Here is a 215,010-nt window from a genome sequence, read left to right on the forward strand (position 1 = left end):
ATATTGCTCCATATCAAAAAGAAAGTTGTCTAACTGCTTGGCATCTCGGGCGCCACCATAGGCGCGGGGCTCGGGCACATGCGCCCTAATGAATTCCATGCCACCACTAGGTGCATTGCCAAAGGCACGGGTAAGAACACCAACCCGGCCACTGAGGTCTTCAATCTCCAGCTTGAGTTCAGTGACAACATCCTCAAAATCTTGCCCTTGAGTAGGGCCATGAGTTTGCTCAAGATCATAAACCCGTTGCTCAAGGGTGGCTAATGAAGCTGCTATGGCCTCCATATTGTCCATACGCTGCTCCAAGAGCTCAATTCTCTCCCTTTGTGTGGGTTGACGGTTGCCAGTACCATCCATTTAGAAAGCCAATAATAGAGAAAGCCAAATAGACTGGGCTCTGATACCAACTGTCACACACTAGCAATGCGGAAGCCTTGACAAAGATATGCAAGTGTGTGTGGTGCTAGTTAACTCTCTTCACTAGTCCGCCAATAATACTCAAAAGGTTTGCAAAGACAAGCAGACACAATATTAGTTAAGTTGATGAGCCATAAGATTGGAGACAAGCCACAAAATAGCAATCAATAAGCTAGAATTAAAGTAAGTAACAATTGAAAGGCTATTCACAATTTAAAGGCGAAATGAACTTTTCATTACTCAAAAGAAGGCATTACAATAGTTGAACAATGCACTAAAAGTGCTACAAAAGTTGCCTTACCATAAGCTAGGTTGGGGTACATTAAATGCACAAGTGGTCTAGTTCAACACAAGGGTACCCCCTCCTTATATATAGCTTGTTAAGCCTTTTCCTAGCTGGTAGGAGGAAACATTCACTATGTTTGAGGAGTCATAATGGATTTTTAAAAATTCTACAAATAGAGAAAAATTACAACTCTTGGTCCCAAAACACCTTTAATACTAAGGTATTTACATAAAAATTTACAAGGCAAAAAGATTACATTTGACCCTCTAAAAGTTGGCCTAAAGTTGCTGCTTGGTGGCTAGCTTGCTTCATGGCATGTCTTGGACTAACTTGCACCATGCCTTGGGCCTTTGCTTGCACTTGCACCAACAACTTCTTAGGCATGTCTTTGGCTCTCCAAATGGCATAAATGTGTGTGGTATCAAGGTGTTGACCCTTGGATGGGTGCACCTTGACAGTCTCCCCCACTTGAGCAATCGACACCCTCTTTGACTTGGCCCAATAAGCATCAATCTCGTCTTGAAAAGTCGACAAATCTGCCTCCTGTTCCCAGCTGATTTCTTCATCTCCAAGGCCTTTCCATTTCACCAAGTATTGCCTTTGTTTCTTCTTGGAAACCATTTTCACCTGATCAACCAAGAGAGATTCAATCGACCTTTTTCCTACTTTGGCTGTGATAGTTCGGCGTTTCAATGCATTTCGGGTTGGATCTTCCTTGTCTGGATAGTAAGGCTTCAAATAACTCACATGGAAAATCGGATGCACTTTCAACCACGATGGAGCATCTATCTTGTAAGTACACTTGCCCAATCTCTTCAGAATGGTTACCGGTCCCTCATACTTGCGCACTAGCCTTCTGTCTCTTCCCCTCATGAACTTGCGTTGCTCAGGGTTTAGTTTGACAAGAACTTGATCCCTAGCTCTAAAGTCAAGTGGCCTCCTTTTTTCGTCAGCCCATTTCTTCATTTTATTTGCTACTAAGATAGGCACGAGCAATGTCATGGTTCCTCTTCCATTCCTTAGCAAATTGGTAAGCCCTGGGTGACTTTCCTTCATAAGGTCCATCCATTGTGTGGGGCAACAATGGCTGTTGTCCATTCACTATCTCAAAAGCACTCTTGCCCGTAGAGCTACTCTTTTGAAAATTGAAGCACAACTGTGTTACATCAAGAAGTTGCGCCCAATTTTGTTGATTTGCATTGACAAAGTGGTCTCGAGCATATAGTTGAAGCGTTCGGTTTGCCCATCCATCTCCGGATGGTAACTTGATGAAGTATTAAGTTGTGACCCAAGAAGCTTGAATAACTTCGTCCAGAAGTTGCCAACAAAGCGTGTATCTCAGCCACTAACAATAGTTTTAGGCACACCCCAATACTTAACAATGTGCTTGAAAAAAAGTTGGGCAGTCTCCTCCACTGAAACATACTTTGGGGCAGCAACAAAGGTGGCATATTTGCAGAACTAGTCCACAATAGTCAAGATTGTCCCGATGTCTCCCACTTTAGGCAATCCAGTGATGAAGTCAAGTGATACACTTTCCTACGGACGTTTAGGCATGGGCAAAGATTCAAGTAAGCCTGCTTTCTTCTTATGCTCAACCTTGTCTTGCCGGCAAGTGAGACAAGTGCGAACATATTCTTCCACATCATCACGCATTTGGGGCCAATAATATCCTTGTTTCACCAAGGCCAATGTTCGTTCCCAACCTAGATGTCCTGCCCAAAGTGTATCATGGCGCTCCCTAAGAAGTGTCTTCCTCAAATCGCCAGCCTTGGGTACAAATATACGGTTGCTTGTTGTCATTAAAAGTCCATCTTGCACCCAAAATTGGCGAGTCTTGCCCATTTTGACAAGGTTCATAAGATTCTCTTCCATAGCATCCTTGTCTAGATAAGCCTTAACTTTTTCCTTGATGCTGGTTGAAATGGAAGTAAGTGAACATACATGATGGCACAAGGCAAGCTCCGCCTTCCTACTTAGTGCATCAGCAACATGGTTGGTGGCACCGGCCTTACATTCTAAGGCAAAATCAAACTCTGCCAACTTCTCTTTCTACCGTGCTTGTCATGCGCTTAACTTAGGCTGTGTTAAGAAATGCCAAACTGTCGTGTTGTCAGTCTTTACAACAAACTATGAGCCCAAGATGTAGTGCCTCCAAGTCCTCAGACATGCACTACTTCAAGCAACTCTTTCTCATGAGCTGGATATCTCCGCTCGGCATCATTGACCATCCCACAAAAGAACACCACTGAAAGAAAAATTAGATGCATCAGTTTGTATCTCAAAAGCTTTACCTAAGTCTGGTAGAGCAAGAACAGGATCTTTTGACATAGCTTCTTTCAAGGCTTGAAAGGCTAGTTAGCACTCATCTGCCCAAACATATGGCTTGCTCTTCTTTAACAACTCTATCAATGGGGAAGCTAGTCTTGAGTAGCCTTCAACAAACTTGCGATAACAATTAGCCAATCCAAGGAATGACTGCAACTGTGAGACATTAGCAGGTGGCTACCACTCTTGAATAGCCTTGACCTTCTCTTAGTCCATTTTGATGCATCCATGCTCAACAATGTGCCCTAGGAATTTAATCCTCTCTTGGGCAAAAGAACACTTCTCTAGCTTGATATAAAGCTTGTGTTCTCTCCACTTGGTAAGGGCCTTCTAAAGATGCTCCATGTGCTCTTCTAAAGTGGAGCTATAAATTACAAGGTCATCCAAATATACTACCACGAATTGATCTAAATACTCTTGAAAAACTTCATTCATCATGGTGCAAAATGTTGTTGGGGCATTAGTCAAGTCAAATGGCATGACAAGAAACTCATAAGAGCCATAACGAGTAACACAAGTAGTTTTAGGCTCGTCTCCCTCAGCGATTCTTACTTAATAGTACCTCGACCGAAGATCTAGCTTTGCGAAATACCTCACTTTGCTCAATTGATCAAATGAATCTGCAATGAGAGGAAGGGGATACTTGTTCTTCATGGTCAGCTTATTGAGAGCCCAATAGTTCACACATAAGTGAAGACTATCATCATGCTTCTTTTGGAATAAGACAGGTGCACCGAATGGGGCCTCAGATGTCCTAATAAAGCCTGCTTCCAATAACTCCGTAAGTTGCTTCCTTAACTCATTCAACTTAGGAATAACCATTCTATACGGTGCACGAGCTGGTGGCTTTGCCCCTGGCTCCAACTCAATAGCATGATCTACACCTCGTCGTGCAGGCAACTGCTTAGGCAACTGTTCAGGCATAACATCTACAAATTGCATTAAGACCTTCTTGATTGCGGCTGGGACAGGAGTAGATTCAAGAGCTTCATTCAGCTTCAACGCAGCAACCCAAGTTTGCTCACCATACCTAACACCCCTCTTGAGTTGCATAGTTGAGACAAACCGGTCACTGTTGTTGGTGGCCATAGCAGGAATGAGACATGGTTTATCCCCCATGACACATATACTATTAGAATAAGGCATGATTATTGTCTTTGTGCCTCTCAAGAAATCCAACCCAAGGATGGCTTGGAAGTCATCCATGGGTACTGCGGTGAAATGTACTCTTCCTTCTTAAGTGCTGACCTTCAAATGAATAGATTTTGCAACCCCATAGATAGGCTGCGCTACCAAGTTAACCGCATTGATGCAGCTGCCATCCTCCTCTAAAGATAACCCAAGTCTTTCAACTTCAGTCCCTGCAACAAAGTTATGGTGGCCCTGATGTCAATCAAAGCATGGAGGGGCTTCCCATTGAGTTTTACATCCACAAACATCAAACCTTTGTTGGATGACTTGCTCTTGTTCAACTTGCCTGATGATTCCCCACTATACATGGGTTTCTTTCCTTTGTCTTCATCTTTAGACTCCACAAGCTGTTTAGGATCTGAATGCTTGGCCACTTTGCCACTCTTGGCATTCTTCTTAGGCCTCCCTGTAGAAGCTTTCTTCTCCATAGCCTTCATCATATGAAAGGCTCCCACTTTAGAGCTAGCTGCCTTAGAACCCTTGCCACTTTGCTTAGACCGCACGTCTTCTTCCTTGCTATCATCATCACTTGGTTGAGAGACATGGTCAGACACAGTTGCTAGAGCATTCAAGGCACGCTTTTGTGGACATTCAGATAACTGGTGTGGCCCATTGCATAAGAAACAAGAATTGGACCTTTTGCTTTGCTTGTAGAGAATTGTTGAGGGGCTTTTACCTTGTCACCATAGCTCTTATGTTGCCATTGTCCTCCACCCGAATGGGTTTTGGATGTAGAAGTGTTGGCTCCCCCACTCTTAGGCTTGCTATAGCCTTGGGACTTTCCACCTCCCTTACTCTTGCGAGGGGAACCACTATCTCGTTACTTAGGTTCGGCGAAGTCCATAAGGCGTTCAGCTGCTGCTTGTGCATGGGCTAAATCTTGCACTCTTTGCCTTTGAAGTTCAACTCTGGCCCACGGCTTCAATCCCTCAAGAAAGAAGAAGAGCTTTTCTTTCTCTAACATATCTTTGATGTCTAGCATAAGCCCAGAGAATTCTTTCACATAATCTCTTAAAGTGCCGGTGTGCTTGAGATCCTGCAAAGCACACCGGGCATACTCAATATTTTTAGGGAAGAATTGGAGCTTAAGTTCATGCTTAAGTTGCTCCCAAGTCTCAATTGTACATAAGCCGCTGTAGACACCCCATTTTTGACCGACCTTAAGACTCAGACGTCATCGATTGAGTATTCGGTGATTATTCATGTTGTGCTCGTTCTGAGGTTTCGGAGTTTTCGGCTTTCGGAGTTTTCGGCTGAAAGCCTTGCCTCCGGGCCTCTGAACTCTTTGTGCTTTGGCTCAATTTGTGGACTGAATCTTGTTTTCTCTTCCCTGGAGGTAGGGAGAGGTCTTGTAGACCATCTTTTTGTGGTCGTAGACCACTTTTCCCATTTGGAGACCAGTTTTCGATTTTCAGAGCCTTCGGCCGCACGCCTTGTCTCGGGACCGCTTAACGTTCTCCGTTTGGCATGGTTTTTGAACCACACCTTGTTTCCATGGCCTAGAGGGAGACCACTTTTGTGGTCGTAAACCACTTTTGGTGCTTGTAAGCTAGTTTTCGAGGCTCCCGGCTGCGCACTTTGCCTCCCGAACTTTCGTCTTGCATCCGTTTTGGTTTATTTTTGGTACAAACCTTGTTTTCCTTGTTTGGAAGGTGGTACAAGGGTGGGAGACCAGTATTTCCCCTTGGAGACCACTTTTCTTTCCGCCAGCTAGTTTTCTAGTCTAACAACTGGTCTCCTTGGTCTTTGGGCCACTTTTTTTGGTCGGCCACCCCACCCTAGCTTGCTTTTATTGTGCTAATCATCTCCCACCATGGCTGACCAGTTGTCTTCTTGGGAGACCTTTTAAACTGGTCAGCCGACCACTTCCAATGGTCGGCTGCTTTTTGCCACCTTTTTTGAGATATTTTTGGCCATTATGATTCTCTATAAGAGAGAACCATCTCCTCCCTCCTCTAGGTTCAGAAATTGGAGGTTTGAGATATACATACACTCTTGTATCTATATCTCCTTGTTTGTTCTTATTTTGTGCCTTAAAGTGTAGTTTTGTCTCACTTTTGTACACAAACACATACTCAAACACCATACTCTTGGAGCTGAGGTCCCTTGAAGTTGTTTTTGAGGTTCTAGACTGGTTTTGGTTGGAAAAAGCTGCTAGAGCTTTGGTTTTGAAGGTGGTCTTCAAGGGTGAGCCTTTAACTCCTTAAACCCCCATTCTTGCTTAAGCTTTTAGCACAACTTGCATGCTATTTTAAGTTTAACTCTTAACTGGAAAAAGTTCTATTTTTGTGTGCTTAAGATCTTTGTTTAAGGTCACTTTTTCGTTTGGGGTTGTTTACCCCCTCTTAGGCCTTGTTTGGCCTTGCTTTTATGCATTCTTTTTAAGCTTTGGGATCACCTTATTTTAGCCTTCTCACCACTGAAACTCAGAGGAATTTTAGTAGTGGGAAGGGTGTTTTGAGGTCCCAAATAGGAGAGGGTCATCCCCTCTCCTTGTGTCTTCAATACTTACTTCTTCAATACTTGCTTCATTAGCCTCATGTGTGAGCATGTTTGTTAAGCTTATGTTGGCCATATCTTAGCTTGTATTTGGGCTTATTTTAGCATGGCATGCCATTATTTTTACTTGGTTTTGTCACTCCATGCATGTCTAATACACTTGTAGTGTAAATCACACAAACTAGTCTTGTATGCTTTATGAAGTAACATGCCATTCTAGCTTGTTTTGTTTCCATTTCAGCATGTTTTTTGTGATTTTTTGCCATGTCATACCTCTGTTAGGGTTTGGTCTGGTCACCTCTTGCATGCCTCATGCACTTGTAGTGCAATTCCATGAAATAGCCTAACATGCATCATGCTTTAACATGTCATTCTAGCATGCTTTTGGCTTAACTTCAAGAAGCTTTTATCCATGTTTTGGTATGCTTAAGCTCTAATTTTGGTTGTTTTAGCCATGCATGACTTGCTTTGTATAGCCATGGTTCAATCGAGCTTGTTAGCTTTGTGCACCAAGTCCACTAGCATGCATTACTTGGCCTATTTGAATGATTTGGAATCATTTCATATGTGATTTCAGTTCATATTTCATGCTCATGAACTTGCATTTATCACTCACTCAATGCATTGGAGGGTTTGCCCCTTTATGCCTTAACATGAACCATTGTGTATGCCTTCATGCCTTAGCTTGCGAGCCATCATTTCAATGTGTTTTTGGGGTTATCTTGCCATGATATAACTCTAATTTTTATTGGTTAAGTCATCCCATGCTTGGTCCTAATAGGTGTAGTGTAATTCACCTTATTTGCCTTGTATGCATTATGCCTTATGCCCTTCATGATAGCTTGTTTTGGCTTCCTTCCATACATATTTTAGTATCATTTTGACATGTTCTAGAACTGTTTTGGGTTGCCTTTTCCATGTCCTTCATGCTTTGTATAGCTGTAGTGCAATTGGCCTTCCTAGCTTTGTGTTTTGTTGACTCATGGATGCTATCTTTGAGCTATTTAGATGATTTGGCATCATTTAATACTTCATTTCAGAGCTTGTAGCATTGTCATGTTTCCACTTCTTTCATGCTTTGAATGCCTTTAAGTGTTGTGCATTGTTGCCTTGCTTATGGCTTAGCTTGTATGCTTGCATGCTTAGGTCTTTGAACCCCTATTTCAGCATGTTTAGGTCTTTGTTTTGACCTATTTAGCTCTGTCCATGGTTGGTTCATGCATTTGTGCCATGTATTATGTGTCTCCTTTGTAATCCTCTTTGCTAGCTGTAATGCTTAAGGACCATTGCATGCTTTACTTGTGTTGGTTAAATGATTTGGCATCATTCTTACCTTATTTCAGTGCATTTAGTGTTGTTACACTTCCGTATTTATCACTCCTAGAGCCCTCTCTACAGTTGTGCTCTTAGGCCTAGTTGGTTAGCCAATGCATTGTGCATGCATGCCTTGTCTTTCGGTGCCTTTGTTTTGGTGTTATGGCCACTAATTTGGGCATGGCTGAGGCCTATCCATTTTGGTTTAAGTCCATTATGCATTGTGTATGCCATGTAGTTCATAGCATTGAGTATGCCATGTTGTTTGCATGATTGATTTAGCATTGTATATACCATGTTGTTTGCATGCTTAGGTCACATTGCATCGAGTATGCCATATTGATCATTGCATTTGTTTATGCCATGTTTATTACATTGTGCATGCTAGTCACCATCTGCATTTTGTATGCTAGTTGTCATGAGCATTGTGTATGCCATGTAGTCCATTCGCATTGTGTATGCTAGTATGTTAATTGCAGGTTTGCATGCTTGTCTCTTGCATGTTTGCATGCTTAAGTTGCATTGCATGTTTTGCATGCTCAAGTCGCATTGTGTACGCCATGCTTTTGTTGCATTGTGTTTGGAATAGGTATTAGTCCAAATATGGGAAACGAGGAGCGTTTCATACTTAAAGTGATGAAAAGTGCCTTAATTCCCGGTCGCTGACGCTCTTGATCATACATGATAGTGTTCTAGGCCTTATGTGTTTACTTGTGCATTCATTTTACATTGAATTGTGCAACTTCGCCTCTTGGCCATCATGCATTGAAATGCGTGATTGGTGGCCCGAGGGTCAAGAACCACACTCCCTTGAGCTCATGACATGATAGGGAGGGCGGTTGTGCACACATATCTTGCAAATACATTGCCATGCCTTTTCTTGCTCTCTGTTGCAGCAAACTGGAATTCAGCAGCAACAACTGGTCGGCCGACAAGTATTACTAGCTGGCCGACCACTTTTTCTGGTTTTCAACACAGAAAGTGGTCGGCAGGTGGTCTCCTTCCTCAACAACTGGTCGGTAGCCCTCCCACAGGTTCCCATGCTGGAGTTTCATCTTTCTGGAGCTTTGTGCAGTGTTCTGGAAACAATTGCAAACAGAGGCAAATTGGGGCATCGCAACGGATTTCTGAACGAGGCGACCGAGCATGCATCCAGTCTTCTCCCTCTGAGAACCTCTTTCTTTACTGCTCTATTTAGCTTCTTTACTTAGCTAGATTAAGCATTCGTTTTGTACTTCAATAGTTAATGCGTTTAGCTATTTCAATTTGTTTTGTAATAATTAGTTAACTAGGATTAGTTAATTAGTTTGTTGTGTAATAATTAGTTTAATTAGCTTAGATTAGCTAGTTAGCTTCTTATTCGGTCTCTCCCTCGAGAGGGCCTATTGTTGTAATAAGCGTGCATGTGTGTGATGCATGTCTTCTAACCTCCATTTCTTTCTCCCTTTTACTTAACCACTTACGATGGTTAGTTTTAGGACATATTTCATTTAGCATACCTTATGCTTTGCATGCGTGCATCCATTCATCTGTATTGCATGCACTAGGCTCGGCGCATCATACTAACTGCATTGTATGTCAATACCTATTTGAATACATGTATCAAGTTGCATTTCACATGACATTCTAGAATAGTCGAGCCTATTTTAGTCGCATTCTCGCATGCGTTGCATTAGCCATCTTCACATGAACTAGGGTTACGCATGATTTCTAACTAGTTCTTTGTTTTGGCTCGGAGTACACTGTGAGTGTTTACGCTTTAGCATACTGCATGTGTGTTAATGTGGCCATGAAAGCATGCTTGCCATAAGGCTAACTGCTTACTTGATATAACTGCCTGAATGCCAGTGGGTGAAGGTTGGATTACTTGAATTGGAACAATTCATTAAAATCCCTAATTTAGCCTACTTACAAGTAGCAAACTCCAAACCATTTTCAAATGAATATGCAATGTTTTGTTCCAACTTAGGCGATCTAGTCTATACTTGTATGTTGTGCGCATCACATAGTAATTCTAGGTTTAATAACCGGAATAAGAGCACATGTGTTTTCAAAAACAAAATATCATGTTTAGTACAGGCTGATCTTTGATCGGGCGAGCGAGGGTGCCCATTACATGACCTTCCCCTCTCGTACCCAAGTTCCTGAGCCGAGACAACTTTGGTGATGACAGACACGTGGCCTTAGGCATGAGTCAGGGTTTCCTAAATTCCCCCAAAATAAAATATTTAGGTGGCGACTCTATATCTGGCAAAGCAGTCCATGTTTGGCACTTCTTTATTAAAATCAGTTTTCCAAAACGATTTGCCAGATTTGGACTCCTTGGTGATTTATCGATCTCACATCGCACATTGTGAGATTAGATTTAGAACCGTGACATTGAGTCTGAACTATAGTAGCTCAGAACAAAATGAGATTCACGCCCTCACAGGTGCGGAGCTCGAAGAGTTCCCGGAAGCGAGTCTGTAGCTGCGTTGCATGTCATCATGTTTAGTCCGCCACCACAACATGGCATCATCAGACAAATACATTATGGCCATAGAAATCCTTGTCTCCTCAGCATCGGCTTTGGCTTTCTCAGCTTTGAAATATTGCTCCATATCAAAAAGAAAGTTGTCTAACTCCTTGGCATCTCGGGGCGCCACCATAGGCACAGGGTTCGGGCGCATACGCCCTAGTGAATTCCATGCCACCACTAGGTGCATTGCCAAAGGCACGGGTAAGAACACCAACCTGGCCACTGAGGTCTTCAAACTCTACTCTGAGTTCAGTGACAACATCCTCAAAATCTTGCCCTTGTGTAGGGCCATAAGTTTGCTCAAGATCATAAACCCGTTGCTCAATGGTGGCTAATAAAGCTGCCATGGCCTCCATGTTGTCCATACGCTGCTCCAAGAGCTCAATTCTCTCCCTTTGCGTGGGTTGACGGTTGCCAGTACCATCCATTTAGAAAGTCAATAATAGAGAAAGCCAAATAGACTGGGCTCTGATACCAACTATCACACACTGGCAATGCGGAAGCTTTGACAAAGATATGCAAGTGTGTGTGGCTCTAGTTAACTCTCTTCACTAGTCCGCCAATAATGCTCAAAAGGTTTGCAAAGACAAGCAAACACAATATTAGTTAAGTTGATGAGCCACAAGATTGGAGACAAGCCACAAAATAGCAATCAATAAGCTAGAATTACAGTAAGCAACAATTGAAAGGCTTTGCACAATTTAAAGGAGAAATGAACTTTTCATTACTCAAAAAAAGGCATTACAATAGTTGAACAATGCACTAAAAGTGCTACAAAAGTTGCCTTACCATAAGCTAGGTTGGAGTACATTAAAGGTACAAGTGGTCTGGTTCAACACTTGGGTACCCCCTCCTTATATATAGCTTGTTAAGCCTTTCCCTAGATGGCAGGAGGAAACATCCACTATATTTGAGGAGTCATAATGGATTTTTAAAAATTCTACAAAAAGAGAAAAATTACAACTCTTGGTCCCAAAACACCATTAATACTAAGGTGTTTACATAAAAATTTACAAGGCAAAAAGATTACATTTGACCATCTAAAAGTTGTCCTAAAGTTGCTACTTGGTGGCTAGCTTGCTTCATGGCATGTCTTGGACTATCTTGCACTATGCGTTGGGCCTTCGCTTGGACTTGCACCAACAACTTCTTAGGCATGTATTTGGTCCTCCAAAGGGCACAAATGTGTGTGGCATCATGGTGTTGACCCTTGGATGGGCGCACGTTGACACTATGTTAAGAGCAATACCTTGTAGCTTCTCCCAACCAAGTGAACATTTTTCTTGATTAGATGATGTAAACTTCTCTAACGAATCATTTGGCAAGTTCTCATAAGCGAGAGCTCTTTTAAATCCATCAGCACAGTATCTGACCAGGCAAACCACATTGATGTGGTGGATTCTGCCTAATGTTCCCATTTCGTTGATGAAGTCGTCCTCATTCCCCTTGACATCGTTGAGGATCTTGGCTACAATGTGGATGTCATTGGAAAGTTTTCCCTTGTACACTGTTCCATAATCTCCTTGGCCTAGTTTTTCCTTAAAATTGTTAGTAATTTTCTTAATCTCGGCATAAGTGTATCTAGTAGGTTTGAGAGTTATGTAATCCTCCAAAAATCTTTCAATTTTTACTTGATCCTCTTTCTTTAATTTATTTGATATGTGGACAAAATATATTGTGACCATGACTACAAGAAGAAGAATCAAGCCAGGTGGTATCACACCTGCAATTTTAACCAACAAAAATTAGGAATGAAAATTCCTTCTCCAGAAAAGAAGGGGAAAAAATAAAAAAATCACGGGAGGGTATACAGATAATTCACCTTTAAGTTTGTTTCACCTGTAAAAGATAGACATGACCAGAATGTTTATCATTCATAAAAATATATAATGTTTCTTATCTATAATTTATTTCCTAAAAGTTTTCAAGATGTAAGCTCTTTTTCAGTTGTCAACAAGGATCATAATTTGTAGAGAGATCTGATAGATACTCCAATGAGTCTCATGATTGCTGAAAATCACAATTAATTTGTAGGCCTAAGTGACTCCTAACTGAAAGTAAAACACAAGGGAAAACTAATAGAGGAAGGAGTACTTGAAATACCAGTAGTAATTGGTGGTGGGTTATGTATGTTATTGTCAAAGCATTCAATTTTTTCATGTTTCCTGCTGCTGTTGTTGCTGTTATTCCTCCTCCTCAATCTACAATACTTGCCTATTTCTTCACACCTCCCACATATGGGCTTGGACCAACTCAATCGAAGTTCATTAGTATCTATATCAGGAGAACCAGATAGAGGGGAATCTATTGATGTTACGGTATATAACTTTTTGCAAGATAATGGGGACTGTTGAATTAAAAAATCATCAGGTACCGCATAGACCACGTGACCTTGGCTACTGTTATGGTAATTATTTGTGATTGGAAATGGTGAATGTCTATAATATGCATATTCTATATCATACCATTCGAAAGGGTAGGCTTGCATTGTTAAGGAAGGACAACTGAAAAAGCTAAAATTACCTGGGTAATAATGTGGTGAGAATTTGAAGGGAGAGGCTGATAAATTGTGGTTTAGATTTAGGAGAAGCTGTTCTAGAAAGCAACTACTGGGGTCATATAAATATAAAGACTGTTCTATGTAATTGATTTGCTGGACAAATACGGTTATAGTCACGAGCTCAAGCATGGTATGGTTGGTTGGGGAGAAGGATAGTTCAAACCCGGGATAGCCACAATGATTGGGCTAGTGATCCTTTAGCCAAAAATGGGAACCGGATGTCTGGACCATATTCCCCACACCTCTGTTTCACCGTACATTCATCTGAACTTAGTGGTCGTGCTCGTGGTGCTTGTGGTGCTCCTACTGCCAATACTACTCCTTGGAGTTGAAACAATAACAAGAGAAAAAGAAAGAGGAAGAAGAAGATCATGGCCATTTGCATACTAATTTCCTTGTGGAGTTTCAAATTCAATGCCTTCTTATCCTTATTTGTCATTATCTTCAAGTCAACATCCTCTTTGCAGAGCCGGCCCTGGCCCAAGGCAAGCAAGGCAGCCGCCTTGGATCCCAAATTTCGATATATTTTAAGGGCTCCTGAATAATTTTAACTTTTATGGTGTTAATAGGTTTAAAAATAAATGTCCAAACCAACTCATTTAACTTCACAATCTAAATTAAAAGTTTTTAGAACATGTCTAACTCTTTATTTTTTTTCCCATTTAATTTGATTATAGATTTGAGTACAAACTTGATTTAAATAAATGATTTTTTTGTTACTTATACACGAAGGGCTCCAATTTTAAGACTCCGCCTTGGGTCTCAAAAATCCTTTTGCCAGCCTTGTCTCTATCTTCATGTCAATATCCTCATTCTGTCTCTATCTTCAAGTCAGCTGTGTGTAACAAAATCAAAACAAAACTGCCATAGTTTGAAGTATAACCCACTTTGTTGCATTTACTAGGCTGGTATGATTTTCTATGTGACTATTTTAATTTTGAGCAACGAAATAGTTGGCCAAATCACATTCCAATGATAATATAATAGAGGTGATGTGAGTATATGGTTTGATTTGGTTCAGTTCGATTTAGGAACAAATCAAGAACCAAACCACTATCTACGATTCAACTCTCTCTAATTTAGAACCAAACCAAACTATAAAAATTTTAAAACCAAATCAGACCGAATCAATAAAATGAGGTTCAATTTGGATTAAAGCCACGATTCTCACAAAATATGGATTACAACTTACTCAAACGTCAAACAATATGCCATTAGTTTTCAAACAAAAATTATTTAAATAATTACGTAGAAGTAATTTTACCACTAATTACAAGCCTAAGTCTACTTTTCTTAAATTTTGATACTTTTTTAGGTAACATAAGTTGCAGAAAGTTATTAATAACTTGTGTATATGTGGTGGGGGTATTAATCAAGTAGTTGGGGGTATTATTAACAAATTATATATATTTAAACGGTTCGATTAGGACCATTGAGAAAACTAAACTAATCCTTACAATTTGATCTAGATCAGACCGGTTTACGAGTTTTTTTTTTTTTGTTGATATTTTTGCATAGCCCTATAATATAATATTATAACACGAGCCTTGAAATTATTAGCCACAGCAAGGGGATTTGGGCAACTACAAACAGACTCATTATGATATGATCTTCCTTCCCTTCTCTTCCCTTCCATCATCCATCCATGTCTAGGCTTCTTTTCTCCATTCTTCAATTTATGATGCTTTAAGAACAAGTGATAGGAACTGTGATTCTTCTTCTTGTGGGAACATTCAAAACATCAGATACCCATTTCGATTTGAAGGTGACCCAGAAAATTGCAGAAACAAGCGACATGAACTGGCCTGCCACAACAATCGTCCACTGCTTGACTTATCATCTGCAGGTGATCCTAAATAGTACTATGTACGGGCAATTAACTACAACAACTACACAATTCGAGTCGTGGATATGGTCATTCAAAATGGAAGTTGCTCCTCTCTCCCTCTTTATTCTTTATCCTTTAAAAACTTCCATGGTCCTGCTTTTTATTATGATGATTATAATGTTAGGTCCCTTAGTCTTGTCAATCCCATGAACAAACATGTTTTATCAAGTTGCAATTTTCCTAAGTCTGTTGTCTTGCTCGCTCGAGCGAAGGAGTTCTCGCTCGAGCGAAAGCTGCTTTTGTTTGTCAAAAACCTAAGAAGGATTATTGTACGCTTAAGCGTAGGTAGCGTGGCTCGAGCAAAGCCACTTAAGAAAAACACGCATATTTGGTTCCTCGCTCGAGCGAGAGAGTCTTCCCTTGAGCGAGCTTCGCTACCCCTGTTTTCTATAAGTACTTGTTTAAGTCCAAATCTAGGATTACATTTTTGAGATCTTTAAGGTGTTTAGGGTTTTCTTTTTGGGTTGTTTGCCAATTTTTCTTGATGTTTTGATTAAGTATTAAACTCATGTTTTGATAAGCACACATCAAGGAGGTTGATTGTTTATATTCAAGAGTGTTCTTCTTCGATGGAATTTGGAGATTCAGGCTTGGAGTATCAAAGGAGTTTGATATTGTGCGTGGTCGTTGATTCGACAATAGAAGTTGTGAATTCAACTTCACTCTAATCAATTTCGAGACGAAGGTGGCAATGAAAGATATACAGAAGATTTGAAGACAAATTGGAAGCGTTTGGGTAATTTGTTTATTATCTTTATAATCTTTCTTTCTTCAATAGTGGATTGATTAGTGGTGTTTCACCCATGGTTTTTTTTATCACAATTGAAGGTGCTTCAATTGTGGTTTTTCCATGTAAAAATCGTTTATGTCGATTTATTGTTTTTCGAAAACAATAATCTAAATCATCAAGCATTACTTTCGTAAGTGCTTGATGATTTAGATTGTGAGTTTTAATTGATTGGGAATTGGAATGATTAAATCTTGATCTAATCACGAATCACTTAGGTTTTTCAATTGGTATCAAAGCAGGTCACTCTTTGTTTTTATCAAAACTATAGGAGTGTGATTTTGTGTGATTGGTGATATGGATTCAATTCGTGAAGGTAGCTCGACTCATAGACCTCCATTACTTGATGGTACAAACTATTCTTATTGGAAAGTTCGTATAAGAGCATTTTTAAAATCTATCGATGAGAAAGTTTGGCACTATGTGATCTATGGGTGGAGTGAACCTAACGTCACCATTGATGGTGTTGATATTCCTAAACCTCTTGATAAATAGGACATATTCGATTATCAAAACTCGAGTTAGAACAGTAAAGCTCTCAATTCCCTTTTTTGCTCCGTCACACCTGAAGAGTTTCGTCGTATTTGCACGTGTGAGGTATCAAAAGAGGCTTGGGACATCCTTGAAACGATTCACGAGGGTACTACTTCTGTTAAAAGGTCAGAGCTTTAACATCTCACCTCTGCCTTTGAAACACTTTTTATATGTGATGATGAGACGTTTGATGATTTTTATGCTAAACTTAGTAACATCGTGAATTCCTATTTCACACTTAGTGAAAAAATCCCTGAAGCTAAGGTTGTTAGAAAAATTTTGAGGTCTTTACCCGAGAGGTTCCAATCAAAAGTGACAGCTATTGAGGAGGCTCGGAATGTTGATACCCTCAAGCTTGATCAGTTGGTTGGAAACTTGCAGACTTATGAAGCCCACCAGATTTCTAAGAAAAAATAAAAAGATAGTGTGGCTTTCACTAGTGCTCATGAGACTGCAAAACTCTTAAGACTGAGTTTGATCTAGAGTCTGAGATGATGGCTATGTTTACTAAACAGTTCAAAAAAAATTTAAAGAAAAAGAAGCCTAATTTTAGAGACCCTATTTCAAAAGACGAGAGTAATGATATACCCAAAACTTTTCCACCAAAACTTGCTCCAAAAATTGAAAAGAAGATGGTGAAAGGGCAGGGGGTCAAGTGTTATGAATGTCAAGGGTTTGGACATATTTCTCTTGAATGTCATCGAAAAAGAATCGGAAGAAAGTCTATATAGTGACTTGGGATGATGAAATCGGGTCGGAGCAAGAACCCGAAGAAACTGAATCAAGTGAAGATGGGGGATAACGCTTTCATGGCATTTTGGTCCACTTTCACTCAATCTTTTCTGAAGCCAGTGGAATTTGCTCGTGGTCAGAATCTACACCATGCTCCCACCTTTGATGGGAGTAATTACTTGTATTGGAAGATCAAAATGAGGGCGCTTCTGAGAGCGTTCGACCCTGAAGGCTGGCAAGCCATTAAAGAGAATGTTGAAAGTGTTGACAATCCGAGCAATCAGAGAGTTCTGATTACTGTTTGTGAAGCAATTTCTGATGAAGAACAGTAACGGGTTGCTCACTACACAAAGGCCAAAGATGCATGGAACATTCTGAGCCAATTTCATGAAAGAGGAGAGTCATCTTCACCACCATCTATCACCTTTCCTACCTTAGTTGCTCGACTGGATGAGGTCCAGGAGAAAGAGGAGTAAAAAGAAGATGATGAAACATCAGAAAACAATGATGAGATTGATGGTGATGACCTACAACAAGCTTACGAAAAGCTTTACGATGAATCTCTGAATTTGTCCAAGATCAATGACAAACTCACTCTTAAGCTAAAGAATGTAAAAGCGAGAATGTCAAGCTAAAAGGAGAACTTGTAACAGAAAAGCAGAATGTCATCAAGATCTCTAGTGATAGGCAAGACCTACGTGGGAAACTTCTATCTTGTGAGACTGAAAAGAATGAACTCCTGAAAATATATTCCACATATGAAGAGGAGATTGAAAGCCTTGAGATGTCACAAGCTACATTGGAAGAGATAGTTTGTCATAAAGATGAAGAACTTAGAATTGCTACAGCCACAATTGCCATGTGGAACAAAGGTTCCAAGTCATTAGAAAACATTCTCGGGTCTCAACAAATGGGTTGTGACAAAAATGGGCTAGGCTATGGTAATGCAACAGCTCACAAAGGACAGGCCTCTACATCTCATGACCTGAAGACTCAAGCAAAGGGAAAGCTAAAGGTGCACCAGGGTGATCCCTCTCTTCATCTACCTAACGGGGGTAAGATCAACTAAAAGGAGGTAAAACCTATTTTTATTTGTCATCATTGTGGTAGGTATGGCCACATTCGTCCTTATTGCTTTGAATTGTTTGGTAAGGTGTCTCAAAAGGGTAGAAATTCTAATACTTTTTGGGTTAAGAGACAACTTTACATGTCTAGGCGGAACACCAAGATACATGAGGGTGTTCACAATGCTAAGACATTTACCAAGACTACCAGTCCTGATTTTGTTAAGACCAAAAAGATATGGGTGAGAAAAGATGACTTGACTTGTTTAGTTGTTCACACTGATCTAAAAGCACGTGACTCACACATGTGGTACCTTGATAGTGGATGCTCTCGTCACATGTCAGGTGACAAATCCTATTTCACCTCCCTTGAAAAATATGAAGGTGGAATTATTACTTTTGGAGATGGTGGCACTTCTAGAGTCATTGGTAAGGGCTCTATAAGTGTGGTTGGTCTTCCCAAGCTTGAAAATGCATTACTTGTTGATGGCCTTAAAGTAAATCTTTTGAGTATCAGTCAAATGTGTGATTCCCACCATGAAGTATTGTTTTCAAAAAATAAATGTGAAATTTTGGATAAAAAGGGAAATACTGTCATGCATGGGGTTCGCACATCTGATAACTGCTACGGGATTGTTACTACTAATGATCTTACTTGCCACTCAGCCATCATAAGTAACATTGATCTGTGGCGTCAAAAATTAGGTCACATAAATTTCAAAGACCTAACTAAGATAACCAACAAAGAGCTTTTGAAAGACGCACCTAAACTGGGTAAGAATCTAAACCATGTGTATTGACCATGTCAACTTGGAAAGCAAACCTGTGCCCCTCATAAAAAAGTGAACAGTTTTACAACCAAACGTCCTCTTGAATTGGTTCATAAGGGTCTAATGGGACCTACTCGCACTGAAAGCATTGGAAGTGAAATATACATTTTTTTAACTGTTGATGATTTTACTCATTTTTTGTAGGTAAATTTTTTAAGAGAAAAATCTAATACGTTTGATGCTTTCCAAGCCTTAGTCCTTAAAATCCAAAATGAACTGGGTGTTTCCATTTGGCGTATCATAAGAATCCGAACTGATTATGGTCGTGAGTTTGAAAACAGTTCGTTTTCGGATTTTTGTGATATGCCTGGAATTAAGCATGACTTTTCTGCACCTATTACTCCACAACAAAATGGAGTTGTTGAGAGGAAAAACAGGGTTGTTCAAGAAATGGCTAGGGTCACGCTCCTTAGTAAGAAAGTTCCTCCAAAGTTTTGGGCTGAAACCCTAAATACTGCTGTTTATGTTATAAATCGTGTATATTTAAGGCCCGGCACTTTACAAACTCCATATGAATTGTGGAAGGGATTGAAACCTAATGTAAAATACTTTAAAACTTTTGGGAGTAAGTGTTACATTTTCAAAGATGGAGAGCCTTTGGGAAAATTTGACTCCCAAAGTGATGAAGGTATTTTTCTAGGGTATTCAACTACTAGTAGGCCTTTTCGAGTCTATAACATGCGAACTTCATTTTTAATGGAATCGATCAATGTGGTTATAGATGACACAGGTTCTCCTACTTTAGCGACAAATGAGGAAGAAAATGGTGAGCCTCCAATCCTGGATACTGAACCACAAAGTCAAAGAGAAGTTGAGGTCCAAGCACAAGAAGTTGAGACAGCACCAACTTCTCAGGTAAGTTAGAGTCCAAAGAGTGCACAGAGAGGCACCGCTTCTGATGCTTCTGTCACCACAAGTCCTGAGTTCAAACCATCAGCAAGGGTGAAACTGAATCATCCAGCTCAACAGGTGATTGGAAGTGTTTCGGATCGAATGAAAACTCGAAGACAAATTCGGGATGAGATATCTCATATGTGTTATGTTTCATTAATTGAACCTAAGAATATAAAAGAGGCCTTACTAGATGATAGTTGGGTCAATGCTATGCATGAAGAATTAGGCCAATTTGAACGTAACAATGTTTGAACTCTAGTTCCCAGACCTAGAGACATGAATGTGATAGGTACCAAGTGGATATTTAAGAATAAATCTGATGAGAATGGTATTGTGGTTAGAAATAAAGCTAGGTTGGTTGCTCAAGGCTACACACAAGTAGAGGGTATTGACTATGATGAAACGTTTGCCCCAGTTGCACGTCTCGAATCTATTCGTATTTAACTTGGTGTCGCATGCTTTCTTAGGTTCAAATTGTTTCAAATGGATGTGAAAAGTGTCTTTCTGAATGGATACTTGAAAGAAGAGGCTTATGTTGAGCAACCAAAAGGGTTTGAGGACCCTGAATGTCCAAACCATGTCTATAAGTTAGACAAGGCTTTGTATGGGTTGAAACAAGCCCCTCGGGCTTGGTATGATAAACTTACTACCTTTCTTCTTGATAATGACTTTCAAAGGGGTAGTGTGGATAAGACTTTATTTGTGAAACATACTAAGTCTCATATTCTTGTTGCTCAAATTTATGTTGATGATATTGTGTTTGAATCCACTGCTGATCATCTTGTAAAATATTTTTCTGATTACATGACACATGAGTTTGAAATGAGCATGATAGAAGAGTTGTCTTATTTCTTGGGTCTTCAAATTAAACAGTCTCCTTCAGGTATGTTTGTTTCCCAGACCAAGTATGCCAAAAATCTTGTGTCAAAGTTTGGTCTTGAGTCAGCCAAACATGCACGCACTCCCATGAGCACTAGTCTTCACCTTTCCAAAGATTCCTCTGGTGCTAATGTTGATCCTACCTTTTATAGGAGTATGATAGGAAGTCTTCTTTACCTCACAGCCAGTCATCCTAATATTGCATTTAGTGTAGGTGTCTGTGCCTGTTACCAAGCCAGTCCTAAAGAGTCTCATCTTCTTGCGGTCAAACGCATCATTAAATATGTTAATGGGACACTGGGGTATGGGGTTTGGTTTTCTACGGATACTACAGCTGAAATTACTGATTTTTCTAATGCTGACTGAGCAGGGTGTACTGATGATAGGAAGAGTACATCCGGGGGGTGTTTTTACCTTGGGAATAATTTGGTTGCTTGGTATAGCAAAAAGAAAAATGGCATCTCTCTTTCGACTGCTGAGGCTGAGTACATTGCTGCAGAGAGTTGTTGTGCACAAATGATGTGGATGAAGCAAATGCTTCATGATTAAGGGATAGATCAGAACACTCTCACTATTTTTTGTGATAACACAAGTGCTATAAACATTTCAAAAAATCTCGTCCAACACTCTCGCACAAAAAACATGGACATTCGTCATCATTTTATTCGAGAGTTAGTGGAAGAGGGCCTTGTTGTTTTTGAACATGTACCCACTAAGCATCAAAAGGCTGATATTTTTACAAAATCCCTTGATCTTTTTCGGTTTGAGTTCTTTAGAAAGACCTTGGGTGTAGTGCTCAGTCGTTAGGGTGTTACCTGTTCCTTAAGTGTGTGTGAGTGTTTGGCTTTTTGTGTGCTTGGATGCTATAATCTCATTGATATTGATTCTTGTCATCTTTGTATCCAAATTCATATGAACACTGCTCATGCTGCTTACAAGATCTTATTCTTCTTTGTTCATAGCTCATTCTGAATGCCCTACTGATAGACTTCATGAACTCATTCTGTACACATTCTTGAGATAAACTATTGCAGGGGTTTTCGCACAAGTGATCAAAGTTCTCTATGGACCACTAACAGTGTTTCTTGTACTTTTTCAGAGGAATTGACCTATACTAGCATATCATGGGTGATGTTGAGTCTCTTAACCATCTACCATCATTTTTCACTTCCTGGGTTTCTCCCCCAGTTCATTGAAGTTCGAGCATTAGGAAAAGGCTACCTCATAGGCACCAACCAGGCCATCCTTTTTGAGTTCATACTTCTCTAGTTTGGTCTCCATACTCTTGAGCGTGCCTGCCACCAGTGAGTGCCCACAAGAAATAAAAGTTGAGAGAAATAAAAAATAATAAAAAAAGGGACTCACTGATTGAGGGGGAGCCTCCGCGTTTACTCAACAAATACCCCTTGTTCCTAGTGGTTTGACTTTTCTCTATGATGTTGAGTTACTGTTACCGAAGGTCTAGTCATCCAATCACTACGAGGATTAACTGTAGCTCTGTGGCCTCTTAAGGATTGCACACACACACACATTCATTTTGTGAGCTCTCATGTTTGCTTTTGAGTTGTGCATTCTCATGTAGCTTATGATCATTGATTACATTTTATCTGATGTGCTCATGATTATATCCTTCATATTGTTATAATTACAAGTTTATGGGTTTCCTGGTTTGTAGATTATTTCATCTTAATAGCATCTTCATGCTATTGTGCTCACTTATCTGTGTTTTAAGTTCCACTTCATAGTGTGAGTATTGTGTTTTTGATCAAAAAGTTTTTTTATTTTTTTCTTCTTCGCTCGAGCGAGGGAGTGTTTGCCCGAGCGTGCTTCTGCAAATGGCTTAGATTTTGAGAGCGTGCTTTTTAGGCTCGAGCAACCCCGTGCGTGTAAGTGTCTTTGCTCGAGCGACCTGTTGTGGTTTAAATACTGATGTTGCGTCCCTTCACTTCATTTTTTCCCTCCTGCTTTGAGTTCTCTCTCTCTCACCTAGGGTTTTTTCGCCCCTATTGTGTAGACACCCCATTTTTGACCGTCCTCAAGACTTGGACGTCATCGTTTGAACACTCGATGATCATTCATGCTCGTGTTCATTTTGAGTTCCCGAAGGTCTCGGCTGCGCGCCTTGCCTTCGGATCTCTCAACTTATCTATTTTGTGCTTAGTTGTGGACCAAGGACTTGTGTTTTTGCTTCTGAGGGAAGAGGGTGGCTTGTTGGCCATCCCTACAACCCATCGGCTAAGGCTTTGTGCCATCGGCCATAAGTGTTGGCTGATCGGCACTCTTTTTGGTCGATCGGCACTCTCTTTGATCGATCGACCATATTTTCTGGCCAAGACCTTTCCACTTACTTTTACAGATATTTTTGTGTCAGCTGTGATAGTTGGTGAGCACAATTCTCATCCTCCATACACGTATGGAGGGATTGCATCAAGACTCAAGCTTGTTTAATAAGCTTGAGAATTGAAATTCTATAAGAAGGAAGGCCCATCTCCCTTTCCAGAGGTTCTGAAAATCTGAGATAGAAGTTCTATATCTCTCTATATATTGTACCTTTCTCTCTTCATTTACCTTTGTTTGTGCTCAAAAGTGTAAAATCTTCACACTATTGCACACAAACACCTACTAGAACACCATCCTTTGGTTGCTGAGGTCATTAGGAGTTGGTTTTAAAGTTTTTTGAGTGGTTTAAGCTCATAAAGGTATTGGAGTTGTGTTCTTGAAGGTGTTCTTCAAGGGTGAGAAACTAACCTTTTAATCCCTTATTTTGGCTTAAGCTTTTAGACCTACTTTCATGCTAATTTAAGCTTAACTTTCTACTATAAAAAGTTCTGATTTTTCATGCTTGTGATGTTTGTTTAAGGACACTTTTGTGTTGGGGGTAGTCTACCCCCTCTTAGGCCTTGTTTAGCCTTGTTTTGTGCTTTCCTTTTAAGCTATTGGGACCACTTTGTTTGGGCCTTCTCACCACTGTGGTTTTGAGGTCCCAAATAGAAGAGGGTCATCCCCTTTCCTTGTGTCTTGTATGCTAGTATAAATGGCTCATAATAGTAGCATGTTTGCTTAGCTTGTTTTGGCTCCATTTCAGCAAGTATTTGGTGTTATTTTTCCATGTTATACCTCTGTCTAAAGTTGGTTTGATGACCTCTTGCATGCACCATACACTTGTAGAGCAATTTTGCATGCTAGCATAACATGCATCTTATGTTTGGACCATCATTCTTGCATTTTTTGGCTCAACTCAGAGGAGCTTTTAGCCTTGTTTTACCATGCTCTAGCTTTGATTTGTATTGTCTTGGTCATGCATGCGTTGCTTTGTATAGCCATGGTTCAATCTAGCTTATTAGCTTTGGGTGTCCAAGTCACTAGCATTCATTGCTTAGACTATTCCTATGATTTGGCATCATTTCATATGTGATTTCAGTCCATATAGGGTGTGTTTGATTGGACGGACTGGAAAATGGGGGATTAGAATCCATCGGACTTGAGTCCTGGGACTGTGAATCCCCCGGACTATTTGGTTAGATTGGATATGTATCTTGTGTTTGTTTTTTCATGGGATTAGATGTCTGGATAGGACTATTTTCAGTGAATCCAACGTTTGGTTGGACGGACTGGATAGAATAAATGAACAAAAGACTATTTTACCCTTTTCAATTGTTTACTAAGTAATAGTAATATTAAACATATCTTTAATATTTTAATTATTTTTAATTAAATAAATTCGTTTTTTTTTAAAATTAAATAAATAAATAAATAAAATATCAATAAAATTTGTTTTAAATCATTACTGTATAACAAATCATTATTTTTTTTACATGCAAAACTTTACTGTGTTTGTTTATTTACACAATTCAACATTAAACATACTAATGGTTAAATTTTGTTTAAAGATATTTAAACATACTAATATTGATAAAAAAATTTGACTGGTACAGATTATTTTTATTTAAACAAATAAAAATTTATTGTTGAAATTAAACATACTAATGGTTAAATGTTTAAATTTTTTTTAAACAATTAACATTGAAATTATTTTGATGTACAGATTATGTTTAAACAATTAACAATTAACAATTAAATAAATGTTGATGTACAGATTATGTTTAAACAATTAACAAATGTTGATGTAATTAACAATTAACAAATGTAGATGTAATCAAATGTTGACGTATTAAAACATAATTTAATAGATGTTAAATAAATATACATGTTGATGTACAGATGTTGAAATAATTTAATAAACATGTTGATGTACAAATGTTTAGATAAAACATAATTTAAATAAATGAAATTATTTATTGTTGAAATTAAACATTTAATTGTTTAAATAAAACATCTATTAAAACATGTATTAAATTTAAATAATGAAATTAAATAAAACATAAACAAAATTTTAAAATAAAACATCAATAAAATATCTATAAAAAATTATTTAAAAAAATTAAATAAATAAAACATTAATAAAAAGTTAAATAAAATTATTTTATTTTTAAATTGAGACATTTAAATTTTATTAAATATAATACATAATTAAATAGTAGAGGGTCAAAATTGTCATTTTCGCATCTAATCCAAACAGTGATTAGTCCCCCCAAAACAATCCCCCCCCCCCCAGGATAGGATAGTCCCCCATATGGGGGACATGGAGTCCGGCCGGACATGGAGTCCGCCGGACTAAAAAAAAATCAAACGACGGATAAGGAGGGAGGCCGGACATGGAGTCCAAACAGTGGATAGTCCCCCCCCCCCTTATCCCCCCAATCAAACACACCCATAGTGTGGTCTTGCACTCACATTTGTCACCTTTTCCATGCATTGGGAGGTTTGTGTTTTATGCCTTAAGAGTGGGCCATTGTGCATGCCATCATACTTAAGCTTTTGGGATGCCATCTCAGTAGGTTTTTGAGCTTATTTTGACATGCCATAATTCTGATTTTTATTGGTTAAGTCATGCCATGTTTGGTTTTAATAGGTGTAGTGTAATACCCCGTTGTAGCTTTGCATGCTTCATCCTTTTGGTCTTTTGTTCTAGCTTGTGTTGGCTAGGTTCAAGTATGCTTTTGGTCTTATATTGACCTGCCTTGGAACTGTTTTGGTTGTCTCTGGCCCTGTGGGGCTTGCTTTGTATGGTCATGGTGTAAGTCCCTTTGCTAGTTTCAAGCTTTGAGCTTCCTTGCATGCCATACTTGCATTGTTGGGGTGGTGTGGCATCATTCCATGCATGACTTCAGGGCCTATAGTATTGCCATACATCCATGCTTTTCACTCATTGCTCATGCGCGGGAGTTGTTATCTTCATGCCTTGTTTATGAACCAAAGTGTATGCATGCTTGCATATGCTTTTGTACTTCATTTCCATAGCATTTTGGCCACTGATTTGGACATGGCTGAGGTCTGTCCATTTTGGTTTAAGTCCATCTTTTGCATGTTGTTGTATGCTTGTTCCATTTTGCATGTTGTTGCATGCTTGGTAAATTGCATGTTGTTGCATGCTAGTTGCATTACATAACATTGTTGCATACTTGTTGTATGTCATGTTGCATTGCATAGTAGTTTGCATGCTTGCCGCATTGCATTGTGTGTGCATGCCTTGCCTCTTGATCAAGCATGATAAAGGTTAAGGTCCCTTATGTGTTTTTGTGCATTTTATTCACATTGAATTGTGCAACTCGGCCTCTTTGGCCATCATGCATCGAAATGCGTGATTAATGGCTCGAGAGCCGAGCACTACACTCCTTTGAGTTCTAAACATGATAAGGGGTGTAGTTGCACAATATTTTCTTGCAAATGTATTGCCATGCCTCTGTTTGTACTCTGCTACAGCAAAAGGAGTAGTTAGCAGGAAGAGATGGCCAATCGACTATTTGGTGCGCCGATCGGCTAACAATTTTTGGCCGATGGACTCAAAAGTGGTCGATGACCCTTATCCCTTGGCCGATGGCTATACCATTTGGCCGATGACCTCTCAGCATGCCCATGGGGTGAATCAGAAGTGTGTTGGGGATTTGTACAATTTTCAGAGGTGCAGAACAGTGCAAACAGAGGCAACATGAGACATGGCAACGGATTTCCGAGCGAAGTTGACCGAGCATGCATCTCTTCCTTGCCTGTGAGGCCATTTCAGTATTCATGATTAGTTCATATAATTTAATCGTTTAATTGGTTTTGTAATATTCATTTAGCTTAGTGTAGCTATTTGTTTCAATTTGGATTGTAATAATTAATTAGCTTGTTAGTTAATTAGTTTTGGTGTTGTAATAATTAGTCTAATTAGATTATTAGAATAGTTAGAATAGCTTAGCGTAGCTAGCTTGTGTTATTCATTCGGACCCTCTGTTGAGAGGGCACAACTTTTGTAATAAGTGTGCATGAGTGTGTGAATGTCTTCCAATCCCACGTCTTTCTGCCTTTTACTTAACCGCTTACAATGGTTAGTTCTAGGTCATATTTTGATTAGCATCCTTATACTATGCAAGTTTGCATCATTCATCTGTATTGGATGCACTAGGCTCGGCGCATCATATTATCTACATTGTATTTCAATACCGATTTGAATACATGATTATCAAGTTGCATTTCACATGCCATCTTAGAATAGCCGAGCTTATTTCTAGCTGCATTTTGCATGTGTTGCGTTAGGCATCGTTGACATAGCTAGGATCATGCATTGATTACTAACTAGCTTCTGTTTCGGCTCGGAGTACTAGGTAAGCTTTTACGCTTTAGCATCTTGCATGAGTGTGAGTGATTGCCATGATAGCATGCTTGCCATGAGGCTAACTGCTTAAGTGTTTAACTGCCTGAATGCCTGTGGGTGAAGGTTGGATTACTTGAATTGGAATAATTCATCGAAATGCGAGTTTTAAGCCCACTTGAGGGTGGCAAAATCATGTTTTCTTTAGCCCACTTGAGGGTGGCAAATCCACGTCTTAGCCTACTTGCGAGTAGCACCTTCAAACCATTTTCAAACAAATAAACATGAAATGTTTTGTTCCAACTTAGGCGATCTAGTCTATACTTGTGTGTTGTGCGCATCACATAGTAATTCTAGGCAAATAACCGGAATAAGAATACATGTGTTTTCAAAAACAACTTATCATGTTAGTAAAGGCCGATCTTTGATCGGGTGAGCAGAGGTGCTCATTGCATGACCTTCCCCTCTCGTACCTAAGTTCCCGAGCCGAGGCAACTTTGGTGATGACGGACACGTGGCCTTAGGCACGAGTCAGGGTTTCCTAAATTTTCCAAAACAAAAATATTTAGGTGGCGACTCTGTATCTGGCAAAGCAGTCCATGTTTGGCACTTCTTTATTAAAATCGATTTTCCAAAATGATTTGCCGGATTTGGACTCTTTTGTGATTTATCAATCTTGCATTGCACTTTGCGAGATTAGATTTAGAACCGTGACATTGAGTCCGAACTGTAGTAGCTAATGAACAAAACGGATTTCGTGCCCATTCGTACGTGGAGCCCAGGACGTTCAGGCACGTCTACACATTGCTGTTTCATCCTTTGATCTTCACTCGATTTTTGGGGGCACCTCTCCTTCATCCATCTTGCATTGTCATTGCTTGGTAAGTTTTTTGTTTTTCTTCTTTTCTTTATTATTTTTTCCTCGTCCTCAGTCTGTCTGTGTGTCTGCTCTACTTCGTCTATGGTTTCTAGTTTTACATTATGGTTTACTATCTCTCGATTGCTTGTTGGTTTGTAATTTGGTACATCTTTGCTAGGGTGTTACTAGGGTTCATTATAAGGATTTTGTTCTTAGGGCTTTAATGTCTTCTTACCCGTGTTTTTCCATGAGCTTTACTTGCTTATTTGTGATGATATCAATGACCTCATGTCCTTAGCTTTACTATTACTGTCATTCTTATTGATGCATTTATGTATTTTAGAACTTAACCTAGCTCTGTTCTTCATGTCATTGATATTATACTATGGTTTTGTGTTTTTTTATTTTTCTAACCCTGCTGAACTAATGATGTTTGATGTGCACTTCTATTTTTTCTTTGGGGTTTCTAATGTTTTCTTTGGGTACCTTGTGTTGTGGTTTGGTGGGTAATCTCTGTGATTGTCTTGTCCTTGTGTGTTGGTCAGTCATGGGTGAACCTTCGAAACGCCGTAAATCCACAGTGTCCCACCCAAATTACAACACTGAAAAATTTGAATCCAAGGAAAAATCCAAACTGTTTCGGGAGTTCTATGCCTCTAGGAAAGTTCACCACAAACAAAATGTCCTTCCTAGTGCTTTTGAGTTGATCCCCATCCGTTTGTTGTTTGATTTTTTAGGGGGTGATCAAGTTTTACTTTTCTCAGGGCCTCAAAATCTCAGTCTGGTCTGTGAATTTTATTGTAATATGCACTCTATCCGCAAGGAAATTGGTCCCTCTTTTTGCACCTAGGTTAAGAAGAAAGCTTTGGTCATCAATGAGGAAGTTTTTCGGCTATTTCTTGGTCTTCCGAAAGTCCAGAATTTTCTTTTTCCTTTCATTAATCGCAGTGATGTTGATTTTGATCGAGTTGCCACTGAACTTTGTGGCACTCCACGGACTTGGATTGTGGGGGCACTCATTCAGCAAAATGAGCTTCTTCCTTGTTTTCGACTTCTTAACATCATTGTTTATGCCAACATTCATGTGACTACTCATTCATCTCACATTACCCAAGATTAGGGGTATGTGTTATACTGTATTGACCATTGCCTTCCCATTAATCTGCCGGTGATGATAGTCTCCAAAATGATTACGATTTTTGAGGGTCGTAAATCCTTGGGTCTTTCGTATGGGTGTTTTCTCACTCGTTTTTTTTACTTCTCTTGGTGTTCCCACTTTTGATGATGACAAGTTTGCCTCTCTTGTTAAACCCATCACCAAGTTGACGGTCTCATAGAGTCAAGCACATGTCAGGGGGGGTGTGTCGGGAGTTGGGGTGTTTGGGGTGTCTGATACAGGTGATGATCCACTTGCCGAGGAGGTGGAGTTTGATGTAGCCACTATTGGTGCACCTGAGATGTCTGAGATGCGTCCCCGTTCATTTCGTGGCCAACTGCAGCAGTTCGAGCAATCGATCACTCATCACCTTGATCAGTTGGATGCTCGGTTGGATACACTTGATGGTCGTCTTGATCAGAAAAACACGATGCTTGCTCAGATTCTTTTTTTGCTCCAGATGCAGCGGCCACCTCCACCAGACTCATAGTTTTTGGACAGTGTTTGGATTGTGTTTTTTGAACAGTTTTTCTTTTATTATGGTTCGTATATACTGTTTCTTTTGTCTCTCCCAGACAAAAAGGGAGAGTATTGGTTTATTATTTTTGGGGTATATATGGTTAGAGTATATGGGATATATTCTGATAGGATATATGTTGTTGAATTTGCACTTATTGTGGATTTTGCAGGCAGACTAGACATACTACTGGACTATTTTTTGTTTGCATGATGATATAGTTTTTGATGTGCTATGTCTTAATATGGTTTTTGATTCTGAACAACTATTCTCTCATTGTTTTTCCCCTAGTGGTGGTTTTCTATTTTTGCAGATATTTGGTTCAGGTTGTTTTGTTAAGCTAAGTTGGTGGTGTTGCGTAGGTTGGTTGTTTTCATTAGCGCTTGTGTTTCTAGGAAATTGTTAGAATGTTTTGTCCAGGAATTGACAAAGGGGGAGATTGTTAGGTCCCTTAGTCTTGCCAATCCCTTGAACAAACATGTTTTATCAAGTTGTAATTTTCGTAAGTTTGTTGTCTTGCTCGCTCGAGCGAAGGAGTTCTCACTCAAGCAAAAGCTACTTCTGCTTGTCAAAAACCTGAGAAGGACTATTGTACGCTCGAGCACAGGTAGCGTGGCTTGAGCAAAGCCACTTAAGGAAAACACATATATTTGGTTCCTCGCTTGAGCAAGAGAGTCTTTGCTCGAGCGAGCTTCACTACCCCCGTTTTCTATAAGTACTTGTTCAAGTCGAAATCTAGGATTACGTTTTTGAGATCTTCTTTAAGGTGTTTAGGGTTTTCTTTTAGGGTTGTTTGCTAGTTTTCCTTAATGTTTGATTGAGTATTAAACTCATGTTTTAATAAGCACACATCAAGGAGGTTGATTATTCATATTCAAAAGTGTTCTTCTTCTGTGGAATCCGGAGATTCAAGCGTGGAGTATCAAAGGAGTTTGATACCGTGCATGGTCGTTGATTCGATAATAGAAGTTATGAATTCAACTTTACTCTAATCAATTCCGAGGCGAAGGTTGCGGTGAAAGATATACAGAAGATTTGAAGACAAATTGGAAGCGTTTGGGTAATTTGTTTGTTATCATTGTAATCTTTCTTTCTTCAGTAGTGGATTGATTAGTGGCGTTTCACCCGTGATTTTTTAATCACAATTGAAGGTGCTTCAATTGTGATTTTTCCACGTAAAAATCATTTGTGTTGATTTATAGCTTTTCAAAAACAACAATCTAAATCACTTTCGTAACTGCTTGATGATTTAGATTGTGAGTTTTAATTGATTGGGAATTGAAATAATTAAATCTTGATCTAATTACGAATCACTAAGGTTTTTCATAGTTCATATGATTCATATGATCCAAATGAGTTCCAATGGGAGTTTCCCTGTCTTGAAGCTGTAGCAATGCTGGTGGAATGTGAAAATCCAGTGAATTCTCCATTATACATGAACACTAGTAGTACTACTTATAGTAGATGTATTAATAAGTCATCTTCTTCGCATACCCATTACTACTCTTACTTCCTGTTTGGAAACTTGAGAGCATCAGATGTGGCTGATCTGTGCAGAATAGATGAGATAGTTGCAACTACCGTGTGGTCGCCTTTACCTCCAACAACAACAACAACAGCAGCAGCAAGTTATAACTTTTCCAGTAACTTCATGGAATTCCACGCACAGTTGGCCTCTGGATTTGAGCTTTCATGGGCCAAAATTCTATGTGAAAATTGCTCAAGAGGAGGCAGTTGCTTCATTGATCCTACTACCAATTGCACTGTCATTTGTTACAACTACTGCGATTCCCAATTCAAGTTGACCTTTCTATGTGGATAAGATATTCTTTTACATAGCATGATTAGATATAGCAATATCTATCTTAGCATCTACTTCATACTAATTATATGAAAACAACTTAGCATAAATATAATTTTATAATAGGTTTGAGTCTTGGGTTGGGTCGATTTAAGCATGGTCTAAACTAAGAACCAAACTAATCCTAACGAGTCCACGATTTTAAGACATAGAACTAAACCAAAATATTGAAAAAAACCAAACCAAACCAATGCATAGAGGTCAGTTTTTTGAGTTTATTTGTACACTTCTAATTACTACGAAAATCCAAAATTCAAATACAAACAAGATATTAGTCCAAAACTTTGTTAGTTAACATGAGTAATGGCTTCTTCAAACAAAATTTTTTAAGAAAGAGAGATTTATAAATATTTTTTGTAAGAGGAATACTAGGTACAGAGAAATAAAGCACATAAATAAATATTTCCAAGAAAATTCAGTGTTATAACCCACCACAACAAAACTAAATCTGATCCACACATAGTTTATGTGTACATTTTTTTTTTTTTTTCATTCTGTAATTTAAGTGGCACCTAAACTGATGTTTAGAGGCCAAAAAAGGTAAGGCTGCCACATGACATAGATTCATTTTTAGGGTTAGGGGTCCTCAAAGAATTTTTGATTGCATATAGTCTTTCTATTATACATATGCTAAGTAATTTAAAATTGATAGAAGAGAGAGAAACTATGAACATACTGAGAAATTAGGATATGTTGTGCTAAACATTAAATTCAACTATCTCCTCAGTCTTTGATTTTGTTTTTAGTTTTTTTTTTTTGTAAGATTAATGACTTTAGTTTGCTAACATAATTTATATGTCAAAAAAAAATGCAGGTGCCTTGGAGCTTATTTACAGTAAGCACTCTTTATTTCTCATCCATAATTATTTCTTATTTACAATCTTGCGATCACCTCACATTTCCAGCCCACTTTTGCAATTCCTGTCTTTTGTGCAATAGTATCATCGCGAGAACTAAAATTTTCTTGTAAAATTTTTTCAAATCTAAAGGCCTTCAATCACCTGAATAAATGTTAAAAGCCTATAAATTCTTCCTTAGATTGACTAGCTTCTTCATTACTTTTTTATTTTTTTAAATTGCCTTAGTCACTTCGTTGAATCTTTGGTACATTTTTTCTTTCAGTCTATGTCCTTTACTTACTCACAATCACAGGTAACATTTCTTCCTTCTACTGTTAAGCTTAAAAATATTAAGAATTTATATGAAGAACCAAAATCCAATGATAAAAGCTGGAAGAATTCAACGTACGATTCTATTGGTAGAGAAAAACAAAGTTTTTTTTTTTTTTTTTTTTTTCCTTACTTGTTCATGTTTTGATCTCCTGGGCAGGATTTATTCTTGGAGCTAGAACATTTTGTGGGATGCTATGCTTATTCGCATTTTTAATCTATAAGTTTCGGACAAGGCATTTATCAATGTTTGATACCATTGAAGGTTTCTTACAAAGTCAGAATAACCTCATGCCTATTAGGTACTCTTATTGGAACATTAAGGTGATGACCAAAGGTTTCAAGGACAATTTGGGGGAATGAGGCTTTGGTTGTGTATACAAAGGAAAACTTCGGAGTGATCATATTGTGGCAATAAAGATATTAAATAAGCCCAAAGCTAATGGCCAAGATTTCATCAATGAAGTTGCTACCATTGGAAGAATTCATCATGTCAATGTGGTACAACTAATCAGATTTTGTGCTGACAGATCAAAGCGTACTCTTGTCTATGACTTCATACCTAATAGGTCTCTTGAAAAGTACATTTTTTTCCCAAGAAGGAAATATCTCCTTGAGTTGCAAGCAAATGTATGAGATTTCTCTTGGCGTGGCACGTGGGATTGAATATTTGCAGCGGGGTTGTGATATGCAAATTTTACATTTTGACATCAAGCCTCACAACATTTTTTTAGACAAGAATTTCACTCCAAAAGTTTCCGACTTTGGGCTTGCAAAATTGTATCCAACAGATAATAACATTGTGTATGTGACTGCAGCAAGAGGAACAATGGGCAACGTGGCTCCAAAATTGTTCTACAAAAACATTGGACGTGTGTTTCCTACAAAATTGATGGTTATAGTTTCAGAATGTTATTAATGGAAATGACAGGTAGAAGGAGGAACTTGAATGCATTTGCTGATCATACAAGCCAAATTTACTTCCCTTCTTGGGTTTATGACCAATTTAAAGAAGGAAAGGACGTGAAAATGGGAGAGAGCACAGAGGAAGAACGGCAGATGATAAGAAAATAGATAATAACAGCGCTATGGTGCATACAAATGAAGCCTGATGATCGTCCTGCGATGAATAAAGTTATAGAAATGCTTGAAGGAAATATTGAACTTATGCAAATGCCTCCAAAGCCTTTCCTAACTCCTCAAGAGATGCCAAATGAAGATAACTGAATGAACCCCTTTCCTCAATAATTTGGAATGATAAATGTTATACTATTGTAGTAGTATGCATGTACTGTGTTAGGGGGGAATATCACATCCTCAAATAATAATAAATTATATTGGTTTGACACTTTCTTGAAAAAACAAGTTCCATGTGCTAGTGGAAGAATGCTTAAAATAAATACACATGCGCACACACATGAGAAACACAAATATTTAATGTGGTTCAGCACACACCGGGACCAATTGAGAATGCAATGGTGAGATAAAAACATCCAAAATCCAACATCAATATCCAAGACCCCTGCTCAAGGATAATTGAATCCATAAGCTCCAAGTCCCATGGACTTTCTGCTCAATGATATCTTTTACATCTCTCTCTATCATACCTCTTGGCAGCTCCTCTACCCTTACAGCACCCTTGGCTACCTCCCCTCTCATTGCTTCTTCCCTTAGCTCTCTTGAGCTAATTACAACCAAACTTCGAAAAAGAATTGCATCAAACACTACAGCTTTCACACAGGTGTGAAAGGAAGCATATACAACCTACAATTTTAGGCCTATGAATAAAAAAATAATAAGCATAAAGAGGATTTCTTACAAATTATGCCAATGACAAGTTTTCGGAAAATTATGTATGTGCCAATGGCCCCAAGACAGACACTTGTAGCAACAGGGCCCCATGTAAATCTGTGGCTCCTGTAGCCATTTACCTTTGTTAAGTTTTCACATCAATTTGTTTTAGGTTGCAAGCAGCAATGTCCAGTCACACAATGCATTAGTATTATTACGTATGTATCTATTGCGTACCACAAATACACAGACAATGATCCAAGCATGAACCCAGGAACAAATAATAATAAATATCTATATAAATAAGCAACCTACACATCCAAAGCCTGTAGTTCCATGAAAAAAAAAAGAAAAAAAGATACAATATTTGCTCAAAACCCTAAACTAGCTCTGGAAATAAAGGTCGGGAATAGATCTTAAGAAAAACAAAACAAAACAAAACAAAACAAAAACTCTACATTGAGGCTTGAGATTAAAATGATTACAAAAAGTAAGTAGAAAAAAATATAAGAGAAGAAAATAAATGAAAGAATGAGAGAATGAGTAAAGATAATAGAGTAGAACCACGAAACCATACCAATAATCCTTGTTAATTCTCATCATAGCATATAGCCAAAGTAGACTGGCTTGAGGTAGATTTGGAATCTGATACAGCAATATAGTATATATACTATAGTTAGTAACAAATAAAATTAGGGAAAATTACAACAACAACAACAACCGAAAAAATAAAAAATAAAAAAACCCAAGATTGATCCTAGTAGTAACAAATCAAACCCTGAGGTTTTAATTTGTTAAATTTGAACCTTACATTTTTTATTGGATCACAATTCAAATCATCTGTCAATCTCTGTTATATTGCCTAACGAAAAAAAGAACAAAAATAACACATGGCACTACTTTATTTGTTCCCTAACTTGGAATAAACTTCAACTTTGAACTCAATCACTCTAAATCTAAAACTCATCTTATCAATGATTCATATAACACCAAAACCAGACATCATAAAACTTATCAGACACCTTATCACATATGAATATGCCCCTTTTGCTTTCCATCTGCTTGTCTCTCTGCTGGAGAAGATGGATCTACACAGGGCAAGGGGGCCGGCAAAAATGATAGGTCTAGAGGGAGGAGGTTTCGCTGGAAAACATGGATTTGGGGAACGGGGTGATGGAGAAAGATAGTGATGGCGCGGTGGGGCTGGATAGAGGTGGATCTAAGGGAGGTAGGGGCAGTGGAGGGCTAGATAATGTGTGGATTGGAATACCCATCATACAAATACTTTCTCATTTTCAACAATAAAGCCTCTCCTCTGTCTTAATTCATCCCAAAATTAACAATTGGGTTTCCAATTACACAATCTGGTGTATATATATTGATGGACATACGATATTGCTTTACCAGTTAGGTTTCCAATTCCACAAACATCGCTTATACATATATGTGGACGTATCACATTGCCATCTTCATCTTATTCATCTTGTTGGACCCTCAATGTTTTGGAGCTGCTTTTTGCACTAGTTTGCTGTGTGGGTGAAGAGGTGGAGATGTCTTGGTCTGAGATGCTGCAGTAGCTGCAATTTTAGTTTTGCTTTCTTAGCTGGTCTGATGCTGGGAGTTGATTGAGTTGGTGAATGGAGTGCTGGTTTTCTGATACTCAAGGTAATGGGGCATCTGCTGGTATATTGGTTATTTTTGGCTACACAGTTTTGTGCTGCTACTAAACTGGTTTTGTGCTACAGAGTTCTCCATGAGGTGATGCTCAAGAAGTGAAGGCTTTGCAAACAGAGGCTTTTGCAGGATAATAGCTATTGGTGACCTTTTGCTGTGATGGGTCTTGTGTTGTCTGTTGCTTTGGTTTTGTTTTTCTTCTGGTTGGTTGCTCACCAACTATGATGGTGTGTTTGCAAGGGATTGGGCGGTCATATTGGTGTCAACCTAGTTGGGATTAGTATGTTCGCTATGATACTTTTGCACCCATATGTTTTCTTTTCTGATGTAATGCTTTATTGTTCATCAATAAAGGTTTTTTTTTGCCAATCGAAAAAAAAAACATATGAACCAAACGATAATCAACTTTGCTTAATTAAAGTTCAAGAATGAGATGGATATAGGGTTCATTAAAGTTCAACCATAATCAACCATATAGTCAAATGAGATGGATAGAAACCTCATTAAAGTTCAAGAATTCAAGTTTCTCCTCTTACTATGATAGTTATATTTCACTATACTAGAGAGAGAGATGAGTTTCCCACTCATTTTTTACTAGGTGAATTTCACTATAGCTAAAAAGTTTGTTTATTTCAAACAAACATGTTTCACATCACATGCATAAGAGTAATCTACGTGTTGATGCTCTTGCCAAGTTTGGAGCTGAATAACCTGAGGATATTCTGGTGATAAATGAGCCACCAGCTGAGTTAAAGGAGTTTACTTGTTGCAAACATGGTTAGAACTCCTAGGGAAAGGGTTTAGGCCTTGTTTATTTTGTTTGTTTGTTTTGTTTTTTTTTTTTTTTCGATGTACCTAAAAAAAATAAGAGTAATATCACTGCAAAAAATTAAAATTTTAGAAATCAAAATTTAGGGACAAAATTATTTTTTAGGGAACAAATATTTTTGTTGCGAAAAGTGTCGTCATTATATTTTTAGCAACAAAAATTGGACATTAGTGATGAATTATTATCATTTTGAGACCCAATTTTTTGTCTCGAAAAACAAAAAATTTTGAGGCCAAATTATTTTGTCCCTAAAAATCTATTTATTAGTGACATTTTGAAAATTTTGTCGCTAAAAGCCTTTTGACTTTTCAGGACGACCTTTTAATGACTATCCTCACGATGATAAAAGTTGGTCTCTAAATGTCTTTTGTAACAAAATTTTCATTTTTAGAGACTAAAAAATTTAGACTCTAAAACTATTATATGTTGTAGTGTATGTTTAAAACATTACATCCATAAAGATAATATATATGCTAACTAATATTCATGAAAACAATTAAAAAGATTCATGATTAATTCACCATACATCTAATTTGGACAGCTGTTTATTAATATCCAAACATCTTATAAGACTTCAAAATAAAATAAGTTTTTATCCAACAAAAAAATATAATTCAATGACCAACTCTACAGGCGGGCACCAGAAATCGGTACAGACTTGTTATCTTCTTGCTACAAAGAGACCAAGGGAGCTGGAAGTGCATTCGATTGAGGTACCAAATAGGGAGAGCCTTGATGACATTGGGAAGATCCCAAGTGAGAAAGCAACCGAAGCCTTGGATCAATTCGAAATTGAAGGAAATCCTAACAAGTTCTTCATGATCGGCGCTTCCTTGGATAAAGTTGAAAGGCAGGAGTTAGTATCCTTCTTACTCGGCAATATTGATGTGTTTACATGGTCACCATACGAGATACCAGAGTGGATCCATCTGTGGCCCAACACCGCTTAAATGTTTATCCGAAATGTAAGCCAATTATTAAGAGAAGTCGGCGATCAGCCGCGAAGCATACTTCGGCCGTTATTGAAGAAGTAGATCCGTTACTTGATGCCGAGGGGATTCGCGAAGTAACCTATCCTATATGGTTGTCCAATGCTGTGGTTGTAAAGAAGAAGAACGGCTCTTGGCGAGTTTGTGTGGATTTCACAGATTTAAACAAAGCCTACCCCAAGGACTGTTTTCCCTTGCCCAGAATAGACCAACTCATAGATGCAACGGCACATCATCAACGCATGAGCTTCTTGGATGCCTACAGGGTCTACCATCAAATCGCCATGCATCCGGAGGACCAAGAAAAGACCGCATTCCTCACCCCAAGAGGAACCTATTGCTACAAGGTCATGCCTTTTGGGCTGAAGAATGCGGGTGCAACTTACAAAAGCCTAGTGACTGCCATGTTCAAGGAACAGATCGACCGTACCATGGAAGTATACATCGACGATATGGTGGTCAAATCAAGGGAAAAGCATGCCCATCTAGCCGATTTGGAAGGGGCATTCGGCATCCTTCGAAAGTACAAGATGAAATTAAACGCCTCAAAATGTGCATTCAGCATCGGATCCGGCAAATTCCTTGGCTACATCGTTAACCACTGCGGAATCGAAGCCAATCCGAGGCAAATAACGGAAATTCTAGAGCTTGGATCCCCTCGGTCAGTCAAAGAGGTTCAGAGGCTGATGGGAATGGCCGCCGCACTCAACAGGTTTATCAGTCGTTCCACAGATCGCTGCCGATAATTCTTTCACACACTTCGGCAAGGCAAAGCATTTGAATGGACCCCTGAGTGCCAGGTTGCTTTGGACAACTTGAAGTCTTATCTCCGATCATTACCACTCTTGGCAACACCTGCGGCAGGCGATCCGCTCATTTTGTATCTGGCAGTATCTGACCGGGCAGTCGGTGCCGTATTGTTAAGAGAAGAACTTGGGGAGTAGGGACCAGTTTACTATGTGAGCAAAGCAATGGCCAACGCCGAAACACGTTACCTTCCATTAGAAAAGCTTATCCTTGCTCTCGTTATGGCTGCAAGAAAACTGATGCACTACTTTTAAGGACATACCATTGGGGTACCAACGAAATATCCCCTCCAGTCAGCGCTCCGTAGCGCGAAAGCGTAGGGGCGCGTTTCAAAATGGGCTCTCGAACTCGGCTAGTGTGATATCCAGTTTCTACCCAGAACTTCCACCATGAGGCAAGTGTTTGCTGACTTTGTAGCCAAATTCACAGGATCCCTCTCCGACTTTAAGTCTGATCAAGTGCAACCTAAGTCCAACTGGAGAATGTATGTTGGAGACGTTTGGCAGATGTATTATGACAGGTCATCCAACCAACGTGGCAGTGGGGGTGGCATAGTAATCATGACCCTCGAAGGGGCGATAATAGAACAGGCTATCAAACTGTGCTTCGATGCATCAAACAACGAGGCCGAATACGAAGCATTGTTAACCGGCTTACGGAATTCACTTCACCTCGGCGCATGGCGTCTGATTCATTTCTGTGACTCAAAGCTACTAATCAACCAGTTGAAAGGGGAATATGCAGCCAAAAATGAACGCATGGCAGCTTATATGAAAACGGTGAATTCTTTGCTCACAAAATGTGATCACCACAAACTGAATCAAATAACTCGAGATCAGAATACGCATGCGAATGCCCTGGCTTGCCTAGCCTCTGCCATCAACTCAGAAGTTAAACGGATAATCAAAGTAGGGTTCATCCTTGAGCCGAGCATTGCCTCTCTAGAATCAGTTCAGATCAACGTTATTGAACCATGTCCAAGTTGGGTGGACCCTATCGCTACATTCTTATCCTCATAGCAGCTCCCGATAGATAAGAAAGAGGCACACAAACTGCGAAACAAAGCCCTTCGATAATACTTGGATCCGTAGGGGAAGCTTTACAAAAAATCTCTCTCTGGGCCGTACTTAGAATGTGTTCACCCGGATAAAGTCGACAAACTCTTATCTGAAATACACAAAGGTAGTTGTGGTGCCCATTTGGGTAAACGTTCTTTGGCCCATCGAGCCATAACTCAGGGGTACTATTGGTTGACCATGTGAATCGATGCCGAGTGTTATGTGAAGAAATGTGAACAACACCAGAAGTTTTCCCCCTCAACTCATTTGTCTGCCGAGGAGTTAAACTCTATCACTAGTCATTGGCCATTCACTTAATGGGGGCTTGATATCGTCAGACCATTACCACAGGCTCCTAGGAACAAGCGATTCTTAATTGTCGCGACGGACTATTTCACGAAATGGGTCGAAGCGGAGGCACTAACACATATTCGAGATGCCGACGTTAAGCATTTTGTATGGAAGAACATCATAATAAGATTCAGCATACCAAGAGCGCTTGTTTCGGACAACGGTAGCCAGTTTGATTGTGGCGTGTATCGAGAATTGTGCAACACTTATGGTATCCGGGCCTACTTGTCCTTGTCGGCTTACCGATAAAGCAACGGTCTAGTGGAGGCCACCAACAAAGTTATTCTGGACGGCATCAAGAAAAGGCTGGAGAAAGCTAAAGGCAGATGGGTCAAAGAGTTGCCCAGCGTGCTGTGGGCTCATCGCACTACCCCAAGGCGATCCACTGGGGAAACGCCGTTTGCTCTATGCTTCGAAACCCAGGCAATTATCCCCCTGGAGATCGGCCTTCCAACTTTGAAATCCAAGGTTTTTGACATGGGCCGAAATGACATGATGTTGGCCTTGGACTTAAATCTAATTAAAGAACGTCGAGACCGTGCCCTTGCTTCTATGGCTTGATACCAGCAACAGCTCGCTAAATCATATAATCAATGTGTATAGCTACGACGTTATACACCAAGAGAATTGGTCCTCAAGAAAGTGCTTCCCGCTGCTAGGAATCCCGCTGACAGAAAGTTGGGTCCTAACTGGGTCGACCCCTATCAGATTGACTCAATCGCAGGGGCGGGGGCATATCGGCTCAAAGACATGAATGAAAGAAGTTTATCGCATCCCTGGAATTCCACACACTTGCGCAAATTTTATCATTAAGCAAACTTATACGTCATGATAGCTTGTTTCGAATTTTCGTCGTGTACATCTTTCATTTTTCCAATGCAATGCCTTTTCTCTCGTCATGTGAGCTATGTTGTAACAAAAAGCCTTTGAATTCAGAGCCCCGTGTGTGAATGACACGCTTGGGCCAAATAAGCCTTCGAATTCGGAGTGCCCTTCGTGGATATCACGATTGGCCAAGAAAAAAACAAAGCCTTCGAATTCAGAGCCCCATGTGTGAATGACACGCTTGGGCTAAATAAGCATCCGAATTCGGAGCGCCTTTCGTGGATATCACAATTGGCCAAGAAAAAAACAAAGCCTCCGAATTCGGAGCCCCATGTGTGAATGACACGCTTAGACCGAATAAGCCTCCAAATTCGGAGTACCCTTCGTGGATATCATAATTGGCCAAGAAAAAAGCATAGCCTTCGAATTCAGAGCGCCCTTCGTGGATATCACGATTGGCCAAGAAAAAAACAAAGCCTCCGAATTCGGAGCCCCATGTGTGAATGACACGCTTGGGCCGAATAAGACTCCGAATTCAGAGCCCCCTTCGTGGATATCACGACTGACCAAGAAAAAAGTAAAGCCTCCAAATTCAGAGCCCCACATGTGAATGACACGCTTGGGCCGAATAAGCCTCCGAATTCAGAGCGCCCTTCATGGATATCACGATTGGCCAAGAAAAAACAAAGCCTCCGAATTCAGATCCCCATGTATAAATGACATGCTTGGGCCGATTAAGCCTCAGAATTCGAAGCGTCTGTGTATATTGTGATTGACAGGCGCAAACGCGATTGATAGTAAATGGTCATGAATTAATTTACAAACATTGATTGAAACAATATACAAATATTCAAAATAAAATGTTTTATTAAATAGATCGCGAGTACAAGATTTACATAAAAACGGAACAATGTACATAAAAATTATTCGGCTCCATTTTCGTCGTCAGTCTTCTCGGTGTCGAAAACCTTAAACGGAAAAGTATAACCCTGATATAAAGGTGACGCCGGATCAACGCCCGCGGCCTGGAGAGCCTTGATCCATTCATGCTTAAATCCACGATTTTCGCATCGACAGACTTCCTCGGCTAGTTTTTCCTTTGTCTTGTCTCTTCCAATTTTTCGGCAGTCATGGAAGCCTTTTTTATAGGACCTGGTCTTCGTAGTTTCTATTTCGAACATAGTCGTCGTTTCTCAGTCGGCAATCGCGTGATCCAAAATTTTCCGATTTACTCGTTTCACGATGATCGGGTTCACTTGACTCACCGATTGAGTTTCAGAGGTGTTAGCTTTCCTCAACTCATTTTCGACCTTTTCTGCGCAAGCCTCCAAGCTCCCAATGCGACCATCCTTCTGTTTTATCTCTCTTCACGCGGCATGGAGACGCATGACAATTTCATAAGAGGTATATAACCCTTTTACTGCTCCGTGGACTCCCTCTCGAAAAACTTCGAAATCAGGTCAGCCGACCATCGACTGCTGGACTTTTGGCGAAAAATCTGTCGAGCAAACTCGACTACCATGTTTGAAAAATCTGTCGAGCAAACTCGACTACCATGTTTGGTTCGCGGATAATTGAATCTGCTTCGGTCATCGATTTGTTTCCAACAAAGACTGAAAAACTCAATGGGCGCGGTGCACCTCCGGTTTCGCCTCGCGAGCGGGGGGAGTTACCTCATTGTTGCTTCTCGACATCAAAGTTCGTCCAGCTTGGTTCGACACAATGTTCTTTTCTCTCTCGCACTTTATTGAATTTGAACACAACGATGGAGCCTACGTGAATGCAGCTCCCAACCCAGTTATTAATTATGGGTGCAGCATTCCCGAAGGGATCCCTTCAATATTTTTCGCCAATCCATGAACCACCGATATTCGGCGGTCCAGTTCATTCATTAGCTGGGGCAAGGGCAGATTCCTTAATCCATTCGGCTAAATTCCAAGGCTTTGCGCCGCCAAGTGGATGTGCCCCAGCCAATCCATGAATTACCGATATTCGACATTTTCGCCTATGAATCAACTGAGGCAAGGGCAGATTCATTAATCTAGTCGGCTAAATTTCAAAACTTTGCGCCGCCAAGTGGATGTGCCCCAGCCAATCCATGAACCACCAATATTCGGTAGTCCAGGTCATTCCTTAGCTGGGGCAAGGGCAGATTCGTTAATCCATTCGGCTAAATTTCAAAGCTTTGCGCCACTAAGTTGTGCCCTAGCCAATCCATGAACCACCGATATTCGGCGGTCTAGTTCGTTCATTAGCTGAGGCAAAGGCAAATTCGTTAATTTATTCGGCTAAATCGCAAAGATGTGCGGTTATCTTATCAGATGTTTAATTTACTCATTTCATAATCTTACATCCTACTAAAATGTTAACTAGCACATGCAGCAGGCAGAAAGGCAAAGGAAATTTTCATTAATAAATTGAGTACAAATAATAGTCATTTTACACTTGAAAATTACCCTATATTTAACTTCTAACCGAAATAAATAAACAAAAATCTATCAACAAAAATCAAAATCACGCCCTAATAAATCTTCACGGTCAGACTCTAGCGGCTCAACGCCCACCTGCTTGTATGGAATCGGCTGTGCCAATGTCACATTAGCGACAGTGAGGACTTTGAGCCAGTCGTGTTTGAAGCCCGATTCTCGAACTTGGGTACTTCCTCTACGTAGTTCTCCAAGGCAACATTCTTCCCAGATTGGAATGCTTTGGAAATCTCGAAGTCGGCTATTTCCTTTGCCTTCTTTGATTCTTCCAAATCAGCTTCCAATTTGGTAATCACCTCCTTGGCTAACTTGAGCGCATCTTCGCTCGCGTTTTCCCTCTCTTCGGCGGCCAACCTGAGTTGGTCGGAATTCTTGGCCTTTTCTGCTTCGGTGTCAGCCCTCGCACGTTCTTCCGCCGCTTTCATCGCCTTGGACTCAGCTCTTAAAGAGGCCTCCACGGCCTTGCACTTTTCATTTTTAACTTCAGCTGTGAGAAAACCGATTTGATTAATGGCATCATGTTGACGGCGGCCAATCTCGGCTATCCAGCCCACCGTTTGCAAAACAAGGAATTAGAGTTAAATAAAAACTAAAAATAAAAAATATAAGTGGAAATCTGCAGACAAGGCTCAAGTCATGTACCACTATGGCCGATTGAGCGACTAATGCTATTGACAGTAGATCCGGCTTCGCCAGAAAGATTGCTTTGTCAACCGGCAGGGAAATTGAAGAGGCCATGCTTAGGGCCACAACAGGGTCTTTCACAAACGATGTATCAGAAACAATCGACACATTCTTTATCCTTGGTTGAACGATAAATAAGCAACAATGTTCAATGCACAAGGATGAGAAATTAGTTTTAGTTCACTGTGGATGCGCCCTCGGGCTTTATGCCACCACAGTTCGGACTCCCTTTTGTGTCACGGTTCTTAATCTGAACCAAAGAGTCCAAATCCGGCAAATCGTTTTGAGAAAATAGATTTTTAGAAAAGAAGTGCCAAACATGGACTGCTTTGCTAGATACAGAGTCGCCACCTAAATATTTTTTAATGGAGGAATTTAGAAAACCTGACTCGTTTGCCTAAGGCCACGTGTCCGTCATTACCAAAGTTGCCTCGGCTCGGAGACTTGGGTACTGTAGACGTCCCCGAATGCCCCGGGAGGGCGTGAGTCCCATTCCGTTCGATTGGGGTCACTACAGCTCAGGAATCTAAAATTTGTCACGGTTCTAAGTCTGAACCAAAGAGTCCAAATCCGGTAAATCGTTTTGAGAAAACTGATTTTTGAAAGAAGTGCCAAACATGGACTGCTTTTCCAGATACAGAGTCGCCACCTAAATATTTTATTTTGGGGAAAATTTAGGAAACCCTGACTCGTTTGCCTAAGGCCACGTGTCCGTCATCACCAAAGTTGCCTCGACTCGGGAACTTGGGTACGATTGGGGAAGGTCACTTCGTGAGCACCCCCGCTCACCCGATCAAAGATCGGCCTCTACTAACCATGATATCTAGTTTTGAAAACATTGTGTGTTCTTATCCCGATTATTAGCCTAGATTTACTATGTGATGCGCACAGCATACAAGTATAGACTGGATCGCCTGAATTGGAACGAAACATTTCATGTTTGTTATTTGAAAGATGGTTTGCTACTCGCAAGTAGGCTTGAGATGTGGATTTGCCACCCTCAGGTGGGCTTAGAAAACATGGTTTTGCCACTATCTAGTGGGCTTAAAACTCATAGTTGATGATTTGTTCCAATCCAAATAACCCAACCTTCACCCACAGGCATTCAGGCAGTTTATATCACATGAGCACATAGCCTCATGGTAAGCATGCTATTCATGGCAGTCACTCACACGCATGCAAGGATGCTAAAGCATAAAACTTACCGAGTACTCCAAGCCAAAAAAGAAGCTAATTAGAAATCCATGCATGATCCTAATTATATAGAAATGCCTAATGCAACACATGCAAAAATGCAATTATAGCAGGCCCGGCTATTCTAAACATGGCATATGAAATGCTACAGCTAACATGTATTTAACTTGGAATTGAAAATACAATGCAGTTAGTATGATGCGCCGAGCCCGGTGCATGCAAAACAGATGAATGAATGCAAACATGCTATCATACTGTATGCTAATTGAAACATGCCCTAATCTAACCATCATAAGCGGGTAAATAAAAGGGAGAAAGACGTGGGGTTGGAAGACATACAACACACACACGCACACTTATTACAGTTATGCCCTCGCACAGAGGGTCCGAATAAATATACAGTCCCAAATAATACAGTCCAAATAATACAGTCCAAATAATATACAAATCCCTAATTAATTTACAAATTAACTAGGAAAGCTACAAACTAGCATGCAAGCCAGGGACTGCCTTGATTCTGATGAATGATGTATGTTTGGGCTACCTTGCGCGGAAATCCACTGGGATGCCCTGATTAGCCTCTGTTTTACAATGATTTCTTGGAAAGCGTGCCAAGCTCCGGAAGGTTGCTGATTCTTGATTTGCTGCAACAGAGAACAGGAAAGGGTCATATCAATGTATTTTCACAAATGTATGCATGCCTCGATCCTCGTGCCACCAATCACGCATCTCGATGCATGATGGCCGAGGAGTCGATTTGTGCAACTCAATATGGAATGAATGCACATGAAAACTCAACTAAAACCTAACTCCATCATGGATAATCCGGAGTGTCAGTGACTGGGAATTGAGACACGTTCCGTCACTCGGAGTACGAAACGTACCTCGTTTCCCGTGCCCGGGCTAACTCCTACCCCAAACACGATGCAATATGCATGATATGCATGAAATGCAACTAAGATACAACCTAGCATACACAATGCTATGAAATGGCATGCACGATGCACGAGGTGACATGGCATACACAAATGCTCTACCATACAACCTAGCATACGCAATGCTATGAAATAAAATGGCATACACAATGCACAATGGGCTTACACCAATATGAGTGGACCTCAGCCACACTCACATAGGAGGCCATGAGATGAAAATGAGACAACTCGGAATGCGTGCACACATGCACGCAAACTGAGGACCGAAGCTAAGGCACGAAATGCCACTCTAATGAGACATGGCAAGGCATGAAATGTGATATGCAAACATGCAAGTTTCAGCAGCAAAACATGACCCAAAACAGCCCCGAATCATAAACACATGGCACCCGATGTATGAAATGGCCCCGAAATGCGAGATTAAGCACATGAAATGACTTGTAGCTACATCAAGCATGCATTATTTGATCATGACATGTGAAGACAGAATCAAGGAAGCCCCAAAAGAAGCATGTTTACAGTTCTAAGCAAGGCCAAACAGCAAACACAAATAGGGCAAAACTAGCATGCAAAAATAGCCCTAAATGTGAGATAAAGAAGCAACTCACAGTTGCTGACCCCTAACAGATTAGGGCCCTTCAACAATGTTGAAGAGGGGCCCAAAATATGATGTTTTACAGTTTATGGTAAACCACAAAAACCAACACAGGTATGGCTAAGCTCTCATGCAAGAAAAGGGCCAAAAGATGGACAAAGAAGCAAGTAGTGGTTGCTGGCCTTAAATACAAAGGGGCCCTTCAACAATGTTGAAGAGGGGCCAAAAATAATACACTTTACAGTTGATGGCCGGACCCAAAACAGTATGCAAGAATGCTCAAAATGCTATGCAAAATAAGGCCAAAAATAGGGATATAACACAAGTATATAAAAGATGCCTCAAACCATGAAAGACCCTTAATGAAACATGAAGAGGGGGTCAAAATAAGACTGTTTTCAGTTCTGAAAAGAGACCAAAAATAGAAGCATCCGAGGCTAACAAATCATGCAAAAAAAAATGGCCAAAAGATAGATATAATGACAAGTAGTAAATGGAGGCCACAAACAGAAATGAGCCCTTCAACAATGTTGAAGAAGGGATCAAAATAAGCAACTCTTCAGTTTATGACATGCCTCAAAACAGATTATACATAAGCCTAAAATACTACGCAAGAAATAGGCATACAAGAGGGATAATGAAGCAAGTGCAAGATGGGGATCTCAAATGACAAAAGTCCCTTAATGAAACATGAAATAGAGCTAAAAAAAACACTACTTTCAGTTATGGCCGGAGCTCAGATATACAAGAAAGAGAGGCTAAGAAATGTTGCAAAAAATGAGCTAGAAAGAGGGAAATGGTAACTCACCCTTGTAGACCAATCTTTAGCAACTTCTTGGACCAAATTTGCTGCCTCCTAGCCTCTGAGAAGACCTCCAAGCTACTGGAAATGGAAGTGGTGGTGTGGTGCTAGGTGATGGTGTGTAAAAATGGTTAAGAACTTAAGGGGTTTTGAGGTTTAGAGTAGAGTAGAGAGAGAGAGAAAGAGAAATTTAATGAGAGAGCTCAAAACTAAAATTTTCTAACCCTCCAACACAGCTGGGAGCTGCTGGTTTTATAAGCAAAAGAGTTGGAAAAGAGGGGGAAAAAAGGGGGGGGGGGAAACAATTCAAGTTTCCCCCCCCAAAAAAGGCCAAAAAGTGGGATATAAAGGCAAGTGGTAGCTGCTGGACCCAAATGGCAGAGAGCCCTTCAACAAATTTGAAGAGGGGCTCAAAACAAGACACGTTGTAGTTTATGACCAAGTCCGAAACAGCTCACAAGTAAGCCTAAAATACCGTGCAAAAATAGGCCTAAAAGAGCGTTAAAGAAGCAAGTGATAGGAGGAGATCTCAAACAACAAAAGGTCCTTAATCAAACATGAAAAAGACCTCAAAATATGACTATCTTAAGTTCAGGTCGGAGCCCAAAAATGTAGAATGAAGGTTCGGGAGCCAAAACACGCAGTTCGGGGCCCCGAAAGTGGGCTGTTAGGCACCGGAAGTTGTGTCCGACCACAAAGTTGGTCTCTCGGACCGCAGTGTCCCTCAAAAGGGAGTAAATAAGATGCATGCCAAAAAATGGAGCAAACGGAGGTGGTTAAACAGTCCCGAACCGAGGCACACGGCCAACGGCTCCGAAAAACCGGAAACTGAACTCCAAACGGGCATAACGGCCTACGACCACGAAACGTAGCCTACGGACACTGAGAGATGATCTACGAGACCTCTCCCTCCCTTCGGGAAGAGAAAACGGAGAAAACGGAGCCTGGTTCGCAAACTGAGGCAAAGCACAAAAGAGTCCGGAAGTCCGGAGGCAAGGCTCGCAGCCGAGACTCTGAAACTTTTGAACGAGCACAATATGCAATATCACTGAGCGCTCAACTGGTGACGTCTGAGTCTCAAGGTCGGTCAAAAATGGGGTGTCTACAGGTACGATTGGGGAAGGTCAGCTATGAGCACCCCCTCTCGCCCGATTCGAAAATCGGCCTCTACTAACCATGATATCCAATTTTGAAAACGTTATGTGTTCTTATTCCAGTTTAATTAGCTAGAATTACTATGTGATGCGCACAACAAAACAAGTATAGACTAAATCGCCTAATTTGGAACAAAGCATCGCATGTCCGTTTGTTTGGAAAATGTTTTGAAATTTGCTACTCGCGAATAGGCTAAAACACGGATTTTGAGGAGTTGTTCCAACTCAAGCAATCCAACCTTCACCTACAGGCATTCAGGCAGTTCATATCACATAAGCATCTAGCCACATGGTAAGCATGCTATCATGTTAACATTCACACTCGTGCGAGATGCTAAAGTACAAAATACTTACAGTGTACTCCAAGCCAAAACAAAGAACTTGTTAGCAATCAATGTATGATCCAAGTCCATGTTAAGTGCCTAATGCAGTGCATACAGAATGCAATTAGGATAGGCTCGGCTAATCCTAGGATGACATGTGAAATGCAACCAGTTGATGCACATATTCAAGTTTAGATTTGAAATACTATGCAGTTAGTATGATGCGTCGAGCCCGATGCATGCAATACTGATGAATGATGCACGATGCATAGCATAAGGATGCTAAATTAAATATGTCTTAATACTAACCATCAAAGCTGGTAAGTAAAAGGGAGAAAGAAGTGGGGGTTGGAAGACATGCACACACGCATCCACACTTATTACAAATTCGCCCTTGCTTAGAGGGACCGAAAGATTAATACAGATTTAACTAACCTACAAGCTAATTAAATATTACAGACAATTAACTAGTTAAGCAAATTAACTAAGCTAATTAAACATTAAAAGCATCCTCGGGAAGAGGGCCCAATGCATGCGCGCTCGGTTCCGCTCAGAAGTCCACTGCCATGCACAAGTTGCCTCTGTTTCCCCTACTCTGCTCCTCTGAAAATTGCACAAATCCCAAGGTATGCTCCATGGACACTGTGGATCACCACCGACCAAGTGGAAACCCCACCGACCATGTCCGGATGGTCATCGACCATTTGTTGAGCTCCTGGCCATCAATAATTGGTCGGTCGGCAGTATAGATGGCCGGCTGGCCACAGCTTCTTGCAGCAACCTGTTTTGACAGCAGTAGAGGGCAAAACATGGCATGGCAATGTATTTCAAGCAATGTTTGCATCAACCACACTCCTTATCATGTTTATGACTCAAAGAAGGATGGTCCTCGATTCTCAGACCATCAATTGTGTATTTCAATGCGTGATGGCCCAAGAAACCAAGTGTGTCATTTCAATGTCGAATGAAATGCACTTAAACAAACAAATGGCCCAACCCCTATCATACTCAATTCAAGTGGCAAAGCATGCATGCCAATGCCATGCAACTTAGGCATGTGAGCTAGTATGCAACATGAGCATGCAAATGAAGATGAAAGGATGCAACTAACAGGCATGCAAAGTTTAATGTCAACATGAACACATGCAAGGCATATAACATGCTAGACAACTTAGCAAGAAATGCATGCCAAATGCAACACCATTCAAGCATGCAACAAAATGTCCCGAACCAAGTATCTAAAAATACAATCATGCATGCAAACATGGTTCACCACTTAGGCATAAAGAAGCAACTTCTAAGCACACTTAAAAGAGGCTAAACATGGGCATATGGCAAGCAATATAAGCTCTGAAAATCATGAAAAAGAGGTGCCAAACCAACTAATCAAAACAAGCAAAGCATGCATAAAAGCTTGGAATTAGCCCAATGACTTAAACCATTATCATGTGACACATGAAACAAATGATCAAAGTGAATTAAAACAGTCTCAAATCATGCAAAAGTAGGCCCCAAAAATCACTTAGATGGCATCCAAATGATCTAAGCCTAGAGGCATACACAATAGCACAAACATGGAGCATGAAACACCAAACCTCTAACACATTAAAAGGGCATCAAATGCAAGCATACAAGCACACCACAAGGACTGAAATGGCATGGCAAGTGGTTCCAAACCATTGAAATGATGCAAGGATGGCATGCTAGAGGGGTCAATGCTTAGGGCATACAAGAGAGGTTACATGGTAGCTATACAAAGCAAGGCATGGACAACCCAAATGACCAAAAACAGACCTTTAGCATGCTAAAACAAGCATAAAAGCTTCACAAAGCAAAGCCAAAAATATGCTAGAAACAAGCCTCAAAGCACAAGGCATGTTAAAGCAATTCATGGCATTACAAGACATGTATGCTAAGCAAGCATGGTGTGTCTAAACCAAGTAAAAACAAAGGTAAAGCATGGCAAAATACTACTAAATACCTACTGAAACATGGCCAACATGTGTTCAAAAATGGTGCTCACACATGAGGCTTAAATGGCATATTTTGAAGACAACAAGGAGAGGGGGTGGCCCCCTCCTTCTTAGGACCTTAAACCACCATCCTCACCACTGAAATCCCTCAAGATTTCAGTGGTGAGGAGGCCCAAACAAAGTGGTCCCGAAGCTCACCAAAATAGCATAAAAATGGGGCCAAACAAGCCCTAAGAGGGGTCGAACAACCCCAAACAACAAAACACCCTTAAACAACTATTTTAAGCAAGTAAAAAAAAGACTTTTATTAGTTATGTACAAATTCTAAAAACAGTTGCAAGATAGGCAAAAAAGCTATACAAAAATGGGGCATAAAAGGCAAGAACACGCACCCTTGAAGAACACTTCCAAGATCACAAGGTCAGACCTCTTCTTGGATCAAAACCAGCTCAAAAAGTCCAAGATCAACCCTCTAAAGCCTCAGCAATTAAGGGAAGGTGTAATGGTAGGTGTTTATGTGCAAAACTATGAACAAACACACACTTATACACAATAAGAGGAAAGTATAGAGATAGAATAGACACACTTCTAACCCTAAAAAGAACCAGACCTCTGGGGCTTCTTTCTAACCCTAGAAGAGGGAGGAGAGGCTTCCTCTTTATAGAAGCTCACTCTTGCAAAGCTTCTCAAGTAAGCTAGTCAAGAGGGAGATCCCTCTATACACATGTATGGAGGGGAGAAAAGTGAGTGCTAACTATCACAGCTGGCACAAAATATCTGCCAAAAGCATATGCACAGTGGTCGGCCGGCCAAAAATGCAATTTGACCAAAATAGATGGCCGGTTGACCATCTAGAGTGCCGGTCGGCCAAACATTTGGCCAATGGCAACAAAACACGGCCGGTGGCCTCAAGCCATGGCCGGTGGAGTGTGGGGATGGCCAACAAGCCATTCCCTGCCCTCCAAAGCAAAAACACAAGTGTTTGGTGCAAAACCAAACACAAAACAGTCGAGCTGAGAGATCCTGAGGCAAGGCGCGTAGCCAAGACCTTCAAGAACTCAAGACAAACACAAACAAGGATGATCACCGAGTGTTCAAGCGGTGACGTCCAAGTCTTGAGGACGGTCAAAAATGGGGTGTCTACAGTTGCCCCTCTTTGACAGAACTCGAAAGTCATAACAATGATGGGAGTGATTGTCAAAGCCCAGAGACGACCCATTTTTGACAAGGCCGAAAACTTAGACAAACATGCAAGACAGACAAGATATGCACCCGAAGGCAGGGGCAGAATGCAACTGACAATGCAAGAAGCCGAACATAACTTATGATCTTGCAAAGAAAGCTGTAACGAAGCATAACATGCAACAGTTTTAAGCTAGCATACAACAATCCAACAACACTACAATACAGAAAGGATGCAAGAGAATTATGCAATTCTCGATACGTCTCACTCGGAGAATACAATACCTGTGCGGTTCGTCTGGTTGCACTAGCTTCAAATGAACCGTACATACAATATCGTGCCTGAAAGAAAGGGAAAACTCAACAGGTACAATATTGTTAATAACATGCATAACATGCAAAATGAATGCAAAATGATATGCGATATATACAAAACTATGTATAATAATGCAAATGAAAATGCAATGCAATTGAATCATGATCAAATCATGAGCGGTTCAAAACCACACAAATGTCAAAAGGTTGATGGAGATGTAAAGTCCGTCTACCATAGAAAAGGTGCCGCAACCCTCAAACCAACATACCAGCATGGAATAGGCGCGTACACATGCAGAATTATGAGTGATGTAGACGAACACAAGAACAAGTAATTGGGTGGAATGACATAAGTGGGGAAATGACCCGCTGAGGAAAGACCAATGATCCTAATGCTGGATGCAAAAATTACACTACAATGTAATATATACAATGGATATGGCATGCAGCCGAACCAAATCTTGCCTAGGAAAGGCATGGACACATACAAGCCGCATCTAACACAGATACGGTGCCGTCACCCTCAAACCGACATACCAACGTGGAATAGGTGCGTACACATAATATCATAACTGTGCTTTGACGTGAAAGATATGGGCACATACTAGACCAAGCTCAACATGGAAAGACGCAAGCCGTAAATGGAGGGGGTGATGCAGTGAGTGCATGCAAGCTACAATGCAATATATACAATATGCAATGGATATTTACAATGCAATCTGCTGGGGAGAAATGCAATGGATGCAAATGTAGTATTCACAGCGGATAAGGCACGCGACCAAACCTTGTTTTGCCTAGGAAAGGCATGCACACATACAAACCAACGTTTAACACAGAAACGGTGCCGCAACCCTCAAACCAACATACCAGCGTGGAATAGGCATGTACACAAAAGTCTCAGATCTATGTTTTGACGCGAAAAGTACGGGCACATACTAGACCAAGCTTAATCTGGAAAGGCGCAAGCCGTAGGTGGGGGTGATGTAGTGAATGCATGCAAGCTACAATGCAATATTTACAATATGCAATGGATGGAATATATACAGTGGATGCATGACATATGCAGTCTATACAATGGAATGCATGACATATGCATTATATACAATGATGCATGACACATGCACTATTACAATGATGCATGTTTTTGTTTGTTGTTGTTTTTTTTTTTTTTTTTTTTTTGAAAATTTTTGAAATGCATGACAAATGCATGAAAGGGAAAATGCATGACGATGCATTTTTTGTTGTTGTTTTTGTTTTGAAATGCATGACAAATGCATGAAAGGGAAAATGCATGACGATACATTTTTTTTTTTTTTTTGGGATGCAAATGACGCATGTGTTTTTTTTTTTTGAAATGAAAATGCATGATGATGCATGTGAACTTGAATAGGGGACAACGCGCGGCTTTTGATGCATGATAATGAAAACGAGGTACGATTGACGACGCGACCCAGAGAATGTGCATACTAATGCAAGTATGATGACGTGCATGACAATGCGAGATATGTGCATAACGATGCGAATGAAACGACATATGTCCCAACGCGCGTTCATATCAAAGCGTTGTAAAGCGACACATGTAGGGCAACTTTCGAATCTTGTAAAAGACAGAAGGATACAAAAGGATACATCGCACCCGTATTCGAGTGCCATGCACAGAAGACACGGTCCGAGGTCAAAACGGAGACTGGTTGAGCTTCGAAAATGCACTTTCTTGCACTGTCTTGAGCAATGAAGGCCCCAAACCACACATCCGACCTAAACAAGGGTGAAGGAGGCTCATCGGCCATCAGAGGAGGTCACCGGCTGCCCACCGGCCACAAAAATAGTACACCGGCCAAATATTTGGCTGACCGGCCAACAATGTGGCCGACTGGCCAAAAGTGCCTGAATCGGGGCAGTTTGGTCTTTTGGCCTCGGGTCTTTTAAAATAGGGCTTCAAACCCTATTTTGGCACTTGCCTCTTGTGCGAAAAACCTCCCCCTCTCTCTCTACAGCATTTTTCTCTCTTCCATTCACTGTTTTCCTCAGTTTTAGCGCTCATTTCGACGTTTGATTCGCAAATACCTCCGCGTTTCGAACGTTTTGAACCGAACAAAACTTTGTTTCGGTCTCTTTCTTGATTTCCGCCTCTTGCGGTTTGTTTCCCCCGCGTTCCTCTTTATCTTCATGCCTCTTCCGCATTCTGGCTTTTCTGGCCATTTTTCGCCCTCTCGGGGTTGACTTTCCGTTGACTTTTCATATTCTAGCCCAGTTTCCACACTTCCAGCCATTTTCACACTCTCTCTGAGATGGCAGACGATCTTCCACAGGGCGGGACTCCTCCAGAGCATGAGATGGATCCCGAGGCCGAGCTCTTGCCTCTAAGCGTCCGTCTGTTTGACCCGGCGACCTACAGGCCGACGATTCACGTGTTACCTCTCGATGGTCTCTGCCAGTTCCGGAGTTTCGACAGGAGGGTGCCACCAGAGTTGCTTCTGCACGAGCTAGAGTCTCATCTGTCTTTCAGCGCTTCTGAGGTACAGTCTTCCCTCTTTATTTTCCGCAATGTAGAACATTACTGTCATAGTTGACTCTGTTCTCTAACTACTTAGCCCGGATACATCGATACATTACACCCTGTAGTTGACTGTGGACACACTTTCACACTTGAAGTCTGTTTGAATCTGAACACGTGCACACACGCTGTATTGTCACTGAACCGCCCAAACACACCGGCACATCGCGTGTTGTAGTTCACTGTAAGAACATCGGCACCCGATGTTTGTTTGAATCTGAAAATGTGCACACACGCTGTATCTGCACTGAGCCACTCGGAAACACTGACACATCATATGCCATAGTTCACTACGAGCACACCGATACCCGATATTTGTTTGAACTTAAAACGTGCGCACACGCTGTATTGTCACCAATTCTGAATGCTCTTCAAAACTGTTCATTTTATATTGCTTCGCAACTGTTTTGCTTGAACACAGGGAGATTCCCATGCCTTCTGGGGGTATGGGAACATTGCCGCTCGGGACTGGTACATGGAGCTACCAGGTGCGGTCCGTCACATCGTAGACCAGGCTGGCTTCGGCGCCTTCTGCAGAGGACTTTCACGCCTCACTGCGAGCAGGCCTCTTCTCGCCGCTCTGGTGGAGAGGTGGTGGGACACCACCGACTCATTCCACTTCTCGGTCGCGGGAGACATAACGATGACTCCCTATGACTTCTCGATGCTTATCGGCATCAGGGTAGGGGGTGATCCGATCCCCTTCGACACCGACATGGACGAGTGGGAGGCCACTCAGATTTACTTGCTAGGCGAGATGCCGCCTCTCGCACGCCCTGGCTTCATCAAATATTCATGGTTCGAGGTCCAGTTCAAGGTTCAGCTAGCCTTGGCTGAGGAGGCACCGATGACCCAGGAAGAGGTGGAGCAGTACGCCCGCGGCTTTCTCTTGTTTCTGCTGGGGACAACCATTTTCGCCGATCAAGCGAACACCGTGTCTCTTTGTTTGTTGAGTGCACTAGTGGACGTCACGCGAATCCTGCACTACGACTGGAGTGGCGCTGCCTTGGCCACTCTGTACGGATACATGAGCTCAGCCTCCCTTTGCAGCAGGCAGTTGATCGGAGGCTACTGGCAGGCTTGGAAGGTACATCTTCTTTTCCGCTTTACATTTCTGCTTTACATTTTCTGTACTCTGTACACTGCACACATTGCGGTCTGCTTCATGCTGACTGTATACTGCACACATGGCACACATATACTCTATTTTACACTGACTGTACACTGCACACAGTATACACTCTGCACAATACACTGCACAATATACGGCTCTGTGATTTCTGCTTTATTCTGCATTTCACTTTATCTGATAAGCATACTGATACTTACTCTGCAGTTGTGGGTCTACGCCTACTTTTCGAGGCTTGCGCCAGTGCCTGACGAGGAGATCCCTCTTGTCGTTCCATTCTCCCGACGCTTTGACGTAAGATGCGTGTAGAGACCGCGGGAGACATTCATCTTCTTCCGCTGCTACTTTGACACCATCACCCCCACGGAGGTATGTTCAACCTTTAGAGTTTATTTAAACTTCACTTTACACTGTATTTTCAATAACAGTAGATAACAAACTGCATGCCATTTACAGATCACCTGGTAGCCTTGGGCTCCATTGCCAACTGCGATGCGGGAGCGATTTGCCGGTGCCGAGGAGACTGCACGCTTCAGGATCTTGCTGGAGGGGCCGGACTGTCGGGCTTGGTACCTGGGTGAGCGTTTCCTACGCCAGACCCTGGGTTTGCCAGAGCAGATAGTCCCGGTTCGCCCTCTTGAGCATATAAGGGATATTGAGAGGTTCACCCCTAAGCAGATGGCCGATTATACGATCGGCTGGGATGCGACACGCTTCAGAGGTATAGGCGACTACTCAGAGTACGCTCAGATGTATATCATGTGGCCTTTGAGCAGCGGTCGTCGAGCCGAGAGAGAGAGGCCTGCGGCGTCAGCGGCTGGAGTAGGGGTAGGAGCGGGAGTGGGAGCACCGAGGGTGGCTCGGGACCGTGGCAGGAGCGGAGCTTGGAAAGGGCAGGGGTCTAGTTGGCCAGCACTGCCCGTGACGATGACGTGCCGAGGGCGTGGTGGGGCGACTTTCCAGATCCCCATTGCTCCCCCTCCGGCTGATCACAAGCTAGTTGGGTTCTACGGCTTGCCTCCGGTATGTACTACTGCATTTTACATTTTGCACAGTTAGTTCATTTCAATTCATTTGGTATTCTGTAGAATACTGATGCTTCTAACACTTTTGCGGGCTTTCTCCGAGTACACTCGCAAGTCCCTGGAGTTGACCGCCTTGGTGATGGGGATGCTTCAGCAGAGCCTCGACCTTCTGGCCATTTACAGTATTCCAGTATGTTCTTCTGACCACGGTCTCAAACCATACATAAACTGTTTCACACAATTTGATGCACGACACAACACTTGATACACGGCCCTTACGGTATCTGACACACCCACAGACTGTTCACAGCACTACTCACAGCATTCATACACTGTACTCATACACTGCATTCTGCATTGATACACTGCTCACGGTATTCGCACACTGTATTCATACACTGCATTCTGCACTAATACACTACCCACAGTATTCACACACTGTATTCATATGCTGCATTCTGCACTGATACACTGCTCACAGTATTCACACTGTATTTATATACGACATTCTGTACTGATACACTGCTCACAGTATTCACACTGTATTCATATACGACATTCTGTAGCATACTGATACGTTTGCCATTTGTACTTTTCAACATCCCTTCCAGATTCCAATTGTAAGAGGTGCTCTAGCTGGACCATTCGTTCCTGTTCGAGGGGGAGATGGATAGGGCAAAGTATACCCCCGTACCAAGGCGGGGCGCACTCATGTTGGGAGTAGCTCACTAGCACCAGTCCCCGATGACGATGAGTCTGAGGTGGAGACGGAGGCAGAGGCAGAGGCGGAGTCATCTGAGGAGGAGACCGGAGATGGCACTGACTCAGGCTCAGATGACGGCGCTGATGACGATGCTCCTGGACCTTCGTCCAGGAAGAGGACGAGGACAGACCCTTAGGCCTGAGGCCACTTGACATTGATCCAGATTTTTGCTGCTTTTCTTCTTCTTTTCTTTTGTACTTTTCTTTTTTGTTGGTAGCTAGAGTACCTCGTACTGCCTCAGACAGGTTTTGTTTTTTTTTTTTCAAAACTTTGTACTTGAAAAAGATGATGAAATGAAACAAAGCTTTTTGTCTGAAAAATTGTTACATTTGTACATTTTATATATTGCATCGCATTGCACCATGTTACACCTCAATGTAAATGAGATTGATCTCCTGTCTGAAAATCAAACATTTGTATTGTAATAGCCGGGTAATGAACCAGTTAATAGCAAAACAACTTAAACAACCCACTGCTCAGTCCGAACACTCGGCTCATACTCTGTTGGAGATTAATCTGCATACAGCGAATCTTGAACAAACAGTCCAATCTGAAAAGACGGAATACAAAGGTGGGATCGGCTGAAGTTGAAGCACACTCAGATGCAATCTAAAACCCAAAAGCTTCAGAGAGGCCTAGGTTTTTCTGTTCACATTTATCGGGGGTGGACCCTGCAGTTGTATGAAAGAACCAAATCATGTTTTTGCACAAATATGGAGAATGGCACAGCACTCTGAGCACAAAACGATTAACTTTTGAAATTGAAGAAGGGTTTTTCAAACCGGGGTAGTGAGCCTACAATTGGACATAGCGAGAACGACTCAACAGCGGAAACCAAAAGGTAAACAACCTAAACACAACGAGACATACTCGGAAAAGACTCAAAATAAAGGTTGAGGTAAACAAAACAAAAGACACGACATACAGATGTGTTAACGAAGACGGGGGACCTCAGATCACGAGGAGCCAGTTTCTCTGGGTATTGTTTCCCACCCTTCCTCATTTGTGTGATTCTCGCATCGCTCGGCTCTCAGGCTCGGTTTTTCTCTCAAAACCCTTTGGCTCGCTTTTCTCTCAACTTATTCTCTCATTTTTTTTATCCCTCCCCAGGGTGTTTGATGGATGAATAAGAAGTTGTGGGTTCACACCCGATACGGTTAGCTCGCGGCTATTTCTTCTGGTGGCGTTTGGTCGATGTTCTGGATGAGGGAACGGAGTACCTTGATCCATTCCAGTTCGTCTTCGCACTTGGTTTGATACCTCGTTGCTTGGAGGAGGTTGAGGGCTTTCAGCCCTTTTACTGACAGCTTCAGTTGTGCCTTCTTCTGGCGAATAGAGTGCCCTTCTGGCAAGTATGTTGACTACGGGGGAAAAACAAAACACCTGACTCAACTGTGCTCCTAGTTCATCATTTTGACCATTTTTTTTGGTTTCCTACTAAAACAGTCTTGACCAAGATGAGAGTTAGATCAACATACTTGTTCGATTTTTGATTTGAAAATCATGCAAGTCAGGCTATGAGCACTGAAAATTTTCCTTTTTGGGTCAAAGAAAATGGTCCAGTTTTGGAAAATGAAATAGTTTTCAAGAAAATAGTCAACCTTGGTAAAAAAAATTCAAAAACTATTTTTGCAAACGGTCAATGCTCAACGAGCATGGAACTTACTCTCGAGATGTACAACCTCAGATCGGAAGGAAAACTGCCCTTTTTTTTAAGGACACTGCATGGCAACGGAAAGTTGCCCCTTGTTTAAATGGCGCCGCAGCGCTTTGAATGGCAACGGAAAGTTGCCCCTTGTCTGAATGGCACCGCAGCACTTTGAATGGCAATGGAAAGTTGCCCCTGGTTTGAATGGCTACTCGTGGCAACGGAAAGTTGCCCCTTGTCTAGATGACGCCGCAGCATTTTGTAAACTGTCCTCCTTAGTGATGATCATAACCGAGCTCTCGGATACAGAGAAGACGAAGATGGTCAAAACCAATATATGGACATAGTCGCTTTGAAAGCGTTGGTGGCTGGACTTCAAGATGAAGTTGCCTACGTATCCCAAACATGGGAATCAAGCCTTACGTAGTTCCGGTTAAGGTACACTCGGGTATTAACCTTCACTTTTTAGGCTCTAACTTTCGCCAAGGCGCCCGTTGCGGGTTTTCGACCTTGCGAGCTTTGTTCTCCTTTCCTTTTTTAATTCTTTCCTTTTCTCTTTTTCTTCTTTTTCTATTTTTCTCTTTTCATTTCTTTTGCATTTTTTTTTTGTATTTTCTCTTGCTCTAACTTTTGCCTAGGTCGCCCTTCCGGGTTTTCGGCCCAGCGAGCCTCTCAAAGGGTAAAAGTGTAACAAGTCCATGCCAAATGGTTTTGAGATCCTGAAGTCATCTGAATCCAGAAAAATGACTGTTGTATTGATTTGCTGAAGGACCCATCTTCGGTTCTTCGAGCACATCGGACAGTTTTGCCCCTAGTCAGAGGAGTGCTTCTGTTCTAGCTTCACAAGCTTCTTCTGATGAGATCTGATCTTCTTGATCTGACTTTGGTGCCTCTTGTTCGAGGGTTGCTTCCAATCCGGCCACACGGGCCTCTCTTGATGGTCGATCGTTGAACACTTCGAATTGTGGTTCAAGGTTTTAAAGCAAGGGATCAAGTCTTGAGGCTGAGAGCGATCCTAAGCTGCACAATCTCAAGAGCGATTCCACACAGGTCTTCGCAAGACTGTGCAAAACATTTAGTTTTTGAAAGTTTTTAAGAAAGCGATAAATCGCTCGCGCTGAAGATAGTGTGGAACCAATCTGGATCAAGCCAGGGTCCTTCTCAGTACTCACGTTGACAAGCATGATTTCAATCATTAAGGGCTTAGCATGTCTCTCTTTCTCTTGAATGATCAAAGTTTTGCAAATCCCGAGGAATTCCTCCCCCTTTGTTTTCACCGCAGTGTTCAAAAAGGTTTTGAAAAACTTAGGTCAGTGCAATGATTTCAAGAAACATAAAAGACACAGCTCCTAGTCAAATACTGTCGTCTCATTTAGAATTTCTGGCACAACTGGCACACGGCAGAAGCAAACACAAGAGTGTGGGAATTACTGCTTTTTCATTCAGATCTGTCGGCACAACTAGCTCAAAGCAGCAACAAGTACAAAACATGACAGCCACAGCTGTTTCATTCAGATCTCCTGGTTGCAACTAGCTCCACGGCAGAGACAGACTCAAAAGAAAGCAAAAAGGTAATTACAAAACAAAAGGGTGTTCAAGGCAGCAACCCTGGAATCACCTAACTTCTATACAATAGGACTGACTCGACGCGACAAGACAAACCCTTAAGCAAAAAGAACTGACTCAAGACGATGAGACAGACCCCAAAACAAAACAAAGAGCTGACTTGACACCCAAGCTAGAAATTACAAAACTGCATTCGCAAATGCTCCCAACAGTGCGTGCCAAACGCCACATCTAAAACACACTGGGCGCCGCCCGCAGGTGGTCCAACCCCTGATCACATACTTGCAGTATCCTCGAAGTCCAACAACTCAGTGGTAACAAACTTTGCTGAGGTAGGTGGGAGGATGACCTCATTGTCGATCAAATCTTGTACTTCATGACGAAGACGGAAACAACCATCGGTGCTGTGACCAGACTGTTGGTGGTATGCGCAGTACAAGGCAGCATCATGTGTGAGAGGGAGATTCTTCGGAAGAGGTCGAGGTTCGAGGGGTTTAAGGTGCCCCTTTTTAGCCAAAATTTGAAATGCCCTAGACAAAGGCATATAGAGGGCATGAAAGACTCTGCGCCCTCGAGGCAGGTATTTTGAAGTCTGAGGGTTCTTACTAGATGCATTAGCAAAAGGGTCGGCAAGCACTGCCTTGGCTTTCTGATCTTTTCCTGGTGCAGGGTTGGGAATGAAGGAACTGTCTTGGTATGATGGGGCCTATCCCGATTTTCTGGCTGGCTTGAACTGCCTTCGGCTGGAGTGGGGAAAGCATCATCCACAGCTTTAGTTATGACTGCGAATACTTGCTGCTTATTCATTCCCCCGGCTTTCAAAGCCTCGACCGCCCACAGCAGTTGCTCAGCGAGGTCAGCATCTGTTCCTACTTTATTCTTACCTCTAGCCTCAGCCTGATCGAGGGTTTGGGTTGCTACATCAGATCGAAACCCGGTTGTTATTGGCATGTCACGGTCACAGCTTGAAACAACCTCAGGTTGGCTGAGTTCGATCATGATTCTCTCCAGTAGCGAGGGTTCCTGTGGTACAAAATTCCCGACATATGATGTGGCTGGCGACAAAGTCGACATTCCATAGGCCAGATCGGCCACGGATCTCTGGAGGTCGCCGATCATTCCCATTAACTCAAACGTGGTAGGTTCACGGACTTGAAACATCTGGGGTTCCCAGATCGGGCGCGCAGCAAGTGACTTGGGCGGGTGTGGTACTTCGACATTGGGCTCATTCCGCAAGATGGTTCCTTGGTCCAGTACAGCTGCCATAACCATGATTTCTCCTGAACTCTGCGTCATCATAAGTCCGCTGAACTGAACAGAGATGATGCAGTCGGTGATCGATGGATCCGATATCTGTCTTGCCTCAGCAAGGAAGAACACCAAATCTCTGAACCCAAATCTTTGAACTGAAAGGGAAAGCAAATAGCATTTCAGCCCAACTAAACAGACACAAGCGTAGCCGAATAACTGTACTCTACTACTGATCACTGTTCCGCAAAATCACTACCCCGAAACACTGAATCTGATACCCGCAGATATAACCGATTCTCAAATTCTGATACTGATGCCCTTAGGCCTGATGCCCCAGACTTGCAAACTGGTATGTACGTTCCTGTAGAGATACATTCTAAAAGCACATAGCAAATAAGAGAGAGCCAAAACACCCCTATGTTGGGGTAGGGTTTCCCTGTCCTATTTTTTCATGAGCTAGGGTTTCACTACGCACACAGCGGTTTCAAACAACCTAACATCGGGTAAGCAACCTGTCCTAGCTTGGAATGGTCACTATGGATTCCGAATATGCACTAGGTCGAATGGTCAAAAGGGGTGCCCCGGTAAAATCGGGGTTTGTGTTCCCATACTGTCAGAGCCCATAACCGATCAGCCTTATGGTCATGTCTTGACAAGACAAGCCTCCGACAAACCGTTCAGGAATGGCAGAAGGAAAACACGGTGTCCTAGGCGCACCAATGCATATGCAATGCAAAGAAACACATAAGTGTAGTCAAAACAAGATATCATGAGTTCGAGTCAAGTCCTCTAATTCTCCTCAGCAGAGTCGCCAGAAACTGTGGACGCGCCCTCGGGCTTTATGCCACCACAGTTCGGACTCCCTTTTCTATCACGGTTCTTAATTTGAACCAAAGAGTCCAAATCCAGCAAATCGTTTTGAGAAAACAGATTTTTAGAAAAGAAGTGCCAAACATGGACTGCTTTGCCAGATACAAAGTCGCCACCTAAATATTTTTTAATGGGGGAATTTAGGAAACCCTGACTCATTTGCCTAAGGCCACGTGTCCGTCATTACCAAAGTTGCCTTGGCTCGGGGACTTGGGTACGATTGGGGAAGGTCAGCTATGAGCACCCCCTCTCACCCGATCCGAAGATCGACCTCTACTAACCATGATATTCCGGTTTAATTAGCTAGAATTACTATGTGATGCGCACAGTAAAACAAGTTTAGACTAGATCATCTAATTTGGAACAAAGCATCACATGTCCATTTGTTTGGAAAATATTTTGAAATTTGCTACTCGCGAGTAGGCTAAAACACGGATTTTGAGGAGTTGTTCCAACTCAAGCAATCCAACCTTCACCCACAGGCATTCAGGCAGTTCATATCACATAAGCATCTAGCCACATGGTAAGCATGCTATCATGTTAACATTCACACTCGTGCGAGATGCTAAAGCACAAAATACTTACAGTGTACTCCAAGCCGAAACAAAGAACTCGTTAGCAATCAATGTATGATCCAAGTCCATGTTAAGTGCCTAATGCAGCGCATACAGAATGCAATTAGGATAGGCTCGGCTAATCCTAGGATGGCATGTGAAATGCAACCATTTGATGCACATATTCAAGTTTAGATTTGAAATACTATGCAGTTAGTATGATGCGACGAGTCCGATGCGCGCAATACTGATGAATGATGCATGCATGCATAACATAAGGATGCTAAATTAAATATGTCCTAATACTAACCAACAAAGCAGGTAAGTAAAAGGGAGAAAGAAGTGGGGGTTGGAAGACATGTACACACGCACCCACACTTATTACAAATTCGCCCTCGCTCGGAGGGACCGAAAGAATAATACAGATTTAACTAACCTACAAGCTAATTAAATATTACAGACAATTAACTAGTTAAGCAAATTAACTAAGCTAATTAAACATTAAAAGCAGCCTCGGGAAGAGGGCCCAATGCATGCGCGCTTGGTTCTGCTCGGAAGTCCACTGCCATGCACAAGTTGCCTCTGTTTCCCCTGTTCTACTCCTCTGAAAATTGCACAAATCCCAAGGTATGCTCCCTGGACACTGTGGATCACCACCGACCAAGTGAAAACCCCACCGACCATGTCCGGATGGTCATCGACCATTTGTTGAGCTCTCGACCATCAATAATTGGTCGGTCGGCAGTATAGATGGCCGGCCGGCCAAAGCTTCCTGCAGCAACCTGTTTTGATAGCAGCAGAGGGCAAAACATGGCATGGCAATGTATTTCAAGCAATGTTTGCACCAACCACACTCCTTCTCATGTTTATTACTCAAAGAAGAATGGTCCTCGATTCTCGGACCATCAATTGTGTATTTCAATGCGTGATGGCCCAAGAAACCAAGTGTGCCATTTCAATGTCGAATGAAATGCACTTAAATAAACAAATGGCCCAACCCCTATCATACTCAATTCAAGAGGCAAAGCATGCATGCCAATGCCATGCAACTTAGGCATGTGAGCTAGTATGCAACATAAGCATGCAAATGAAGATGAAAGGATGCAACTAACAAGCATGCAAAGTTTAATGTCAACATGCACACATGCAAGGCATATAACATGTTAGACAACTTAGCAAGAAATGCATGCCAAATGCAACACCATTCAAGCATGCAACAAAATGTCCCGAACCAAGTATCTAAACATACAACCATGCATGCAAACATGGTTCACCACTTAGGCATAAAGAAGCAACATCTAAGCACACTTAAAAGAGGCTAAACATGGGCATATGGCAAGCAATATAAGCTCTGAAAATCATGAAAAAGAGGTGCCAAACCAACTAATCAAAACAAGCAAAGCATGCATAAAAGCTTGAAATTAGCCCAATGACTTAAACCATGATCATGTGACACATGAAACAAATGATCAAAATGAATCAAAACAGTCTCAAATCATGCAAAAGTAGGCCCCAAAAACCACTTAGATGGCATCTAAATGATCTAATCCTAGAGGCATACGCAATAGCACAAACATGGAGCATGAAACACCAAACCTCTAACACATTAAAAGGGCATCAAATGCAAGCATACAAGCACACCACAAGGACTGAAATGGCATGGCAAGTGGTTCCAAACCATTGAAATGATGCAGGGATGGCATGCTAGAGGGGTCAATGCTTAAGGTATACAACAGAGGTTACATGGTAGTTATACAAAGCAAGGCATGGACAACCCAAATGACCAAAAACAGACCTTTAGCATGTTAAAACAAGCATAAAAGCTTCACAAAGCTAAGCCAAAAACATGCTAGAAACAAGCCTCAAAGCACAAGGCATGTTAAGGCAATTCATGGCATTACAAGACATGTATGCTAAGCAAGCATGGTGTGTCTAAACCAAGTAAAAACAGAGGTAAAGCATGGAAAAATACTACCAAATACCTACTGAAACATGGCCAACATGAGTTCAAAAATGGTGCTCACACATGAGGCTTAAATGGCATATTTTGAAGACAACAAGGAGAGGGGGTGGCCCACTCCTTCTTAGGACCTTAAACCACCATCCTCACCACTGAAATCCCTCAAGATTTCAGTGGTGAGGAGGCCCAAACAAAGTGGTCCCGGAGCTCACCAAAATAGCACAAAAATGGGGCCAAACAAGCCCTAAGAGGGGTCGAACAACCCCAAACAACAAAACACCCTTAAACAACTATTTTAAGCAAGTAAAAACAAGACTTTTATTAGTTATGTGAAAAGTCTAAAAACAGTTACAAGATAGGCAAAAAAGCTATGCAAAAATGGGGAATAAAAGGCAAGAACACTCACCCTTAAAGAACACTTCCAAGATCACAAGGTCAGACCTCTTCTTGGATCAAACCAACTCAAAAAGTCCAAGATCAACCCTCTAAAGCCTCAGCAATTAAGGGAAGGTGTAATGGTAGGTGTTTATGTGCAAAACTATGAACAAACACACACTTATACATAATAAGAGGAAAGTATAGAGATAGAATAGACACACTTCTAACCCTAAAAAGAACCAGACCTCTGGAGCTTCTTTCTAACCCTAGAAGAGGGAGGAGAGGCTTCCTCTTTATAGAAGCTCACTCTTGAAAAGCTTCTCAATTAAGCTAGTCAAGAGGGAGATCCCTCCATACACGTGTATGGAGGGGAGAAAAGTGGGTGCCAGCTATCACAGCTGGCATAAAATATCTGCCAAAAGCAGATGCACAGTGGTCGGCCGGCCAAAAATGTAATTTGACCAAAATAGATGGCCGGTCGACCATCTAGAGTGCCGGTCGGCCAAACATTTGGCCGATGGCAACAAAACACGGCCGGTGGCCTCAAGCCATGGCCGGTGGAGTGTGGGGATGGCCAACAAGCCATTCCCTGCCCTCCAAAGCAAAAACACAAGTGTTTGGTGCAAAACCAAACACAAAACAGTCGAGCCGAGAGATCCTGAAGCAAGGCGCGTAGCTAAGACCTTCGGGAACTCAAGACAAACACAAACAAGGATGATCACCAAGTGTTCAAGCGGTGACGTCCAAGTGTTGAGGACGGTCAAAAATTGGTGTCTACATTCACCTAATTCTCATGCAATTTCTACAACACTCATAGCTATCCTCTACCGATAGCCCAAAATAGATATTTTTAAACAAATAAATAAATTTCATTAAAGATATAATTTTCCAAAATCTCAAGATGGAAGTGATAATACATATTGAACTACGGCATCATCATCAACATTACTTTAATTTCATGATTCTCAACATCAATTCTGTTTTCTCTTTACAATCCCAAACATTCATATTTTAGGGCAAAACACCTTTTTCTTTGAAAATCTATTTCAATGTAAGAAATACCTCATATCAATATATATTAACTCCAATTTCATACCCACAAGCTTTTCCAAGAAACCATGTGAAAACCCCTATTTTTCATTTTGATTTCAAACCATAGGTTTTACCAAAAATCCCCAAACCACTATAATCTTTTAAAATAGCATATAATTAAGGTAAAACCCATACAAGAGTGTGAAGAATCCTTACCTCAAGCTTAGAAGATGAGAGAGAGAGAGAGAAAGAGAGAGAAGAAACTTCAACAACGCCGAAACCTAATTTTGTTCAGATGAAAATGGAGCCCAAGTGAGCTCTACATTTTTCTCAAAGGGAGTAGGGTAAAGAAATCAATGGATCTAGGTGTTTTAGAAGAGAGAGTGTGTAGATCTAGGGTTTTTAGAAAGTTTAGAGAGAGTGAAAATGAAAAAGTGATGTAAAAAGCGACTTTTACGGACTGATATAAGCACAGTTCACTTGAGCACAAGAAGTGACGTTGGAGTTTAAGACACAAAAGATGTGACTGTTCGAGCGTAAGAAGTTGTCGCTCGAGCGTGAAATACAAACTCCCAGTAGTTTTATAGACAGAAGACCAACGCTCAAGCGCAATAAGGGCCGCTCGAGCCAAGGCCACTCTAGTGCAAGATGCTTCGCTCAGTGAAGAATACCAACTCCCAGTAGTTTTGCAGACTTGTAAAAGTATTAGTGACGCTTGAGCGTAGAAGCAAAATTTTAGGCAACAAGATTTTTAAAAAACATGGTACCAACCTGTTCCAAACGCAACCAACACAACCCAAAAGCCAAACTCAAAGAGGTATAAGGGAAATAAGACATACAAGGCAATGAAACCCAAATCCAAAACATTAAATTGTTCGGGTCCAAACCAGAATCGCTATAATCCCCCCTTAAAGAATTTTGTCCTCGAAATTAAAACCAAACATTTGAAATCAAGTTTAAACCAATTACAACAATGATAATCAACTACTCTCATTACCATGACCCATCCACCAGTCATTCATTCATATCAACATGATAAATAAGTTCTCAATAATATACAATTCACATTTCCAAAACATATACAATGTTTAGATTACATTAACATAATAAAACTCTCAAAACATGCTCAAGTACCAACAAATAGGTCCAGATACTTCTCACGGACTTTCAACTCATGTTTCCAAGTTGCTTTCTCAACCCCATGATGTTTCTATAACATTTTCACTAAAGGAATTGTCTTCTCTCGCAAGACTTGGTCTTGAGAATCCAAAACTCTCATTGGTCTCTCCTCATATGAGACATCCTCATGTACCTTTAACTCAGTCCAGTCCAACACGTGTGATGGATCTCGCTCATACTTTCAGAGCATACAAATATGAAACACATCATGAACCCTGGAAAGTTATGACAGCAAGGCCAAGCGATAAGCTACATCTCCAATATGCTCTAGGATCTAAAAAGGCCCGATAAATCTAGGAGATAACTTCCCACTCTTTCCAAACCTTATCAAACCCCGCCTAGGTGATATCTTCAATAAGACGCGGTCTCCTACCTCAAAGGATAACGGTCTCCTCCTACGGTTGACATACTCCTTTGACGCCTCTGAGCTATGACCAACCTCTTACGGATAAGTGCAACTTTCTCCGTTGTTTTTTGGACCAACTCTGGAACCAACATAGGTGTATCACCTACCTTGACCCAACACACATGAGACCTACATGGTCGGCTATACACGGCCTCAAACAGTGCCATACCAATACTCAATTAGAAACTATTGTTGTAGGCAAACTCCACTAAGGGCAAGTGCCTCTCCCATGACCCCTTAAAGTCAAGAACACAACCCTAAAGCATATCCTCTAGAATCTGAATGGTGCACTCTGACTGCCCGTCAGTTTGAGGATGATATGCAGTGCTAAAAATCAATCTTGCACCCAAGGCATTCTGTAGGCTCTACCACAAATAAATTGTAAAACGCGGATCTCTATCCAAAAGATCTCTATCTGAAACAATCATTACAGGGACCCCGTGCAACATCACTATATCCTTAATGTAAAGGCCAGCTAGATAACATACCGAGTCACTTGTGCACATAGGTACAAAATGCGCTGACTTGGTCAATCGATCAACTACCATCCAAATGGTGTCATTATCCTGTTGAGTCCTCGGAAGACCCACAAAAAAATCCATCGTGACATATTCTCACTTCCACTCGGCTATAGGCAAGGGTTGCAACAAATCCGCTAGCCTCTGATGCTTGGCCTTCACTTATTGACAAGTAAGGCACCTTGACACAAACACGGCCACATCCTCCTTCATACCCTTCCACCAAATCTGACGACTAAGGTCATGAAACATCTCTGTGCCTCCTGAGTGCACCGTAAGGCGTGAGTGGTAAAACTCTCGGAGTACTTTTTCTCGACAGGACTCCGACACGAAAAGACGATCAAGGTATCTAACACTCGAGTCAGAATATACGTTCAAACCTTTCTCTACCTTCCCACTAGAGATCTTCTCTCAGAGGGTTTCTACCTCACGGTTACCCCTTTGCGCTTCTATCACTCAGCTCACAAGTGTAGGTTGTGCAACTACTGAAAACAAGGCTGCAGACTTAACGGACTCGCCAAGATGCAAGTCAAACTCACCAATAGCATCCAACATCTCCTATCCTGAATGGCAATTCTAGCCACGCTGCCAATGGATTTCCTACTTAAGGCATCGGCCGCAACATTGGACTTCTCCAGATAATAATACAACTTAAAGTCATAATCTTTTATAAACTCCAACCACCTTATCTACCTCAGATTCAAGTCTTTCTATGTAAATAGATATTTTAGACTCTTACTATCAGAAAATACTACAAACTTCTCACCATACAAATACTACCTCCAAATTTTCAAGGCAAAGATCACTGATACTAACTCTAGGTCATGAGTAAGGTAGTTCCTCTCATGTGTTTTTAACTACCGTGAGCCATAAGCTACTATTTTTCCCTCTTGCATCAATACATAACCCAAACATTCCCGTGAAACATCATAATACATTAAATAGCCCAAACCTTTTCCGGAATGATCAATACTGGAGTGGTGGTAAGTCTAACCTTAAGCTCTTGAAACGACTTCTCACAGGTCTAATGTCACGCCCTCAAACCTGCCCCTAAAAGTTTGGGCATGACCCGTTCGAAAATGAACATTTAACCTGTTGTATATAACATATGGGGCCTCATCGGAAGCACATAATATGAAAATAATGATACATGTAAACTCCATTGAGCTACTTCTACATGTCAGGATCTCATACATCACATGCATCATAGTAGATAGGTAAGGTTCCAAACTATATCCCGGAGCATCGGTTATATACAACTACATATATAGTCTCAACCCTATGATTGGGCACATACAAAAAAACATTGAAGTTTTATACATTCAACCTTGGGTGGACAATCAAAAGTAAGCCAACATCTTAACAGATTTTACAAAATAAATGGTCTCATGCAGTGCCTGGACCCACGAAGGTTGACAAAAGAAAATGGGTCTCATGGCTAGGACTGACCACCTGGTTGGTTACCTACAGAAACAAACATAACACAGAGTGAGCCAGGCTCAGTGAATAGTAATACATAAATGAAACAATGCTTAACTTGAACATAATACCAAAGCATATAAAAAGATAGAGTTCACATAGTTGTCTGATTCTGTATTGATTTTATAACGGCCTTAGGCCCATTCTTGAAACGTAATAGCTTGAAACATAATATCTAGAAACATGATGGCTATAAGCCCTTAAATGTAGTGGCACAAGGCCCTTAAACGTGGTGGCACGAGGCCCTTGAATAAGTTGGCATTAAGCCCTTGAAACATTTGGCATTGAGACCTTGAAACATTTGGCATTAAGCCCTTGAAAAATTTGGCATTGAGCCCTTGAAACATTTGGCGTTAAGCCCTTGAGTATGCTTGTATGAACTCAAGAGGTGTCTCACACGGACTCTAGAGGTGACTCACATCGTAGCACTTAGTTCCGTGTAGCATTTTGTTTCATATCATAATAACAGAACAACTTGATTTTAGAGTCTTACAGAATGAACGTATTTCATCTTTTTCATTATGCTTTACATGCTTTGATTCTTTCACAGAGGTAAATAATAATCATGCATTAACAGATTGCTAATGACAATCATTGACTGTAGTAAAGCGTACTACTACTCACAGTGTTGAGATGCCGTGTTACTTCCTCCCGGAGTGTGTCCTGTACACATTTAAAACTTATACATTAGTTCTTTTTTTTCTTATCAATTTACTTTCTGTTTCACTTCACTTCAAAGGAATATAGAAATATCAAAAAGGCATCAAATACATATTCCGACAATATTAGAGGCTTCTACACGCAAAACGAAGCAATTCACGTTTCTCAACATGGACCGCACGTGCGGCTGTGGGCCCCGCACGTGCGGCAAGCTCTCCCGCACGTGCCTTTTAGACAGTAGCCAAGCCCCTATTTTTCACCATTTCCCGCACGTGCGGCCATGACTCCCGCACGTGCGGTAGCACCTCCCGCACGTGTGGTAGCACCTCCCGCACGTGCGGCGATTATACCCAAAACAGTCCGAAAATTCTTGCAAAATCCCACCTTTTGGCACATATTTACAAGGCTCAAATTAGCATTCTTACTTGATAATACATGGTCTAAAATCATGTTAAGACAATGACAATTACATCAATCTAATTTGGTTCATCATTCTTAGGCTCACAACATACACATGTCCATGAGAGTTTTAACTTTACACATCCATAAACATATGTCCACATACTTGAATTCAAATTAAAAGATCAAATACAACTTCTTCATGGTTAATTCAAAGTGAATCAAACAACCAAGTAAGAGTATCTTGCCTATTAACTTCTACACATACACAAGGTTACAATTACCATCTTCAAATACCATGACCAAGGCGAAAATCTCACTCAAAGCTAAGAGAAAGGTTTTGGAAAATGATTAGATTTTCCTTAAGCTTGAGCTCCTTGGATTCTCTACCTTCTCCTTGTTGAATTCCTTTCAAATCTCCACTCTCTCTCTCTCTCTCTCTCATCCTTTCTCTCTTAGAAAAATATCTTGAAGAAAATCTTCTAAGTCCAACACATATGAACATGAGTATATATTTATATATAAGCATACCATAGGTGAATAAAACAAAAATCATTCAGTTTAATCATCCTAAATTCAAATTTCACAGAAACGCTTAATATTACCTAAAAATTAGGATGATCACATATATAACATCAATTTTAGATAATTAAGCCCCTAAGGCTTCCAATTTCTGATTCAAACAGTCTAATGTGACAGATACTTGTTTTGTTAAACAGATAGACTCCCTTAAACATGCCTTAAACATGGAGTTCCCCTACTTAGCCATAATTTTTCATAGAATTTTACGATGCACACTCAAAAGCATAAAACAAAAATTGAAAATATAGCAGAAAACTTGTATGAGGGTCGAGTTATTACATCTAGTCAATGGTGAAACTAATCAAGAGAAATCTTTTACAAACCGACGGTAATACCCAGCTAGCCCCAAGAAACTACGGATCTCAAAGGCATTCTTCGATTGCTCCCAATCTTGTACGACTTCTATCTTGGATGAATCTACAGTCACTATTTTCCTGAATACTACGTGGCCTAAGAAATTAACTTCTTTTAACCAAAATTCACATTTTTCGAACTTGGCATACAGTTTATGTGCTCTAAGCAACTCGAGTACAACTCGCAGGTGTTCCTCATGTTCCTCCTCGGAGGGTGAATAGATCAAGATGTTGTCCACAAAGACGACCACAAAGTGATCTAAGAACTCGCGGAAAATTCGGTTTATTAAATCCATAAACACTGTTGGTGCATTGATTAGCCCAAAAGGCATCACTGGGAACTCATAAAGGCCATACCGCATATGAAATGTCGTCTTCTAGATATCCTCTTTTCTTATCCTTAACTGGTGGTAACCCAATCTCAAGTCTATCTTAGAAAAGTAGCAAGACCCTTTCAACTGGCCAAACAAATCATCTATGCGTGGCATTAGGTACTTGTTCTTAACAGTTACCCGATTCAACTTCTGGTAATCAATACAAAGTCATAATGCACCATCTTTGTTTTTGGCAAAGAGAGCCGGTACTCCCTAAGGCAAAGTACTAGGGCAAATAAAACCTTATCTAACAATTCCTAGAGTTGAATCTTCAACTCACTCAACTCGACGGGTGCAAATCTATACGGTGCCATAAAAATCGGTGGCATGTCAGGCACTAACTCAATAGAAAACTCGATCTCATGATAAGGTGGTAAACTAGTGAGATCCTTAGGAAAGACATCTAGGTATTCACAAACTACCTTTGGCAAATCAACTCAAACTTCGTCAAACTCACTACCCAAGAAGTTTGCAAGGAGACAATTAAGCTCACTCCAACCATGCAGATCATACACCGGTGATAAAACTCTATCGGCTCTATCGCCCATGAAATAAAAGCAATCAGTGCTCAAAGTACATATAGTAACCCTCTGATGGTAACAATCTATGACAGCCCGATATGATGACAACCAGTACATACCCAATATAGCATCAAAACTCGACATGTCAATCAACACAAATGCAAAAAGAAGTCAGCGACCGACAACCTCTATGTCACTACCCTGACACTCCTACTCCAAAACAATCTCATCCTCAATAGGTGACTCTACACTGAGTGGAGATGCTAACTGAGCCAATTCTAACCCCAATGTCGATGCAAATGTAGATGAAATAAAAGAGTGGGATTCACCTACTTCAATCAATACATTGGCAATAGAATTGCATAACAAGAAAGTACCTCTCACTACCGAAGGCGCTGGTACTAGGTCTAGCGAGGTAACAACATACACACACCCTGTAGGTCTCTACTCCACCTGTTCACCCCTCAGAGCATAATTCTGATGCACTGACTGAGCCAAAGAGGCTCCCTAATTAGCCCTCGAGGCCTGTGCTGACTATGTAGGCTGGTGACTCTGTGTTTACCTCGAACCAAACGCACCAGGTGTGCCACCCAACTGAGGGAAAAAGCTTTTCAAGTGCCCTACCTACCGCACAGATAACAAGTGAGTGGCTGCCCTATCCCCTGGCTCTAGCTCTGAGAACAAGCCGCATATGAAACAGACCATTGCCCCCTTCCCTTTGTGGGCAAGCTGGAGACTTATGGCCCAACTAGCCATACTTAAAGCAAGTGAAATCTCCCTGACCACTTCTTCTAGAACCTGAACTTAGTACTAGAAAAGCAAACCTCGACTATGCCCCCAGGGACTGCTATGAGGTAGAATTCATCTGCCTCTTACTGTCCCTCTGAACATCCTGACTTCTTTTGGAGCCCCTCATCCGTTCCTTCTCGATTTGTATCCCGGTCTTAAAATGAGCCGCCAACTCTATAAGCCGCTCGTAATCTCTAATCATCGAACCTGATACCTTGAAAAGAAGCCTGGTCCTTAACCTTTTCTCAAATTTCACACAATGGCGCTCCTCAATCACCACTGACTCTGGTGCAAACCTTGATAGACTAGTAAATGTAGACTTAAACTCGGCTACCGGTGTGTTCAACTGCTTGAGCTTTGAGAATTGCTTCCTCAACTACTCCCTAACAGTGTGAGGTAAAAACTTGTCCTGGAAGGCGTCGCCTCCCAAGTTACTCCAATGCGCCCACGCATATACTTCTACCATTGACCTGCATCTCCCTTCAACTGAAAGGATGCCAAGGTCACTCTCAAACCACCGTCTTCAATGCCGAGCATCTCAAACATCTTCACCATTTGTTCGAGCCATTCATCCACTTTCAAAGGCTCTTTAGGATCACCCAAAAACTCGTCCAAGTTAGACCGGAAGAACTCCCTCTTCAAGAATGACGGCCCTGCCTCAACTATTTGGGCCTGGACTTGATTCTTAGCCCTGAGAATGTCTATGGATTCCCGCAATGCTCAAGCCATTTCACAGGCCAAAGCACCCATGGCCTGCCGAATAACTGGTTCGAACACATTAGCCTGACTAACCCCTTCTTCTTGTGTCCGAATCTCATTTGGTAAAGGCACATCATGCCTTCTAGGCCTACCACGCCCACGTCCTGACATCCTAATGAAGGTAATATAAGAGATTAGCACATTTACAAATGTGTCGAAGCTAACTCACTCGCATCCTAATGCGATGGACAACAATAATTCATTCTACATAAACACATAGTCACATAAACACATACGAATTTCCTTCCTAGATAATGACCGTTCCACGGCATTGCCAGAGTTCCAATTAGAAACAACAGTGATCAAATGCTCTTCTAATAGGACTTCTAGAAACTCGTAGACCCAATCAATATCTTAGGAACTAAATCCAATACCCATATAACCATATAAACATGTTATCACATAAGCATACTGTGCACACAAATGTCTCTATCAAGCGAGACAAACCCATTATGGTAATAAACACTTCCCACGTACCCAAAGTATTCAAATCCGGTACGCTCTAATACCAAGTTGTAATGTCCCGAAATAAACACAATATATCCATCTCATAACAACCAATAAATAGCAACATAAATGAATTGATAAGTTTTCATTAATTAGAGTTTGATATACAAAAAGTGACACATGCGATATACCTTCACAAATAGTACATCCTGAATCTATAACCTGTGTTACAAGATAGTGAAAAGAAGTGAAAGCTAAATAGATAATCATATGCCCTAAAGGCTTAAATCTTTCTAAGTCAATGCTTAGGTACATCAAAAGTGAGTTTTAAGCGCAATACAGATAAGCCCTAGGCTTGTACAAAATTAAATACAAAATAACAACACTAAGTCTTTAACTCCACAGTTCTCCCAAGTAAGTCCTTGGTGGAGGCATATCATCAACACCTGAAAATAGTTTTTCCCACACAGGGTGAGCCAAAACCCCAGTAGAAATACTACAACACAATGTATAAATCTTAACAAAGCCATAAGGTTTTATGCATATGCAATACTAATATCAAAAAATTTATATCCTTGTTCAAAAGTCGAGCTATGCCAGGTTTATATCACAATTCTCAAAACCATGCCCTTTACAATAGAAAATAGTGGGGAAATCTCACACCAGCATAACCTTTCATGGATATTTCATCCGCAAGAAACCGTCAAACGGCACCTATATAAACGTAACGCATACAAGCGCTACCATTTCCATTTTACGGATATTTCATCCGCGAGAATCGGCACCCATATATACGCATGTTTTTTGAGACTTTTACCTTGAACACACAGGCCAACCTAATTTGGTGATACACACCTCTTTCCAACGTTCACCCATTTTTCTCAAAATCATATACATTTTCAAAGTATCAAATAAGAAACAATGTTCAATGCACAAGGATAAGAAATTAGTTTTAGTTCACTTAATTCTCATGCAATTTCTACAACACTTATAGCTATCCTCCACCAATAGCTCAAAACAGATATCTCTAAATAGATAAATAAATTCATTAAAGATACACTTTTCAAAATCTCAAGATAGGAGTGATAATACATATTCAACTCTGCCATCATCATCATCAACATTACTTCAATTTCATGATTCTCAACATCAATTCTGTTTTCTCTTTACAATCTCAAACATTCACATTTTGGGGAAAAACCCTTTTTTCTTTGAAAATCAATTTCAATGTAGGAAATACCCCATATCAACATATATCGACTCCAATTTCATACCCACAATCTTTCCAAGAAACCATTTGAAAACCCCTCTTTTTCATTTTGATTTCAAACCATAAGTTTTACCAAAAATCCCCAAACCACTATAATCTTTTGAAATAGCAAATAACTAAGGTAAAACTCATACAAGAGTGTGAAGAATCCCTACCTCAAGCTTAGAAGATGAGAGAGAGAGAGAGAGAGAGAGAGAGAGAGAAGAAACTTTAACAACGCCGAAACCCAACTTTGTTCAAAAGAAAATGGAGGCCCAAGTGAGCTCTACCTTTTTCTCAAAAGGAGTACGATAGAGGAATCAATAGATCTAGGTGTTTTAGAAGAGAGAATGTGAGTTTTAGAGAGAGAAAATATAGATCTAGGGTTTTTAGAAAGCTTAGAGAGAGAGAGTGAAAATGAAAAAGTGAAGTGAAAAGTGACTTTTACGGATTGATATACATGCAATCCGCTCAAGCGCTAGAAGCGACACTTGAGCGTAAGGCACAAAAGATATGACCGCTCGAGCATGAAATACAAACTCCCAGTAGTTTTACAGACAAAATATTAACGCTTGAGCACAATAAGGGCCACTCGAGCCAAGACCGTTCGAGTGCAAGAAGCTTTGCTCGAGCAAAGAATACCAACTCCTAGTAGTTTTGTAAGCCTATAAAAGTACTGACAGATCATAAAGACCACTCGAGCACAAGAAATGGCACTTGAGCATAAAAATAAAATTTTAGGCAACAAGGTTTTTGAAAAACAAGTTACTAATCTATTCCAAATACAACCAACATAACCCAAAAGCCAAACTCAAAGAGGTATAAGGGAAATAAGACATAAATGACTATATAAGACTATGAAACCTGGATCCAAAACATTAAGTAGTTTAGGTCCAAACCAGAATCACTATACAGCATGCATTATATCAGGTCAGGTTGCTATAAGATACATTAAGCAACCAATCAAACTCCTGTACAAACCTTCATCAACCTTATCAGCTCCATCATCCTTGCTGAATTTCTATTTCTGATTCATAGGAGTTGATATACCTTTGCAGTCTTCGATGTGAAATTTTTTGAGGATCTCCTTTGCATACTTTTTTTGGCAGATAAAGACTTCATGCTGCCTTTGCTTTACTTTCATTCTAAGAAAATAGGACATCAAGCCCAAATCTATCATCTCAAACACCTTAAGCATCTCTATTTTAAATTCCTTTATAAGCTCCTCATTGCTCCCTGTTATAAGCAAGTCATCAACATAAACAAACACAACAATTAAGTCAGTAGCCTCCTTCATGTACTGAATAAATTCACTTAGGCTTTTTACAAAGCCTAGGCATAATAAGTGGTTATATATCCAGTTGTACCAGGCCCTTGGTGCCTATTTAAGACTATACAATGCCTTTTTTAACAAATACACTTTATCCTCATGCCTCTTCATAACAAATCCCTCTGGCTGCTCTACATATATTTCCTCTTAAAAAAAACCATTCAAAAAAGCGATTTAACATCTAGATGATAGACCTTCCAACCTTTTTGCGCTGCAATTGCTAGTAGCAACCTGATTGTATCTAACCTTACCACAGGTGCAAAGGTCTAAGAGAAATCAACACTGTAGATTTGAGCATAACCCTTCACCACTAGCCTTGCTTTATACTTGTTAACTGATCCATCTGCATTTAACTTGGTTCTAAACACCCATTTAACTCCTATAATCTAAAAAAATTTACCTACCAAAAAAAAAAAAAAAATCCTATAATCTTCCTATTTTGAGGTTTTTCCATAAGTTTCCAAGTGTAATTTTTCTCTATCATTCTCATCTCCTCTATCATAGCTTCCATCCATTTCTGATCCTTTTTAGCTTCTTCAAATCCTACAGGCTCCATTACAGCAACATTGTATCTTTGATAAATGTCAAAAAGTAGTCTTGTTCCCCTGACTGGTGGGTCATCAACATTGTCTTCAGAAGGTTGCAACTCTTCTACAAAATGTTCTTTTTCTCTATCATCCCAATTTCATTGCTCATTCTCCATAAAAGTAATGTCTCTACTTATCAGAATTTTCGCTGTTTGAGGTTGAAAAACTCTGTAAGCTTTAAAGATGTTGTTGTAACCAATAAAGACTCTTGGTTCTGCTTTCTTATCGAGCTTGTCTCTCTTCACATGAGGCACATATGAAAAACACAGACAATCAAATACTTTGAAGTTACGTAGTGAAGGTTTGTATCCATACCATGCTTCAAAGGGTGCTTTTCTTTTCAAAGCCCTTGTTGGAAGTTTGTTAAGTAGAAAAAATAGCAGTATTTACAGCCTCTGTCTAGAATTTTTTGGCAGGCCTTTTTCATGTAGTAGACATCTGGTCATCTCTATGAGTGTTCTATTCTTCCTCTCACTCACTCCATTTTGTTGTTAAGTATATGGAGTTGTCAGCTAGTGCTCAATTCCAGCTTCTTCACAAAACAAATCGAACTGTTCTGAGGTGTATTCCTTGCCATTATCTGATCTTAATACTTGTATCTTGCAGCCACTCTGGTTTTCCACCCAAGCTTTGAATTTCCAAAACACAGTTACAACCTCGGATTTAAACCTTAAGAAGTAAATCCAACACATTCTTGTTAAATCATCTATAAAAGTAATATAATAGTTACTTCCCACTAATGATGGGGTTCTCTGAGGCGCTCCAAGATCAATATGTATTAGTTGCAGCTTCTATAAAGCCATCTAGCCTTTTTAGGAAATGACAATCTACTTTGTTTTCCATATTGATAAGCCTTATAGCCAAGTAAATGCTCTTCTAGTGGAGGTAACCTTTGTACCAGCTGATTTTTTTGCATATATATGAGTGCTACATGGTGAAAATGGCCCAATCTCTTGTGCCAAATTTTTATTGTGTTCATAGAGACTTGATATGCTTTCTGCTCCTCCTTTATTGGATCAAGAGAGAAGCATTTTCCTCTCATTATCTGCATCTCTAATCATACACTTTTTATCTTCAAACAACAGTTAAAAGCCTTTTTCTAGTAACTGGCTAACACTTAGCAAATTTTGATCAATTCTAGGCACATATAAAACATCAGTGATTAGTTTTGTACCTGAAACACTTTCAATTGTTACTGTCCCTTTGCCTCTTACTCCAATGAACTCACCATTTCCAACCTTGACTTTGGAAATTTTAATTCTATCTAGCTCTCTAAAGAGCTCTTTGTCATAGGTCATATGGCTTGTGCAGCCACTATCAACTAACCAATGTTCATTAGAGCTTTTGCTTGCATAACATGAGGCAACAAGCAGGTGCTCCTCCTCCTGATGATCCACTATTTTAGCTTCACCCTTTTGCTGTTGTTTGCTTCTTCAAACCTTCTCTATGTAACTTAACTAGTTGCACTTTCTGCACTTAATATCAAGTCTCCACCAACACTTAGATTGAGAATGATTTGCCTTCTTGCAATGCTGGCATTGAAGGTAAGTTCATCCTTTGTTGTTTCTATCTCCAGCTCGAATATTACCTTTGCTTGAGTTGTCTTTATTGCCCTTCTTTTTCTTGCCTATACTTTTATCCTGGATTTGTAGTTTGGCCTTCAAAGCTCCCTCTACAAACCTTTCTTGCCTAATTAGTCTTCTCTGCTCCTCTGCCTGTAAAACATTCAAAAATTATGCCAAGGGAATAGTTGTTAAGTCTTTAGATTCCTCAAGAGAGGAGATTTTGGACTAAAACCTTTTAGGTATGGTTATTAGGATTTTTTCAACAACTTTTTGATCAGACAAGTCACCTCCAAGCAACCTTACCTTGTTTACTATGCTCAGCAGCCTATCAAAGTACTCATTTATGGTCTCTGATTCCTTCATCCTTTGTATCTCAAATTCCCTCCTTAAGTTCATCACTTGCATGCTCCTTGATCTGTCATTGCCTTGAGACTCAATTCTAAGATAGTCCTAGATGTTTTTGGCTGACTCCAAAGTTATGATCTTGGCGAAAATAGCTTTAGAAACTGCTGAAATGAGGCAAGACTTGGCTTTGAATTTTTTAGTTGTCCTCTCCTTGTGTGTGACAACCCTCACTACCGATTAGTGCTAATCTATGATTAGGCATGTTAACTGAATGACTGACTAAATTACTGAACTGATCGATTGAATGTGCTAGTTTAAATACATATCTATCTGTTGACTGTTAAATTATCTGTTCACGTTTTTTGTTTAAACTGCAAATTGAAGGCCTTATCGGCGGCTGAACCAGAAATGGATTAGCGTTATGTGCTAATTAGAATTTATAGGATTTTATGGTATAATTACTTGAATTTGGATTTGGTATGATTAAATTAGATTAAAATAAGTTAAATTACACAAGTTGCCTTATTTACCAAACTACCACTTAGTGGCCACTTTGTACAAAACACATTTGAGCCTTATTACATTCAAACAAAACATTTCCTCAGCCATTTCCTTAGACTTAACCGACTAGAGAGAGAGGAAGAGGAGAAAACCTTGTTTTTATCTTGAATTTGCTTGGAGGCTTAGGGGATTTGGAAGATAATTGCAAAATTGAGCTCCTAGACTTGGAGTTGGAGACTTAAGGTAGGATAATTACCTTCTTGATTGTGTATTTAAGATAGTTCTTGCATGGCTCATGTTACATTCATGTTATATTGAAGAGTTGAGTCTTGAATTGGACCTAGCATGTTGAATTGTAGCATATATCATGTATGCATGTTGCCATTCTTGAGTTTTGAAGTTATTATTCATGAAATTCCACATGCATGTTCATATTTTTGCATTGAACCATGAATTCCTCATGATTTTGAAAGGATTGGCTCATTTGAGCAAGTGATTGAAGCTTTGAATTGGTTTAAACTCATGCATGTCACATTTGAAATATGTTCTTGAACTTTGGTTTGAAATTGGATTTAATTGAACTACCTTTGGGCTTTGATTTCCAAATTGATCTTTTAAACATGTTATATTATGGGTTTTGAAGTGTTTTCCAGAAAATTAGCCCAAGAGGATCGAATTTGATGATTTAAAATTGAGTTTTGAGCTTGAGGTTCAAATTTGGAAATTCCAGATTTTGGACTCACGCTCGAGCGAGGAGTTCTACGCTCGAGCGTAAGCCTTGTGTTCATGCAGTCCGCTCGAGCGAGGAAAGTGGCGCTCGAGCGTGAAATGCGTGTATCCAGTACTTTGCATGTGTTTGCAGTACGCTCGAGCAAGAGAGTTCACGCTCGAGCGAGGACTTGTGTCTCACGCTCGAGCGTGTATCGAGCGCCCGTCGAGCGTGATTTTTGTGCATCCAGTACTTTTACTGTAGCTTGCAGTCCGCTCGAGCGACGGAAGTTACGCTCGAGCGAAGATCATTTGTCTACATGTCCGCTCGAGCGTAAAAAGTCACGCTCGAGCGAGACCCCTGTTTTCTAAAAATTCTGAAAAATGTTTTTAAAGTACATCTTTGCATCCTCATTCCATCCTAGGCCTTCCTAGGCCTAGTTTAAGGCATCTTAATGAGGATATTGATGTAGAACCACACCGAGTCAAGTAGGGGCTAAGTCTTTGATTCCCGAATATGTAACTTAGTGTGTGTTCGTTTTGTCACTGTATAGGGTTGGCTTTCAGAGACGCGCTCTAGCTGCTTGTAGCCCAGAACTCTGTGAGTAATAATGTTGTAAAGATATGTTCGAAAACGAATATTTTCTGAATGATCAACTGAACTGTTTTCTGAACTGTTTACTGTTAACTAAATGAATGTTGGTCCTCTATTCTGAACTGTATTGTGGCATCCTTAGCAACTACTATTACTGTTACTGCTACTGTTACAGAGATCTCTGTCAGTTCCTATCTTAGAACTTCTGTTTACTGTTAAGATGGCCATCATTGACTGTTCGGTCTTTTAAGACCTACTGTTTACTGTACTGTTCTGCTAATGGATGTACCACATATGACTGTTATGACTGAATGACTAATATACTGAGTCAATGAACTATTTTCGTTACTGTAAGGACATTCATTCTTAACCTCTTTACACATTATGTTATTCACTAGGCTTTAACTCATTGTTTATATATATATATATAGGTGTTCAGGCACTAGACCGGAGCTAGGAACGTGGGTTAGACCCCTTTTTGTCAAAGCCAACCACTGTGCCTCACTGCGAGGTTCCGAGCCTGTCAAGCTAGGGCTTTTGGGGTGTTTTAGTTTTCCCCCTTTTTGTTTATGTTCTATATAGACTGAATGTTGTTGTACTGTACTGTTCTAACAGGGATTAAGTCCATGTCCTAAATGCTTGTATATATTGTACATACTGTTTGGTACTGCTTGTATATACATATATAAGAAAAATCTTTTTACATACAGACTGTCACAGTTCATTGGACATCTTTTAATTACTGTATTGGCTTCTGCCAGCCCCTGTACTCTGAATTACTATTTTACTGTTAGGCAGGCCTTCGGTAATCTCGGATTACTGGCCGGTTACGGTGCTAAACCCCTAGGGACGGGTTTGGGTCGTGACAGAGTGGTATCAGAGCGATACTAAACCACGAGTTATACCGCACACATGTGTCCAAATGAGCTGTAGGATGTCCTAGAAAAATGATTAGGGCATTACAAGAGCATGATAAGTGTGTGCGGCTAAGACATGAATATAACTGTTAATGTGATAATCTGTCTAAGTATGCAACTGCCTATGTTTATAATTGTTATAACTGCCTATAGTGAGATGGACAACGTAAAAAAGGTTGATGAAACTGAATCCTCTGAGGCAAGAATGGCAAGGTTGGAGAGAATGGTGGAACTACTAACTGAAAGACTAGGGCAACAACAGAACCAACTGCCCCCACCTCCTCCAGTACAACCAGAGCGACCTATGAATGATGATATCATAGCTCTGACACAGAAATTTAGTAAGATGAAACCGTCATCCTTTCAGGGAGGCCTCGAACCGCTAAAAGCTGAAGCTTGGGTTCTTGAGACTAAAAAGTTATTTGAAGTTTTTCCATGTTCTGAAGCACACAAGGTGTTGCTAGCTACCTTCACCTTACAAGAAGAAGCTAGAAGGTGGTGGATGTTGACCTGTGATACAAATACTGTCATGACTTGGGCTCAATTTAAGGAGTCCTTCTTTGAAAAGTACTTCCCACAGTGTGTCAGGGATAGAAAGGTGACTAAATTTGAACAACTGAAACAAGGTACCATGTCCGTGGCTGAGTATGAGACAAAGGTCACCGAACTTGCTAGATACGCACCACACATGGTGGACACCGACTACAAGAAGGCCAGGAAGTTTGAAGGCGGCCTCAATGTAGAAATACTGGACAGAATCAATGTGCTAAAGTTACTGAAATATGTGGATGTTCTTGACCGAGCCATTATGGCCGAAACAAATATCGAAGCTTTGAAGCAAACTGAAACACCCGCAATTGAGTGGTGCGGGAAGAGATGGGGTTTTAAATTCAAGAAAGGCAGAAACAATTCATCAAATAAGAAGCAGAATACGGGGTCAACAACCAATTCCATTCAGGGAAGTGGTTCCATACCACCCTATTCTGAATGTGGTAAGAAACACAAAGGGGTTTGTTATAAATTATCAAGTGCTTGTTACAGGTGTGGCAAGGTGGGCCACATGGTCAAAGATTGCCCTTCCACTCCTCAGGGTAATAGTAAAGCTGCACCAAGCGCAGCAACATCAACTGCTCCACCAAAACCCAACCCCAAAGCTACTAAGAAAGAGCCTATGAGGCAAGGCCGAGTGTTCGCACTTGTACCGGGAGACGTACAAAATACGGAGACCGTCGTGTCAGGTATACTCTCAATTTGTGCTCAAAATGCGTATGTTTTGATTGATTCGGGGTCTACACATTCATATGTATCACATGCTTTTTCGCGAAAATTGAATAGACCATTGGAACCCATGAATTACTTGTTAGCTGTATCTTCACCTGTTGGGGGATCTGTGACTTGTGCTTATATGTACCCTGCATGTGAAATTATTGTTGGGGATATGGATCTGTATATTGATTTACTACCTCTGAACATTGATCATTTTGACGTGATATTGGGAATGGACTAGTTAACAAAATACCATGCTACCATAGATTGTGTAATAAAACAAGTTGTTTTCCGTCCACCCGGACTACCTAAATTTGTGTTTAACAGGGTTCGAGTAGTACCTCCCCCATACCTGATTTCATCCATGAAAGCTCTCAAACTGATTAGAAAGGGGTGTAAAGGGTATCTATGTTCTATATTGACTGTACCTACTGATGATAAAACTGATGTGAACAGTATTCCTATAGTCAGAGAATTCCCAGATGTTTTCCCAGATGATCTGCTAGGGGATTTGATTGACAGGGAGATTGAGTTCACCGTTGATGTGATTCCGGGTACACAGTCAGTATCTAAAGCTCCTTACCGAATGGCTTCGACTGAACTGAAAGAATTGAAAGTGCAACTGCAAGAACTGTTAGATAAGAAGTTCATCAGGCCCAGTACTTCGCCATGGGGCGCACCTGTCTTGTTTGTGAAAAAGAAAGATGGCTCACTGAGACTTTGTATCGATTACCATGAACTAAACAAGGTAACTGTGAAAAATAAATATCCATTGCCACGTATTGATGACTTATTTGATCAGTTACAGGGTGCTCAAGTGTTCTCTAAGATTGATCTCAGATCCGGATATCATCAGTTAAAAGTTAAACCAGAGGACATTGACAAAACTGCTTTTCGAACGAGGTATGGACATTACGCATTCCTAGTTATGCCTTTCGGAGTTACCAATGCACCTACTGCATTTATGGACCTTATGAACAGAATTTTTAAACCATTCATCGATGACTTTATTGTTGTATTTATAGACAACATTCTGATTTATTCTAAAAGCAGAGAAGAATATGAACATCATCTGAGACTTGCCCTACAGACCCTAAGAGAACAGAAACTTTATGATAAACTGACTAAATGTGAATTTTGGCTTGATCATGTTATGTTTTTGGGACATGTTATTAGTAGAGATGGCATTTTAGTTAACCCACAGAAAGTTGAAGTCATGGTGAATTGGCCTAGACCAACAAATGTTACAGAAGTCCGAAGCTTTTTGGGGTTAGCCGGGTATTACAGAAGATTTGTCAAAGACTTCTCCAAAATTGCCTTACCGCTGACACAGTTGACTCAGAAGGGGATATCATTTGACTGGACTGACCAAAGGGAATCAGCATTCCAAGAGTTGAAAACTCGACTTGTGACTGCACCAGTTCTTACCCTACCTTCAGGTACAGATGGTTTTGCCATTTTTAGTGATGCTTCTCATAAGGGTTTGGGATGTGTTTTAATGCAGAATGGGAGAGTTATTGCCTATGCTTCCCGACAACTGAGATCACATGAAAAGAACTAACCGACCCATGATTTAGAACTTGCTGCAGTAGTGTTTGCACTGAAAATCTGGCGTCACTACCTTTATGGGGTGACATGTGAGGTGTATACAGACCACAAGAGTTTGAAATACTTCTTCACACAGAAAGAACTGAATATGAGGCAACGGAGATGGTTAGAACTGATAAAAGATTATGATCTACAGATTTTGTATCATCCGGGCAAAGCTAACACCGTTGCCGATGCACTGAGTTGGAAATCGATTGGAAACTTAGCCTGTTTACTCACCGGACAGAAAGAGTTGCTTTGTGACCTTGAGAAATCTAAAATTGAGATTGTTTTGCGAGAACAAAGTGGAACAATAGCTGCTATTTCTGCTCAACCGGCACTGATTGAAGAGATAAAAGAGAAACAGCAACAGGATGACTTCTTGAAGAAGATCATCGATGAACGGGAATCCAAACCGAGGCCGGATTTCCAATTTGAGAACAATGTGTTGAAATTCCAGGGAAGATTATGTGTACCGAATGATTCTGAACTGAAAAGAAGAGTTCTCCAAGAGGGCCACAATTCGAAACTGTCTATCCATCCAGGGAATATGAAAATGTATCAAGACTTGAAATTGAATTTCTGGTGGCTGGGAATGAAGAAAGAAATTGCTGATTTTGTGTCAAAATGTCTTCATTGCCAACAAGTCAAAACCAAACATCAACGACCCGCAGGCTTACTGCAACCCTTACCGATACCGGAGTGGAAATGGGAACATATTACCATGGATTTTATTGTTGGTTTACCTCGCTCTAGTAAAGGTATGGATTCAATTTGGATTAATGTTGATAGATTGACTAAATCTGCTCATTTCTTACCTGTCAAAACAATTTATAATGCGGACAAATTGGCTATACTCTATATTGATGAAATTATGAGATTGCATGGAGTGCCTGTGTCCATTGTTTCTGATAGGGACTCGAAGTTTACATCGAGATTCTGGCAAAGTCTGTAAACTGCATTGGGTACTGAACTAAGACTGAGTAATGCCTACCATCCTCAGACAGATGGTCAGTCAGAAAGAACCATCCAGACTTTAGAGGATTTACTACGGATGTGTGTTCTTGATTTCCAGGGAAATTGGGAAAGTCATCTACCGTTAGTTGAATTTTCCTACAACAACAGCTTCCATTCAAGTATTGGTATGGCGCCTTTCGAGGCTTTGTATGGTAGAAAATGTAGATCTCCGATTTGCTGGGCAGAAGTTGGAGATGGGCCTTTGCTTGGGCCCGAGATTGTGTATGAAACTACAGAAAAAGTAAAATTGATCCAACAGAGACTGAAAACCGCACAGAGCCGACAGAAAAGTTATGCGGATGTCCGAAGGTGAGACAGAGAATATGAAGTAGGTGATCACGTTTTTGTAAAAGTGACACCGATGAAAGGCCAGACTCATTTTGGAGTCAAAGGCAAGTTAGCGCCGAGATATGTCGGACCGTATGAGATTATTGAGAAAATTAATCCGGTGGCGTATCAAGTAGCGCTTCCTCCTGAAATGGAGCATATGCATAACGTGTTCCATATTTCAATGTTGAGGGAATACCTTTGGGATCCCTTCCACGTGATTGAGCCTACCCGTGTAGTGCTAAGTGATGACTACACTTATGAAGAACGGCCTATTCAGATTGTGAACAAACGGATCAAGAAGTTGAGAAACAAAGAGATTCCGTTAGTGAAAGTTGACTGGCAGAACCATGGTGGCGTGTATGCCACTTGGGAGAGGGAAGATGATATGATGAAAAGATATCCTGACTTGTTTCCACTGAATCCTGTTTTCTTTCAAAATGAAGGTAATTCGAGTTTGGAGGACCAAACTCTTTATAAGGAGGGGAGACTGTGACAACCCTCACTACCGATTAGTGCTAATCTATGATTAGGCATGTTAACTGACTAACTGACTGAATTACTGAACTAATCGATTGAATGTGCTAGTTTAAATACATATCTATCTGTTGACTATTAAATTATCTGTTCACGTTTTATGTTTAAACTGCAAATTGAAGGCCTTATCGGCGGCCGAACCAGAAATAGATTAGCGTTATGTACTAATTAGAATTTATAGGATTTTATGGTATAATTACTTGAATTTGGATTTGGTATGATTAAATTAGATTAAAATAAGTTAAATTACACAAGTTGCCTTATTTACCAAACTACCACTTAGTGGCCACTTTGTACAAAACACATTTGAGCCTTATTACATTCAAACAAAACATTTCCTCCGCCATTTTCTTAGACTTAACTGACTAGAGAGAGAGGGAGAGGAGAAAACCTTGTTTTCATCTTGAATTTGCTTGGAGGCTTAGGGGATTTGGAAGATAATTGCAAAATTGAGCTCCTAGACTTGGAGTTGGAGACTTAAGGTAGGGTAATTACCTTCTTGATTGTGTATTTAAGATAGTTCTTGCATGGCTCATGTTAAATTCATGTTATATTGAAGAGTTGAGTCTTGAATTGGACCTAGCATGTTGAATTGTAGCATATATCATGTATGCATGTTGCCATTCTTGAGTTTTGAAATTATTATTCATGAAATTCCACATGCATGTTCATATTTTTGCATTGGACCATGAGTTCCTCATGTTTTTGAAAGGATTGGCTCATTTGAGCAAGTGATTGAAGCTTTGAATTGGTTTAAACTCATGCATGTCACATTTGAAATATGTTCTTGAACTTTGGTTTGAAATTGGATTTAATTGAACTACCTTTGGGCTTTGATTTCCAAATTGATCTTTGAAACATGTTATATTATGGGTTTTGAAGTGTTTTCTAGAAAATTAGCCCAAGAGGATCGAATTTGATGATTTAAAATTGAGTTTTGAGCTTGAGGTTCAAATTTGGAAATTCCAGATTTTGGACTCACGCTCGAGCGAGGAGTTCTACGCTCGAGCGTAAGCCTTGTGTTCATGCAGTCCGCTCGAGCGAGGAAAGTTGTACTCGAGCATGAAATACGTGTATCCAGTACTTTGCATGTGTTTGCAGTACGCTCGAGCGAGAGAGTTCACGCTCGAGCGAGGACTTGTGTCTCACGCTCGAGCGTGTATCGAGTGCCCGTCAAGCGTGATTTTTGTGCATCCAGTACTTTTACTGTAGCTTGCAGTCCGCTCGAGCGACGGAAGTTACGCTCGAGCAAAGATCATTTGTCTGCATGTCCACTCGAGCGTAAAAAGCCACGCTCGAGCGAGACCCTTGTTTTCTGAAAATTTTGAAAAATGTTTTTAAAGTACATCTTTGCATCCTCATTCCATCCTAGGCCTAGGCCTAGTTTAAGGCATCTTAATGAGGATATTGATGTAGAACCACACCGAGTCAAGTAGGGGCTAAGTCTTTGATTCCCGAATATGTAACTTAGTGTGTGTTCATTCTGTCACTGTATAGGGTTGGCTTTCAGAGACGCACTCTAGTTGCTTGTAGCCCAGAACTCTGTGAGTAACAATGTTGTAAAGATATGTTCGAAAATGAATATTTTCTAAATGATCAACTGAACTGTTTTCTGAACTGTTTACTGTTAACTGAATGAATGTTTGTCCTCTATTCTAAACTGTATTGTGGCATCCTTAGCAACTACTGTTACTGTTACTGTTACTGTTATAGAGATCTCTGTTAGTTTCTATCTTGGAACTTCTATTTACTGTTAAGATGGCAATCATTAACTGTTCGGTCTTTTAAGACCTACTGTTTACTGTATTGTTCTGCTAATGGATGTACCACATATGAATGTTATAACTGAATGACTGATATACTGATTCAATGAACTGTTTTCGTTACTGTAAGGACATTCATTCTTAACCTCTTTATACATTATGTTATTCACTGGGCTTTAGCTCACTGTTTATATATATATGTAGGTGTTCAGGCACCAGACCGGAGCTAGGAGCGTGGGTTAGACACCCTTTTGTTAAAGCCAACCACTGTGCCTCACTGCAAGGTTCCGAGCCTGTCAAGCTAGGGCTTTTGGGGTGTTTTAGTTTTCCCCCTTTTTTTTATGTTCTGTATAGACTGAATGTTGTTGTACTGTACTGTTCTAACAGGGATTAAGTCCCTGTCCTGAATGCTTGTATATATTGTACATATTGTTTGGTACTGCTTGTATATACATATATAAGAAAAGTTTTTTTGCATACAGACTGTCACAGCTCATTGGATATCTTTTAATTACTGTATTGGCTTCTGCCAGCCCCTGTACTCTGAATTACTGTTTTACTGTTAAGCAGGCCTTCGATAATCTCGGATTACTGGCCGGTTACGGTGCTAAACCCCTAGGGGCGGGTTTGGGTCGTGACATTGTGAATCTTGATTTCTTGTATAGTGAGATTGTCAGACAATGGAATGATTTCATAATTAGCTTCAACTGCCTTCCAAAGATCAACTGCTTGCAAATAACCAATCATCCTTACTGCCCATGTTTGATAATTCTCACCAGTGAAAACTGGTGGTGTTATTAAAGAGATAGCATTTAAGGCCATGCTTAGTAAGGTTAGGTGTTTATGTGTTTTGGTGAAAGATCACTCTCAGGATTTCTCACACTAGCCCCTTAAGAAAATAGCTCTGATACCAATATGTTGTTATTTTTACAAGAACAGTAACAAAATAAGAACATAAATGAGCTGCAAAAATGACCATATATTTTATTGACTAAAAAGTGCTTTATATACAAGAGAAATATAATGGAAATGCATAACAAATTGCAAAGAAATAGCATCACAAGCCCATGCATACATGAGCTTATATTTTAGTTCCCTATTTCCTAGTAACAACTACTTTGAAGCTTTCAAACATTTTGAATTATTCAAAAATACTCCAGCAACTTTGTTTCAGCAATCTTTTAATATCTTAGCAGCCTACTTAGAATGACACATCAGCAGCTGAGTCATCTTCTGTAACAACCCCAATCTCCATTGTTAACTAATATTGCTTGATTAAGAATGCCTAATGAGTAATTAAAATGAAGTCTTGAGTTAATTGCATGTGTTATATGATATTTGTGTTTATATCTGCTTGCCATAGAAATATTTGTCTATGCTTCTGTTTTGTTCTGCGAATTAAAGGTCTTATCAACCATAGAATACAAAATTGACTGAGATTACATGTTATTTAGGATTTTTAGAAAATTATGGTAGGTTCAATTGAAATTTAATTCAGAACGAAATAATTAAAATAAAATAATCCTAGTGATCATCCTTAACTCAAGTTAATTAAACTCCTTAATCAAGCCTATATAAGGCTTATAAGCACATGCTAGACTAATCACTTTCTACCCTTCTTGAAACTAAACATAAAAGAGAGACAGAGTGAATAGGCTAGAATTGAACTCAAGTAGGAAGAAGTGAAAAGTTGCTAAGGTTGGAAGGAATTTGCTAGGAGACGTGAAGAGTTGCTCAAGATTATCACAAAGCCTTAAAGAATTGAGAATGCTAGGTAAGAAAATCTTGTCTTTAAGCTTTGTATTCAAGACACTAGTGCAAGAATTATAGAGATTGATGTGGTTAATCATGAGAATTGAGCTTAGATTGAGGAATTTGGGAACATTCATGCATGCATGTGCATATCATGAAGTTTTGAAGTTGTTTTTACAAGAATTTTCACATGCATGACCTTACCTTGGCGATCTTTTTAGAATTCAACATGTTTTTGTACCAAACATCTCAATTGATCATGTTTTGGAAAGTTGAAGCTCATATCATTACATGCATGTCACATTTTCAAAGTTCAAGCTTGATTTTGTACAATTGGCAAAGCTTTAAGGCATGATTTTGCAAAATGATTTGTAATTCACTATGCACTATGAGTTTCTTAATGTTTTCCTAAGTTTTGGCCCAAAAGGATGTGTTTTGATGCTTTGAAAATAGATTTTGAACTTGAATCAGCAATCTAGAAATTTCAGAATTTGCACCCTCCGCTCGAGCGGTGGAGTTTGCGCTCTAGCGGATAATGAAAGCTCCCAATACTTTTGTAAAGTTTGGGAGTTGGCTCGAGCAGCAGAACTTGCGCTCGAACGACCACCCTTATTCTTGACCTCTACTCGAGCGACCACAGTTATGCTCGAGCGTAAAGTGAGAGCTCCCAAAAGTTTTATAGACTTTTTTAGACCGCACGTATAAAGTTATGCTAGAGCAGAGACCCTATTTACTCAGTCTTTGGCTCAAGCAACCGTCGAGCGTCCGCCGAGTGAAGAAATCATGCAACCAGTACTTTTGTAGACTTTGTAGACTGCTCGAGCGACCGATGTTGCGCTCGAGCGGACTGTCCTGCTTTCGAAAATTTGACTAAGTGTTCCAAAGCACAAATCCTAGGCATTCCTAAGCCCTAATTAAGACATAATAATGAGGATAAGACATAGGAACACACATCATGAAAGATGAATAATAAATTTAATATCTGTGACACATGTGTTTAATGCGTATCCGCTATGTGTTTGTGTAGGTCACGCGCTGTAACTGTCTGATTTGTCTGCTTAACCTGTTCTATTATTGGACCCATCTGAGTGATTAATAATTTTGTAAAACTATGTTCAATTATAAGTTTTTTCTGAATGATATAAGATGATCTATTTTCTGAAACATTATTTTCTACATGAATAAATGGTTATCCAATGTTTCTGAAATGTATTCATGGTATCCTTAGCTTCAGATAACATCTGTTGTCTGTTCTGTTATGTCCCAATTATGGATCAACTGTATGTCTCTTGATCCAACCGTCATGGATCCTTCTGTATATGTCTCATTTATGGGCCAACTGTATGTCTCACGAGGTAATTGTATTGTCTCCATGCACATGAGTCAGCTGTATGCCTTCATGGTCGTCCATTTATGGGTCAACTGTTTCTGTTAGTACTACTGGATGTACCGCATACGATTAACCGTAAATTCTGATTATGAATATGATTTTGATTCCATTTCTGATATGAATTGAATTCAGTTTTCTGTATCTGTTATGGACAACATTCATTAAACCCTTTGCTCTATTATTATTCATTGGGCTCCAGCTTAATATATTATTTATGTATGTTGGTGATTAGGCGCGTAACCAGGCTATGAGATGATTGCCTGGAATTATGTTTTGTCGGCCAACCTTTGTGCCTCCCAAGGGGGTTCCGGAAAGAGTCAAGTGGTTGAGTTTTGTGAACCAGTGTAAGACTTTGTTTTCTTTTATTGAAACCTAAACAAATTTCTATTTATCTATATACAGGACTAAGCCCCATTTTGGTTTTATCTGTACATGTGAGTGACATAAAACTAATATAATTATGATGTCACATATGTGTATATAAAGTTTTAAATTTCTGTTCCATATATGTTTGCACAGCTTTATGGACATTGTATTTTGTATAGTTGCTTCTGCTAGTCCTTAATTATAAGTTATTCTGTACAGAGGCCTTTGGTAATCCAAGGATTACTGGCCGGTTATGAAGCTAAACCTATAGGGGCGGATTTGGGTCATGACACTTTCTCAATAGAAACAAGCACAAAACATTATGTAAATTTTGAATTGAAGTGCACTATCAGCCCCGTTAACAGATTAAATGAAAAGGCTAAAATACATTTTTAAATGACTTTAATTTTTAAACCATAGACATTTTCGTAAGTTTTTTTAGAGGCAAAATTCATTTTAACCTCTGTGTTTTTCTCCATGTGCGATTTATCTATGTGACATTTAAAAATGAACACATAATTTCTTTATATCCTAACATTATAAACCACACCAAAAATTATGTATTTAGTTTCATATGACAGAAGGTAACCACACAAAATAAACCTAAATTAAAGTTTGCCCCTTACAAAATTAATTAAAGTCTTACACATGATTCGTAATTAAAAAAAAAAAAAAAGAAGACTTTCATAACTAGAATACTTTCATAATTAGGATGTACCGTAGACACTTTTGAAAGGTGTATATAATAAAATTCGCCTCTCTTAATATGTTGTGTTATAAATAGAAATTTTTTAAAGAGGGTTATTGAGAGTGACAGAAAACTACTTGCCAAGTGGGAGCATAGAATTCGTCTCATTCTTCCATGCTTTTATTTTAATTTTTCCTATTTTCTTTTCTTACTTTTTTTTTTTTTTAAGACCGACAAAAGAAAGGAAGCTTTATTTATGGAATAAGTATACACACATAAGACGATTACGTCAATAAAGGCGAGGGAAATGCAAAGAACCTCACAGTATAATTATACAATTCCAACTAACTTGACACAGAAGAATATACCCAATTATTTGTTAGCATACACCTCAAGGTTAGTGAGGAACCAAACCCAAAAGAAGAAAAACAAAACAATAAGATAGCAAACAGATTAATGCCACCAAACAGCTGCTTTCCAGATCAGTGGTACTTCCACCCCTACATCTACAATCCACATGGATAATTGTTACAGGGTCAATTTTCGTTTCAAAATTTCAGCCTGTAATGGCACTAAGTTGGACACTTAGTCTCAGCCAAGTATGAATACACACACACACAGAGTGTTATATCAAGTAAGAATAGGCAGCAAGTAATTACAGGAAAAATCCCAACCTTTATTGATTGCACCAACAATACAAAGGATGCCTATGGAACTCTTACAAAACACTTAGTTAATTTTCGAGTTCCATGGCTGATGCCTAAATAGGCTTACAATCAGTTTCAACTTACAACCAGCATTACAAGGAAAGCATGCCAAGTGGCATGGCAGTTGACACCCCCAACTGCCTAGGGACTTAGGAACATTTCTGGAGCATAACTGCTCTTAACTGCTGCTATGTTTCAGGCTTAGTTCCAGGTGTCCAGACTTGCCTTGTCTTTGCCCATCATGGGTAACTGCTGCCAACTGACATGCATAACTGCTAGTAACTGCCATGTTTGTTTGCCTCATCAAGTCAGCCACGAATTTGGTTGTCTTAGCCTCCAGACCAAGTTTTGCCTACTGATTGCATTTAACCCCCAAGCATGCTGCAGCCCACATTCGGGTCATGTTAATGCCTTGCATCTGTGCAACGGCTGCACATACTTTGGCCAAGGGTTGTGCTGCTGCCTCAGCACTTGGACAACATTTTACCTTGCTGTCTTGGCATGCCTCCCTCATGCCTTGGTCTTGGTTGGTCATGGGCACAAGGTGCTGCCAATGCCAACCATGCAGCCTTCAAGTAGAAGGTGCTAACAAACCACCCCCACCAGAAGAAGCCGACGTCCTCGTCGGTAAAGCCTCTAAGTAGTCCGTAATTTGCTTCTCAAACTGCCATAGAGTCACATCCTTTTCCCAACTTGCATCTGCTTCGGGAGAACCCTTCCACTTAACCAAGTAATGAGTTCTTCGATTTTTCTTACTTTGTCCCTCTGTTTTGTGATCCAAAATCTGTTCCACCTCTTTGTCAAACTGTTTTCTGATCACCGGAGGGGCGCGTCGAGCTTGCGTCCGTGTTAGGTTTGCCTGATCCTCGTTATAAGGTTTCAGGTAGCTAACATGGATTGTTGGGTGTATCTTCAACCGGTCAGGCAATTTCAGCCTGTAAGCAACATTTCCCACACGTTTTAGAATTTCAAAGGGTCCATCATACTTTGGAACTAAGCCGCGGTGCGCTGTTTTGCTACTTATCTTTTTCCAAATCTGTGGATTAAGTTTCAGCAACACCTTGTCTCCCACTTTGAATTCCAAGGGTCTTCGCCCTTTGTCAGCATACTTTTTCATCCGCTTGCTTGCCTTAGCCAAACTGTCTTGTGCTTCATCTAGCATATCTTGTTTAGCTCTTGCAAACCGGTATGCTGCGGGACATCTACCTCCTGAGCCAGTCCTTGCCACTTCATGCGGAGTGAGGGGCTGCTGCCCCATGGCTAATTCAAATGGACTCATTCCTGTAGCAGATGACCGATGCAGATTATAACAAAACTGTGCACTATCCAACAGGTCAACCCAATTCCTCTGACTTGCAGTCACATAATGTCGGAGGTATTCTTCCAGCAATGCATTCATTCTCTCGGTCTGTCCATCCGTCTGAGGATGATTTGCTGTAGAAAACTTTAATTCGGATCCCATCAAGTTAAATAGCACAGTCCAAAACCGTCCCGTAAAACGGGTATCCCTGTCGCTAACAATATCCTCGGGCAAACCAAAGTATTTTACCACATACTTATAAAAGAGGTCTGCCGCAACATCCGCGGGACAAGCATGAGGAGCAGGGATAAATACAGCATATTTAGAGAAACGATCAACAACAACCATAACAGAACGCATACCGTTCACCTTTGGCAACCCGGATATGAAGTCCATGGAAACAGACACCCATGGCTTCGTTGGAATAGGCAACGGCTGCAGCAATCCAGCGGCCTTCTTTCTTTCTGTCTTGTCCAATTGGCACACCAGGCAAGTTTTGACGTAGGCCTCTACATCATCCTCCATTTTTGGCCAGCAGTAGGAACGAGACAGTAAAGCCATCATGCGTTGTTGTCCGGGATGACCCGCCCATTGCGGATCATGAGTTTCTCTGAGCAATTCCAATCTTAGTCCACCAACACTAGGGACATATAGTCTATCTCCTTTGCCGTGGAGTAGATCATTTTCCAACCAATAGCGACGCACAGTGCCATCTTTCACTTGCTGAACCAGCCTTTGATATTCAGAATCAATTGCAGCACTTGCCCGAATTCTTCCCAACAGTTGAGTTTCAATGTTTGATATCGCAGCAACGTAGTCCACAATTTCCTTCCGACTCAAAGCATCAGCAACCTGGTTGTGGCGTCCAGGTTTGTGTCGCCATTCGAAGTCATACTCCTCCAGGAACTCTTGCCATCTGGCCTGCCTTGGAGACAACTTCTTTTGTGTTTTGAAGAAGGTATTTGCCACATTGTCCGTCAATACCATGAATTTGGTTCCCAGCAGGTACACTCTCCAAATCTGCAGACAATGCACAACTGCTGTCATTTCCTTTTCATGGGCAGAATACTTCTTCTCCGCATCATTCAGCTTCCGACTTTCGAACGCAACCGGGTGCCCCTCTTGCACCAGCACACCGCCAATAGCCTTATCAGAGGCATCAGTGTGTAATTCGAATGGAAGTTCAAAATCAGGTAACCGCAAAACCGGTTCACTGGCAACAGCCACTTTCAATTTGTCAAAGGCCGCTTGACAACTTTCATCCCACTTCCAGGGTCTGTCTTTCTTGAGCAAATCTGTTAGAGGTGCTGCCTTCTTTGAGTATCCCTCAATGAATTTTCTATAATAGTTGGCTAAACCCAAAAAGGAACGCAACTCAGTCACTTTGCTTGGTGCTTGCCAATCCATGATTGCATGCACCTTTCTGTTGTCCATCTTTACATGGCCTTTACAAATTACATGCCCTAAGAACTTAATCTCCCGTTGGGAAAACTCACATTTTTCCTTCTTGACATACAACTGGTGTTCTCGTAACCGAGAGAACACCTTCCGAAGATGGGACAAGTGATCCTCTAGGGACTCACTATATATTACAATGTCATCCAAATAAACGACAACGAACTGATCGACATAATCATTAAATACATCATTCATAAGATTACAGAATGTAGCCGGGGCATTTGTTAACCCAAACGGCATTACTAGGAACTCAAAAGACCCATACCTTGTAACACAGGTGGTCTTTGACTCGTCTCCTTCAGCCACTCGAACTTGCCAATAACCAGCACGTAAATCCAATTTTGTGAAGTAAGTGGCTTTGCACAGTCGATCGAACAGGTCTGCCACCAAAGGGACTGGATACTTGTTCTTTATAGTCACTTTGTTGAGAGCCCGATAGTCCACACACATGCGCAAACTTCCATCTTGCTTCTTTTGAAAAAGCACCGGGGCACCGTAAGGGGCTTTGGATGGCTGAACCAGTCCAGCATCCAACAAGTCCGTCAATTGCGTTCGCAACTCCGTAAGTTCCATTGGGGACATTCTGTAGGGTGCCTTTGCTGGAGGCTTAGCACCCGGAATCAACTCAATCTTATGATCAGTGGCACGCCGAGGAGGAAGGGACTTTGGCAACTCCGGAGGCATCACATCCTCAAATTCCCTCAATACTTCTACCACTTCATCCGGCACTTCTACTAACAGATCAGGTTTGATTTCCACCAAGGCAGCAAGATAAGTCTCTGCACCCTTTTTCAAACCGTTGTGCACTTGAATGGCTGAGAGGGTCCCCGTCTTCCTCTTTGTGCCCTTGCCTTTGTCTGATTTACTGCAACCAGCGATAAAGCAAGGCTTGTCTTCATCCGAAATAAGTATCCCACCCAAATATGGCATTAAAGCCACTTTTGCAGTCACAAAGAAGTCATTTCCTAAGATGACATCGAAATCATCCAAAGGAACCACCATCAAGTTAACCCGTCCAGTCCAATCTCCAACTGTGATTGATACTTTGGAAGCCATTCCTTGCACCGATTGAGCCGCTGAGTTTACGGCCTTGATTCGACTGGCGCTTTGGGTCACTTGTAATCCGAGGGTCTGCACAACTTTTTCTGACATAAAGTTATGCGTGGCACCGGTGTCTACCATCGCAGCACTGTCGGTACCCGCCAATGTCACCTTGACATACATTAAACCAGTGGTAGGGGCTTTGTCCACATGAATTGCATTGAGCAATTGTAAGGGATTTACCCTAGTCGGCCCCTCAGAATCCGACTCCCCTTTGCCATCTTCTGCGACCATAGCATTCAATTTCTCACGCTTGGGACAGTCTTTCGCTCTATGGGGTCCATCTCAGATGAAACACCCTTTGTTAGATTTCCCACCGTTGGTCTGAGAAGAATCCCCTTTATGTTTGTACTTGGAACCCTCTTTCCCCTTCCTGAAACCAGACTTCTTCTCTCCCGTCTTCTCTTTTCCTTTCTTCTTGGATTTGCTGGTTTCAGTAGTGGGTTCCTTGCTTAACTTGTAGTCAAGCAACCCGTCTGCAGCAGCCATGGCAGAGGGCAAATCTTTGACACCGAGTCTTCGAAGTTCTAACTGGGCCCAATTTTGCAACCCAGACATGAAATTGAAGAGTTTATCTTCCTCCGACATGTTCTTGATGTCCAGCATCAACGAACTGAATTCTTTCACATAGTCCCTCACCGATCCAGCATGCTTCAACCGTTTCAAGGCGTCCCTTGCAACCCAAGATGTGTTGCACGGAAGGAATTGTTCCTTCATTTCCTTCTTAAGAGTATCCCAAGTTGAGATCTCTGTCCGAGCATCATCCCCGACACGAGTACGCCACCAGAGTTTTGCATCACCGGTAAGGTACATGCTTGTGATTGTTACCTTCTCTCCTTCTGGCACATGAGCAGCCTTGAAATACTGCTCCATGTCCCACAGAAAATTCTCAAGTTCCTTTGCACTCCGATTTCCAGCAAATGCTTTAGGGTCTGGAACTTTGATTTTCGAAGGAGCCTTTTCAGAATTCGTATGCCCACAGATGGCCTTCTTCAGAAGGGACTGTTCATCCACAATTTCTTGAATTTTGTCTTTCCAAGAATCCGAAATGGCCAAGACATCAGACAGCACGTCTTTGAACCGATCTGCTGTCGAGGACTCAAGAGCAAGAAGCCTTGTGCCCACAGCATCCAATCGATCCGACAGTGAGATATTCTCATCAGCAGGGTCACCAACAAGATTTTCCAACCGAGTTACCCTGTCTTTTAAGGCATCCATGCCAGAAACCATTAGAGCAAAACCGTGCTCTGATACCAATTGTTACAGGGTCAATTTTCGTTTCAAAATTTCAGCCTGTAATGGCACTAAGTTGGACACTTAGTCTCAGCCAAGTATGAATACACACACACACACAGTGTTATATCAAGTAAGAATAGGCAGCAAGTAATTACAGGAAAAATCCCAACCTTTATTGATTGCACCAACAATACAAAGGATGCCTATGGAACTCTTACAAAACACTTAGTTAATTTTCGAGTTCCATGGCTGATGCCTAAATAGGCTTACAATCAGTTTCAACTTACAACCAGCATTACAAGGAAAGCATGCCAAGTGGCATGGCAGTTGACACCCCCAACTGCCTAGGGACTTAGGAACATTTCTGGAGCATAACTGCTCTTAACTGCTGCTATGTTTCAGGCTTAGTTCCAGGTGTCCAGACTTGCCTTGTCTTTGCCCATCATGGGTAACTGCTGCCAACTGACATGCATAACTGCTAGTAACTGCCATGTTTGTTTGCCTCATCAAGTCAGCCACGAATTTGGTTGTCTTAGCCTCCAGACCAAGTTTTGCCTACTGATTGCATTTAACCCCCAAGCATGCTGCAGCCCACATTCGGGTCATGTTAATGCCTTGCATCTGTGCAACGGCTGCACATACTTTGGCCAAGGGTTGTGCTGCTGCCTCAGCACTTGGACAACATTTTACCTTGCTGTCTTGGCATGCCTCCCTCATGCCTTGGTCTTGGTTGGTCATGGGCACAAGGTGCTGCCAATGCCAACCATGCAGTCTTCAAGTAGAAGGTGCTAACAGATAACCACTACACTCCAAACCATCAGACAACAACAAATGTTAGAAAATAATAATTCTTCGGCAATTTTAATTTGAGATTAAAGTGAAACTCAATCATCGGTTGAAATGAGTCTAAGTGGATTTATATTATCTTAAGTGAGAAAATTATAATATGAAAATAATGAGTCGAAACTATTAGGTTGTGAATGAGAATTGTCTTATAAAGTGGGCATCAATAAAAGTTAGGTTTAGATTTGGATTTAGTCTTGGTTTGGACTTGGACTGGGCCTAGGCTTGTGCTTATGCATATGCTGGGTTTGGTCTTAAACTTGGATTTGGACTTGGATTTAGTCTTGAGCTTGGACTGAGTCTTTAGCTTGGGCTAAGTTGTGCTATGTTCGGTTTAGCTTGTGCATGTGTTTGATATTAGACTTGGGTTGGATTGTGACTGAACATCCGTATCCATTTTGCGTCTATCTGTTTGAATTATTCAAATATCATTATATACATATTATTTGTATATATTAAGCACATGTGAGATTTAGACTATTGTAACTCTCATGTATTGATGATGGGGTTAATGACCATATTAGTGGCCATGAGTTTTCAACCTTTATAACTCTAGCCCTAATAGCTAGAGTTGATGACTTTGGTTAATGGAATTTGATGGCCCATGATGATAGTTTTCATGGTTAGTGACTCCCTTACTTGTATAAATAGAGGCATTTACCCGCCAACTTAGTAGGTTGTTTTTAGAGGTTTTTTGAGATGGAAAATGGTGATCTTTTAGAAGAAGTTGGAGATGTTTCTTACATCAAAGAAAAAATTCAAAGAAACTTTTGTTATCTCCTTTTGTTAGCCCTTTCTTTGATTCTTGTTAATGAGAGAGTGTTGTCATTGTTAAGTTCGCCAAAACTATTCAGAAGGTGTTTCTGTATTAGTTGGTTTCGACTGTAGTATATTGGGAAACAGACGACAGCGTTCCTCTAGCACCCATTGGCGAGGCGGCGAAGCTGTTTTAAGGAAACTGTGTATACCACAGGCTTTGGTTTGTATCATTTATCTTTTGTTTTTCAAACTTTTAGCTATAATCTATTTATTCTATATTATTTTTGTATGTCCATATGAATCCATCTTATAAAATGTTCTAATGTTGTAATCCATTTTCCAATCTTGTGTTTTCTTTAAAAATTAAAAATAAGATTTTTTTATCTTCACTGTTTTATTTTATATAATTTCGTGTTCTATTATCGGGAAAATTACCAATAACACAACCACTCCATTCTCTTATCTTGGAAGGCCAACACTACTCCTGACTTGATGAATCTAATTCACAAAATCATTTATAGAATAGAACCTCCCAATTGAATATGATTTCAGCCAAAGGCCTACCCTGGTTAATATGGGTTCACAGAGTTCCTCATGGTCTAGTTGCATTCCATAAAATAACCAGTCTTTCTATACTTCCACAAAGTCCATAGGGTAAGGATAGTTCTCCAAATCTGACTTTCTCCCTTTCTGAATCTCCAACCACTCCACCAAAAGTAGCAAACTATTCACTGATCTAGGGGCTACCCATTGCATACCTCAGCAATTCATAATTTTTTACCAAATTCTCCATACAAAAGGGCAAAGCACCATTACATAATCCACTGACTCAGCCTCAGAGTGGCAGAAAACACATTTAAGATTCACTTCATCACTTAGAATACCAATTCTATGCAAATGCTTAATTGTTTTTAACTTACCTTTCCAAGCAAGCCAAGAAAAAAATTGTGCTTTAGTTGGAGAATAGTTGTTTCGGATCATGCCTAGTGTAATATCACCAGGGCACAATGACTCCTCACACCATTTATAAGCAGAGCATACTTTGAAACCACCTAAACAGTCCGCCACCCAACTGATGTAGTCCTTAGTACCCATCCTTAGAACAAGGCTCTCATGAAGTTCTATTATCATTTTGTGCCCTTCTTCTTCCTCTCATGCCAACAATGCTCTTTTAAAATTAAATGACCAAGAATTCTGAGTTCTTCTTTTTGTCAATTGCATACTCAAAGTCTTTTTCCAAGGATAAATAGAATAGTCTTGCGAATGGAGATTTTAAGCATGTAGTACCCCTCCAATTATCCACCCAGAAATTGATTCTCTCTCCATCCCCAATGTTGATCATTGTATTATTCATATAGAGGTTAAATAGCCTTGTATTAGACTGGCCTATAAGTAAGATGTCACTCCACACCCTTGAAATGTAATTTGCTTCCACAAAGAATAGGAACTATCTGCCACTATCTAGCTTGTATTTGCTACAGATAAGCTCCTTCCACAGTGAATCATTTTCTAGCCCAAACCTCCACTACCATTTAGCTATTAGGCAATCATTGACAACCCTTGTGTTTCTGATCCCCAAACGACCATGCTTCTTGTCCTTCATAATTTCCTTCCATTTCACAAGATGGACCTTCCTTTTGGTATCAGAATAAAAATGCTGCTTGGATCTTATCTATTTCCTTGTCAACACATTTTGGCATACTAAACAATGACATATAATAAACTAAAAGTGAAAAAAGAACTGATTTAATAAGTGTCGCTCTACCTGTAAAGGACAATAACCTCCTCTTCTACCCAGTTAATTTCTTCTTAAATTTCTTCACCACAGGTTTCCATGTTGCTCTCCTAGATGGGTTAGCACCCAATGGCATCCCAAGATACTTTTAGTGCAATTTAATCTTGAAGCATACTCAACAACAATTTCTTCGGGTAATCCTATTCCACACACGACACTCTTGTGGAAATTAATCTTCAAACCTGATATTACTACCTCAGGATCCTCTTGACTGTTGCCACTTCAGCCCACTCAGCTTCACAGAAAATGATGGTATCATCTGCAAACTGCAGATGCGAGTTATTAACTCAATTTGTGCCTACAGAGACTCCCTTAAGTAGGCCCAACTCCTTTGCTCTCATGACAACAAATTCAATTGCTCAGCTACAATAATGAAGATGAAGGGTGATAGTGGATCCCATTGCCTCGACCCTTTTGTGGGTAGAATTCAGATGTAGGAGATCCATTAACAAGCACAGATACTCTAGCAGAGTTAATGCAAGTTCTAATCTAGTTGACCCACTTGGGACCAAAACCAACATTTGAAAGCATATGCAACAAAAAATTCCAATTCAGTTTGTTTCTGGATTTTCTCTACCAATCCACCACTTCATTGGCGATCAAGACCCCATCCATGATGCATCTCCTCCCCAAAAAGACCAATCGCTGCTGGTAACACTTTTTTCAGCCTATTAGCAAAAACTTTAGAGAGTTTATTGTAAGTAGAATTTATGAGGCTGATTGGTCTGTAGTCCTGTAGGCTTGGTCTGTAGTCCTATTGTTGCTTCTTTTTTTAATTTTAAGTAAATTTAAGCACCGCTTGGCATACTAAAAGCACTTTTTAATAGTCTTTAATGCTAGGTTTTGTCTATATGTTTATTTTGTATTGAAATTTTAAAATCTTATAATTTAAGTTTATATTTAGCTATTTTAAATAAAATTCATGTTAAGTATGAAATTTTAACACATGTTCGAAATAACAGAGTTAAGTATGCATAGATAATTAAGCTTATCTAATTTTTTTTTAATTCTTAAATACATTTGGCACTTCCTAATCAAAAAAATAAAATAAAATAAAAAGAGAAAATGATATATCTGTCCACTTTCAAATTAAAAAATGGTTATATCCACTTTCAAAATTGTAAACATTAAAAAAATAAAAATAAAAAATAAAATAAAAGAAGAACAAGAACAAGAAGAAGAAGAAGAAAAGAACGTGACATTTTTTTCAAAAATTTTACACTCAACATTGAATATTGTTTGAAAGATATCAAGATTTTAAATAATTTTTTTTTAATTTTATTAAAAATGAAATTTTAGAATTAAAGCTGTAGTTTTTAAAAGATTTTAGCATAAAATATAGATAAAAGACAAAGATGCCATGAATTATACTTGCCGCATCATTTTTGGCTCAAACTCCAAATAAGTGCTATATGCATGACTTTATAACCAACAAAGATCAATTCTTAAAGTTCCAGCCTAGAAGCTCTTAAAAAGTAAATGTTCAGCCAATTATTCTTTTTCCCTTTTAATTTTTCTGGAAAGTTGTATAAGCACTTGTTTGCTTTTTATTTTTATTTTTTTTTTTTTATTTTTTGATAAACCATGTCTTAAGTAGGGTTTTTTAGACCCCCCACAAAAAAGTTAATTTAAAAATCAAACAACAACATGTGACCTACTTACTTAGTTGTTCAGACAAATAAGGCGGGAGTTACTGTTCATGAGTAATCTTTAAAAATTATTACAACTTCATGAAATATTTATAATGTTTACTATTTTTTATACTTATTTTTCCTCAAAATCGTGTCATGTTATGTTATTTGCCGTAAAATTGTTGGGGACCTTAAAATGGGAAAACACTACTCTGTCCTGCAACCACATTTTTTGTAAAGACCTTTCACTAATTTGTTAAGAAGTTTGCTATGAAGACTGAAATCCTTACATTGCTGTATTTTCTTGAGGTTTTTTTTTTTTTTTTTTATCAATGTATTTTCTTGAGATTGAGACACTTTATTAGGTGCTTGTCAGTTTTTATTATTCACTGTAATTGAGTTTCCAAGTTTAGGAAAATGTCATCGTCAAGCATAGTAATTCTTGGAAGTCCCAAAGTTATTTCCACAGGGATTTATTGTGCAAGTCCAAAGAATTTATGAAATTTTGATTCGAAATGGAGTTTGATTTTGGTCATAGATAGTTGTAAATGAAAGTTTTAATGGGAGTAAGGTTAAGAGATCCACTCAAAACAAATCAATGGCGTTTGCTAACAATTCTTTTTATAACTCAATTGAGATTCATAAAAAAGTTGATCTAAATTGGAAAGTTTAACAATTTAGTTTGTGAACAGTATTTTTCAAAAGATGATTTCATAAAAACTTGATTGGCTCAACATGCAAAACTAATAATTTAATGCATAAGGAATTCTAAGCATTCATTGTACCCAAAGTAAACAATAAATCAAAGAATTATAAAAAATAAAAATAAAAATAAATCCAAATAAAATAACCAACCAAATAAAATAAAACCTTACATTAAAACCATGAAGAATAGTTGGCAAACATCAAACACTTCTTGTGGCTTCACTCCTTATTACCTTAGCAACATGCTTAGCTACTCATAGTTAAAAACACAAACTTAAAATATAGAAAATATGAATTAAAAGAGAATGAGGATTGTAGACACCCCACTTTTGACCGTCCTCAAGACTTGAACGTCATCGTTTTAACACCCGGTGATTGTGCTCGCTCGTGTTCATTTTGAGTCTCTGAAGGTCTAGGCTGAGCGCCTTGCCTTGGAGCCTCTCATATTGTCTGTTTTATGCTTGATTGTGGACCAAGAGCTTGTTGCTTTGAATCTGGAGGAGAGGGTGGCTTGTCAGCCATCCCCAGTGTCCATCGGCCATGGCTTGTACCTGCCGGCCATCAATGGTGGCCGATCGGCCACTAATGATGGTCGACGGCTATTTTTCTCCTTTTTCAGATATTTATTTGCCAGTTGGTGCCAGCTGTTGATCACTGAGTGTATCCTCCATACAAGTGTATGGAAGGATAAAGCCAAGCTTTTGGCTTGTTTTTCTAGATAATGGGGGGTCTCTCCCCCATTTTGAGAGTTCAGAAATTTTGTGAGCAAAAATTCTCTCTCTCTCTAGAATTCTCTCTCTCTCTCTCTCTATATATATATATATATATATATTGTGCTTGAAAGTGAGTTTTCTATAAATATTTACAAAGAGACCCTTGATCAAATATCCCTATCTTGGAGCTGAGGTTCCTTAAGGCTTGTTTGGAGCACCTAAAGCTGGTTTTGGCTCAGAAGAAGACCTGTTTGCTGCTGTGCTTCAAGGGTAAAGCCTTATCCCCTTTTTTAAAGCTTTGTTTTAATTCATTACTTGGCCACCTTTGCATGCTGTTGTTGGCCTAGTTTTCAACTAAATACCTCTATTTTTAAGGTCTCAAAATGGTGGTTTGAGTCTTGTTTGGTTAAGGGGCGGTTTCATCCCTTTGCTCTTTGGCTTGTAAAGCCTTTTGAGCCATCTTTCAAAGCTTTTAAAACACTCTTTTCTTGGCCTTTTAACCACTGAATTATAGGGGAATATCAGTGGTAAAAAGTTGGTTTTGAGGTCCAAAATAGGAGGGGGTGGCCTCTCCTCCTTGTATCTTGTTTACATGTGTTGGTGGTTTAAGATGTGAGCATGCTTTTCTACCTTTTTGTAGCTTAGTTCAAGCATGTGTTTGGCTTTATTTTGACCTGCTTTAACTCTATTTTTGGCTAGTTAGGTCACTTGTTGCTTGCTTTTTGTACTTGTACTGCAATCATGCTTACTAGCCTAGCATATTTGATGATTTAGCCTATTGTTCTAGCTTGTGTTAGCTTAACTCTAGCACATTTTTGTCAATGTTTTGACATGCTTTAACTCTATTTTGAGTGGTCTTGGTCATATGTGCTTTGCTTTGCATGGCTATAGTGTAGTTGGCTTCGCTAGCTTTGTGTTTGAAGGCCTCTAATATGCTTTGCTTGAGTTGATTACATGATGTAGCATTGTTTTGCATGTGATTTCAGCACATATACCTCAGTCACACTTTCACATGTTTCACTCTTTCATGGCTTTTGAGAGTTGTGCGTTGTGTCTTATTTGTGAGCCAACAAGTGAGCATGCTTTTCTTGCCATTTATGTTGCCATTTCAGTATGTTGTAGTCATTGTTTTGACATGATTTAGCTCTGTCCAGAGCTGGTTTGGCCATTTGAGTTTGATATTGCATGCCTCTAGTGTCGTGCTCTTCACTAGTTTCAATGTTGTTGGCTCTTAACATGTTATGCATGTGTTGCTTGCATGTTTTAGCATTATTTGTCATGTCATTTCAGCACTGAAATTCTGCAACCCCCCTCATTTCTTCATTTTCTATTTGTTTTGAGGGTTGGTTAGCCTTAGGGTTGTGTTTAAGCTTGAGATAAAGATTTTGCTCAATGGCTTTAACTCTCTTTGAGGGTTCCTCCTAGCCAAAGGCATGAACTCACTCATGTCTTAAGCCATCCTTTGGCTGACCCCTCTCTTATCAGAGGACTTTCACATTGGACTTAACCAACTAAAGAATGGCTTGGTAATTTCAAATGTGTAAATAAAATTGGATCAAGTAAAACTTGAGCAAGATAAGCATGTTGTTTGCATTGCATGTGTTTGGATCGGACATTAATCCAAACACAAGAAAAGTGGGACATTTCATACTCAAAGTGATAAAATGTATCACATTTCTTAGTCGTCGTCATCCTTGATCATGCATGATAGGGTGGTGGCCATTTGAGTCTTATGCGCGCATTCACTAAGCTTGTACAAGCTTGGTTCTTTGGTCATCATGCATGAAAGTGCTTGATTGGTGGCTTGAGAGCCAAGTGCCATACTCCTTTGAGCTTGAGACATGATAAGGAGGTGGCAGTGCACACATTCCTTGAAGAATACACTGTTTTGCCTCTGTTTGCTCTCCATTGCAGCAAAAAAGAGAATTCTAGAGAAAGGGTGGCCGACAGCCACCAATAGTGGTTGACTGGCCAGTGGTAGTGGTCGACAGCCATCTATGGTAGCCGACCAACCACCAGTTGAAGAGTTGTTCAAAGTGTTCCTGTTTTGGAGCCAAGGCAGTCTGTTAATTGGTGTAAGGTTCCGAGATCAAAGCAAAGTGTAAACAGAGGCATCCAAAGGCAAGGTGGTGGATTTTTCGAGAAGAAGCCAACCGAGCATGCATGTATCCCTCACCCGCGAAGCCATTTTATTGCTTTAACTAGTTAGCATAGCTAATTATTAGATTCAATCTAGTTTGTAATAATTAATTAGCTTAGAATAGTTAATTAGTTTTTTTGTAATAATTAACTTAGCTTAGATTAGCTTAGCTTATTTATTCGGACCCTCCTTCGAGAGGGCACAATGTTGTAAGAAGCGTGCGTATGTGTGTGCATGTCTTCCAACCCCACGTCTTTCTCCCTTTTATTTACCTGCTTTCGATGGTTAGATTAGGGCACGTTTTGATTAGCATACCTTATACTTGCGTATTTGCATCATTCATTTGTCTTGCATGCACCGAGGCTCGGCGCATCATTCAAACTGCATCGCAATTTCAATACACTTTCTTGAATACGTGTTTTAAAACATACTATCAAAGTGTTGCAAATACCATGATTAGGTAGCCGAGCCTATTAGTTTCATTTTTTGCATGTGTTGCATTAGGCATTTTGTATGGTTAGGATCATGCATATTTCTAACTAGCTTTTGTTTTGGCTCGGAGTACACTGTAAGTTTTACACTTTAGCATACTTGCATAAGTGTGAGTGTTGCCATATTTAGCATGCTTGCCATGAGGCTATTTGCTTAAATGATAAACTGCATAAATGCCTGTGGATGACGGCTTTATTGCTTGAATTGGGACAATTGGATAAATGCGAGTTTTAAGCCCACTTTGCGAAGTGGCAAATCATCATATTTTAAGCCCATCATGTTTGATGGCAAACCCGCGCTTTAGCCCACTTGAGGGTGGCATTTTCAAACCATTTTCGAAAGCAAACATGAATTGAGTTGTTCTAATTCTCGCAATCTTAGTCTATACTTGTGTGTGCGTCACATAATAAAGTTAGCTAATAAGGATAAGAACACATGTGTTTATAAAACAACATATCATGATTAGTAGAGGCCGATCTTTGTTCGGGCGAGCGGGGATACTCATTTCAGGACCTTCCCCTCTCGTACCCAAGTTCCTGAGCCGAGGCAAATTTGGTGATGACGGAAATATTAATCACAAAAATATGACAAGCGATCTGACATGAACAATTAGGGACACAATACATTAGGGATACATATAAAGTATATAATTTTACATATGTATTATTTATTTTATTTATATATGAATAATATTCATTCGAAGCTTATGAATATAACATTTATTTCTAAACTTTGAATATAGATTAATACTTATAAATCTCTATTAGTTTTATTTTATTATTGATTTTCAAGTTGTTTTGTCCAAACTTAAATAATATGAAATATTATGTTCAAAGTGTATTGGAGTTTTTTAAAAAAAAAAATCTAAAAACTAATTGAACACTCTAGCACACATTTAGGACCACCAGTACTGAGTTTTTTTTGGCCCTAAACAAAATCTTAAAATTAATATTTGTGATGAGAGAGTATGTTGTGGCTGGCCTTTTGGACTAAGCACAACTAGATCATTGACATTAGTAGGGAAAGTCTGAGAAGGGTTGGAAGAAAAGAAGTGGCATGGTGAACCTCTTTATGCATTAATCTAATGATCAATCTAATTTTTTGTTTGTTTCAGTGTTTCATTCTATGTTTATAAGTAAGACAATTCTTGTTCGAAGATTGTATAATGGTTAGTCATGGTCTAAGATGTACAGCTAGAAAGGTTTTTATTTTTGTTTTTGTGAGAACTAATTGTTGGACAACTCCTTTTACAATAATAGCAAATGCAAGCAAAACTATTTGAAAGCTGGTACACCAGACGTATTATTTGATAAGATGTAAGAGTATATAGTGTAAGTTTCTGAATATTTATGTATATTCAACTTGTATATCAATTACATCAAGACTAGTTTATATAACCCTAACAAATAATCAAAAAAGGAAATACAAGAATGGGACCCAAAAAAGGAAATACAGTCATTACAATCATGCCTAATATATACAATGCCTAATATATACGAATATATTCTCACACCCCCACTCAAACTCAAGGTATTTTAGTCGAAAACATGAAGAGTTTGGCAAGAAGAAACCGAAAACGAATAGTGGTGTGAGTCTTGGTGAAGAAGTCAGCAAGCTGTAAAGCCGAAAGAACAAAAGGAAGCGAGATAGAGGCAGACTGGAGGTGCTGACGAACGAAGTGACAATCAAACTCAATGTGCTTTGTTCGTTCATGGAAAACAATGTTGTGGGCAATCTAAATAGCACTTCGGTTGTCACAGTAAAGAGAGGTCGGAGAGGACTGAGGAACGCCCAAGTCAGAGAGGAGACAACGAAGCCAGATAACCTCAGCAATAGCATGAGCCATAGCACGGTACTTAGCTTCAGCAGTAGAACAGGCAACAACAGTTTGTTTCTTGCTTTTCCAAAAAATCAAGGAATCACCAAGAAACAGACAAAAATCAGAAATGGATTTACACTTAGTCACATCACCAGCCCAATCAGCATCAACATAAGCCACCAAATCCAAGGAAGAAGTAGAAGATAACAACAAGCCTTGGAGGATAATACCGCGAAAATAGCGAAGAATCTGAACCAAAGCAGCCCAATGCGGAGAGCGGGGAGTAGAAACGAACTAGCTAACCACATGAACAACATAGGCAAGATCAGAGCAAGTAACTATCAAATAGACTAAGCAGCCCACAAGCTTGCGATGCAAAGTAGAATCATCCAAGGGGATACCATCAATAGTGTTAAGCTTCACATTAAGCTCAATAGGGGTATCAGAAATCTTAGTGTCAGTAAGACTGGCACAGTGAATAATCTCATTGGCATATTTGGCCTGAGACAGAAAGTAGCCCTTGGGAGAAGAAGCGACTTCAATACCAAGAAAATACCGCAATGGTCCCAGATCCTTTATTTCGAAAGTGCAGAAGAGATCTTGCTTGACCTTAGAGATAGCAGAAGATTCAGAGCCAATGATGATCATATCATCCACATAGAGTAAGAGAGCAACAAAACCAGCCGAGGTATGTCTTAGAAACAAAGCAGAGTCAGAAGAAGAAGGATGAAACCCAAGCTCAGTAACAGCAGTCTGAAAGCGATCATACCAAGCACAAGGAGATTGCTTCAAACCACACAGAGCATGTCGAAGATGACAAACCTACCCAAAGGAGTGGAGAAGGCCAGGGGAAGGATGCATATAGACCTCCTCAGTGAGATGACTGTTAAGAAAAGCATTCTTTACGTCCATCTGATAGAGAGGCCAATGTCGAACTGCAACAACAGAAATCAAAGTACGAACAGTAGTCATTTTGGCAACAGGGGCAAATGTTTCCTCATAATCAATACTATACTCCTGTGAGAAACCCTTGAGATTTGGTTCCTTTGCCTGCTGGCAAGAATCTGGTTGGTTGTAAATGGGTCTATAAAGTCAAGACTCATTCTGATGGTTCTCTCAAGCGCTACAAAGCTCGCTTCGTTGCCTAGGGTTTCTCACAGGAGTATAGTATTGATTATGAGGAGACATTTGCCCTTGTTGCCAAGATGACTACTGTTCATACCTTGATTTCTGTTACTGCTATTTGACATTGGCCTCTCTATCGGATGGACGTAAAGAATGCTTTTCTTAACGGTCATCTCACTGAGGAGGTCTACATGCGTCCTCCCCCTGACCTTCTCCACTTCTCTGGGCAAGTTTGTAATCTTCGGCGTGCTCTGTATGGTTTGAAACAATATCCTCGTGCTTGGTATGATCGCTTTCAGACTACTATTACCGAGCTTAGGTCTCATCCTTCTGCTTCCAACTCTGCTTTGTTTCTAAGACATACCTCGGCTGGTTTTGTTACTCTCATACTCTATGTGGATGAGATGATCATCACTGGTTTTGAATCTTCTGTTATCTCTAAGGTCAAGCAAGATCTCTTCTGCACCTTCGAAATGAAGGATCTGGGACCATTGCGGTATTTTTTTGGTATTGAAGTTGCTTCTTCTCCCAAGGGCTACTTTCTGTCTCAGGCCAAATATGCCAATGAGATTATTCACCGTGCCAGTCTTACTGACACTAAGATTTATGATACCCCCATTGAGCTTAATGTGAAGCTTAACACTACTGATGGTGTCTCCCTGGATGATCCTACTTTGTATCACGAGTTTGTGGGCTGCTTAGTCTATCTGACAGTTACTCACCCTGATCTTGCCTATGTTGTTCATGTGATTAGCCAGTTCGTTTCTACTCCTTGCTCTCTGTATTGGGCTGTTTTGGTTCAGATTCTTCGTTATCTTCGCGATACTATCCTCCAAGACTTGTTATTGTCTTCTACTTCTTCCTTGGATTTGATGGCTTATGCTGATGCTGATTGGGCTGGTGATGTGACTGATCGTAAGTCCACTTCTGGTTTCTGTCTATTTCTTGGTGATTCCTTGATTTCTTGGAAAAGCAAGAAACAAACCGTTGTTGCCAGTTCTACTACCGAAGCTGAGTACTATGCTATGGCTCATGCTATTGCTGAGGTTATTTGGCTTCGTTGTCTCCTCTTTGACTTGGGCGTTCCTCAGTCCTCTCTGGCCTCTCTCTACTGTGACAACCGAAGTGCTATTTAGATTGCCCACAACACTATTTTCCATGAACAAACAAAGCACATTGAGATTGATTGTCACTTCGTCTGTCAGCACCTCCAGTCTGGCTCTATCTCACTTCTTTTTGTTCCTTCGGCTCTACAGCTTGCTGACTTCTTCACCAAGACTCACACCACTGCTCGTTTTCGGTTTCTTCTTGCCAAACTCTCTGTGTTTTCGACTATAACACCTTGAGTTTGAGTGAGGGTGTGAGAATATATTCGTATATATTAGGCATTGTATATATTAGGCATAATTGTGATGAATGTATCTCCTTTTTTTGGTCTCATTCTTGTATTTCCTTGTTTGGTTAACTCGACTGAGAATCTAACTGAAAAGATAAAAGTGCAACAGGGGAGGTAGACGTAGGCTTTCCACCACATAAAGATCTCCAACTATACAACTGGTCCCAATCTGCTTCTTGGACTCCCGATCCTACACACAACAGACAGAAGAAGAAAAGATAACATCAAAACCAGAAACATCAAGTTGACTAATAGAAAACAAGCTAAAAGATAGTTGAGGAACATAAAGAATAGAGGGAATAGTAACAGTAGACATGGGAGAGGGTAAGACAAATCCAATAGATAGGACAGACATACCAGACCCATTAGACTATCTCCAACGGTTAAACAAAACCATCACCAAATTTGAATTTGGTGAAAAAATTACTTTTTTGGCTCCAACAGTTTCATCAAACTAATATCAAAATGAGAACCGCCCAAAAATTTCACCAAATTGAGGAGCTTGGCAGATTTTACCAAAACACTGTGCGTTTACGTTAGAGGTGGGTCCCACTGGACAACAAGCCAGACGTCCCACCGATTGTCCCATCGGTCATCCCTTGTGTACAAAAAATGCCAAGCTCCTGAAGCAGCAACACAGCAACACAATAATGAAACGTGTATTGATTACATATTGATTCTAGAAGTTGGTTGGCACTCAATAGATCAGAGGTTTTGATGGCCTCTGAGATTTGCTTGGTTTGATTGTCAAACGAATCTGGAAGAGCATCATTATCTGTAAGAAAAACTGGAGCAGCTTGCATATTAAATATGAGAATAATCAAATCTAAATCGTCAATTTCAAGTGGCAAATTTTTGGAGGTGATCCACAGTAGTTACCTCCTCCATAGATTTATGGTCATTTGAATTAAATCGATATATTGTTCGTAGAATGTTCATGATCTGGACTCCAAGAGGACAGACATCATCGGGTAAAAATTCATTGAGCAACTGCTTCCTTCTAGTGGACAACTGAGAATTACAAAATAAATAAATAAATTCAAGATTAACAGAAATGGAGGTGCAGATTTCATAGAAGTTGCCAATATAAGGAGTGATCTGCAGCGTGATGGTGGCAGTGGCCCTGTAGAAAAAAAAGGGAAAAAAGAAATGGGAAACAAAATCAGAAACAGAAATGGAGGGGGAAAAAAATCAGTGGCGTAACCGGTCAACCGGCTGATCGTCTGACCGGTCATCCCACCGGACGTCCCTAGGCATTTAATGCAAGTAACAGTGTTCACCGTTGGAGCAACTCGTATCAGATTGAAGAAATAGCCTTTTTTTTCCTCAGATTTGATGAAAAAAATAGTTCACCGTTGGAGATACTCTTAGCAGTATTAATAGTAATAGGAAATGGAGGGGGGATACAATTTTGGAGTAAGGAAAAGTAAGGAGTCATATGATGAGAGGCACCAGAATCAAAAAGCTAGATAAAGGAAGGAATACCTGAAGAGGACCCAAGCAAACCTGAATGAAGAGAGGTAAGAGCAGAGGCAAATGAGGATGACTGAGAGGTGGACCGGAGATGCTAAAACTGAGCAATCTAGGCACTTAAGGAAGCCAAGTCAGGATCAGAAGCCGGAGCAGAGGCAGTATAAGCAACAAGAGGTCGAAGCTATGTCTGAGGTGGCTGAGAAGACTGAGCAGACTGACGTCCCTTCTTGGGACTTCTAATGGCAAAAAGCACACTCATCAGAAGCTAGTGGCCCCTTCTTGGGCTTCGCATGGCCCTGATACTGATGAGGTGGCGGGACCGATAACAGAGAAGGCTGAGTAGGAGCCAAGAAGACAGATGGAGATAAAGTCCGACTAGACGTCTTAAGACGGGTTTCCTCGAAGAGGAGCTCGCGAACAATGGCATCCACAGATGGAAAAGGCGACCAATGAAGGATGCCACTACGGATAGCCTCATACTGCGGGGAGAGAGCCGTTAAAAATTGCACCAAACGACCCTCTTCTCGAAACTGCAGATAGGTATCTAGTACCTTAAGACTAGACGGTTCCATAAGAGCAAGTTGATCCCAAAGTTCCGTCATCTTAATATAGAAATCCTGAATAGAACGATCTCGCTGACAAGCATTTTCAATAGCAATTTCCAACTCATACCGATTGGCAAAGTTGGACTGCTGATAAACCCCCTGTAAATAGTCCCAAACCTCCTTGGCAGTAGTAAACTTGGAGAACATCATCCCAATGCGATCATCGACAACATTATGAAACCAAGTTAAAACTTGGGCATTATCACAATCCCAAGTGTCACAAGTAGCCTGATATTCATCCATTTTGGGATCTGATGGACGAGATACAGAACCAGAAACATATCTCCATTTTTTTCGACCAAGCAAGAAATTTTTCATAACAATGGACCAATAAACATAATTTGCTCCAGTAAGTTTGTAATTTATAGATTGACTTTTGTCGTCTGACATGGTGATAATATTATGAAAAATTATAAAGAACCTTAATGAAATATAATAAAACCAGTTAGGTTACACTAACCCAGAACACAAATATCAAATAGAGAGACGACGGGGTGACCCAACCCAACACACGAATATTAAACAAAGAGAGTCTGAGAGAACCTGAAGCCGAGACGAGAGAGAGAGAGAGATCGCAAACCAGAGGAACTCGCAAAGCCGACAACAAAGGAGCGAACAGGATTGCGCAAGGTAAAATCAGAAGGTCGCGACTTGACCAGAGATGTCACGACTTCAGACCAATAATCAGAAGTCTGTTGTGGCTTCGAAGAACCACATAGAAAACCTTTGCAACACAAGGAAGGCTTTGACCAATGAGTTCGAATGAAACCCTAGCTCTGATTCCATGTAAGTCACTAAATATTTTTGTATATTCAACTTGTATATCAATTACGTCAAGACTAGTTTATATAACCCCAACAACTAACCAAAAAAGGAAATACAAGAATGGGACCAAAAAAAGGAAATACAGTCATCACAATCATGCCTAATATATACAATGCCTAGTATATACAAATATATTCTCATAGATAGATGATCACACGATCGTTCCTATTCTGATTAATTGAAACAAGATTTTTACCATATATACAAAACTGATTAAAACAATACACGAGCAATACTAATTTTATTATCTCACTCGTATTCAGAAATCACTTCTAACTTGCTGTCAAAAGACTTTCCACCTGTAGCAGTTCTAGGATTTGTGGTGGTAAATGGATTGTGGGTCATGGCCAGAGTGTCTCCATCTCCTTCTAGCATTTGAACCATAACTTTCATCGAAGGCCGGTCTCTTGGGTACAACTGAATGCACCAAAGTCCCACAATTGTTATTTTCTTCACAATCTTAGCATCTCCATCTTCCTCAACCACAATCCCCTGTTCATGATTTAAGCGGTCATAGATCCATTCAGGGAAGTAAACTTCGTTGGTATTCTGTGTTGTAACATGGGTATTCTTCCTCCCTCCAACCATTTCAAACAACAACATTCCAACACTGTAGACATCTGATTTGTATGTTGCATTCCCAAAGTTCCTAGAGAACACTTCAGGTGCAATATAGCCTACGGTGCCCCTAGGAGCAGTCATGGATACAACACTTTGTTCTTTCAAACATAACTTGGCTAGACCAAAATCATAAATCTTAGGATTAAAGATGTGGTCCAACAGAATGTTATGAGGTTTAATATCGAAATAAAGGATTCATTGATCACACCCTTGATGGAGATATTCAATACCTTTGGTTATCCCAAGAGCAATACCCTGCAGCCTCTCCTAACCAAGTGAACATTTTTCCTGATTGGATGATATAAACTTCTCTAGCAAATCATTTGGCAAGTACTCGCAAACGAGAGCTCTTTTAAATCCATCAGCACAGTATCCGACCAAGCGAACCACGTTGATGTGGTGAATTCTGCCTATTGTTCCAACGTCGTTAATGAAGTCGTCCCCATTGCCCTTGACATCGTTGAGGATCTTGGTTGCAATGTGAATATCATTGGAAAACTTTCCCTTGTACACTGTTCCATAACCTCCTTGGCCTAGTTTTTCCTTAAAATTATCAGTAATTTTCTTAATCTCTGCATAAGTGTATCCTGTAGGCTTGAGAGCTCTGTAATACTCCAAAAATCTTTCAATTTTTATTTGATCCTCTTTCTTTGATTTATTTGATCTGTGGACAAGATATACTATTACCATGACTACAAGAAGAAGAAACAAGCCGAAAGGGATCACACCTGCAAATTTAAATAACCAAATTAGGAGGGAAGACTCCTTCTCTAGAAAATCAAGGGAAAAAGCATATAGAAAATTCACCTTTAAGAACTTGGCTTTTTGTTTCACCTGTAAAAGACAAACTAGATCAAACAGTTTGTCATTCATAAAATTATATGATTTATTTGCTATAGGTTTTCAGGATGAAAGCCCTTTCATTTGTCAGGAAGTGCCATAGTTTGTGGAGAGATCTGATGGTTACTCCAACGAGTCACATGACAGTGAAAATCGCCTAATTAATTTGTAGGCCGATGTGACTCTTAGGACTCTGTTTGGATCATGATTTTGGAAATTAAAATGAGAAAGGTGAGGAAGATGTGAATGAAATATAACCTAATTTTTTTTATTTTTCTTTTTCAAATCTCTATCCAAAATCCTTGATACTGAAAGTAAAACAAGGGGGAAACTAGTAGTAGAGGGACGAAGGAGTACCTGTAGCTTGTTTTCCAGGTGGAGGAGCATCCGTAATAGTTGATGGTGGGTTAGGGTTAGGAATATTACTGTGAGAACATTTAGTTTCATTATGTTTTTTGCTGCTATTGTTATTCCTCCTCCTCAATCTACAACACTTGCCCATTTTTTCACAACTCCCACATATGGGCTTGAACCAACTCAATCGACAGACGAGAAAACCATATGGAGAAGGATCCATTGATGTTACGGTATTTAACTTTCTGCAAGATAATAGGGACTGCTGGATTAAAAAATCATCAGGTACCGCATAGACCACTTGACCTTGGCTGCTGTTATGGCTATTATTTGTGATTGGAAACGATGAATATCTATTATATGCATATTCTGTATCATACCATTCCAAAGGATAGGTTTGGTTTGTTGAGGAGGGACAACTGAAAAGGCTAAACTTACTTCCGTAAAGTGGTGAAAATTTGAAGGGAGAGGCCGCTAAATTGTTGTTTAGATTTAGCAGAAGTTGTTCGAGAAAGCAACTAATTAGGTCATATATATATAACAACTGGTCTCTGTAATTGATTACCATGACGAATACATTGGCAGTCCCAAAAAATGGGAGCTCAAGAAGGGTATGCTTGGCTGGGGAGCAGGATAGTTCAATTCCAGGATACCCATAGTGATTTGGTTGATGGTCCTTTAGCTAGAATGAGAACCAGATGTTTGGGCTGTCATCCCCACACCTACGTGTCACCGTGCATTCATCTAAATCTCGTGGTCGTGGTTGTGGTTGTGGTTGTAGTTGTGGTGCTCCTCCAACTCCAAGAAATCTTGCAGCCAATACTACTGCTTGGAGCTAAAACTGTTGGAAAATTGGTTTTATAAAGGCTTATTTTGGGCCAACTTTAATCCCAAAATTGAATGGGCCCCAAACGTCTTTTGGGGTGGGTCCGAAGAGATAACGTGTTCCTTGCCGCATGGCAAGTCACACAGTGAAGATAGTTTGTCAAAATCATTTATGAGTGAATGGAAAGTTGACGTCGTTTTTGGGTTCATGGAATTGGACATTTTAAGAATTAAATGTGGGTTTCCTTAAAATGGGTTATTCCACATTGAAATTTTAAGAGAGGTTGTATATGTATACAAGCTCTAGAGTACAATACTTGGGTTGGGCCCCAAGGGGCACCCCAAGTTTGTAGAAGGGAGGAGTTATGGACAAATGAAACCTTAGCCCAAACCACCACACGCCCGCACACGCACCGCCGCCGCCCGTCCGTCCGAGCACGGGTATAGGTTATGGGTCGGGTCGGCTCTAATATTAATTTTTTGGACAAAATTTATTTCAATTTTTAATGAAATCAAATTCAAATTTTGTGCCGAAAATTGAATTAATTTTATGTCCACTTTTATCTCCTTTAGCCTAAAAATTCCAAACAGGTTAACTGCCCAGCAGTTACTATTTTGAACCAGCAGCAGTTATCTGTTTGAATCTGCCACCAGATCTGTTTGAATTCAAACAATATCTATTCAATTCTAAATTGCACCTGTTCACTTCTTGTATGTACCTGTTCGGGTCAGGTATTTTGCCTTTAAATTGAAGGTTGTTCCAGCAGTCTTGGGAATCCAAAAAAATAGTCTGAAATTTCCTTTTTCTTACTGTCTAGATTTTATCCGTTGCATTATTCTTCATTCTAGTTTTAGGAAAAAATTAGAGAGAGTATAGAACACAGGTTCTAGTTCACTGGACAAATTTGTTTGGAGTGCTACTACAAATTTGTAAAGATCATTGTATCCTAGGAGATAGACGCCACGTAACTGTAAGCACCGCAGCGGGGCGAATCTGTCTTAAGGACAGAGTGGCACACACTCGACTTGGTCTTTAAATATTCTTCGTTCGGTAAAATAATTTCGGTACGTTATTTATTTTATTTGTTTGATTTTGTGTCAATTTATTTATTGTATACAGAAAATTGTTCCAACAATCTTGAGACAAATTCGAATTATTCTGTTTACAGAATTTTTCGTTTATTTTCTTTCTTCTTTCTTCCTTCTTCTTCTTCTTATAAAAATTATTTTTGTGATTTTACAAACTAATATTCTAGTTGGAAAACAAATAGTAGTAATATACTGTTTGACAGATAGTAGCAATATACTGTCTATTTTCTTTGACAACTAGTAGTAATATACTGGTGTCATTAACAATACAGAATATTTATTTGTGGAATTGTGTTAGAAATTAATTTTGATTTTCAGAAATTATTTTCTGAGAGTTCATTAATTAAAAATTCTATTTTAGTTTTTTTAATTATTGAAGTGTTACAGAAATTTAATTTTCTGTGTGGAATTAATTTGGTTAAATAAAATTTTATTTTATTTTCAAATTAAGTGAAAAATAAAAGTTACATTCTTGTTTCTTTTATTTTTACAGAATTTAATTCTGTGAATTGGGATTAATTTTTTGTGTAGTATAAATTCTAATCATAATTTTGTTTTATAATTTAAAATTCATGCCTACTGAAACTAATGCCCAAACAAGTACTAGTGTGGTGGCAGCAATTGCACCAACCCCCTCTCCTGTTGTGACAGTACCGGTAAAGCACGATGAGAAGCTAGAGAAGTTCTCAGGAACTGATTTTAATAGATGGCAACAGAAAATGTTGTTCTATCTTACAACTCTGAACCTATCTCGTTTTCTCCGTGAGGATGCTCCTTTTTTTAAAGAGGATGAAACCGACCGGCAAGTGGTTGTTGCGGTCGATGTCTGGAAACATGCTGATTTCCTTTGCCGGAACTACATCTTGAATGTACTTGACAACACATTATACAATGTCTACTGTCCTATCAAGACAGCAAAGGAACTTTGGGAGTCTTTGGAGAAAAAGTACAAAACGGAAGATGCCAGCTCAAAAAAAATTTGTGGTTGGCAAATTCCTGGACTTTGTGATGATTGATTCTAAGACTGTGATCAACCAAGTTCAAGATCTCCAACTCATTATGCATGACATTCACGCAGAAGGCATGTCTCTTAGTGAACCCTTCCAAGTTACAATGTTAATTGAGAAATTACCACAAGGCTGGAAGGAATTCAAGAACTACCTCAAACACAAGCGCAAAGAAATGTCTTTGGAAGAATTGATTGTGCATTTGAGGATTGAGGAGGACAACCGCAATTCTAAAAAGCAGGCTAGTAAGCATCTTATAGAGTCTAAGGCAAATGTAGTGGAACATGCTCCAAAAGCAAAGAAACGGAAGTTTTCTGGAGAAAGTTCATCACAAGGCTCTAAAGGGGGGGAAAATAAAAAGTACAAGTTTAAGGGCAAATGTTACATCTGTGACAAAGAGCGACATCGAGCAAAGATTGCTATAGCAAAGGCAAAAGCAAAAGCAAAAGAAGAACAAGCAAGAAGCCTGCTCAAGCCCATATAACCAAAGTAGACAATATTTCCAATGGTGTAGATGACATCAATCTTTTTGCAATTGTTTCCGAGGCAAATATTGTCGGAAATCCTAAAGAATGGTGGGTGGACACTGGTGCTACTCGCCACATTTGTGCCGACAAAAAGATGTTCACATCTTATTCTACAGTGGACAACGGTGAACAACTTTTTATGGGCAACTCCTCAACTTTCAAAGTTGAAGGACAAGGGAAGATTGTTCTGAAAATGACATCTGGAAAGGAACTCACTCTCAACAATGTGCTGTATGTACCGGACATTTGCAAGAATCTTGTTTCCGGATCTTTGTTGGGTAAGAATGGGTTTAGGCTAGTGTTTGAGAGTGATAAATTTGTACTTACTAAGAATGGGATGTATGTAGGAAAAGGTTACATGTCTGATGGCATTTTCAAGATGAATGTAATGACCATTGTACCCTCAGTTATTAATAAAAATATATCTTCTTCTTACTTGCCTGAGTCTTCAAATTTATGGCATGGTAGACTTGGACATGTTAATTATGAATCTCTGCATAGATTAATTAATATGGAATGTTTACCTAAATTTGACATTGATTCAAATCATAAATGTAAAATTTGCATTGAGGGAAAATTATCCAAAACTCATTTTCATTCAATTGAAAGAAGTACGGAATCACTTGAATTAATTCATAGTGATATTTGTGATTTTAAATCAGTTCAAACAAGAGGTGGGAAAAAGTATTTTATCACTTTTATAGATGATTATACTAGATATAGTTATGTTTATTTAATTCGAACCAAGGATGAAGCTTTGGAAACTTTCATTCAATATAAGAATGAAGTTGAAATTAACTTGGTAAGAAAATCAAAAAATGAAAAAGTGATAGAGGTGCTGAATATGAATCACCTTTTGGTGAGTTTTGTAAAGAACATGGAATAATTCATCAAACCTCCGCTCCTTACTCACCTCAGCAAAATGAAATTGCTGAAAGGAAAAAATAGGACTTTAAAAGTAATAATGAATACCATGTTAATAAGTTCTGGATTACCTCAAAACTTGTGAGAGAAAGCAATACTTTGTGCTAATTATATTTTAAATAAAGTACCCCAAAAGAAAATAAATCAAACACCTTATGAATTGTGGCATGGAAGAGTGTCATCCTACAAATACTTAAAAGCGTGGGGGTGTTTGGCTAAAGTGGTTATTCTTAGTCCTAAAAAGACTAAGATAGGTCCTAAAACTGTTGATTGCATTTTCATTGGTTATGCTAAGAATAGTAGTGCATATCGGTTTTTGATTTATAAATCAGAACATTCTGAAATGCATGTAAATATTATTATTGAATCTCGGAATGCATCTTTCTTTGAACAGGTGTTTCCAAATAAAACTAGACAAGAGACTAGTAATAATAAAAGATCTTTTGATGCTATTACTAGTAATGATCAAGAACAAGATCAAGAGCAAGAGATAGATCAAGATGAGGAAAAAGAACCTAGGCGTAGTAAACGTGCTAGAACCTCAAAATCTTTTGGTCTAGATTTTCTAAATTTTTTGTTAGAAAATGAGCCTTTAACTTTTAAAAAGGCTATGTCCAGTCCTAAAGCTCCTTTATAGAAAGAAGTTGTCAATAGTGAAGTTAAATCCATCTTGCAAAATCACACTTGGGAATTGGTGGATTTGTCACCAAGTTGTAAACCTGTTGGATATAAGTGGATTTTCAAAAGAAAAATGAAAACAGATGGATCAATTGACAAATACAAGGCAAGACTTGTGGTCAAATGGTATAGACAAAAAGAAGGTCTAGATTACTTTGACACATACTCACCGGTTACTAGAATATCATCCATTAGAATACTAATTGCTATTGCGTCTTTGTACAATCTAGAAATTCATCAAATGGATGTGAAAACCGCTTTCTTAAATAGTGAGTTAGATGAAGAAATTTACATGGAACAACCAAAAGGTTTTTCTGTTCCAGGAAAAGAAAAGAAAATGTGTAAATTGGTTAAATCATTATATGGTTTAAAACAACCGCATAAGCTATGGCATGAAAAATTTGACAAGGCAATGATGTCAAATGGATTTAAAATTAATGAGTGTGACAAATGTGTTTATATTAAAAACACAGACAAAGGTTATGTCATTGTATGTCTTTATGTGGATGATATGCTCATCATAGGTAGTAATAATGACATGATTAAAACTACCAAGAAAATCTTGAATAAACATTTTGACATGAAGGACATGAGCATTGTTAATGTAATTCTTGGTATGAAAATTACCAAAACATCAAAAGGTTAAGCTTTGTCACAATCTCATTACATTGAGAAAATACTTGATAAATTTAGCAAAGATGATAATCATCTTGCTAGAACACCTGTAGATGTTAATTTGTTTCTATCTAAGAATGTATAGGAAAGTATTTCTCAATTAGAGTATGCCCAAATTATTGGAAACTTAATGTACTTTATGAACTGCACTCGCCTAGATATAGCTTATGCAATAAGTAAATTAAGTAAATATACGAGTAATCCTGGAGTAGAACACTAGAAAACGATTATAAGGGTTCTAAGATATCTCCGATTTACTCATAACATTGGACTGAATTATACTAGATATCCAGTAGTAATTGAAGGTTACTGTGATGCAAACTGGATATCGGATACTAGAGACTCAAAGTCCACTAGTGGGTATGTTTTTACTCTTGGTGGGGCAGCTGTATCTTGGAAATCTTCTAAACAAACTTGCATAGCTAGGTCTACCATGGAATCAGAATTCATAGCTTTAGATAAAGTTGGGGAAGAAGCAGAATGACTTCGCCACTTCCTTGAAGATATTTCAATATGGCCAAAACCGGTGCCTGTTATATGCATACATCACGATAGTCAATCAACAATAGGTAGAGCACAGGGTCATATGTATAACAGTAAGTCACGGCACATTCGTCGTTGACATAACACCGTGAGACAACTACTCTCTAATAGAATTATTTCCATTGAATATGTGAAGTCTAAAGACAACATAGCGGATCCACTAACCAAAGGGTTAACAAAAGCGTTAGTTGAGAATTCATCGAGGGAAATGGGACTTAAGCCTATTAAATAAGAGTTACCACAACGGCAACCCAACCTAGTTGACTGGAGATCCCAAGATCTAGGTTCAAAGGAACAACCGAGTTGTGTATGACATAGAAGGATCACTGGGAAGTCAAGCTCCTATCCATTTCTATGATGCAGCGTTTTAGGTTAAATACTTTTAATGATTCTTATATCTAGGAAAACCTAGTGAAGTATGGCATGATACTTTTCATAAGAATCACCTATGTGAGTGTGAACTGGGTCAGTTCTATGAGATTTATGAAGGGCTACAATTCTCTAGAGCACTCATGAAAGACCAGGTTGTTCAGGGCCAAAATGAGCACAATAATGAGAACTAAACTGTGTCTGGAGATATATTGTGTGAGTTCTATTGTCTTGGTTTACACAAACGGCTGAACAATTCAAGACATCATGTTCACTAGTTAGCTAGTAAATCCGATAGTGCCTCACAAGGGAAAGTTCAAAGCCAAAAGCTACCTATCATTTGCAAAATATTTTCAATTTCTGTCCTCTCTGTAATTAGATCATGTTGTTGCATTTTCTCTCCGTCAAATTCCATTCATGTGGGGTATTGTTGGAAAATTGGTTTCATAAAGGCTTATTTTGGGCCAACTTTGAGCCCAAAATTGAATGGGCCCCAAACGTCTTTTGGGGTGGGTCCAAAGAGGAGACGTGTTCTTTGCCGCATGGCAAGTCACACAGTGAAGACGGTTCGTCAAAACCATTTATGAGTGAATGGGAAGTTGACGTCGTTTTCGGGTTCATGGAATTGGACATTTTAAGAATTAAATGTGGTTTCTTAAAATAGGTTGTCTCACATTGAAACTTTAAGAGAGCTTGTATATGTATATAAGCTCTAGAGTACAATACTTGGGTTGGGCCCCAAGGGGCACCCCAAGTTTGTAGAAGGGAGGAGTTATGGATAAATGAAACCTTAGCCCAAACCACCACACACGCGCGCTACCGCTGTCCGGCCGGCCGTGCCGGGCGCGGTTGTGGGTTAGGTCGATTCTAATTTTAATTTTTTAGACAAAATTTATTTCAATTTTTAATGAAATCAAATTCAAATTTTGTGCCGAAAATTGAATTAATTTTATGTCCATTTTTATCTCCTTTAGCCCGAAAATTCCAAACAGGTTAACTGCCCAGCAATTACTGTTTTGAACCAGCAGCAGTTATCTGTTTGAATCTGCCACCAAATCTGTTTGAATTCAAACAATATCTGTTCAATTCTAAATTGCACCTGTTCACTTCTTGTATGTACTTATTCGAGTCAGGTATTTTGCCTATAAATTGAAGGTTATTCCAGCAGTCTTGGGAATCCAAAAAAATAGTCTGAAAATTTCATTTTTCTTACTGTCCAGATATTATCTGTTTGCATTATTCTTCATTCTAGTTTTAGGAAAAAATTAGAGAGAGAATAGAATACAGGTTCCAGTTCGCCAGACAAATTTGTTTGGAGTGCTACTACAAATTTGTGAAGATCATTGTATCCTGGGAGATAGACGCCACTTAACTGTATGCACCGTAGCGGGGCGAATCTGTCTTAAGGACAGAGCATTACAGACTCAACTTGGTCTTTAAATATTCTTCGGTTTGGTAAAATAATTTCAGTACGTTATTTATTTTATTTGTTTAATTTTGTTCCAATTTATTTATTGTTTACAAAAGATTGTTTCAACAGAAACAACAACAAGAGAAAAACAGAGAACAAGAGGAAGACGAAGAATGTAAAACCCAAGTTTTGAATATTATTATTTTTGGATAGATTGGTAATTACATTAATTTATATGGGTCACTTAATAATATCAAGAATTAGTTATGAGGTGGCATGATAATTTCTATTACTGAGATGAGTAATTTTGTAATTTTAAGAAATTAGGTTAATAACCCTAATATATATATATATATATATATAAATAAAAAGAGGGAAAAAGAGGGTTTCATATTTCTTTTTATCACGACTGCGCAGTGCATCCTTAGGAGGAACGATAGTTGGAAATTGAAGCCACTGAATGTTCTTGTTTGCCCATTGACTGAGGTATTTTTGCCCCATAGTTTACTTTATGTAAAGGGATCAATTGTTTATTATATTATGTACAGGGGTCAATATGTAGTCAGATGGTTTTGGGAAGGAAATTTGTGTGGATACCTAAATATTGAGAGTTTGGATGCATGGAGCAACGTGTATGTGCAATTGTTTGGGTTATTGGAAACAGGGCAAATTTTTATGTCGGTGTAGTTTTACAATAGAATTTGGTATATTAGATAAGGTGTGTTTAACTATTAAATTAAGGGAATTGATTTGATATTTCTTGTATATTAAAGCATCTCATATATGCAGTGGGTTCTTGTGGATATGTGAAAGACACAAAACTATTAATTTGTTTGAGGTTATATTTATTAGGTTCGTGCGATTGAAGTGGTGGAGTTGAGTATTTGAGATTAGTTTGGGAAATATTAGTTTAGTTGTTTGAGGTAAGTAACCCTCTATCACTGTTGGTACATTTTTTTTTTAATTCCTATTGAATCGTTTAAAATTATAAGTATTTATTCATGGCCTCCATGTTCTCTTAAAATAAAATATGGGTCAAGTATAAAATAGTATCGAATATTATTATGAAAATTATTTAAAAATTTTATGGAACTATTATGAAAATTGTACTAAATGTTTATTTTGAAAATATCAAATATTTTGTTTAAAAGTTGTGTATTGTTGAATTTTGAACATCACTCTAGTCTGACTATGATTTTGACCCTAGCCAATGGGGGTTATTTATTGGCACAGAAACTAGTTTCTTTTGGGGCTTTACCACCGGCCTATGTGTGGTTCTGAGCCTTGTCACGGGCTAAGTGACCTTAGTCATTAAGACTTGGGTTTTGTGAATCAAATCATTGAACCATCTGAATATCGAACCATTGATTTGAACAATGAATTACTTTGAATTATCTTGTTGGTTTTTTATTTAAAATGTGTTGTACATTGTTTATTTTTAGCTATGAAACTATCTTACAAATAATTGTTCATTTATTGAACTGTAGAAAAATTTATATTTATTGGTTATCGATTTATTTATAAAATTTTTCATACTTGATCTAGCTGGCCGTGATGGTTGGTTATTTACTGGGCTTTTTAGCTTACCCTAATTTTTTTTTTTCAAATTCTGAAGAGTAGAGCTGCGCGGGATTTTTACATGTGTGAGTGCCGAGAGTAGGACTTTGAATTAACTACTTGGATTATTTTTTTGTTAATGGATTTTATTAGTGGACTTGGTGGATAATTTCATATGATAAGAATAATCAATTTTCATGGATTTTAGCATTATGATAATTAAGGATTTAATTGGAGTATTTTATATTGTTGGTTATGTGTTGGACTCTTAGCCTTGCATGCTCACTTAAATGAGTGTGCGGCGTTGTCACGGAGCTTGGGGCGTGACAATTTTGTGGTATCAGAGCCAGATTGTAATTTTAAAGGGTTGGGTACATATAGGATTGGGAACGCTTATAATTTGATATAATGTTAATTTTATTTTATTTTTATTTTTTTTTATGTTATAGGAGCTTGAGAATAGAATAAGATGAGGTTTTATTATTGATGCATTTAGGTTGCGATGGAACATGAGAAGACATTGGCAAATATGGCTAGGAATACACGTCAGGGTCAAATGAATCGACAGACTAGTAGTAACAATTGGCAAGGGAATGTGACTAATAATAGTAGTGGTTCTCAAGCAGTCGGAGGAAATCAGGGGCAAGAGTTAGGACAACAAGAACAAGCTGCAACCCCCAATCCAATTGAAATGGTTCAAGTGCTTCAGGCGTTGGCCGGGGTGGTGCAAAAACAAACCACCATAGGGAATAACTTGACTAGACTTATGGAGCAACAACAGCGGATACAGCCAGGTGTTGGACCACAACCAAGGCCACGTTGTAACATTACTGAGTTTAAGAAGATAGCCTTGACATTTGACGAAGCCACAGACCCTTTGGAGGCTGAAAAATGGTTGACAGAAATGGAAAAGTTGTTTCCCGTTTTTGAGTGTACGGATGATTAGAAGGTGACCTATGCTACGTTTATGCTACAAGGGATAGCTAATGATTGGTGGTAGATGGAGAAGCTCATACACGAGCATGATGTCAACCCCTATACATGGGAAAGGTTTAAGAATGCATTCAATGAGAAATACTTCCATAGGAGTGTTCGTCTACAAAAATAGATGGAATTTTTGAAGTTAGAGCAAGGGAATAAGACGGTTACAGAATATGAAGCTGAGTTTACGAAGTTGTCTAAATTTGCATCAACATTTGAAGCAGATGAGGATAGCAGAGCACGAAAGTTTGAAGGTGGACTAAGAACGAACATTATGCAACAAGTGGTTCCTTTCGAGTTACCTACTTTTGGAGCAGTGTTGAATAAGGCTTTGTTAGTTGAGAGTGGCCTCACTAGAGCCCAAGAAGAGAAAGAAGAGAATTATAAGAAGAGGCCTTGTTCTTCCAACTTCCAAACTAACAATTCGAAGGGCAATGCTAAGAGACAAAACACTTCTTCAATTGGGAGTTGGGGAAGTCGAACTATAGGTAGTAGTGTTGATAAGAAGAATGAGCGGGTACAATGCACTAGGTGTAATGGATTCCATCGGGATAGTGAGTGTCGTTGGAATACTGGGGCTTGTTTCTCTTGCGGGCAACAGGGGCACAGGATAGCTGATTGCCCTAACCGGAAGGGGCATGAGGTTGAACAGAAAACATGGACAAATAAAGGAGCATCAATAGACAAAGGGTCTTCAGGAAGTCAAAAGAAAAATGGAGGTCATAAGCCAAAGACTCAGGGTCGAGTGTACGCACTCACGCAACAAGATGTTCAGACTTCCAACACGGTGGTGTCAGGTACTGTTTTAGTGTCTTCTGTTTATGCACATGTGTTATTTGATTCTGGCGCTACAAATTCATTTGTGTCTATGGGATTTGTTGAGAAACATGGATGGAAATGTGTCTCTAGAGAGATCGACTTATGTGTTGAAACCCCGATAGGAGGTGTTATGGTTACTGACTTAATTTGCAAATCTCGTGTGGTTAGTATAGATGACAGAAAATTGCTTGTAGACTTAACTGTTTTAGATATGTGGGACTTTGACATAATTCTTGGAATGGATTGGTTGGCAACCAATTATGCTTCTGTTGATTGTCGAGGACAAAGGGTAGTATTTCAGATTCCTAATCAACCAGAATTTTGTTTTGTGGGTAGTGAAGTTAACACTCCTCTTTTGGTAATCTCAGTTTTGCAAGCTAGACAGTTGTTAAGGAATGGTTGCGAGGGCTATTTAGCTTCTGCGAGAGATACCCGTGAGACTGAATTAAAGTTAGAGGATATTCTAGTTGTGAAGGAATTTCCCGATGTTTTTCCTGAAGAGTTACCGGGGTTGCCACTAGATAGAGAGATTGAGTTTGCCATTGAATTGATACCTGGTACGGGTCCTATCTCCAAGGCTCCGTATCGGATGGCTCCAGCAGAGTTGAAAGAGTTGAAGGAACAGTTACAAGAGTTACTAGATAAGGGCTTTATTAGGCCTAGTGTTTCTCCTTGGGGTGCGCCCGTTTTATTTGTGAAAAAGAAGGATGGTAGTTTTCGCCTTTGCATTGATTATCGAGAGTTGAACAAGGTGACAATCCGAAATAAATATTCTTTGCCTAGGATAGATGACCTATTTGATCAGTTGCAAGGAGCACAAGTCTTTTCTAAGATTGACCTTCGTTCTGGCTATCATAAGTTGAAGGTTAAGGTGGAAGATATACCTAAGACAGCCTTCCGAACTAGGTATGGGCATTATGAATTTTTAGTGATGCCGTTTGGGTTGACCAATGCGCCTGCAGCTTTTATGGATTTAATGAACAGAGTATTTAAACCCTTCTTAGATCAGTTTGTGGTAGTTTTTATTGATGACATTCTTGTGTACTCGAAGAGTAAAGAGCAGCACGAAGAACATCTGAGAATAGTGTTGCAGATATTAAGGGAGAAGAAGTTATTTGCTAAATTAAAGAAATGTGAATTTTGGTTGGAGAGTGTATCATTTTTGGGTCATGTGATATCTAAAGATGGGGTGTCTGTTGACCCCAAGAAAGTGAAGGCGGTGGTGGAGTGGCATCGGCCTACTAGTGTCACTGAAATTCGTAGCTTCTTGGGTTTAGCAGGATATTATAGAAGGTTTGTTGAGAGATTTTCCCAATTTCTATGCCTTTAACTCGTTTAACACAAAAAATGGTTAAATTTGAGTGGTCTGATGATTGTGAGAAGAGTTTCCAAGATCTAAAGAGTCAATTGGTGTGTGCTCCAGTACTTATAGTTCCGTCCGGAGATGAAGGTTTTACCATCTATAGTGATGCATCGAAGATGGGCATGGGTTGTGTCCTGATGCAGAATGATAAGGTAGTGGCATATGCGTCTAGTCAGTTGAAGCCATATGAGCAGAATTATCCTACGCATGATTTGGAGTTGGCTGCCGTGGTGTTTGCATTAAAAATCTGGAGGCACTACCTGTATGGGGTGAAATGTGAGATATTCACTGATCATAAAAGTTTAAAGTATATTTTCACTCAAAAAGAATTGAATATGAGGCAAAGGAGATGGTTGAAGCTACTAAAGGACTATGATTTGACTATCAATTATCATCTAGGAAAAGCCAATGCAGTGGCGGATGCCTTGAGTAGAAAGACCCCGAGTAATTTGGCTACCTTGATCACTGACCAAAAGAATATCTTGGAGGACTTGCAGAGGTTGAATATTGAGATTAGATGGCATAACCATGGAGTACAGTTGGCAAACCTTAGGGTTTAACCCACATTGATTGATAGAATTAAAGATGCTCAAGGAAGAGATCCTCGGTTACAAAACCTTAAAGCTGAAATGGAAATAGGGCTACAGATGGAATTTTGTATGCATAAAGATGGAACCTTGAGGTTTGGAGAGAGGTTGTATGTGCCTAATGATTTGGAGCTCAAGAGAGAAATCCTGAAAGAAGCTCACAGTTCAGGATATACGGTACACCCAGGGAGCACTAAAATGTATAAAGACTTGAAGAGGAACTTTTGGTGGAATAATATGAAGAGGGAAATTGCTCAGTATATTGCTCAATGTTTGGTATGTCAACAAGTGAAAGTTGAACATCAGAGACCTGCAGGTAAGTTACAACCTCTTCCTATTCCCGAGTGGAAGTGGGAACATATTACCATGGATTTTGTGACAGGGTTGCCTAGGACCCAAGGTGGGAACAATGCTATTTGGGTTATCGTTGATCGATTGACCAAATCCGCTCACTTTCTAGCTTTTAAGTTGGGGTTCTCCTTAGAGAGGTTTGCAAAACTGTATATCAAAGAGATTGTGAGGTTGCATGGTATTCCGATAACCATAGTGTCAGACAGAGATAGCAGATTTGTATCTATGTTTTGAAGGAGTTTGCATGCAGCTTTGGGTACTAGTTTGAATTTTAGCACTGCCTTTCATCCTCAAACTGATGGATAGTCAGAGAGAACTATTCAAACCTTGGAAGACATGTTAAGGGCTTGTGTTATTGATCTTGGAGGTTCTTGGGATGAGCATTTGGCCTTAGTGGAATTCTCTTATAATAACAGTTATCATGCGAGCATTCAGATGGCACCATATAAGGCTTTATATGGACGGAAGTGTAGATCACCTATTTGTTGGGATGATGTGGGCGAAAGGAAGTTGTTAGGGCCTGAGATTGTGCAACAAACAGTGGACAAGATCAATCTTATTAGAGAGTGACTTCGCACTGCACAGAGTAGATAGAAAAGTTATGCAGATAACAGGAGACGCGATTTGGTGTTTGGAGTTGGAGACCATGTGTTCCTTAAGGTGTCTCCTATGAAAGGAGTAATGAGATTTGGTGTTCGTGGTAAACTGAGTCCTAGATTTGTTAGACCATTTGAGGTTTTAGATCGAATTGGAGAGGTAGCTTACAGACTTGCTCTACCACCTTCACTAGCTGGAGTTCATAATGTTTTTCATGTCTCAATGTTAAGGAAGTATATACCGGATCCTAGTCATGTGATTGATCATGCACCATTGCAGTTTAAGGAGGATTTGACATATGAGGAACACCCTATACGAATTGTTGATAGGAAGGAACAGGTTTTGAGGCATCGAGTCATCCACTATGTTAAGGTTCAATGGAGTAATCACTCAGAAAGAGAAGCAACTTGGGAACTCGAGGATGAAATGAAACGAAATGAAAGTATCCACAACTTTTTGAGACTTCAGGTATGTCAAATTTCGAGGACGAAATTTCTTTTAAGGAAGGAATGATGTAAAACCCAAGTTTTGAATATTATTATTTTTGGATAGATTGGTAATTACATTAATTTATATGGGTCACTTAATAGTATCAAGAATTAGTTATGAGGTGGCATGATAATTTATATTACTGAGATGGATAATTTTGTAATTTTAAAAAATTAGGTTAATAACCCTAAATATATATATATATATATATAAAAAGAGGGAAAAAGGGGGTTTCATATTTCTTTTTATCACGACTGCACAGTGCATCCTCAGGAGGAGCGACAGTTGAAAATTGAAGCCACTGAATGTTCTTGTTTGCCCATTGACTGAGGTATTTTTGCCCCATTGTTTACTTTATGTAAAGCGATCAATTGTTTATTATATTATGTACAGGGGTCAATAAGTAGTCAGATGGTTTTGGAAAGGAAATTTGTGTGGATACCTAAATATTGGGAGTTTGGATGCATGGAGCAACGTGTATGTGCAATTGTTTGGGTTATTGGAAACAGTGCAAATTATTATGTAGGTGTAGTTTTGCAATAGAATTTGGTATATTAGATAAGGTGTGTTTAACTATTAAATTAAGGGAATTGATTTGATATTTCTTATATATTAAAGCATCTCATATATGCAGTGGGTTCTTGTGGATATGTGAAAGACACAAAAATATTAATTTGTTTGAGGTTATATTTATTAGGTTCGTGCGATTGAAGTGGTGGAGTTGAGTATTAGAGATTAGTTTGGAAAATATTAGTTTAGCTGTTTGAGGTAAGTAACCCTCTATCACTGTTGGTACATTTTTTTTTTATTCCTATTGAATCGTTTAAAATTATAAGTATTTATTCATAGCCCCCATGTTCTCTTAAAATAAAATATGGGTCAAGTATAAAATAGCATCAAATATTATTATGAAAATTATTTGAAAATTTTATGGAACTATTATGAAAATTGTACTAAATGTTTATTTTGAAAATATCGAATATTTTGTTTAAAAGTTGTGTATTGTTGAATTTTCAACTTCACTCTAGTCTGACTATGATTTGGAGCCTAGCCAATGGGGGTTATTTATTGGCACAGAAACTAGTTTCTTTTGGGGCTTTACCACCGGCCTATGTGTGGTTCTGAGCCTTGTCACGGGCTAAGTGACCGTAGTCATTAAGACTTGGGTTTTGTGAATCAAATCATTGAACCATCTGAATATCGAACCATTGATTTGAACAATGAATTACTTTGAATTATCTTGTTGGCTTTTCATTTAAAATGTGTTGTACATTGTTTATTTTTAGTTATGAAACTATCTTACAAATAATTGTTCATTTATTGAACTGTAAAAAAATTTATATTTATTGGTTATCGATTTATTTATAAAATTTTTCATACTTGATCCAGCTGGCCGTGATGGTTGGTTATTTACTGGGCTTTTTAGCTTACCCTAATTTTTTTTTTTTCAGATTCTGAAGAGTAGAGCTACGCGGGATTTTTACATGTGGGAGTGCCGAGAGTAGGACTTTGAATTAAGTACTTGGATTATTATTTTGTTAATGGATTTTATTAGTGGACTTGGTGGATAATTTCATATGATAAGAATAATCAATTTTCATAGATTTTAGCATTATGATAATTAAGGATTTAATTGGAGCATTTTATATTGTTGGTTATGTGTTGGACTCTTAGCCTTGCATGCTCACTTAAATGAGTGTGCGGCGTTGTCACGGAGTTGGGACGTGACAAAGAACATCATGGCCATTTCCAATTTTAATTTCCTTTGTGGAGTTCCAAATTCAATGCCTCGTCCTCATCCTCATCCTCATCCTGTCTTTCTATATTGATGCTAATTGCTCGCTTGACTTCAAGTCCTCATCTTCATCCTCTCTCTCTCTCTCTCTCTCTCTCTCTATATATATATATATATATATTTATATTTATATATATTAATGCTAATAAAAAAGTCAGGAAGTTCTCTCACATCAAAAAGGACTAACATGGCGGACCAACATGGAAGAAGGATTGAAGGTGGAGGATGGCAACCAGTGGTACGTCGACATGGCGGACGGCGTGAGTGGAACAGTAAGTCAGTTACAAATATACATTCTATTTTTGTGGATAACCTTCCAAAATCCATGGGGACCAGAGGGCTATACAACATTTTCTCTAATTATGGGATAGTCATGGACGTTTTCATCCCAAATAAGAGACGCAAGATGACAAGATCTCGCTTTGGGTTTGTAAGATATAACTGTTCTGTAGCAGCAGACATAGCAGTTCAAAAGGCACATGGGCTTTGGTGTGATGACAGAGCATTGAAAGTTAAGATGGCAGATTTTGGCAAGGAGTCTGGTCCACAATCCAGATTGAACAAAGCAGCACAGACCAGAAAAGTCATAGCTACTAATGTCACACATACTGTTGGCCATCAAAGGAACAGATCTTTTGCTGAGGTTGTGAGTGGCAGAGGAGCTCAAACAAATGCAATCCGAACTATTAAGGCTTATGAGGAAGGTAATGGTTGGTTGTATGAAAGTGTGGTAGTAAGATTAAAAGCATCCTCATCAATGAATACTTTTAAGGAGGACGTCGCTAGGAGAGGCTTTGGGGAAGTAACGGTCAGATGGGGGGGTGGAAGAGACGTGGTTCTCTCATTCAACTCAGTTGCAAATATGAAGGACAAACTTCAGAGAATGCAGGTTTGGCTCAATGATTGGTGTGATTCAGTCCAAGAATGGCGACAAGGGTTGGTTATTGAACAAGAAAGATATGTCTGGCTTAGTTGCTATGGTGTCCCGTTGAATTTATGGAGTTTTAAAACATTTAGCAGTATTGGGGAAACTTGGGGAGCAGTGCTCGCCATTGATGAGGATACACTTCGGCTTAATTCGCTTCATTGTGGTAAGGTGAAGATAGCCACGTCCAGTATGGAGTCTATAAACCATATCATAAACCTGGAGTGCAAAGGTACAATATACCCAATGAGGTTTGTGAGGAACAAATAATAGTTTCTAAATCAACGTCTGATCAGTGTACATCTTAACCCACTTAATGGAAGAACGCAGGGAAGAAAATTTCAGAGGCACTTGCAGATGACCAACTTACAGACATAAACAGTAGACATGAGGTAGAAGATGATGATGTGGACATCCAGCTGGGCAAGAAAGAAGACTTAAGAGATGAGGTGGTTGGAGAGGGGAGCAGTGTCTTACCTGCTAACTCAGATGAACTGGACGGGGATGAAAGATTGAGTGATGTCTCTGCTGTTGCTGAAATAGATATGATGAAGGATGGGTCTGAGGAAGGTGGCACATGCGTAAGTCAACCAGCAGGGGTAGGGTTGAGCTATGAGCAATATGATGATGGTGCTAGGCGTAGGGTCGACGCTGAAGTATACACCTCGGGGTTTATCAGAAGTCTTAGTGGGTCCGATTGTAATCGACAAGGTATTCATCTTGAAGTGGACCTTAATCGGGCCCAATTAGCAGGTGGTCTAGCTGGGTCAGCCCTTAGATTTGATGGGCTGGTTCAATCTCATCATAAAAATCCTCAACAAGGATTTGAGGATTTAGCCCATAGTTCTGCTAGGCAAGTTCAGTTTCATCACTATAACCCACAAGGCCCATCTATTTATTCGGCCCACCCTTTACAAATTTCCTCTCGCCCAGCTAACAAGGAGAAACTGAAGGCAAAAGACAGATCAGTATCAAGACCTCAGCTTCAGAAAAAGCCAACTATGGGGAAGTTCGGGGTGAACAAGAGATTGGGGGCATCATCTCTGAATTTAAGGAAATGAGCTGTCTTCAAGTCAACTGTAGCTACCATTTCATTATCCATGGCAAGTGGAAATAGTAGAGGTCGGAAATTGTTATCGGAGGCAGAGGCTTCTATACAAATTGGTAAAGCACTGGGCCTAGAATGTAAAGATAAAGAAGAGGAGGTGCTGAGCAAGTTAGAGGAGTTGGAAGCTCAAAATCAACAGTGAGCTAAGAAGAAGGAAGGAGTGAAAAGCTAGTCTGTTATATCTAGCTATTTAAGAGTAAATTTCATTCTTATGAAGATATAATCATGGAATGTGAGAGGGATTGGAAGACCTGAAAAAAGGAGGAGGATCAAGAAAAGCCTTCTAGATAGGAAAGTGGATATTGTGTTACTTCAAGAAACTAAGAAGCCACCAGTGGACTCTGACTTGGTTAGATCTATGTGGCCTGGGGATCATTTTGATTTCATGGGTGTAAATGCGATTGGTCGAGCTGGAGGACTCTTATGTATTTGGAACCCTGAGGTATTTCAATTGAAGGCTTGTTGTAGTTCTCAAAATTTCATCCTATTATCAGGTACATTATTTTCTAGTTTTGATTGTGTTATCATAAATGTGTATGGGCCTAATGAGGTGGGCAAAAGGAAAGAGACGTGGGACTCTTTAGTAAGGTTGAAAGCCAGTTTTCTGGGGCCATGGTGTTTGGGGGGGAGACTTCAATGAAATCAGGAGTATTTCAGAAAGGATAGGGTGCTCAAGAAAGGATAAAGGAATGAGGGATTTTAATAATATGATTGATCAATTAGAGCTGATAGATATGCCTTTGTTAGGGAGGAAGTTTACGTGGTGTAATTCTCAAGCAAGGGAGAAATGGAGCAGAATTGATAGATTTTTGCTTAATTATGAATGGGTGCAAAATTTTTCCTTCAAACTTTGGGGACTTCCTAGATTGTTGTCTGATCACTGTCCTATTATCTTAATGGAGGATGAGAGGGACTGGGGTCCTAAACCCTTCAGGTTTCTTAATGCTTGGTTTTTACATCCAAAATTCATTTCCTTTGTTCAACAAAGTTGGTCAGAACTTGGTGTGACAGGGTGGGCAAGGTACAAGTGTCTTATGAAGTTTAAAGTACTGAAACAAGCTCTTAAGAAGTGGAATGTGGAGGTGTTTGGTAAGATTGAATTAAAACTGAAAAGTGTGGAAGATGAGGCTCATTCGCTGGATTTGTTAGCTGAGGAGAGACCATTACTTGATACAGAATTGATTAGAAGAAAGGAAGGATCATCAGTGTATTTGTGTATTTGTAGGATCATCAGTGTGTGCTTGTGCAATAGCCATCAAGCTTCTGAGGTTTTGATTAGTTAGGTTGCAGCAATTCCACAAACAGTAGCTATTCTGACTTGATATTGGCTGCAAAAGTATAAGTCATGGTTGGTGTTCTGATATGGTGTTCTGCTATGGTGTTGTTTATCTGATTTGCTATGTTGCTGGTCTGCTGGTAGTCTGTTGTTACATAAGGTTTGCTAATATGCTATGGTTGAATCTGCTGTGTAATTCTGGGCTGATGGCAAAGGGTTAAGCTTGCATGTTGAATTGTTTTTGTCTTAGGCTCTTGTATGCAATAGTAGGCCTTCCTACTGCTATGTGTGCTGTGCTTGTACTGTTTAGTTTTTCTGTTCTGTTTTGATCCTCTTCCTTTCGGGTTTGGTTCCTCACCAAATTCCTTCCCTTTATTTGATGTAATCTCATCTCTTGTATGGTTTTTCATCAATAAAGGTTCTTTTTTGCTGATCAAAAAAAATATATATTAATGCTAATTGCTTGCTTGACTTCACGTCAAACCTACGTACATGGCAAAGCGCTGTGACGAAAAAACAATCAAACAAAACCGTGTAGTTCTAAAGTTTAACCCACTTCGTTGCAATTACTTGGTTAGTATCTATTGTCTTCAATGAAACTCTCTCTCTCTCTCTCTCGCTGTGTATTGATGCTAATTGCTCGCTTGATTTCAAGTCAAACCTACGTACACGGCAAAACGCTGTGACGAAAAAAAAAAGTCAAACAAAACCGTGTAGTTTTGAAGTTTAACCCACTTCGGTGCAATTACTTAGTATCTATTGTTTTTAATGAAACTCTCTCTCTCTCTATATATATATATATATGTTGATGCTAATTTCTTAACTTCAAGTCAAACATACGTACACGGAAAAGCACTGTGACGGGAAATAAAAAATCAAACAAAACCGTATAGTTTTGAAGTTTAACCCACTTCGTTGTAATTACTTGGTTTGTATCTATTATTTTCAATGAATCTCTCTCTCTCTCTCTGTATTGATGCTAATTGCTTGCTTGACTTCAAGTCAAGCCTATGTACACGGTAAAGCGCTATGACAAAAAAAAAATCAAATAAAACCGTGTAGTTTTGAAGTTTAACCCACTTCGTTGCAATTATTTGGTTAGTATCTATTGTTTCCAACGAAATTCTCTCTCTCTCTCTCTGCGCCCGCGCGCGTTGATGCTAAGAAAAATGTTTCAAACCCCGTTTCTCTCCCACTCCCTTTGACCCCTTTCCCTTTCATTGGCCAGTTTTTCTTTTTTTTTTTTTTTTTTTTTTTTTCCTTCTCCTCCAATCATCGCCCGCCACCTCTGTGTAGAGCAGTGAGGGTGGTGATTGGAGGGGGTCTCTGTCAATGTTGTTGATGCTAATTACTTGCTTGACTTCAAGTCAAACCTACATACACAGCAAAGCGCTTTGACAGGAAAAAAAAATCAAACAAAACCGTGTAGTTTTGAAGTTTAAGCCACTTCGTTGCAATTACTTGTTTTCAATGAAAGACTTGGACATTTCAGGCAACGACTTACTTTACTAGCCCAAATCACATTCCAGTGATAATATCATAATGTGGACCTTGAACTTATTATTATCCACAGCAATTGGACTTAGGCAGATCTGATACCGTCGCCTTTCCCTTCCATCATCCATCAATGTCTTCGCTTCTTTCCTCCATTCTTCTTCTTGTCCTGTTTTTAGTAAATTGCGATGCTTTAAGAAGATATGATGGTAACTGTGATTCTTCTTCGTGTGGGAACATTCAAAACATCAGATACCCATTTCGATTTGAAGGTGATCCAGAAAATTGCGGAAAAAAGAGATATGAACTGGCCTGCCACAACAATCGTCCAGTGCTTAAGTTATTCTCTGGCAGTAAATACTACTACGTGAAGGCAATCAACTACAACAACTACACAATCCGACTCGTGGATGTGGGCATTCAACACGGAAAGTGATCCTCCCTCCCTCTTTATTCTTTATCCTTTATAGACTTATCTAGTGATTATAGTCCATATAGTCCATATAGTCCATATGAGTTTCTCTGTCTTGAAACTGTAGCAGTGTTGATGGAATGTGAAAATCCAGTGAATTCTCCACTATACATGAACGCCAGTAGCAGTGCTTATACTAGTTGTATTAATAAAACAGTCAAGTCTTCTTCTTCGCAAACCCATTGTTAATATAATATTGCTAATTGTTTAGATATAGATGCTTTCTCTTTTCACTTTATTCTTTCGGTGGTGATTGCCAATCATCCTTTGGTATCCAATGTCATTTCCTCTCTCTATAAAGAGAGAGTTCACTCTTGTAAAGATACAACATATAATAGACAGAAACCATTTTGCTCTCTAGCTTCTCTCATTCATTGCTCTCTAGCTTCTCTCTCAAACTAAACTTACATGGTATCAGAGCACATCAACCTGTGCGAAATTTTCTCCTGAGTCCAACGGCACCAAGCCCGTTCTCAGAAAAGCCAACACGCGCCCACACGCGCCACCCTTAGCCTCTGCGCGTCAACACGACCGCCACCACTCTCACACGCGCCCACACGCGCCAACTCCTGTCGCTCACTTCCGCCACGCGCCCACACGCGCCCACACGTCCGCGGCTCCCATACGCCGCGCCTGCTACCATACGCGTATCGTGCGCCGCTTTGCTAGTGTGCACCCGCGTGCGCCAAACCAGCTACCGTGAGCCGCGCCTGCGCCTGTCTGCTAACGTGCGCCGTTGCCTTCCTGCTAACGTGCTCCTCCCTGCACTCTGCTAACGTGCGCCGCTGACATCATTGCTGACATCATCTCTGTCCAGCATACCTTTTCTTGCTATTTTCGACCTTCCGGACTCACTGGTACACTCTGTTTTACCTAATTTTGCTCCTACGGATCTATTTCTATTACTTTAACCCTACTCAACTAGTATTATGGATCGTCATGATGCCTCCCATCCCATTTCCGTCATTTTAAATGGTTCAAACTATGTTCTGTGGGCCCAAGCTATGTCCTCTTTCCTCAAAGGCAAGAAGCTCTGGCGAATTGTCACCGGGGATGTGGCTAAACCAGTAAAAGACAGTGCCACTACTGAAACTCCTGTTCATACTGCTACATATGAAGACCGACTTGAGGAATGGGACAGTAAGAATTACCAAATCATTACCTGGTTTCGTAATACCTCTATTACCTCTATCAGTCTTCAATTTGGCCGCTTTCAGCTTGACTCTGTAACTACTCCTGCGAAAGACATCTGGGAGTTTTTGAAAGAACGATACCAGACTACTGGTCTTGCCCATCAATATCAACTTCAGAACCAACTTCACCGCATGCGCCAAGAATCCACTCAGTCCATTAATGACTTCCTTTCTCAAATGTACTCTGTTTGGGATCAGCTTGCTCTTTCCGAACCAGCATGGCATGACCCCGAAGATGCCGTTTTATTTACTATCTATCGCAACCAGCAAAGGTTGGTGCAATTTCTCATGGCTCTTACCTCATCCTTTGAGCCCGTACGTGCCTCTCTGCTTCATCGCCATCCATTGCCCACTCTTGAACAAGCAATTTCTGAGTTGCTATCCGAGGAGACTCGTCTCGGTACTCTTCAAACTCATCATGTGGACTCTGTTCTTGCCACTCCTCCGTCCCGGCCATCATTTCCCCAGCGGACTACTGCTTGCCTTTACTGTCAGAATCGGGGCCTTCCTTCAACCCATCTCCTGGTCCATTGCCCCGTCAGATCCTGCCGCTACTGCAACAAACTTGGTCCTGGTCATCTGCAACAGGATTGTTTTCGCAATCCCTCTCGCTCATCCTCCAATAGCCACTCCTCTCGCGGTGGCTCTTCCCGGGGAAACTTTCACCGTTCCGGCAATCAGTCTCAGTCTCATCACACTGCTGCTGCTGCTTCCGGGAATCAGTCTCATCCCACTGACACTGCCACCTCTGCCGGGTTCTCTGAGTCCCCTACTCCATCTACCCCTCGCTTTTCTCCAACAGATGTAGAGGCCATGCTCAAACAGCTTCTCTCCCCATCTGGTACACCTCCTCCTACTGCTTTGTCTGTCATTCCAGGTAACTCTTCTTGGTATTTTGACTCTGCCTGTTGTAATCATATGACCTCTAGTTCTACTATTTTTTCTTCCTTATCTTCTTCTCCTCATATTCCCTCAATACATACTGCTGATGGTTCTCTCATGTCTGTTAGTCATGTTGGTACTGTTTCCACCTCTTCTTTATCCATACCTCACGTTTATCATATCCCTGCTCTTACCTTAAACCTTATTTCCATTGGTCAATTATGTGAACTTGGTCTAACTGTCACATTTTCTGCTACTAATTGTTTGGTACAGGACCCTCAGACAGGGCAGACTATTGGGATCGGCCGTAAGCATGGACGTCTCTATGAACTCATTCACCTTCATGTTCCTGCCTCTCCTCAAATTGCTGCACCTACATCTCCTTCCTCATTATCTCCCTTTCATCTTTGGCATTGTCGCTTAGGGCATATTTCTGTTAATCGCTTAAGGTCTTTGGTTTCTAGTGGACAGTTGGGTCATGTAATTCCCGATAATTTCGATTGTATACCCTGTCAACTTGCCAAACAACCTGCTTTATCATTTAATAAAAGTACTTCTGTTTCTCTTGCACCTTTTGATCTTATACATTCGGACATTTGGGGACCCTCACCTACTACTACTATGGGGGGATCCCGCTATTTTGTTGTTTTTATTGATGATTTTTCCCGGTTTACTTGGCTTTTTCTCATGAAACATAGGTCTGAATTGAAACACATTTATTATCGTTTTGCACAAATGGTCCACACCCAATTCTCCAAAACCATCAAAATTTTTCGCTCTGACAATGCTATGGAATATCGGGATTCAGATTTTCTTTCCTTTCTTCAGCATCATGGTACATTGCCTCATCGTTCCTGTGCTGGCACATCCCAGCAAAATGGCCGCGCTGAACGGAAACATAGGCATATTCTTGACACTACTCGCGCTCTCCTTCTCTCTTCTTCCTGCCCTGAAAACTTTTGGGGAGAAGCTGCCCTCACTGCTGTTTACACTATCAACTGTGCTCCTACACCTGTCATCCATAATCAAACTCCCTTTGAACGTCTGCATGGCACTCCCCCTCCGTACGCCAATCTCCGGGTTTTTGGCTCTGCCTGCTTTGTTCTACTTCAATCCCATGAACACACCAAGCTTGAACCTCGCTCTCGTCTTTGTTGTTTTCTTGGGTATGGCATTGAACATAAAGGCTTCCGCTGTTGGGATCCTCTCTCTAAACGTCTTCGTATCTCCCGCCATGTCGTTTTCTGGGAACACCAAATGTTTTCCTCGCTATCCTCTTTTCACTTACCCGGACTTTCCACTATTGCACTATTTACTAATCCTTCCATCGATCTTTTCTCTGTTGATTTTGATACAGGTTCCTCCTCCATCGAGACGCCCTTGCTCACCCCTGATCCTGTCCAGCCTGCTCTACCTGAAGGTCTACCTCTTGCCACCACACCTCCTTCTCCACCGGCTCTTCCTCTCACCGATCCTCCTCCGGGTCGACCACGCCGGGTAACTCAACCTCCTATCCATCTTCGTGATTATATTGTTGGATCTGCTGCCTTCTCTACTTATGAACCTACCTCCTATCGTGAGGCTTGTACTAATCCTCTTTGGCAGCAAGCTATGACTGATGAACTCCATGCCTTGGATAAAGCTCATACTTGGGATCTTGTTGATCTTCCTCCTGGCAAGACTGCAATTGGCTGCAAATGGGTTTACAAAATCAAAACACATTCTGATGGCTCTATTGAACGCTACAAAGCTCGTCTTGTTGCCAAGGGCTTCAACCAAGAATATGGCATTGATTATGAGGAGACATTCTCTCCTGTTGCTCGGCTTACATCTGTTCGCAGTTTACTTGCTGTTGCTACTGCTCGCCACTGGGGGCTCTTTCAGATGGATGTCAAAAATGCTTTCCTCAATGGTCATCTCCTTGAGGAGGTCTACATGCAACCTCCACCTGGGTCCACCTTTCCACCTCATCAGGTTTGCAAACTACAGCGTGCTCTCTATGGTCTCAAGCAAGCACCTCGTGCTTGGTTTGCTACGTTCAGTTCTACCATTCTTGCCTTCGGATTCACCTCTAGTCCCTATGACTCTGCTCTCTTTATACGGACTACTTCTAATGGTACTACTCTTCTTCTTCTGTATGTGGATGATATGATTATCACTGGTAATGATACAGCTGGTATTCTCCACCTCAAACAATTTCTCCACCAACAATTTGAGATGAAGGACCTTGGTACTCTTAACTACTTCTTAGGCCTTGAAGTATCGCATGATTCTACTGGTTCCTATCTGTCCCAGGCCAAATATGCATCCGATCTTCTGGCTCGTGCTGGTCTTACTGATTGCAAAACTGCCTCTACTCCGATTGATCCTCAGATTCGTCTCACTCCTCTTGATGGCACTCTTCTCTCTGATGCTACTCTTTATCGCCAGCTCGTCGGCAGTCTTGTCTATCTCACAGTCACTCGTCCTGATATTGCCTATGCTGTTCACATTGTCAGTCAGTACATGTCGGCTCCTCGCACTCCCCACTATACTGCTCTACTCCGCATCCTTCGCTACATCAAAGGCACTCTGTTCCATGGTCTTCACTTCTCGGCTTCTTCCTCTCTTGACCTACGTGCCTTTTCCGATGCTGATTGGGCTGGGGATCCTACGGATCGACGCTCCACCACGGGATTCTGCTTCTTCTTAGGGGATTCTCTTCTTGCTTGGCGTAGCAAAAAACAATCTCTCACTGCCCGCTCTAGCACCGAAGCTGAATACCGAGCTCTTGCTGATACTACTCAGGAACTTCTCTGGCTTCGCTGGCTCCTTGCTGATATGGGAGTTTCTTCATCTACTCCTACCCCTCTCTACTGTGACAATCGGAGTGCCATTCAGATTGCTCACAATGATGTTTTTCATGATCGCACCAAACATATTGAGATTGATTGTCATTTCATTCGCCAGCATGTTACTTGTGGAACTGTTCATCTTCTTCCTATTGCTTCAGTCGATCAACCCGCTGATATCTTCACTAAGGCTCATCCTCCTGGCCGCTTTAATGATCTTGTTTCCAAACTCAACTTGGTAGATGCTTTCCCTCCTTGAGTTTGCGGGGGGCTGTTAATATAATATTGCTAATTGTTTAGATATAGATGCTTTCTCTTTTCACTTTATTCTTTCGGTGGTGATTGCCAATCATCCTTTGGTATCCAATGTCATTTCCTCTCTCTATAAAGAGAGAGTTCACTCTTGTAAAGATACAACATATAATAGACAGAAACCATTTTGCTCTCTAGCTTCTCTCATTCATTGCTCTCTAGCTTCTCTCTCAAACTAAACTTACACCCATTATTATTCTTACTGTGTTCGGGAACTTGAGAGCGTCGGATGTGGCAGACCTGTGCAGAATAGATGAGATAGTTGCAACTACCTTGTGGTCTCCAACAACAACAACAGCAAGTTACAACTCTTCCAGTGAATTCATGGAACAGTTGGCGTATGGATTTGAGCTTTCATGGGCCAGCATTCTCTGTGAAAATTGCACAGAAGGAAAAACTTGCTCCATTGATCCTACTACCAATTACACCGTCACTTGTTTCAACTACTGGGATTCCCGATTCAAGTGGACCTTTTTATGTGCGTAAGATTTTCTGCACTTTCTTTCTCTCAATAAATCTTCTTACACAGAACCATGTGGTTAAAATTGTTTTATGTGTTTGGTTGTGTATTGATTTTGTGTCCATAATCTTCGTTAGCCAAATTACACTAATCATTCTTATATTAATCACCCAACATATCGCACATATTCATCTTATCTACCAATCACAATTGTATGAAGTATCACGTGTCTATACTCCTGGATTACTAAATAATTACCCTATTTTGTCCTTTATATTATGGGCGAATTACATTAATAGCCCCTAAAGTTTGGGACTTGTATCACTTTAGTCTCTAATCTTTCAATTGTGATACATTTGACTCAGAATTTTGAATCTCATTCCAAATAAGGATAATTGAAGATATTATTGCTCCATTTGAAAGACAAAATCGTCATATATCTTATTTTGTATTGGTTAACTTATATGTTATTTGAAATATAATGGCCTTTAGTTTGATGAATAATATTGGAACTTTTTTTGTTATAAAGTTCTGTTTGATTTGATTTTCAGAATCTATTTTCAGAAATTTTTTCTAGGAAACTAAAAATTAAATTAGTAAAAAAAAAATACATTATTTTTATATAATTTTATCTTTTGAGAGGGTAGAAATAATTTTTTTAAATCATTTTTTCATATTAGTTTTTATTTTTTCAAAAGTCAAACATAGTGATAACTTTGATATCATTATTAAATCAATCCATTAAATCAAAAAATTCAAAACTAAAAACATTAATATATTAAATATATCGATTATACATTAAAAGCTTAATAGTCATTCATTGCATGATAACCATCCAAAAATACCTGTGAATAAAATATCAATAAAACATCCACCCAAGACATGATCATCATCCAAACACATACTAAAAATTAATTTGATAAAAAAATATAAAAAAATAAAAATGTAAAAGATTTATCATTTTTATATACTTTGGTGAGTAGAAACAATTTTCAAAAATTTTAAAAAAAAAAAATTTACATTTATTATTTTTGTCAAACTAATTTATATTTTATCAAATTGACGACTTTGCCCTTGAAATGGAACAACAATATCTTCAATTGTCCTTATTTGAAACGAGATTCAAAATTCAAAACCAAATGTATCACAATTGAAAGGTCAGAGACCAAAGTGACACAAGTCCCAACCTATAGGAACCGTTAGTGTAATTCACCCTTATATTATTTTAATCTCTATATTTTTAATTAGTTTGATTTTGACTCTTAATTTATATTTTGTGTAAATGATGGATCTAAAGGGGCGATCACCCCTATGATTTCAAAATAATTGAATTGTTAAAATAGTATTAATTATAATTATCTTCAAATTATAGAGATTCGTTCTCATTAACTATTTGTTTTACAAATTTTAAATGATCATCTTCTCTAGATTTTTTTAAAAATTTTAGTTGTTCCTTTGAATCTATAAAACATTGGATCAAAGTATAAAATTAAAAAAAATAATAATAAAAAATTAGTTTCATAAAACTACCATTGATTACGAGTCCTATTTCCATATAATAAAATAAGGAATCAGTTAGTTATGGATCACATTCATTGATAAAGACATTATACAAGATTTTAAAGTTGATTTTATTATAGATATTTTCAATGATGTGAAAGAATGTCAAGCACACCTCAAGATAGTTCACTTAGTAAATAGATTGTTTTTTTATAGTTGCCTTTTGCAACTCAACGTGGATAAAAAGAAGGAAAACACTCTATGTATTTTATAATTATAATAAAAAAATGACATAATTTTAATTTTTTGAGTCATAACTAAATATATAAAAAAAAAAAAAAATTGTCATAACTAAACACAACATAAGGTATAACTAAAGAATAAAATTAGTCTTAACTAAAGAAAAAAATAGTATAACTAAATGTGCATATGGTACACCTTTTTTAAATGGATTTATATTAGAATTTTTCTAAAAAGAAATGTTTATATATATATATATATATATTTTCATCTTATTTTTGTTTTTTATATATCAGTAAAAAATTGTTATTTGTAATTCATATATTTTCTATTTGAAATTTTTGTTAGTATTTATATGTTTGCCCCCTATATGAAAATTTTGGGTCTATCCCTGGCCATTAGGCCATGTTTGTTTGGCTCCATAGGTGAGGGGATTGGACTACCAATCCCGTGGGTCCTACATAGCCCATGTTTGGTTGACAAAAATAGGAGGGGACTAGTAGTCCCATGGGACTATGAATACCCTCACATAGAGGGATTAGCTTGGCTAGATGTTAGGTGGAATTAGGAAAATAGTGAGGGATTAAGTATATTTTATATAAAAAAATTATTTTTTTAGTTTCATTTTTTTTTACCAAGTACACTTGTTTACTTTAATATTTGTTTTAATTTTTTTAATATAGAAATAATTTATTTATTTATTTTATATAAAAATAATTTAACAATCCCATCATTAATTATCTCCCACACTATCATCAAAAACAAACACATTTTTACTTAATCCCTTCACTAACAATCCTCACATTAACAATCCATTCACTAACAATCATTTCACTAACAATCTCATCCAACCTAATTCGCCAAACAAACGTGGCCTTAGTGTGTTTAACAGAAAATGATCATTGATTTGGTTAAGAGTAACTCACTAAATTGAACAACTTTATACTTTTGCCTCTAAAAACATGATACTTGTTACTTATGTGCACATTTTTCATTAAAAAAATACTAACTGTTGTAATCAGTTGGACTAAATTGAGATGAAATTATAAATTTATTATCAAAATTGAGTTAATTGAACTTACAACGATTAAAATGACACAATAACCAAAATACAATATATTTTGCCCATCTTTTTTTTGGTAGCAATAAGAAAAGAAAAATAGGAGCTTTTCATTTTGGTTTTTTATTTTCACAAATTGTTAGGTGTGCATGGATCGGTTTTATCCGAGTTCACACTAAACTCATACCCAAACCAATTATTAGAATCAATTCAAAATTTTTGGATCTATGACTAAACCAATCTTTCATTAAATTCAAACTAAACTAACAAACAAACTCAATATAACTTGAGTTAATTTGGATTGGAACGCGATTCCACTTCACTAAAAATAAGTGAATAATTTATTTTTGAAAACAACAATGATTCATCCCCCTTTTCCTCCCACCCCCTTTGACCCCCTCTCTCTCTCTCATTGGTTACATTTTCTTTTTCTTTTTCTTTTTTTTCCTGCTCCTCCAATCACCACCCGCTACGTGACAAAGGGGGGTGAGGGGGTGACCCCCAAAAGGGGTCCCAAGCATTATTCTTTTGAAAAAAATAGCCTCCATTTCAATCTTCCATCATTATAAGTCATATATTTTTGTAAGTAAATAAATAATCAACAATAAAAGTTTACAATAAACAAGTCTGGGTCAGTTTAACATAATTCAAAAGAAAGCACAGCATTATTTCAAGTTTTAATACAAGCTAAATACCATAAACATTCACCATAATTCCAATACAAATATACGATGGTTATAAAAAAAAAAAAAAGTCTGATTTGTTTGTTTTTTTTCCTCTGACATGGCATGATTAGATATAGCAATATCTACCTTAGTATTTACTTCATACTAATTATAAGAAAACAACTTAGCATAAATATACTCTTATTAATATATGTAAGTTTGGGACTTGGGTTGGCTCAATTTAAACATGTCCTAAATCAAGAACCAAATCAATCCTATCGAATCCATGATTTTAAGACATAGAACCGAACAATAATATCGAAAAAAGAAAAAAAAAAACCAGCGGATAGAGGTTAGTTTTCCGAGTTTTTTTGTATACCTCTAATTTCTACTCAAATTCAAAATTCTACTGAATGTTAGTCCAAAACTTTGTTATCTTCAAACAAGATTTTTTTACAAAAGAGAGATTTATAAATATTTTCTGCAAAAGGAATACTAGGTGCACAGAAATAAAGCACATAAATAAATGTTTACAGGCAAATTCAATGTGTGAACCCGCCACAGCAAAAATCCACACAGTTTGTGTACATTGTTTGCTTTTTTGTGGTTTATTTCTGCACATTTATTTTTTCTGTTTCTATAATTTAACAGGCACCTAAACTGATGTTTAAAGGCGAAAAAATGTAAGGCTGTCATGTAACATATTGTGTCTGGGGATTAGCCTCAAAGATTTTATTTTGTTTTTTATTTTTCATATTTTTTTTAAGGGAGAGAGAGAGAGAGAGAGAAATACCTTAAACTATCCCCTCAGTTTTCTTTTTTTCTATTTTTTTTTAAGATTAATGACTTCAGTTTGCTAACATAATTTTTTTGTCCAAAAAAAATTCAGATCGCTTGGAGATGATTGCCGCCAGTAAGCACTCTTCTGTTTACCTTTTTTTTTTTTTGAAACTGCCTTGGTCACTTCGCTGAATCTTTGGTACATTTTTTCTTTCAGATATTGTCCTTCCTTCACTAAGAATCACAGGTAACATTTCTTCTTTTTACTATAACGCTCGAAAATATGAAGTTAAGGCTGTCTTTGTTTTATTGATTTGGGAAGAGATTTGAAAATAAAAAGGGAAAAGATAGGTAAAATGTTAATAAAATATTATTTCACCTACGTTTATTACCCTTGTCCCTGTCCAAATCCCTCCCAAAATCTATGAATCAAACACAACCTAAAAGACATGAAGAACCAAAATCCAATAACAAAAGATAGAAGAATTCGACGTACGATTCTATTGGTAGAGAAAAACGATTTCTTCTTCTTCTTATTTGTTCATGTTTTGATCTCCCTGGGCAGCAAAAATACTTGGAGTCAGAGCTTCATGTGGGATGCTATGCTTATTCGCATTTTTAATCTATAAGTTTCGGACAAGGCATTTATCAATGTTTGATACCATTGAAGGTTTCTTACAAAGTCAGAATAACCTCATGCCTATTAGGTACTCTTATTGGAACATTAAGATGATGACCAAAGGTTTCAAGGACAAGTTGGGGGAAGGAGGCTTTGGTTGTGTATACAAAGGAAAACTTCGGAGTGATCACATTGTGGCAATAAAGATATTAAATAAGCCCAAAGCTAATGGCCAAGATTTCATCAATGAAGTTGCTACCATTGGAAGAATTCATCATGTCAATGTGGTACAACTAATCGGGTTTTGTGCTGACGGATCTAAGCGTGCTCTTGTCTATGACTTCATGCCTAATGGGTCTCTTGAAAAGTACATTTTTTCCCAAGAAGGAAATATCTCCTTGAGTTGCAAGCAAATGTATGAGATTTCTCTTGGCGTGGCCCGTGGGATTGAATATTTGCATTGGGGTTGTGATATGCAAATTTTACATTTCGACATCAAGCCTCACAACATTCTTTTAGACGAGAATTTCACTCCAAAAGTTTCCGACTTTGGGCTTGCGAAATTGTATCCAACAGATAATAGCATTGTGTATGTGACTGCAGCAAGAGGAACAATGGGCTACATGGCTCCAGAATTGTTCTACAAAAACATTGGACGTGTTTCCTACAAAGTTGATGTTTATAGTTTCGGAATGTTGTTGATGGAAATGGCAGGTAGAAGGAGGAACTTGAATGCATTTGCTGATCATACAAGCCAAATTTACTTCCCTTCTTGGGTTTATGACCAATTTAAAGAAGGGAAGGACGTGGAAATGGGAGAGAGCACAGAGGAAGAAAGACAGATGATAAGAAAAATGATAATAACAGCATTATGGTGCATACAAATGAAGCCTGATGATCGCCCTGCAATGAATAAAGTTGTAGAAATGCTTGAAGGAAATATTGAACTTGTGCAAATGCCTCCGAAGCCTTTCCTAACTCCTCAAGAGATGCCAACTGAAGATAACTGAATGAACCCCTTTTCTAACTCCAATAATTTAGAATGATACTATTGCAATAGTATGTATGTACTATATTAAGGGAAGGGGGGGGGGGGTGGGCGCGGAATCCTCACAATAATAAATAAGGCAGTAAATCTTCTTCCAGACATGATTGTTTCATAAATTTATATCCTCCATATAAAATAGTAAAATTTTAATAAATTTATTTTGCAGTGTAATGAAATCTAACTTGGTTTGGCACTATTTAGCAGAAAAATGCTCAAACAATTGTCACGCCCCAAGCTCTGTGACAACGCCGCACACTCATATAAGTAAGCATGCAAGGCTAAGAATCCAATCACATAACCCACAAAATAAAATACTCAAATTAAATCCTTAATTGTCATAATGCCAAAATCCATAAAAATAATAGTTCTCATATGAAAATGTCCACCAAGTCCACTAATTTAATCCACTAACAAAACAATAATCCAAGTACTTAAATCATGGTCCTACTCTCGGCACTCTCACATGTAAAAAAGATCCCGCGCAGCTCTACTCTTCAGAATCTGAAAAAAAAAATAAGAGTAAGCTAGATAGCCCAGTAAATAACCAACCATCACTGCTAGCTGGATCAAGTATACAAAAATAAATAAATAAATCGATAACCAATAAATATAATTTTTTCTACAGTTCAATAAATGAACAATTATTTGCAAGGTGGTTTCATAGCTAAAAATAATCAATGTACAATACATTTTAAATGAAAAGCCAACAAGATAATTCAAAGTAATTCGTTGTTCAAATCGATGGTTCGATATTCAGATGGTTCAATGATTTGATTCACAAAACCCAAGTCTTACTGACTACGGTCACATAGCCCGTGACAAGGCCCAGAACCACACATAGGCCGGTGGTAAAGCCCCAAAAGAAACTAGTTTCTGTGCCAATAAATAACCCCCATTGGCTAGGGTCCAAATCATAGTCAGACTAGAGTGATGTTCAAAATTCAAACAATACACAACTTTTAAATAAAACATTCGAAGTTTTCATGAATAAACGTTTAGTACAATTTTCAGAATAGTTTAACCAAATATTCAAATAATTTTCATAATAATATTCGATGTTGTTTTATACTTGACCCATATTTTATTTTAAGAGAACATAAAGGCTATAAATAAATATTTATGATTTTAAACGATTTGATAGGAATAAAAATGAACCAACAGTGATAGAGGGTTACTTACCTCAAACAGCTAAAATAATATTTCCCAAGCTAATCTCAAATTATCAAGATCCACCTCAATCTCACAAACCTAATAAAATATTACACCGCATAAACAATTATTATGTGCACCCATCCATCTCTTCTTGTAACAACAATAGAATAAATTAACCCAATAGTCTATTAGGAACTCCCACGATTTAGCATCAAAACAAATAAATAACCCCCATTGAAATTCTCAACCCATATTATTCTCTTGTTGTTTATATACATGTAAAAATTTGTAATTGCTTGTAGTCAATCGTGTATCCCACAAATACACCACCATTAAACTTAACCCATCACATATCAATCTCAAAATATGAACCACCCAAATGGGATGCAAAATATACTCTAAAATTGAGTGAAACCGAGACCCCCAACATAGACTACATCAATATATCTATTTAATCATATATGCCCATAAAATCATCTATTGATATATTAACACCAAAATCATAGATAAGAATACAATAAAATAAATCTTACCTAAGTGATGAATAAAGCAAAACCACCACTCTTATGAATCCTCCCTCTTCCTTGGTTTGGGTTTCTTTTCTTTAATTTTAAACTTTTCCAAACCCTTGCTTGCTGCCTTCACCTTTAACTCTTCCAAACCTTTTCTGCAGCACAAGCCTCTCTTCTCTTTTTCTTTTCTTTTTTTTTTTCTTTTACCTTCTCAAACCCTAGCCGCCTATGGAGCAATTCATAGCCTCTGTTTTGTTTGTTTTCCAAGACTTGAAGCCACAATAGGTGGGCTTATTAACCTAATTTCTTAAAGTTACAAAATTACCCATCTAAGTAATAGGAAATATAATGCCATCTCATAACTAATTCTTTGATATTAATAAATGACTCATATAAGTTAATTTAATTACTAATCTATCCAATAAAATAATCCTACACACAACTTGGGTTTTACAACAATGCTCAGGGGAAATGTTCAAACAAAATATATAAATTTATATATTTATTATGTATAATATAACATTTATTTCAAAAGTTTGAATGTAGATTAATGCTTATAAATCTGTATTAGTTTTATTTCATTATTAATTAATTTGTCCAAACTTGTAAAGTGTATTGGAGTCTAAAAACAAATGACACATTTGGACACGTGTCTGACAAGTATTGGGACGCATGAGTGTCGAAGTTCACCTGTCCGACACACATTTAGTACCAGTCCTGCGTTTTTTAGGTGATGAGAGTATGGTGTGGCTGGCCTTTTAGACTAAACAACTAGATATTGACAGTGAAGAAGAAGAAGGAGAAATGGAAAGCAAATAAGAAGAAAGAACAGGCAATATATACTTTCTTATCTCTCTCTCTCTCTCTCTCTCTCTCTCTCTCTCTCTCTCTCTCTCTTTTCTTTCTTTCTTTTTTTCTCTTCTGGTGCAGCTTTTGTATGTGCTATTCTCAAATTGTGTCACTGTTAAAAGTACTGTATTGTATTGACATGAGGCTGCGTATGTTGTAGCCCTACCTGGCTTTGAAGCCTTCGATTCTGCTATTCTCAAATTTAATTTTTTCTGCAGATAAACAAAGTTAATCAAGGTTATGAGTTCAATTGTGGAGTAGATTTTAGACATTAATTTTAGTGCCTAATGTGAGAGGGTTGTGGCCGGACTGCAGGATCTAATTGAGGAAGCAAAGAAAGTCTGACAAGGTTTGGAAGAAAAGATGTGACATGGTGAACCTCATTATGCTTTGATCTACTGACAAAAAAAAAAACTCTAGATTCTTTAATCTAGCTACTAGTTTAGTTAAGGTTTGTGTGTAGGATATACATGTTACTAACCCTTTCTTTAAGGGGATTTATGAAACTAAGATTTACTTTAAGGGGCATTTGATGCTCATATCTTCATCAATCATATAGACCTTGAGCATAATTTGCATGGTTGTCCTATTTTATCACTGTTACTCTGAAGACTGTAATCTTTTATTGCCTTTAATGGAATATATGATGTGCCATGGTAATGACTTGGTGTTTTCAGAAATATTGTCTATAACCATAGAAGCATAGTCACCCCTTTTTATTTCGAGACATTTGAAGGAAAATCAAAGAGAATGATATCTTCAATCTTGTGCAATTACCTGTTTTAATTTCTCAAAAAATTATATCGAAAATTTGAAGCTTTTTTTTTATTTTTTTATATGGCTTGTTGAACTATAGTATACAAGAGTTTTATCTAATTATCATCCTAACAATCTCTGTTTACTTTTATAGGATATAATTTCTTATTTTCCACATAATTTAAAAAAATTGAGGCATGTTTCTTTGATGGCTTATGGATCTTTATAAAGACAGTGACAGTAAATCAGTTTCACTGTTTCATTCTATGTTTTTAGATGGCATAAGACTATTCTTGTTCAAAGATTATAATGGTTAGTTATGGTCTGAGATGAGCAGCTAAGAATGGTCAGAGCATATTTGGGAAACAAAAAGGTAACATCCAGTTTTTCCTGCTTGCTTCCAGTCAAGAGGAGAACTATTCGTTGGACCACATACCACTCCTTTTATAATTTATTGAGTCTCCTCATCGAGCAGACTAGGAATTCCATTCAATAATAAGTTTTAATTCTTTGGCACAACACGATGAATTTAGTAAAACCTTTTAAGATAACAATATGAGGAAAGTTCCCACCAGGCAACAACTCTACTTAATCCTACTTGAGCATATTCATATTATGCCACTGAGGACTTGGTGTGAAGCCTTGAAGCCCTTCTCATTGGTAAACCTCAGGTTCCTCGGGTCATCGGAATTTTAAAATGTTTCACATTTTACTATTTTAATAGTTGAATAAAGTACCTGAAGCCGATGAGAACATTCATAAATGTAATATATCTTGAATTACTAAGAGCATCTCTATTGGTGTAGTATCTTTTGTGTTATTTTCAACAAAAGTGCATTTTATAGAGATTGTTATAAGCTGCTCTGCTAGTGTGTAGTATTTACTGTGCTAAAATAGCACAGATACTCCAACAATGTAAATTTGTGTGTGCGCGCGCATTTTTTCCCACTACCAATCAATCACAAACTTAAGTCAAAGTTACAAAATAAATAAAAATTGCATTAAACAAATTAAAACACAATACATAATCATTTAAAATTATAAAATAAAATAAAAAAAGGATTTCTATCAAAATCAGAGTTTGTTGAGAATATTATTACCCCACAAAGCGAAAACTCGAATCTTCGGCTATTTTGTTCTTTCTATGCAATTCCTTTTTCACCTCTCTGACATTAAGCCTTTTAGTTCTTGCAAAATCAACACCAGTCAATTGGATCTTGATTGGAATCTAGATAAATAGGTGAAAAAGAATCTTGGTGAGGATTCAATGGATAGGAGAAGATTTCAATGCTCAATTTATGTGATTAATAATGAAATAGTAATAAATTAGTGATAAATTAAACTCCAATTATATTGATATAGTTGTAATTTTATTTTTTAAAAACAATTATATAGTCAAAGGTGTAGTAATTTTTTTTTTTTTTTTATCAGCAACAAACAAAGATTTATTAAGGCTCAAGGCCAAGAAAAAAGAGGATAAGATATCCACTTACAGCAGAAATGGAAAAACCAAAATGAGAAAAAGAAAATACAAAAATACCAATCATATAGTCAAAGGTGTAGTATAAAATAGCATTGCGCTATATGGTGTGTCAAATTTGGCATAGGAAATAGGACTATAATATTTTAAGACAACAAATACAACACTGCTGGAGTGAATGTTTTAGTTACAATATCCACTCTCTTGGGTGCTGTTAAGAATGTTGTAATTCATTTGTGGGACAAGTCCTTGCCAAGAGCCTTCTGCTGCCAAGGCCTTTCTAACTAATAACACTGATTAGATATGTATTTTTTGTTGCTTTCCAATGCATAGTACAATAATAGCAAATGAAAACAAAACATTTCAAAGACACCAGATGTATTATTTTCACACAATTGTTCCTATTCTGATTGATAGAAACCATATTTCTACCAGATATACAAACCGATAAAAAGTCCAACACAAGCAACACTAATTTGATTCTCTCACTCAGATTCAGATTCAGTTTCAGTTTCAGATTCAGATTCAGAAATGACTTCTAACTTGCTGTCAAAAGACTTTCGATCCCTAGCAGTCATTGGATTTGTGGCGGTAAATGGATTGGGTGGCATAGTCAGAGTGTCTCCGTCATCTCCTTCCAACATTTGAACCACAACTTTCATTGAAGGCCGGTCTCCTGGGTACCACTGAATGCACCAAAGTTCCACAATTGTTATTTTCTTTACAATCTTAGCATCTCCATCTTCCTCAATCACGATCCCCTGTTCTTCTTCATGATTTAAACGGTTATAGATCCATTCGGGGAAGTAAACTTCACTTGTGTTCTGTGTTGTAACATGGGTATTCTTCCTCCCTCCAACCATTTCAAGCAACAACATTCCAAAACTATAGACATCTGACTTGTATGACACGTTCCCAAAGTTCCTAGAGAACACTTCAGGTGCAATATAGCCTATGGTGCCCCTAGCAGCAGTCATGGATATGGCACTTTGTTCTTTTGAACACAACTTCGCTAGACCAAAATCAGAGATCTTGGGATTGAAGTTGTGGTCCAACAATATGTTATGAGGTTTAATATCGAAATGAAGGATTCTTTGATCACACCCTTGATGAAGATATTCAATACCTTTGGCTATGCCAAGAGCAATACCTTGTAGCTTCTCCCAACCAAGTGAACATTTTTCCTGATTAGATGATATAAACTTCTCTAACGAATCATTTGGCAAGTACTCATAAACGAGAGCTCTTTCAAATCCATCAGCACAGTATCCGACCAGGCGAACCACATTGATGTGGTGGATTCTGCCTAATGTTCCCACTTCGTTGATGAAGTCGTCCCCATTCCCCCTGACATCGTTGAGGATCTTGGCTGCAATGTGGATGTCATTGGAAAGTTTTCCCTTGTACACTGTTCCATAACCTCCTTGGCCTAGTTTTTCCTTAAAATTGTTAGTAATTTTCTTAATCTCGGCATAAGTGTATCTAGTAGGTTTGAGAGTTATGCAATCCTCCAAAAATCTTTCAATTTTTACTTGATCCTCTTTCTTTAATTTATTTGATCTGTGGACAAAATATATTGTGACCATGACTACAAGAAGAAGAATCAAGCCGGGTGGTATCACACCTGCAATTTTAACCAACAAAAATTAGGAGTGAAAATTCCTTCTCCAGAAAAAGAAGGAAAAAAAAAAAAAAAATCACGGGAGGGTAGACAGATAATTCACCTTTAAGCACTAGGATTTTTGTTTCACCTGTAAAAGATAGACATGACCAGAATGTTTGTCATTCATAAAAATATATAATGTTTCTTATCTATATAATTTATTTCCTAAAAGTTTTCAAGATATATGTAAGCTCTCTTTCAGTTGTCAACAAGGATCATAATTTGTAGAGAGATCTGATAGATACTCCAATAAGTCTCATGACAGCTGAAAATCACGATTAATTTGTAGGCCTAAGTGACTCCTAACTGAAAGTAAAACACGAGGGAAAACTAATAGAGGAAGGAGTACTTGAAATACCAGTAGTAATTGGTGGTGGGTTATGTATGTTATTGTCAAAGCATTCAATTTCATCATGTTTCCTGCTGCTGTTGTTGCTGTTATTCCTCCTCCTCAATCTACAATACTTGCCTATTTCTTCACACCCCCCACATATGGGCTTGGACCAACTCAATCGAAGGTCATTAGTATATAAATCGAGAGAACCATATAGAGTGGAATCTATTGATGTAACGGTATATAACTTTCTGCAAGATAATAGGGACTGCTGGATTAAAAAAGCATCAGGTACCGCATAGACCACGTGACCTTGGCTGCTGTTATGGCAATTATTTGTGATTGGAAACATTGAATTACTGAAATATGCCCTTTCTTTGTTATACCAATCCAAAGGGTTGGTTTGCATTGTTGAGGAGGGACAACTGAAAAAGCTAAAATTACCTGGGTAATAATGTGGTGAGAATTTGAAGGGAGAGGCCGATAAATTGTGGTTTAGATTTAGGAGAAGCTGTTCCAGAAAGCAACTGCTGGGGTCATATATATATAAAGACTGGTCTATGTAATTGATTTGCTGGACAAATACAGTTAGGTCATGTTTGTTTGGGTAGACCTGAGCTTGGGATTGGACTAATAATCCAATAAAATTATTAATCCGATGTTTGGTTAAACAATTGAAGTAGGAATTAATTATTTTAAACTTGACTATTAGTTAAGATAGGATACATAATCCAACAAATTTATAGTCCTAGGACTATTAGTCATGGGAATGCTAATCCAGTCCGCCCAAACAAACATGGCTTTACAGTCACGAGCTCAAGCATGGTAAGGTTGGTTGGGGAGCAGGATAGTTCAAACCCGGGATAGCTGTAACGCCCCACTACTTGCTGACCCAAATAACGTGTGGGTCAACCAACAATACCCAAAAGCTTAAGTCCAAGTTATTTAGTAGCAAGGTAGTGGTGCTATATATGCCCAAGATCACCCATGCAAACTTCCGATGTGGGACAGGGTGTTACAAACTCCCCCACTTATAAATCCTCGCGTCCTCGCGAGGGTCTATATAATCAATCAGAATACCACGACAAGCTCGTGGCCAGCCCAGAATAAGTGGCCCACATAGTTGTGTGCATGGGTCGGCTCTGATACCATTTGTAACGCCCCACTACTTGCTGACCCAAATAACGTGTGGGTCAACCAACAATACCCAAAAGCTTAAGTCCAAGTTATTTAGTAGCAAGGTAGTGGTGCTATATATGCCCAAGATCACCCATGCGAACTTCCGATGTGGGACAGGGTGTTACAACAGCCACAGTGATTTGGCTGGTGATCCTTTAGCCAGAATGGGAACCGGATGTCTGGACCATATTCCCCACACCTCTGTGTCACCGTACATTCATCTGAATTTAGTGGTCGTGCTCGTGGTGCTTCTGCCGCCAATACTACTCCTTGGAGTTGGAACAATAACAAGAGAAAAAGAAAGGTGAGGAAGAAGAAGATCATGGCCATTTGCATACTAATTTCCTTGTGGAGTTTCAAATTCAATGCCTCCTCATCCTCATCCTCATCCTCATTTGTCACTTTCTTCAAGTCAACATCCTCTTCGCAGAGTCGGCCCTGGCCAAAGGCAAGCAAGGCAGCCGCCTTGGGCCCCCAAATTTCGATAAATTTTAAAAATATGTCCAAATCAACTCATTTAACTTCACAATCTAAATTTACACTATCTTTAGAAACTTAGGAGAAAAAAGAAGAGAAATGATTAGTTAAGTTATAAGAGAAAAGAAAAGAAATGAAATAAAATGATTGTGATTTCACTCCTTTTTGTTTGGATAAGAAAAAAATAAAAGAAAAGAAATGATTGTGATTTCTCTCATTCCTGTTTGGTTAGATTTCATTAAGAGAAAAGAAAAGAAATTATTTTATGTTATATTACCAAAATAACCTTTTTATATTTTCAATCATTTTATTTCTTTTATTTCTATAGGGACAAAATTGATATTATAAAAATAGTGATTTCTTTTCTCTCTCAATCTCTCCACTTTTGGGAAGAATGAAAATGAGGCTTATAAGAGAAATGAGTTTCTCTCCATTTCTTCCTATTTCTCTCTACTTAGGTTATCCAAACAAGTAAAAGAAATACATATCTCTCCGTTTCTTTTCTTTTCTCTCCAAATCACTCAATCCAAACATAGCGTTACGGTTTTTAGAGCATGTTTAACTCTTTTTTTTTTTTCCAATTTAATTTGATTATAGATTTGAGTACAAACTTTATTTAAATAAATGATTTTTTTTATTACTTATACATAAGGGTCCCAATTTTAAGACTCCGCCTTCGATCTCAAAAAACCTATCGCCAGCCTTGTCTCTATCTTAATGTCAAATTCCTCAACCTGTCTCTATCTTCAAGCAGTGTGTGACAAAATCAAAACAAAACTGCCATAGTTTGAAGTTTAACCCACTTCGTTGCATTTACTAGGCTGGTATCATTTTCTATGTGACTATTTTAATTTCGAGCAATGAAATAGTTGGCCAAATCACATTCCAGTGATAATATAATAGAGGTGATGTGAGTATATGGTTTGATTTGGTTCGGTTCAATTTAGGAACAAATCAAGAACCAAACCACTACTTACGATTCAACTCTCTGAAATTTAGAACCAAACCAAATTATAAAAATTTTAAAACCAAATCAAACCGAATCAATAAAACGTGGTTCGATTTGGATTAAAGCCACGATTCTCACAAAATATTGATTACAACTTGCTCAAATGTCAAACAATATGCCGTTAGTTTTCAAACAAAAATTATTTAAATAATGAAGAGTGATGGAGACCCCCTCCAATCACCACCCCCACCACCCCACACACATGTGGCAGGTGGTGATTGGAGGACAAAGGAAACATAAAAAACAAAAAAAAAATCCAACCAATGAGAGAGAGAGAGAGGGTCAAACGGGGTGGGAAAAAAAGGGAGTCTTAGACATTTTTGTTAAATAATTATGTAGAAGTAATTTTACCACTAATTACAAGCCTAAGTCTACTTTTCTTAAATTTGGATACTTTTTTAGGTAACATAAGTTGCAGAAAGTTATTAATAACTTGTGTATATGTGGTGGGCATATTAATCAAGTAGTTGGGGGTATTATTAACAAAATATATATATTTAAACGGTTTGATTAGGACCCATTGAGAAAACTAAACTAATCCTTACAATCCAGTTTACAATTTTTTTATTTATTTTTTATTTTTTTGATATTTTTCCTTAGCCCTTTAATATAATATTATAACACAAGCCTTGAAATTACTAGCCACAACAAGGGGATTTGGGCAACTGCAAGCAGACTCACTCAGATATGATTTCCCTTCCCTTCTCTTCCCTTCCCTTCCATCATCCATCCATGTCTAGGCTTCTTTTCTTCATTCTTCTGTTTGTCCTGGTTTTAGTGAATTGTGATGCTTTAAGAACAAGTGATAGGAACTGTGATTCTTCTTCTTGTGGGAACATTCAAAACATCAGATACCCATTTCGATATGAAGGTGACCCAGAAAATTGCGGAAACAAGAGATATGAACTGGCCTGCCCCAACAATCGTCCACTGCTTGACTTATCATCTGCGGGTGATCCTAAATACTACTATGTGCAGGCAATCAACTACAACAACTACACAATCCGAGTCGTGGATATGGGCATTCAAAATGGAAGTTGCTCCTCCCTCCCTCTTTATTCTTTATCCTTTGAAAACTTTACTGGTCCTGCTTTTTCTTATGATGATTATAATTCATATGGTTCATATAATCCAGATGAGTTCCAATGGGAGTTTCCCTGTCTTGAAGCTGTAGCAGTGCTGGTGGAATGTGAAAATCCAGTGAATTCTCCACTGTACATGAACACTAGTAGTACTACTTATACTAGTTGTATTAATAAGTCTTCTTCGCATACCCATTACTACTCTTACTTCCTGTTTGGAAACTTGAGAGCATCAGATGTGGCTGATCTGTGCAGAATAGATGAGATAGTTGCAGCTACCTTGTGGTCGCCTTTACCTCCAACAACAGCAGCAGCAGCAGCAAATTATTACTTTTCCAGTAACTTCATGGAATTCCACGCACAGTTAGCCCCTGGATTTGAGCTTTCGTGGGCCAAAATTCTATGTGAAAATTGCTCAAGAGGAGGCAGTTGCTTCATTGATCCTACTACCAATTACACTGTCACTTGTTACAACTTCTGCGATTCTCAAATCAAGTTGGCCTTTCTATGTGCGTAAGATTTTCTCTTACATAGCATGATTAGATATGGCAAAATCTACCTTAGTATTTACTTCACTACTAAAAAAAATACTTTTTGCGACCGCCACAAGCCGTCGCAAATAATAAAAATACTGTCGCAAAAGACTTTTTGCGACGGCCTATGCGACCGCAAATGGGGGACGCAAATGTGGGGGTGGCAAATACTTTTTGCGACGGCAAAGCAACGGTCGCAAATTATTTGCGACCACCTAAACTACTTTTTGCGACAGCTATTTTGCCGTCGCAAAAAAAAATTAAAAAATAAAAAACACTTTTAGCGACCATTGTTTTACTGTCGCAAATAATTACTTCTTAAAAAAAAATCATATACGGATTTGTTACAACAAAAAAATCAATTACAAGCACCAAACAATTTTTTGTTAATGAAAAATAACAAAATTAACAAATTAATTAAATTTATAATAGACATTATCCATTAACCATCCTTAAATACACTGTACTAAAAAATTCAAGTCTTCAAAAAAAAAAAAAAAGAGCAACTTAATCTTTGGCTCCCAACATCACCCGCTCGATCATATCAACTATTCCCTCAACAAAATCTGCAAAAACATATATCAAATTCAACCAGGTGCCTTCATAGTATAAAATGCTATGTAGTTAAACACAATATAAATTCAGAGAGACAGAGCCGTTCTTCAAAGTGTGAAATCCCAACTATTAAAATTCTAAAAATAAAATAAAGGGTGATCCACAATCTATAAGATGCTAGTCTGCAGGAGTAAATCTAGTAGAAAACCAGAACAGAGACAATATGATACCCAAATCAAAAATTCAAAATTTCCACAACCCGTCATCAAAAACCTATAAATTACAGTAGATTCTTCAATCTCAGTTCCAATTGGACATCTAGGATTTTTTTATACAACAACAACACAGAAACTCACAGTATCCAAAACAACAGCACAAAAACTATCAAATACCCATTAAAGAGAAGTGAAGAAAGAAGAGAAAAGAGTGCACCTTTGAAATCATGGGAGTTCCAATAAAGAGAGACTCAGATTTGAAATGAATTATTTGAAAATCACTTTGCCCTGCAAATCTGAAAAAGTTCTGTAGACAGCTCCTGCAAAAGGCTTCACTAGTTGGCGATGCTCACAGAATCACTAATATGACTCAAAACAGGTACATGAGAATCTACTAAAAGTGAAACACATAGCTCAAAAACCATGTCAATATATTAGTATTAGATTTTGAAAAATGATTGGTCATAATATAAATAGTATAAGGTAACCCTGTGCAAAGATATGATCAACCAAATTCAAAACTATTCAAACTGAAAGAAAGAAAGAAAGAAAGAATAAAATAAGATTAAGAAGAAGAAGAAAAAAAAAAGGTCAAAGTCGTGAATTGTATAAATGTTACCTAACGGACCAAATTTCAGGCTCCCAAAACTCACCGGAGTAGATGGCCTTATTGTTAGAAATTTATTACATGGATCAATTTTATTATCCTTTTCTAGGTTATCAGTTTTTTCTTACTTGTCCATGATGGCTTCACAGTCCATATTTAAATCAGGAATAGTTGCCATTTTCAATGCATATTTTGTACTAATTGTTTTGACCTCTGTATCAGAGTAGATTCTGCAGAGTTATGCATATCAATTAACGAATTCATTCATTGTTCTTAGATGTAAGTAATATATACAAAATGTCTTTGATATCAGTTAGACATCAATTGAACAATAAAAATCAAAAGGATGAAAAGACAATTGGTGTTCTTTGTAAACATACCTCAGCAGAATAAGCTTGGAATATGGGTAGAAAACGTTTCCGGCAATAGTCATTGAATATAAGAGTGAGAACTGGTAGAGAAACACAAAAGCTGGACTATGTACTACTGGCCAAAATGTTCCACCAGTCTCAAACTTGGGTGCATAAACATTCAATAGCTGCACAAGAAATATGTCAAAAAAATTCAAATTGCCAACCACGCAAGCCAGCACATGGACAATACTTGAAAATTCAGAATGGCTATCCACTAGGTAGAGAAATTGAATATTCTTTTGTTTACTGAAGAATTCCTAATATTCTTTTGATTACAAGCGAGTTTTCTCAATTGAATAGAGAAATTGTAGCAAATACAAAGAGAAACTGATAAAACTTAAAAAATTGGTAACTGCTAGTTACTCACAGTTGGGCATGCTTGAGCTCAATCTTGAGTTTTTGTTGAACTCTCTCCATTAGACTCAATTTAAGATTCAACTGTATGAATCAAATCATTTTTCTTGAAGCTCGATTCGTAAGATTCTATCAACCATGTTAGAAACAACAGAAATTGCACAGCACAAAACTTCAAAGAAGCTCAGAGCCAGACAAGTAAATACCTTGAGAGAAAGGAAGAACTTGCAGACAGATCTTTTTGCTTGAAGTGAATGAGAAAATGAGCATTGGTTGCCCCTGTTGCACAGCCCTTTGACAAAAAATTTACATAGAGAAGGTTCCCAAGGGGCAGGAGGACCATCACCATTAACGTATTTATATTCGTTGCCAGATATGTGTTCTGTACATTGAACTCTTACCTATCGAACATGATGAGCAAGTAGAAAGATCAATACCATATCTTTTTTGGGTGAATAATATCAATTCAATATCAAGAATGGTTTTTACATGGCAAAAAAATTGCAATACCTCTTTGATTATAGTTGCCAAATTTTCAGCCACCTCATGTGACAGAAAGTAACTCGAAGGAACGAATGGCACAGAATTACATTTCCTTTTTTCATTCGGAAGCTCAGAGTGCTCATCATCTGCAGCCATAGTGTCCGTATTTCCATTTTTCTGACATGTGAGAAGACATGTATGTTGAAACTCGTAAGGCTCATAATACAGTGGTAGACCATCAGCTGTAGCCAGAAATTTGGGTCGAAAGCGGTGAACTGAATTTAGTATATCTTCATCTGCAGAAAAACACACTCACCGTGAGATAAAACTCAAATCATGGTTGCATATACATGAGATTGTTAAACCCATACATATTTCTGTGACATGGTTTAGTGATGGCTGAACGAGATTGTGGAAAGAACACCATTCTTCTTCAGGGGCCAACACTAGTGCAGCTTTCATCTCATCAAAGTGTAAAAGTTGTTTCAGCTGATCAAGACGGAGCTTATCCTTTAAGAAGTAGACAAACGAATAAATTTTCGAATTCCATTGAGAAAGACAATCTTCCAGAAATTCAAGTGTAACAAACTACTTTACCTTGTAAACACGTTGCCAAAACTGAAATGCACAGAGGTTTGCCATAAATACCATTTCCTTTCTACCAGTTAGGGCAGTACTCTTATCATCTCCAGAATAATAGCAGTCAGTGTACTCTGCATACTGAAGAATATATGCAATTGATCAGAAAGAGGAATTGTTTGAGTAATCAAATGAAATAATGAAATTCTGAAGCTTAACAATTTAATAAATATACCAAAATTTCCTGCGCAAAAGGACGTACAATAGGTAAAGGCTGTGTATCCATCAATACACCAAGTAGAATGCGATTCTATGCTAGAAATTGAAACTAAATGACATGAAATCGTGAAAAACAGAAATTGCAAAGAACAGAATTCCAAATAATATTGAAGGCGTCGATCATAAGAAGAAATCGCAAAGAACATAAATTGAAGAACAAAAATCGCGAAGGGCAGATGAATGCATCGATCCAAACCCTAGCAAATGTATATACAGAAAGTATGCGAGAGAGATCAAGAGATATTGACAGATCGAGAGAGAGAGAGAGAGAGAGAGAGAGATTCATACCGTTGTTCTTCAGACGACGATGGGCGAGCAAGAGAAAGAGAACGATGTCAAGAGAAGAGTTTGAGCAAGCCAGTGCCAGACTAGGGCAAATATAAATAAAAGAAAATAGGGAAAATAAAAACCTTGAAAAATGTTATCATATTTTTTGCTACGGTTAAATAGACGGTCACAAAAAAGTAGACGCAAAAAGTCAATTTTCTAGTAGTGCTTCATGCTAATTATATGAAAGCAACTTAGCATAAATATAATTTTATAATAGGTTTGAGTCTTGGGTGGGTCGATTTAAGCATGGTCTAAACTAAGAACCAAACTAATCCTATTGAGTCCACAATTTTAAGACATAGAACCGAACCAAAATATTGAAAAAAACCAAACCAAACCAATGCATAGAGGTCAATTTTTTGAGTTTCTTTGTACACTTCTAATTACTACGAAAATCCAAAATTCAAATACAAAAAAGATGTTAGTCCAAAACTTTGTTAGTTAACATGAGTAATGGTTTCTTCAAACAAAATTTTTTAAGAAAGAGAGATTTATCAATATTTTTTGTAAGAGGAATACTAGGTACAGAGAAATAAAGCACATAAATAAATGTTTCCAGGAAAATTCTGTGTGTGAACCCACCACAACAAAACTAAATCTGATCCACACATAGTTTATGTGTACATTTTTTCTTTTTTTGCATATTTCTGTGCATTTATTTATTTATTTTTTCATTCTGTAATTTAAGTGGCACCTAAACTGATGTTTAGAGGCCAAAAAAGGTAAGGCTGCCACATGACATAGATTCATTTTTAGGGTTTGGAGTCCTCAATGAATTTTTGATTGCATATAGTCTTTCTATTATACATATGCTAAGTAATTTAAAATTGATATAAAGAGAGAGAAACTATGAACATACTGAGAAATTAGGATATGTTGTGCTAAACATTAAATTCAACTATCTCCTCAGTTTTTGTTTTTGTTTTTAGTTTTTTTTTTTTTTTTTTTTTTTTTGTAAGATTAATGACTTTAGTTTGCTAACATAATTTACATGTCAAAAAAAAAATGCAGGTGCCTTGGAGCTGATTTACAGTAAGCGCTCTTTATTTCTCATCCATAATTATTTCATTATTTACAATCTTGCGATCACCTCACATTTCCAACCCAATTTTGCAATTCCTGTCTTTTGTGCAATAGTAGTATCATCGCGAGAACTAAAATTTTCTTGTAAAATTTTTTCAAGTCTAAAGGCCTTCAATCACCTGATTAAATGTTAAAAGCCTATAAATTCTTCCTTAGATTGACTAGCTTCTTCATTTCTTTTTTTATTTTTTTTAATTGCCTTAGTCACTTCACTGAATCTTTGGTACATTTTTTCTTTCAGCGGATGTCATTTACTTGCTCACAATCATAGGTAACATTTCTTCCTTCTACTGTTAAGCTTGAAAATCTTAAGAACTTATACGAACCAAAATCCAATGATAAAAGCTGGAAGAATTCAACATACGATTCTATTGGTAGAGAAAAACAAAGGTCTTTTTTCTTTTTCTTTTTTCCTTTCTTATTTGTTCATGTTTTGATCTCCCTGGGCAGGATTTATTCTTGGAGCTAGAACATTTTGTGGGATGCTATGCTTATTCGCATTTTTAATCTATAAGTTTCGGACAAGGCATTTATCAATGTTTGATACCATTGAAGGTTTCTTGCAAAGTCAGAATAACCTCATGCCTATTAGGTACTCTTATTGGAACATTCAGATAATGACCAAAGGTTTCAAGGACAAGTTGGGGGAAGGAGGCTTTGGTTGTGTATACAAAGGAAAACTTCGAAGTGATCATATTGTGGCAATAAAGATATTAAATAAGCGCAAAGCTAATGGCCAAGATTTCATCAATGAAGTTGCTACCATTGGAAGAATTCATCATGTCAATGTGGTACAACTAATCGGATTTTGTGCTGACGGATTTAAGCGTGCTCTTGTCTATGACTTCATGCCTAATGGGTCTCTTGAAAAGTATATTTTTTCCCAAGAAGGAAATATCTCCTTGAGTTGCAAGCAAATGTATGAGATTTCTCTTGGCGTGGCCCGTGGGATTGAATATTTGCATCGGGGTTGTGACATGCAAATTTTACATTTCGACATCAAGCCTCACAACATTCTTTTAGATGAAAATTTCACTCCAAAAGTTTCCGACTTTGGGCTTGCGAAATTGTTTCCAACAGATAATAGCAATGTGTACGTGACTGCAGCAAGAGGAACAATGGGCTACATGGCTCCAGAATTGTTCTACAAAAACATTGGACGTGTTTCCTACAAAGTTGATGTTTATAGTTTCGGAATGTTGTTGATGGAAATGGCAGGTAGAAGGAGAAACTTAAATGCATTTGCTGATCATACAAGCCAAATTTACTTCCCTTCTTGGGTTTATGACCAATTTAAAGAAGGCAAGGACGTGGAAATGGGAGAGAGCACAGAGGAAGAAAGGCAGATGATAAGAAAAATGATAATAACAGCGTTATGGTGCATACAAATGAAGCCTGATGATCGTCCTGCGATGAATAAAGTTGTAGAAATGCTTGAAGGAAATATTGAACTTGTGCAAATGCCTCCAAAGCCTTTCCTAACTCCTCAAGAGATGCCAACTGAAGATAACTGAATGAACCCCTTTCCTAACTCCAATAATTTGGAATGATAAATGTTGTACTCTTGGGTCATGTTTGATTCACAAGATTAATAGTGAAGTATTAATAATCCTATTAAATTAGTGTGGTATTCACTATCCAATTGGATTAATTTCCATTGGATTAATAATCTCACCCCTATCCCATTACTAATAATCCTACAAATTTGTTGGATTAATTATCCATTGGATTAATAATCCTAAACCAAAATATTAAAACAAACATAGGATAATTAGGTCCACGAATTAATAATCTCAATCCCATACTCTAATCCACCTAATCAAACATGCCCTTGCAGTATTATGCATGTACTGTATTAAAGGGGGAAAAAATATCACATCCTCAAATAATAATAAATTATTGGTTTGACACTATTTCTTGAGAAGACAAGTTCCATGTGCTAGTGGAAGAATGCTTAAAATAAATACACATGCACGCGCACACAAGAGAAACACAAATATTTGATGTGATTCAGCACACACCGAGACCAATTGAGAATACAATGGTGAGATCAAAAACATCGATAATCCAACATCAATATCCAAGACCCCTGCTCAAGGATAATTGAATCCATAAGCTCCAAGTCCCATGGACTTTCTGCTCAATGATATCTTTTACATCTCTCTCTATCATACCTCTTGGCAGCTCCTCTACCCTTACAGCACCCTTGGCTACCTCCCCTCTTGTTACTTCTTCCCTTAGCCCTCTTGAGCTAATTACAACCAAAGTTCGAAAAAGAATTCCATCAAACACTACAGCTTTCACACAGGTGTGAAAGGAAGCATATACAACCTACAATTTCAGGCCTATGACTAAAAAAATAATAAGCATAAAGAGGATTTCTTACAAATTATGCCAATGACAAGTTTTCGGAAAATTATGTATGTGCCAATGGCCCCAGGACAGATGCTTGTAGCAACAGGGCCTCACGTAAATCTGTGGCTCTTGTAGCCATTTACCTTTGCCAAGTTTTCACATCTATTTGTTTTAGGTTGCAAGCAGCAATGTCCAGTCATACAAAGCATTAGTATTATTACGTATGTATCTATTGTGTACCACAAATACACAGACAATGATCCAAGCGTGAACCCAGGAACAAATAGTAATAAATATCTATATAAATAAGCAACCTACAAATCCAAAGCCTGTAGTTCCATGAAAAAAAAAATACAATATTTGCTCAAAACCCTAAACTAGCTCCGGAAATAAAGGTCGGGAACAGATCTGAAGAAAAACAAAACAAAACAAAACAAAACAAAAGAAAAAACTCTACATCAAGGCTTGAGATTAAAATGATTACAAAAAGTAAGTAGAAAAAAATGTAAGAGAAGAATAAAAATGAAACGAGAGAAAATGAGTAAAGATAATAGAGTAGAACCACAAAACCATACCAATAACACCAAAACCACACATCATAAAACTTACCATACACCTTGTCACATATGAATATGCCCTTTTTGCTTTCCATCTGCTTCTCTCTCTGCTGGAGAAGATGGATCTACAAAGGGCAAGGGGGTCGCCAAAAATGATGGGTCTAGGGAGAGGAGGTTTCGCTGGAAAATATGGATTTGGGGAATGGGGTGATGGAGGACGATAGTGATGGCGCAGTGGGGCTGGATGGAGGTGGATCTAAGGGAGGTAGGGGCGGTGGAGGGCTGGATGATGTGTGAATTGGAATACCCCTCATACAAATACTTTCTCATTTTCAACGATGGACCCTCTCCTCTGCCTTAATTCATCCCAAAATTAACAATTGGGTTTCCAATTACACATTCTGGAGTATATATATATATATATATATTAATGGACATATGATATTGCTTTACCAGTTAGGTTTCCAATTCCACAAACATCGCTTATACATATATGTGGACATATGACATTGCCATCTTCATCTTATCAACAATCTGCTTGAAAGACTCATTGGTTCGGTCAGTTGTGTATTTTTTTTTCTAGCAAGTCAATTGTTGGGGACAAGAGTCCTAGAATGAGAGAAAACTTCAGTTAGAAAATGATAAGGCTCTTAGAGAGTTTATCCCAATCTTACTGGAAGTCTAAGATTAGCAGTAATCTAAGTTCATTAGAGTTAGGTTCCTATTGGGACTAGGATTGTGTTGCCTATAAAAGAAAGGCACCCCCATGGATCCAAGGTACAGTAATCCTAAGTTCATTAGAATTAGGCTCCTATTGGGACTAGGATTGTGTTGCCTATAAAAGAAAGACACCCCCATGGGTCCAAGGTACGTAATTTATATTCTGAATAGTGAGTTTCACACTATTGATTATTTTTTAGAGATATACTGACTTGATCGTCGGAGTGCCCCCGGGTGGACGAACCACCGTCGGAATCTTCTCTTTCTGTTGCAGGTTAGCCAGGTGTCATCTATTCTACCAGTGTTCTCCAGCTGAATACTGAGTTGGACAGTATGATCAGAAAATCACTCACACAATTTGGCGCCGTCTGTTGGAAAGAAAGGAGAATAGATGACCAGTAACAGACAAAAGGAAAAGATTGGGGACGACACTCCTGCTGGGAGTGGGAGACCTATTGACCTTGATATCACAGGAGACGAATGCAACGCAGAAACTTGTGACCAGAATCACGGAGTGAAAGACGTCGGCCAGACTGGCGACGCACCAAAGAAACCAGATCGAAGTGGATATTACAACGAGGACAACCTCCAGGTATGGAAGGATAGGTGCCTACGGAGGGACGAAGAGGTAAAAGAGATGGCAAACAAATTGGAAGACCTACAGTCAGTCGTCAATTTCATGATGCAAAATAACGTCATGCAACTACCGTTCCCGCTGCAGGACACGCCGATTCTAGTGGCCAATGCCCAGAAGGGAGGGCAGAAAACAATCCCCGTAGCCCCTCAGTACAACGGGAGCGAAAGATACTCTCACCAACCTTCTAAGGAAGTTAGACGAAGAGAGTCAAGAAGAGAAAAATCACGGAGGACGCATCGCACAAAGGAGGCAGACCCCAAAGAACATCGGCATGTTTAGGGGCAGGCACTGTGCTTCGACACAACTCATAGAGAAGGGTCGAAAAGGACTCACCACGAAGCTGAAAGTACTGCACCAAAAAGACTGAAAGTAGGAGATAGCTGAGCTCTTGGGCGGACGAAGGAGGACTTAAGAGATTACCTCAAGAGGAAGCAACAGAATACCGACGCCGAGGTAACCTCCCCAGATAAGCCGAGGACACCATTCTCGGTAGAATTAGACAGGTTTGAGGCGCCGAAAAGATTCAGTATGCCGAGGTTTCAAATATACAATGGTAAGTCAGACCCCAACTTTCACGTTGGATTATATTTGAACTCAATGGCATTGTATAGTGGGAACGAGCCGTTGCTCTGCAAAGTGTTCCCCTCATCTTTCGGGGAGATTGCATCAGATTGGTTCTACAAATTACCAAAAGGAAGCGTGAAGACTTAGAAAGGCCTGGCCGAGATGTTTGTGGCCAGGTTCATGACAAACAAGCTGCAGCCATTAAGGGTGGACGCATTGATGGCCCTGAAGATCAGCAAGGATAAAGGCCTTAGGGCCTATGCAAAAAGATACTATGAGGTGTTCAACCGAATACCCGAATGCAATCAAGAGGTGGCGGTCGTATCCTTCAAGAACGGCCTAAAAGACAACTGTCCACTACGAAAGTCTTTGGCAAAGACATTGCCAAAAAGTATGGAAGAGCTCATGGCGAGAATCGAGAAGTATGCCAGAGCCGAGGAAGACACGTCGAGGACTAAGGAGATAAAGCAAGAGAAAGGAAACGACTCTGGCATACTTCTGAGAGCCACACAGGCAGTAACAACTGTGTTCCGAATCCCGATTCCCAAAGTCCTGGACCGGATTCAGAACCAACCCTATTTCAGAACACCAGCGAAGGCACCAGGAGAGTTTATGGGAAGGAATGTTGGCAGGCATTGTGTTTACCACAATGAAGATGGGCACACGACTCAGGGTTGTAGAGCCCTGAAAACACACTTAGAAGAACTAGTGAAGCAAGGCCATCTGAGAGACCTCATCGATGAGGCCAGGACAAGGGAAGAACAGGCAAGATTGCCTCAGGCGCCAGCAACTCCGCCTCCCCCAGCACCACAACCTCAGGCAGGAGGACCTCGGGTAGTCAATGTGATTCACTCGAAGGTCAACGAGAACGAAATTAGGGGAGAGACCCAGAAGGTGAAGCACCTGCAATATGTCTACCAAGTCGGGGAGAAGAGACATCGGGCAGAGGAGCACCAAGGACCATTAGTGTCCTTTCCAGAAGCCGACCTTGAAATGGTACAGCATCCGCATAATGATGCCTTGGTAGTATCCCTCCAGGTTGGGGAATGCCAAGTAAAACGCATCCTGATTGACCAAGGCAGCTCTTGCGACATCATGTACGTTCGATGTTACAAGGAGCTCGGCCTTCACCCAGACGATATGGAGCAATCCAATAGCCCAATGGTCGGGTTCAATGGAACGCCGACATGGCCACTGGGAACAACCAGCTTGGAGGTGCAGGCGGGCACTAGGAAGGTAACAATAGAGTTCACCGTAATCGACACATCCTCCCGTTACAACATTATCTTGGGAAGGCCATGGTTGCTTGCAATGGGGGCTGTTCCCTCAACACTGCATCAACTATTGCGGTTCCTAACAGAGCATGGGATTGAAGAGGTCAGAGGAGATCAGCTGCAGACAAAAAATTGCTCCATGGCAGCAATGAAATCCACCTGCAGCATTCGAGAACCAGAAAAAGCAGAGATCGAAGACGAGGACGTGGAGGTCCTAGAAGATGTCGGCAAGGAGCCATCCGAGAAGAGTGAAGAAGCACTGAAGAAAATCCTCGTCCAGGAAGGGGATGAAGAACGCTTCTTTCTTCTCGGCTCGGGCTTAGCTGAAGAAGAAGAAAAAGAATTGGAAGCTTTTTTTAGAGCAAACATTGAGGTGTTCGCGTGGACGCCTTACGAAATGTCAGGCATTGACCCTGAGGTTACTTGCCATAAGCTGAACGTTGACAGGTCAGCCAAACCTATAATTCAACGAGCAAGAAGACCGACGATGGTACACGTCGAAGCAGTGGAAGAAGAAGTAGACAGACTTCTCGAGGACAGGGCCATTCGAGAGGTAAATTACCCGACATGGCTATCGAATACAGTAGTGGTAAAGAAAAAGAACGGTAAATGGAGGGTCTGTATAGACTTTACCAGTTTAAACAAAGCCTGTTCCAAAGATAGCTTTTCTCTACCCAAGATTGACTAGCTGGTAGACGCCACTTCGGGGCATGGGAGGATAAGCTTCTTAGATGCATACAAGGGGTACCATCAGATAGTCATGTACCCCCCAAATGAAGAAAAGACTGCGTTTATCACCCCTAAAGGACTGTACTGCTACAAAGTGATGCCTTTCGGGTTAAAAAACTCAAGAGCGACTTACCAAAGGTTGGTAACCAAGATGTTCAAACATCTAATTGGTAGAACGGTAGAAGTCTACATCGACGACATGGTCGTGAAGACCAAGGAACCCGAAGGACATCTGGCCGACCTCAAAGAAGTATTTGAAATCCTTAAGACATATCGGCTTCGACTCAATGCCTCGAAGTGTGCATTTAGAGTCGGATCTGGTTAGTTTTTGGGATACCTGGTGACCAGAAGGGGCATTGAGGCTAGCCCAGATCAGATCAAGGCCATCCTATAACTGAAGAGCCCGGCATCGGCAAAACAGGTGAAGATGCTAATTGGAAGGGCCGCAGCCCTGAATAGATTCATCAGCAGAAGCTCAGACAAGTGCAGACCTTTCTTCAACTTAGTGAAGAAAGCCACAGACTTCTTGTGGACCGAAGAATGCGAGGCCGCCTTGGCTGACCTAAAGAAGTATCTGACCACAGTTCCAATCCTTTCAAATCCAGAACCTAGAGAGGAGCTATTTTTATACTTAGCCATTTCAAAGCATGCGATAAGCGCAGTAGTAGTCAGAGAAGTCAAAGGGGAACAAAAGGCTGTTTACTATGTAAGCAAAACCCTGGCCGATGCAGAAACGAGGTATCTACCCTTAGAAAAATTGGCACTGGCTTTGGTAATGGCTTCAAAGAAGTTGAACCATTACTTCCAGGCCCATAAAATTATGGTGCTAACAGAACACCCCTTAAAGTTCTTACTACAACAAGGAGACCTGACAGGAAGAATAGCCAGGTGGGCAGTCACCCTAGGCCAGTATGACCTGGAGTACAGGCCAAGGACAGCAATCAAAGGCCAGGTTCTGGCCGACTTCGTGGCCGAGTTCACGCCAGAATCCATCGAACATCGGGCTCCGTTGAGCCAGGGTGAACGATGTCCAAACAAGCAAGGAGAAGCTCAGCCAAAGGCGAAAGAACAAAGAAAGGAGGAAAAACTCAGACCCTGCAGCATTTACATCGGCGACTCCTTTCGACTGTTCGTTGATGAGAGTTCAAACCAATAGGGAGCGGGGGGCAGGAGTAGTGCTGATATCTCCAGATGGACAGATAGTGGAACAGTCCATTCGTTTGGGGTTCAAAGCCTCAAACAACGAAGTAGAATACGAAGCACTCATTGCAGGGCTGAAGCTGGCAGCAGCAGTGTAAGCAGATAAGGTAATAGTTTTTGTGACTCACAACTGATAGTTAACCAGACAACAGACGAGTTTGCAGCCCGAGATGAACGAATGTCGGCCTACGTAAAGGAGGCCATCAGGTTGTCAGCCTTGTTTCAGAACAGCCGACTACTTCAGGTAAGCCAAGATGATAACATCCACGCCGATGCGTTGGCCAACCTAGCTAGTGCGGTACAACCTGGAAAAGTAAGGACCATAATGGTTGATTACTTGTCGGGCCCAAGCATTGAACCACTGACCACAGAGCGCGAAGCAATGTGTGTAGACATGGGACCAAGATGGATGGATGCAATTATTACATTCCTGAAAGAAGGAAAGCTGCCAGACGACCACAAGGAGGCACACAAGATCAGATTGAAGTCGACAAGATTTAGTCTAACAGCAGAGGGACACCTCTACAGAAGATCCTTCACTAGACCCCTTTTGAGGTATGTACATCCTTTATAAGTGAAAGATTTTTTATATGAAATTCATGAAGGAATTTGTGGAAGCCACGCTGGGGGTAGATCACTCGCCCATAGGGCCATTACCCAGGGGTATTGGTGGCCTTACATGCAGAAGGACGCAGAAACATATGTGAAGAAATGTGAAAAGTGACAGAGATTCGCACCACTGATACACCAACCAGCAGCAGACCTAAACCCTGTATCCAATCCTTGGCCATTTGCCCAATGGGGCATGGATCTCATTGGGCAACTACCCCAAGCAACTGGGCAAAGGAAGTACTTGCCGGTGGCAACTGATTACTTCACTAAGTGGATAGAAGTTGAACCCCTTGCCAAAATCCAAGATGTGGATGTAAAGAAATTCATTTGGAAAAATATCATCACCAGATTTGGGATTCCAAGAGCAATAGTTGCAGACAATGGAACACAATTTGACAGTAAGCTAATTAAGAGCTTCTATGCAAAATTCAAGATCAAGAACTACTTTTCAACACCAAGCTTTTCCCAAAGCAATGGACAAGCAGAAGCATCCAACAAAGTAATTCTGGACGGGATAAAAAAGAGGCTGCAGGCAGCAAAAGGAAAGTGGGTGGACGAGCTGCCTAATGTGCTTATAGCACAAAAGCAGTTATTCCACTGGAGGTCAGCATCCCAGGAATCAGAACCCAGGGAGTAGAGAACAGAACTAATGATGTACTCTTAGCCCGGGATCTGGATCTTCTAGAAGAACGAAGGGAGAAAGCTGCGATTCAGCTCGCAGCGTACCAGCAACAGCTTGCCAGAGCTTATAACAAAAGGGTTAACCCAAGGGAATTCCAAGTCAGCGACCTGGTCTTGAGAAAAGTCGTCGGCAACAAAAAGGATCCCAGAAAGGGGAAGCTTGGCCCAAATTGGGAAGGACCCTACAGAATAATCTCGGTACTGGGTAATGGGGCTTATCGGCTTGAAGATAATGAGGGCAAAGAGTTGCCAAGGCCTTGGAACACTTGTAATTTGAAATTTTTCTATAATTAGAATTCCTTTGTTCTTTTGTCATTTGCCGAAGTAAATAAATAAAGATTCAACTTGGCTTTCTTTTCAAGATACTTGACATTGTCTCTAGAATACATGTATAATGAGAACCCAAGTAGAACTTAGGTTCACATGAAGGGGCAGAGAGAGGCGAAATCATTGTTTAATGCTTGTTGAAATTTGTGGACAATTTACAAGTTGAAGTTAAACCGAAATCATTGTTTAACACTTGTTGAAATTTGTTGAAATTTGTGGACAATTTACAAGTCGAAGTTAAACCGAAATCATTGTTTAACACTTGTTGAAATTTGTGGACAATTTACAAGTCGAAATTAAACCGAAATCATTGTTTAACACTTGTTGAAATTTGTGGACAATTTACAAGTCGAAGTTAAACCGAAATCATTGTTTAACACTTGTTGAAATTTGTGGACAATTTACAAGTTGAAGTTAAATTGAAATCATTGCTTAAACACTTGTTGAAATTTGTGGACAATTTACAAGTTAAAGTTAAGCCAAGGTTAAACACTTGTTGAAATTTTATGAAAAAATTTACAAGATGAAACCAAGGTTATGCCAAGAAAAGTACTTGGGTACTTGCCGAGATAAAACATCAGTTTGTATAACCGAGGTGTGTCACCCCGAGAAGATTGCACGAGGATTGAAGTATATATTAAAGATATGCAATAATATTCCAAGTATGGAGGCATACAAAGAAAGCATGCAAGCATTCAAAAGCAAAAGAGTTGTTGTATTAAAAACACATCGGCAATATGGAGAAGTTTACAGTACTTCAAAAAAGAAAAACAAATTACAGGAAAAGAAGGGAAAAACATAAGGCTAAGACTCCTCAGCAGTAGCAGTCGGTTGAGTTTGAAGTTCAGACGATTGTTGGGAAGACATCTCAGCAGCCTTATCCGCCACGAGCTCGGCGTCAATTTCTGCAAGAGTTTCATCTAGGCTCTTGTCGGCAAGGGGAACGACGGCCGATGTCTTCTCAACCGCAGCATCTTTTGGGACCTCTTCACCCTCCTCATCTTGAGTCAAGTCCAGGACTTGCTCATTCAGAGAAGGGGACTTGGTCCCAGTAGTCTCCTTTGATTTCCTCACCAAAACTTCCTCCTCGGCCTCATCCTCAGAATCAGATTGATTGTCAGATTGACTGGGAGGTGGAGTTGGAGGGAATGGCAGGGGAATGGTATCAGCATTCCTCAAGAATGAGTCCTCAGGGATATCAAGTTTCTTCAGCAAAGTCATCCAACCAAGGGAGAAACCCTTGTTGCATGCTTGTTTGACTTGCTTTTCATAGGCCTCCGTGACATCGGCCATGCCCTGGGCATACGCCTTCTCGTCGGCGTCCTTGATTTCGGCCACTTTGGTGGCCAAGGTGTCTTGAAGCTCTTTTGGGGCCTGGGCCACTTTATCCTCGGCCTCCTTCAGCTGGGCTTGAAGGACTTTGTTTATCGCCTCAGCAGCACCAACCTTCTCCTCAGCTTCGTCTTTTGCTTTAATAGCGACCTCGGCCTGATCCTCCAGGGTCTTCATCTTGGATTGCAAGTTTTTATTAGTTTTTTGAAGGCTGGAGACCTCCCTCTTTTTTTCGGCTAGCTTCTCACGGTTCTCAAAAGATTGCATTGAGAAAGAGTGGGCATGCTGGATAGCCTAAAAGAAAACAAAAGTATTAGAAAATATTCTAAGTATGAAATGAAGAGAAAGAAAGAAAAAGTACCAAGCAAAAACACTTACCTGAACAGAGCGCTGAAGCATCAGAGCGTAGTTCTCGTACTCGCTGAACTTGGCGTTTCGCTCCAGATCGCCTATAAGAAGCAGAGCAGTACTAAGGGCAGCGCCAACATTGATATCATCGGCACTGTCACTAGCCATAACAGGCTCATCTTCCAGAGTAATTTCGGGGGCCCAGGGGGCGTCCGCCTTTTTAGACCCCGAGGTCGTTGCAGAAGATGACCTCGGCTTTTTGGACTTGGTAGATTCAGATGGAAGCGTTTCAGCGGACCACGTCGCAGAGAGAGAGGCAGTTTTCTCACTCGGAGCCAGTTTGGCAGTTGGCAAGGTATCCTCAAAATCGATCTGAGGCACCTTTGCCTTCGGCTGAGCCTTTTTGATTCATTTTGGCTTTGGAGGAGGCTGGGTTTGTGTTGGCTGAGCGTCAACGTCAGAGGGAATACTGGCTAAGAGATCTTTAGCAACCGGTTTTGGGCAGCCCATCTCAGAAGCAAGAACAAGTCGTCGACGACGTTTTCGTTGAGATGGGGGGATCAGGTATGGAGCTGAAGTAGACGGCTGTTCTGCTGGATCAGAAGTTGATCCTTGATCTGGCCGAGATGAGGTAGCAACTGAAGGAGTTGTGGCAGAGGGAGGAGATAAGCTCTTCTTCTTTTTTCTCTTAGAAACGTCGGGAAGAGCTGATCTGTACGTCGGGATGAAATTCAGTACTAGTGGGGGCCTTCGCTTATGAACAGGAAGGTCCAGTAGTTTCTTTAAACCCGAACTTGGGTAAAAAGACTTGCGGAAGTCTTTTCCTGGTTTTGGAAGAGCTGCAAGGAAAAACAAACATCAGCATATTTGAAGTATTAAAGATTTTGAAAGCAAGTAAATGTGAAATACAGGGATCTTACCATTGCCCTCTACGAAAACTGTCCGGGGAAAAGGGTAGAGGTGGAGGTCCTCATTTGGAGCAAATTCCCAGTTCCCCAAAGTAATAAAATAATCATCTCCAGCTCCCTTGTTGGAGTCTGGGAGGTTGGCAACGATTTTGTACTCCGTTGACCTCAACTTGAGGTAGTAAACATAGCCCGTGTCCTTTTTTAGGCCACACATGGTATAATAATACTGGATATCGGCTAAAGTGACCCTAACGTTCTCTTGTTTTGCTAAGGCTATGATGCCATTAATAACTTGGTAGGAGTTGATGGCGAGTTGCATTGGGTTTAACTTGCAACAATGGATAATCTCGCGAAAAAGAATGTTGAGTAGGAGCCGAAGTCCACACTTGATGAAGGCTACGACAGGAAGAGGCATTGAATCAGCTGTGGGCATAATAGAAATGTCCTCTCCAGCCAGCCTTAGATGGACATCGGCAGGGATTTCAAACTCTGTCCTAAAGTGATCTAATTTGGCGAGGGTATTTACCCTATGCTTCCACATACCCATAATGTCGGCCTGAATTAGAAGAGTTGGATTTCAGAAAGAAAGGGGTTTTAAAGGGTTTTAGGGACCTCGGCTAAAGCTTAAAATCTATGGGGAATCGTTTCAATTTTCCCTAAGAAGACTGTCTTGAGTTCTACAAATAAATCCCAAACCTAGATCTATGGAAGCAAAGATCAAAGGCACGAATCTGGAAAAGACACAGAAAAACAGAAAACAAAAGCGCGTTTCAAAATCAAGAACAAGGGGGAACTACCAAGAACACTGTGACAAAGTGTGTGAAAGGGCATAAAGGCAAGAACAGTGGCCAAAGTGCAAAAAATATTGTGAACAGTGCGTGTATTTAGGACATGGGCAAAGGGCAAGGTCATGAAATAGAAGCACTCAGATATATGATTCACAGATCGAATGTTTAAGCAAAGCAGTAATAGCGACAAGTTCAAAAAGAAATCAAGAAACTGAAATAAGAAGGAATAGTGGCTTACCAGAAAAAAAATGAAGCCGGTGTGAGGATCGCTGAAACAGTGAAAAACCCGCCGGAAGGGATGAACAGAACGAGTTGCAGAGCAAGGAGAGCTTGAACAATGGAGGATTTGGAGAGAAAAGCCAGAAAGAGAGAGAGCAACAGAGACAATGAAAAGTGAAAAGGCAAAAAACGGAAACAAATTTTGTTAAAAATTGGAAACGGCGGCAAAAAGGCCATCAATGCGACTAGGAGAACGGTTTTGTTAGACGACACACGCAAGCGCAAGGCGGTTTTCAGGCGCGTCACAGGTACGATCCAATATAGGAAAGACGAGTGTCGTAAATAGTTGAATTATTATGTATGACAGCTCATACGCGTGAAAGGGTTCTTGAAATTCTTGTTCTTTAACGAAGACATGTCGGTCAACATAATGATCTCGGCAGAGATACTGTAAACCGACGTACTGAAAGGAAGTACCAATATATAGGTTCCATCACCTCAGAATGCCGAGGTAATAGAACCTAAGGGGTAGTTGTAGGGATATATTTTCTGAGTACCAACACGTGGCTAAGGTGACCCGACGTGTCAGCCGAGGTGCCACATGTCCTGGTCATGACGCCGAGGTTATCTCAGCGAGGCCGAGGTTATCTCTAAAGATATCGGAATCCGAGATAAGCAGATAAGGGACAAGAGTCCTAGAATGAGAGAAGACTTCAGTTAGGAAAAAATAAGACTCTTAGAAAGTTTATCCCAATCGTACTGGGAGTCCAAGATTAGCAGTAATCCTAAGTTCATTAGAGCTAGGCTCCTATTGGGACTAGAATTGTGTTGTCTATAAAAGAAAGGCACCCCCATGGGTCCAAGGTACGCAATTTATATTTTGAATAGTGAGTTTAACAATATTGATTATCTTTGAGAGATATACTGACTTGATCGTCGGAGTGCCCCCGGGTGGATGAACCACCACCGGAATTTTCTCTTTCTAGCCAAGTGTCATATATTCTGGCAGTGTTCTCCAGCTAAATACTGAGTTAGGCAGTGTGATCAGAAAATCACTCACACAGTAGCAATGTTGGAGATAAAAAGTTGCAGAGTGGGCTGTCGCCGGTAACCGATTACTAGTGATGAGTGGTGGTGCCCAACAGTAGGAGGTGGTAGCCGGGTTTATTTTTGAAATATTAAAGTTTCAAAACCTTAATGTTAATTTTGTTAAAATTGTAATAATTATCTTCATAAAATGTTAGGTATAATGACAAAAAATGTCCATTTTCCCTTCAATAGAAATAGTCATGTGGTTGAGATTGTGATCAAATAAAAACTTCAGGGATCGAATTGAACAAATTAAAACCTCAAGGTTTGATTTGTCATTAGGATCAAACTATGGGGGGTTTTTTTTTTTTTTTTTGTAATTTTCCTATAAAATTGTAGAAAATAGTCACAATGACAAAATAACTAACCTTCAGGTTCATTCCGCATCCAGTCTTGTGCACACATTAGGGCTTGCACAGTATCTGATCTCAGTGAACTCCGGTAATGATCAAGCATTCGATCTCCAGTGCTGAATGCAAACTCCAATGAAACTTTTGACATGGGAATTCCTGAAATGTTGCGGGCCATCATAGATAGAATGGGATACCTTGGTGTGTGAACTTTCCACCAATTTAAAATGTTGAAATCCATATTGCGAGGAAAAAGTGGTTCCTCCAAGTATTTGTCCAAATCTGATTTTGTGTTTTGGCTCTGTGAAGTTTCATGGAGGAACCTATCAAAGCCCGTCAGTCTATCCCTAGATTCATTACCACCCCCACCATCACCGCCTACTTGACAAGACAAGCCTTGACCATGAGAATCTAATGGGGAGCAAATGGCATGCCCATTGTAAAGTGTTTTCATACAATTAGAAACAATATCAATACAATCAGAAGCACTCGTGCCATAAATTTGAGGATAATAATACTCTACCAACTTCATCTTGAACCGAGGATCTAATATTGCTGCAACTGCCAAAGCCAAGCTGCACTTCTTCCAATATTCATCAAATTTGCTTTTCATCTTCAAGGCTAGAGAACTAAGATAAGTATCCGAGTTCTGGGACCATTCAATCAACTGCAAATGCACATCACAAATCTCGTGAAAATATATATTTGCTGTGGGATACTTGGTCCCTGTGAAAACATTAGAAACCTTAACAAAGAGCTTCAAATAGCCGGTAATGGCACTTGCTCTGCTCCACTCTATATCAGATGGACACAATGTGTAAATGGGATCATGTTCTTGCAGAAGAGAAAACACATCTTTATACACTAAAGCAGCTTTAACCAAGAAATATGTTGAGTTCCATCGTGTTGAATTATCAACACACAAGCACTTCTAACTATCAATGCTCACAAGATGAACCATCCCATTGAACTTATCCTGTGTTGATTGTGAACTTCTAACATACTTAACGCTTTCTCGAATCTTATGGGTTACCTCCAACGGTGCTTCCAAGGCATATTGAACCATCAATTTAATAATATTTGCTGCATAGCGTACATCAAATAATTGACCATTACACAAAAGAAACCTGTTCTAGGAGAGTCGGTCTCTAATTCTACAGACGATATTGTCGTTGGTAGAACTACTGTCAAATGTCATTTAAAATAATTTTTGATCAATATCCCAATCCATTAGACTTGTCATGATAACTTCTGAAAGCATGTCTTCTGTATGAGAAGGGTCAACCATTATAAAATTCAGAACTTTCTTCTTTAATTGCCAATCATCATCAATAAAGTGTGCTGTCAAAGATAAGTAATCAACATCTTCCATAGTAGCCCATATATCAGCAGTAATTAGGGGTGCAACTCGGGCGGGTTCGAGCGGGTTGGAGATTTGCCTTGGCCCAGCCCGAATTGTGATTGGTAGTGCCCAAGCTCGCCCAAGCCCAACCATCAACCCAAGCGTGGCTACCCAAGCCCGGATCAAGCTTCATAATTTGAACTCGGGTTAGCTCAAATTGCCTAAATTTCACAAGGCAACAAACAATGCTTACCACAAAAATCCCAAAGTTAAAAAGCACAAGTAACTTTATTGAAAGGAAAATGACCTCAAACAAACCCACTAACAAAAAATAATAATATGCCTCTTTCTTTTTGCATTTTTTCAAGAAAATCTGAGATCAATGCATTACAAACAAATAAATAAATATGGCCACCAAATAAATCAGAAGCTGCTAATCATCGTCTTTATCCAATCATATGCATAACATAACTAAAGAAACACAAAACCAAAAACAAAAATTTACTGAATAATATATATATATATATATCAACTTGGAATCAAACACAAGCAAAGCACAAGCATAGCCCATGGCTGGTATTTCCTGTTGGTTCTCAATATAAACACACACACACACACACTCTTTCTCTCTCTCTCTCTCTCTCTCTCTCTCTCTCTCTATCTCTCCATAATCAAACCCATTTTTCTATATTTGTCTAGACCCAAGAACACGAAACAGAGTGGAAGAAGAAAGTCGAAATCCAACGAGTCAATCCCAAAGAAGAAGAAACAAACAACCACAAAGAGGAATGGATGTGGCTCAGCTCAAGTGTCTCAGATTGCAAGACCAAGATCGCTGGAAGAAGATAACCCAGACAAATATATACACAAAATTTCACTAACATAAACATATTTTGCAAATTTATTAAGAGAAAATTTTAAACTCATAGATCCACCAGTTTTGAGTGGTAATCGAACGACGAGTGACCAAAAATAGACAAATTAAAGCACAAATACAAACACAGAGAGGGATCTACCAGTTTTGTGTGGCGTCATTGTTGGTGGTTGCTGCACTTTGTGTTCGTGGACCTTGTATCTCCGCCGTTCTTCAACTTTAATGAAGAAATAACTCTGATGAAGAAATGAAATGAGAGCCTAAGACAGAAAGGGATGAAAAGAATAGATAAGTTAGGGTTTTGTTTTTAGTTTTAATCTAATGGTCCAAATAAAAGATTCTAATCCAAGGGCCAAAGACCAATCAAAAAAAACAAAAAAAAAATTAAGGGCCACCTATTTAATTTATACATATATTATATAATTTATATAATATATTAAATGCAATTCGGGTTTAGGTTGCTCGAGTTATCCATAGATTCTACCCAGGCTCAGCCCGAATTACAATTCAGGCATCAAAAATCTGCCCAGGCCAATCCAGATTATAAGATATTGTTGCCCAAGCCCTAAAAAAACTCAGGCTGGGCACGAGTTGCTCGGGTTGAGCCCGCCTGAGTTACACCCCTAGCAGTAATGAAGATTTTACTAGGTAACTTATGTAGCACCTCATACACCTTCTGTTTCTTTTTATGATAAATTTTAATACAGTTGGCCTCGACCCTATTAAATGTCACTAACTCAAATAAAGGCTGAAGATTTCTAACAAATAGTTAGAATCCAACATGCTCAACCATAGACAAAGGATAACTATGCAAAATAATCATGCGAACAAGATCGAATCGACTGCGCTTATTATCGAAGCTACTATGTCCAACATTAATGGTGGTCAATGTATATTCAATTGTATCATTGTCAAAGATTTCAAGAATGGAGGATAGAGGGTGGAGGCCGATTCTGTGCAAGCATGGTGGTAAAGGAGGCAGAAATTCAGCCCCAGATAATGAGATACATACAATCTTTGTGGATAACCTACCAAAATCTATGGATCCAAAAGGGCTGTATAAAGTATTTACCAACTATGGGATTGTAAAGGATGTGTTCATTCCGAATAAAAGAAGAAAGTTGACTAGATCAAGGTTTGCCTTTGTACGATATGCGTGTCCAGTGGCAGGGAATATGGCGGTCTAAAAAGCTCATGGAATCTGGTGTGACAACAGAGCTTTGAAAGTAAAAAGAGCAGATTTTGTTCAAGGAAATGAGGAAAATCAGAGACCACTAATCGCATCAGTTGGAAGAAGGGCTATTGTCAAAACTAGCAGAACCCCAAATATGATACAAAGGGGAAAGTCTTATGCCCAAGCATTGAGAGGACAAGGGCTAGCATCAACTGCGAACATAAATATACATGCTTTCGAGGAAGGTAATGGCTGGCTTTATGACAGTGTGATTGTTCGATTAAAACCTCAACACCTTGCGATAGAGTTTAAAGAGGAATTAAAGAATAGAGGAATGAGAGATGTCCAGATTAGAGATGGTGGTGGCAGAGATATTGTGTTAACCTTTGAGTCAGTGGGAATTATGAAAGAGAACCTCAAATTAATGGAGGAGTGGATCCAGATATGGAGCGAATCAGTCAAGGAATGGCAGCAAGGGATGACCCTGGACCAGAAGAGATTTGTTTAGCTTATTTGTAACGCCCCAAATTTCTAGCCCAAATGATAATACAACAATCATGATTCTTTCAAGGAAAACTGAATATAAATCTTCAAACTTACATTACATGATACAATAGTTCTTCATGCAACAATACATTAATTCAACGACAAGTAAATAAACAAATAAATACCCCCCAAGGGGCTTACAAGTTTCCAAGGCTTAAGCCTGGTTACACAAAACGGTTATTCAAACCCACACACATACGGCCCTTGGTTTACATACAGAGTCACAGCAAAATGAGAGTCTCGTACTCTCAACACACATTTCCTTGCCTCTAGTTAGGCGGCATCACCACATCTTTTCCTACACAAAAATCTCGTAGGGTAAGCATAAAGCCTAGTAAGAAATCCTTAACAAAGTATATACATTTTATACAAGTCTCAAGAGATGAAATGCACATGCCATGCTATGCCCTTTTAAAAGAAAATCACATCTTCATCTTTGAAAACCATCATGCTCAATGATGTCATGCAATTTTAATTCTTCAAAACTTAACAATTCATTTCAAGAGCGGTAAATACGACTTTGGTAATCCCTAAGTTGATGTCTGCAAGTAGATTATACAAGTACTACCAATTTGTTATTTTTACCAGCATTGACTGGAAGGCTCAACACCTATAATCTGTCATTTTTACCAGTATTAACCGGAAGGCTCGACACCTATTCAATTTCATCTACACCACTTGTCAAGACTTACCACCGTATTTACCCCAAAACCAATTCATGGAAACTTATTTCTCAACATTATTTTCTCAATGCAAGTTTTCTAATCAACTTTCAAAGTTTAATGTAATCAAATGAATTGATATGCCAATAACACAAGATGAATATAAATACTTTTATTCCAATTTATCATCCAAGGAATAACACAATTCCCTTTTCTCAAGTATCCTCAACAATTAGTCATTTCAAGACTATTTCAACGTTTTGAATAATAATTTCCAAAATGAACAATAATTCTCATATTCCCTGAAATTCATCATTTATATAAATATAAATAAGAAATTTTCCAAACATCTATTTATCTTAACACCCAAAATAAATATAACAATATCATTCATGGATTTTCAGTCTCTTTAAAAAAAATCTCCAAATTCTAGGTTTTCTCACCAAAACTATACAACTCAAATCTTTTGAAACAAAACTTTCCAAAATCATCTTTTCTTCAATCAACAAAGATCAAAACCGATAAGATCATTTTAAAATAACAAGAGACAAACCCACTTTCAAAATCGCTCTACTTCTTGAATTAACAATCAATTTTCAAAGCTATCAAAGGATAATTTCGAAAATCATCTAGATCTTGCAAATATATATATATATATATATATAACTCTAAGAAAATTCCTACCTCAAGTTTTGAAGAAGAAATGAGATGAAACCTCTAAAATCAACGGTGTCGAAACTCGATCTTCACCGCACACAACGAAGCCCTCGAGAAGTTAACCAACTTTGATGAAGAACTTATGGCAGAACTCTAATTGATCTTGAGAAATCAAGGTTTTGATCCAATTTGGTGTAGGGAAATGTAGAGAGAAAGGAGGGGAAATATTTTTAGAGAGAGAGAGATATACAAAAGTGATCTAAAATATCAGATTCACAAACTGATATAACATGGTCCGCTCGAGCGTGGAAAGCCCTGCTCGAGTGTCGAATACACCTTCCCAGTACTTTTGCAGACAGGTCAAACTTCTGGAACCAAACATTCTCCGCTCGAACGCATTAGCGGCCGCTCGAGCAGACAAGCAACTTCGAATGCATTTTGCATTTTTGTTTTGGGGGCGCTGCCCCTCGACTCCACCAGGGCGCTGCCCTCGGACCCGCCAAGGGGCGCTGCCCCCTGGACCCCTGCGAGCTGACCGGGCAGCTCGATCCCCGATATGCCCAATCGAAGTGGCAAAACATGAAAGAAGGGTCGAAATCGGGATTGCTACATACTTGTTATGGAGTACCATTAAATCTCTAGAGCAGCAAAATATTTAGCAGCATCGGGAGGCTGTGGGAGGAAGTCATAAGCATTGACGAGGACACAACCAAAACGAATTCTTTTTACAGTGGGAAAGTGAGGATTGCTACAAAGTGTATGGAGTCCATAAACACAACAATCACCTTGAGTTGCAAGGAGATAACCAACCAAGTCATAGTCTGTGAAGACCAAATGGTGATTTCGGAGATGATATACAAGCAATGCAAATGTTATAGTGAGTAGCAAAAAGGGGAAAATTCAACTTCCTATGGTGAGGAACAAGAACAGAGGTCTGTTGTGGGAAGCAAGAAGGGTGAAGATGAAGCTGATGTAGAGGGCCAGGTTGGAGGTGTGCTGGACATACGCGATACTAAGGAGCAGGGGGGCTGGGGGTAAAACATGATGAACATACAACCATTGATGGACAAGATAGAGGGCTAAGCATGTCTAGGGTTTAGGAGACTATCATGACGATAAGCCAGACGGATTGTCTGCAGAAGCAAGTTGGAGGTAGAAGGGGAGCATGCGGGACTCAGTTAGTCAAATCATTGCTAAACCCTATACAGATTCAAACTAAAGGTAACCAGATAGTTGAAGATAGAGTTGTTACTCCAGGTTTTATGAGCAATCTTAGTGGGCCTGAGAAAAATGGACCTGGGCTTAATATTGAAGTGCTATTAAGTAAGGCCCATGTCATAGAGTGTAGGAACATATTGGGCCATAGATCATCTGTGGTAAGTGACCCAAAGAATCAACCAACACAGGAGGGTGAAGATCATACTAGTAGTGGGAAGACAGCCCAAGATAGAGTTGAAAAGGTACCTCATTGTGTAGTAAATTGTAAGACTGTAGTGGTAGCTCAAAACAGAAAGTTAACACAAAAGAGAATGCGAAATATCAAAGGAAGAGAAAAGGAAATTTACAAATTGGGGTTGGATCAATCATGAACTTCAAGAAAGGGGCTATATTTAGGTCGGCAGCTGCAGCAATCTCCTTATCCATGGCAAGCAAATCTGGTAGTGGTCAGCTGCTACTTAATGAGACAGAAACATCTCTACAAATTGGGAAGATACTTGGGATGAATTGTAAAGGTAATGAGGAGGAAGTGCTTAGTAAATTGATGGAGCTGGAAGAAAAAGATAAGGAGGTGTTGGGTCAAAAGGGTAGCAAGGCAGATTAATTGTATTTGCCCTGGTGTCTTGGATTTTAAATTTGTTTTAATGAAGATCTTATAGAAGAAAAATCAAAAAACTTATATCTGAGAGGAAGGTGGATATGGCATTATTTCAAGAAACAAAGAGACCAACTATCACTGAGGATTTTGTTAGATCTTGTTGGCTTGGAGATCAGATGGCATATATGGCTGTGGACTCAGATGGTGCAGCTGGTGGACTACTCTGCATCTGGAATCCACAAGTGTTTCAACTACTGGACTGCTGTAGCAATAGAAATTTAATCATTTTATCAAGTACTCTCTATACAAGTCTAGCCTGTGTTATTGTAAATGTATATGATCCAACTGATGGTGCCAGTAGGAAAGGGGTATGGGAAACTTTGAAGAATTTAAAGAAAAGTTTTGTCAACCCTTGGTGTTTGGGGGGTGATTTCAATGAGGTAAGGAAATTATCTGAGAGGGTGGGTTGTTGTCAAAGGAGTAGAGGTATGAATGATTTTAATGAACTAATTGATAATATGGAAGTGTGTGACATACCAATGTTGGGGAGAAAGTTCACTTGGTATAACTCTCAGGAAGGTGTCAAATGGAGTAGGTTAGATAGGTTCTTACTCAGTCCAGATTGGTTACAGAAATTTAACTTTAAACTATGGGGCTTACCAAGAAAGCTTTCAGGTCATTGTCCTATTTTACTAATGGAAGATAAGAGTGATTGGGGCCTAAAGCCATTTAGGTTTCTAAATGCCTGGACCCTCAATCCGAATTTTAAAACTTTTGTGCATAAAATGTGGGCTGAATCTCATATAGATGGCTGGGCTAGATTCAAATATTTAAGGAAACTGAAAGCACTTAAAGTAGCATTGAAAAGATGGAACCTTGAAGTTTTTGGTAAGGTGGAATTTAAACTTAAGCAACTAGAGGAGGAATTACATGACTTGGATTTGGCAGCTGAACAAAAGTTATTCATTGATACAGAGAAAAGTAGGCGAAGGGAGGTACAGGAGAAACATGGAAATTGAGTAAAATGGTGGAATGGCTATGGTTGTAAAAGTCTAGAGTTAACTGGGTGTTAAAAGGGGACAGAAATACAAAATTCTTCCATGTTATGGCTTCCTCAAGAAGGAATAGGAATGCATTGTGCTCAATTAAGATTAATGGGGTTTTAAAAGAAGATCCGGATGAAATAAGAATTAAAGTCCTAAATCACTTCCAGAGGCAGTTTGTAGAATCATGGTTCAACAAGCCAAGCTTATCTGGTCCTTTTAAATGAATTGGCAGTGAAGAGGTGCAAGTTGCTATGGAAGCTGAGTTCACAGAATCAAAAGTAGTGGCAGCAATTAAAAACTGTGATAGAAACAAGGCTCCAGGGCCTGATGTCTTTAATCTTATGATGATCCAAAAGTGCTGGCAGATAATCAAAGGGGATGTGACGCAGTTCATGAGAGAGTTCCATACCAATTCAAAGTTGGTTTTTGGTATTAATAGCTCATTTGTAGCTTTGATTCCAAAGAATGACAACCCTTCTAGTCTCAATGAATTCAGGCCTATTAGTCTCATTGGTTCATTGTACAAAGTGCTCTTCAAAGGTTTATCTAGTAGGATTAAAGTAGTATTATCCAAGATCATTAGTGAGTCTCAATCAACTTTCATAGGGGGTAGAAGCATTTTAGATGGTATCCTAGTTGCTAATGAAATAGTTGATGGTTGGAAAAAGAAGCAGAAGCAAGGCCTTGTCTTAAAACTTGATTTTGAGAAAGCACGATTCAATTAATTGGGAGTTCATCTTCTCCATGATATCAAACTTTGGGTTTGGCTCAAAATGGATCAACTGGATGAAGGAGTGTGTTTCAACAGCCAAAGTTTCTATCTTGGTGAATGGATCACCTACAGCTGAGTTTAGTCCCCAAAGGGGTCTAAGACAAGGTGACCCATTATCTCCTTTTCTTCTTAATATAGTGGCTGAGGATCTTAACATACTGCTATATAGAGCTATCCAGTCTGGTTTGATTAAGGGTGCAACAGTTGGTTCAAGTGATCTTATTATTACTCACTTATAGTTCGCTGATGACACAATTCTATTTTGTGAGGCAAAAAGGAAGGAGGTGCTTAATATCAAAAGAATATTGAGGTGTTTTGAAATATTGTCTGGGTTAAAGATCAACTATCATAAGAGTGTAGTGTCTCGAGTTGGAATAAATGAAGAGCTTACTAAAGACTTTGTTGTCATCTTGAATTATTTGCATCAAAGGAGGCTACCATTGAAATATTTGGGGATGCCATTGGGTGCTAATCCAAGGAGAAGAAGGACTTGGCAACCTGTCCTTGAAAATTTCAAATCAAAGTTAGCTTCTTGGAAGAGAAGGCTCTTATCTTTCGCTGGAAGGTTGACAATGATCAAGTATGTGCTATCATCATTACTAGTTTTGTACTTATCTATGTTTAAAATGCCTGAAGGGATAGCCAAGGAGATTGATAAAATACAGTCTAGATTTCTTTAGGGGGGGTGATGAACTTAGAAGGAAAATTCATTTGGTAAAATGGAAAGAAACCACTCAAAGCAAAAGCAATGGGGGTCTAGGCATTAGATAGGTGAGAATCATGAATAACTGTCTTCTTTTGAAATGGTGGTGGAGATTTGGGTGTGAAACTGGCTCTCTCTGGAAACAAGTGATCTATAGCAAGTATCCAAAGACTGGGGGGTTTGGTGGTCAGACCATGATGCAAGTTCTAAGTTATCTATGGTGTGGAGGGATATATTGGGGGTTCCTGATAAGTGCCCTGAGCTGCTGGAGTTCTTTAAGGCCAACTCAAAGATCATTATTGGGGATGGGAGGTTCACAAAATTCTGGCTGGATTTGTGGGTTGGCAATGAGTGTTTAAAAAATACATTTCCTAGATTATTCTTTGTGTCCATTGATAAAGGTGAATCAGTGGCAATGGTAAATAGCAAGAGTAATGAACATAAGGAGTGGGAGTTGGCCTTCAGAAGAGCTTTGTTTCAGTGGGAATTTGATGAGTTGAGGAGGTTGAAGGAGTTGTTACAAACTACTCCAGCTCTCAGGAATGGAGTGCTAGATAGTTTGAATTGGGCTGCAAAAAAGTCTGGTGTGTATACTGTTGCTTCTGCATACAAGTGGATTGAATTACTTTATACTCTGCCTGCAAACTTAGGGATTTCATCTGGAAGAATAGGGCCCCATCGAAAGTACAATTTTTTGGATGGTTAGCATGGAAAGGGAGGATCAAGACATCTTGCTATTTGCAAAGAATTCGAGTCCTCAATGCTAATTCAGATGTTAACTATATCTTCTGCAATAATGAAATGGAAACTGTCACTCATGTGTTGCTATGTTGCCCTTTTAGTTGGAGAGTTTGGTCTAATGTTATCAGGTAGTGGGAAGTATCTTGGGTGCAGCCGGGGTTAGTGCCTGGCCTTTTTCAACGGTGCACTGGTTATTAGGGATGCAACTTGGGCGGGCTTAACCCGAGCAAGCCGAACCCTGCCCGATTTTTTTTAGGGCTTGAACAAGATATTTTTGAATTCGGTACGGATTTGGGCAAAAATTCAAAAGTCCAAATTAAATTTGGATGGGCTTGGGCAAAAACGCCAAATAACCCGAGCAACCCGAAGCCCGAATTATACATATATAGATATATAAAAATATTAAATATACATATAAATTATTAGCCATTACATGGTATTAAAGTAATTTAGATTACTAAATCATGTTGAATATATATTATTATATATACGAATAACATAAAATCTTACTCTTTTTTTTTTATTTTCACTCATAATTGTAAGGACTACTATAGCGACATCTCTCTTACAATATATAAATTATTTGTTTTGGTGGTATTAATGATTTTCTATATAAAAAAATGTAAATAGAGTCAAATTTTAATAATTTAATAATGTAGCTAAGAAAAAAAAACAAAACAAAACAAACCTGAAATTCATTTACAATTCGGGCAATTCGGGTTTGACTCGGGTCGGGCTTGGGCAAACAACCTCGGGTTACAATTCAGGCCTGGGCAAGTCTCAGCACAACTTGGGCTGGGTTTGGACAACCTCCCAACCCGACCAAACCTGCCCGAGTTGCATCCCTACTGGTTATAGATACAACAAAAGGCTGAAGGTGATTTGGAAGGTCATTCCATTGGCGGTGCTATGGTCTATACGGAAGCAAAAGAATGAAAATCTTTTTAAGGGCACACAGGTGGATTTGGAAAAGTTGTGTGAACTTATTAAAATACGGATTGAATTGTGGTTTAGAGCTTCTAACCCTTCTTTTTGCTACTCAGTTGATGATATTGTGTTCAATTTGCAAAATGTGAAATTCTACATTATGCATTGATGGGGTTAACCTGAGAGCTGGTATTTGTTGGTTTTGCTAGGGTTTTGATGCTATGTTGGGTTTTGCTAAGTTTAATCTCATTCGTTCCTCAACCATACTTCTGGTTTTTTGTCTACTTGTTGATGTTTTGGTCTGGCTTGTTGCTGTTGTTCTGCTCTGGTTTCTTGCTCTTGTTGTTGTCTTCACTGCTTCCTGGTTTTCTTTGTTGGTCTCTCACCAACTAGGAGGTTGGAGCTTAATCTAGCTCCAAGCTCCCCTTTATTGATGTAATTTATCATACTTTGTACGTGTTTATCATCAATAAAGTCTTTTCTTTGCCGATCAAAAAAAAAAATGTCCAACATTAATGGTACCATCATTTGTCTGTTCTTGTTCATTCCTAGTATGTACAAGGTTAAGTATTTCACCCTTCCTCTGCTCTTGATCAAAACTAAAATTTGCTATGGCAAGAGTTGCTTCCTTCTTCTTTCCCTTTGTTGAAAGCAGTTGAACAATGTCACGGTTTGATCTTCTCCGACAGCTGATTAAATGATTCCTCAAATGTGATGTCCCACTGGTACTAGAACCACTGAGTCTCTTTTTGCAATGCCTACAAACAGCCACATAGGTGTCACCTTTTTTAACCCTATCAAAATCATTCCATACAACAGATTTCAATCTACTAGTATTGACAATCACTGTCTCATCTGATATCTCCATTGCTTATCTGCACATGATAGATATAAAATGCAAATAATTTAGTTCTAACAAAACAAAATCGTCATTGCAATAAAATCAAACTAAAATTTGTCCATCACCACAAACAACAGTAACATCTAAAATGGCAACCACAATCCAAAACCTAGCACTAGGCAAAATCATAATGAAGCACATAACTTTAAGCCATAGAATTCCTAAAGAACCTAAACCAATGCAAACCCATATCTAACGTATAGATAGTTTTATTTTTTTATTAAAAACAATATATATATCAGTTTCATTTCATTTCTATCAAATGTCATTGAGAAAGCAAAAAATCAATAAGTTAAAATAAACAAAATAAAACAAAACAAAAACAAAAGGAGAAAAGATTTTTTTTTAAATCCCCATGGTTGTAACATGAGCACCAAATTAGCAATGTGAATGAAGATAACAAAAAAGATAACAGACAACATGTTCTGAAGGCAACTACAGATTACTTCATAAAAACATAAATCTCAAGAAAGCGAAAAGATCATTCAAACCCATTTTCTTGAACCGCCATAGCAATGATTGATTAATATCATCTTCAAAATAATTCAAGGCTTAATGGTTCAAGAATCTGCACTTTGTAATAATTACATCAAGGCGACCTCAGCACCATTATCAGCTTATGCAATGCACATGATATATTCCAGGAGAACTGCTTGTATCAAATTTGTAAAGTTGAATATTGCGGCATTCCTTGGGGGGTGCCCATTGTACTATCACCACAATCTACATAATATATTCCACAAGTACTGTCTCGTTGTACCTTCAATACATAATATATTCCCGGAATGTGTTGTCCATTCCATGATATACTTTCATATAGCTCTTGGCAGTTTATAGAGCTACATGTATGCTTGATGGGATGAATTATAAGTTTCATATAATGAACAATTTACTGAGTGATGCAGCCATGCAGAGACTCAAAGACAGTAAAAACAAATAGAGTACCTTTGAAACTCGGTATTATTCCAAGGCAATGATAGGGACCAATGCAGAACCAAGATTTAGTCTTAATAAAGTAGTGTTCTATGTTCATACAGGTTAAATACAATAAAGGTCAGCTTTCAATATGATTTATAATATCCTTGGACATCAGCTATAGTCGTGGTCCATGGATAATATGGATGAATAATTATTATTGGGCATTAAAGCAGAGAGGCTGTTTCCACGACTCAAACCCGTGATCTCCAGGTCACCAAGGGGGGCAAGGTTGCATACATCAACCCTTTCCCAGACCCTGCTTAAACAGAAGCTTCATGCACTGGGTACACCCTAGTATGGATGAATAAATGTTAGGTCAGTATTTAATGTAGGTTTTACTAGTCAAATTACAAGTCCTATTAGTGTTAATCTACATGTAGTAATGTGAAGTTTTCAAATGCAATAAAGATTGGTCTGGAGAAATTTTCAAAGCTTTTGAAGTCTTTTCAAGTAGTGTGTTGCAACTAACCATACCAAAGGTAACCTATGTGTAGCGTTTGTCTTCCTCTAATTCTTTTTTTTCTTTTCTTCTCAGTGTTCTAGTTACATATAAAAACCTTAGAGCTAGATGAATTCACCCCTTTTACTACTTCTAAAATCCCATTAGACAAACCTCACCCCACCGTCTTTATTCACTCAAACCCATATAGAACATAATCCACCAGTAAGTACAATCAATTAGTACTACTAATCATGGTCCCTCGCAGCACCCCCGGATTTGCCTTCCCTTGCTTCACTGTACTAACCCCAACAGTTAGGCCATCCCACACTAATAAAAACCCTAACCTAGAACAGAACTGGCCTTCCAAAATTTCCCATCTTTTCATGTCAACAATGCTCAGCCTTCCAAATAACCACCAACTACATTCATGTCTTCAACTCAACTGTACTCGTAGGCTTCCACACAATCTTTTTTCTCTTAAATTATTAAGTACACAGGCTTTCCCTAAATGATGAGCATAGAGATCAAATTATTTCTTCATCTTAATTATATTTATAGGCTTCCAAATAGCATTTAACAATGGAAGACGACAACAACTGTCAACAACAATAATAATAAGCCCCTAACAAGGTCTGATCATCATTAATGAATAATTTAACGCATAAATAAAAACCAATGTTCTTATTTTTTTTATAGCAATTTCTAGAATATTTCCAATTACCAATCATTCTTACTTCACAAGGCTCCCGTCACTGTGGCCTTTGAGAAGGGTTAGATGTATGCAATCTTACTCATCAGTCTTAACGATTGCTAATTGCCAATCATTTAAAACAAGTAAAAACAAAACCCTAGGATTTTGCTAGTGATATGCTGAGAATTATATCTTAATCATTCTCTCCTACAGGACTCCCTCTAGTTCTTGCTTTTCTCCTATCAAAAAATTTATAATTAGCTTATTAAATTATACTTAATTTGTGGCTTGAAATAATGCTCATTATCATTTTCATATATAAAAAAACAATTAAAGAAAAAACAAAACTGGGTCCATATAAGTTAATTGTTTTACTCCTACCTTGCACATAAAACATATCCAACACATCAAGATCATTTTCTATTAATCTCCTATTCTCTGTACCAAGCATAACACAATGCAATGTGATAGCTTTTGCTTCACTATAAGCAATGTGAGAGAGGACTGTTGTAGTCACATCCTTCAAGGCATCAATGTAGCAATACATATTTGGGTCCATATCATATACTCTGCCCACTTTGCCTTTATAGTTGGTGATTAGATCAAAATAAGAGAATGTAGCCATATTGTGATCACAATGAGTAATAATTAATTACAAAAAAACAACTCCATTCAACAATTACTCACCCAAATGTAACAAAATTCATAAGCAGAAGACATAAAAAAAATAATAAAAATAAAAAATAAAAAAAACCATAATAAAAGCTCATATAATCATAATTTCACGACAAAAAAGAATAAAAAAATCCTTAAATCATTATTCTAAGAAAATTAAGAAGAAAACTGTTTTTTACAGTAAATTAACAAAATCAAATCCTCATTTTCATAACAAATATAAATAAAGTTCATATAATACAATCATAATTGCATAAAATCAAAAAATCATAACAAAAAGAAGACAAAACAAAATGCCGAACATGTAAAAAACAAAAAAAAGAGGCTTGGCCAATTGATCAATCGGACATCCGGCAGGACATCTCCACAGACGACCGGTCACCCTATATCTCCCAACCAGACTGTTGATCCGTTCGTAAAGGCGTATGAATCTGAAAGAGACTACAAATCCAAAGTTCCAAAATCAAAACAAACATGAGCTAGATGGACTACTACTTCAGAAAACAAACAAGGATGAAATATGAAAGAACTGGACTGCTATTCTATAAAACAAACGGGGGCGAAGTATAAATGGTTTGAAATCTTACCTGGAGGCCCTAAAATCAACTTCCCACCGATCAGTCTCTTTCACATTTTGCACTGGTAACGATGATCTCGCCAAAATCTCAAGCTTCTTCGTCATTTGTTCACACCGATTGGTCTTTTTCAAAGATTTTGTCTCTCTTTCTCTCACAAATTTGATCGAACTCAAAATAGATAGTGAATTAGGGATTTAGGGTACAAATGTTATTATCGTCTTTTCATGCTCCAAAGCAAGGGTAATAAGGTCATTTAGTATATGTAAGTGACGTCGTTTGTGCCAATTTGACGGAATGGGGAAATCTTGACAATGTCAAGTAAAGCATGGAAGGTTTGTGTAATTATTTAAACCACATGGGAGGTCTCTGTATTTGTCAGAAACCTCAGGAGAGGTGAGTGTAATTTACCCTATAAAAAATATATAAATAGTTACGTAGATCTTAACTGCACAACACTAATTTATTTATTTATTTTTATTTTTATTTTTATTAACAAAAGAGAATTTTATTGATAACATGAAACTTCTGAACTGTTTATAGTTAGAACTTAAATGAACTTATCTTTGGTTTTTTGGTAGAACTTATATGAACTGTTTATAGTTGCTTCTTTGTTTTTAAAGATTATATTAGACTGTTTAGTGAAATTTTTGTTAATTATTTAAAAGTTAGAAAATGGATGATTATGGCTTTCTTTTTTTTTTATAAGCTTTCGACTTATAATAAATTGTAGCAATAAAGTCTTTATCTATCACTAAAATTAATTGTACTTACCGCAAAATATACCATATTTGTCAATTTTATTTTAATTTTCATATGTAATGGTTTTTTATTTTTTGGACACATTATAGAATGTTGGTTGGTTAATAAATTATATAATGAAATGACCGTGGTCACTCTATCAACTTAAAACACTGGTTTTGTAATAGTTGGACCTGGTAAAAACTTATCCTTTCCACCACTCTCCTATCTGTTTGTTTGTTCGTTTGTCTGTCTTTTTTTTTTTTTTGGATCAATCAAAAAAAAGTTTTATTGACAAAAGAAACCATAAAAGGTATAGATCAATAAAAGCAAGAATGAGCGGTCAAAGCATCACAGCAAGACAAATTAATTCCAACTAGATTAGCATCAAAAAGCTCACCAAATCATCTGTTGAGCACCACATGAAAGTTGGTGAGAAGCCAACAAGCCAACACAAAAAAAAAAAAAAAAAAAAAAAAAAAAAGAGAGAGAGAAAAGAAAAAAAGAGCAATCAAAATAGCACTCCCAGCAGCACTAACCCGATCTAGTGCCAAGTTACGAGTACAACATTACAACCAAAATCTAACCTCCCAAATACTTGAGATAATTTCATTGACTGTGTAATGGATTCCTTTCAAATTAGATCTTGTCCACAGAGCCACCCTCACCTTGACAAGTTCCCCAATCTCAACATAATTTGGTTTGACCTCCATTAAACACACAATCATTTCTTGTTTTCCAAACAGACCATAACAAGGCAATGGGTACTACCTCCCAAAACATCATCTCCTTTTTCTTGAACTTAACTCCCAACCACCGATGCAACAGCCCCTTCACATTTGCCGGTGTTGCCCAACTAATCCCCACCAATTCAACAAGTCAGACCAAACTCTCCACACCCCTGGGCACAGTAGCAGCATATGGTTGATTGTTTCAGCTTCCGATTTACAAAAACTGTTTCTAATCACACCAATCTTTTTTAAGAAATCTGTTGTCTTTACCCTTCCTTTCCATGCTAACAACCCAAAAAATTAAGCTTTTGGTGATGTAGCATTATGCCACAGCAACTTTGTGAGCTAGTTGTTAGCCAATTACAACAATGCCAGTCCACTTGGCTTGCTCGCTATGAGGTATTGTACGGGAAAGAAATAAACCTTCTCGTATAATCCTGTTGATCAAGTCTGCACTCCTCCGTACGACGTCGCTTTATTACCTGAAAACACAAACGTGAGCTAGCCGGCAGGTGTGTGCCGGAAACCTCTCTGATGCCTAAGTCAGTAAGCTTGACAAATAGACAAAAGCTCTGTGTATTCAGAAAGCAAAGTTGTGTTACCTCTCCAAAGGTGATGTTTGTGAGCTTTTATAGGTTTTGCGTGGCACAATCCTAGCAGGACTTCTACTCCTCTATGCAGAGTCCTCCTACGATTCATACTCCTGAAAGATAATGCTTATCCTTCAATACCCCCCTCACTGCTTAAACCAAGTGAGATGGTTTTTACCATGGCCGAACTCCAATATGACCGAAGTAATCACGATCACGCCGAGCCACAGAGTAGACCGAACTATCGTTAGTTCGATTCTACCTTCAGTGTTCTTACTCCAGTTCCTCTATTGTCAACAGTGTTAAGTCTAAACCGATCTAACTTCTAGCAAGGCTTTTAGACCGAACTAACCATACTGTACCTTAACCGATATAATTTCAACGCATCCTTAAACCGGTCTAACTACAAAGCGTCCTTCAACCGGACTAACATCAAGAGTAACTCGGACCGGTCTACCTCCTGGCGCTTGAGATCGGGCTAACTTTAGGCCTCTTAAAGACCGGAGTAACTTTATGGCCTCCTTACTCAGCCCTTCGTACTGAGGCCCATAAAGGCCCAGCTCGGCCCAATTTCGCATATAAATTACCCTCTCAATTGCCCCTTAATTCCATCTGCGTAGCATGATAGGGATTACCTGTCTATAAACCGGGCTAAAGTTTTACCTTTTCAACTGAGCTAAAAAAATCCTTTAGCCTTTCCAGCTGAGCTAAAACTCTCTCAGCCGAGCTAAACCTAAGCCGAGTTGTGCTTGTCCGGTCACAACATCCCTTCAATGACAGAAACTGAATCGATTCTTATCCCTATGACACGTGGCATGCTGATATTGGCTTACTGCAGCTATTGCGCCGCCCTCGTACTCCGCAAAATTTGAACAGTTCCCGCCTTTTGCCCTTTCTCTTTCCACAAAACAACCCTTTCATCCTTTGAATCACCCTTATCGATCATTTTTACTGTTTTCAAGCTCTTCTCTCTCTTTTTGCCTCCATTGTTCTCCATCCTCTGCAACTGTGAAGCTCGTGCTTGCTGCCATTCTACTTCCATCTCCAGTTCTTGCCTCTTCATCTGGTAAGCACTGCACCTCTATCTTGCTTTCCTTGTTTTCGTACTTTGTTTTGTGTGTTTTTGTAAAATACATTTTTTTTCCACTTGCTTTGCTTCTTCTGAAAACACTATGTTAGTATAATCCTCAGGTATTCATGAAATAACCTGTAGAACACTGCTTTTGATCCAAAATTACACATAACCGAACTAGTAAACCGTTTGTAGTTTGATGCCAGTGAGACCAGACTATATAACCGAACTAACACTCGTACCAGTAGTTTCAATAAGTCAAATTTTTTCTTGATAGACCTTAGCCGAGGTAAACGAACCGAACTAAGTCCGAACGTAGCATACTGAAACCTTACCTTTCGACCGAGCTAGGTCTTTGGAGCTAAGCCAGCTTTCTAAGTTTTTAGACCGAATTCAGAAAGCTGCCCCTAGAGGCTCAACCGGTTTGACTGAGCCTTCTCTTTAACCGAGAAAACGAATCGCTTGCCAAGACCGAGCTATCGAACCCCCTGCTCAATCCGAGCTACTAAGCATTTTGTTGAAACCGAGACAGAACCTGTAGCATCCACATAGCCGAAGTAGGACTCATATTCTTGCTTTTATTTTGTAGCACGGTCCAATGATCTGTGCTTAACCCCTTTGTTTTCCATTTTGCAAACTTAGGTTGCCCAGGCACTCCACTGCGCGCTCAACCGAGCTACTGAGCTCAATTTTGCGACCGAACTAAATTATCCATAACTTAAAAAAATAAATGGGGAAGTATAGGTTTTTGGTAGAAACCCCTGGTGGCCTGGCCGAATTCCGAAGGGATTACAACATCCCTGACGACGTCCAACTTATTCTGGCCGAACAAGTTACCCTTCCATGGGGAAAACAGGACTATGTACCTTTCACCCTCCTATCAATAATAGAAACCGGACTAAGATTCCCCGTTCAACCCTTGATTTGTGAATTTCTAAGACAAACCAGAATATGCCCAACTCAGCTTTCCACCAATTCTTACCGTATAATAATGGGAATAGCCGAACTAAACCGCCGAGCCGGTCTTAACCTCGGTCTAGCCGAAATACTCCACCAATACTCCATTGGCTCAAAAGATGACGGACGGGTCTACTACCTTAGGATACGCCGCCGTAGAGAAAAAATAATAAAAGATACGCCGGATAAGGACTTAAACGATGATGACTTTTTCTGGGTGTTTGGCAATTTTGAAGACCAGCAAGCCCAGATCCCTGGCCGAAGTATAAACTGGAATAAAGGAGAACCTGGTATAATTACTTCGATTTTTGGCATGCTTTGCTTTATTTCGGTTGGCTGCTCTTGAATCGAACTAACAGTTTGTCTTGTTTATGCAGATTCAGCCCATCTTCAATCTTTGTATAGTTACCCCAACTTGAACACGCTCCGTGCTGCACTACGTTTTTCAGAAAGGAGTTGGGCCAAACTTCTTAATTTTGAGCCGACATACCGTTACAGCGGTCGCCGAAAAGCCAGAGTGACTGACTTTTTGTTGGAAGACGCTCCTGAACTGGACCCCACCTTGCCACAAATTAACTTAGTCCCTCTGACAACCGAACAAGAAATGGCAAAAAAGAACAGAGTCAGGGCCCTCCTGACCGAAACCAACAGGGCCGAGGTACCACCACCAAACCAAACTCAAGAGACCGTGGTGGCCCTTCCTTCTCAACAGCCGTCTTCATCACGCTGAACTAAACGCGCCCGGACTACCCAGACCGAACAACGGTTAGTTGATGAAGACGAAACCACTCTCCCACCGAGCCACCCACCGAGTCCGCAACCAGAGCCATCTGACCGAGCTACCTCCAAGTGGGCACCGAAGCTCACTTATCAGAACCGAGATATTGAGGAAACTGATTCGGTGGTTGCAGAGAAGGATCACATACTGGCCTTCAACCTTGCCAAAAGTGTGTGCCTTCCAAAGGACATGGAGCACCATAATTAGCTAAACACCGAGCTGAAGGCCATCCGGTCTTCAACAAAATCCATGATCCTCGTAGGTAGCACTCTCTTTTTCTTTTGTACCTTTCTAATTCTTCCTACTTTCAGATCGGCTAAAAGGGAAAGCTTCTATTCTATTGCAGGCCATTCAGAAGAACCACATTGCACACAAGTGGGTGTTGGAGCTCAGGAGAACATCAAGGGAGGCCATGGCAGAGGCCGAAGCCAAAACCGCCGAGCTCAAACAAGAACAAGTGAGGACGGCCGAGCTGGAGGCCGAGGTGACTCGTCTGACCAGCCTAGTTGCTTCGGTCGATACTGTCAGACAGAGAGCCCTAACGGAGATGAAAGATAAGTATTTGCGGGAACTGGCGAAACTTGAGGGTGTCAAGGACGCCGAAATAAACGTTTTGAAAAAGAAAGCTGAAGATGCCGAGGTGAAGGGCTTCAAGGAAGGCGAAGCTGCATACATCCAGCAGTGTAAAACTGCGAAGGACTTGTTCTTCAAGTGCGGCTGGAGGGGTGCCGTGGAGCAGCTCGGTTGTGGTCCCGACACCGAGGTCTTCAATGCTCCTCAGTATTTTATTCCAGTCTCACTGGCGGAGTATGCAGCCGATCTACAGAAGCAATTCCTTGAAGCGTCTGACGACGACGATGAAGAGAATGAGCTGACTGACACACTAGTTGACAATGTTTCAGCTAACCAATCAGTTCGGGCGGAGCCTGCGGTGGAAGATCTGACTATTGAGCAACCTGTTGAAACCGAGCTCCAGGCCGAGACCGAGCTCCCAACTCAAATTGTAATTCCGTCTGAAATCGGTCTTCAGGTTAATGCCGAGCTGGATGTCGAAATAGATGACCTTTTTAGCTGATTTTGTATTTTTTTTCTTTTTCTTCTTTTTGCATCGCCTTGTAACCGGGCTGGGAGCCCTTCCCTTGTAATTGCTCTGAACTTTGATCAATGAAAATCATTTTCTTTTGTGCTAACTGTTATTCCGGTTTGATCTGTATGCTTGTGCCTGTAATGACTTTTTAATGACTTCTATTGCTCCAACTGTAATCTTGGTTTACTTTCCTGTTTGAGCATGCTTTCTAACTGTACCTTGAAGCATACTGTTTTTCGGCCGAGATACTTTATTTCGGTCTTACCTGTGCCAACTGACTGACCTTACTAGCCAACCACTCTTTAGCCAATGTCCTTACTTCGGCTTAAGAGTACTAAGAGTTGGTTTAATCCAGCCAACCATTCTTTTAGTCGATGTCCTTACGTCGGCTAAAGAGTACTAAGAGTTGGTGTAATCCAGCCAACCACTCTTTTAGCCGATGTCCTTATGTCAGCTAAAGAGTACTTAAGAGTTGGTTTAATCCAGCCAACCACTCTTCAGCCATACCCTTACTTCGGCTGAGGAGTAACAAAAGTTGGTTTAATCCAGTCAACCACTCTTCAGCCATACCCTTACTTCGGCTGAAGAGTAATAAGAGTTGGTTTAATCCAGCCAACCTTTAAGTTAGTTTTTCCAGCCAACTTAGAATAAAATGTTTGGTTATTCCGACCAAACGTCCTGCAGCCTGGATTCTTATCCTGGGCTTAGGAGGGGTGTTGGTTTAATCCAACCAACCTCTAAGTTAGTTTTTCCAGCCAACTTAGAATAGAATGTTTGGTTATTTCGACCAAACGTCCTGCAGTCTGGATCCTTATCCTGGGCTTAGGAAGGGTGTTGGTTTAATCCAACCAACCTTTAGATTGGTTTTTCCAGCTAACCTAAAGTAAAGTGTTTGGTTATTCCGACCAAACGTCCTGCAGCCTGGATCTTTATCCTGGGCTTAGGAAGGGTGTTGGTTTAATCCAGCCAACCTTTAGATTGGTTTTTCCGGCCAACCTAGAGTAAAGTGTTTGGTTATTCCGACCAAACGTCCTACAGCCTGGATCCTTATCCTGGGCTTAGGAGGGGTGTTGGTTTTTCCAGCCAACCTCTAAGTTGGTTATTCTGGCCAACCTAGAGTAAAGTGTTTGTAATGTTCCTAACTTTACTAAAACTAACTTTTACAGAGAACAACTATGCTGAAAAGAATCGATTTGTTTTATTGAGAAAAGAAAAAATTACACATGTTTGAAAGAGGAAAGCTAAAAATAAAATAACTTGAGATTGGCGATGTTCCATGGCCTAAGGATTGCTTTGTCGTCCTTGTCTTCTAGGTGGTATGTCCCTTTGCCTGCTAACCCAACCACTTTGTAAGGACCTTCCCAATTAGGCCCTAGCTTGCCATCTCCTAGCACCAGGGTGTTTCCCATCACTTTGCGCAGCACCCAATCTCCGATCTTGAATTGCCTTGGATGTACTGTTTTGTTGTATTTCCTGGATAACTCTTGTTGATATGAGGCAATGTGGACTAGTGCTCTTTCTCTTCTTTCTTCGGCGAGGTCGAGCTCTAATGCTATGGCTTCTCCATTCAAGTCGGGATCAAAATTTTCGCTTCGAATTGTGGGGAGGCCAACTTCCAGTGGGATTACTGCTTCCATTCCGTAGGCTAAAGAGAATGGTGTTTCTCCTGTTGATCGTCGAGGTGTGGTGCGGTAAGCCCATAAAACATGAGGAAGTTCTTACGCCCACTTGCCTTTTGCCTTCTCTAACCTTTTCTTCAGTCCGTCCAAGACAACCTTGTTTGATGCTTCTGCTTGGCCATTTGCTTGAGGATATGCTGGTGTAGAATTGTAGAACTCTATCTTGTATTCTTCACAAAAGCTTCTAAAGATTTTGCCATCAAACTGGGTGCCGTTGTCTGATATGAGGGCTTTAGGTATGCCGAATCGAGTAATGATATTTTGCCAGACGAACTTCTTCACATCTTTTTCCTTAATTGATGCCAATGCTTCTGCTTCTACCCACTTTGTGAAGTAGTCTGTTGCTGCGAGAAAGAACTTCCTGTTGCCGGGTGCTGTTGGAAGTGGTCCTACTATGTCCAAGCCCCACATTGCAAAAGGCCATGGGCTAGTCAATGGTAGGAGTTCTCTGGCTGGTTGATGTATTTGGTGTGCGAATTTTTGGCATTTCTCGCACTTCTTCACATACTTCTCGGAGTCTGCTTGCATGTATGGCCACCAGTATCCTTGTGAAATGGCTCTGTAAGCTAATGATCTTCCTCCTTGGTGGCTTCCGCACACCCCCTCATGTATTTCGAACAAGAATGCTTCTACTTTGCTGGGGTGAACCCACTTTAGATAAGGTCCAGAGAATGACTTTTTGTACAATGCCATGGATGGGGAGAGCCAGAATCGCTGCGATTTTGCTCGAATTTTGTTGGCTTCTTTCTTGTCTTCTGGTAAAATGCCGTCTTTTAAGAACAGTATGATGGGATCCATCCATGAGGGGCTTAATTCGGCGCAACACACTTCTTCTACTTCGGGGTCCTCAATGCTTGGTCTTGGTAAGTAGTCGATGAGCAACGGATGAGGGATGGAAGTGTCTGCCATTGAAGCAAAGCCTGCTAGTTCGTCTGCTCTGTTATTTTCCTCCCTGCCAATCTGTTCTATCCTCACTACTTCAAATTTCTTGATCTCTATTCTGACCAATTCTTGGTACTTGGCCATCCTATCATCCTTTGCTTCATAGTCGCCAGAAATTTGGTTTACCACCAGCTGTGAGTCGTTGTAGACCATTAGTTCGGTGGCCTTCATGTAGAATGCTGTTTTAAGTCCTGCAAGAAGTGCTTCATACTCCGCTTCGTTGTTTGATGCTGGGAAGCCAAGGTTGATTGCTTGCTCCACAACCAGGCCGTCTGGTGAGATGAGGACTATGCCAAGTCCTGCACCATGTCGGTTGGATGCCCCATCCACAAAGAGCTTCCACATCTCTCCAACGAATAATTTCTAGCAAGTGGAGAGGTCAGATGATGTCATGGGGTCAAGAATGTTGCTGGTGTTTTCTTCAAGGTCCATGCTTGCGGTCTGCCCCTTGCTATCTGATTGTACCAAGTCTTTATTTGTTGGTGAGTCTTGGTTCGGTGTAGCTTGGTTTGCTTCTTCCTTGCTACCTTTAGTCTGGTCTGCCATGGGATCTGATTGAATATCCTGCACCAGGGGTTGCGCTATTTCGGCGTCAATTTCTATTCCTGGTTTGGTTGTATCAGTCAGGTCGACTGGGCAGATATGATGACTTCCTGGAGTGAATTCTGCGACAAAGTGTGCCAAAGCTTGGGCCTTTATCGCGGTCCTGGGTTGGAACTTGATGTCGAATTGTCCCAACTCAACTGCCCATTTCAAGATTCGCCCAGAAAAGTTTGCCCTCTCAAACAGAGCTTTTAATGGGAAAGCTGTGAGGACAACTATGGTGTGGGCATGAAAGTAGTGCGACAACTTCCTTGAGGCCATCATCAAGGCCAATGCCAGTTTTTCTAGTGGCAAATACCTTGTTTTGGCTCCCAGCAATGTCTTGCTGACATAATAGATGGGCAGATGTTGAATTCCTTCCGCACGGACCAATACTGTACTAATTGCGTGCTGAGAGACTGCCAGGTACAGGAAGAGTTCTTCTCCAGGTATTAGGGTGACCAGTAATGGTGGAGAAGACATGTATTCTTTCAAGCTTTCCAGAGCTTGGTCACATTCTTTGTCTCATTCGAACTTGGCTTTTAGTGCATGGAAGAATGGTCGTAGTCTGTCTGACGACCGGCTGATGAATCGGTTGAGTGCAGCCGCCATACCGGTGAGATGCTGTACTTCTTTCACTGAGTTAGGCCTCTCCAGATCCTGGATTGCTTTAATCTGGGAGGGGTCTGCCTCTATGCCCCGGTTGGTTACCAGGAAACCCAGGAATTTGCCAGATCCTACTCCGAATGCACACTTGGACGCATTGAGGCGCAACTTATGCTTCTTTAGGATCTCAAACATCTCGCCTAGGTTCTTGAGATGGTCAATCTCATCCTTGCTCTTGACCACCATGTCGTCGATGTAAGCTTCCATTGTTCTGCCCCGCCGTTAGGTCGACCAGTTGATCTATTCGTGGTAGAGGAAAGCTGTCTTTCGGACATGCCTTGTTGACTGTTTTGTAGTCGACACAGACACGCCACTTGCCATTCTTCTTTGGCACCATGACTGTGTTGGAGGTCCATCTTGGGTAGTGCACCTCTCTAATTGCTCCTGCCTCCAGCAGGTTTCCTACTTCTTTCGCCACTATCTCGGCATGGTGAAGTGCCGATCTATGGGTGCGTTGAATGATTGGTCTGGCGGATGGGTGGACATTGAGTTGGTGACAGATGAAGTTGGGATCAATGCCTGGAATGTCGTATGGTGTCCAGGCAAACACTTCGATATTAGAGGTTAAGAATTCCAAGACCTCTAATCTCTCAGTGCTGGACAACGATGAACCGAGCAAAAAGAACTTATCCGGGTTCTTTTCATCTATTCTTACCTCTACCAAGTCCTCCACCGCTTTCTGATCAGCCGCTTTGCTGACATCTGCGAATAGCTCATTGCTCTCAGGTTCTTCCACCGAATGAATGTATCCTTTGGCAGCGTGGCTGCCATTCACCGTGACGAAGCATTGCTTCGACATGATCTGATCTCCATAGACTTCTTCAATTACCCCGGTATTGTTGGGGAACCGCATTACTTGGTGGTAGGACGATGCCACCGATCGCATGGCATGCAGCCATGTTCTGCCCAAGATGATGTTGTAAGTGGAGGGGACCTTTAATACCCAGAACTCCACTTGTTTCGTCACGCTTCCTGCTCTGACTGGAAGAATTATTTTGCCGACGGGCCATTCTGGCATGGAGTTGAATCCAATTAGGGGAGATACGACAGGCGCCAAGTCTTTGTCTTGCAGCTTTAATTGTTTAAATGTTTCGTAGTACATGATTTCATATGAACTACCCTGGTCAATTAGAATCCGCTTGACGTCAAAATCCTTGACTCGGAGAGTGACGACTAGGGCATCATTGTGAGGGCAATATATCTGTTCCAAGTCTTTATCCGAAAAAGACATGACGTTTGTGGCCTCTGTCTTCCCCTTCTTGATGGCAGGTTGGGCACTTAGCACCTCTCTTAAGTGTTCAACCTTTTTGATTGATCCCCTGAGCTCGCATATATGCTCAGGTTCAAAGACTCCATGTATCACATTGATAATGCCTTGAGGTGGGGCGTCGACTGGCATTCCATTGGGGTTATTGTGATCCTGGGGGGCTGGTTGCATCCCTCCTTCAATGTATTTATCCAAGTGTCCTGCTGCCACCAACTCCTCCAAGTGCTGTCTCAATGGCGTGCAATTCTCAGTGCGGTGCCCCTTTTCTTTATGGAAGGTGCACCGTGATCTTTCATCGTAGTCCTTCTGTGCTTCCCCTAGTTTGGCTGGCCATCTGACGAAAGGCTCATCTCTTATTTCACTTAGAATTTGGTAGATCGGTTTCTTGAATACCGTGGTTATGGCCGTGCGGACCCTCAACCATCTTTTATCCTGGTCCTCTCCGTTGTCTCGTCTGCCACGTCTGTTTCTGTTTGGACGATCTACCGCGTTGACCTTTGCTGAGGTCTTCTTTTCTGGTGATGTGGTCGCGCCAGATTTTGCTTTGGCACGTGCGCCATCCTCCTCCACCCTGATGTGCTGATGCACTCTTTCCATCAGGGCTTCCATGGTGAGGGGCGGTGTCATGGTGATTGAGTCCCTTAGTCTATTCCCGACTGGTAGGCCTCTTTTGTATTGTGCAATGGCGAGATTGGTGGGGCAGTCCCCAATCTGGTTGAATGTCTCCCAGTAGCGACTATTGTAGGATCTTAGCGTCTCTTTTTCACCCATGTCGATGGAGAGTAGCTGGTCAATCTCCACCAGGGTTTTGGTGTTTGTTCTGAACCTTGTGACAAACGCCTCCGCCAATTGCGCCCAGGAGGCTATACTGCCTTCTGGAAGTTTTTCGAACCAAGTCAAGCCTAGATCGCCAAGGCTTGATAGGAAGAGGATGCACATTAAAGCCTCATTTCGCCGATATACCGCCATAACCTGGCAGAAGTGGCTTAGGTGAATGTAGGGGTCCGTCTTCCCTTCGTACATGGTGAATTTGGGCTGAAGGAAACATGAAGGCAGGGGCGCGTTTTCGATCGCCGGAACAAACGGCGAGGTCTGCAGCCTTGCTAACGCTTTGTCCGTTGGTTCGTAGGCAGGGTGTGGTAATGGCATTCCAACCTCGACGCTTCCATGCGATCGAGGAGTCAATCGTTGAAGGGCAGAAACTCTGCGAGGGTTGCGCGCCCTGGTGTCCTCCTTCCATCGTGCCTTTTCTTCCAGCATAATCCATAAATCGGATGATCTTGGCAACTCCGTCTGTTTGGATGTTGTTTGGTGCGAGTGTGAGGGTCGGTAGGTACTTCCCTCTATGTAAGACCTCAATGATCTCGTTCTCTCAGACCTGGAGTAACGAGTTCTGGAGGTTCTAGACTGAGTATCGCCCGTCCTGAGGCTTTTACTTTCTGCTTGTGATGGTGTGGAATACCATCCAGTCTTCTGAGCGGCGAGGGGGCGTCTTGTTTTTGTGCCCCTCTCCTGTCGCCACTCCTTTTCCCTTCATCTGGCGCTTCAAGGCCTCTATGTCCGCCGCCATCTTTCTTATTAATTCGTCTTGCTCCTTCACGCGGTCCTCCAGAACTTGAGGATCAATCCTCTGCCTTTGCCTGTCAGGACTTTGTGAATGAGAGTGATGGGGGCTGTTAGTCCGCCTCCCCCTCGTATCCCTCCTAGAGTTATGTCGTTGGGGCTCCAAGTCCGCCATGGGAGGGATAGAAGGTAATCCTTCACGCCTTGCACCCCCATCTGGTGTTTGCCCGTCGATGGCAGACTGTGGTAATTCTTCATTGTACGCCATTGTTCCTAAAGAGGTAAAGCTTGATCAAGAGGTTTTGTCCTGTCTGAAGTTCCCACAGACGGCGCCAATTGTACGGGAAAGAAATAAACCTTCTCGTATAATCCTGTTGATCAAGTCTGCGCTCCTCCGTACGACGTCGCTTTATTACCTGAAAACACAAACGTGAGCTAGCCGGCAGGTGTGTACCGGAAACCTCTCCGATGCCTAAGTCAGTAAGCTTGACAAATAGACAAAAGCTCTGTGTATTCAGAAAGCAAAGTTGTGTTAACTCTCCAAAAGTGATGTTTGTGAGCTTTTTTAGGTTTTGCGTGGCACAATCCTAGTAGGACTTCTACTCCTCCATGCAGAGTCCTCCTAGGATTCATACTCCTGAAAGATAATGCTTATCTTTCAACACCCCCCTCACTGCTTAAACCAAGTGAGATGGTTTTTACCATGGCCGAACTCCAATATGACCAAAGTAATCACGATCACGCCGAGCCACAGAGTAGACCGAACTATCGTTAGTTCGGTTCTACCTTCAGTGTTCTTACTCCAATTCCTCTATTGTCAACAGTGTTAAGTCTAAACCGATCTAACTTCTAGCAAGGCTTTTAGACCGAACTAACCATACTGTGCCTTAACCGATATAAGTTCAACGCATCCTTAAACCGGTCTAACTACAAAACGTCCTTCAACCGGACTAACATCAAGAGTAACTCGGACCGGTCTACCTCCTGGCGCTTGAGATCGGGCTAACTTTAGGCCTCTTAAAGACCGGAGTAACTTTATGGCCTCCTTACTCAGCCCTTCGTACTGAGGCCCATAAAGGCCCAACTCGGCCCAATTTCGCATATAAATTACCCTCTCAGGTATATATGAGAGAGCATTTCTATTTTTGCAAAAAAACATGCAATGTGTTGAGTTGACAAAATAACCTCGGTTTACCTTAATAACTTCCCATTCCAAATTAGAGCATTGGAAGCATTTGGGACGTCATTTTATTATCTTAATAACTTCCCATTCCAAAGATGATATATGAAACACATGATGTATTGTAGAGTGATAAAAAACGGCTCAACAATTGGTTTGAGGAAGTTCGAGTCACATCTTTTAGAGTAATTTTGATTCATATTTAAACACCACAAGGTCTAATAACCAAGATCAATATGGTTGGTAACCAATGAAACACGGACACGGACACGCGACACAACACGGACACGATACGGACACGCAAAAACGTAAATTTTCAAAAAATAGGGGACACGACACGCTGGGGACACGTTCGATATATATAATTAATTTTATTTATTATATGTCATAAAATTATTTAAAAAAATCAAATAAAGGTAATAAAATATACAAAATAACACTTAGAATTATAAAAAATAAACATTTAAAAGAAAAAAATTAATAAACATACATTATTAAAATTATACACTCAAATAATAGAAAAAAAAAGAAAAAATTAAATTGAAATCAAAATAAAAGAAAAAAAAATAAAAGAAAAAAATAAAATACACCCAATTAATATAAAAGAAAGAGAGAGAGAGAGAGAGAGAGAGAGAGAGAGAGAGAGAAAGCGACTGAGGGAAATCAGAAGGAAGATCAGAGGGAAAAATAAAATAAAAGAAAAAAATAAAATCAAAATGAAGATCGACTGAGGCATGAAGAGGCTGAGAGAGAGAGAGAGAGAGAAGGGCGAGAGACGATCGCAGATCAAAGAGAGACGAAGAAGAAGAGGCGTACCTTAACAACGACGGGCGAGAGACGATCGACGAGAGATGACCGACGACAGACGACCGACGAGGAGCGACGATCGACGAGGATAGAAGACGAACGACGAACGACGATCGACGAAGTCAGGTCCTCTCTTTCACACCCTTTCTCTGCCGTTTCTCTTCTATTCGAAGTAGATTCGAAGTAGATTAGGGCATATTTTGATCTGTTTTTGTTTATTTCCAAATCGACCCCAAGAAAATTTAGTAAATTCTGAAATAGCCCCCGAACGTGTCCCAAACATGTCTATAACGTGTCCTGAACGTGTCCAGATGTAAAAAAAAATTTTAAAAAATGGGACACTCTCTGCTGCGTGTCGGACACGTGTCTACCGCGTGTCCGACGCGTGTCCGTGTCCGACACATGTCTGACACTGGTACGGAGCCCTCAGAGAGGTGTCCGTGCTTCATAGTTGGTAACCAAACCAACAATATATATATAAATGATATATCACATAACCAATGTCACCTTCGTTCATTATCAACAACGTAGTCTCGTAATCAAATTCATAACCAGGCATTACAAATTGGGAAAATTTCAATTTATTTCATTGTAATTTGACTCATGTTTGGATAATCCCCTATCATATAGAAATAAACACAAAACATCATGTGATTTATGAACTAAAATGAACCATCAGCCCCCGTTAACAGATTAAATAAAAAGACTAAAATACATTTTTATGTAACTTTATTTTTTAAAGCATAGACATTTTCGTAAGTTTTTTTAGAGAAAATTCACTTTAACCTTTGTGTTTTTCTCCATGTGTGATTTATCTATCTAACATTTAAAAATGAATGCATAATTTCTTTATATCCTAGCATTATAACATCTATTCCACTCTTGTTATTAACTTAAATGAAATATTTAATAGTGTACATGAGTACATAAACCACACAAAAAATTATGTATTTCTTTGGATTTAATCTTGGTTTGGACTCGGCCTAGGCTTGTGCTTGTGCTTGTGCATGTGCTAGGTTTGGTCTTGAACTTGAACTTGGACTTGGACTTGGACTTGGGCTTGGACTTAGGCCTTGTTTGATAGCAAGCTATTTTAGTAACTTCTTGACTTTTTGGCTAAAATATGATGTAAAAAAAAACTAGTATGTTTGGGATAAATTTTTAATTTTTTACGGAAATATGCGCAAAAAGTAGAGAGAAAATGAAATCTTTGACTTTTTGGTATAGGTTGTTAGTTTTTTGATTTTTTTGGTGACTTTTTGGTTTTTTGGCTAAAATCACCGCTTGCCAAACGAGGCTTTAGTCTTGAGCTTGGGCTGAGCTGTCTTGTGTTGGGTTTCGCTTGTGCATGTGTTCGAGATTAGGCTTGGGTCGGATTATGACTCAACATCCGTATCTATTTTGCAATCTATCTGTTTGAATTATTCAAATATCATTATATACATATTTATTTGTATATATTAAGCATATGTGAGGTTTAGACTATTGTAACTCTCATCTTTTGATAATTGAGTTAATGGCCATATTAATGACCATAAGTTTTCAACCTTTGTAACTCTAGCATTAATAGCTAGAGTTGATGACTTTGGTTAATGGCATTTGATAGCCCTCATGATGATAGCCTTCATGGTTAGCGACTCCCTTACTTGTATAAATAGAGGCATTTACCCTCCAACTTAGTAGGTTGTTTTTAGAGAGGTTTTTTGAGATGGAAAATGGTGATTTTTTAGATAAAGTTGGAGATGTTTCTTACATCAAAGAAAAAATTCAAAGAAAATTTGGTATCTCCTTTTGTTAGCCCTTTCTTTGATTATTGTTAATGAGAGAGTGTTGCCATTGTCAAGTTTGCCAAAACTATTCAGAAGGTGCTTTTGCATTAGCTGGTTTCGACTGTCGTATCCGGGAAACAGATGCTGGCATTTCTCTAGCATTCATTAGCGAGGCGACATAACTATTTTAAGGAAATTGTGTACACCACAAGCTTTTGTTTGTATCATTTATCTTTTGTTTTTCAAACTTCTAGATATAATCTATTTCTTGTATATTATTTTTGTATGTCCGTATGAATCCATCTTATAATATGTTCTAATGTTGTAATCCATTTTCCAGTCTTGTGTTTTCTTTAAAAATTAAAAATAAGATTGTTTTATCTTCACAGTTTTGTTTTATATAATTTCGTGTTCTATTATCGGGAAAAATACCAACAGCA

The 215,010-nt window shown here is 39.5% G+C and overlaps 4 protein-coding genes, 2 long non-coding RNA genes and 3 pseudogenes across 9 annotated transcripts; 3 read left to right on the forward strand and 6 right to left on the reverse strand.

Annotated features, from left to right (window-relative positions):
* Positions 1–11,205: 11,205 nt before the first annotated feature.
* Positions 11,206–13,552, reverse strand: LOC114265625 (rust resistance kinase Lr10-like). Its single transcript, XM_082885521.1, has 4 exons — positions 13,277–13,552; positions 12,657–12,900; positions 11,803–12,276; positions 11,206–11,213 (listed from the first exon to the last, which is right to left on the reverse strand). The coding sequence occupies exons 1-4, from the start codon at positions 13,550–13,552 to the stop codon at positions 11,206–11,208; spliced, it is 1,002 nt and encodes a 333-aa protein (XP_082741647.1).
* Positions 13,553–35,047: 21,495 nt separating this feature from the next.
* LOC145797124 (zinc finger BED domain-containing protein RICESLEEPER 2-like) lies at positions 35,048–194,767 on the reverse strand (annotated as a pseudogene). Its single transcript, XR_014338229.1, has 6 exons — positions 194,420–194,767; positions 188,592–188,613; positions 186,550–186,558; positions 185,478–185,716; positions 182,656–184,023; positions 35,048–35,413 (listed from the first exon to the last, which is right to left on the reverse strand). The product of XR_014338229.1 is annotated as a zinc finger BED domain-containing protein RICESLEEPER 2-like (transcript).
* On the forward strand, positions 139,720–152,122 carry LOC145797442 (rust resistance kinase Lr10-like; annotated as a pseudogene). Its single transcript, XR_014339001.1, has 6 exons — positions 139,720–140,617; positions 145,640–145,698; positions 145,814–146,129; positions 150,466–150,489; positions 150,574–150,603; positions 150,922–152,122. The product of XR_014339001.1 is annotated as a rust resistance kinase Lr10-like (transcript).
* LOC145796677 (rust resistance kinase Lr10-like) lies at positions 157,085–159,323 on the reverse strand. Its single transcript, XM_082881849.1, has 3 exons — positions 158,794–159,323; positions 158,497–158,523; positions 157,085–158,396 (listed from the first exon to the last, which is right to left on the reverse strand). Exons 1-3 carry the CDS (start codon positions 159,176–159,178, stop codon positions 157,258–157,260), a joined length of 1,551 nt encoding a protein of 516 aa, XP_082737975.1. The 5' UTR covers positions 159,179–159,323; the 3' UTR covers positions 157,085–157,257.
* LOC145788934 (uncharacterized) lies at positions 161,735–163,034 on the forward strand. The gene has a single exon (XM_082883502.1). The coding sequence runs from the start codon at positions 162,122–162,124 to the stop codon at positions 163,031–163,033; it is 912 nt and encodes a 303-aa protein (XP_082739628.1). The 5' UTR covers positions 161,735–162,121; the 3' UTR covers position 163,034.
* Positions 163,368–165,261, reverse strand: LOC145797125 (uncharacterized). The gene is made up of 4 exons (XR_014338231.1): positions 165,207–165,261; positions 164,807–164,964; positions 164,037–164,139; positions 163,368–163,615 (listed from the first exon to the last, which is right to left on the reverse strand). It is a non-coding gene; the product is annotated as an uncharacterized LOC145797125 (long non-coding RNA).
* On the reverse strand, positions 165,292–166,541 carry LOC114270873 (DExH-box ATP-dependent RNA helicase DExH8-like). The gene is made up of 5 exons (XM_082884591.1): positions 166,491–166,541; positions 166,274–166,396; positions 166,048–166,186; positions 165,704–165,972; positions 165,292–165,594 (listed from the first exon to the last, which is right to left on the reverse strand). Exons 1-5 carry the CDS (start codon positions 166,539–166,541, stop codon positions 165,292–165,294), a joined length of 885 nt encoding a protein of 294 aa, XP_082740717.1.
* On the forward strand, positions 167,871–169,697 carry LOC114265570 (rust resistance kinase Lr10 pseudogene; annotated as a pseudogene). Its single transcript, XR_014338230.1, has 3 exons — positions 167,871–167,896; positions 168,189–168,218; positions 168,398–169,697. The product of XR_014338230.1 is annotated as a rust resistance kinase Lr10 pseudogene (transcript).
* On the reverse strand, positions 169,926–171,448 carry LOC114265569 (uncharacterized). Its single transcript, XR_003630416.2, has 3 exons — positions 170,912–171,448; positions 170,334–170,710; positions 169,926–170,198 (listed from the first exon to the last, which is right to left on the reverse strand). It is a non-coding gene; the product is annotated as an uncharacterized LOC114265569 (long non-coding RNA).
* Positions 194,768–215,010: the final 20,243 nt, after the last annotated feature.

This window comes from Camellia sinensis, chromosome 8, assembly GCF_055761805.1.
Source record: "Camellia sinensis isolate YWXY chromosome 8, ASM5576180v1, whole genome shotgun sequence".
Lineage (NCBI taxonomy): Eukaryota > Viridiplantae > Streptophyta > Magnoliopsida > Ericales > Theaceae > Camellia > Camellia sinensis.

Coding starts and splice junctions, on each gene's coding strand:
- LOC145788934 (XM_082883502.1), top strand. CDS start 162,122: ATGATTTCCCTTCCCTTCTCTTCCCTTCCCTTCCATCATCCATCCATG.
- LOC145796677 (XM_082881849.1), bottom strand. CDS start 159,178: ATGCAAACCAACCCTTTGGATTGGTATAACAAAGAAAGGGCATATTTC. Junction 158,524..158,793: donor CCCACCACCAATTACTACTG/GTATTTCAAGTA, acceptor TATCTTTTACAG/GTGAAACAAAAATCCTAGTG. Junction 158,397..158,496: donor AAAAATCCTAGTGCTTAAAG/GTGAATTATCTG, acceptor TTAAAATTGCAG/GTGTGATACCACCCGGCTTG.
- LOC114270873 (XM_082884591.1), bottom strand. CDS start 166,541: ATGGATACACAGCCTTTACCTATTGTACGTCCTTTTGCGCAGGAAATT. Junction 166,397..166,490: donor CTTTTGCGCAGGAAATTTTG/GTATATTTATTA, acceptor TATATTCTTCAG/TATGCAGAGTACACTGACTG. Junction 165,973..166,047: donor AAACCATGTCACAGAAATAT/GTATGGGTTTAA, acceptor GTTTTTCTGCAG/ATGAAGATATACTAAATTCA.
- LOC114265625 (XM_082885521.1), bottom strand. CDS start 13,552: ATGACAAATAAGGATAAGAAGGCATTGAATTTGAAACTCCACAAGGAA. Junction 12,901..13,276: donor AATCATTGTGGCTATCCCGG/GTTTGAACTATC, acceptor TTAATTCAACAG/TCCCCATTATCTTGCAAAAA. Junction 12,277..12,656: donor CCCACCACCAATTACTACTG/GTATTTCAAGTA, acceptor TTAAAATTGCAG/GTGTGATACCACCTGGCTTG.